Genomic DNA, 288358 nt, shown 5'->3' with positions numbered 1-288358 from the left:
AAGGATCCCAGAGGCATCCCTTTAACCAGAAGTATTCTGAGAGGGGGCTCTATGTGCATTGCTAAACACCAGTATTCCAAGGCTGCAACATCCATTCTTAGAATAGATACACCATTAAAACAGCTATTAGAATTTTTGTAAAAGAAGTAGCAAAAATTGACTATCATTATGGTAGAAAATCAAAGAAAAATATGCTATATTTTATCCAGTTTAACTGGCTGAAAATATAATTAGCTTGAAGCAAAATCATTTACCAAGGTAGTCTAGGAAACTTAAACAACTTGTGCACCCAAACCTATTATGATGTTACCATCCTGTTCCTCATTGGACCATGGTATCTCTACTGGCAAGTAAATTTACCTGGCTCCTACTGCTTGTTGGGATTCATAGATTTTATGCTTGACTGAGGTTTCTGCTGTCTCTGGCTTTGGATTTAGCTGAAATTTTCTCTAAGTTTCTAATATCTATTCTTTGTAATATTAAAAAATCTATACCTAACCAGTAAGAATCTTAGCTCTCAGGCATGGCCTACTATTATATATAAGAACCCAGCTCTGTATATCAACTTCTTGATTTCTCTTGTCAATTAGATAGCGGTACCCCTCCCTACTGGACTCATCATGAGTTTCAACTAAAAGTTATCATGTTGTATACAAAAAATTTCTTAACGTGATTGGGAAAAAAGAAAACACTATTAAAGCAAATACAATACACACACACACATCATGTTGGAATTGAATTCCAATTTTTTTCTCCCTCTTTCCCCTCTCCCTTCATAAAATGCCAGGCAATTACATACAGGTTATACATGATATCATGTAAAATATATTTCTATATTAGTCACAGTTGTGAAAGAAGATCATAAGGAAAAACCCCACAATGAATAAAGTAAATGAAAAAAAGAGTACTTTGATCTGCATTCAAAATTCATCAGTTAAAAGATACTATTTCTGATGTGGGTGGGGAAAAGGATAGCGATCCTTCTCTTGCTGCATTCTCCAAGAGAATACATAAGGAAAGATGAAACTCTTTCCCCAAAGCTGACTGATTTGGCTTTCTGTACAAGTGTTCCAATTCCTTTGTTTGAATTGGGGAAGAACTTGCCCACTCCCATGGGCAAGCCCATAGTCTCTGTTGGACTTTTTTATATTCAGTAAAAAACAATGGTTAGCAATTCCATATGGGGTCATGTAACTGAAAGTGGGAGTCAAAAATTATGATTTATTATCAGTAAATATTTGCTTTGTATACCTACTTATATATATACCTATATACCTGAGTTATATAAAATTTCTTAGGTGAAAAGGGCTTGTAAGTGGAAACAGTTTAAGAAGTCCTGCAATAAAATATTCAAGAGTAGAAATGGGCTAGTAAGAGGCTTAAATTCTTATTTGCTTCTTTTCAGCAAGAGGACTTGGAGTGGAAGGGACTCAACTGATCACCATCTCATATAACTACATAGTTTTATATCCCTGTTCCTGATATCTAATTGATTTAAATGTGTTGAATGAACTAAAATTGAAGACTATTTAATGGCAAATACAAAGATAAATGAAATAAAATAGCTAAAGAAATATTGTGAATCCACATAGGCTAAAAATAGTATTGCCAGAGAACATCACCTGCATCCCAAAAAGGAGACACATAAGGGATCTTTAAGGCTACTAAAATCTCAAAAGCAGTCACAAACACAAAGACTTTAGTTTCCACAACCAGAGTCAAACATATGGCCTTTCTCTATGGAACAAGATTATGATGAACAGGTCCAGCTGTTTGGTTTGCTTTGATTGCTGACATTTGAGGACCAGTAGGGTGCTAGCTATGAGCTCTAATAGGGAAGGAGACTGAATCTGTTTGTTTTGATTTATTAGAGTAACTAGAATCATCAAAGGAAGGCATAAGTATAAAAGGAGTAGAGGGTCAGTCATGTGGAGAGAATGAGAAATTATAAATGGACAACATTGCATTCCACAAGTATCCACAAAAATATCAAGAAATGTAAAGCAAGACACCCTACTCTTTTTTTAAATAGCTTTTTTATTTTCCAAATACATGCAAAAATATTTTTTCTTTTTTTTATTTTAGCTTTTTATTTACAAAACATATACATGGATAATTTTTCAACACTGACCCTTGCAAAAACTTCCATTTCAACTTTTCTCCTCCTTCCCTCCCCTTGTTAAATATGTTAAAGTATATGTTAAATACAATATATGGCAAAGATATTTTCAACATTCACCTTTGCAAAACTTTGTGTTCCAAATTTTTCTTCCTACTTTCCCTTATCCCCTTCCATAGACAGCAAGCAATCCAATAAAGATTAAACATGTGCTATTCTTCCAAATATCTTTATATATTTGTCATTCTATGCAAGAAAAATCAGATCAAAAGGGAAAAAACACAAGAAAGAGAAAAAAAACAAGCAAACAACAACCACAAAATATTATGCTTTGATCCACATTCAGTCCCCATAGTTTTCTTTATGGATGTAGATGGCACTTTTCATCACAAATCTATTGGAATTGCCTTGAATCACCATATTGTTGAAAAGAGCCAAGTTGATCATAGTTGTTCATTACATAATCTTGTTTTTACTATGTACAATGTTTCTTGGTTCACTTCATTCAGCATCAGTTCATATAAAACTTTACAGGTTTTTCTAAAATCAGCCTGCTTATCATTTCTTACAGAACAGTAATAATATTCCATAACATTCATCTTCCATAATTTATTCAGTCATTTCCCAACTGATGGGCATCCACTCAGTTTCTAGTTCCTTGTCATTACAAAAAGGACTGCTACAAACATTTTTGCCCATGTGGGTCTTTTTCCCTTTTTTATGATCTCCTTGGAATTCAGACTCAGTAGAGACCTTCTGGATCAAATTGTATGTATAGTTTGATAGCCTTTGGGGCATAGTTCCAAATTGCTCTCCAGAATGGTTGGACCAATTCATACTCCACCAAAAACACAATAGTAAGACCTCTCCACACTTTTGAGAATCTATGGAAGTACATGAACAAGGCTGAGGATTAAGATTGGTTAGCCTTCGCATCACTGAAAGATCTTACCTTGATGATGTCTCAGGTTCATCAAAGTATTAAAGATTAATATCCAATTCAGCATCAGGCCTTTGTTAATGCTTAATTAGGGTACTAATTAATAAACTAAATAAAGAATGATTTTGTCATTCTTCTATAAAATAGATATTTAAATTTTTCTTGGTAAAATATCTCAGGTCAATAAAATACTATTTGATGTAATACACCAGTTTATTATAGTTTATTACTGTCAAGTAGAGACAACTATATAAATCAATGGTTAGAGTTCTGGATTTAGAGTTAGGAGAACCTGAGTTCAAATCTGACATCAGACACTCACTCTCTGTGAGATCGTAAGTCAGTCATTTAGTGTCTGTTTATATAATCCACTGAGGAAGGAAATGGCAAATTGGATTCTTTGCCAAGAAAGCCTCATGTGAGGTTATAAAGAGTCAAACACAAATGAATAACAACTGTCACAATGTAGTATATCACAAACCAAATCTTATGTTACTCCACATCAATAAAAATAATAGTGTGCCATAAAAGTATGATCAAATAAAATTAATAGGTGGCAGAGTGTTTAAAGTATTGGATTTAAAATCCTATGGGGGGTAGAAGGGAGTGACTCAAAATTGTAGTAGCATAAGGAAGTGAGTTTTCCCTCCTTCCAATTCTTCCAAACAGATCTAGAAAGCATATCAGAATTTTGATCAAGAAATCTAAGTAAAAAAAAATCACAGTGAGGCATTTTTCTAACCCAGATCAGCATGGAGAAATAGAGAAGTCCATGGATATTGGAGCTGGGATTTGGCCAAGAGTGTACAATGCAGAGCACTCCAGCAAAGGAAGAGGTTGTGTATCAGGGCAAGAAATCCCAGGTCCACCTATAACAAACTTATGTAGGATTCAGGGACATGTGCCAATCTGTTACACTCAGTTCTGAGTCACAGATCTAAAACAGTGAGGTAGGGACTTGCACCTAAGAGAGACATTCCAAGGTAAGAGTTTGTCATGGGTAGCTGTGTACCTAACAAGGAGCAAGTTCAGAAGCAAGCAGTAATTATGTGATTCAAATCCTAGAAGCAAAACAGAGTCTCAGTTCCAGCTTCCAGCCCAGTCTGAAGCTTGCAGAGGAATAACTAGGACAGGGATCTCAGATCAGAAGGAAGTCTTTATATAATTCTGTTATTCTGAACTAGCATGATAATGCTGAGTCCACCAGCAATCTATTAGTACTCCAAGTAGGGCAAGCCCACAGATATTGCTCAAATCCAATCCTAAGTCAAATACTTGCAAAACTCAGACCAGACTTTGGATAGGATCAAACTACTTTGTCTTCACTGAAAACTTTCAGTTCCCCAGTCTTAGCTGTTCCTAACATCCTAGAATAAAATAGATCAAAAGAATAATGGCAGGATCAATTTAGATATTCTCTTAAGAAGTACACAGACACTGGTGTTCACATAAAGTTCAAAGTTAGGAAGTAAGCTGGAACAAACAGAAAAAAGTGAGCAAACAGAAAAAGAAACCTACCATAAAACATTATTATGGTGACAAGGACACTCAAGTCACCCAGAAGAAGATGATTCCAAAACATTTACAAGCAAAGCCTCAAATTAAAACACAATTTAAGCACAATTTAAACTAGAATTCTTGGAAAAGATGAAGCAAGCAATTTAAAAAGAGTTTAAAATGTTTTCATAAATCAAATACATTGTTAAAAGAAACAGAATTTTAAAAGAAATGAGAACTAAAAAACAAAAAAATAAAAATGGCTCAATTCAGAGGACTGAAGATGAAATAAATATGATACCATCTTCTTCCAGAGCTGTGATGGACTTAAAATGTAGAATGAGACATGCATTTTTTGGAATGACTAATGTATGGACTTGTTTTGCTGGACTTTATATATTAACTATGAAGATTTAATTTTTTTTAAATAATCCAGTGGATGGAGAGAATATTGATGGGAAGAAGAGATAACAAATGCTTGTAAAATAAATAATAGATTTTTTTCAAAAATAAAATGAGAGCTGTGGAAGAAAGAACTGAAAAGAGAATTATTATCTTGACACAAGAGGAACAAAATCTTTGCCAAATAACTGATTCCCTAAAAATTAGAATATATCAAATAGAAGCCCATTGTTTTCCAGTTTTCTGCTTCCCTTCTAATTTTGGCTGCATTTTGTTTGTGCAAAATCTTTTTAACTTAATGTAATCAAAATTATCCGTTTTTCATTTTGTAATGTTCTCTAGTTCTTTGTTGGCCATAACGTCCTCCTTTCTCCACAGATCTGATAGGTAGACTATTCCTTACTCTACTAATTTGCTTATAGTATCACTCCTTGTATCTATGTTATGAACTCATTTCGACTTTACTTTGGTATAGGATGTGAGATGTTGGTCTCTGATATACTATTTTCCAATTTTCCAAGACATTTTTGTCAGATTGTGAATTCTTATCAGTCTTTGGGTTTATCAAACAGTAGATTACTATAGTCATTGCCTGTTGTGTCTTATTAGATGCACATTTCTCTAGAGTTGCTTCAGTGATGGGGAACATTATGAAGCTGGCAGAGGTTTTACAATCAAAAGTAATCTAGTCAACAAGCTTGTATCTTCCTAAAAGAAGTGAAATCAGATTCATGGCAATGCAGTTGTTAGTTGCAAAAAAATATCATGACACCATCATCAGTGATTATGCTGTCATCATAACAAACCTTGATGATGGCAAAAAAATTTATGAAGATCTAGAGACCCTAATCATCAATGTGACAAAAGAAAATAAGCTTATAATTCTGAGTGACTTTAATGCCAAAGTAGGCACAGACTATCAGACATGGCAAGGAGTTCTTGGGAGGAATGGAGTTGGAAATGGCCATAGCAAAATCATTTGCTACTGAAGACCTTGTGCAAATCACGATCCTCTCATTACCAACATTATCTTCTCTTTACTCCATCAAAAGTAAGGATTAAGTGAAACTTAAAAAGATACAGGACTCTTGATTCAGGAAGAAGGCAGATAAAATTCAGTTTTACACCAATAATAACATTTCTATGATGTCCTGAAGGTTATTTATGGGTCAAAGTTCCAGCATTGATGAAGCCACATTAATTAGTGATAAGGACATGATCCTGGAGCGATGGATTTCTTTCCATAATTGTCTCCACTGACCAGCATCAATCAATGCTGAAGCCTTTGATTGTATATCTTGTATTAAAATCAATCCCTTTCTAGCTTACTTTCAATTAAAGAAGTTTTGAATATCAGTAGGCCCCTCTTCTCTGGCAAAGCACATGGTTCTGATTCTAACACAGTTTATATTTACAAGGCAGGAGGTCCACTGCTCATATGGAAGCTGACTGAAATTTTCTAGCAAGAAGAGGATACCATTTTCAAGGTCTTTGATACTGTCAATTGTGAGGGCTTGTGGAAGATCATAGAAGTTTTGTTGCCCAGAGAAGTCCATCAATATTTTATGCCATGTTTTCATAGGTTTTAGATAATGGACAATGCTCTTGCATTTGTCAGTTTCTGTTTTCTCAGTTACCAATGGAGATGAAATAGGGCTGTGTGTTGCTCCCATGCTTTTTAGCATGATTTTTTCAATGATGTTGTTGGGATATCTTCAATATGGATGAAAATGGTATCTAGATCAGCTATTGTACTGATGACAAATTATTAACTTGAAAAGCCTACAAGCCAAGACTAAATCAGAGGGAGAGTTGACATGTGACTTTTTGTTTGCAGATGATTGCTTTATGATATCTCAGCCTCAGAGGCTCAGTACAATCTCTAAAGCTGAAATGCAATAGATTATGGATCCATTCTCTGCCACTTGTGCTAATTTCGGCCTACCAATTAACAATAGGAAAACAGAGGTTCTCCACCAACTAACATTATACCAAGTACACATGGAACATCATTTATAGCAAATGGAAAAATTTGGAATGCTGTGGATACGTTTACTTACCTTTACAGTATACTTATACAGTATACAATATACAAAGATGTTCACATATGATGATGAACTTAAAGGTTTGTAAAATGCTTTACATGTTATTTTATTTTGATCCTGACAGAAATCCTTTAAAGAATGTATTTTCCCATTGCAAATAATGTTAGCTTTTAATTACATACACTCCACACATAAATGTGTATGCATATAAAATTACTGTAATATATTCATGCATATATACACATTTGTGTATAGTTGCATAAGTGTATTACTTGCATATATATACATATATATTATTGTGGTATATATAATACATATTATCATATTAAGAAAATGTCTCTCTGTGTTTATGTTTTGTAGTAGGGTTTTAGCATAAATGACCATGAGTAGACCATGTCTACTCAAAGGCATTTTCTACATCTATTGATATAATCATGTCATTGAATTATTTGTTTTTAATATAAGTAATTTTACCAATTGATTTCTTAATATTAAAGCATCTTTGCATTCTTGGCATTAATTCAAATTAATCAGGGTGAACAACTTTTTGGATAGATGCTTCTGTTTTTTTGGCTATGAATGTTTTTAAATTTTAAAAATCAATATTCATTAGTGAATTGGTCTATAATTCTCTGTCTTTGTTTAGCCTTTCTTTCTTTAGGCGTTAAGACTACATTTGTCTCATAAAAAAGAGTTTGAATGTTTTCTTTCTAAATTTTGAGGCTATCTTGTTTAATATAGGAATTAATTGTTCCTTAAACTTCTGAAAGAAATTTGCTTTGGAAATCTACCTGGATGGAAAGATGAAAATCATTTTCAAAGATCTTCTAAAGAGACATAGGTATGAGTGGAGATTGATTTTTGATTTAAGTCATTTCTCAGTTATCTGAAAATGGATGGTTTGGCTATCTGACTGAGGTTGCCCACAACAGAAGTGAACCAGGAATGTTTTGAAGCTGAATCAGAGAAAAGAGTTATATCTTGCTATATCCCAAACAGGAATTATTTGGGGATTTTCGATTTGTAGCAATAATTAAGAATTAATTATATATATGAGATGACTGTCCTATTCCCATCATTATCTCTCAGAGTCAGAGTCAGTCTTGTAAATAAGCTGAATAGGATATATAATAAGTAATAGGATATGTAATAATGATATGAGAGGTATTTACAAACTTCCTGTCTACAGTAACCTCTTCCAGTGTCCCTATCTCACTGAAATTCCCAAATCAATTACTCATTTGTGTTAAGGTATTAAAGGATTTTGTTAAAGTGAAAGTGCCATCTTGGAGAAAAGAAGTACATTAAATGTGTAAAAGAAAACATAAATTGTAATAAACAAAAAAGGAATCTCTGTAGGTAAAAATGCCATGCTTAGAATGCTAGAGCTGGAAGGGAGTTTAGAGATTCTAATTGCACCATATTATAAGTCTATGAAAAGGTGGGAGAAGCTAATTCGGCACTGATAAGACCAGTCACTCAGTTAATTTAGGGCCATTAGCCAGTCTGGAATCCAGGTCTCCTAACATCAGTCCTTTTGTACTGCACTAACATACAAAATTCAATAACTGAACAAGACACTGACAGTAATTTGCTTCTTGCTAGAAGTCCTGAAGTAGAAGCTAAGCAATAAGTCTGACTTCTCAACTGAAAATATTATAGAAAAGATTTCTGAGTCAACATTCATACTTTGAGATATGCTTGTGAAATTGGAGGTGCAAAATTAGATCAAAATTTAAGAATCAGGGACTCTAATCTCCTAAACAGAGATTTGTTCTGATGAGGTCTTTCATCAGGGGTAAAGGTGAGATTTTTAAATAGAACAAAGAAATATTCCTAGAGCAGGAAGTTCAAGAGTTCATGGAGAAGGGAAATATACTGGCTTGGTTCTTATTAAAGGATAGAAACTCATCTAGGAGAGATAATGAGTGAATCACTAATAGTCATCACAACAAACAGCATTAAATTCACTATTCTAGTGGGAGAGCAATAGGAAATGGGTGAGTTGTTCATTAGTGCCAAGCTTCCTCAGCATTGAACCTGGCATAAATCCCAATAGCTGAGAATAGAACAAGGAGCAAGATAGAACTCCAGCCTCAGGGGGCCTTGCTTGCTGCTCTATGTTAGAGCAGAAACCCCAAAAGCACTATTTTTTGCACTATTTTTCAGTTTTAAGAAAAGAGCATTATTATAAGATGTGAGCATTAATTAGAAAAATATTGATAGCCAGAATTTTGAAAGTCAATAATTTATAAGAATCTTGGCACTATTGAAAACTACCTGATTTAAAGTCCATGAAAAAAATGAATGTCAAGCATTTAAATAAACAAATAAACAATAAAGCCTAACTTGGTGGTTGAGAACCCCTCCTACACAATATCCTCTTACTTCACCTTTGCACCCTTGTTTAGCTAGCTGAAAAATTATGGTATTATTATTATTAAAGCTAACTAGATTTTTGGGGGTCTAAACATGATTTCCTTGGTAGTCTGAACCCCCAGTATGTAAAGTCTCTCCATTAATGCACATGGGAAACTCCTCTGTGAATTAGTCTTAGAGATTTGCCTGAGCATGCTGGGAGGCAGCCAGATTGCTCCATTACACACTACAATATGTTGTAGGCAATACTTGAGCTTGGGTTAGCCTGACTTCATAACCAGCCCTCAATTCATGATACCATGCTGTCTCTCCTTTGAAATAGGACAGATTTTTAAAAATACTACTTGTTCTGCTTCATCCCAAAAGGCTGAACTAGGAGCGATGGACGGAAGTGAATGGGAGGCAAATTTTGACTTATTACAAGTTTAAAAAAAAGACCTTCCAAGTAATTAGAACTATCTAAAAGTGAAATAATGGCAATGAGTTCCCTCTCACTAGAGGCTCAGGGTCTGTGTAACTTTCTAACCTTCCAGCTCAGGATACTGTAGAAAGAGTTTCATTTCCCCACCTTTCCACCCAAGGCAATCAGGGTTAAGTCATTTGTCCAGGATCACAGAGTAAGTATCTGAGACTGGATTTGAACTCAGGTACTCCTGATCTCAGGGCTCTATCTACTGGGGGTAAATGGATTTCAGCAAAGTCATGTCCCTGGCAGCAACCCAGTATCTGAATGGGCACAACTGAGGAACAGACTGATCTTGTGGTATTATCTTGTATTGACAGAATTAGCTATCCACAATTATCTCATACATCTATAACTAAACATCATTTCCCAAGATTATCTTGTATAAACAGGATAACCACAGCCATCAGTTGATTTACTAATGCACATAATTAATATAGCACATCTTGCTCTGGGTCCTTTCCTATAAAAGGTCCCACCTCTCCCCTTGTAAATTGTGAATTCTACTAGGGGACTTAGCCCCTTTTATGGTATCATAATAAAGCTTTGCCTCTTGACTTGAAGACAGTTTTGAGCCTGTGAATTTTTTCCAGATAACTCCCCATTTCATTTGTTGTATCACCTCATCTCCACTGTGCTGCTTTGCTATCTGTATAGAAAGAATTTCTGAAGCAAACTCTACTTTAACTCTATAAGCTTCCTGGCTCTAGAATCTTCAATTTTACTTTACTATACTTTCTATGGAAATAGAGCATTTAGATTTGGAAAGTCTACTGGTTATTTAGTTTATCCTCTTCCTCGTGCACATGTGGGATAAAGCCTACCCAGGATCACCCAGATAGTGAGTGGTAGCAGAGCTGAGACTAGTACCCATGTTGTCTGACTCCTGCTGCATATTATCCTCACTATATTATAATTGCATCAATTTCAAAGCCTACAATTCAAAAACCTTCAAAATCTGTTCTTAATATACTTCTCCTCTAAGTTCCATTTTTTTCCATACATCAACCATCTACTCCAGACAGTATAGCAGCACCCACTATCATCTCAATTCCCTAATTCAAATTTCCATCACAATATTTGCTATTCATACCACCCTTTCTCTCCCTTCAATGCCCCCCAATACACACACACACACACACACACACACACACACACACACACACTGCATGGATTTTTCACCTCCTTTCTATGTTTCCAAATTCTACTCATTTTTCAATGCCTAACTTGAAGTTTTCCTCCACAAGTTTTTTAGTCCGTTTTTTCAGTCATGTCCAATTCTTCATACTCCATTTGGGGTTCTCTTGGCCAAAGATATCAAGTGGTTTGCATTTCCTTCTTCAACTCATTTTACAGCTGAGGAAACGAAAGCAAATAAGATTAAGTGATTTACCTAAGGTCACATTAGTATCTGAGATCAGATTTGAATCCATGAAGATGAGTTTTCCTGACTCCACACCTGGCACTCTGTGCACTATGGAGCAACTTAGAGTTTATTCCTCAAACAGTATGATCCTTTAAAGATCACTCATTCCTGATATAGCATTTTCTTAGTTTCCTTTTACTGGTTTGTTGTTACTGATGTTTTTAATCTTTGGATATTTATAGACTGTCTCCATAAAGTAGCCTATTGGCGCTTTGCAGGGAGGGTCTTCATTTCCATCTCCCATCATTATAGCAATTAGCAGTGAATAATAATGAAAGCAGAATATATATAGTACTTTGAACATTGCAAAGTATTTTCTATCTAGTCTTGTTTGAGTCTCACAACTATGTCATGAATTCGGTGGACATTACAATGTATAGCAAAGAACAAGGGAGTATTGTGCATTGCATACTGTAATGTCTATTATGAAGAAAGCAAAGGTCTACCATATGAAAGTAAACTAAAAAGGTTAAGAGTTTTTAGATGGGAGGAGACAGAGACTGGGAAAGGGATAGGTAAGGATTTCCTTGGGCTTCTCCCTCTTCAGTCACCTAGCTTCATTGTTGAAATCACTCAATCCCTAGTTATGGGTTCAACTCTGCTCCAGACTCAAGGATTAAGTCTGGTCCTAGGCAAGGGAAATTTAAGGAGAAATAGGTTCAACATTAGTTTTATTTCCGGTCCTAGTTAAAGGGTTCTTGTCATTTCCAATGACTAGACCCTGGCATGGTCTTCCAAATCTATTAGATATGTCCCTATCTTACTATCATCCTCCCTCTCAGCCCAAAGCTGAGCTTTCTCAGCATCCTTCCATCACTCTAATTCTTCTCAGAGTAGATTCCTGTCTTCCTTTGACCTTCAGTCCCTTCAAGGACAGGAGTCTAGTCTCAGACTCCTTGTATCACCCTCTCACACGAGGAGATCCATTCTGTAGGCCTGGGTTGGATCTCCAGTAGCCACTGTCAGGTGGATTACTAGTCTCTGTGACTGAGTTTCTGCCAGACTTCTCCTGTCTCAACTTGGTTTTCATCATAAAATGGAGAGAATAATGCTCATAGTACTTAGCTCACAGGGTTATTATGAACATTTCAAACCCAAAGTTACTAAAAATAATATTATTTTTATTTATGATTCCTACCTGGATCCCTGCTTGTTGCCTGCTACTAATCTTCTACTCCTCCTTGTTGAGACTCCTGCTCTGTGCTATATTCTACCTAACCACTTACCAAGTAAAGTTGTCTACTTCTGACATCTTCTGGTATAAATGAAGGGATGCCTGTGAGTCCGCCTATCCAAAGGTCCCAAAATGACCTTGCTTCTTGCAATGCAAGAAAAGTAAACTAAATCCTACTATCACTTGCTGCCAACATCTTCTCTATCTCTGGTACCCATGGGTCTCCTAAGATCATTCCCATCACAATCATATAGAACAACTTGTTCAGCTATTCCCCAATTGATGGCTATCAAAGGGGGACCCTTTGAGGGAGATACCGAACAAACAAAAGGAAGTATTATTCATACAGAAGACATTTATGCAACTAGGACAGGTTAGAAACTTACATTCAAAAATTGTCTAAAGAAGTTGCCTGACAGGCCTTTTTGTAGTGGCAAAAAACTGGAAAGTGAGTGGCTGCCCATCAGTTGGAGAATGGCTGAATAAGTTATGCTATATGAATGTTATGAAATATTATTGTTCTATAAGAAACAATCAGCAGGATGATTTCAGAGAGGCCTGGAGAGACTTACATGAACTGATGCTAAGTGAAATGAGCAGAACCCAAAGATCATTGTACAGGCAACAGCAAGATTATACGATGATCAATTCTGATGGATGTGGCCCTTCTCGAAAATGAGATAATTCAGACCAGTTCCAATGACCTTGTGATGAAGAGAGTCATCTACACCCAGAGAAAGGGCTATGTTAACTGAGTGTGGATTACAACATAGCATTAGCACTCTTTTTATTGTTGTTTGTTTGCATTTTATTTTCTTTCTCATTTTTTTTCCTTTTTGATTTGATTTTTCTTGTGTAGCAAGATAATTGTATCTATATGTATGTATATATTGGACTTAACATATTTTGCCAAGCTTAACATATATTGGATTACTTGATATCCAGAGGAGAGAGTGAGGAGAAAGGGGAAATTGAAACACAGAGTTTTGCAAGGATTAATGTTGAAAAATTATCAATACATAATGTTTGAAAATTTAAAAAGAAGTTGCCAGAACAAGAAAGGTTTATATGTGGTTATGACATACCTTTATTTTAAGGCTAATATCAAAAAGGACAATGAACTGAACACAGGTCTTTTGACAGCAATTTCAAAGTTCCAAAGCTATAGGCTGGAATTAGTTTATCAGACTTGCCAATTACCTGAAGGTGTTGCAGACCAGGAATAAGATAAATTGAAGGCAGAGGGAAGAGGAGACAGGTCAGAGAATGCAATGGCCTCTCAGTCAGAGAGGTCAGAGAACAGTAACTGCCTCTCAGTCTCCTTGTATCACCCTCTCACATGAGGAGATCCATTCTGTAGGTCTGGGTTGGATCTCCAGCAGCCACTGGCATTACTAGAGATCACCCCAAAGGGAGGATAGAGAGAAACAATTATGTAGTGCGGTATAGGGACAAATAACAATTATTACACAGGTCTACCCTTGACCAAACCCACTCCTTTTTTTCTGTTCCTCTGATTCTTCCTTTGGGGTTTATTATAAATCACCAGAATGCTTTGTTTCTTCTCAAATTATTTCAAGTTTTTCTTTAGCCAGAATTCCATTGTCAGCCAACATTTGCTTTCATTGCTATGATTCCTATCTCCAGAATCACTATTATTGCTGAAACCACAGAGCTACTTTTGCTTAAGGCATTCTCAGGGACTATGGAGAAAGCATCAATAGAAATGCCTCCTGAAGTGTGGCTGGCTAGCAACAAGACCAGGAACTCTGATTCACTCTCATCTCTCCTGCCGACCTTCCTTGCTGGCTCATAGTTACCTCCTCTCACAATTTCCTTCTGAATTTGCTCTCAAGAGAATAGCAAATATTCATAACTTGAGGCAATCTGGAGCAGTTTCCTTTCTTCCCTATAGAATTGCTGTACTAAACTTCCTCCTAGACCCATAACCACAGCACTCTCTACTTTCTCATTTTCCCTACCTCCCACATCCAATCAGTTATTATATCAGACTGTTTTTGCTTTAGCAATATCTTTGGCATTCAGAGATCTTCACTGCCTCTCCCCTAAATTCTTGCCTCCTAGTGGTTTTCTCTACCTCAAGACACTCTACTCTGGGTTCTGATAAGTAAGATTTTTCCTTATCTTGGCTGGAACCAGCCATCTTTATCACTTTATGCTACCATTCGCAACGTACCCTCCAGCCACCATCCTTATTCCCCTACAAATACTCACATACAAACACACTGATGCTCCATCAGAATCACCCTGGGCACTGATAAGTAATCTTCCTTGTCCTGACTAGAACCAGACTTTCACATCACTTACCAGCATCTTTTTTTTAATTGACTTTGAGATCAATGATTACTAGCACTACTTTTTTTTAATGGTCACAGCTTTCAGGCAGTCCCATTATTCTAATATTTTCTCTTCTTGATCTGTTCTCTAGATCTGTTATTTTTCTTATAGATGTTTCTCATTCTGTTCTATTTTTTATTCTTTATATTTTATTTTATTATTTCTTGGTTCATTGGCTCTTCTTTGCCCAATTCTAACTTTCAGAATTATTTTCTTCTTTAAGACTCTGCCTGTCCTTTTCTAGGTGGTTATTTTTTTCCCATAACCTTCTTGTTTTTCTTGGGTGGTTTTTTTTCCTTTCTTTTTAAAAAGTTTTTTCCTCAATCTCATTTGATTTTTGAAGCCCTTTTTTGACTTCTATAAATTCTTTCTGGCCAGGTATCTATTTAACGTTACTCTTTGGAGTAGAAGAGAATTTTTTTTTACTTCACCATCCTCTTCTGAAGATGAATCCCAGTCTTCCCTATTCCTGTAAGTTTCTATGATTGAGTTCATTTTCTTTGCCTGTCCATTTTTTTTTAAAACAATGAGACCTATTACTGTAAGAACCTTTAATCATGGGATGGGGAGATGATGCTTCTACCTTCACTTCAGCTCTCCTCTTTGACCAGGAACCCCAAAACAAGATCTCTACCCTCTTGCAAGTGTCCACAGCCAGCAGCATCCTTGCCTCCTGACTCTGCACTCACCAGATATGTTAGTTCTTTCTTGACCAGGGCAGTGTCTCAGCTGCATAGACGGGCCTGCCATTCTTATTCAGCTGAGGTTCCCTCAGTCTTTCTGAACTCATACCCTGAATCCCCTGACTTTCCAGGATGTGTAAGTCCCTGTGGTTGTGGCTGAGACTCCAGCCCAATTAAGGTTGGTTCCCTGCTGGTTGCTTCTGTGGAGCTAGCCTAGAGCTGTTTATACTTCACACAGGTTAAATCCCAGTCCTAGTATCTGGGGTCTTTCTTGAGAATTTTCTTGAATTGTCCTAGGAGGACCCCTGTTCTGGCCCTAGTCTTATCTGTTTTGCACAAATCTATGTTCGCACTGAGGGCAATTTTGTTCTGTTTGTTGAGGAAACTGGAGAATTTAGAATTTTCTAATCTACTCCACCATATTCCCAGAATCCTTCTCCAGCCATCTTTTCTAAATCATGCAGCTTTGTAAGACTATCTTACTTTTATTTATATCCCTAGTGCGAAGCACAGTGCCTGGCACCTAAAATGCTTTATTGATCCATGTAGCTATCCAGTCCATTCAGTGTATTATATTGCCAAAGTAATTTTTCTTTAACAGAGATCTGACCATATCATTTCCCTACTCAATGAACTCCAAGATCAAATATTAACTACTCCATTTATTTTGTAAAGCCCTTCCCAACCAGGTTCTAACTTATTTTTCAAACCCTATTGAATATTAGTTATTAGATAAGAGGAAGCAGATATTTTTCATAGCCCCAAAACTTTCCCAAAGAAATTAGAGAAACTTTTGTATTAAGCAACTGTCATCTAACAATTGCTTGATACAATATAAACATTAAATATTTTTTTCTAATAGCTCTGCTCACTAAACACATTGCCAGGTGAGTCAGAATATTTCATTGAGCTCATGGAGCTTTTTCTCCTACCTGCTTCAAATCCTAGGGATTCACAGCTATCCTGTCAGGAAATAGTTAAATGACATGTAGTCTCATAATGCCATCTTCTGATGTCCTTTACCAGCTATGGAGACAGAATGCTAAGACTAGAATGCAGACTAGAGATAATTTCAGTTTTAATTTAGGGAATGCTTTCTTTTCCTCATCCCCTATTCCCAAGAGGGACAGTATCTCACAAATTGGGCAAAGATTCCTGAGGCTTATAGAGACCTGGGAAATCATCCAGAGTAGATTCATAGGCACACAATTGCAATTCTAAAGCAACCACATGGGTTTCAATATTGAATGCAAATTGCCTTATCTTGATGACAGACAATTTCCAACCTGTCATCTCTTAATGAGTCTTTCTGATCACAAAAGCAAGTTGGTAGGCACTTAGGACCTGATTGTTTTTCTTTTTAGAAACAATACAGGGTTTTCTGAAGGGTCTATATCTTTATTCTATAACAGTGACTGTTGTATCTGCTTCACAAGTCTATTGAGAGCTTCAAATAACATAATGTATATAAAGTGCAAATCTTAAGTGCTCTGTGAATGACAGTCATTCTCGTGATCCACTGGAAAATATGGAGTGTTGGGTAGTGATCAGTTTGTCTTTGGAAAAATAGCTTTCCTGATTTTTCCTTCTCTGTTATATTGTAATGTTGAAAATGGCTGGGATGCTTTCAGCACCACCTCCCACCCCAACCACATCCATTCTTTGCCTGTTTGAATCTTCACTTTTAAAGCCTAGCTCTAATGTTATTTCCACTAAGCAGCCTTCCTTGAGTATCTGTTTATGTGAAATTCCTTCTTTTTTTGTTCATAGTTCTGGAAGTCAACTAGTCCAGCCACTTCATTTTTACAGATGAGGAAAATAAACAGACATACCTGATCATATCAGTAAAGTAATAAATGGCACAGCTGAAATTTGAACCCAAGTTCACTGATTCTAAAAGCAGTGTTCCTATATAACCCACAGCTGAGTACCATGTATAAAGGTCTTTGGTGTGTATGTCAACTCCCATCTTAGTTTCTAAGCTTCTGGAAGACATCTTTTACTTATCTTTTTATCCCAAGGAACTACAGAGAATTAAGTGCTTAATAAGTATTTGTTGTCACTATTGAAAAACTCTTTCATATAGAATCAAATTCACCTTTTGAAAAAAATTAAAATAGAAAAGCAAAATGTGACTGTTGGATTTTGTGTCAATAATGTACCAAATATGTAAAGCTTAATATCATTTCTTTTTTTTTAAAATGTATTTTTTATTATAGCTTTTTATATACAAAACATATGCATGGGTAATTTTTCAACACTGACCCTTGCAAAAACTTTTGTTCTAACTTTTCCCCTTCTTCCCCCCACCCTCTCCCCTAAATGGCAGGTAGTCCCATACATGTTAAATAAGTTAAAATAGATGTTAAATATAATATATGTATACATATTTGTACAGTTATCTTGCTGCACAGGAAAGATCGGATTTAGAAAGAAGGTAAAAATAACTTGAGAAGAAAACTACAAACAAACAGTAATAGAAAGAGTGGAAATGTTATGTTGTGGTCCATACTCATTTCCCAGTGTTCTTTCTCTGGGTGTAGCTGGTTCTGTTCATTACAGATCAATTGGAACTGATTTGGATCCTCTCATTGTTGAAGAGAGCCATCTCCTTCAAAATTGATCCTCATACAGTATTGTTATTGAAGTGTATAATGATCTCCTGGTTCTACTCATTTTACTTAGCATCAGTTCATGTAAGTCTCTCCAAGTCTATCTATATTCATCCTGCTGGTCATTTCTTATAGAATAATAATATTCCATAATATTCATATACCACAAGTTATTCACGCATTCTTCAATTGGTGGGCATCCATTCAATTTCCAGTTTCTAGCCACTACAAAAAGGGCTGCCACAAACATTTTTGCACAAATGGGTCCCTTTCCCTTCTTTAATATCTCTTTGGGACATAAGCCCAGTAGTAACACTGCTGGATCAAAGGGTATGTACAGTTTGATAACTTTTTGATTATTTAATATCATTTCTAACCAATAAGCTGATCCAAGAAATTGTGAGATTTACTATTGTAAAATAACAATGAAGTAAAATACTTTTTGCAGCACCTGAGGCACAATTCTTATGCTGGGTTACTGATTCTGATAAGAATAATTGAGTGTATATGTGGCTTTCCTCTTTTATATCAGTGGTTCTTAACCTTTTTTTATTGTGGATTCCTTTGGCATAGACTCCTCAAAATTATGTTATTAAATAACTGAAAGAAATGCTAAATTTCAGTTAGAGTTAGTGCAAATTAAATGTAATCCCCCCAATTTGTCCATAAACCCCCTGAGAATGTTTTTATATCCTGGTTTAAGAATTCCTGCTCTATAATTTGGAACTATGCCCAAAATGCTATAAAACTATGCATATTCTTTGACCCAGCAGTGCCATTATTGGGTGCATATCTCAAGAAAATCATAAAGGAGGGGAAAGGATCCACATGTGCAAAAACTGTTTGTAGAAGTTCTTTTTGTGGTGGCAAAGAATTGGAAAATAAGTAGATGCCCATCAATTGGGGAATGGCTGAACAAGTTGTAGTATATTAAGACAATGGAATATTACTATTCTATAAAAAATGATGCACGAGCTGATTTTAGAAAAGCCTGGAAAGATTTACATGAACTGATATTGAGCAAAGCAAGTAGAACCAGAAATACATTGTACACAGTAACAACAAGAATGTGTAATGATCAACTATGATCCTTCTCAGAAGTTTAATGATCCAAGGCAATCCAAATAGACTTTGAATAGAAAACATTATCTCCATCCAGAAAAAGAACTAAGGAGACTGAATGTAAATCAGCACACATTATATTCACTTCTTTTTTCTGGTTTTTTAAAATCTCTCCCATGGCTTTTCCCTTTTGCTTTGATTTTTCTCTTCCAACATGATTCATAAAGCAATGTGTATTAAAAATAAATAAATTTATTAGGAAAAGGGGGAAGCTAGGTGGCGCAGTGGATAGAGCACCAGCCCTGAAGTCAGGAGGACCTGTGTTTAAATCTGGCCTCAGACTCCTAACACTTCCTAGCTATGTGACCCTGGGCAAGTCACTTAACTCTAATTGCCTCAGCAAAAAAAAAAAAAAAATTACTAGGGAAAAAAAAAAGAAAAATTACTTCTGTGACAAACAGGTAGTCCTAGAGATTCATATTTAGATCACAGATATTTCATTGCTAATGAAATATGTGTGTGTGTGTGTGATGGAACTTTTTGGAGTTTTCAATAGGGCATGTTTCATGTATGTTTTTCTCTCCAGTTAATAAATTCTCATTTTTCTTCCATAAAAAACATCCCTGCTTTACAATTTGGAATTATGTCCAACTATGTTCAACTATGACAGTCTTGACTCTTCTCAGCAATGCAGTGATGACAGATAATACCAATAGATCTGGGATGGAAAATGTCATTCACATACAGAGAGAGAAAACTAAGGAGACTGGATAAGGATAAAAACATATTATTTGCATGTTTTGCTTTTTCTTTCTTGTGATTTTCTTTTTTGTTTTGATTTTTTTCTTTCATGAAACGACCAATATGGAATTTGATTCTATGTGAAATATTTCTTCAATAATGACAACAAATATTTATTGAGCACTTAACTATACGTTGGCCCTCAGGCTAAAAATATATAAAGGATGCCTTCCAGAAGCTTATAAACTAATATGGAAGATGAATACACACCAATCACCTTAGTTTAAAATGATTATACACATATAACTTGCTTGCTATCTTGGGGAAAAAGAAGGTAAGTGAAGGAGGAGAAAAAAATTTGAAACACAAAAGCTTACAAAAATGAATGTTGAAAATTATCTCTCTATGTAATTGGGAAAATATTATTGAATTTAAAATAATTCCTCCTATACACCTTCTCCTTTGGCTACACCATCCATTCCCACTGTTTCCATTGTCATGAAAACAGTTACATGACCAATCTCAATATCTCTCTTGAGTTTTGGTCCCACATATCTGATTGCCTATCATACTTCCACATATTCCACTTACAAATGTCCCCCAAACTTAATACATTCAAGGCAGAACTTAACAGATTTTGTTCAAACCTTCCAAAATCTTTGTTTTTGTTAATGATATAACTATCTTCCCAGTGACCCAGGCTAGGAACCTTAAAGCCATTTTTGATTCTTCCTTCAATTAACAAGTCATGTCAATTTACTGTAGCTTTCTCCCCATTCCTTTTTTTCCCCATTGTTAACATTCTAATTCAGGCCCTCATCCTCTCTTGCCTGAACCATATTAATAGCTTCTTAAGTGGTTTTCCTAACTCTAGCCTCTTCTCTGACTGTGAGAGTAATTTTCCTAATGCATTGCTCTGATCATGTTGTTCCTTTGCTTCAAAATCTTCTGTAGCTCCATAGGGCATAGAGCCAAAGAGCAAAATACAAACTTTTAACCCTGGGATTTAAAAATCTCAACTTATCTTTCCAGCCTTATTTCATACTAGCCCAATCCATTTATTTGCATTTCAGGTAAACTGCATTATAAAGTGGTCCCAGATCTTGCCTTCCTCGCTCTTGACTTTAGTGCTGGCTGGCATTCTTCCCTGCAGCATTCTTCCTTTAATACTCATTTCATATGCCACTTCTCCAAGAAAGCCTTCTCTTATCCTCCTATCTGAAATTGATCACTTTCTTAGGTTCCTCTAGAGCGTTTTTCCCCTGAAATTTTCTTCTTACATCATGAATGTGTGATTTTATACATTCAACATATCTTTTATTAATAATTATAGTCAAAACTTATATAGCACGTTAAGTTGGAAAAGTCTTTTAGATATATTGTCTCACTTGACCATTAAATATTATATTACTTAACCCTAGGAGTTAGGGATTGCTATTAACCCATTTTATAAATCAGAAAATTAAAGCAGACAGAGTTATCTTGCCCAAGGTTACACAGCTAGTAAGTGTTTGAGGTGAAATTTGAACTTAGATTGACTCTAAGTCCAGCAGTTTATCCACTGCTTTATCTAGCTGACAAAATTATAACAGTATGGCAAAATGAACTCCAGTGCAGGGCTCTTTGTGCCAATATCATTGTTGTATCCCAGCACCAAATATGGTGCCTTGCACATAGTAGATACTTACTAAGTAACTTTCGTTGAATTGACTAGAAGATGTTAATTTGGACAATCTGCTCCAAAATGGTTTGATCAGAGAAACCTCAAATGTTATCTTTAATGCTGCAATAAGCTGCTAGTATTCATTTATATCTTTGTGTCTCTTTTTCCAAAAGTCAATTTTGATGGGAGTAGTTGGGAAAGTGGGGGAAGGCAGATCATTCAACCTTTGATATTAGAAAAAGGAAAAAAGGTACAGAATGAAAAGACTATGGATATAGAAGACAAAGTTATGGATTTTGTTTCTTGATGACTGGTGGACATGTTCAGAATTTTGGTTTAAAGTCTAAAGTTTAAACTACCTCCCTTTGGGAAGGTACATCCCTGAAAGGCTCTCAGCAACCAAGCATGTGAGGTCAATCTGACTTTCAATTTTGTTGAAAAGAAGGTGATCATATAAATCATTCATTCTATGGTAATTGGAAATTATTGTGTACAAATTACCACCCAGAAGAAAAAATGCCTTGGATCATAGATTTATAGCTGGACTGCTGAGACATTTTAGCCTAACCCCAATACTGTACAGATGAGGAAACTGAGGCCCAAAGACTTTCTAATGTAATCAAGGTCATATTGGGTAGAAATTAGCAGATTTAAAGCGAAGTCTTTTGACTCCAAATCTAGCACAATTTCCACCATGACATCACCGTGAAAAAGTTATTTCTGAGATTAAACAAGGTTACTGAAATTTTCTTTCCTTGGTGACTGACACTCTGTTGACATAAAACCCAGAAATATTTACAACATTTTCCAACTAATACAATGAAATCCAGAGTTCAGCCTAGTGATCAGTAATTTCTTCTCCAGCTCTTTGATGTGATTTGATTTGATGAATATCAGAGACTGGAAGGCAGAAGAAGGGCAAATTTTAGGGGCAAGAGATCAAATGCCTTCAATGTTGTTAGGCTCCAGCTTACCAAAGACTTGCTCCAGTTTCAGGGTGTTCTTGAGAGGGTGCCAATTCAAAGAACAGCACGTTATACACAGAACTTTTCAAGGTTAGAATTTTTTTTTTTTTTTTTTTTTTTACTGCATCCTTATAAATTAGAAAAGCTCTTTGGCCCTAGATGACAGAGTCCTGTTCTTGCAGTCAGTGGGCGGAGAAAGCACTTACTCAGCTAATGGTAGTGGTACAGAGTTGCCAAGGCTCCCTGGGGTCTAATCCAAAGCCACCTGTCTAATGGAAATCCTGCTGGTTGAATAGACAGCCTCTCCCCGCAATCTCACAAGGACTGGGCGGAGCTGAGCAAGGGAGCTGTCCAAAGTAGAGAGGATCAGCATTCAAAAGCACTTAGCCATTACTATAATGTATTGGAGGCTGCTAGTTTGTAGTTCTGGACTTTTAGTTAGGAAGGAGGAAGCGAACACATTTCTCAATGGGATAAAGAGAGAGGGAATGAAGAGAGAGAATATTCATGTTTCTGGGAGAGAGAGAATCTTTTAAATAAGATAAATGAGTTAATACACCTTCAAAAACCATTTTCTCTCTTTGTATTGTAGAGCCTGATCCCACATTAAAATTTAATATAATCATAAGCAATATTATTGGCTATTAATTAACTTTGCCCTAGAACATGTATCAAAAAGTGACCGGTTTATATATATTTTCCCTCTCAGTCTGACTTGCTCCATAAGGTGCAAGTGGAATAAGAGAAAATGAAAATCACCTTCTGAATTATTCACTGTTGTGACATAAAATGCCTTTGAGGGGTACAAATAAAGTAATATTTTAGTTGGGTTTTGAAGATTGTTTATGTATGTATGTATGTATAGTGCTTTATAAACTTTAAAGCACTATAAATATTGGCATAAAGATAGCTTCTACTCTATTCTCTTTCAGTGATAGGGAAGAAAAGGAGGCCAGGTGTCAATGGGTTCTAGTTTTTGGTGCAACAGTTTCTTGTATAAGTTTAATTCATCCTTGGATATAATTGCCTATTTGTACCCCCTCCTCACAGGCATTTTATGGCAGGACAATGAATAATTCAGAAAGTGATTTTTTTCTCTTATTGTTATGTTATACAATATATATGTTTTCTCTTATGTTATACATATGTATATATTCATTTTGGCTTTGCAATAACAGTATTATTATTCCTATCTTAAAGATGAAGAAACCAAGGCCGATAAACATTAAGTGATATGCCCAGGATCACACAGTTACTAAGTATCTAAGACAGAATTGAACTCAGATCTTCCTGACTCTAAGGCCAATACCCTATACATTATAACATCTATGTAGAAGCATGATTTAGTATTTTTAAAATCTAATAAGCATCAAATGATGCAGCATTTATAAGCTGAGACCTTTTTCTGGCTAATAATTCCTTAAGGCTTTGCTTCAAAGCTTTAGTAATTACTTGAGGAATGCTACACTATGTTCAATTGATTCTTACATACAAAAACTTCAGCATCTGAAACTTTCCATTTCTGAAAATATAAAGTCTTCTATTTTCAAATAGAACTTGAACTTGAGATGGAAAACACTAAGGTTAATTTCAATTAATCTTCACCCTCATGAAAATCTGGTTTTCTTCCTGGCACTTGATACCAATGACAAAAAGAAAATGGATCCTTTGGTTTCCAGAGCCAACTTGCAATACTGCTGTTTCACCCCTTCAGCTGTAAATGGAGTGAAGTAGTTGGGATGGGGGAGAAGTTTACAAAGGACAAAGAAAATACATTTTTAAGAAACTTCTCAACTTGTTAAAATCTCTCTCATAGATTCTTGAAGGGAATAGTTTGTACTAGGACTGAGGTTTCCTTCTTTCTACCTAATTTTGAATTCAGGCTTGTGTTAAATGTCATATTTTCCTTTGGTTGCAGATTGTTGATCTGCAATTTCCTTGAAACTTAGTATTTCCAGTGATGAAATTTCCTTTCCCAAAGTATTTGTAGTATTTCAGAGTTTCCTGGGACCTTAAGGTCTCTAATTTTCAAAAATTAGCCACCAATAAAAATTTCTAAATAACTGCCTGTTATGTGCTATGGACACTGGTGTAAGTTTTGGGGATAAAAGAATGACATAAAATAATTAAATGGGGAAGATAACATGAAAATCAACTATGTATAAACATGATATACACAAAAATTAGGATAATTGATGGAGAAAAGGCATTAGAATTAAGGGGGAATTGGAAGGAAGTCAGGAAACCTAGGAAGTGAACAAGGAGGGAGAGATTCTGAAGCAGAATGTTTCATATATAGCACAGCAAAGAAGCTGGGATAACTATAACACAAAATATGTGTCAAGGAATAAGAGGACATAAATAAGAACCAGAAATATGAGAGAGGGCAAGTTGTTTAGGGACTTTGAATGAATGAGAATTTTAGATTTGATCTTGGAGATGACAGGGAGCTACTGGAATTTATTGGATAGAAAAATAACAGACTTATACTTAAGTAAAATCAGTTTGATAGCTGAGTAAGGGCAGATTCCAGTTATCTCTTCCACATCACAACTTTCCTCAACAATTATGTTACCAGTTGATACAAGAAATTAAATAGTAGTTTGGGGTGGAGCCAAGACAGAAGAGAGTAGACACAGCTTTTTGTGACTTCCTTTGACCTTCTCTCAAACCAAAAGTAGATTAAGCCTCTGAACTGGTTTTTGGAGTGACAGAACCCACAAATATTTGGAGTACAACAATTTCCAGAAGAAGATACTTTGGAAGAACTTCAGAATAGGTCTGTTTCAACTGTGCAGAAGACAATCTGCCAAGCCCAGATCGCAACATAGGGAGCCCGGGCAAGGAACTGGGGGAGTAAGGAGGGGGGTGGAAGAAGGTAGCCAGAGATTTCAGCAAGCTCTGGGGAATCTTTTGTGAGGCTTTTAGGTTACTCTGTCCTGATTGCAAGTAGGTGGTTTAGCAGACTTGATATAAAATACCCAAAAGCAAATACAAAAGGCAAAGGTTAATTGTAAGCCAGAGAGCCAGAAAACTTGGGACCTAGCCACAATTACCCAGCATCAGAAGTCAATCAGAGACACTGGCCCCAGGGCAAACTAAAGCAATTATCATCCTTTTGCCTTAAGAGCAGACCTCAACCCTTAAAATGACCAAAAATGTAAAAAGAACTCTAACCATAGCCAAGTTTTATGAAGAGAGAGAACACACCTTAAACCCTGAAGTTCTTAAAGGCAAATCAACTCCAGATCAAGCCCCAAAGGGAGATATAAGCTGGTCCCTATTTCACAAAGCATTCTTAGAAAATTTCAAACAGGATCTTAAAAGACAGAATTAAAAATGGAGAAAGGAAATGAGATCTTTGGAAGAGGGTATGGAAAGGGAAAAACAGAAATTATCTGAAGAAAACTCCTTAAAAATGGATTTGATGAAATGGGGAAAGCATATAACTCCTTAAAAAATAGATATGAAAAAGATACCAATTTGGTGAAAAACAAAATTTGTGAAATGGAAAAAAAATGCAACCAAAAAAATTCAATTGGCCAAATACAAAAGGAGTAAAAAAAAAAAGTAACTAAAGAAAATAATACATTAAAAATTAGAATTGAATAAATGGAAGTGAATGATTCAATAAGACTTCAAGAATCAGTCAAACAAAACCAAAAAAATGAAAAAATAGAAGAAAATATAAAATAATTCCTAAAAAACAATTGACCTGGAAAATAGATCTAGAGAGATAATCTAAGGATTATTTCATAATGAAAAAAAAAGAGCTTAAACATCATCTTTCAAGAAATTATTAAGAAAAACAGCTTTGATATCCTAGAACCAGAAGGTAAAGTAGCCATTGAAAGAATTCACCAATCACCTCCTGAAAGAGACCCCAAAATAAAAACTCCAAGGAATATTGTAGCTAAATTTCAGAATTATCAGATCAAGGAAAAAATATTGCAGGCAGCCAGAAAGAAACAATTCAAATACTGCGGAGCCACAACCAAGATTACTCAGGATCTAGCAGCTTCCACCTTAAAGGATCAAAGGGTCTGGAATCTGATATTCTAAATGGCAAAGGAACTTGGATTACAGCCAAGAATAAACTATCCAGTTAAATTGAGCATTATCTTTCAGGGAAGAAGATTCACATTTAACAATAAAGGTGAGTTTCATTTATTTCTGATGAAAAACCCAGAGCTGAACAAAAAAATTGATCTCCTAATACAGAACTCAAGAGAAATATAAAAAAGTAAAAAGGAAAGAACTCTTGAGAATGATATCTCTGTTATGGGTATACTTACAGAGTGTAGGTATAATTTGATTTGATTTGATTGTGACTATGAAAAGGAAACTAGAGGTAGAAAGGGGATTGTACTGGGGAAAAAAAAGGAAAATGGAGATAAAATGAGGGAAATTTATTTCTCATGAATAAAGAAGATCTATTATAATTGAGGGAAAGAAGGGAGGGAGATGAACATTGTGTGAATTTTACTCTCCTCAGATTTGGCTCAGAAAGAATATCAGACATATTTGCTTTCACAGAGAAACTGTCTTACCTTATAGGGAAGTGAAAGGAGAAAGGGAAAAAGAAAGGGGAAGTCTGATAAAGGGAAAACAAAAGTAGTAGGGGAAAGCATAAGAAAGGGGGAAAGACTCTAAAAGGGGAGGCTGTTTGAGGGAGGTAGTGGTGAAAAGCAAAATGCTGAGAAGGAAGAAAAGGAGGAAGGAAAAATAAAAACATATAGCAGACTGGATTAAAAGTCAGAATTGTACAATATATTGTTTACAAGAAACATATTTAAAGTAGAGTGATACATACAGAGAAAAGGTAAAAGGCTGGAGCAGATTTATTATGCTTCAGGTAAAGTTAAAAAAACCAAATAAACAAGCAATCCTGATCAAGCTTTGATCAAGCAAAAGCAAAAATAGGTCTAATTTTAAAAAAATAAGGAAGAAAATTATACCTTGCTAAAGGGTACCATAGATAATGAAGCAATATCAATACTAAACATATATGCACCAAATGGTATAACATCCAAATTCCTAGAGAAGCTAAGAGAAATGCAAGAAGAAATAGACAGCAAAACTATACTTGTGAAGGATCTCAACCTTGCTCTCTCAGAACTAGATAAATTGAACTACAAAATAAATAAGAAAGAAGTTAAGGAAGTAAACAGAATTTTAGAAAAGTTAAGTATAATAGATATTTTGAGAAAATTGAACGGAGACAGAAAGAAGTATACTTTTTTTTCAGCAGTTCATGGAACCTATGCAAAAATTGATCATGTATTAGAGCATAAGCCCCTCAAAATCGAATGCAGAAAGGCAGAAATAGTAAATGCATTCCATCATGATGCAATAAAAATCATGTACAATATAAGGCTAGGAGAAAATAGACCAAAATTAATTGGAAACTAAATAACCTAATCCTAAAGAATAAATGGGTGAAACAACAAATCATAGACACAATCAATAACTTCATCCAAGAAAATGACAATAATGAGACAATATACCAAAATTTGTGGGATGCAGCCAAAGGGGAAATTTTATATCTCTAGATGCTTATTTGTATAAAATAGTAAAAGAAAAGATCAATGAATTGGACTTATAACTAAATAGCTAGAAAAAGAACAAATTAAAAACCCTCAATTAAATACCAAATTTGAAATTCTGAAAATAAAAGGGGAGATTAATAAAATTTAAAATAAGGAAACTATTGAATTAATAAATAAAACTGAGTTGGTTTTATGAAAAAAATCAACAAAATGAATAAACCTTTAGTAAATTTGATTAGAAAAAGGAAAGAAGAAAATCAAATTGTTAGTCTCAAAAATGAAAAGGGAGAACTTTCCACCAATGAAGAGGAAATTAGAGCAATAATTCGGAGTTATTTTGCCTACTAGATGTCAACAAATTTGATAATCTAAGTGAGATGGAAGAATATTTACAAAAATATAGATTGCCCAGATTAATAAAAGAGGAAATAAATTGTTTAAATAGTCCCATTTTAGAAAAAAATAGAACAAGCTATTAACCAACTCCCTAAGAAAAACATCTCCAGGTCCAGATGGATTTACATGGGAATTCTACCAAATATTTAAAGAAAAATTAATTCCAATACTATAGAAACTATTTGAAAAAATAGGGAAAGAAGGACTTCTACCAAATTCATTTTATGACACAGATATGGTGCTGATATTTGAACCAGCAAGGATGAAAACAGAGAAAGAAAATTATAGACTATTTCCCTAATGAATATTGATGCAAAAATCTTAAATAACATGTTAGCAAAGAGATTACAAAAAGTTGTCCTTACACTATGACCAAGTAAGATTTATAGCAGGAATGCAAGGCTGGTTCAATATTAGGAAAACTATTAGCATATTTGACTATATCAATAACCAAATTAATAAAAATCTTATGATCATCTCAATAGATGCAGAAAAAGCATTTGATAAAATCCAACACCCATTCCTACTAAAATAACTAGAGAGTATAGGAATAATTTGGACTTTTCCTCAAAATGATTAGTAGCATCTATTTAAAACTATCAGCAAGCATCATATATAATGGGGACAAACTAGAACTATTCCCAGTTAGATTAGGGATGAAACAAGGTTGCCCACTATCACCATTACTATTCAATATTGTATTAGAAATGTTAGCTTTAGCAATAAGAGAAGAAAAAGAGATTAAAGGAATTAGAGTAGGTAATGAGGAAACCAAATTATCACTCTTTGCAGATGATATGATAGTATACTGAAAGAGCCTCAGAGAATTAACTAAAAAAACTATTAGAAATAATCCACAACTTTAGCAAAGTTGCAGGATACAAAATAAATCCCCATAAATCATCAGCATTTTTATACATCACTAACAAAATCCAACAGCTAGAGATACAAAGAGAAATTCCATTTAAAATAACTGCCAATAGTATAAAATATTTGGGAATCTATCTGCCAAGGAAGAGTTAGAAATTATATGAACAAAATTACAAAACACTTTCCACACAAATAAAATCAGATCTAACCAATCAGAAAAATATCAAATGCTCTTGGATAGGGAGAGCAAATATAATAAAGATGACAATACTGCCTAAATCAATCTAATTATTTAATGCCATACCAATCTAACTTCCAAGAAATTATATTATAGATTTAGAAAAAATAATAACAAAGTTTGTCTGGACGAACAAAAGGTCAAAAATTTCAAGGGAATTAATGAAAAAAAAAATCAAATGAAGGTGGCCTAGCTGTGCCAGACCTAAAACTATATTATAAAGCAGCAGTCATCAAAACCATTTGGTACTGGCTAAGAAGTAGACTAGTTGATCAGTGGAATAGCTTAGATTCACAGAACAAAATAATCAATGACTATAGCAATCTAGTGTTTCACAAATCCAAAGACTCCAGCTTTTGGGATAAGAACTCACTATTTGACAAAAACTGCTGGAAAAATCGGAAACTAGTATGGCAGAAACTAGGGATTGACCCACACCTAACACCGTATACCAAGATAAGGTTGAAATGGGTTCATGATTTAGACATAAAGAGTGATATTATAAACAAATTAGAAAAACATAGGATAGTTTACTGTAAAGGGCCACAGATAGTGGGGGACTCTGGGTGGGATATAAGACCCTTCAGCCCAGAAGGAAACTGCTGACAATGGCTGGTTTAACTCCCCATCTCCCCTAAGGGCTCTGGACCTTCTTGAGAAGTCAGGGGGCAGTGACAGCCTGTGTGGTGATTGAAGCAAAGTGATATCAGGTGGCAAACTACATACAATAGCAAGTTGTTTATGTGGTCCCACATGCGCAGTATATACTTAGCTTATGTGCAGTGTTGCTTTGGTTATATAAGGTATGAAGGTATATAAGGGTGAGAGAATTTGGAATAACCGGCCTCCAAATTTACACCATCCTCGTGGGTCTCCTGCCTTCTTCACTTCTCCACTAAGACAGTATATTTTGATATAGTTTGGCATTTCCAACTTGGGGGCTCTAGAAAGCACATTACATTTGGCACCTAAACAGGGGGCCAGGAAACATGGGGCCTTGCAAAGCAGGGCACAAAGCACTTTGACTGATGTGATCAATGAGTTCAGTGGATGAGTCTCCATTGTTGTGATACGGGAGCCAACTGTCAGTGGCTGCTGGAGATTGAACTCAGACCTGTAGAATGGATCTCTTCATGTGAGCGGATGATGATGATACAAGGACATTGGGAGGCAGTTGCTGTTTTCTGACCTCTCTGACTGAGAAGCCATTGATGCATTTATTTCATTCTCAATCTACAAGGAACATCTGCAAAACCTGCTTTGCAACTCTTTCAAGTTTATGATTCACAACTGTGGAGGCTCTTGGAGAACTGACCTGTCCCTTCATCCAGGCATGATCCTTAAAAAGTATAGCTAGTAATCACTGATCTCAAAGTCAATCAAGACACATCTACAATATATGGCAGCTGTATTAATATTGTTTTAGATGCATGTTTACATATGTGTATGTAGGCCTATGTATATATGTATAGATATATGTGTGTTTGTGAATACATATATTGCTTAACAATATCCTGCTTTGAAGAGTTCAGGGTGGTGGTGGTGGGGAATGAAAGAGGAAAAAAAGAATAAAATAAAAAGTACATAGCAGAGAATAAAAGAATAACCTACAAGGAAGAAAGATAAGATGGACAGTTATGAATATAATCTTTTCTATCATTATATATGCTTGCTTCAAGTGGCAATTTATTGTTATGTATTTTGAATCCTCCCTGATGTTCTGTTGGACACATGGCAATGTTTTGTTTTATTTTTCTTTTCTATTTTGTCTTTTTTTCTTTAACCTATATTGGATTACTTGTTTTCTAGGGGAGGAGAGAGGAGGGAAAAGAGGGAGAAAAAGTTTGGAACACAAGGTTTTGCAAGGAAAAATGTTGAAACCTATCTTTGCATGTATTTTGAAAAAAAAAAACTATTGATGAGCCATCAGCTGCCTCTAAAAAATTATTGTTGTTGTAGTATTATTTTAGTCATGTTCAGTTCTTTATGACTATATTTGGAGTTTCTTTGGCAAAGATGTGGGAGAGGTTTGCAATTTCCTTCTCCAGTTTATTTTATAGATGAGGCAAACAGAGTTAAGTGATTTGTCCAGGATCACCCAGCAAGAAAATGTCTGATTTGAACTCAGGAAGAGGAGTCTTCCTAACTCCAGGTGCAGTAATCTATCCACTGCACAACCTAGCTACCCATTTTGGTACTTAAGAAATGTTTATTGATTAATTGAATGAATTGACTGGGAGGCATTGAGAAATTAAATTATCTGCCCCAGATAACACAGTAGTGTCAGAGATAGAATTTGAACCCATGTTTTATTGCTCTAGGTTGGATTTCATAGATATATGACTGAGGAAAAAAGAAGGGCAGGTCACATAGGGAAAGAAAGTGATAGACAGCCTATCTGTTCCATAAGTTTCCATGAAATATGAAGAAATTTAGAAGAAGGTTTCTATAATTGTTATAATCTTCTGTGGAGGACTTATAGGAGATGAGTGGAATAGGTTGTGATCTGTATCAACAGAAAGCGTTCACATAGAGGAGACAAAATCACAGACCCATCAAAGTATCAAGGTATTTGCCTAAAGTATGTGCTATTCTTGTAAAAGTGAACTTTCTTCTTTTTTTAATGTAGGAATTTTGTTTCCAGAGTTTGTTTATTATGGCCTCTGATTTTTCTTCCAAACATATAGTGTACTTTAAGGCTTTAGGGCTTTTCTTTTGCTGTTCATCTACCTGAAATGACTTTCTCTTTCCCTTCCAAATCTCATATATCTTTTAAGATAAAAATAAAACCTCCATGACACCTCTATGACATCATGAGACCTCTGTTTTCATTGCTCTAAAAGAAGCACCATGGTTTAGTGGAAAGAAAACTAATTAAGGGAAAATTTTTGTGGCAAATACTTGGAAAAGGCTTGATGTTGTTCATTTGTTTTAGTTCAATTCTTTGTGACTCCATTTGGGATATTCCAGGCAAAGATACTGGAGTGATTTTGCCATTTCCTTCTCCAGGTCATTTTACAGATGAGTAAACTGAGGGAAACAGGGTCAAGTGACAGGCCAAGGGACACATAGCTAATGTGTCTGAAATTAGATATTAAGTCAGGAAGATAAGTTTTTCTGACTCATGTCTAGCACTCTATCCACTGAGCTGCCTAGCCTGCCCTGAAAGATTTGATATCTAAGGCATAAAGAAAACTAATATACTATGTAAAGTTAAGATCCATTCCCTAATAAATGCTCAATGGATAATGAATAAAAGGTTTTCAAAAGAAGAAAGGCATGCTACCAACAATATTATTATGTAAGTATTATTAATTATTAAACTAATGATCCAAATCACTAATAAGAGAAAGGAAAGACATTACTTCACATCCATCTTCAGATGGACGAAGATGAAGATGATAAATAGTAAAAGGTCTGTGGGAAGACTCTTGCTGTTGGAAATATGAATTTGTTTGGCTATTCTTAAAAACAGTTTATAATTATATCATCAAACTGTTTATATCTTTTAATCCAGCGATCACTACTAAGCATGTACCTTAAGATCAAAGACAAGAGATTCCATTGTTACAAAAATATTTATAGTATCATGTTTTATAGCAGCAAAGAACTAGAAACAAAGTAGATGCCTGTAAATGGAGAATGACTAAACAAATTGTGGCATATTCATTTAATTATTATACCTTGGGAATAGTGAAAAGGACTAAACTTGTGATTTCATTGTGATAGGGAACTTCAAGAAGAAGAAATTCTTCTTGCCAGTACAAGTTGATATCTATAAATTATAGCTATCAGAGACAAGACTTATACTCAGATTTTTCTGGCTTCAAGGCAAGTTCTTTTATTCATTATTCCACATTGCTTCTGCTATGAGAAATTAATATGAGTTATTCAGAAAGACTTAGGAAGATGTGCTTGAACATAATACAGAGAAAACAAAAAACAAGTAGGAGAGTATTTTGCACAATAATTACAGAAATAAAAAGTAAAACAAGAAAACAAAACACTGAAACAACTCTAAACAATACAATAGCCAAACTATTTCAGATTAAAAATGAAGCATGCTTCCTAAATAATGTAGACTAGAGTATGGAATGAATATATATTTTTTCAGACATTACTAATGTAGGAATTTGTTTTTCATGTGTGTGTATGTATGCAAGACAAAACTATATTGTGCATATGCATACATATATGCATATGTTTTTATATACACACACACACATACATTCCTATTCACTCAACACTCCATTGAGCTGTTCTTTCACCTCAATGGGGGTTTAAGTTGATGGGGATAGTTTAAGAGCATCAGGAATTTCTGCATAAAGTGACACCATTAAAATTATAGAGAAACTCGACTCTCTCACATATATACCAAGGAACATCTAAAAGGGCATTAGAAAAATCAATGATCTACAAGACCAAAGAGATATAGCATTTAAGTTCTTCCATCCAGTACAGGACTATATATGGAAAATGTTTGTGTTTGTTGATATTTGTCAAATGCATAATCAAAAAGAAAAAGCATTAGTGATGCATTTTTTTAAAAAGGAAAATCATTAATTCATAGTCAAAAGATCAAGAATAAAAAAATCCTTTTGTCAATATTACATGATCTTGGCTTGGTCCCATTACCTCACCTGTCTCTCAATTGATTTCTATAGTCAGTCCTTTCTTGCTCTAGATTCTAAGTCCTATGGCTATTTTCTGCACCTCCCATTTGGTATTAGGGACACTTCTTAGATTATATTATTACTTAACTATTAGGCTTCTCTTCACCCATACATTAGAATGTAAGCATTATTTTTTTTTGTATTTCCCCAAAGTACTTAGTAATTGCACATGGTGTTCAATGAACACTTACAATTGATTGATATTTAATAAACACATGCATATCAATATGAGAATACCATAATTTTGCTATAATGCTTCTTTGGGCATATCCTGGGATGTACACTCCAGTCCTTCATTAGGCATAAAACTCCCTCATAATAAAATCTTTTTTATTTTCAATACTTCAACTATTTTCAGTGAGGCACAAGGCAATCCTATCATAATTTTCTTTTCTACCAAAAAAAAATAGACTGTCTTGGAATTCCATTTATATTATATATATGTTTTATAAAGTTACAAACTTGTGCCATGATCTATATGAAGAGGACACTCTAGACTCTAAAGTCATAAACAGATGTCCTCACTATCCAATAAGCATTTATAAAGTGCCTTATGAAGTAGGAACTATATGCTAGGCACTATGTGAAAACCTAGGAATACAAAGATCAACTTTGTATTGATTTCAAACAACTGAACATAAGTGGAATTACACTATATTTGGTTTATATGAATTGCCTTACTTGTATTGTTCTGTTCTGACTATCCTTCCCCCCCCAATTCCTGATTATGTTTCACACCAATTTTCTTATTACTCAATAATTTTAATGCTAAAAGTCAAGATAGACTGTAGACATAATGATTAAATGAACAAAAAGCATAAAAAACCTCAATACTTTCTAAAAATTATACATTTGTACAGGAATTTTGGTTCTTGAAGTTAGAGTGGTTCCCTCTGACCCAGGTGCACTGCACATCATTCATTATAATGGAGTTTGGGAAGGACCAACCAAACTTTTCATAGACAATTTCTTTAAATCTAATCTTTTTTTAAGTTATAAAGCTATAGTGTATGATTCCTAAGGGGGAAAGGGGCAAGAAACTTTGTATTTAATGTCCTAGGACAAGGATAGGTCATGAAAGTGGGATAGTGGTAGAAGTTAGGAAAACCTTTTGCTCAATCACTCTCTGACATGAGAGCCTTTAGGGTATATTAGTAATTTTACATATAAAGTCATGACAGTATTTTTGTATATCTATAGTAGTAGTTGCACTGAGTTTGGGACTTCTAATTTTTTGGACTTAAGTAAATATCCTACAGTATAAAGTGAAGGATTTCTTTATGAAAGGTCTATAACTATTGGGAGATTGTACACATTTGGTACAGCGTTGTGGATCCCTCCATGTATGCCTTATTTGTGTTTACCTATAGTCACTAAAACATAGTATATGCTCAATAAGTGTTTATTATATGAATTTTAGAGGCCGAGCTCACTTATATTGCCCATTAGTACTTAAGATCTTGTTAAGATGTTCTGAATTCGATAAATTACCTTAAATGGAATCAAAGATTCATAGATTAGGAAGAAGCCTCAGAATGTGCTTATTAAATGCACTTGAGGCATATATTTATTAGTCCAAACACTTTTACCATTAAAGATTCTTAATTTCTTAAAAATCTGACTTCTCATTCTTCTCCCTGCATCCTATGTCAATATATAAAACTATTAGGTACACAGCGTTACTCCCATATTTGGAAATATTTTTTTTTCCTCTCTGCCCAGCTCAAGGGTACCATTCTCTGAACTGTGTAGTTACTAAGGGCAGAATGGTCCACTATTTGATCTAATTGTTATGAGTCCATATGTAAAATCATCAATGTATGCAATATATCTTCTTCTGGGAAATGCTCAAAAAGAAAATCCCCAAATGACCCTAGAAGTCTTTACTCACATCATAGAGTATCTGGGCAAAAAGCTTTTCCAACCTATTTGACAGCAGTCAAAATTTCTGTTTAAACATATCCAGCGATGACCTCACCATTTTGTGAGTCATTAAATAATTGAATTGCATACTTTTTCTTTGCTAAAAAAAATTGCTGGTTTGGCATCTGCAAAATCTGATTTGTACAAATATAAACCAGTTATCTGTAATCCAATGCCTTGCCTAACTGCTATCTCTTGTTGAGAGTTCCTGTGGTTAAGCTCAATTACTGTCTACATTTATAATAGCAATTTGAGCAAATGGAATATAATTTTTTAAAATTAATCAATTATATACCATCTTAATAGCAGATATAATTTAAAACCACAAATCATATTGCATTAAAATATACATTTAGGAAACACAACAAATCTGTTATTTAGGTGATTTAGATGTGTAGCACACTATTTAAATGTTAATTAGCAATATTCCCAAGCTTTTTAAAGAATTGCCTTTAAATACATACTGCCATTGAGCTTTTAACTATTTTTATATAGCAATTATTTTTGTTCATTCTATTCATATCCCCATAAGTTAGGACTGTTTCAGGCACCTAGTAAATACTTAATAAAAACTTGATTGGCAAATATCACTGACAGCATTAATTATTTAAGACAATATATAAATGAAGCCTATAGGCACATAGGCAATAGTACCTCCTCCAGCCAGTAGGTGGCACTGAAGTCTATCACTGGCAATAATAATGATAGCTGACATTCACATAGCAAGGAATATAGGTTTGCAAAACGCTGCACATTATCTCATTTAATCCACTTGTATTATGAAGTAGGTATGTAGATAATAGTATTCCCATTTTATAGTGGAAAAAACCAAAAATCATATGACCTATTTGTGACCAGAAAGGAGTTTTGTGTATTTAGTTGCTTGCTTTGATTTTCCAACTTTAGTTTTAAAATTATTTCCTTTTATTTTTTTCTTCTGTTCTTCCTTCCATTCATCCACCTTACTGCTTCAGGTTATGTTGTATTCTTGGATAGTTCTGTTACATCAGCAAGAGTAAAATTTTAAGCTCTATGCAATTGTTCAACTCTAGTAATATTAACTCTTCATATTCAGGAATAATTCTATCACTTTTCATAGAGTTTTGAGGTGCAGCATTCCTGATGAATTTTAACAAGTACAATATATACCTTTAACAAATGGCATACAACAGATAAAGTAAAATAATTAAATTTTGTTGATATATAAGCCTTGCAACATTTTATATCTTAAAACTTTTAATGTTTTATATATATATATACACATACATATATATGTGTATATATATATATATATATATATTTTGCTGCAATCACTTATCCATGACATACAGTATTTTCATAAGATTTTGACATTCTTTAATGCACCATGAAACCACACTCTTATCACATAGGATATTAAGTGTACCTTTAAAGAACAGTTAATTCTTCCAAGTCTAATCTTTATTATAGTACATATTTTTAAGTTTAAAACACTGAACTTAAAGAACATTTTCATACAAAATACAAAGATTCCATAGTAAATTGTGAACTATTTCATGTTTTTTAATGTAATAAATTCTACATGACTTTCCAAACTTCTATTTTCTTCTGTGCATTAAAAAAAAAAAAAAAGTTTCAATGGCCTGCCTTTTTTTTTGGGGGGGGGGGGAGGGCTGGTCCAATATTTTCAATGGACTTAAATCAATTGAGTTCCCTGACCACTGAAAATCATACTATCTTTCTCAAGCTTTTTATGTATAATGCAAAAGTTGTACTTCAATGATCCATTTCAATTTGGGAATTATTGTAACCAGAACAATTCTGTTCCTCAGGATATCAATATTTATCAGAGTTCATCATTATCTCAATGATGGCCAACTAGAAAAAAAAAATTCCCAAAATATTTTGGAGGGAAACATTTCTCAATTTAATGAAGATGCTCAGATCTTATTGGCTCACCTGAACTTCTGAAAATACTTTTATACATATAACTTTGAATTAAAAAGTGAGTATCTTCTTTAAAAATTTTTTCCCCAATCTTCAGCATGTTATGACAATCTTTGTATTATCAGTTCATGTTCTATCTTCATAGCTAGAAGGGTTAGTAAGATTTTGTAGTTTTAACTGGTCTTCTTGCTCATGCATTTTCTAGAAACCTACATTACCTAGGACTCAATAGCATCCCCTCCAGTTGCTAACATCCTTTCTTTGAAGGTCTTGTTTTCTGAGAACTAATCAGGCTGGATGAAACAATTGTTATTGACATTTTAAAAAAATTTCTGCCATATTTTCTTTTGTGCTTAGGTGTGACTCTTGTTTCATTGTGGGCTTGAATGATTCTTGAAATGCTATATTTTCCCTTATCAACAGCTACTACAATACCTTTAACAATTGTTGAAGTTTGTTTTTCAAGTAGTATATAATTATTTCCTTGGAGTTAATATTATTCTTAAAAACACATAACTTAACAATATAATAGAACAATAAAATACACGGGCATGACATAAATTCTGCCCTCAACTGCCAGAAAACCAACTAAAAGGGAAATCAGATCAATCCTATTATATCTGGTCAAGGTTAGACAGTCCAGTCTAGCTAATGTCAGTAAAATCAAATTTATAATGATAAAATTAAGTCATATAAAAATGATTTCTTGCCCCAAATAATTTGCAAAACACTATTTGAATATGCAAGAGTTCTTTTTACTTCCTCTTCTCAATTTAGGCAGAACTAGCATTTATCTGAAAACAAATTAAACCAAAAATTATTGGAATACAGGTGAACAAAGCAGATGAAGAAAATGTAAAAAAAAAAATTATTAAAATGTTTCTAAAAAGCCAAAATTCAAATCTAGAAATCATTACTCATTTGTGAGAATTTGAGGTTTTACATGTAATGGAGTTAAAGTATTCTTTAGTTAGAATCAGATTAAGACAAAAAAAAAAAAAAAAAGAGTGGGAATCTTGATACTTTTGAGTAGACAATTCTACTGGATATTTTCCTAGGTTCCCAGCAACTATGGAAAAATTGCTTCCAATCAAGTGGCAATCCAAAAATAAAACGCAGTTAGGAAACAATGATCTGTCATAGACATTATATTTTTTAAAAATATATTTTATTGATAACTTTATTTTTACAATGTCTAGATTTCCCTCTGTGTCCCATCACTTACTCCTCCCAGAGAGCCATCCCTTAAACAAAGAATTGTTTTTAGAAAAGAGAAAAAAAAAAAAAACACCCAGTAAAACTGATCAATACATTTAAAAAATCTGACATCATAGCAATGTTCCATGCCTGGAGACACCTTTTCCCTACCTCTGCAAAAGTGAGGTAGGTGTCTTCTCATATTTCTTCCTTAAAGTCAAATTTGTTTTTTATAATTTTGCAATTTAAAAAAAAATGTTTTGTGTTTGTTCTTTCCATTTACATTGTGAAATTACTGAGTAAACTGTTTTCCTGGCTCTTCTAACTTTGCTTTCCATCAGTTCACTTAAGTCTTTCCACACTTTTCTATATTTGCCTCATTCATTGTTTCATCATGTTAGAATACAGCAATATTTTATTACATTCATATACCACAAATTGTCTTAGCCATTCTACAAGTGATGGTAGCTAACTGACACAGTAGATAAGAGTGCTGAGACAGGACTCAGCAAGATTCTTCTTCTTGAATTCAAATCTGGCCTCAGACACTTACTAGCTGTGTGACCCTAGGCAAGTCCCTAACGTTGCTTGCCTCAGTTTCCTCATCTGTAAAATGAGCTGGAGAAGGAAATGGTAAACTACTCCAGTATCTCTGCCAAGAAAAATGGGGTTACAAAGAATTGAACACAACTGAAAATAATTGAACAAAATATCGTTAGCTCTTTCCTGTCGCAGAATGTGTTGCTGTAAATATTTTGATGCATGTGGAGTTTTTCTTGTCATTAATAACTTCCTTGAGGTATATGTGAAATCTCTAGGACAAAAGGTTATAGGAGTAGCAAGAATTTTAAAAACAATCACTGATAATGTTATATCCATCAAATAAGACTTTATTCCAAAGTTTTCTTACTTTTCAATAGAAAGCTAATAGTTCCTTATATATGTGAACAGAAAACTGTAGCTGAAAGTTTATTCTGTCATTATTTACCCATTATCATTTGTGCAATAAAATGTTATAAGAATGAATTATAAGCAATTTAATGACAAAGAAGTCAAACATTATTTTAAAAGGTTCTTATAAATAATCTTAAGAGGACCAATTTAATAACTTTATATTTCAAATCAAGTTTCACCTTTTAATGAAGTCAACTTGCTTAAATAAAATGTTGATTTTTAGATCCATCTTCCTAAAAGAAGATACTGAAAGTGATAAAAATGAAATGCTCCTATAATTAAGTGTCATCTATTATTATCTATATTTCAAATTTATTTAATAAATTAGCAAATGAGAAGCAGTAGGGGAAGAGGACATGAGCAGTTTGTGTGCCTTTTTTTCTTTCACAGAAAGTGACTGTAATTGGGCCTAGAGAAATAATTTGTTGTACTGGATTATTTTGTTGCTAAAAACCATGCCAATGAGGCATTACTTCCATGGGCCACTAAGGTGACATGGGCTTAGTTTAATTTCAGCTTTTATCACAACCAAGATTTTATGTGGAAAATGTGCAGTTCACATAATATATTGGAACAGGTGCTTAATAATTTTGGTTGAATTGAAATTTGCATGGTTTAAAAGATAATTTCCTATCTGAAAAACTCTTAATAGTTTAATAAGCCATGAAAAGGAGAAATGTTGAACATAAGGGCAGAGCACAGATGGGTTTTGATGGGTGTTAAACCCAAATAATGGATGTAAGGTACTTTGCAAACCTTCATATGTAAATGCCAATTATTATTATTGTTGTTGTTCATTCACTAAACCTTCTACTGAGCTCAAGCAATGGTCCAAAGCAATAGAGAGTTAATGTTTAATAACCAGGCTAGAGAGAAGGGGAAGGGAACAATGTACACACACACACACACACACACACACACACTCACACACACACACACACACACACACACACAAAGACACCTTTTAAAGTTTCATCTACATTATTAACATTTTAAGTCTGATTAATCAAAAAAACAATTAAAGCCAGATTGTGGCCAATGCTGATTTATGAGGTGTTAATGCTCAGTCAGAAAATTTAACAGTCTGCTTGAGAGTTAAAACTGGCTCTACCATATCTGTGGATCTAGTGTTAATCTGACCTCAGAAACTTCCTAAGTCACAAAATCATAGGCAAGTTTATAGCCTCAATTTTCATGTTGTGAGGAAAGTTCTATGAGTGTAAATTAATATTATGTACCTACTTAAATTATGGCACCTATATCATATTTCTGTGTAACAGTCCCTCAGTGAAAAGATAATGGTTCCCTTTTTTTCTGGCCCATTGCTAATTGAGAAGACTTCTTTTTTTTAATAAGCAAATGATGGTGATTAATCATTTTTTGAAAGAGAAACCATGGATTTTCAAAATGAAACATTACTTTAGAATACACATGGCTAGTGAAATCGACAGACAACAATGAATCTAGAGAAGACTATTCATTTATGAGCCTAGTCTATCTCCAGAAGAATTGTCTTAATTCTTTGGAATTTATCAAATTTGATAATGCTTTTTAACTTCTACTTTAAAAAGTATTAGAAAACCATATCTTCCCAGGTTTAAGTACAAGGACAAACTGAATTTCAAAGGAGTGTGGGGCATAATTAAGAAGACTCTTGAGTTTGGAGTTGGAAGACCTGGGGCCTAAATTCTATTTTTCTGCCTGGATGACCTTGGAAAAGTCACTATTTTAGCTTAAGTGTTTCTTCATTTGTAAAATGAAGATCTGGATTAAATGGCTTCCAAAGTCCCTTTCAGTTCTAAAACTAGACATTGAAAGCTGAAGAGAGGCTTCCCTCAGATAAAATTATAAATCAACTTGAAGGCTTTTGCTACTTATAGGACACAAATTAATGCATAAAGAAACATTTTTTCAACTTGCTTCTATCTTTTGTATCTGTAGTAAAATGATGTTTCTAAACCATAGGTTTGCCAGGAGGATGGCAAAGTTATTCATATTGTAAAATAATTGTGAAGTTTAAGCTGTGAAAAGAAGTTTAGTATCTTATATTATTTTTTAACTTCATGTTATGTCACTGATTCAACTGATGATATAAAACTCAATATATGAAATATTATGAAAGATATTAGCATTTACCAACATGGAAGTTTACAAGTTGCTTCTGCCTCAATTTCTGTTAAAAACTAAACATTAAAGAAAACAGAGAAAATTATGCACTGGCATCACTTATAGAAGTTGCATTTGGTGATGAAAACTATTCTAAAAATAAGCCTACCAAATTCTTGAAATAGTCAGGGGACGCCTTCATACTACATCAAAAAACTAGCGAGACAAAGAGAATGGGTAAAAAATGACAAAGAAGTACTTGTAATCTACTGTGATAAGAGATGGAGAAAAGTCACTTCTAATGTTGCTCATGGGTTAAAAGACACTGATCACAACAATGAAGAGTAGAGTGATTTTCTAGAGAAATAAAATGTCAATTTGGAGAAAGCTGTAATTGCAGTGAAAAGCAGGTAGGTTATATTATCCTAATTAGTCATGCAAAGCTGTACATGCTTAATTCCACCTATATGAAAAGAGGAAAATAACCAGGAAGGAAACTAATATCAAAAACTTTTTTGAAAAAAGTTTTAAAGTCACTGAGAGGATCAATTCCCATTTAGTCCTTTGTTCTGTACCATCTACATTTTCATCTTCAGTTACATCTATAGGATAACTACTATTCAAAGTGATTTGAGTTAAGAAGAGGTTAGATTATGAGCTGTATTTTTTCAAATAAGAAAGGAAGAATTGACATTTGCCAAGTTTCCCCAAATGGCAAAATTATAAAGTTCCATGACTTAAGTTAGCTTTTTGCTGTTAGAAAACTTAACTGCTGAAAATGACTCGTTCTGATGGCTCAAAATATCAGAGTATTTACTGTGGGAAATTCTAATTAGAAAGTCAACAAATAATAATATAGTATGCCTTCCACATCACTGTGGTTTCAATATATTGTGGATTAGCATAGGAAATTAAATTGGAAGTTTTAGAAAGTTTCAGTAGAAGCTGCAGATAACATGCAAAGGCCAGCAGCTGACACCAAAAAAGTTTAGAACTCAGAACTGCCTAATTCCAACTTTACAATAAGTTATTATAAATACTCCACTAAAATATGGAAGAGAAAATTCAGATTTCTGTTATGAAGGGGACTTGTGGGGGGAAGGCTATGTAGATTTTCCAACAACAGTACCACGCCCCTAACTTTCTAAAATGTGGAAGTGATAATTGTGTACTATTTTAAAATGCAGTTACTGTGCTGCACCATTTACCACATTTTATTACCTCAAAATGGAAAAAGAATTGATCATCTGATTATTTTTGAAAGATACTTTATACACACCAAACAGAAATACTGCCCATCAATCTTCTCTGTTTAGAAAAGCTTACCTTTCTGCTTTGTTTCAAAAGAATGAAAATGTTACTGGTGTTTAATTCTCTACCAAAGTCTCATAACAGTATAGTGATAATCCTGGTTCCTCAAAGGATTTTGCCAGGAGACCTACACTATGCCAAATCTTATCTAAATGAAAAACTTCCACCAAGGACATGGTGCTAAACCCAAATAACTATCACATGAGAATCAGCCTGGTTAGAAAGTTTGGATATTAGGTAGATTTCTTTTTACCACAGTAACTCATGAAGATTATCTATTAAAAAACAGAGAGGTTATAATCTGTATCAATGGAGGAAATCAATGGAGGCCACACAGCTGAAAACATGGATCTTTTGAAGTACAAAAATAATAGTAATTGATACACTATTGATCTGATAACATCCCCCCAAAGTTATTTTAATCTTTTAAATACTGCTGGTCTCTTCATTTTAGTATAATTACTAATTATGTATGTTGTCCCAGGCAAATTGATTTCTTTTTATTAGAACAGAAAAAACAAAACCAAAAATTTTTTTCATGAATCTGTACTCTATAGTTGTCATATTCCCGTAGCACCAATGAAGACACTTCCATGGAAAGCAGGAGTTATTCAGAGGACATACCAAACCAAAGTTGTTTCCTTTTTGAAATCAGCAACTAGAACTCAAAAAAATTATGTGTAAAATGGAAGAAAAGAGTATGGATCTTATCAGGTCACATTGATGGACGAAATTCAATTTATTTTTTTCTCTATTTTTGTCCATAAATGGTTATACAAATTTAGGACCCAATTAAAATTATTCTCAACAGAAATTTCACCTGCTGTTCTAAAATCTTGGCCCATAAGTTCAACTGACACAACCATTCACAACTTCCAGGACTGCCAATAAAACTGTAAAGTATAAAATCATTGATGTAAGTTTAAAATGTAGTTTCCATCATTTTTCATTAAAAGTAGTTATATTCCCCACTCATGTGACAAAACCCTTATAAAGTAACTCTACACTAAACTTTTATTCATAAAGAGGCTCATTTGTGACTTCCAATTTCTATTATACTGCAAATTAATTACATTCTGTAAAATATTTAAGATCTTTCCATCTCAAAAGTAGCTTATATTGATATTGTATCAGGAAAACCATAATGCCTGGTGATAGGCTTATTATAATTTTCTTTGTTAATGCTTGAAAAGCACTGCGAAAATGAAAAGTGCTGCTAAGTGCTATTATCTTCCTTAAATTTCCATTTATACTGTTTAATTTTGAAATAAACATATGCAACATGTTCATGTTTTGATATGTATTTTTATTTCCCTGCAGTTTTCACTTATCAAGAACAAGTAACAGGGAAAGTTGTCTGAACTAGTGCATAAACAAACATTCTGAAACACCACTACACATATCTAATTTACAAGAACCGTATAAAAAAAGTCACTAAAACACTACACTACGAAGGTGTCCAACGCTTACAGTCAGACTTTTTCCAACCCGTTACTTGCCTTGTAGCCACAGGAAAATTCTCTGAAATTGAAAAGACAATCTTGCCACAACCCTCCCCCCTCCCACCACCTGGGATGGCTCGATATCTAGACATCCAATAATTATTGCAATGATATAATGCAATACATACCTGGTAAAATATTCTTTATGTGGTGTGTTACAGTTTTAAAGCCGTTAAAATATGTAGTCTTCAGATAAAATGTAATCAGTTGAAAAATTTTCTTATCTGCACAGTTTATATGTGCCAGATGCATAATTTTTCCTAGTCAGTTTTTTTCTGTGTAATTATTTTTTATAAACTGGTATTATAAATAGAAATATACATTCAAAATATATGGAAAAGTGAGTTACTACATTAAATTTGCATGTATCGATCCATCCCTTTCCCCTGCACAGTAATAGAAAATACTATTTTGCCTTGAACTTCATATTTGACAGTGAAATGCCACTAAAGTATTTACCAAAAAGTCCATCTAGTCAAATTGTGAAACAAAATGAACCAAGTGAAAACTTTACAGTTCCTTTAGAAAAAAATTACAAGAATTTCATTTCCTAGCTATGAATCTTTAACTTTTTAGACACAAAGTTTGATTTATTTGTACAAGATACAAAATGTAAACATGGCAAAATAAATAGTTAAAACAAGTGATGCAGGATCTCATTTCATGCTCATGATCCCATTAAAGAATTATTTTTAAATCCATTCAGTTGCAAATTCAAGTGCAAAAGCATGATGATGAATATCTACTATTCAAGTAACAGAAATAATATTGATGATACAAATAAACTATTTTACAAGGTAGTGATTTTCCCAATTTTACAAAATGTACATTATATATCGATTTAATATTCGATATATTGATAGTTCAATAGGTCCATTTTAGCTCTCTGTGATCCACAGAGCATTGTATTTTGCATTCAGTTGGAAAAGAAATGACTACACACCATCAGCACAGGTCAGCGCTACCAGTTGGAGGTTATGTCACTTCCATGGCTACTGTTGTTTCTGCTATTCCATTTAAACCCAATCTTTCTGGTTCATGGTTCTCTCTGAAACAATAATAATAATATAAATATTAGTATTTTAAATATAATGTCAACTTTGCTTATGTCCCAAAAAACCTTTATGTAAGCCCATCAAAATCAAGAACTGACAACTGGATGGTAACAAAGAAAAGTACAGCTCTTTTTTATTGAAGAAATCCCTTTAATCTGCTCAAAAGCTGATTGTATTCTTTACTTCATTAAAATAGTATTTTTGGCCAGCCTTACCATATTTGTAAAGAAATATTGATAGAACTGATGAAATGAACAATTTCAACATGTAACAAAAAAATCAAAAGATCTTCTGAAAGAACTTCTATGGTTAAGATATATCCCAGAAATATTATACATAGTGACACATAGTTTTATTTAATGTCTTTTTAAAATTAGTAGGTATGACTATATGCATATCAATCTATTAAATATAATATCCTTGTCTAACTACTTGGCTGTCATCAAAAGTTTCTCATTCATCAATTTAACAAATATTTAATGAGTGGATGCTATATGCAAGTTGCTAAGAGAAAAGGAATTAAGAGCTCATCACTGCTTTGAAAGTACATTGTGTATTTTTAAGAGACATATAAAGAAAACTGAAAGCTTATTCTATAGTAAAAATCAATTAATTAATCAAAAACATGTTTTAAATACCTATTATACAATGCTAATATTAAGACAGTGCCAGGTACTGTGTCAAATGCTGAGAAAACAACATGTGTTCATAAACAAATATAAAAAATATATTCAAAATAAATACGAGGAAATTGCAGGGGGTGGGGGAAGTTGGCAAAAGCAGCTGTGTAGATCAGGTAAAGCCTCATATAGGAATCAGAATTTAAGCGGAGTTTTTAAGAAGATGAGGGAATGATGGAAATGAGGAGTGTATTACTAGTATGGAGATCAGCCTGTACAAAGGAAAAGAGATGAAAAATGGAGAAAGGAATGACAATAAAGGAAATTTATTAGGCCAAAGGAAAAAAATGTAAGAAGATATGTCTAATAAGCTGGAAAAGGAGGCTGGAACTAGAGTATGATGGGTTTTAAATGCAAAATACAGGAGCATGCATTTGATCCTAGGATGGTAAGACTAATGCTTTAAGAATATTACTTTGTTGACTACACAGAAGATGGGAAGGGTAAGGAAGAGGGGGGAAAAAGGAAGAGAGAGGAAGAAGTAGTAAGGCAGCAAGGAAGAGAGAGAAAGTTAAGATTAACTGGAAATGTGGTGTGAGGAAGGTGAAGGATGGTATAAATTACAAAATTATTCTCAAGTTGTAAACTTGGTTGACTGTAAGACAGTGGTGCTGTCTATATAAGTATAGAAGTTCAAAAGTAGAAAGGGTTTAGGAGAAAAGATAACGAACTCAATTTTGGATATATTAAGTTTGAAATGCCCACAGGGCAGTTAAATAGAAATGTTCAACATGCAATTTGTGATTCAGGACTAGTGATTTAAAAGACTAGTTATATACATAGAGTTGTCTGCATAATGACGATATATGAACCCACAGAAGCTGATAAGGGAAAGGGAAAAGAGAAGGAGAGGGACAGAGATTTGAGAACAGAGTCTTGGGGAATATATGAACAGTTAAAGGTTAGAATATGGATGATGATAAGCTAAGCTGAAGAAAATAAGTGGTAAATCAGGAAAGAGAACAAAAAGTAAGGTACTCTAAAACCCAGAAATAAGAGATTAATAAAAAGATAGTGGTCAAATGTCTAATGCTACAAGAGATACAGAAGGAAAAAGTATAAGACAATGCCACAGATCTGACAATTAAGAGATCTTTAGTAACTTTAGAGAGTAGTTTCCATTCACTGATGAGATTGGAAGCCTGACTCAAGAAGATTTAGAGGGATATGAGAAAAGAGGAAGTGAAAAGACAATGTGGATGGCTTTCTCATGTTTGGACAATAAAAGTGGAGAAATATAGAATGATAGCCATTGGAATACTGGGGTTTGTTTGTTTATTTGTTTTGTTTTTGTTTTTTTTGTTTGTTTGTTTTTAAGGATTGTGGAGATGTGGGTGCATTTGTAGGCCCAGGAATGGAGCCAGTAGAAGACAAAGAGACAAAGAGTGAAATCTGCTAGATAAGAGAGGACGGGATCATCAGTCATGCACAGTATTAGATGTGGATACTTCTTCATGTTAAGGATAAAAGAGATAATGGAGGAAGACATCTGATGATGTGAGAAGAATAAGAAAGCATTACATAATTTCTGTAATTTTAGATATCTTGAATACAGGTATGAATTTGCTATTCTCATCATATCTCTGGAGTTTAAAAACTGTAGCACCCATTTGTTTTAAATAAGTTAAAAGCAGTCAGCAAGCATCTTCATTTGTCTTGTCTATTTAAGTCAACGCAATATATAGTGGATAGAAAAATGAACCAAGAATCAGGAAACCTGCTTTCTGGTTTTTACTATGACTCTGCAACTTACAGGCTAAATGTTTATATATATATATATATATATACACACATACACACATATATATATACACACACACATATATATATATACATACACACATGTATATATACATACACACATATATATGTCATATGATATATGATTATATATATAGATATATATAGATATAGATATATCACTTTTCTGCACTCAGTTTCTTGATCTGTACAATGAGGAGGTTGGAATATAAATTTTTATAAAGCCCCTTATAACTCTGGGATTTTATTCTGTTCTAGGAATTGACACACACCTTGCTATGCTGCTGATGGCACTGCTAGGAGTCACCTTTGGCACTCTGTCCATACTGGCAGCAACTGTGGCAAGTTTTAAGGCTGTTGGCGATGGTGCTGAAGTCCTTGTATTGATATGCACATTGACTGGAGAAACAACACTGACATTGTTGAGGTGCACTGCATTTGTCAGGCAGGAATTGTTCATGGGAAGTGTCTGAGGGCTGCTTGTGCACAATGCTGGGATTAAGTGGTTTGTGGTGGTGTGACCAACTGTCCTTACAAGTTGTACAGTTGAAATCCCTGGGCTGGATGATAAAGCCATATTGGTGGAGTATAGAGTTTTAGAGGTTCCTAGGAAAGAAAAAAAAAAAAAGGTCATCTGGTGAAAATGTGAATAGAATTATTTAAAACTAAACTACAATAAAACAAATATCTATGCTAGTAAATATTTTACTAGGATTGAAAAAATGTTTTTATTAATGAAAATGTGAACTTTTCCCAAAAATTTTATCATTTCTAAAGTGAGGGTCCAAAAACTAAGCACACTAGAATTTTACCATATTTTCATTTTCACTAAAAGGAGCATACAAAAAGGGAAATGGATTATTGTGGGATGTTCATATTTTATTGAAAATAGGCAACTATAATTGGATGAAGCAATGCACCTCCTATTTTACAGATATTTTGGCAAAAACAGGAAGGAGAAATTAAGCTATATTCAAGGAAGAAATATCTAAGATTGAATAAAAAACAAAAATAAGACATTAGCCTGCCCCACAAATGCTGTGTTTTAAGTCATATTCCTTTCATACATTGATACTAGGTTACCTAAATCCTTGCCAAGTCATCTTACCCATTATTTTTAACTATTGTAAGCTTACCCAAAATTACTCCCACTAAAAAATTATTGCCACCCACCATTTTCCAAATCATCTTTGCAACCAACTGTTCTAACTTAGGCAGGTTGACAAAATGTTTTTAATCATCAAACTGTTTATGTCCACATCTGATCTCAATGGGAATTCATTATTACTCTTCATTTCTTTACTTCTAAAGTAAATAAACATCCAAAACACTGACCTCCCACAAACCTAAAACTTATTGAAGGGGATCATGAAAGACACAGTTTCCAGTTATCTTCAGTGTTTTAGCAAATTAAAGCAGGAAGGCACAATGTGATATGTAAGTTCTAGAAATCAAGAGTATATTTTGGAGGCTGAAGTAGGTAAAAATGTCAGTTTACATTTTACTACAATTTGTGGAAACTCTGACATAGGTACCAATATGATATAATCTGGAATAAGGAATTCCATCAAAGAAACATGAAAAAATTTTGGTGTCCTAGCAGGTGGACAGAATATTAAAGGGTAATGGATGCAAAAATGGTTGTCTCTGAAGAGCCATGGCAGATGGGAAAAACAGTCAGGCATTCATATCAATACTGATCAGGGTGAAGAGTGAGTCACTGTATACACAGCTATTTATGTTTTCAAAGACTGGAAGTTTAGCACTGATTTCATCTCTCTAAATCTCTTTCTTCAACTGTGGCTGATGACAATAGTCATTTATTATCTGATGTATAATGTGTTGATGATGGTATAGAAGCACAACAGATTAGATAAATGGTGGTGAGACTGTCCTAAGAAATTAGGAGGAGGAATGAAGAACAGCAAAAATAAGTGTAGAAAATATTAGGCTCAATCTAAGATTTTCTTTTTTTTCATATAGAATACTGAACCACTGACATTTTTCTCTATACCATTATCTCCCTCCCCCAGATATAAATCTAAGCCCCAAAAATACCCAATTGCAGTATTTCAATTTTGGGAGTAAGATTTCCCTTGACTGGTAAATTAAACTCCTCACATTACTAAGAGGTAAAAAAATAAAACATTTTAATTTGTATTAAATCTTTCAGCTAATTTTTGGACAATAATCAATTACTAATCATTAATTATCACAGAGATAAAAGTGGAAAAATTATAAATTATACCAGCTATAGCATTTTAAAAAATTTCTACATGAATAAAGTATTAATGTTATAATCTTTTCCATTCTGTTGCCATAAATGTCACAGGATGCTAACAAAAAGGAAACCAAAACCTAACTTTTTTGGATAACATAACTGGCAGTGTGATACAGTAGTCAATGTATAGAGTCATAAAATCTAAGTTGGAATTCCAGGTGTGCAACTTTACTTTGGCAAGTCATTTATCCTCTCTGTGTCTGAGCTCTGGACAGTTCCTCCAGTCAAAACCACTTGAAATGTCAGCCTTACCTGAAGGCTGGACAACACCATTTATATTACTGTGGCTAGTGCTCTGTTCCTTGGTCACCTCACTGCGAGTTGGAACTGGTGCACTGACCACTGCAGATGCAGCAAAGTGGGCGCTGGCTGAGTCAAGTGTTTTAGACATACAGTCAGAGGTGCTTGAGCCCTACAAAATGAACAAAGTTAAATTCTTAATTCTCTGTTTGTGACTTCCAAAGCACACTGAAGAATGGGATGGCCCTAAAAGGTTGCTGCCTTCCTCTTTGGAACCATTTCAGAAACACAAATGAAAACATCTAGAAGAAGCAGCCCATAAAATGAAAAGAGCTTTTGTTCTGGAACCAAGACCTAGGTTCAAATTCCAATTTCCCATGACACCTACTATCTGTGTGACCTTGGTTACATCATTTACTCTCCCTGAAACCAAGTTTTCCCATCAGTAAAAGGTGAAGGAAGCAGCTTGTTAGGTCCCTTTCAGTTTTAGATCTAGAATTCCTCTGGATAAGGTAGAAATTGTCCCTGTCCAAAAACCACAGTCAGCATCAATATTGGTAGATCCTAGCAGATTTGTTTACCAAAAGATTTGGATCCAAGATCATGATAGTATACAGCTGAAAAAGGTCTAGACTCAGATGTTTAGGAATACATTATAGTCATTTTAATTTCACTGTTGGGCAAAGTTCATAATCAAATTAATTTGCACAATTATCTTGAAATTTGAGCAATTTTATTTCAATATACAGATAATAAGTAAAAGCTTAATAAACCCATATGTATTATTTATTTTGAAACATCACACTGGTTTCAAATGTGGGGCATATGAAAAAAAAAAAAAAAACCACTTCCACTATTTTTATTTTTTTCCCCCATTAGATATTTATAGTTATGTTGAGGACTTACTAAAAAACCCTAATTTCTGGCAACAATAGATTATTTTTGCAAAGCTCTCCTCAGTCCTCTATGGAAGTTATAATGACAGACAGGAAGGCAGCAATCACAGAGTGAAGTGATTGACTGGAATTATTCCTTTGGAATTACTGAATTAAGACATAATAATCTTTCATTTAAAATGAACATGACAATATAGTGGCTGTGTAAATAATTAGATAATAATAAAATATATCAGAAAAGTTCTATTTTGGGATAAATATTTCCAATTATACTCTATCCTAACATCTTTGTAATCTATTCTTAATTTGAATTTGTTGTTGTTTTTTTCCTCATCAAGAAAGCATTAAAAAATCATCTGGCTCATTGAAACATTCTAAATTTCAAGAATAAGTTAAGGAAATTTACTTCTTAAAAATAGACATATTAGTTGAAAGGAAATTTATTCATCCCTCTAAACCTAGAGCAGAAGTATCATGGTAATCTTTGTGCTAAACAGAAGTAAAAAATTAGGCAAGAAAGAAAAGTCTTAGAATGACTTACCTGTGCTTTTGGATGTGTCTGTTGTGAGGAATGCTGAGAATGCTGTTTCTGCTGAAGCTGAGCAAGTTGCTGCCTTTGCATTTGAACTAATTGCTGTTGATGTGTCTGAAACTGCTCCTCTGTGATACCCCCCGTTACTGTATAAAAGACATTAATTTCAGAAATAAGTATACCACAAAAGGTAATTTAAAAAACATTATCATAAAATAATCATAAATCAGAGTAAAAAAGGTGAAATGATATTATTAAACCTTTATAATGAGATTTATAATAAACATACAGAGAAAACATAATTAAAAACGAATCTTTTGGAGAAGGCCACAGCTTACTTGAGGGCCATAATAAAGTTTAATAACAAGCTTCCTAGATGTGATTATACTTACTGTTTCATCACTACTAGACTGCAAACTCCATGAGGGCATTCCAGGAATAGGGTTGTATTCTTCTTTGTATCACCCCCAGTGACTATCACTTCATCAAGCAGGTGCTTGATAAATGGTTACTGAATTATACCTCTATTATGTAATTTTTACCTTTTGAGGTTAGTGGTTAATTCTATATTCTGTAAATAACTTGATATATTTTTAGTATCCAATAAAACCAACATGTTCTTCTTCCCTTCCCTCCCCTCTTTAGGTCAAGAGCTATGATTTCATTAATGTGGTGATCTTCCTATGCAGAAACTCTAAAAATCCAGGCAGATCAATAACCTTAAAAGAGTCTTTTTGAGATGTGTCAAACATACTTGAGACAAATAACCTGTGCTCCAAATTCAGCATGTATCAGAAGTAGGATTTTAACTTAAGTATTTTCTAATATGGATTAGAAAGACAACTCCATACTGCCATTCTAAACTATCAATTTAACCAAGGCAAATGAAATAATGAATAAATTATATCTTTGATGATAAAAAACAAAGCAATATAATAAGAATGGTGAAAATTCAGTTACACAAATACTAACAGAAAATAGATAGCATTTATTGACAAAACATTTGGGTGTCAAGGCTATCACATTCACAAGTTCAATGACTAAAAGAAATCAGACCTAAATCAATAATTCATACAAAAAACAAGTTGGAATGTTTGTTTGTATTTTAAGTGAAAATCCACCGTTTGATCAAATGTCTCATAGCTACAAAACAGATAAGAAAGACTGGTAGATTTAAATAAAAAAATGAACAACACTCAGTTCAAATAAAATTCTAAAGATTTTGTTTAAGGGACTACCTTCTGAACACTTAAACCAAGCAAAACTTTACTGTAAGAAAATTTCAAATTGTATATATAAAATGCCTATTCAATGATAATTAAAACAAAGGAATATAAATATATATTCTCTCAGAAATGCAAACTAGAGCCCATCTATTTCAATCCTTTTACTTTATGAATGAGATTTGAAAAACTAAGAGTTTATAGAAAGAAGTTAAATTACTTGCCCAAGGTCACAGAGCTGATTAGGAAATAGAACTGGGACAAAAATCCTGCCTTCCCTCCCAACCAAGACTCTCCACTGTTCTTTATATACCCATTTAACACTCATTTTTAAAATTACTAGAGTCCACAAACCTATGACAAAATGTGCCCCAAAATACATTATTGAAGATTTTATCAAAATGTTTCATAGGTATCACAATGAAATTTTTGTTTCATTTTTTCTTTTTGCGTTCCTTCCTTCTTTCTTATTCTGCCTTTAATTTGCAATCACAAAATAAGTATTTGCTAATACGTGTACTTAGTACACGGCACTACATGAAGTACCAGGAAAGACACAAAGAAAAACAATACTTCATTATAGTTAATAAAATGACATGTGGGGGGGACAGAGGGTATCAATAGAAAAACAAGTGACAAAACATCATAATGTATGAAAAGTGATAATCATCACAATCAACAATATAGATTACTTACTACTCAACTTAGGCTAGTAGACCTTAAATCTTTTGCCAATTATTCCCATATTTACCAGTGTCATAATCCATCTATTATGAAAATGAACAATGGCAGCACAAAGCAAAAGTTATGCATTCTTGACTCCAAGTTCTTTAAAACATAATCTTTTCCAAAGATTTCAAAAAAAAAAATTTTGAGTTTTATAGTCTCCATATATGGGTCAATGCTATTCTAAAGGGCAGACTTAAGAAATCTAGTCTCAGATTTAATAGAATCCTTCTATGTTATTACCACATCTCTAGAAATCTACAGTGCTATTCTAGAACATGCTCAACAGAATTTTTATTGAAAGATGATGGGGAAAACAACTTTCAAGTAACATTTTTCTATTTTTAAAAAACTCAACAATCTGAGATTACAATACTCACTATAAAGATTTAATGCCCACTATTTATGTAACACATAAGTCATCTTTATGAACTACCAACAAAATGAATTCTTCATATCATCCTTTTCTGGAATAAATGCAAGTAGTAACAAAAACTTTGAAACTATAACAAAAATAAGGCTTTAATTTAAAATCCAGAACCTTCAAAATGAAATGGAAATTTCAAGTATACACGAACTTAGGAAAAGGTTTGAGAAACATATAAGTACATATGATACAAAAAAGTAAAATCTCAAAGTGAAAAAGAATATGAATTATAAAGAATATATATATGTACACACACACACACACACACACACACACACATATACACACACACAAAACCAAGACCTACATAAAATAGAATTTTCAAGAAATACATTTATAAGTGTGTCAATATGTGTTCCCCTAAATACAATGCTTATTAGGTCTTTCCACAAATGTAATTTAATTAAAGCTGCCCCTAAAAAAAAAAAAAAAATGAGAAAGACAAATCTCTCCTCTATCTCATTCACTCTTTCTTTGACCTCTTCCCTTTTGCTTCTTCTCTACTGCTCCCTTTTAATAAGTCATAGGTTAAATGCTAAGCTGGCCCTCAGTCAAGCATGGATTTTTTTTAAAAAATGAGAAAGAATAGTTTGCCTACATTATAGCAAATTTTCTTTGAACCTTGAATAACATAGATAGGAAATGGGAATGTAAAAGTACATTTCTGTATTTAAAATTTACATTTTAATAGATTGTTTTTAAGAAAGGGGGGGGGGAGGAGATAATTTAGGCTACCAATAGAATTTTTTTTCTGTTTCCATCTTCTAAAAATGGGAATATAGTAGTAAACTTAGCTAATTTAGAAACAGGATAGAAAACTAAACTCTAATCTCTACCCAAATGATCACTGATTCTCCATATTTAAAAACTGAAATTGACTGTAGGCTATATTTGAAATCTGACTCTTTTTTGAAGTATCTATTACCTTGGATTACTGTATTATAATTTTTCCCAAATTTTATTGCTAAAAGAATGTTTTACTAAAAAATACTAATAAGTTAGAAAAAATTACTTTAAAAAATGTAGATTAAGAGGTGGTTCAAAGATTTTATTTGTATAGGGAACTCCTGGTGAGAAAATTCTCTACTAATGTACTAAAGCATCATCCTTCAATTTGATGGTCTAGGATATTGCCTTTGGCTGCCAAGAAGCTAAGTGATTTGCTTAGTTATAAAAATCAGTTTGTATTAAAAGTGGGACTTATACTGAGGTCTTTTAAACTTTGAGGCTAGCTCCCTATTCTCTTATACCATGCTGTCTTTCACTTTTAAATTATTTATGGCAAAATCTGTGTTACGCTTAAGGCAAGTCATCTTAATCCCTGGACTTCAGTTTCTTCATCTATAAAACAAGGAAAAGAATAGCATTGTATGCCGCAGGATTATGATGAAGATCAAATAAAATCTTTAAAAGTTCTTTGTGAATCTAAAATACTATATAAAAGATGACCTAATTGTATTTTAATTGATAAAAACAGTAATTAGCAACAGTCACAAAATCATATATACACATTCATTATCCCATGATAGAAAAAATGAGAGAAAAGTCTCTAATGGTAGTAATCACTAGTTCTTAGGGTCACAGGACTTGGAATTGTGTTTTTCTGCAAAAATTTACTTTTTTAAAAGAATATTCTTTGATATTTTTTCTACCATGGGAGCAGTACTTGGGAATGCTCTCCACTCCTGTTATTAGAAATTGATTCTTTTTAAAGTTTCTTGGTCTTTAGGGAACAGAACAATTATATTACAGGACAAGAGAAGTTTCAGAAGGAGATGGAACCTTAGACACTGTTTAGTTCAAATCCTTCATTTCACCAGTAAGGAAATCAAGATGCAATGAGGATATGACTTGTCTAAGGAAGTTTAAGTAATAAACAGAAAATTCAAAGTTCCAATCCAATGCTCTTTCCACTGCACCATGATTGCCTCCCTTGCTAAGATAATTCTTTAATCAGTCAACATCCCAATGGTGACTGTCTTAAGATCATGGCTACTCTTTTCAAAGAATATTCTTTTGTTACCTTTTTTCCCCCAGGGAAATTTATTCTATTCTCTTTTAGTCAGATTTATTTTTCTGGGCATAACTTACTATAAAAGTCAGAAACATTCATTAGATATTTAGGAATGAAAACCCTAATTCACTAGCATTTGTATGAAAGTCACAGCAATTGAATTACTAACTACTGGCCTAAAGAGAAAATTGTAAAGGCACTAAATGATTATGAAGAAACACAAATACAAAAAAAGATATTCAAATTGGGGTGTTGGCTGCCTGATCATGTTATCATGTTTTATACTATTCCTCTGCAATTTTACTAACAAAAGCAATTTCTCTTTTATTACCCATAGGAAAACCACTTGTATGTTTCAAGTTAGAATCAAAATTGAAATTTATATGAATTTCATTCTATGAAATAAACAGAAAAAAAGTTCCCTAAGGGAGAAACTAAAAAAAGTGATACAGATTACATTTAAGGCCTTTATTAAGTGTGCTATCACAGTAACAAGGAAGTAATTCTATTTTGTTTCTAACTACTTTAAACTACCTTCATGATTACCAATTTTGTAAGAAAAATTATATATTGAGATACTAAATAGAAGCTTTTACTCAAAAAACTGCCAAGTCAAATGGAAAATATTTTTTCCACTATATATCCAAGAATTTTCTTGGGACATTATTGCACTGAGGACATAAAAATCTTATTAAATATATCAGACCCTATACTAAATAAAATGAAGAGGAAAAAAAAAAAAACACATTCCCATACACGTTCATGGCATGATTCAATTGACCTAATTTAATACTGGAAGGCTACTGCTGACTTTTGAAACAGTATTAAAAATCTACATTTACATACTTCATGGAAAAAATCTCTTCCAAAAAATCTGTGATCTTATTATTTCTTTCAAGACTCAAATTATAATTCAAAGCTGACAAATGGTTATTATCACCCTACCTCTTTACCACTTATAGATTATGTAATATTTTATTCTAATTATTTTTTTAAGTCCAGTTCTTTTTTTCACAAAACTTTAAGGAAATACTTTTTATATTTTAAGTGAAGAAATTCAAATAATTTTCCCTAAACTCAAGGTAGACCTTCTATTCCTAATTTTCATGCTAACTTTTTAAGTCCTCAATTTTCAACGGATGACATTTCCCATAGATTGTCCTAAAATTTTGAAATTAAAATACTGGAAAAACATTGAGAGGAGCTTTTCTTTATCTTTTTAAGGGCTACAGTAAGCTATTATATGTGAGAATTTATCCTTAAAAGATCATACTCTCCTAGAGATGGGAGACTTTAAACTTCCCTTGAGGCTTGTTCTAGAACTTAACTGTCAGGAAATATTCCTTTTCACTGACTATAAAAATTTCTTTTTATATGCCAATATCATTGGAAGGTTTTCCACCTTAAATGTATACTACCTTATATTGTATTTTATTCTTATTTACCAAAGTCATTTGGTATTCTAAGCCCATTCCCCAAAGCCTTGATACCTCTCATCATCTAGCTGAATGATATATTTAAAACAAAACAAAAAAAGCATTTCCAAAATTAAGCTTGGTTTAAATACAAACACTGGCTCTGGGACTGAACATGTTCCACTTAAAAAGGACTTTGGATTCCTTCAGTCAGTTTTAAACTAACTCAGTCTAGAACAGTTGTTCTTAAATTTTTTTGTGTCATGGACCCTTTTGGCAGTCTGTTGAAACATATGGAATCCTTCTTAGAACAATGTTTTTAAATGCATAAAATAAAATACATAAGGAAAAGGAAATATAAAAGAAACTAATTACATTGAAATATTGTTACTGAAAAGGGCAGTTAGTTGGCTCAGTGGGTAGAGTACAGGGTCTGTAGTCAAGAAGACCCAAGTTCAAATCTGTCTTCAAAAACTTAACAGCTTTGTGACTGATCCCAGGCAAGCCACTTAACTTCTGTTTGCTTTAATTCACTGGAGAAGATAGCAAACCATCCAGCATCTTTACTAAGAAAATCCCACAGACATTATGGTTTACAGAATTGTGACGAATCAGACATGAACAATTATTCTCCTCCCCACCCCACCCAAAAAAGTTTGTGGACCTCATATTAAGAACTCTTGGGTTAGTTCAAATTTTAGCTTTTTAATAACAGCTATCATCATACAATATCGACTTTGCTAATGTCAAAACAGATATAGAGAAAGAATAATGTTAAGTGTAGTAGAAAGTATGCTGAAGTCAGAAAATCTGAGTTCAAATCCCAACTATGCTAAAGGCTGCCTAGATGAATGCAGACAGAATACAAATTGTCTGGGATTCAGTTTCTTCATCTGTAGAATAAGGGAATGAGATGATTAGACAATTGCTAAGGTCCCTCTCAGTTTTAAAACTATGATCCTATTATGCTAATCATTGACCTTTTTTCTCCTGGATTTACCAGGCTTGTTCCTATCATAGAATGATTCGTATTAGTTGGGAGTTATTCCTAAAAAACAACAGCAATGCTAACTGATACCAGTTTTCTGTTCTCTATGGAATGTTTACAAATTTATTTTTTCATTAGAATATGATCACAAGGACTAGCCTCTTTCCTGTCATAAATAAGACTGCATTGTCTGAATCAGTTTCAAACTTTGTGGTTCAAAGTCAAGAGCAAGGTCAAAAGAATTACTGAGCTAAGGTGAAGGCCAATCCACAATAAAGGTTGCTAATTCCTTAAAAAAAAAAAAAATTATGTGTCTGTTACAGATAAAAACCAAAATTCAACTAATAAAAATTAACTGGAACAAGAGAACTTGAAAACAAACTGATTCTATATTTTTTCATGCCAAAAATAAATGTAATGTTTGCTTCATTGAGGGACTCTACATTGTTGTTTTTAGTAATAAAAATTCTGCCTTGCTCTTCATCCCCCCACTTTGTTTAAACAGCAAGTCTTTTTTGCAACACAGTTTGGTATGAGAAGACAAAGATATCTATGAACACTGGAGATCGGGAGCACTCTGAATGGAACACTCCAGCAAAAAAGGAAAAAGGCTGTGTATCAAGTCAAAATGAGATCCCAGACCCATACCGGAACCTGCAACAGGAATAAGTATCATCTGGCAGCTTTGTCATCTACTACTGCAGTCTCGGGTCACAGATTCTGAGAAGAATGAAAATAGGATTTATGCCCAGAGTGTCACTATAAAGTAAGGAGCCTTGAACTGTGTATCAGAAAGTCAAATGCAAGCAGCAACTATGTAGCTCAGACTTTAGGAACAGAATGTAGTCCAGTTTTCTAGATAACCTGAATTCTACAGAGGACATATCAGGGTAGGAATCCCAGACCAAAGGAAGCTTGCGATCAATCAATCTCTCAGAACAATCAGAGTTTCCTAACTAGCTGATAGGGGCTGAGTCCAATAGCAGTTCATTATTGCTTATATCCAAACACAGATGAAAAATTTGCAATGGGGCTTTTTCTTTTTTTTGGGGGGAAGGGAATGAAGTAGGGATGGCCACAGCAGAAATTATCAGATTTTATCATGAGTCAGATCACTTTAGGGACACTGGGGACTTGCAGGTCCCCAGCCTGAGCTGAGTTGTCCCTGCGGTCCTGGTATAACACAACTCAATATCTCAAAAAAGCAATGATGATAAGACTGGCACAGATCTTCCTTCCAGAAGTGTTCAAAGTTTATCCTCACATAAAGTCTGAAGTCAGGAAGTAAGCTGGTAAACAATGAGCAAACAAATAAAGAACCCTACATTTAAAAAAAAAACAAAAACAAAAACAAAAATGCCAAAACATTCTTTTAGTGACAAGGAGATTCAAAAACAGAAACTTAGAAAAGCATGACTACAAAACATCTAAAATAAAGTCTCAAATTAAAACACACCCTTGGCCACAATGTCGACTAGAATTTCTAAAATTTTAAAAACCTTTTATAAATGAAGTGAAAACATTAGAAGAAAGAAATTGGAAAAGAAATGAGAACTATGGAAGAGAGAATTGGAAAGAGAATTAAAGCTTAGCAGATATCAAAATCTCATCCAAACATCAAACTCTTTGAAAACTGGAAGAGACCACGTGGAAGTCAATGATTCTATGCAACAAGAAATATTAAAACAAAAGTCAAGACTTGAAAAAACTAGAAGAATGTATAAGGTATCGTGAAACAACTAAGCCAGAAATAGGACAAAAAAATTAAGAATTATTGAACTCTCTGAATACCATAACATAAAGTAACATACATAATGTGACATAACATAACCAAACAAGCCAAAATAATTAAAAAAAAAAAAAAAGCCTATCTATCCTCTTACTAAAGACTGTATAATATGAAAAGAACATGGGAATGAGAGCCAGGAAGCCTGAAATCTATTTGTCTTTGTCATTGAATCAATGTATTAAAAGTCATTTCCCCTCAATTTTTTGATCTATAAAATGAAAGAGTTGAACTAGTTGATCTTGAAGTTTCACTCCAGCTCTAATATTCTATGACCATGTACAAAGTTGATTGCAAGAACATTTACAGTACCTTACTGATATATACTACATATACAATGCTTTATATATGTGAATAATAATTAGTAGTATCTTATTTTAAGGCTTATAAAATGTTTTCTTCACAATAATTCTATGAGGAATATAATGAAAGTATACTCAACATTTTCTAGATCAGGACACTGAAGCTCACTGAAATTAAACTATTTGCTGTTCACAATTAATGGCACTCATCTAGATCTTCTAAATGATTGCAGTGCTCCACTGCCTACAGAAGACTGTCTCTTCTGCCTAATATTGCTAAAACTTTAGAGCTATGGGAATTAATTCTCAGAAAAGATTAAGTGCTTGAGGCAAAACTAACATCTAGTCCAATACTTTCCATAGTACAAAGTTTTACTTGGCCAATTTGTGTTAAGGGGAAAAGTAACTTATACATATCATGCAATCATAATTTGCTTTAGCTTTATAGTTCTTGAGGGAAACACAAAATCACAATATGTTTAATATACAGTATTTATCATCTATAAGAAAAAGAATGTTTGATCTATCAAGTAGGAAAGATAAAATTTCTATTATTCTATGACACATTTTTTTTATTTGAATAAATGTTAACTGCTGAGAAAGTTGTCTGAATTTAAGTTTCCTGAGAAGCACACACATACACATGTAACATTTATAATTCTCAATTTGTGGTGATATGCAATTAAATAATAATATCCTAGAACTTTAAAGCAAAATATTTTTTCTCTAGCCCAAGTAATCATTTTTTCCTTTGAAATAAAATAAAAGCACTTCATACTGATCTTACAACACATTCAATCCACTTTACAGCACTGTTATTTATAAAAATTAAGAGAGGAAAGTAGCCTGTGCCACTCCTCTCAGAGAGGAACCCTTGATTGTCTTCCATTCACCAGATTTCTTCTCAAATAGGCTGTAAATTTTACAATGCCAAGAAGCCTGTCTTATTCTTCTATGTATTCTAACATTGATTGGCAAAAGAAATTGCTAATACATGGTAAATTTATTAAAAGTATGTTCCCATACTAAATTGTATCATATTAAAAAATAATAAGCAGTATTTCCCTGGCACAGTATAATTTCTTTACAAATTAACAAGTTATAATACTGGTCAAATCCCATTACATTAAATATCTTTGTATAACCAAAGCTTTTCAAGCCCTGTTAATGGTGAAATTGTAACACCATTTGAGGTAATGTGAAAATTTTAAAGTTCCTTGAAATTCAATGAAAGTAGATTTGACCTGTATGTAAAATAATACACCACACCTTCTTACTTACTATGCTTAGGTATTTTAAAACAATATTGTACAAACCAAAGACAATCTTAAATTAAAAGTGAAGGATATCTATTTCAGCTTCAAAAATTTATCATTCACTAAATATTTATTCAAACCTTAGATGAGTCAAGAAAAATTGATGAGGATTTTAAAAAATGCTGGACTGGCCATAAACTTTATTAATTAATGGATTTTATGTACCATAATGTCATTTTCCCCTATATTCACTTAGAAGGGAAACAATGTGAAGAATCACATGTCTATTTTAAATTACTGAAATCCAATTTTTCATGAACATTTTAAAAGAAATACTTCTACACCAAGTTTTAAATGTAAGTAGTTCAATGATAAATGATTGAACCCTACTGAGATCAAATTTCAAGCTAAAATGATTAAAGTCAATTTCAAGCAGTTTAATATAATTTTGCATACTAAAATGCACCACCACGTTAATAATTTAGAAATACAGGTACATATATGTTTCACAGAAACAGAGTATTCCCACAGTATAAGCCAAGCCACAACTACTATAATCTCTGGATATCATACATTATTTACAATGTACATATCATAAGAATGTTAATAAATTACACATACACATGTTATATGAAAAGATTATCTACAGATGAAACAAAATTCATGTTACATTTTTATAGTCTTTGGATACCATGTTATTTACAATGTACATAGCAGGAATATTGAAATAAAACTGAAGAGCACACAGCTGAGCAACTTCTCAAAATCAAAATACTACTCAAAACTAGGTCAAAGGAGAGTTCAAATAGTTCAAATAAAATTACAACCTTTTACAGATTTGGCAAAAAAGCATGCACTTTGGGGGAATTAAAATATGATTTCTATGTTACTCACAAGGAGCTACATTCTGCTTACAAATTTAAGCAATATAGTATGATAAAAAAATTAACTGAACCCCAACAAACAGGTCAAAAATGTCTAGCTGTGTAGGGCTCCACAGCCAGTTTTCCAATAGTGGATCCCTTCCTGGACACTACAGTCTGCTACCATACCAGGTAAGCATACTCAAAACAAAATTCACTTTAAAATCAAGCTTATGTACAATTAAAATGATTGGTCTCGATATGCTTACTTTTTATCTAGTTTGAACAATGAGAGACAAAGAAAAGACTTGGATCAAAATAGCATAGATAAGAAGGATTCAACAACTGTAACTTACTACGAAATAGTTTTCTTGGTACAAAGGAAAACAGAAAAATAAGCAAAGAAATACTTTAAATATTGGTTTGGAGCTTGTATTCCTTCAACAAGAATCATTAGGCTAATACTGTAGGCACACGCTTCAAGCTCCACAACTTACATTCTTAACAAATTGATAGCCTACCTGATATGCCATTCTTGCTGGTGTTCAATAAAGCTACAGATGCTGCAGAAACTCTTTTATTGTTCACAGTCTGCCCTGGTTTCCTTGAGGTACATTCTTCACTATCACTGTCCTGTAAATTTAGTAGCCTTGGCTGGAAACACTGTAGTCGACATGATCTGATATTGCTTAGTATTTCAGAAAGGGACAGTCTGTTTTCACAATGTTTATTGGAAGCATTGGTCCATGAGAAATTAGAAGAAAAGTCTATAGTTTGGGAAGAGCTTGAAAAACCATTCAGCATTTCAGGGTCTAGCTGTTTCAGGACAGGGTCATGTTCTGTGGAAATCCGGTCCATTATGACCCTGAAAAACAATATGATTAGTTATTAACTACAAAAGTCTTATAAAATTTTCCTTATTTTTCATTGTCCGAATAGATGGAAAACAAATAGTTTACCTTCCACCTCTGCCAATTCTCCTCCTTGCGAATCCTATACATCTTCTTGGGACAGTAAGAGTTGTAAGGCAGTGCCTATATCTCAACTTATCCAAATCTGCCAGCTCTGAATTGTCATTTGAATGGTTAGTTTGGTCCGAACGAGGCTATAAAGAAAAGAAAAAATAAATGAAATATATAGATTAAAATGAAAAGCACAGTTCAACAGTTGGGGGAAAAAAAAACCCACCTAATTTTAAAAAGCCCTAAATTTAGTAGCATTATAACAACTAACTAAAATGTAAACAAAAGACTATTTATTCTAAATGTTTTTGGACAGCTCTGTTAGAAAGCGTTTTCTTATCTCTAGCCAGATTTGCAATTTCTGCTTACCATTTCTACTTTGCACTTCTTGGGCCCAGAAAACAAATGTAATTCCTCTTCCACAAAATAGATCTTCAAATATCTCTTCCCTTCTCACCCATTTTAAATCATCTCTTCAGTAAAAACATAGTCAGCTTCTTCTATGGATCTTTAAATTGAATGATCTTAAATTCACTCACCATTCAGATTCCTCACATTGGAATAATTCCCACTTGTCAGTGTACTTCCTTATACATGCCACTCATCCTTATTTTATACACTAAATTTCAATTAATGAAAATGGTAATCACACTGGCTTTCTTGGTTATTATATAATGCTTCTAATTTACATTAAGAAATTCACAGAATTAAATAAGTAATTCATTTTTTAATAGCTTCTAGTTTGGACTAACTATTTTTCAAGGTACATATTTTTCAAAGACTCCATGGGATTCCTGATATTGAAGTCAAAGTTTGGGAGGAGTGCTATTACCAAATTATAGATGGGTTAGTTTAGGGAAATTAGATAGAAAAGAACTTAATTTCTAATAATGAGAAATGGTTCTTGAAGCAGTCACTGGTCAAATTTAAGCATTTTATACATTTACGTTCAAAACAATGATTCAACCAATTGCATTTCAATTCTTATTTCCCACCATGAAAAAAGACTAGCCACCTATTATACTCTTCCTTTTGTTCTTCTAAAAAATAATTTTTGTGTGTTAGTGTCCTGACTACCTCAATAAGCAACCTTTAACTGTTATCTTTACAAAATTTTTAAAAGAAGAGACATGTCTGTGTGTGTGCGTGTGTGTGTGTGTGTAATCTGACTGAAGATCACTGAAAGACTGATTCTTCAAAAAGCACCTGAGAACCAGTTTAATTACTTAAGAGTCAATCACACCTTACACATTAATTATATTACTTAAAATTCAAGCAATCAGAATTTTGGGCTGACTGACAGGGTGTGTGTGTGTGTGTGTGTGTGTGTGTGTGTGTGTGTGTGTGTGTGTGTAAGTAATTAATTCTTTGGGGTTATACTAAATGTACTTCAACCATTTTACCTGTTAGTACAAATTCAGTAGAGTAGTTCAATAAGATCTGAATTTTATCTAAATAAACACAATTTAAGTGGAAAAAATCCTGTCTAGTTAAACCAAGTAACTAACTAAATGATGGATAAAATACTGCCAGATAAGAGCTTTAAAATTATCATGGCCATATTTTGTATCTGAATAAGTATGCAGGTTAACATCTTGCATAAGTCAAATGGTTTTCCAAAACCAAAACCAATGTCAAAGTACATTGATGTTTTTTATTTTTATATTAGTCGTTTTCCAAAAACTCAACATAAACAAGAATATCCAAAATAATGGAGCCCGATACATTTAGAAATGATTCACTATCTTTTAGCATCTGTTCTTCACCCATTTATTGCTAAATAAATATTGCTTATTAACTTCCCATTCCCAAATCAAGAGTATAGTATCTTCTGATCCAGTTCACAATATCACAAAAAAGTAAAGTACTTACAGCAAAATACTGGCATCCTGCCCTCCTCCTGAAAGCACAGGGACCATCAGGATCATTTTCTTCTTCAGGTTCTGAAACTGGTGATGGTACCTAAATAGAGAAGACATTTCATTTTTAGGTAAAAATTCATTTTGTAGTTCTAGCTTTAAATATTCCTAAAAATCTAAATTCTGGTCATAAAGATCACTTAAATTATAAAAAGGACTTCATTTCTGCCTAAAACATTATTTAAAGGCTGTTTGTGTTAAAATGTCATCCATACATGTCCAGATCCTGCCATGTAAGTACATCAAAAATTACGTAAAACACTTTTAAGATATGCCATTATTTAGTACTGGTCTAGTTCATCTCAAGTGCTTGATAACTCTGTATTGACCAAAGAAAGAAGTATTAAACATAGGCAAAGTAGATGCTATTTATATAGAATGATGTGAAGGGTGTCAAAAACCTCCAACTTCCAACATGTTGTTATCAGTAAGTTTTCCATAGTTAATGACCTGTAGAACCCTTCTTTCAGGATAATATCTTCAAAGATTTCTGTTAAAATATAAAGAAGTGATATACTGTTTTTACCACCTATTAATACACTGCTTTTATGAGGTACAGAAAATGGAAGGCTGACCTTAGAATCGGGAAGATTTGAGTTTAAATTTTATAACTGAAATATTTTAGCTATAGCATCATAAGTAAGTCACTAAGTATTATAGTCCCAGGCAACTGACTAAAACTATAAGTTATAGACAGGTTACCAATTTCTATAACTGAACATATTTCTACAATGTTGAAATCAGAGACAGTTTAATAAAGAGCTGGGTCCTAGAGACATAGGATTGAAACGAGAAATGGAAAGAGCTGAGAATGAAATATAGTTTACTGATTTAGTAAAGCAAAGGACAAAGACCCAAGTATGGTACAACAGTTCCTGGGGAGCCCAGGAACAACAACAACAACAACAACAACAACAACAACAACAACAACAACAACAACAACAACAACAAAACATGGGGAATACATTAAGGGGAGAAATAGCAAAACCAAAAAAAAAGCCCTGAGAGAGGCAGCATGTCTAATAAGCCAATGAACAAAGAATCTGAAGGCCCAGGGTTCTAGGCTCAGCTTTGTCAGCCAATATGTATGATCTAGACAAGTTACAAACTCTATAGCATTCACATCTTTAAAATAATTAGATAGATTAAGACCCCTTCTAGCGCTGACATTGTGATTCTAAAATATACCCAAAAATATACTTTAAAATGTAATTATTTGATTTAATGATACCTTACCTATCCATCAATTTACTTATTGAAAAACACATCAGGGAGTTAGCAAAAAGAGGTCTTTGAGTAGTTAAAACAGATGTAATGGAGTATATGCACTGAAGTTCAAGTACTTTATTCACAAGGGAGCTGCTCTTGCCTTCTCATTCAGAACTATTTAGTCTTACTTCACACAAAATTCATGGAAACTTGGCTATTTAGTTTTCAAGCCTACAGGTGAGAAGCAGCAATTGAGGAGTCTATTAAGGATTGTAAAGCTGATAGAAGAAAGAAGTGACAATTGAGAGGCTCTAGACAGAAAACCTATAAAAAACAATAACCTGACTAAAACTGGCACTAAGTAGATTTAGTTCTAGAAGAGAGGTGCCTATTTGAGGTGACAATGTACTTCCACAAACCCCACTTGAAGACACTGAAGGACTGTGCTGGGACCTATTAACTGTTGCTTGATTCTTCTTCCCTCAAGTCAAGTGTACTAAAGCCCCAAACCTAAAACTTGAAAGGAAAGGCAATCCCAAATGCGAATATTACCTTTTAGTCACTTTGCAAATTATTTCATTCTTTTCCCTCTTCTCTTCATAACCACCATTGCTTCCAGGATAATTCTTCCCCTCTCCCCAAGTTTTAGCCTTTGTCTCCCTTACCAATACACAAGTACTTATACAAAGGAACTTTTACTAAGACTCTCCTCTAAATTTCTACATAAAAGATTAATTTTTTTGTAAAAATTTTCAGGAAAAAAAAGGAGGATATTATGAAGATCTACAGGGCAAGAACATAATACTTGGTGCTACTTCTAGTTATTACAATAACAAGTTATATGAAATTGGGGCCCACCATAAATTAGATCTCTGATATCACATATCACAAAGTCAAACAGTTTTATTATTGCTATTTAACTTTAAGTAATTCATTGTCCTTGGAAAAGGGAACCTCAAAAGATTTATTAAAGGTCACTACTACCAAGAGCCAGTTAGTATTGCTATAATATGTTTAGAATGAATTTGTGATGACAAAGGGGAAAAGAAAATGTATGTAAATGTGGTTAATCAGAAGTTTTGAGATATATTAAGCATAAAAACATTATCATACGAAGTAATATCCAAGTACTATCTAGTCCTATATTCTAACAATGAGATCAAAAAATGTTTGGGAAGGACTTGGCATCAGTGGTAAACAATAATGGATATATTTCAAACTTTAAGACATTTCTCATGAATCTACCCTGCATAAATTTGTCTAACATTTCTTGAATCCATATAGCCAGGCTGAAATGTACAAACAAGTCACCGCTTTAAAAAATCATTTCTTATGTTGGTTGTTTGTATAAAGAAAGGCACTTTCTTACAAAAACAAATTATATATAATTGTTAAGTTTCTAGGCCAACCCAACTAAAACTATTTAATCCACTATGTACTTCATGATGTATTTATATGGATAAATATTTAGCACTTCAATTTGATGTCAAAGGTGACATTTGATCCTTACAGCCCTTGCAACTATTTAGTCCATTTGTTAAATATTTCAAGTTACCTTCTAGGAAGTAATATTGGTAAAATAACAAAGTCAATACACCTAGTCCTAAAAAGGTGAGGAAATTAATTATTAGTTAGGTGCTATCCAATAAATAGCACTTGATAATCTCTGACCTACAGAGTTGGTAACTAAGTATTTTTCATTTCAGAATGTCTGTGGAAGGAATTCAACAGTATTACCTAGTCAATTCAATTCAAAATAAGGAAAGGTTTCTAATTTCACTAGCATAAGGAAATCCTAGATGTTGATTTCTCTACCAAACCATTGTGATTTATAGTCCTAGAAGTTTACTTAGAGTTATTTGCCTAGAATCTTACAGCCACTAAGGTATTTGAAGCCAGATCTACTACTCCATGCTATCTATTACACATAAAGCATTGAAGATAATTGTGCCGGAACAATGTAAAATTTACTTTATATCAAGAATTAGTGTGAAAAAGTATCAGCTGGACTTGGAAGACTGGAAATTCAATATGAAAAGTCTACTTTTGTTGTATTATGAGGCAACATGTTCCACCGTACTTCACACTAGATCAAATGAGATAATATTCGTAAAAAAAAAATTTTTTTTGAGGACAAAGCAGGTGTTCAATAAACACTTATTTCCTCATTCCCTTTCTTTAATCTGACCCAGTGATAGTTTAGAAGTATTGCCTTCAGTTCTGAGCATAACATATTACTACAGAGCATTAAAAAACTATAGTGTCCAGAAAAAAGGTAACTAAAAGTGAGAGAATCAAGAAGTATGGTATAATAAAACTGTTTCAAAGACCTACAGAAAATACTTAGGCAAATGTCTTTATATGAAATGTTTTGTGAAAGAGAGATTATTAATCTTGTTTCATGTAAACCCAGAAAACAAAAGAATGCTTGCTTTGTAGAGACACAGATAATGGCATGATGTAAAGAAGAAACTTTTGATTACAGTGGTTAAAAAACAGAGTAACAACAACACAGAACAGGTAGCTTCTGGAGTTAATGGTTTCTGCTTCCCTGCAAATTTTTTCAAATCAAAAGAAAACATTTTAAGCAATGGTCATAGGCTAGGAGAAGAAAAGTTTTTCAAACTTGAGATCATTTGTTTCTTTTATAAAAAACTTTTTAAAAAAAATTTCTGAACTTAAAAACCACCTTGCCCTCCATACTCTGCCTCCCACCACAAGGATATTTTCATATGCTTAGAAGAACAATAAGAGAGTCTGGTATACAAAGCTGTCAATCTATTTTTTACTGATTACTTTTATTACTAACTATGTTTAATAAATTCAATGTTTTACTTTCAAAACCATGCTGGCCCATTTATGCTTCCTTCAGAACAGCCTTTAGTTCTTTTCTATATATTTAAAATGTCTCAAGTAGTGTTTTCTTTCTCTCCTCCCCCCATTAGTATTACTCTTTTCTTAAGGGGAAGGGAGGAACTATCCTTTTAATAAATTAGCATAATAAACTAAAACAAATCCCCACACAGGCCAAGTCCAAAACTGTATTTTGTTTCCTATTTGCATATGACTTCCATCAAGAGATATATAACACACTTCATCATAAGTCCTATGGAGATATGTTTGGTCATTGCTTTGATCCGAGTTCTTAAGTCTCAAAGTCTCTCAATGTTTTTCTGTATAATGTTGTATCAATTGTTCTCTTGGTTCCGCTTACATCACTCTGAATCAGTTCATTCTTTTCAAGGTTCTCTGAAATTGTATCTTTTATCATTTCTTAATACATAATAATACTCCATTACACTCACATACCATAATGTGTTCAACCAAACTCCAAACAATGGGTAATCCCAGCATTAGCTTCCAAGAATATTTTTCCCTTCCTTCAAAATTGGGGAATTTGTTTTGCTTGTTACTACTATTTCCATGTTTTTGTGTTACTATTACTTCCTTCTTATTGACCTCTCTTTTCCCTATTTCCACCTATTTCCCTGTTGAATTTGAAGTATCAAACTGGGATGGATTCAACCATCTGTTCAATTCAGAGGGATTCTTCCAACTATTTAAATAATTTTACCTTTTGGGGATTTTCTGGTCTCTTGAATATCAAAGTTCCTACTTTGTTCAGTCAGATTTTTTTCACTGGAAGTGCTTCAAAGCTTTCTATTTCATATTAAACATTCTTATTTCCCCTTTTAGGATTACGCTCAGCTTTTCAGGATAAATTATTCTTGGTTATAAAACTATTTATTTTACTTTTTTTTTTCAAATATACTATTCAAGATCTCCTCTTGCTTTTAACAGAAATTACTAGGTCATGTATAATTCTGACTATAATACTTTTGATACTTGAGTTGCTTCTTCCTATTATTCCTTTGATGTAGAAACTCTGAATTTTGGTTATGATACTCCTGAGATTTTTCATTTGGGGTTCCATTCAAAAAATGATTGGTGAATTCTGGTTCTCAAAGATCTAAGCAAATTTAATTTATAGATTCTTTAAAGTGTCCACCTTTTCTTTTTTAATCACTGTTTTCAGGGAATTCGATGATTTTCATTATTTCTTCTTAACCCATTTTCAAGGTCAATATATCATAGCTTATGTTTTCCAATTTTTTTCAATCTTTTCATTTTGTTCTATTTGCTTTTTTTGATTTAGATATTTTATGTTTTTCTTTTACACCATCCAGACTTCCTCCCACATACACCATCTAAGAGAGGTAGACACTAAGATAGCATAGATATCAAAGAATTTTTTCTATACAATGAAAAAAATGAGGAAAAGAAATTTTTCAGCAAGAGGTCAATATACTGAAAAAATAAATCTGAAATTACATGCAATGTTCCACACACTTGTCAGTTTTGCTGACTGCTTTTTCTCTTCCACCTTTCTTTTAAAAAATTCTTTTGTAAGAGATAGCATTCTATAAGGAGAAATAAAAAGGGGGGAAAAACCTAAAATAAATAAAAATGTATACTTTTAAAAATGTTGCATACACAGATATCTCCTCCCCCATAAACAAAGAAGTAGAAGTATCTTCTCATAGATCTTCTTTGAAAGTGAAGCTGGTTCTTTTATTCTTCTGCAACACTCATTTTCAATAGTTTTGCAGTTATTCTTTTCATTTTCATTGTTGTAATCCTTGAATATACCATTTTCCTGCCTCTGATTACTTTACATCAGTTCATATGACTTTTTCTATGCATCTCCATTTTAATCCTGTTAGTAATTTCTTGCAGCACAGTAACATTTCATTACATTCATGTACCATAATTTGTTTATTCCCCACTTGATGCATATATAACATATACACACACCCACACACACCCACACACACAGTGTGTATATAGCTACTACAAAGAATGATACTATAAATATTTTAATAGCCACTTTATTTGCAAAATTCCAAACTCCTTTTCAGAACAGCTATGTCCACTGACAGTTCTAATAATATACCAGTTTCTCCATCTACTTATAAGCTCTCCCACCCTCCACAATCATTGACAATTCCCATATTTTGTCATCACCAATTTGCTGGATGTGAGGTGAAACCTGAAAAATCTGCGTTTTCTTATTACTAATGTCTTAAGAGAACTGCTTTATATTGCTAATAATTTGCAATTCTTGTTTTGCTTGGTTTGATCATATCTTTGACCTTCTGCAAAGACATATCATCTCATTTATGTTTCAGATATCAAACTTTTATTACAAATATTGATAATATTGATAACAAGAATTCCCCCCCAACCCCATGAAAAGTTCCCACCTTCTTATTCTGGCTATATGAGTTGACTCTCTTTGTGCAAAAGTTTTACAATTTTACAGAATCAAAATAATTTATTGTATCTTTTTTTGTAACTGTCTCGTTTGTCTGGTTAAAAATTTACCTCCCATCCACTGGTGTAAAAAGTGTATATAATCTGTGATTTTAATGGTATGGTTTTTAATATTCAGGTTGTATATTCATTTTGATTTTATAATGGAATATAGTGTAGGTTATTTGTCTAAGTCTAATTTCATTCAAATTACTTTCTAGTTTTCCTAGTAGTTCTTCTCAAATAATAATTGCTTTCCTAATTAATTGAAGATTTGAGGGTTTATTGAATTAAGTTTCATTATTTATGATTCTCACTTGTTTAATCTTTTTCATTAATCTACATTATTTTTTAAACTAGTACTAGTACTACTTTGTACTAAAGCTTGAGATCTAAAAGAGATATTCACTCTTCACTCCTATTTTTTTCACTGATTTCTTGATGGTCCTACAGCTTTTATTATTTCAAGTGAAAAATTATTATATCATAATAAAGTATCTTTTCAGAACTTTGGTATAGTATTAATTATGTAAATTAACTTTGGCAATAGTAATTTTTATCATATTGGATATTCTCTTAGCTATTTAAGCTATTTTTTTTAACAGATCCTTTTGAATATACAAGTATTGAGTATTGTTTTGAATGGGAATTTTTCTATAATTACTTCTTAAGACTTTGTTATTATATAAAAATGCAACCTTTTATGGGTTGCAAGCCACCAAAAAAAAAAAATTGTCTACCATTAACCAACCTTTCTGCTTTTATTTTTTTTATCTTCTCTTATTGTCAGTGCTAGCATTTTCACAACTATAATCAAACAAAAGTGGAATGAAGGAGGGCATCATTGCTTTGCTCCTCCCTAAATTAATTGGAAAAAGTTCTAGTATCTAACTTGCATAAGATGTTTTCTTTTGGTATGAACTAGATACTTTTCATGTTATACATATATATACTTTATATACCTATATTAGCTTTTTTCTTTTGTGAATAATAATATTAAACCATGCTTAATATTTCCTTCTTTATAAGTCCAACTTGGCCATAAGAAATTATTTCTTGAATAAATCACTGTAGTTTGTTTCAAAAGTCTTTATTTAAAATTTTAGACAATAAGACTACATTTGTCTCATCAAAAGAGAATGGTAATGTGCTTTTTTTCCCTCAATTTTGAGTCGGCACCAATTGTTATTTTATAATTCTCCTGTAAATCCATCCTTTCGCTTTTCCTCTCTCCAATTTGCTAGCTCCTCTATAGCTGGTTTTATTTCCTTTTCTGAAATTGTTATTTAAAATCTCTCATGGTGAGAGATTTTGGGTGTGTCTCACTTGTATATATTATCTTCTCTTTCCTTTGTATTCACAGTTTTGTTGTCATAAAACTATGCACAGTAGCTTCTTCTAATTCTTTTTATTTCTCATGTGTCTGTTGTGATTTTACTGCGTTCAGTTTTTATTTTGTTGACTGGATTATTCTTCTGTTCTTTTCAATCAAATTAGCTAAAAATTTATCCATTTGGTTAGTTTTTTTAAAGAATTACTTTTTAGTTTTATTGTCTTTTTGGCTTCAATTTATTTCTCTAATCTTCAAGATTTCTGATTTTATGTTTATTTGGGACTTATTTCTTGGATATCTTTTTTCTTTCTTTCTTTTTCTTCTTCTTCTTTTTTTTTTTCTGAGGCAATTGGGGTAAAGTGATTTGCCCAGAGTCATACAGCTGGGAAGTGTTAAATGTCTGAGGCAAGATTTGAACTCAGGTCCTTCTGATTTCAGGGCCAGTGCTCTATCCACTGAACCACCTACCTGCCCCAGGTTTCTATTTTTTTTTTTTAATGCACAACTGATTAATAATCAACATCACATTTTCTACTTTGCTTATGTATACATTTAGGCATATAATACTCTTATTAGAACCTCTTTGGTTTTTGGAATACCTTAGATCTACTAGGTCTAATTTTTTATAATAGTCTATAACTTCTTGTGTCATTCATTTCTTTAGACTTAGTTCTCAAATTGGTACTTTGGCTTAGGGCCTGGGACTGCCCTGCTACTGTGTTTGAAGTGGAAGGCTTTGACTTGTTTAATCTGAGTTACTATACTAACTTCCACTTCTTTGAGGTTCTGAGTGCTTTTCCATACGGCCTAGGGAACTTAGGATTCCTTAATACCATTCCTAGCATTATGTTATGGGGGATAGAAGCCTCTTCTAAATGCCTCTAGACAAAAAAGCAGAGTACAAGATTCTCTGACCATTCTCTGTTGCTAAGGGAGGCTATCATCTTATTTGTCTGCTCTGTTGGCTTGTCTAGAAGCCCCTTTCTCTATCTCCTTTTTGTGGTGGCATTTTGTGAAGTTCTAGGGAGGAAGAAGTCAGCTACTTTGGTTTGCTTTGGTTGCTCATAGTACTTCTCGATCTTTATTTAGTTGGGTGGAATTTTTTTAGTTTTTCAATGAGGTAGATATGTGGGATTGTTAGGCTGGCTGCCTTCTTAGCCATAAGCTCTTAAATTCCACTTGTTGGTTACTTTGCAAAAGGAATTCTTGGTCAGGTACAGATTAGACTAGAGAACTTCTACTAAAGTACCTTCCAATTCTAAGATTCTTTGATTTGAAGAGCTAGAAAGGAAAGGGTTTCTCATGTAATAAGGAGTCACTGGGTTATTAGCAAGGATACATTTCCTTTTAAGTTTTTGTGTGTTTCTTACTATATGTAGGCAGTTCTTGACGTGGAATGATACTAAGAAGGTTAGTCTTCACACTTCCCTGGGGCATAACTGTAGAATCATTTGCCCTTTTTCTTCTGTGCAAATAATCTAAGAACTCCTTAAGAGTTTAGGGGAACTAGCCTATGATGAGAGATAAATGCTAGAAAACATATTTGCATGAAACTTCTTATTAAAGGTGAACCAAGGCTATGATCACTTAAGAAGCTTAAGCCTCAGACAAGTGGCATATGGAGAAAGCACAAGAACATTTCTGAGTCCAACTAACTCTACAAATGCTTCCTTAGTCCCCTCCCCCCACAACAGAACCAGAGATTTAAATTTTATGCTCCTCATTCCATGAATCTCAGTTGGTATTTTTGGTTAGTATCTCTCAAAACTCTGGCCACTTTGGAAAAAAGTAAAGTTTCATAGTTTTCTCCTGCTTGTCTTTTCTTGAGGCATGCACATTGACTTTCTGAGGTTTTTCTTAACTATTATAAGCCTCACCTTAACTAACAATGAAGAAAAAGAAGATGGGAAAACAGAAGATGGGAAAAAGTGAAAAAGAAAAGATCATATGGATGAAATGAAGGGCAAAAAGAGGCTAAAGTAGTGAAATAAGGTAGTGGAAAATTTTCCTTAAGCAAAACAACAACAACAACAACAACAACAACAACATTCTTTTATCCTTTTAAAAGCTATGCCCACAACCACTTCTGAAGTCTTCCCAAAATTATGAAGGTTAATTTTTGTTTCTCCTCATTATTAATCCTTCTAGCATCTTAACAAAATTTCTATTGTATTTCTCTGACATAAAATTAAAACAATTAGAATAAATGGTTAGAGAACAGATTTTCTTTTAGTTAACTACTCAAGAATATCGGTGAGCCTCCATTTCTTCTTTTATAAAGTGAAGGAGTTGGACTAGATGGCCTTTAGTTTTAAATTTATCACTAAACGAAATAAGGTTGACAGAAAAGGTCAAAATCAAATAAATTTATATTTTGGTTCTTGAAAAGTTACATTTAAATTAATATTTCATAAATTAAATTATTTTAAGTATACTAGAACAATTACTATATTGAAAACCTCTATGAATCATATTGTTATAAAACAAAAATTTATTTTATAATGTGAAGAATCGTTTTAAAATGTTTATGTTCTGAAGAATTTTTTTTAACTTCAAAGAATCTTTAAGTTAAAATACCAAAATTATTATCTGTGTCAAAATCTAGTAGGCAAATTAATTTTGGCCAAAAATTCATTCTGTATTTTATTTGGAAAATGTCCTGGTCATTATTAGCCTTGGTTTTTCAAACACATTATAGTATGACTTCAATATACACAATTTTTCATCATTTTCTACACAGGTATTCCTTCAGATTTCTTAGCAAAATTCTAAAAATTTTTATCAAGTAATAAAATAGTCATGGCCTTAGCACATTGATGTATCTTCATCACATGGGATCCCACTAATAAAAACCTTTAATAAAATGATCTTCCTTGCCACTGCTGATTTAGCAGGGAAGGAGGAAATGGAGTAGTAGTGATCTATGTGCTATATTTAGTAACCTCTAGTTCTGGATTGTTGGGTGAGGATTTTTCTTTCATTCTGTTAAGAATCTTTCTTTTACATTTCTAACTCTAACAGATGACTTAACAAGCTTTCCTAATAATTCCTGCCTCTTCTAATTGACTGACACAAATGAGAAGTTAAATATTACAAGATTCTCAAGCATTAAAATCTTTTTAAATATTATTTCATCTGTTGATATGAATAAAAAAATAAGTACTTAAAAATGTAAATAACTTGTGTTTCATTATTGCTAATGTACATATATATATATATTTTTTAAGTCAGGCTATTTGAAGGTGGAAAAAGGTGAAATTAAGCATGAGTGAAGCCCAAACATGTGAGCAGTGAAATTAATGCAAGGAAGAGGAACTTTTAACTAATTTAGTAAATACATTTTCTATAATATATTAATTTTTAAAGTATACTTTTTGAAGTAGCACTTTTTACAATGAATAAAACCATCAAAACTTTTAGTGAATGAATTTTACAATCATACATTAAGATTGAAAGTTATACAGTAAACAAAGGAAATACTTTAAATTCTAGAAATGTTTCCTTTATCCAAGAATTTGAATAACAATTTTTGATTGAGAGAGGTTTTTTTTACTTGTGCCAACTAGAAATTACAATAATGTTGACATCAGTGACTAAATCTTTTAAAATAAAGTGTAAATTAAGTACCTGTGGGAATTCATCCTCATCTGAGCTGTGGAAGTCATACTGTTTAATATCACTCTTATTGATCACAGGTAATGTCTCAGTAGTGGGCTGCTGAGGAGTTATCAAAGTCTCTGCTTTTGGCTTCTTTGGGTACTTCTTCTTTTGACGAACAACATCAGGTGCCTCTTCTTTTAAAGATGAATGATGAGGGTGCTGTTTGTTATAATTTTGCCCAAGATGAAAGGGAAAATGAAAATATTTTATAATTCAAAGAACCTAAGCTGCTCTATGAAAACCAAAAGTTTTATTTAGAAGTTATTTTTTATTTATTGTTTTGAATATGGAAATGCCAAGGCATCTATTTCAAAGTATTTTATTTCCCATTAGCTACAATAAAATCAATCGAGGGACTTGAATTTATATTTTAGTGATAATAAACTAAAATTAATAGTGTGACTTTGGGGATTATTCAAATGTTTACAATCCAAACACTATGAAATATTTGTATTATCTTTCTTTTTTCTTTCATTATAGGCAATGAATAATGATAACTTTTTAGTTAATATTATAAATAAGGAATTAGTTGAATTCAGTTTATGAATCATTTGTATGCCTGTTTAGTAACTTGATTTATTTGGGAGCAGTGTTTTAAAATTTGAGGTTGATTAATTTCAATGAAAATGAAGTTTCATTATTTTAAAATATATTAATATTCTTAGTCAACTTCACAAACAAACAATATACAAATCTTAAGCTGATGGCGAAGTTATACACACAGAATGGAAACACATTATAATTGTTTTAGAACCAAAGATATTTTACATTATGAAAATAAACTTAGTAAAATGGGAATGAGAAATAAAAACAGAATAAGACAAAAACAATTTCTAAGAAACTACCTAAATAGAAAGGTCTGAAACATGACAAAGAAGTTAATATTCTTTCAAGTTATTATATCTAATATGATAGTCATTCCCACATATGTGTTGTATAAGAAAGAGCTGGAAATCATTACCACCAGCTATATCAACCTAAACAATAAAAATGCTGAATACAAATGAAAGGATACATACATACTTGAAAGACTCAGCATACACTAAGTCTATACTGATTCAGATTTATATTTTTACAGAAAGTACATGAAGAGTTTAACAGTTAACATACACACAAAAAAAAATTAGCACTGATGGTAGTTTTTGAGTTAAGCAATTAAACTTTTAAGTGCCCCTTTCAGATTTACAAAAAGATGTGGACAACTACTGTAAATAATGGGTAAGCATTATATGAGATGCTATCAATCAATAACCAACAAACACTTATGAAGTATCTGGTATGTTCCAGGCCCTGTTAGAAGTGCTGCCTCAATAGAGGGAGTACCCATATGTTAATGAGATCATACTTCCAGCAAAGTGACCACTCCTGTTTACCGTAGGATAATTATTAAGCCATGCTAGCTCAATTATGAAGAATACCAACTTATTGCATTACCTGCACTAACTAAACAAGTCTGCTGCACTGGCAAATGTTTTCTAGTGGTAGATAATTTAGAAGTCATTCTTAGAGACAAGAAAATGCACTACATGAACTCTATCTGAAATTTATGATGCCATGATAACCAGTAAAATATTTTACTTTTAGAAGTGAAATAAATGACAACTGTTAAGTCTTCCTTCACTGACAGAAAAAGCAAAGAAATTTAAAGATTAACAGACTTTTAAATGACAATTTTCAAGATTCCAAAATGAACTATTAGTAAAAAACTTAATTTTCCTATAATTTCCTTTCTGTAAAAGAACTCTTTAGTAACATTCCCTGTTTTACAAAAGGTTAAAGTTATCCTCTTGAATTTTATACATGTCTTGGGCACATGTGAAGAAGAAAGTATCTGTAAAAAGACAGGTAGGAAACTAACGATGAAAAGAGGTATAGGGCTCCGTGTGTGTGTGTGTGTGTGTGTGTGTGTGTGTGTGTGTGTGTGTGTGTTTTCTTACCTTTACATAGTATGTGTGTGTGTTCTTACCTTTACATTCTTCCTTGATAAAAATAAAAGTTAAAGAACTATTAGCATAAAATATTTTTTTTCTAAACTTCAATCTGAAAAGAAATATATTTTATATATTTATTTCCTATAATGGAAATATAGCATGAAGAGTAGTGCCAACATGGCTCACATGGACGCAGAATGCAAAGAGAAATAAAGTGGAACAGTGGACAGCAATTAAATAATAGGGGTTTTACTTCTACTTCTGAACAAGTCACTTAACTTTTCAAAGCTTCAGTTTAGTTCACCTGTTAAAGGAGAGTACCTGAGTAGAATAAGTTATAAGAACCCTTTTAATATGAAGATGTTATATAATCTAAATTTAAAGCTGCTTTTTTTCCCCCAGTAGGCAGTAAAATTCAGGTCCAAATAAAGTCAAAACTTATGGTGAAGGATGGGAAGGGATTTAAGATTCAGGCATCCCTTCCAACACTAGGGTTCTACGATCATATACATTTTAAATGTTTAAGTAAAACAAGGGGCAACTTTCTTGTAAGTACCCAAACACCTCGGATCCTTTTCCTCTTGGTTGCAAAAATTTTTTTTTTGTTTTTGTCTAAGAGAAAAGTGTTCGTGCTTGAGGCTGTAGTTGCCCTCTCCATAATCTGGCTTTCTCTTATATTTCAAGTCTTCTTATAATTTATCCTTTCTACATGCTCAGCCATCCACTGATACTGAGATTCTTGTTTTTCTACATCTAAGACATTCCCTATCCGACTGGGTGTTTTCAATCACTGGATGTCCCCACCATGACTTTCCTTATTTAAATCAGCACTTCCTAATCTCCTTGGCTTCCTTTCAAGTCCCAGCTAAAATCTCTTCTTACAGAAACCTTTTCTTTTCATACTTAATCAAAGTGGTTTCCTTCCACTAGTTACCTACAATTTATCCTGTATATAGTCTGTTTCTAGACAGACTTTTGCATATTATTTCCCTTCTAATTAAAATGTGATGGCAAGGACTATCTTTTGCCTTTTTATCTTGTTTATTTAGCGCAGTGCCTAGCATGTAGTAGGTGCTTGATAAATGCTTTTTATCTTGAATTGACTTTATGGTTTAATCATATACTTCAGAAATGAACCTGCAAAAAAATGAGGGCTCAATATAGAGCTTTTGTAAAATAGGTAACTAATATTTGAAACACGTAAACATTAACAAGTTTAGAAATGGTCAATTCCTAGGGTTTTGATAGAACCAAAAAATGGAGCTAACCTTAACATCAAATATTCTTCACATCACATAATAGGTCAGTAATTCAATTTCTGAAACCCTAATATCATTTGTATGGTCAAGTTTTTCCTACCTAGCTAACTGAAGTATTTTATGTATTTGAGTAATTTTTTTTTTAATTAAGAGCTCCCTAAAATAAGTCATTCCGTTACTCAACAAGTATTTATCAGATTTTTAATATATACCAGACACTATTAAGTGAATATAAATAACAATGAATGAAATAAATTCATAATTCAATCTGAATGCATTCTGAAATGGTGCCACACATCTAAGTAAGCAATGAATAAACATAACCACAGCAGTTTAGTGTGGGGAAAAAACTTTAAAGTTCAATTAATCCAATCCCTTTGTTTTGCTAGTGAGAAAACTGAGGAACAGAGAAGTTAAGTGACTTGCCTAAAGTTGTACCTCTTTAAATTTGAAGATATATGAAGATGATAACAACAAGAAAAAGTCTATAGGGGAAAAAATTAAAATTTTGATGTTCAACCTTTAAAATCTGCCACCATTAACAAAGGACACTGCAAAAGATAGTGATTATAAATATATTACAATTATTTAAAAGGATAAATAAACAATTCAATTTATTTTTCAATTTATACTTACAGATTTAAGTACTGCAATCAACACTTACTTGAATCTGGTCAAATTAATCAGATGTAATTTTCCTCAAAAGTTATTTACCTTAGCTTTACATTCTTGGACTTTGTGATGATTTCCATTATGAAGAGTTGCTGGAGTGGCATATATTTCTTTCTCTGGTCTATTAATTTTCACTTCATTAAGGATTTCACCACCATAGTCTCCCAAATGATATCTTTAAAATATGACAAAAAACAATGCTATATATTGTATACAAATATGTTGACCAGAATACAGTTGGCCAGAACCAACCAAATACATGAAGAGTATTTTCTTTGTATCTCATTTTTAGACAAAAAGAAAATAACTTCATATTGGAAGCTTAGTAAAAAAATAAAACTTTTTCAAGACATGCACTCAATTTCTAAATTTTCTACACTTTTCATAGGAACATGATAGACAGAATATCCCCCCTGAGGTACTGAGAATATTTTTACTCATTAAACATAAATTAAGAATACTAAAGCAGAAGTGAATACTAATATATGTTAGAAACTATTTCATCTACTAAAACTGAAATACCAAGTTTTTTCTACTTAATTAATTATAAAACAAAGCTAATTTAAGATTTAATCCCCTTAAATTCTGATTAAACTTTTATTTTACGAATACTGAGTATACTATCACAAAAAATACAATTCAAGTTTAGTATATTTTAATGTGTATGAAAACAAAAGACCAACAAATTTAAATCTTTTTTAAAAACTCATGCAATTATTTTATATTTTTAATAATATTTACTAAAGCGTTATTCTAATGCTATACCATAGCACACAAGTGACCTTAGTTCATAAAAATCTATACAAGTAGAACACAAACTTTGAAAGGTTTTACTATGAACAAGGATGTAGTAATATTGCAAATCAGGGGACTGAGGGAATGAATATCAATTTTCTATGGACCAGATGGCTTAATAATTTGAGAAAAGCTCATTTATCACAATGATCAATTTCACAATTACTGTAATTCTTAAAGATAACATGCTAAGTTATAAATATAGAGGAGTTTCAATAGTACTCATACTGGCCTAACAATGTTGAAATGCTAGAAAATACTGAAGCAATAAAGTCCTATTCCAATGTCTTATTGTTATGGCATGAGGTGAACCATGCATTCTTGAAGACTTTCACAAGGTCTGATATGACCTACCCAAGTTAAGTTTAAAAAGGCTTACAACTAAAATAGTAGCCACGACTTATAAACATATCCCATGGCTTATGATCTACATCTATTGAGATATATATACTCCAATGAAGTTACACAAATTTTTGAGGTACTGGAGAAAGGATTTTTAAAAACTTATCACACAAATGCACTTTTAGCCATCAGTGGTATGAAATATCAGTGTTACCTTTTTTCAACAACTTCTAATGTTAAGTGCAATAATTCCCGTTTTGTTTTCTCTCGTCTCTTAATCATTTCCAAAATTGTTATGGCTCGGCTAAATTCTCGTCTTAATTTCAACATCTTTTCATATGAGGCTTCATCATTTTTGCGATTCTATTGAAAAATGACAATTTTAAGATTATAATGGACAACAAAATGCTACTTTTCATCTTAGCACAGAGACAGTAATAAGCATGTTATTATTATTATTATTATTATTGAAGACTCTGACTGAAAGACTTCTGTGAATAAAGTCAATAAATTAAAAATGCTATTTTATTTTAATGAAGTATGTAAAGATATCTAAAAATAACCAGAAATGTAATATTTTCTCTCACTCTAATTTGGGACCAAAAAAAAAAAAAAAGTAAATAAAAATGAAAACAGCGAATAAGCTTTATCCTAGTGATACTAAGAAAATAAAGTTAAAAATTAAATGTTTAATTATTAATATCTTAATTAGTACTATGAATTTGAGCTAATGAGAGTAAGTGAATGACTGACAGTGGTATAATAATGATAGTAAAATTTTTGAATTTCAGATTTTTTTCATGAGAAATAATTCATTTGCAAGTCAATAGGAGGAACTCAAAGTTATTGTTAAAAATATTTACAGGTAGAAGATAAGTAGGTATTGGAATCCACAATGGCCCAATATAGGCCATTCACTACCCCTAAATTTGACTTCAACAAAAAATTTAAATTTAATATATAATCACTCTTTTAATCCCTTTGAAAAAAACCTGTTACTTTAGGCAAAACGCCAAGAGCTAGGAGTAAAACTGTGGCACACTTGGGTAATTTTTCTAATATTCTCAATGTTTTTGAATCTCTCCTGGCCTGACACATTTTTAAAAGAACAGATAAGTCCAAAGATGACATACTACTATATGGATAATGGAAAGAAAATAATAATGCCTAAAATGATTTTTAAAAAGAAAGTGATGATAAAAAGGAATAAAATATCTTTATTTGAATTGAAAATTTTAAAATAAAAATATTCCCAATAATTATTTTAAATACATTTTTCTATATTTAAATGATGTTATATACTTATATATTATTTTGCTTTCAAAGAAATCTTATTTTAGGACTATGTTCTTATTAAAGGCAACCTATATTCAGACTAATGCAAGTCATTAAGACTATTTGCAGATGGAAAAAAATCAATTGTGTATCTAAAGTTTTGCTTAGCCATTCATTTATACTCTACAACTACGTTCAATCTACATTGTACAGAATTCTATGTTAATACTGAGATTTATCAGTTTATCTGATCATTTTTCAGATCATTTATCTGATCATTTATCAGATCAGCAAAGATGAGAAAAAAGGAAAATTTATCCAAGAGAATGTGAAAAGACAAACACACTAATGCATTATACTTGTGGTCTTGTGGACTGGCTCAGTCAATTTTGGAAAGCAATTTGAAACCATGCTTCAAAAGTTACTAAACTATGTAGAGATTACTTGATATCAATACTGGGTCTATATCCCAAACATAAATTCTTATGGACAAAAATCCATATGAAAACATAGTAACTCTTTTTATTTTATATATATATATGTGTATATATATATATTTTATTTTATATATATATATATATAGTGTGTGTGTGTGTGTGTGTGTGCGCGCGCATGCATATCAAAAATCAAGAAAAAAGGAAGTACCTATCAATTAGGTAATGGCTGGAGAAAGTATAATATATGAATGTAAAGAATAGTATTATGTATAAAAAATAAAGAAAAGGTTTAAGTTAAATCTGGGAAGACTGCTATGAACTGAGACAAAAGGAAGTAAGCAGTCCAGGAAAACAATTCATACAGTAACAATACTGTAATGGAAAATAACTTTGAAAGATTTAAGAGCTAATTGGTACAATGGATAGAATAAAGGCCCTGGAATCAGGAGGACCCGAGTTCAAATTTGACCACAGACATATGACACTTATTAGCTGTGTGACCCTGGGCAAGTCACTTAATCCTAACTGCCTTTGCCAGGAAAAAAAATAAAGATATAAGAGCTCTGATCAATGCAATGATTAGTTATGTTTCCAGAAAACTGATCACGAAGCACATAACCTATTTCCAGTTGATATCAGTCTGTCAAGAAGCAATAATCAAACCCCATACTATGTCTTTGAGCTAAATAACTAAGTTTACAAAGAATCTAAAAGACATTCTCAGCTTTCAACGAGTTCATAGGCTAATGGAGGAAATAATATTAAAACTACTAAAAACAAACAAGATATATAATAGAATAGACTGGGGTAGTCTGAGAAGGAAGGCACTAATAAGACTGAGGAACAGAAAAGATTCTTACAGAAAATGGGATATTATCTGAGACTTGAAGGAAACCAGGAAAGCAAAGAGGCAGAGATGGAAGAGAGTATTCCAGGTTTGGAAAACCTGAAAATGCCTGAAGTCTGGAGATAGGAGTAAACTAAAAGGAAGAGCAAGAAGATGAATGTTCCTGGATTGCAAAGGATATTGAGGGAAGAAAAACTCAATAAGATTGGAAAGGTAGGGAGGCCCAAGTAGTAGGTTTCAAATGCCAAACAGGAGGATTTTTTATTTTATCCTGAAGGTAGTAAGAGGCCCCTGAAATTTTAAGAGGAAAATTTAAGAGGAATTGGGGAAAAGTGAAGAAGAGCTGAAATAATAAAATCTGTGTTTTAGGAAGATTAATTTGACAACTGAGTGGAGAACAAACAGGAGAGAGGAGAGGCTTGTTGAAGGGAAACCAACAGCAGACTTTTATAATAGCCCAGGTATTGGGGCCTATACCGCAGAAAAAAATAGCATACATGAGAGACGTTACAAGTGTAAAAAATGATAGGCACTAGAAACAGACTGGAAACAGAGGAGAATAAAGAGTCAAGGATAACTGGGAACCTGGATGAGTGGGAGGGTGGTAGTGCCTGCAATAGTAATAGTAATAGGGAAATTTGGAAAGGGAAGGGTTTGACAGGAAAAATGAATTCAGTTTTGGACAAGTTAAATTTAAGATGTCTACAGGACAGCCAATTATGAGATGTCTAATAGTTGGAGATCAGAGTCTGAAGATTAGGAAAATAGTTTTGTTAATCATCAGCATGGAGATAACTAAGTAAAATAGCACAGAGTAGGAAGAGAAAAGAGGTCAGGACAAAGTCCTGAAGGATACTGCTTTTAATTCGTATGACCTGGACAAAGATACAGCAAAAAAAAATTGAGAGTGTTCAGATTAGTAGGGAAAAAACTAATTTGGAAGATTAATGAACCCAAGATAAAGAATGAGATATATCTTTATGCATGAAAAATGGGGATGTCCCTTTGTTTGATATGACTGGGTTTTCCTAAACGAAAAAATAGTTTCAGGAAAAATCAATCAATCTATATGTGAAAGCTTAGCATCCTACTTATTAATAAGTAAAATATAATACTTGCTGTATCTTCTGAAAAAAATAACTTAATAAAGTTTATCAAGCAAATTCTTAAATCACAGTTTTGAACACAAAATTTCAAAAATCCTAAACAAATATATCAGCTTTTTCATTTAACACCAAGAGACTCTTCCTTTCTCTTTTGAGATCTCTTGTATACGTATCTATGTGCCTAGACTCTAACTTACAGGAATTACTCAAAACAGGCATTAATCATCATTCCCAGAAAAGAAAATAAACATTAGCATCAGCATTAAAACAAATATTCAATATCGACAATATATTCATCAGAGCACTGCACTTTACTAGATAACATGAATTAAAATAGAAATATAAAGGGGATCTTGCCCTAGAAGAGCTGACAATCCAATTGATAAGACAGGATACAGAAAATCATAACACAAGGCAGCTTATACTCAATAACAAATGCATGATATAATTAACATGAAGAGGTAATTACTGTGAGTTGGCTTTAACTGGGAATGGCTCATAGAGGAAGATATGAAGTGGGTTAGGTTTTGAATAACACATTTGTAAAGCATTTATTTACACAGCATTTAAAAATATCTCACTTAATCCTCATAACAAACCTGGAAGGAAGATGCTATTATTATCCCCATTTTAAAGTTGAGGAAACTGAATCAGACAGAAGTTAAATGGCTAGACCAGGCTTACACAGATAATAAGTAATTGATACCAGATCTGAACTCAGATCTTTCTGACCCCAGACTCAGCACTCTTATTAGCTAAAAGTTGTCTCTAACACTTCCTTTATGATTTTCCCAACTATGGAAAAGAACAGAGGATGGATTTATACATTTATTGTTAATAAAAATATAATTGTGGCTACATTTTTACTAAATCTTTGAAATTAATCATTTGCCATAAACCTCTAAACCAAAAGAAAGATGAAAGAATCAATTCACAATTCCAAACCTATTTGTTTTGATTGGAACTCAGAATGTTAACTTCATTTTATCAAGTAAAATGGAGAGTTAATTTACATTTGTATACCCAATACAGGGAATAAAGTTCATACATGAACTCTATGTTTGGTAAACATAAAGTATAAGTTGAAAATGAAACACCCTTATTCAAGAACTACTGAAAACAGAAGTTCAAATAAAGTTGTTAAATTATTTTTCTTCAAGAGCATTAAATTCTGTCAATCTCTATCAATCTCTAAATTATGTTCAAATTACTGAAAACTATTTACGTCATTAGCAGTAAAAAAAAAAAAAATTTTTCCTAAACATCATTAGGCTAAATGCATTTACATCCAAATTACCAATTACCTTTCGAGTCTGCATTTTCTCTGTTCTTCTTCGAAAAGCAACATAAGGGTCATTGTTGGTAGAACCATCTCTTTTTTCTTGTTTTATTTGAGGAATGAGGGATGGTCCCCTGCAGTTTTTACGTTTCCTCACCCAGTAGTCATATACAGCCTTAATAAGGTAATCATCCTCATTTAGCAGCAGTTTTGCTTCTTGGAGTGTTACAAGCTAAATGAAAAATATAAAATGCCATAAGTGATAATATTTGAAAAAGAAAAAGAAAAATGCTAATAAGATTAAACATATATACTTTCACTTTTACTGAAGTTAAAATTACCACCACTACCAACAATTAAGATGACACATTAAAACCCAAGAATGTATTAGTTTTAAAATTAAAACGGCTCTTTTCTTGAGAGACTTTGTCAAAAGTTAAGAAAAGAAAAATGTTTTGAACCTAATCTGAAAGCTAAATATGCTTTAAAAAAAAAAAAAAACAACTCATGAAACAGGAAAATCTATAGAAGACATGAACACTTGTAATATTAGGTTTTTAACTTATATAATTTTTCAATTGCTTTAAAGTACAGTGGATTTTATGTTCACAAACATTAACTTGCAAGTGAATCTAATACTTCTTATGCATAGAAATTGCCTATCAATAATTAGTACACAAGTGGGGCTTTCTAATTTTTCCGCTTTCTTGAAAAAAATTAGACATCTCAGGGGATCAGATGCCAATTAAGTCTGAAAAATAAAGTATTCTTATACTACAATGTATTGCCTGTATAGGTATTAATATCACAAGTAAAAACAACAGGATCCATAAACAGATGTTAAATATTCCATCTCTCATGCTTGCTTGCCAAATATATTAACTATAATTATTATATACATTAATAGATGATTACAATGGCACAAATTAAATGTAATATATCATTCATACTTGATTTGGCAATATTTATTTTATTTAAGTAAATATTTATTAAGTATTAAATTTATTGAGTCAATATTAGTCTAAGAAATCACAGTACATATAAGCAAAATATAAAATCATACCGCCATGATATGACTTAGCAAAATCTAGCAAATTTATGTAGATTTCCATCCTTTCTTAACCTCCTTTAAATTCATCCCCTCTATTCTGGCCTTTTCTCTCACTTACATATTTCCCAGGGGAAAACAAGAACTATGTGCATTAGATGAAAATATTTTACTTCAACTCAAAGTGGAAGAAGCAGAAAAGGGAATATAAAAGATAACCCAAAGGTTACTAATATCAAAACTCTCAGAGTTTTGACAATTTCAAAAACTTAAAAACTTAAAAAATAAGATCTCTCATCTAGAAAGAATAAAATATGTGCAGAGATTCATAAAATTCTTTTCTCTGGTCATCAGTTTTTAAGCATTTTTAACGAAGTTTTTAACATCAACTATAAAAATATTTTTCCCCCTACAATTTTGATGAGCAAAATGTTTTATGTCTGATCAAATGGGCTCCCCCACACACATTCAAAAATGTGCTTTCTAGTAACTATATGAATGAATGCCAGTTTTTTTCTGGAAACTTCATTGAGACTCAGAGCAATGATACAATCCAAATGGTAGTTCAATATTTCTTTGGAGAGTATTCAAAGACCAAGTTGAGATATAGTTTTATATACCTGTTATGTTCTATACTCCTATATAGGAGTATCTGTTAGAACTGGAGGGATTTTTCCTTTAGAAATAAATCATATTATTTTGTAAAATATAAATCTAGTTGTCTCTCTCTCATCTCTTGTCCACCCTCCCAAAAAAAAAAAAAAAATGGCTTTAAGGTCAACTAGATGGCACAGTGGACAGAATGCCAACTTTAGTCAGAAGGACCTGAATTCAAATCCAGGATACTTGACACTTACTAGCTGTGTGAACAAGGACAAATCAATAAATCTCAATTGCCTTACATCTTCCCCTCTTCCACCCCCATGACTTTAGAAGAAATAAAGAGTTTGTATTTACACCCAATTTAAACCCAGAAGCTATATACTGTAGAGGGTTGAAAATACTGAGTTGGTGCACTGAGGTCAGGACTGCCGAGCACTTGAGACTAACTATGGATTGCACAATACTCTATGGGCATTTGTTATGAGCACAATCTGTGCTCGCTCAATAATTGGTGTATAGAGGATTGTAGGAGGGACTAGGCGGTGGAGTAAGAATGGCCAGGGACACACTCCTGGTGGTAGATGAGGGAGAAGGCAGTCGAGGAGATTCTGCTTCCATCCTGTTCAATCCTGTATCTGGGGCCAAGAATAAAGACTGAGGACTTTTGCTTCTTCTGACTCTGATTGATTCTGGGATGTCCTGGGTGCTAGCGTGGTCGTTACAATATACCAACTATCTAGTTTCAAATCTATTATTAATTTTAGTGATACTGGTTTATACAGAAGCTATATTCTTTTCTGATGAATTTGAACTAATCTGAGAAAATATTATTCAATCATGGAGTCGTTAAAAAGTAAGTTTTTATTCACCTATTTTTTTCTTTAGATTATTTGTCTAATTTTCTAATAAAATGTTTATTGTTGTTCAGTCATATCTAACTCTTTGTGATCCCATTTGTGGTTTTCTTGGCAAAGATACTGGAGTGGTTTGCCATTTCTTTGTCCAGCTCATTTTAAAGATGAAGAAACTCAAGTAAACTGGGTCAAGTGAATTGCCCACAGTAAAACAGATAAGTGTCTATGGCCATTTTTGAAGTCAGGGAGATGGACCTTTCCTGACTCTAAACCTGCACTACTTAGCTCCTTCTAGAAAACTGTAAGCAACAGATAGTTGTTCAGTTGTTTTTTGGGTGTGCAACTCTTTTTGACTTCATTTGGGGTTTTTCTTGGCAAAGACACTAAAGTGGTTTGCCATTTCCTTTTCCAGTCCAGTTAGGTGAGAGAATTAACACAAACTGGGTTAAGTGAGTTGTCCAGGTCCACAACAATTAGTGTCTAAGGCTGGTTTTGAACTCACCTCTCTTCCTGACTCCAAACCTGGAGCTTTCTCCAATCATGCCACTTTGCTATCCAAGAAAATTACAAATAACCAAAAGAATATCTAAAAATCCTATTAGAATAAGTCAAGTAAAAGGAGTAGACCTCATTGGTTCTATATTCTTTGCTTTCACCTGTTTTCAATCTCTTTGCTTTCACATGTCTTCAATCTCTTTCAATCACCTGCTTTCAATCTTACTGGTGACTCCCCTATTGCCTATAAATATGTCCTAATGTTGTCTTCCCCCATTCTAAAAAAAATGGGGGGAAAAAATTTCTATCCATGCTATCATCCTTTAATCTCTTCTGCCCTTTGTACCTAAATAAATTTTAAGGCCATCTCTTTTGATACTGTTGATCATTTTCTCTTCCTGGACGCTCTCTTCTCTCTAGGTTTTCTTTCCTGGTTCTCCTTCTATCTATAAAATCTGCTTTTTCTTAACCTTCTTTGCAGGATTCGGGTCATATCCTACTGACCACAGGTACCCAAAAGGGTTCTATCTTGAGCCTTCATTTCTTTTCACTTAATACTATTTTATCTGGTGATCTTATCAGCTCCCATGAATGATTATCATCTCCATGCTAATGATTTCCAAATCTACTTAGTCATACTTAACCTCTCTCTAATGCTAACTGCTGGAGGTACAAAGACAGTCCCTACTCTTAAGGATAAGAAATAGCAAATAGCCCAATGCTATATCTATGACCAACATGTTTAAAGAATAAAAGGAAAACTTTTAGTGTTTCTGATATATGAAAGATTTCTGGATAAGGAATTCCTCAGGATAAGATAGTAATGGATGCCTCTGATCTATCTATATTTGATGGAAAGGGAAACCAGAGATTGATCAAGATTATATATATCTTATGGTTAAGTAGGAAGCTGAATAGGTAATTCAAGTTTGGGAAAAACAAATCTGTTAAGCAAAGGTTTTTGAAATTTTGGGGTATCATGAAAATCGTTGAGCAATCTGGTAAAGCCTATGGACCTCTTCTCAAAATAATGCTTCCAAAAGCACTAAAAATACACCAAATTACAAAGGAATTCAATTAAATTGAAACACAGCAAACTAAAGGAAAAAAAAAAAAAAAACTTCATGGACCCCGAGGGCAAGAATCCCCACTATAAAGTCTGATTACCTGAACTCATCTAGATACTCTTTGATTCCCTGTTCCTCAATTTCTTTATCTGTAAAATGGAAGGAAGTGATTAGGTGGGATCCTTTCTAGCTCTAGACTTATAAGCATATGATCTTATTAGTTAAAAGATGCTGTATAAAGTCACTCCTCCCTTGCATTATTCCAATAGTTTCCCAACAGGTCTGTCTGCCTCAAGTTTCTCATCACTCCAATCCATTCTATTACTGCAGAAATAATTTTCCTAGTAAAGATGTGATTATGTTAGATTCAACTCCAGTAGTTTTTTAATTAAATCTATAATAAACTATCAAACTTCTCTATCTTCTAAACCTTTCCTATTCTGGAATCCACCTATCTTTCTAGCCTCATTAGATGTCATTCCTTTTTTTTTTTTTTTTAAATAGTAATAGTCTTTTTTTTTTTCAAAATACATGCAAAGATAGTTTTCAACATTCACACTTGCAAAACTTTGAGTTCCAAATTTTTCTCCCCCCATTTCTTTTCCCTAAAAAGGAAGTCATCCAATATAGGTTAAACATGTGCAATTCTTCTAAATATATTTCCATATTGCTGTACAAGAAAAATCAGATCAAAAAGAGGGAAAGTTAGAAAGAAAGAAAAACAAGTAAGCAAAAAAAAAAAAAGGGGGGGAGGGGTAATTAAGTTGTGATTCACTTTCAGTCCCCATACTCCTCTCTCTGGATGCAGATGGCTCTCTCCATTACAAGATCATTGGAATTGGCCTGAATCGCCTCATATTGTTGAAAAGAGCCAAGTCCATCACAGGTGATTATCACATAAGCTTCTTATTGCTCTGTATGATGTTCCCTTGGTTCAGCTCACTTCATTTAGCATCGGTTAAATCTTTCTAAACATCTCTGAAATCAGCTTACTGATCATTTCTTACAGAACAATAATATTCCATAATATTAATTCCAATAATATTCCATAACATCCATAAACCATAACTTATTCAGTCATTCTCCAGCCGATGAGCATCCAGTCAGTTTCCGATTCTTTGCCGCTACAAAAAGGGCTGTTACAAACATTTCTGCACTTTTCCCTCTTTTATAGAGACACTGCTGGATCCTGGATGATGTCTTAACTGGCTCGTGAATTGAATTTAATTGAATCAGAGTTCCACAAAATCATCAGCATCACTCTCTTCCAGAGTTACTGATGTCCAAAGGGCAAGACAAAATTCTACAAGACTGGTAATGGCCCAGATGCAATAGATGACCTTGGTATCTTTGATATCTGACCAAGCTCTGAGTGCTCCATAGTGTTTATGTCAGCCACTTAAATGACTACTGTAACAAATTGATCTCATCCATCCATCTTATTGTAAGAAGCTTAGGACAGACATCTCCCTAATTCATCAATAGGTCTAAGACCTCGTGGTCACCTTCAACCTGGTTTAGCCCATCTGCTAATATGGTTTTATTGGGTGTGATTAGTGCACATTATATAGATTCTTGGAGACATAGATTAGAGTTGGGTGAGAGATAGACAGAAAAGGTGGATGAACAGCCCTAAAAATGGCTCAGCAGGCCCTCATGCCAGAAGTACTTGTCCTAATGGTTAATGGAGTAAATAAAATTCAATGTTGTGCCAATGATACACAATACTCCATAATATTTTAGTTTAATGTGCTCATGTTAAAACCTATGTGGTAAGGGAAAGTGAGGTACCAAAGCATTTGCTCCTCAAAGATAAAATTTTCTTTTAGGAAACTCACCAGGAATTTTTACACTTCTTTTTCAAGGTTTATGCTTCATCTCATGGAAATGAGCCACAAAAGATCAGATATGCATAAAAAGGCTTGGTACAAACTCTCTATCTTATAACAGCTTCCCCTGGGAGCCAGAAAATCATTATCTTCTATGTATTCTGCATTTATCTTTTATCTACATGTTACCTATCTCATTAAAATATTAGCTCTCTGAGAAGAGAAGACTATCTTTTCTTTTTTTCTTCATTTTGTCTCCCTCTCTTAAATCAAATTTGTGCACAAATAAAGTTATCACCCCAGGATGTCAGTAGTTCTCTTCAAAAAAAATGAAGGGCAAACTACAAACAACAAAGCTCTTAACATAAATCTTTAGCCTAGTTCATGGCACAAAGTAAGAGTTCAACAAAGCTATTTAAAAATGCTCCAAAGCACAAATACTAAAAGAAATACACATTAAAGAAACTAAGATTCCACCCAATACTATCAACCAGCAAAGGTGAAAAAAGAAACAAATAGCAATTGAAAGAGAGGCTGTAGAACAATATAAACATTAATGTGGAATTTTTAGCTGATTCAACCATTCTAGAAAACAATTTGGAATTTTATTAAAAAAGGAAAAGATACAATTTTATATGTAAAGGGATACCACTGGAAGACAACTCTATGGTTGTATATATGTGTGAATGTGGGGAAGGATGTTACATGTACATCTCAAGGAGATAAAAAAATCCATATATAAAAAAAATCTATAGCAATCTTTTTTTGTTGTAGAAAAGAACTAGGAAAAATGGGCTAATTTAAATGTGTCAACAAAATGAAGTATATTAAAAAGTTATGTTATCCAAAATTACATTTAAACTATACAGAAGAAAATAAATTTACAAGGATGAATAAACAGGAAAATTTTGTTACTACTTTGTGAAAATTAATATATATTTATAAAACCATGCAACTAATTCTCAGTTTAACATAACATCTTTATTGTTATTTGTGAAAATGTTGGGGGTTGTAGTTTATTATTAACTTCATTACTTTTAAGAAAAAGAAATGAACCAAAAAATTTATTAGTTCTTCTATTTTGGTCATTTTTTTTCTTTAAACTCAAATATACAACATATCTGATATGACTTGTTTTTACAAGACAGCAAATTTTACTGAAACATCAACTTTTGGGGGGTAAATTACAAGAATAAAGTACCAAAGTTCATTACAGAGTTTTTCAAAAAGGGACCACCCAATAAGAATGGTATATGAAGACCAGCTTATTGAAGTGAAAGCTGGATCGTGCTTTTCTGTAGTGGCTGCAGTGAAGGGGAATGCTATGAAGCAGAAGGTTTTATAATCAAAACTAATCAACAAACTTTTATGCCTATCAAAAAGAACTGAACAACTGCAGCGTTGTCATGAACCTGTTTGAATGTGGAAAAGTTTACTTCCCTTGGTAGTATATTATCCAGGGATTACACACTGATAATGAGATTGATACCATGCACTGCCAGAGCTAGCTCTGTGTTTAGGAGGCTGCAAAGGAAAGTGTGACAGAGGAGAGATATTAGACTGTCTACCAAACTGAAGATATACATAGCCATTCTGCTGATCCCATTGTATTCCTATGAAACCTGGACAATATAACTGTGCCATGCCAGAAAACTGAACTGTTTCCATTTGAATTGTCTTAAGAAAGATTCTGAAGATCACTTGACAGGATAAGACACCAGACCTTTCTCAAGCTGAACCACCAAGCATTTCAACTCCTCCACCAATCAGCATGCAAGTCTTGTCCATCTACTTCCATCTAACATTCATGCTGTCTTTCCTCTTGTCACTACTCATTGCCTCATGACCAAGAACCAGTTTTTAGTTTTATTTCTGAACTTTTTGCTTTCTAATTTATTTCTTTGCCCTTTATACTTCAAGATTTCTTCTTTTGTATTTATTTTAGATTTATTTGTTCAAATTCTTATCACCACATTCTGCATATTTGGAATGCAAAATCAACAGTAACAAAGGAGACTGGAAAATGAAATAAGGAGATGTATAAAATTAGGAGTGGGAACATGAGGATGGGAAGTTGAAATATATAATTTTTTACAGAGTAAAAGGTAAAATAAGCAGTGGCTATGTGTTTAATTAATATTAATCAATGATATTTGTCTATATGTTTTATCCTTTCCTGACTCAGATATGAGTAATATTATTCAGTTATTAGTAATATTTTGGATTTATCAAAGCATCTTGGAAGTGATTGCTCTAGTTGTAAGAATATGTGTTTATATAGATAAGTTTAACTGGTTTTTAAAATAAATTAGATAGGATTTCCTTATAAATCTATTCAGAAAGTTTTTTTTTTTTTTAATTTGGTGATTCCTTTACAGCTGAATTTTCTTTTTGAGAATTAAGTATTTAAATTCTTTATTTAGTGGTCTGTTCATTTGAACATTTTATAATTTTGTAGGTTACATTCTATTTCTTTTAAATTCTCGGTTTTGGTGTCCTAACTGTGTACAATAGGCTTTAAACATTGTATTTCTTCTGATTTTGTTTTAAAGATTTCACAATGTTTCTCTTTAATCTTGTTCACTTAATTCTCTACTTTCATCTTTCTTCCTAAATTGGCTAATAAATACCTAAGGTTTCTTAATTTTATTAGTCTTTTCAAAGAACCAGTTTTTAGTTTTCTCTCCTAACTCTTTCTGCTTTCTAATCTATTTATTTATCCTATACATTTCAAGATTTCTTTTTTATTTACTTGAGGTTTGCTTTCTAATCTTTTAAAAGCTTTTTTCAGTTTGTTAACCTGCTTAAAAACAAAACCAAAAAATTTAAAGTTAACAGAATATTCAATGCTCAAGGCTAAGCATACTAAAAAATGACAATTCTCCTAAAGTTAGATTTAATGCTACCGAAGTAAACCAAAGGGCTCCTTTACACAGTCAAATAAAATAGTAACAAAATTCATTTGGAAAAATAAAAAATCTCAAATAACAAAGAAACTAATGAAGAGATAAAAGGAATATCAAAGCTTCTCAATTTCAAACTTTATTTTAAGGTAGCAATCATCAAAACTATTTGGCAATAGTTTTAAGGCAGCTAGCTGACACAGGAAAGGTGCTAAATTTGCAGTCACTTTCAAATCTGACCTCAAACATTATTAGTTTATGACTCCAGAAAATCATTAATTTTTCTGCCTTAGTTTCCTCATTTGTATCTCAGGGATATAAACAGCATCTTTCTCTCAGGACTGCTATGAGGATAAAGTGAAATAATACTTATGAAGTATTTCACATACTTAAAGCACTATGAATATTAGCTATTATTACTGGTTAAAAAAATAGATTAATTCTGAAACTTGTGAATCTAATAATTCAGCTTTCAATATATCACCCCCCCCCAAAAAAAATGCTGAGAGCAGAACCCTTATGTCGAGAACCACTAGAAGAATTAGAAAAGACAGATAAAAATCAGGTTCAGAACAGCATTTGAATATTATAGATCATACCACAAAATAGGAGATGAAAAACAGATCATATTCGATTCCAGGCCACAGGTACTTATGTGCCAGAATAAATAGAGTATTGTATATGAAGTCAGGAATATTTGACTTCACATCATCACCAAGACATTTACTAAATGTGTGACCTTTTATATTTTACTCATACTCTCAGTCTTGGTTTCTTCATCTATAAGATTGGATTAATAATATCACACCTTTCTCCCAGGGTTGTTGTGAGGCTCAAGATAATGATGGTGATAATGATGATGATAACATTTATTTGATGCCTAGTATATACCAGGGTACTGTGCTAAGCACCTTATAATTACTAAATCATTTGAGCCTCACAACAACTTTGGAAGTGGGCGCTATTATTTTCCCCATTTTATAGGTGAGGACTGCTGGTCCAATATTCTAACCACTGCACTATCTAGGTTCCAACGAATCTCTTTATATATCATAAAGTACTATGTGACTGCTAATTGTTGCTGTTACTGTTGTTATTACTATTATGTGAATTCTTATCCAGACAAGGGATAAAGGTAATCAGAAGAGACAAGAGACAATTTTTATTATATTAAGTTGAAAGGCTTTTGTAAAAACACATCTAAAGGAATTAGGCTAATATCAGAAGCCTCAAACAAGGAAGAAAAAAAAAAAGGCGTTAAATTTATTATCTCTGAGGAGCATATGATATCTAAGATACAAAGGATTAAAGAAATATATAAGACCAAAGGCTATTCTCAATTGGTATGTAGACAAAGAATATGAACAAACAGTTCTCAAAAGAAGAACTGAAAATTAAATAATTACATCAAAGAATGCTCCAAATCACTAATAAATAAGAGAAATAAAAACAAAAGCAAAAAAACAAAGCCAAAATTTCACCTCAAATCCAGCAAATTAACAATGACAATAAACAAACAAACAAACAAACAAACAAATAAATAAATGAATAAGCAAGCAAGCAATTAAGTAATTAAATAAATAAATAAAGATATTGGAAGAAGGGTTAGACTAAGGTAGGTATATTAAGGCATCATGGATGGAACTGTGGATTAGTACAATCATTATAGAAAACAATTTGGAATTATACTAAGCAATTAACAAAATGCCCATACATATCCTTTGATCAAGAGAATATACTTTTTATATAAGCTTATATATATAAAAGCTTATACTGCAAAGAGATCAATAGCAAAAAGAAAAGTCTCAAATATAACAAAATACAGCAGAAATTTTTATTGATAACTGGAAATAAGGTATTTTACTATCAACTGGATAATGATTAAACTAGTTCATAGATGTAATGGTTTAGTGTTGTTCATCCAGTCCTTTATTTTGTGAGAGGGAAAAGAGGAAATAATGCAATGGTTTGCCATTTCCTTCTCCACTGTGTTCCCATTTTACAAATGTGAAAGTGAGACAAATAGAGCAAGTGACTTGCCCAGTCACAGCTAGTAATTTTCTGAGGTTGAATATGAACATAGGAGATTTTCCTGTCTCCAGGCCCAGTACTCTATCCACTACATCACCTAGCTGCCCCAATGAGCTATTGTGCTATTAAAATTGTGCTATTAAAAATGATGAATAGAAGAATAATGAAAAGCAAGGAAAAGACTTACGAACTGATGCAAATTAAAGTAGAACAAGAAAAACAAGTTGCTTTACTTCAACACTGTAAATAGAAAAAACAAAACAAATGCTGCAAAATTATAAGGATTATCTTAGACCCAAATAAAAGATATAAAAAAGCATTTCCTCTTATTTCTTTGCAGCAGTGAGGTACCATGGGTCATTTTTCTGAATTGACTTCCAGATTTTTCAAGTCTATCAAATTTTGAACTCCCCAAACTGAACCCAATACTAGCACTGAATATGAATAGAAAACATCTATAGAACTGACTGAATATTATGTCTTTCTACTCATAATCATTATGGTTACAAACAGAACTCATCTCTTCTATCATTCCTATAGTATTTCCCACTATAAATAAATGTAGATTATAATCCCCAGATTTATATTTGTGCAGATATATTTCTTGCCCTGACCGTATTTGTCCTGTATTTGTATATATAAAAATCTAAAAATTACTATGTGCTTAGTACTGTAACGAGAATAACAATGTTTTCGGTCCTTAAGGAACTTATATTCTAATAGGGAAAGGGACAAGTACAAATACAGTACAAGTGCAGATAAGTACAAATATATATTAAACACACAAAAAAATAGTAAAAAAAGGTCACATATGGAGGACACTAGCAGATAGAGGACCAGGAGCTTCAAGAAGAATGTGGCACATGTAATGATTAATATACAATATAAAGAAATAAGATAATGGCAGTTAATATCAACAGCAAGTTCACTAGGTAAGTCAGGAAGATTCATTCTAGTCTAGATTCATCTAAGAAAAAGGAGAAAGTCTGGTTCTTATCCTTGATGTAGTTATAAATCTTTTGAGAGGAACAGGTCTAATTTTAATCAATTTAGACTCTTCCTAGAAGACTATAAAGACAGAATATTATAAAATAGAAACAATATTATTCTCAGAGGAGCAATGAATGTGTCACAGAGGTAAAGTTAGGCTTTGTATACACAAAAACTTGCTAACAGAGCTTTTCAAAAGTGGAGTAAGTTACCTTGGAGGTGGTAAATTAAATTGAAGGCTGAATGATTATTTGACTAGTATGTTGTAAAAAGAAGAATTCTTTTCTAGATATAAATAGAAATAGATAGCCACTGAGAGATTCTATCTAACTCTTAAATTCTGTGATCAATCTGCAAAGAGTTTTTCCATGTTTCTAGAGTTTGCCCAAAATATCTATGTTCACAATTAACTATGAGGCACAGTGACTATTTAGGTTCCTCTTCCTGTCAACATGGGCAATCTCTTCCAATGACTATCATTAAGAATGAAAAAACTGGGGGTAGATTTAAAATGGCAGAGTGCAGACAGGTTTTTGCTTGAGCTCTTCCTGGCTTCCCTCAGAATCAATACCAGATCGAGCCTCTGAATAATCTTGGAGAGAGCCCACAAATGTCTGCAGTGTAATAAATTTTCAGTAAAATTTATTTTGAAAGAATTTCAGTAAAGATCTGTTTCAATCGGACAGGAGGGGACACAGCCCTATGTGTTAAGCCTCTGCAACACAGGGAGGCTCAGGATGGAGAGGTCTCAGGACCAGGGAACCTACTGAGAGGCTCTCAGCCAAAATACAGCAACACTGGAGACTCTGTCCTGGCTCAGTAGCCAGTGGATCAGCAGACAGGCTGCAAGACCCACAATGCAACTACAGAGGACAAATAGAGGGAGAGAGGAGGAGGGGGAGAAGAAAACGGGGAGGAAGGGGAAGGAGGGAGAGGGAGGAGTAGGGAGGGGAGAGACTTACCAATTAACTGCTTCATCAATCAAGAATATACAATTGAGATAAACGGGCATAATCAAAAAAGCTATCCTGGAAACCAAGCTTGGGTTCAAATTCTAACTCTGACACATTCTGGATGTGTAAACATGTATGAACTTCAGTGCTTCAGAAAATACTCTTAAGAATGTAAATTGCAAAAAAAAAAACAACTACAAGAGGCAGAATAAGTTCTTTACCTGAGTTTCAAACAGGAATATATAGTAAAGAAATCATAAGTCTGATTCCTTGACAGTACAGGCTTAAAGTCCAACTACATTACTTCTAAAGTTTCTGACACATTACTCTGATACACAGAATGCTATTTCCAAAGCTATTTTAGTTTAATATAAAAAGCAGAGAGTAGAGTTCTTTTCCATGCAGCATACTTAACACTGAAAATTCAATGCTTGAGATCTCACATCTTGATAGGTGTTCCCTTAAATAGTGTAGATTATAACCTCTAACCTTATGCTATATGAATATTTTTCAATAACCTTCCAGAATCCCTTCATAGTGACTTAAAGCAATGTGGAATGTACTATTCTTCTAAATCTCTCAATAGGATACCAATTCCTTATGCATAACTCTGTTAGGCGTTTTTCCAATTGAATTTTAAAAATACTACAGGTGCTATACAATTACATATTGGGATAAAGCTGAATCCTACAAACAACTTGAAGGAGTTGTTACATTTTTCCATTATTCTTTAATTTATTGGCAATTTTATTTCTTCAGACAGTGGAATTTCATGATTTTTAGTCAAAATATTACTAAAATTGATTTTTTATTTTAAAGGACATTTGTTTTAGGGAAAGGTTTAAGATCACTGAATGAACTGCACAATTCCCAAATACAATGAAGCTGACTGCCTTTATGATATTTAATACATTTTAGGCTCAGTTCTTTCTTATCTATCTAAGAGAAGTATACTAATGAATTGGTTCTACAGGTAATCATCCATTCAGTGGCATATCAAACGCTGAACCCTAAGGTATTCTTCAACCATTTGGCTCTTCGTTATGGATAGTTAGGTCAAATTCTTGACGGACTGGATCTTAATAAGAAGGATCTTAATAAAAGGGTTGATAAAATCAACATTTCATCTACAAAGAGTTATCTGAAAGACCTAGACATCCATAGGGAATCTCTCTTCCAAGTGTACTCTAAATTCATTATCCCAGATAGTAATTTGAATGAATGAAAAAATATTTATTAAGTGCTTGCTAAGTATGTGGAAAGAAAATAGCAGAAACATTAATATTAAAGCTATATAGTCTCTGCTTTCAAGGAGCTTATATTTTAAAGAAGAAAGGTAGAAACAATCCAAATTGAGCAGTGGTAGGAAGGAAAAGAAATTGAAATTTTCATAGGGAGCTGAATGATATGCCTTTTCCAAAAACAAGGGTGGTGCTGATTTGATTACTGTATCCAAAGCAGAAAATAAAAATGGAGTGGGTGAAAGTCTATGTGATGGGAAAGGGTAGAGAAGTCAGAAAAACAGATAAGATGACCTGGGAAGACAACTTTATGATATATAAAGTATGGTCTGGTGTGGAGCATACTAGATGTACTAGACTTGGTGAATTGCATTTATTTACTCAACAATTAAAACACCTTAACACCCAGGGCTGGTAATCAGCTTCCCCAAATATCCGTATCTGTGATTTTGTGACTTATTTGACAGTGATAATCAGAAGGCTAAACAATCCTAAAACAATGACCTGTAGTAGGAAAAATCTGAATAGAGTATGACTATCCCCTCTGTAGCTTCCTTTCTGTCAGCCTTGGAGAATACATAAAATCTCTTTGGAATTAGTTTTTCTAGGACCTTGAGAGGGCACTGGATGCCTGTTATGATGGCTCTTAGCTCTAAATCTCTTAATGTGTTATTTCTCAACAATCTTATATAAAACACTGGTCTATGGATAGAAAACAACTTATTCTCATATCCTTTTCTGCTTTCTCTTATTATCCCTCTTACTTCATGTTGACAGTGTCAACAGGTGTAACTACCATCTCTATTTAGATGGCATATATTTTTATATACGTATGTATGTTATACTTAGGCAAGGTGTTTGTACATATCGAATCCCATTTTCCTCTGAGATTCAATCTCTAAGCAACAACTGCCTATTAGACATTTCAAACTGGATGTTCTAAAGACATCTTAAAATCAACATTTCTAAAACTGAACATTTAACTTTCTACCAAAACTCTCCCTTTTTCTAAACTTCCCTTTCTATTGAAGGCACCACCACTATCCTAGTTTATCAGGTTTGTAATTTCAACATTATCACTTTCACGCATGACTTTCAGCATGATGTTTAGAAAGAAAGTCAAATCAATAAGCATTTATTTAAGTGACAACAGTGTGTCAGACACTGTGCTAAGCATTGGGCATACAAAGAAAGGCAAAACAAAACAAAACAAAACAAAACAAAACAAACAAGCACGTCCTACTTGTGTGGTCGAGGGCAAGTCACTTAACCCCAACTGAGAAAGGAAAGGAAGGAAAAGAAGGAAGGGAAGGAAAGGAAGGAAGGAGGGAAGAGAAGGAAGAGAGGGAAGGGAGGGAAGGGAGGGAAGGGAGGGAAGGGAGGGAAGGAGAGAAGGAGGGAAGGGAAAGAAACAAGCAAAAGTAGTCTCTGTTCCAGAAGGGCATTGGAAAGGTGGTGGTAAAACCAGGATTAGCAAACTATGGAAAGAATCTGACTGATTTTGAGCTGAGATAAAATGGTTAAAAGGGAAATGCTTCAAGTGAATCTTTTTGTTTATTTGCTTTGTTTTTCTTAGTTTTCATATTTCTTAATAGCCTTTTATTTTTTTTTACTGTAAATATCATCATTTATTAAAGTAATTAAACCAATTCAGAAAAATCATTTTGCTGAAGGAGCAGAAAGAGCCCAGAAATTACCTTAGTTAGAAAACATTTTATCTCTTTATTAAACAGGGAGACCTGGCAGATAAGAGAAACACTGAATAGCCTTTTATTTTCAAAACACATGCAAAGATAGTTTTCAATGTTCACCTTCACAAAATACTGTATTCCAAATATCTCCCTTCTTTCCTCCATTCTCTCTCATAGATAGCAAGTACTCCAATATATCTTAAACATGTACAATTCTTCTATACATATTTCCACAATTATCATGTGGCACAAAAAATCAGATCAAAAAGGAAAAAAAATGAGAAAGAAAACAAAATACAAGCAAACAATTACAAAAACAGTAAAAATACTATCTTGCAATCTACATTCAGTTCTCATAGTCCTCTCTCTGAGTGGCTCTTTTCATCACAAGACCATTGGAACTAGCCTGAATCTTCTCATTGTTGAAAAGAGTCACATCCATCAGAATTGATCATCATATAATCTTGCTGTTGCTGTGTACAATGTTCTCTTGGTTCTGCTCACTTCACTTAGCATCAATTCATGTAAGTTTCTCCAGGCCTCTCTGAAATCATCCTGCCGATCATTTCTTATAAACAGTAATATTCCATAACATTCATATACTTATTCTCCATTTTCTGAAGGGAATTCACTCAGTGTAATGGAAGGAATTTTAGAGGTTCACTAGGGGAAGAGATGTGAAGTGACTGAACCAACATTACAAAGATAATATCTCTGAAAAAGAATGAAGCAGATGAACTGCAATTATTTTCACAATTGTCTTTTAGAAAATGCTAATTATAAAATTTAGTTAATCATAAGATTTTCAGTATTGGATAAACAGGTGTACTGTAAATATGTTTCTTTTTGGCCTTTAGATAAAAAGTTAAGCTGCCAATTCCTTTATTTGTAAGTCTACCAAAAATCAGAGCCTCTTTTAACTTTAGGTACAACTTCCCTTTGTGTTGTAGTTTCATTTGTAATGACAATATCAGCATTGATGTTATTTCTTCCCCTTACCTTACTTAAGAATCTTGCCTCATATTTCACTGAAAAAATTGAAGCCATGTTTCCAGAGTTCCCTCTTCTTCCAAATTCCTCATCTCTTTATCACTTGAGTACTTTTTTGTCATTGTATCTTCCCCCAATACATCTCACATAAAGAGGTGGTCCTTCTCCTTGCCAAAAAAACTATTCTACATACACAAATGATTTCATTTGATCTCACCTTCTCAAATAAATGCTCCTACTGCTTATGAACATATTCCTATCTCCCTCATTCTCCATCCCCACCCACCCCCAAAAAATGCTCATTTGAAACATCCAACACTACTAGCAATCATTAATCTTTCTGTCCTCTGGTAGCTGAATTCCTTAAGAAGGCTGTCCACAATTGATGCCTTCATTGTTTTCTTTTTACTTTCTTAATAACTGCAATGTAGCTTTTAACTTCAACATTGAACAGAAACTGTCAGTCAATGAATATTAATTAAGCACCTATTATGTTCCAGGGACTATGTTAAGCACTGAGAACACAAAGAAAGGAAAAAGACAGCCCCTACTCTCAAGGAGCTTACAGTACACTACAGGAAACAACATGGAAATAACTATGTATAAACAAGCTTTATACAAGATAAACTGGAAATAATCAGAAGAAGTGCATTGGAAAGAAAAAGATTTCCTGTAAGTGGGATTTTGCTGAGGCTTGAAGAAAGCCAGTAAGGTCTGGAAGGAGACAAAGAACAGCAAGTGAAAATGCCTAGAGGCAAGGAGATAGATTTTGCCTGTTCCATGTACAAGATATTCTATGTCACTGTATTGAGGAGAGGGGGGAACAAGGGAAGTAGAGAAGATAAGAAAGACTATGTATGGGAGAGAGAGGAAGAGGAAAGATTATCCTACATAAATTATAAAGAGCTTTAGAGTGGTAAAGGATAATATACTTAGTTCTGGAGACAGTAAGAAACCAGTAAAGTTTCTTTAAAGGAGTGGGAGTGGGGGAGCACCAGAGTATTAAATTCTTGTTGACTTGTTTAGAGATTCTAGTAGGTGGCTAGACATTTCCAGCATAAAGTTAAATGAATGTTTATAAACATGCCAAAAGCTGTGATATTTAGCAATTTCTACTACTATTTTGTTACCACCCCTTCAGTACAGAACATTAAATTATACTATCTATTTAGTATAAGAGTAGGGAAATTTTTATTGATATCTTTTGTAAGTCATCTTAATTTCTAAAATAATCTATCCTCACTCCACACTCAACAAGCTATCTGTTGTAACAAGATGGGGAAAGAAAAGCAGTTCTGGAAAACTAACCAAAATACCAATCTCATATGCAACACCAAAACTTTTTTCTACATTGACCAACAAAATAATAAAAGATGACAAAAAAAAAGCGCAACTTAATATATTTTAAAGAAATATTCAACTTCCTTTTAAATTTAAGTAGTTAGATTTTGCTCATTAAGTACACTGAAAATTCATAAAAGGGTAGCATAAACTTATAATATTTATAATATTTTAGAAAACCTAAAACATAATAAAGTTCATGAAAATGTTGATGATTACAAAAAATTTATTTATCTGTATTTAAAATAAGAACAAAGAAGAATATTTCTACTCTATGAAAGAAGATAATTTTAAAATTATGAGATGATGGAAAGATGCAATAACTTTTTAAAAAATTTTCTCATTTTCCATTGAAGAATAATATTAAAAATGGGTTTTAAAAGAATGTAAAGAGGGAATTGTAATCCAAAGTGAGATTACCTTAAATGAATTCAAGTTCTAAGCTCACAGACCCAGAAAGTTCAGAGAATATAAAGAACTAACCTCAGAGCCATTGTCAATAATTTATGAAAAACCATAAACAACAAGAAAAATGGAAAGGCATTATTAAGTCAATCAGTCAAACAAATGCTTACAATGTGCCATGTCTTTTTGCTAGGTGCTAGGTATGCATATATATATAGAATAAAACAATCCATGTTCACCAGGATATGAAGGACTAAAACAAAAAAAGACAAAGATCGATATATTAGAGCCATAAATTATCTGAATGGATAATAAGTCATAGGAGCTAATGAAGTCACAAAGAGAATACAGAGGGTGGAAAGCATTGGGGAACACTCATAGGTGACATATGAATGATAACAAGGTAGGGGCAAAAAGCAGAAGGTCCTATTGCTTTGGGCTGATTGAATGAAGAAGTAGGCAGTGCTGCAGCTCAGTCCACTCAAGAGTATGCTGACAAATATTTGACAAGCAGCTCTTTGAGGAAAAATGTATCCAGCATACATTTTAATTTTAATCCACATTATTAATACTTTCTTCTTTATATGAAACATTAGTTTCTTATATCTGGTTAATCAACACAGTAAGTGCCTTCATTTGTAGTACTTACCAATTTCTAAGATATAATTGCTCACAATGAAAATTTAAAGCTTGTGGAGTAGTCTAAGAACTGGCTCAACATATCTCTGAATCCATTTCAACTGGCAGGGAAGACTGGGTAAGACCTAAGTCTGGATCATACAATGTATAAATAACCATTTAAACATTTACTAAGTACCTACTATGTATTAGGCACTTTGTTAAGCACTAGGAAAACAAACTAGGAAAACAGGCAAAAGGCAGTCTGCTTTCAAGGAGCTTAAAATCTAATGCAGAAAACAATATATATAAACAAACTATATACAGGATAAATAAACAATAATTAACAGAGGAAAGACACGAATTAAGAGAGAGGGAAGATTGCCTGTGGAAAATGGGATTTTACTTGGGATTTGAAGGAAGCCAGAGAGGTCAGTAGTAAAGAGCAGAAAAGGGATTGCGTTCCAGGTAAGTATAAGCAGGAGGCCAGTGTTGTCATCAAGTAAGATATAAAAAGACTAGAAAAACTGAGTTATGAAGGATTTGAATGCCAAACAGCGAATTTTGTATTTGATCCTCAAGGCAACAGTGAGCCACTATTATTTACTAACTAGAGGAGTGATATGGTCTGATTTGGATTTTGGTAACTGAATGGACACTAGACTAAGTGGGAAGAAACTCAAAGCAGGCATGTTCACCAGCAAGTTATTACAACTGTTTTGATGTGAAATGATAAGGACATGGTCCAGAGTGGTGGCAGTGTCAAAGAGGCAAAGAGGGTATATTTGAGAGATATTGCAAAGGCGAAATCAACCAACTTTGGCAACAGATTTCATATGGGGGAGACATGTGGCAAGAGATAGTGTAGAGTACGAGAGCCGGAAGAACTGATAGTGTTGCCTTCTAGAGTATTAGGGAAGTAGGAGGGGAGGAAAATTTAAGGGGAAAGATTATGAGTTCTGTTTTGAACATGTTCAGTTTAAATGTCTACTAGACATCCAATTTAAAATGTTGAAAAGGTAGTTGGAAATGTGAGCAACTGGGACAAAACAGCTAGATTTAAGAATTGTGAGGAGATAATAATCAAATTCAAGACCAAGACAGAACATCTACAGTTAAAAGGGTATGATCTGAAAAAGAAAAGCAGCAAAGGAGACAGAGTCAGCAATCAGATAGGTAGGAAGAGAAAAAGGACAAAGTGGCATCCTAAAAACCTAGAGAAGGAAATAACAGAGGAGAGAATTAATAACAGTGTCAAAGACTGCAGACTAAGGAGAGATTGACAATGAAGATGAAGAAAAGGTCTCCTCTGCCTAGCAATATAAGATCTCAAACTATACTTCAAAGAGGTAATCATCAAAACAATTTGGTAGTAAATAAGAGAGTGGTTGATCAGTGGAACAGATTAGGTACATAATATGCAGAAGCAAATACAAACTAGTTCTTGATGAACCCAAAGATCCTAGCTATTGGGGCAAAAATTCTTAATTGACAAAAATTGCACAACAGTCTCGCAGTAACTAAACAAAAAACATTCACACCATCTACCATGAAAAGTTCAAAATGGGAACATGCTGTAAACATAAAAGGTGATAAAAGCAAATCAAGAGAAAACAGAAAAAGATTACCTGTTAGTTCTATAGAAAGGGTAAAAGTTAATGATTAATTTTTTTTTTTAATAGAAAGGATCACAGGAAGTAAAATGGGAGATTTTTACTACATTAAATTAAAAAAAAGGTTTTGCACAAGCAAAACCAAAGCAGCCAAGATCAGAAGAAAAACAGAAAATGGGGGGGGGGGGGGGGGGGGGGAGGGAGAGGTAGAGGAGGAAGAAAGAAGAGAAATATTTACAGATCTCTGATAAAAGTCTCATTTCTCAAATACATAAAGAACTGAGCCAAATGTATTTTGTTTTTTAAGGAGACATTATTTAACTGATAGTTAAAGGATATGAACAGGCAGTTTTCAGAAAAAGAAATCAAATCTATCAATATTCCTATGAAAAAACAGCCTAAATTACTACTAATCAGGGAAATGCAAATTAAAACAATTCTGAGGTACCACCTTACCTCTATCCAAGATGAGAGAAAAGGAAAATGACAAATGCTGGAAGGGATATGGGAAAATGGCAATTACTACTCTAAGTAGAGTTACGAACTAATCCAATCATTTTGAACTATGTCCAAAAGCCTAAAAAATCGTGCACACTCTTTGATCCACCAATACTGCTATTAGATCTAAATCCCAAAGACATAAAAGGATGGGGGAAAGAATCAGAAAATGAAGGGATAGCCATCAATTGGGGAACAGATGAAAAAATCATGTTATTTGATTATGATGGAAGATTATAGTGTGTGATAAGAAATGATGAAGAAAAATAGTTTCCAAAAAACCTAGAGAGACTTATGTGAACTGATACAAAGTGAAGTGAACATAACCAGGAAAACAATGTGCACAATAAAAGCAATATTGTAAAGATAATGAACTCTGATCAATACAATGATCCACAACAACTCCAAAGGACTCATGATGAAAAATGTTGTTCAGAATGAGAACTTTTGGGTGCAAACAGAAACATTTATTTCTTTTTTGGACTTCTCTTCCCACTCCCCACCACAATATGACTAAAGTGGAAATACGTGTTACATTTCTCACTTTCTCAGTGGATGGCAAACTTAGTGTCCTGGAGAAGCTTGTTGCGGTTTCTCAACACCACAAGATATCAATGGTGATTCATGAGTCATCTTTCTCTCACTACTTGAGCTGTCACCTGTCTTTTTGGTCAATCATATCTTTCTCTTTGAGAGTATATTTTAGGCCAATTTCCTACATAATTCCTCATTTGTTGAATGTTATCACCTACTTGTGCCCACTCTGCAATTATTCTAATACCTATATTAAGAACTCCCTCAGTATACAAGCAGATTTACCTCATAAAAGGTTTGAGAGACAGGAAAATAGGCATACAAATTGGTAGCTTATGGTATTATATCAATGATATTTGGGGGGGAGGGAATATCCTTGTGGATTCAATTATTATTGCTATAGATAATTCTCAGATTTATTCATTCAGCGCTAACATCTCTCTTCTTATTCAGTCTCACATCTCAAACTTCATACTGGAAGAACTGAATGTCTCACAGACATAAACATAAACTCAACGTACCTAAAACTGAACTCATTATCTTCCCCCCACCCCACCCCACCCCACCCCCAAAAAAACGCTACTCCATTTCCTAACTATCCCATTAGGCACCCAAACTCATAATTTGGGTATCATAAACAAAATTTTTCACCCTGTATATTCAACTAGCTGCCAAGTTCAGTTGATTATTCCTTCATAATATCTCTCCTACATGCCACCTTCTCTCCTCTTCAACAGACATGATTGTGCAGGCTCTTATTAACTCATGTTATACTACTGTAATAGTTTACTAGCTACTCTCAAGTTTCTCCAATATATCTTCTAAACCACTATCAAACTGAACTGATCTTCCCAAAATTCAAGTCTGACTTTATTATCCCTTTTTATAAATAAACTCTTAGTAGTTCCCTATCACCTTCAGGACCAAATATCACTTTTTTTTTTTTTTTTGGCTTACCTTTCAAAGCCCTTCATAACCTGGCCTCTCCCTATCCTTTCTAGTCACTTACACCTTAATCATCCCCATGTATTTTTAATAGTGAAACTGTTCTCCTTGCTAAATTCCTCATACATGATAAACTCCATATTTTCCCTACTCTGGGCACTTTCACTGAAAATACCCATTCCTAGAATTCTCTTTCTCTTCATCAATGCTTCTTAGGCTTCAAAAGTTCCAGGTAAAATTCCATTTCCACTAGAAACCTTTCTTGATCCTCCTTACTACCACTGTCTTCTATCAGTAATTATTTCTAACTTATCCTGTTTATATCTTGTTTGTGCAAAGTTGTTCATATGTTGTCTCCACCAATATGACTGTGAGATAGTTGAGAACAATGAATTTTGGGAAGAGTCAGGAGATTTAAGAAGAAGGGTGGTTTATTCATATCACAAATATTTAGCTTAATGTTTAGCACAAAGGTTAAAAAGTTTCTAGCTATTATGGGATCATCATAAGAATGCTAGGGTTAAAAAGATAGACAAAGAAAGAACACTTATTTCCCTAAATAACCGAACCTGCTCTATTCTGGGCCCAACTCGTTATGCATCATTTCTTTTTTATATTTTTGCTGAGGCAAGAATGGCTTGCCTAGGTCCCACAGGTAGGAAGTGTTATGTGTTTGAAGACAGATTTTAATTCAGGTTCTCCTAATTCCAGGGCCGGTGCTCTACCCACTGCACCATCTAGTTGGTCTATTGTCCATGTAAGATATACACACAAACATGGATAGAGGGATATGGATACATATATGATATATGCACATAAGATAAAAAATTATGTATGCATGTATGGGCTTATGTGACAAATGAGTCAAGTGGTCTTTTGAATTGTATTTCATGGACTAAACAATAAAACATCTTTATTTGCTTAATTTTTTCTAAATGGATAGTTAGGGCTAACTTTAGTAACTATAGAGCTTATCTAGGAGATTGCATTGATCATATAATCCTATGACTGTGCATTTTCTTGATTTAACACAAGCAGTATAATGTCATTCATAAACAGAAGCATCTGGAAAACCTCACCATTTTGTAAAGAATCCATTTTCTGAACTATGCACTTGTGTTGGAATCTTTACAAACTGTTAAGTCATTTGAGTTGATAGAGACAATAATTATCTAATTTAGCATGGTTCAATATCCTTGATCTAATCTTACAAGGAGATGTTTTGGGCCAGAACCTGAAACAAGGTACTAAGTAGAACTAATTGATACAATGCTTGTGTTCACACCAGTACTCATTGGAGTTCACAAGTATGGGAGATTCACAAAGTAAACTTTGTAATTTTGTGAATTCACACTTTCTTTAGGTGTGCCTCCAAAAGGAGGCGTCAACCTTTGGGAGATGATTTATAAGAAGATGACTCAGTCGGGAGTTCAGCTGAATTAGATTGGAGAGGAGCACGCTGGAACAGATGCAGAGCACTCTGGGAGATTGAGAGCCAGAAGCCCTCTCTCTGAGGCAAGAGGGATCCATTCCATTTTCCACTTGGCTGGCTGGACTGAAGGACAAACCTTTGGATTTGGAGACATTCAGAGGGAGCTCTTGGAACCACACAGAGAGATAGGCCTCTAAGCTAACTGGGCTATATTGGAGGCAATAAAAGATCTGAACTTTTAACATCTGGCTGCATTTTGGGTGATTATTACTTTCAACTGAAACTAAGGCTGCCTCCTGAAAACCTCCCCGAGAAACCTGCTCTCACCCAGAGAAAACCATTATTATTATTTTAAAGAAAAACACCCACTAAGTAGAACTAATTGATACAATGCTTGTGTTCACACCAGTACTCATTAGAGTTCCCAAGTATGGGAATTGTGAACTCCAATGAGTACTGGTGTGAACACAAGCATTGTATCAATTAGTTCTACTTAGTACCTTTTTTCAGGTTCTGGCCCAAAACATCTCCTTGTAAGATTAGATCAAGGATACTGATGCTAAATTAGATAATTATTGTCTATCAACTCAAACGACTTAACAGTTTGTAAAGATTCCAATACACTTGAGCTTTTCTATGGAAGCATTAAAAATCTTTAGCAAGCACATATTTTGTTATATTTTACATGATATTAACAAGAGATTCATGAAACAAAATTGCTGATGTATTTTTCAAGGACTTATATAATTTTGACAAGATCTTGTGGAAGGAGTGTCTTTAAGGTACTACCAAATAAAATATATTTTTTTAATACTTAACAATAACACCATTAGGATCTTATATCTTCTACATTTTTGGTTAATAATGTGATATAAATTAAATTACACAGATGTAAATTATTATTTACAAACTCTATAACTTCATCAAGGATAACATTAATGAATGTGTACATTATACCCATAAAGATTTCTACTATTTTTTTAAAAAACCTAATAATATAGTCCAAAGTTACTTTAATATGTTCTCCTTCAGGTAATTAAATAATTAACCCACTGGTGCTCACAAAATTATATGACCACTAGCTTTGTTCTGCTTTTGATAAACTCAGTAGAATCAAACTGATTTGCCACTTTTTAGTTTTCTTAAACACCACTTCCATGTCTTTATAAGCACACGTATAACTTTGATGTTAAGAATTCAAATGTGGATGCTATCTGCTTTTATCTGTTTATGGTCTTCCCCTTTCAGTTTTATCCTTAAATGTCATCATCATGACTTTGCTTGTGAAAGTCTCTCATTAAGCTTTCAGTTATCTATTATACCTACACCTCACTATTTTCTTATAAAGCAATATTGTCCCAAATCTTCTACAATTCTCTTCAATAAAATTTTATATTCTAAACTAGTCTTGTCTTTGATTAACATGTCTCTCCATCTAGCAAGTGGATCAAGTATTTATAGTATTGGCAAATGACATATCAGTCATACTTTAGGGATAAATTTTAAGAAGTTTTAATGTCCTTTCCTCTGTCTGATTGCCAATTGTTGATCTCTAGCAAAATTCTAGAACAGATTATTAAGTATATGCTTTGTATTTAAAAGTCACTATAAATCAAAAGGGGTTAAGTGAAAATAATAATAAACTAAACTCTTCTTTTTGTGATAGAAATACATGCTAACAAAAGCAGGAAAAAGCTTCAGGCATAATGTATTTTGATCTTATCAAAGCATGTTTCAAAAAAAAATCCCATTATTAGTCATATGACATAATGATAAATTAGACTGAAAAGCACTTACTGGAATATTAATATTCCAATATTAATCGGACTGACTGCTAAGTTACCCTCAAGATGATTGCTAAGTTATCTTCGAGAATGGAGTGTCACCATCACTGGCCCAATTTCTTTCAAAAATTTTACTAATGACTTAGATGGTAACAAAAGGCATGACTTATCAACTTTGGAGACAAGAGGTGCAAAGTTAAGAAGTTAAGAAAGATAGTTAAGTGTCACAGAAGACACATCCAAAATTTAAAAGTATCTAGACAAACAGATACAGGCTGAAATACACATATGCTCCTGGTATAGTACACTGTGGGGTTTTAGTTAACCAGATAAATAACATAAGCCAATGATGTGATTTAGTTAATTGAGCTATACATTAAAATACTACCACAAATTCAGGTTTCATTAACAGATGTAGATTTTGAAATTCTGAAAACCCCAGTGGAGGATCCTATTTTGATCAGAACGTAGTTACAACTCTTGCTTATTTTTTAAAGGGACAATGGTAAAATTGCAATAAACAAGGGAGGGCAAAAAAGGGAAACACATTTAAAAAGTGCTAGAAAGGAACGAAGAAATAGAGGGGTAAAGGTAAATGACAATAAAAGTAGAAGACAAGATCAGTGAGTTTAAAATGAGCTTAAGAGAACATCTTTATTACTTCTGCTGTGGATGTCTAAGTATTATTAATCTAAGAACAGGACTGTTTCATTCCTTGGACTTCTAATTCCAGTTATGTGTGTTGGTGCCTCACACAATGTAGGTGCTCAATAAACATTTGCTTGTAATTTCAAAAGAACCTAAGACTTCAAACTGAAAATAAATTAGTATTTAATGTCCTCATTTTCGTGATGAGCAAAACAAATAGAGAAAAATTGTTATTTGTATAAAGTTACACATGAAATTAACAGACTCAAAATGAATCCAAATTCTTTAACTCCAAAACTCAGTGCTTCTCAACTAACACTAACCTACCTCTAAAATGTCCATTAACTGATTAACTCTTCTGATTATCTTTAGCTCTCCCAACTATTCTAATCCTTAAGCCTATAAAAACTCCCCTTCTTAAAGAGATAATAGTAATTGTCTAAGCTCCAGAACAAGTGAGGAGGGGAAAATCATCTTAAAATCTGGATCTGATCTCTTGAGCTGAAGCTCCTGGATACCTAATTTGTGGGGGAAAACAGCAAGCAAAATTTCAACAAAAGGATGGACAGTAACATTATGCTCATTTTCTATCATTTTGCAATCCAATGTAGTTACTTCAATTCAAAATAGTTGCATAAAAACATAGCTAAGTCTTAAACAATAATTATTACTTTAATACCAATAATTAAATTGATGAGTGGGGAGAGATCAGAAATTTTTTAAAAGGCAATAGGAATGAAATAAAACTTAATTTGATGTTTTAACTGGCTGTACAATCCTAGAACCATAATGGAATCAGAAAAAATAACATTATCAGAAGATTAGGATTAATCATCGAAGAGATGGGACCACATGATGAAATGAATCTCAAAATGGCACCAATTCTTGTTCCAAACACATAAAATTAAGCAACTTGTGCCATTATGTGGGCAAAAGAGAAAATTAAAGTTAGAAGTGATAAGATATAAGTGAATGAGATAAGTTAAAAAAAAAAAAAAACAGCAACAGAAAAAAACAGTAATTTTAGTCAAGAGAAAAAGAGCTTTTTAAAGAAACTTGAGAAGAAATTTTACTTCTGTTAAAGACAATCTTTTAATATCTGCTATGGTGACTCATACATATGGTGACACATAGTAGATATTGAAGTATCTTACAACTGTTATATAAGATGTCAGAAAAAGCAGAGTACTAATTATATTAATACTAGTTTATAAAATATTGAAAATTCTGCTATTCATAAGCTACTAGGCCTTTAGGCACTACAAACTGCAAAGATTAAAAAAAAAGAGTTCCTCTCCAAACTTAAAAAGTTTCAAGTCCACTAGGGAAGATGAGATATGTGTACAAATAATATAAAGTAATAAGGAAAGACAACAAATTAAGTTATTTACTATGTGCCAGGCACTGGGCTAAACACCCAGGATATAAATATAGAAAGATATAAACATCCTCAAACAGTATCATTGTTGAAGTATATAATGATCTCCTGGTTCTGCTCATTTCACTTAGCATCAGTTCATGTAAGTCTCGCCAGTCCTCTCTGTATTCATCCTGCTAGTCATTTCTTACAGAACAATAATATTCCATAACATTCATATACCACAATTTACTCAACCATTCTCCAATTGATGAGTATCCATTCATTTTCCAGCTTCTAGCCACTACAAACAGTAGCCTAGAAAAATCTCCACAGAACTTTACAATCTGAGATGTCATAAATCCTAATTAGAATGGCATAAACTTCTCCCCAAACAAAATTATATGTGTAAAAAAATTAGGTAGTTTTTTTCTCAAAGAAAATTTGTTTTTAAAGGAGGGGAGAGGGAAGGAAGGATATGGGACTTAACAAAAGTTAGATTTCACTAGAGAGATGAGTAGCTAAGAAAATTTATATTAAAGAGAAAATTGTCAAGACATTAAAGAATTTTGAAACTCAATACTGAATAAAAGGATTTAAACAATTCCAGGATCTTGTAATGCATGAATGAATTAATTAAAATCTACTCTCTGATGAAGTAATATGACAAGTTGATGGTAAAATATCTAAGTGCCTGAAAGTTCTATGTAGCAAAAAGAATATTTAGACTCAGAAATCCTGAGTACAAGTCTTATTTATATAATTTTGAGTAAGTGACGATCTTTTTTTGGATGGGGGTGAGGCAATTGGTGGATTAAGTGACTAGCCTAGGGTCACATAGCTAGTAAGTGTTAAGTGACTGAGACTGGATATGAACTCAAGTCCTCCTGACTGCCCCAAGTGACTTAATCTTTCTAAAAACTGAAGATAATATTTTATTACATACATTAAAAGACTAATGTAAGGGGAAAAAAAAAAGAACAGAACAACTTTTGTAAACTATAAAATATTATGTAATTGTGAATTATTATTACCATCAGTGAAGGTGACATAGATATAACGTCCCAAAGTGATAATTCTTTAGTCTCTATAGTTTATGAACAAATGTTAAGAGCCCTACCCTCTCTGCAGACCTTCAGTCTCTTATATCCTCCAATTGCTTTATGTATTAAGACATCATGAACTGGATGTCCTATAGACATCTCAAACTCAACATGAGGTCAAAATATTGAATTCATTACCTTTTCCTCAAAAACCTCAAACCTATTACCAATGACAGTACATTCATTATTCTAGTTCCCAAAACTAACAACCTAGATGTCCTTCTTGATTTCTCATTCTCATTCACCCTCCATACATAATTAGACCTTATAGCCTGTTGATTTTCTCTTCATAACACCACTTAAGTATCTCTCCCTTTTCTCATATGATACTGTCACCACAAATGTATAGACCTTAATCACTTAATGCCTGGAATACTGCTAGTTCATCTTCTGGCTTCAAGCACTTTCCACTCCATTCAGTTGTCAAAATGATTTTTCTAAAGCAAAGAGGCAACCATGTCATCCTCTTTTTCAATAAACTTAAAGTGGTTCTCTACTATCTTTATAACTTCTATCTTCCAATTAATTCCAAGTACTTTCACAGGCTGCCTCCCATACCTAGAATATCTTATCTCTGTCTTTTAATTTCTCCGATGTCTCAGTTAATATGTCTTTTACCGGAAGCCTTTTCTAATAACATTTGATTCCAGTGCCTTTCTTCCACTGAATATTTCAAAGAGGGAGAAAAGGAAATCGGGAAAGGGGGAGAGAGGGTTCAGGGATGAAAGAAGAAAGAAAAGGGGAAGGGGGAGGGAGGGAGAGAGATATTGTTTGTACCTGGGTTATTTCCATGTTGTCTCCTATGTGAGCACTTCTGTATTCCCAGAAGTCTGGAACATACAAGGTACTTAATAAATGTTTACTGACTGACTCAAGTGATTAAAATGTTTTTCTTTAGCTAAAATTTTAATGATATAAGCTCTTTGCAAATATGAAAACACTTAAAAACTAAAATTATAACAATAGCTCTAATTAACAGATTCTTCAGCTTTAAGTTCATCAGGATCAAATGAGATAATATTTGTAAAACATTTAGAATAGTGCCTGATACCTTAGAGATTTAATAAATACTTGTTCCCTAATCTCTCCCTTCAAAAATCTATGCCTCCCTTAAATCAATGGGATGGGAGAGATAAAACAAATGAATATATCTCTACCTCAATACAAAATAACTTATCTCAGCATTAAGTGATCTTCACACCACTCATTTAAATTATCTGTTTTTACTTCTTATTTTCTTTTTGCTATCTTGCTGTTTTTTTCTAAGTTTCACATTACAGGCAGCTCTATTCAGATTCTTTGGCAACATCTGAATCCTTCCAACCTCACACCTAGCTGCTAGATCTCCAAAAAGGGAGAATTAGTACATTTAATTACCCTTAACACTTAAGTACAAATTTCAACCATGTCTGACAATATCTACAAGGCTGACATGCTGATTTGGATTTTGATGAATTGTTTTTTTCCTCCACTATCTTTTTAAAGATTTATTACAACAGAAAGTTCACTGGTGAAGAGATATACAAAGAAATGAATGTGAAACAGAAATGAAAAGTATCAAGAGAAATAAGATTACAATTAAAATAGTAGTCAGTTAAATAGTACAGTATAGAGTATTGGACTTAGGAATCAGGAAGACCTGAATTCAAATCTTTTCTCATACAATTATAAATTGTGTGATGCTAGCAAATTGTTTAGCCTGTTAACCTCAGTTTCCTAATGTGTTAAATGGGGAAATAAACAGTACTTACCTCATCATGTTGAAGTAAGGCTTGAATATATTTAAAGCACTTTGCAAAATTCAAAGCTTTATAAAAATGCTGCTATAAATTAATAAAAAGGAACATCTTAATGTGTTCCTCTGCAAAGTTTAAAATAAAAGGAATAACTTATTTCATCCATTCTTTTATTGACAAAAGGGTCTTCTTTAAAAGTAAGGTAAATGTTTCTGGCAAATACTACAAAGACTATTTCAAAACTATGAAGGAAACTTGAAAAGGACCATCTGTATGGCCTCAGTATTTGTGAAAGCTTTCTTCCCAACCATTAACACCCCACCAAGGATTCAGTAACTTATAAGAGCACTTATTTTGATACAGTGGCTCATCTATGATTCTTTAAGAAGCAAACACTGCCAACACTGGTTGGGAAAATGAGAAGGCTAGAAACTATTAGCTTCTTTGTAAGAGACTGTGGATTAGTTGTGGTCACAAAAGACAATCAGTCAAGCTTCTTATCTATTATTATTCTACATAGGATATATTTACAAATGTCTGTCTGAAATATTTCAAAGGGCAGAATAGTGTCTGATTTTATAACTGCAGAATATCAAACAAAAGTAATTCAAGGAAAAGCAAATGCATTCTTTAAACATTCCACAAAAAAAAAAAAAGAAAAAGAAAAACAAAGTTAACTGTTCATTAGGTTAACAATAAAACAAGATAAAATTGTAATTTTATGGAATACTATACCTGATTAGAACTGGCTTTTTCAAGCCTGTCAATCATAATTTCAAACTGCAGAGGCTTAATTTCCATCTTCCTGTTGAGTCTATTTAATAACGTCTCATCCTCAGAATCCATATCATAATCTGGTTGTTCATTGTCCAGATTAAAGGCTAGAAAGAATTTAAAAAAGAGAGTCCTTCAATTCAAGGGCAAATTATACAATTATCCAATACTAAATATAATATCAAGAATTAAAAATTAAGCTGAAACCATGTAAAAGCACAAATTATGTTAGCAATGTGTTTTACAATCTACAGTTTTATTACAAAAATTAATCTCCTTGGTGTCACTGGGAAATAACAGCAATGTTTTTTTAAATTTTTCTTTTTTATTGTAAATTCAACAATTAACATAGATATTATAAAGGAATATGAATTCCTATCATATAACATGTTATGTGTCTAGACATGTGTGTGTGTGGGGTGTGTGTGGGGTGTGTGTGTGTGTGTGTGTGTGTGTGTGTGTGTAGAGAGAGACAGACAAAGCATTTTGCAAACCTTACAGCACAATATAAATATAAATATACAATCTTTAAAAGATAGTAATAAATTGATATTACTCTTTATGTATCTCCCTTCTCTTGCTTTGTGCACCTTGTACAATGAGATATTAATGCTCTTTTTTTCCATGTCCATCATTCCCTATCAACTCACATTTCTATCCAGGAATCGTCACTAGAAAGTGACAGTCATGGTTTTTTATGTTGTTGTTTTAAGAAAAGCTAAATAAAAACAATTTTTTTAAAGTTTAAAGAATAACACCAAATGTAAAGGAATTATGCATCTAAATGTATAAATATGACTTCAGATATATTAACTCTTTAAATAACCATTTCCCAAAGTTCAACGAATACTTGCTCTAAATCAGATTTGAACAAATTTCCTGAGGCATATCTAAAACCATGAAAATGTCTCAATGAAAATTTTTTGCACTCAAATTATTTTGAGAGATTTGATATGTATAAAGGTAGTTCTAAACAAAAAAGTTTACAGCAAATGGAACTAAGGACATGTCACTTTAGAAGTAATAGAAAAACTAATTATAATATTTAAAAGATAAATAGAAATTAGTGTCTTAAGTCAGCTATCAAAAATATTTCAAATGTACACTTACATAAAGTCAGCTTAGTCTTTGTTTTTGTTTTGTTTGTTGAGGAAATGAGGTTAAAAGACTCGCTTGGGTCACACAGCTAGTTAAGTGTTTAGAGTCTGAAGTCACATATGAACTCAAGTCCTACTGACTTTGGCACCAGTGCTCCATACACTGCCATCTAGCTGACCCTCAACTTAGTCTTCACATCAAACAGTAAGAAGTTTTTCAGGAATACTTTAGGCTCCAGAGAGGAATATAATATTTACTTCATAATAAATATTAATCATAATATATATACAAGGATAATATACAAGGACAGGAGAACAGTCATTCTGGAAGGCACTTGAAATATACCCTCCAAAGCTCTGGCCCTAACTACCACCAAGGAGAATAAAAAAAGGAGAAGAAGACTCCCATGTACAAAAATATTTATAGCAGCTCTTTTGTGGTCACAAAGAATTGGGAATTAAGTTAAGGGATGTGCACTGACTATGGAATGGTTAAGAAAAAGTTAGCTAATTTGAAATACTTATAACAGAACATTATTATACTATAAGGAATGATGAAGAAGAGAGTTTGAGAAGAACCTGGAAATAATTGGTATAAACTATTTATTATTAGAATCAAGAGAACAATTTATGCAACAACAATATTGTAAAGAAAAACAACTTTGAAAAATTTAACAACTCTGATCATTGCAAAGATCCCAGCCATGTTTTCAGAGGACCAACGGTAAGTATGATACCTCTTCCTGTTAGAGAGGCGATAGATTAAACATACAAATTCAGACACACATTTTTTGAATGTAGTCAATGGGGAAACATTCTTCTGTTCAATTATATACATTTCTAATAAAGGTTTCAGTCTTTCTTTTTCCAATGCCCCACTCCAAAGAAATTATAAATGTCTGTTTATTAAGAAATAAATATTTCTAACTTAAAAACATATAGCCAGAGAAAAACATACAAATAATAGAAGATGTCTATGATTATATAGATGAAGAACTAGCCTTAGAATAAAGAGACCTGGGTTTAAGTTCTGCTTCTGATACATACTGTGTTTGTGATCATGGGCAGATCACTTAAAACTACTACCAGATGATTTTCTGAAACTCCCAAGTTACAGATAAGTTGTGATTCAAAGAGTAGAGAGAATTTCCACAAGGGGAATTCCACACACAAAAAAATCAAAGAAACAAAGTTGGAAAGGAGCTAAAATACTAATTCAAGCCACAAAAGAAAGGAATTTCCATTATAAAATACCCAACAAATGGATGTATAATAACAGGTTCAAACATTCAGGACTATGCTAATAAAAATTTGCATCAGCTAGGTGCCACAGAAGATAGTATGCAGGGCTTAGAATAAGGAAGATTTCACTACATGAGTTCAAAATGACCTCAGATATTTAATAGTTGGGTTACTCTGGGCAAATCACTTAACTCTGCCTCAATCTCCTCAACTGTTAAAATGAGCAGAAGAAAATGGCAAGCCACTCCAATATTTTCTTCCAAGAAAACTCCAAATATAGTCATCAGGGATCAGAGACAACTGAACAATAACAACAAAAAAGTTTTAATCAATAGATATTTAATTTGTCCTACTTTCAGTTCAAATGCTTTTGGTTAAACACTAAGTTTGCCTTCAGCTTGCTTTGTTTTATTGCTAAGTGCAATATAAAGAAAAGTCAGATAATACAGAGAATAAATTAGAGTCTCTGTGATTTGTCAGAAATCCCAACTTATGCAAAGAAAAACTTTCCCTGGTACACAAGAGACAGGGAATGTGAATATAAATATCTGGAGGCAAACAACATTATACTCTGTTGAGGAAAGAAAAACCAGGTGTAACTACTTCTTTCTTTTTAGATTCAAATTATGAATTCAAAGAATTCAGAAAAATTCACTCACTAAGCACTGTGCCCACTAAGACACAGAACACCAATTTAGGAAGGGTGTCTTTTGTCACTGAAGAGTCTCGAATATATGCTGTTTACATTGATAGCATATGTTAGCATTTCACAAAAATTCTATACAACCCTGTTGTTTCGGGTGATGAGAACTGAGGTCCTATAAAAAAACTGTTATTCTAATGAAGGTGTCCAGGAAATTGAACACAATAGTGTCACTGTCCAAATGCTAGGGGTAAACCCTAGTCCTGCATCCTTCATCCTATTATCCATTCCAATTTTGAGAGAGAGATTTCTATAAGGCTCCTTCTGACATCCTTCTGATTATAAACTCAATACCTGGGCATCCTTTTCCTCAGCACAGACAGATATGAAACTTTCTACATAGCTATTTCACCAGTATATCTCCTCATGCTTTTTGCTTCGTGTATTTATCTCACACTATTCCCATTCATAACAGACCTACCACAAAGCCGTTCCCTCTCCACCTTACCCCAACGCTACCAGGGAAAGAAAGGGTAGTAAGCATTTACATTGTACAGTGCCAGGAACTTTAGAAATATCTCCTTTGATCTTCATAGCAACCCTGTTATGGAGTTGAGAAAACAAACAAACAAATGTTAAACGACCTGTCCAACAAGGTCACCTAGTTAAAAAGGTCTGAGGCTGGATTTGAACTTCCAACACACTTTCTATTGTGCTACCAGATGCTTCTATTATAGCACCTCTTCTTTACTACCCAATGTCTCTAATTCACATATCTACTATCTTTATTCAAAGGAGCATGACTGACTTATTATCTGTAACCATGGGGAAGTTATTAAATCTTTTAGTTTTCTCAATTATAAAAAGATTTATCACTGTTGTGAGGATTAAATGATATATATATATATATATATACACACACACACATATATACATATATATATATTTGTAAAATATCAAAACCGTATAGAAATAATGACTATTATCATCAAAATTATTTGTACCCTATAGCTACATAAAATACATACCTACCACTAGAGAATCTTCAGTAATAAAAGGCATCCTTCCTAAACTGGTGTTCTGTGCTTAGTGGGTGAATTTTTCTGAATTCCTTGAATTTATAATTTGAACCTAAAATGAAAGCAGTAAATATATCCAGTTTTTCCTCCCTCTAGACAGAGTATAATGTTATTTACCTCCAAATATTTAGACTCAAATGTCTAAATTACTCACACCTTTCATTATCAATTTTTTACTTTAACTGTATCCAGATCACCTCTTCTTTTTTGCCTGTTTTTATTTTTATTTTAATTACAGTGCCTGGCATGTATTCTCTCTTCCCCTTTGTATCTTCTCTTCTCCAACAGAAAAAAAAAACAATAAATGGTGAAGATCAATTTCAACTAATTTTGATACATTAACAGTAATGTTCACCTGAACCACAGATTACTACATTCTATGGAATTCAATGCAAAGAGTAATCTCAAAACTGGAAGAAATATGAGGCCATACTGTCTAACTCTTACATGCACACAAATCCTCTCAACTAGCCATTTAGCCTTTGCATAAATACTTGTATTTACTAAGGGTTAATCTACTATGTATCCTCTGAGGTAGCCCATTCTATTTTTGGATAGTCCTAACTCCAGAAATAATAGGAAAATTTGCTTTATTATTATTTCTACTTCTGTTCTAAGACAAGCAGAATGAGTCTAGTCCTCTTTCACATGACAGCCTTTCAAATATATAAGTTCAACACTGGGGTTTCTCCCCTCTGATTGGACTGAGTAGAAATTGTGTAAACAGAGTTCTTCTCTAATCTACCATGAAGAATGAGGAGGGTTAGGAACACAGCAAAAATCAAACTCATCTCATAATTTCTCAATTAACTGACCTCCTGGGTTTTACTATCTCCAGAAACTTATTCTGCAAGATGAAATCAACTCTGACTCATACCTCCATCAGTCATTTCTCACCCAGATAGGACTTTATCATGCTCCTGAGCAGGATATTACTTTCCCCCAACTCCCATAACCCTCAGCTTCAGTATATGTTACTTTCCTCCATTAGGCCAAAGATTCTTGAAAACAAAGGCTGTCTTATGCCTCTTTGTGACCCCAGCATTTATAGCACAGTACCTAACAACAGGAGATACTTAATACATGTTTATTAATCTATATCTCCTCTACTGCCTATGGGCTTGCCCAAGTCTTTCCTGTCTGAGAATATGCCCTGGACTATTATTCTGAAATTTTCCTCTTTCATTTCCCTAGGCTATTTTGGATCCCTCTTTGTCATTTTATCAGTTTCTAGGAATTATGTGACAGTAAGGCCTTGGGGAAATCACCTTTCTAAGCCTCAGGTTACAGTTAATAATTTGTAAAATGGACACTTGTATTACTACCACATAAGGTTAATGTGAGGAATATACTTTGTAAGCTTAAAACATTACATGACTTACATCATTAATATTATGTATAGTAAAGAATCCCACAAAGATTTTTGTTCTCCCCTAGTCAATAATAGCTACTTGTTTGCATTCAAACATTTGTTAAGAGCTCACTATGGGCCAGGAATGATGATAAGCAGTAAGGATACAAAAAAAGGTAAAAAATGATTTATGATCAAATGTCATACATTGCTTAGAGACAGAGAGAGACAGAGACATAAATGAAGGGAATGGCCCACTAACTGGTATGATATGTAACTGTGCTAGGATATTATTATGCTATAAGAAATGAAGAAAGGCATAGTTTCAGAAAAAGCTGGGAAGTCTTATATGAAATTATATGTGGAACTTACACATGGAAAGTTAGAAGAAACAAATTACACAGTTAACATTATTCAATATAATGATCCACCATAATTCTGAAGGATTCAGGATGAAAGACTCATGATTATAAAAAGTGCTATCAACTTCCAGATAGAGAACTGAAGGGTTTAGAGTGCTGACTAAAGCATATTTTTGACTCTTTTACTTTCCCTTTTCCCCCTGAACATGGCTAAAGCAGAAATATGTTTTTCACATGTATAGAGTTTTATATTTCTTACCTTTTCAAGGGATATTGGAAAAGGTGGAAGAAGGGAAAGATTCAGGAACTGAAAATAAAATTAAACTGGGAAAAAAAAAAAAAAAACAGACCCATAACATAGTAGCTTAATGGAAAGAATGCTAGAGTTGTAGTCAAAAAACTTGGATTAATATTAGTTTGTAAACTTATTGGTTATGTGACATAGACAAAAAGATGTGTATAATACATTATGCCTACCATATATATCTCTCTCCATTACTCTCTGTGTCACATGCAATCTGATTCATTAGCAATTCTTTTATTCCATGATTTTTAGCCCTATAACACTGCCAAAAATACAGATCTTTTAAAAAGATAGCATTGTTTGTCAAGGAATAGCTTGGGATTGCTGAATAAAACTAAGCAACTTCCTCAATGCAAATAATATTACTCTCTTCCTTGTATCTAATTCTGCATCCGCTTTTAGCACTGTTCAGTTACTGTGGCAATCCATACATACATATGGATTAAACTCAATGAACTTTCCTTCAAACTGAATACTGAAAGAGGCAACAGGCCTACTTCATCTACTTGGTTTTTATTGTAAGGATTTTTAAATGGAATATCTCAGAACAAATGTGGATCTCATTTTAGAAAACCCGAACTACTGCGAGTACTATATCCTTTGTAAATAGGAACATCTGGAGGAAATCACCAACCATATGGAATCCTGTTTCCATCTGGAAATTCTCTATGATAGTAGCAAAAAGTTTTACCAAGGATACAACTCCATTAGACCTCTTAATTGATTATATTATATATAACAGGTATCATATTTCTTGCCTTCTCAATAGATGGAGAGAGAAGTAGAGGGAGGTAAAAAATTTGGAGCTGAAAAATCAAAAACAAATTAATGATGGTTGATGTTGATAATTAACAAGTATCTGTCATTATAGCAGTAAAAGAATATCATCAGGATAAATTTTAAACTCAAGGAACCTTAGAGGCAGTCTACTACAATTCCCTCATTTTATAGATAATATTAATGAGACCAGAAAGTGATTTGCCCATATTTACATAAACAGTAACCATAAGAAACAGGATTTGAACCCCAATTTCGTAACAAGTCACCCAACACTAGATGACTTCTGAAGTCTCTTTCAGTTCTAAATCTGAGGGTATGTTATTTCTAATTAATTATTCCTAAAGACATAACTAGAAACAAAAGGCAGTTGCTATAGAAAAGGCTGACTTAGGTAAGATATGAAGTCCATAGTTTTGTAGAAGGATCCAGATTTTCACTATGAAAAGACATCTAGGTGGCTTAGTGGATAGAGCAATGGTCCTGGAGTCAGAAAGACATGAGTTCAAATCCAGCTTCAGATACTTACTAACTAATAACAGCATCTACCTTCCAAGATTACTGCGCAGATCAAATGAGATGATTATAAGGCACTAAGCAAAGGCTAAATTGGCCACTTTTTTTTTTTTTTTTTTAAGCACATTCTACAAAGAACTGGAGGTAGCTAGGTGGATCAGCCAAGAAGACTTGAATTCAAATCCATCCTTAGCCACTTAATCTGTTTGCCTTTATCTCTTGCAGAAGGAAATGGCAACCAATCTAGTATCTTTGCCAAGAAAATCCCATGCAGGGACACAAAGAGTTATCCATGACTAAACAATTAAATAATAAAGAGTTCTCAGCCATGTATATGACAGACTAAATGACCTTTGGAATTTCTTCTAACTCTGAAGTTCTGTAAATCCTCCACAAATAATAGAACGAACATTACACAAAGGAAGCTGTCATTTTTTTTTTCCTTAAAAAGTTCCCAAGAGGAAACTTCATATTGATTTCTGTGATGAGGGGGTTCAATGGACTACTATGTAACTTAAGTTTTTCCAATTAGCCATTATAACAGTTAAATGTAAAAAAGGCTTTATAGGTTTTATAAGAAGTTTGGAAATTCTTTAGAATAGGCCTGATTCAGTAAAATATAACCTCTTTGAGGGCGAGGATTATTTTCTTTATTTTAATATCCCTCTGGGCCAAGCCAAGTTCCTTAAACATAAAGAGTGCTTTTAAAAAATGCTCATTCAATTACTTAATTGAATCTGTACAATAAAATAGTATGAAGAAAGAGGGCTAAATTTGGAATCAGAGGACCTTGGTTCCAATCACAATATAACAACTGGTTACCTTGGACAAATCATCTAAGCACTTAAGAGTCTGTCAGTTTCCTCAATATTAAAATATTAAGGTTGGACTCCAAAATTACTTCTGGCATTTCTATGATACTATTATTTTAGGAATAACTGATTCAATGCATAAGCATTTATTGAAAGTTTTACCATGTAAACAGTCCTTTGCTAGACACTAGAGATAAAAAAAACCTAAATCTCAAAACTTCCATGCCCATGAGGACTTTATATTCTCACAAATAAGTAAGCATAACTTGTATTCAGGATAAATTTGAATAAATTCCTGAAGAGTAGAGAATAAGAACAATTCAGGTAAACCAAGCAAAGCCTCTGTAAGTAGGAGCACTTGAACTGAGCCTGGAATCATGGATTCCAAGCAGCATGAGGAAGGAAGAAGGGCATTCCACACATGATGAAGAGATTGTGAAAAAGCATGGAGGAAGGAGATAAAATATCACATGTAAGGAATAGAATGCAAATCATTGTGATTGAAAACAAGAATACAACAGGGAGGTATGTAAAATCATTTTGGAAAAAGGTTAGAGAATCAGATTGTGAAAAGTTTTGCCAAAGAAAAAGATTCAGACAACAGGGAGAACTGTACTTTAAGAATATTAATTAGGCATCAATATAGACAAAAAGTAGCTGCAAGCAGGGATCTAATTGCTAAGCTCTTAGGAGAAGTGGTGTGGACCTGAACTATGGTAGTGTGCCTGTGAGAAAAGAAAAAACATGATATTTTGTGGAGATTTGGCAACTGATCAGATAGGAGACTGATGGGGAAGGCAAGATAGGTCCCTAACTTAAAAATGATCAAAGAATATAAACAGCAAGTTTTCAGAAGAAAAAAAAAATTAAAGCTATCAATAGTTATATGAAAAAATGTCCTAAATTCACCAATGACTAGGAAAAGGCAAATTAAAACAATTCTCAAGGGACCACTTCACAATAATCAAAATGACAAATACTGAAGGAGATGAGGGGGAAATAGGTATACTAATGAATAGTTATTGGAACAGTGAACTGATCCAACCATTCTGAAGAATTTACAAAACTACACCCCAAGGGCTATAATTCTGCTGAAAAATCTGACCAAGAGCCTCTGTCTGTTTCTTTTATACAAGAGGGAGGAATTGTGGGATTTGAGAGAGAGGGATTATGGGTTTTCTCCCATAGTGCTCTCTGGCCTTAAGAGCTTCAAGGGAGGTGTGAATTCACAAAGTTACAAAGTTTACTTTGTGAATCTGGCATACTTGTGAACTCTGATGAGTAAAGGAGTAAACACAAGCATTGTACTAATTAGTTCTACTTAGCACCTTGTTTCAGGTTCTGGCCCAAAACATCTTCTTGTAAGATCAGATCAACTCTAATTAGTTAGCAGTTTGTAAAGATTCCAACATCTCCCCCTTTCTTTTGTTTTAGAACATAGGGTGGTCATGACCTCCCTGACTTCAAATCAGATTAGCGGGTTTCTGAAGGGGCTCACTAGAAACAAGTACACATAAATCCATCAATATGGGTCAGAACTTTGAAACACATGTACATGGTATACGTAAATCCATCAATATTATACATAATTTACAATAGCACATAGCAATATAACACAGGCTAGTAGTAATGTAACAAATAACAAGAATCAACATGAAAATTTAAGTACTGCAATAGTCTCATCAACAATATTTCATCTCAAGAAATCTAATGATTCTTGCAATTACATAAAATACATAAGCACATAGCAATATAACACAGACTAGTATTAATGTAACAAATTACATGAATCAACCTGAGAATTTACACATGTCCATAAGTCCTAGAAATAATCCATAAGGAATCCGTTGTCCATTAGTTCATGTGCCAGGAATCTAATAATTCCTGTAAGCTCTGAAGTACTGCAAAAAGTCTCATCAACAATTTTTCATCTTAAGGAATCAAGACCCAGAAATACTACTAAAAAGTCTGTATCTCAAGGAGGTCAAAGGAAAGAGACCACTCTTTTTGTGAGAGGGAGGAGGGGCAAAGAAATGGAAATGTAAAGAATGCTTATCAACTGAGGAAGGGTTGAACAAGTTTTGGCATATGACTGTGATGGAGTTTAATTGTGCTGTGGAAAATGATGAGGGTGTAGTTTCAGAAAAGTATGGCAAAAGCTATGAACTGATGCAAAGTGAAGAAAGAACTGGGAAAATCACTGTACACAATAATAGCAATATTGTATTGATGATCAACTGTGAAAGACTTGGTTACTCTGATCACTACAAGGATCCTGGACAATTCCAAAAGACTGAATGGGATGAAAAAATGTTATCTACCTCTGGGAAAAGAATTGATGAACTTTGAGTACTAACAGAAGTATAATTTTCTCTCTTTATTTTCCTTGCCTTTTTTTTTTTTTTTTTTTTTTTTTTGGAAATATGGATAATATGGAAAGTGTTTTGCAAGATCCTACATTTACAAAGAAAGACCACTGGGAAATGAATATAAACTGCTTGCATTTTTGTTTTTCTTCCCGGGTTATTTATACCTTCTGAATCCAATTCTCCCTGTACAACAAGAAAACTGTTCGGTTCTGCACACATATATTGTATCTAGGATATACTGTAACCTATTCAACATGTAAATGACTGCTTGCCATCTGGGGGAGGGGGTAAAGAGAGGAAGGGGAAAAATCGGAACAGAAGTGAGTGCAAGGGATAATGCTGTAAAAAATTACCCTGGCATAGGTTCTATCAATTAAAAATTTATTTTAAAAATAAATAAATAAATAAAGATTTAAAAAAAAAAAAAGATCCTACATTTATAAATATTATAATGCTTGCCTTCTCAGTGAGTCGGTGAAGGGAGTGGAAAGAAAAGAGAGAATTTAGAACTCAATTTATTTTTTTGCATGGTTAATTTTTCAACATTGACCCTTTCAAAACTTTCTGTTCGAAATTTTTCCCTCCTTTCCCCCCTCCCTTAGATGGCAGGTAGTCCAATACATGTTAAATATGTTAAAATATATATTAAGTCCAATATATGTATACATATTTATACAGTTATCTTGCTGCACAACAAAAATCGGATCTAGAAAGAAAAAAACCTGAGAAGGAAAACAAAATGCAAGTAAACATCAACAGAAAGTGTGAAAATGCTATATTGTGGCCCACACTCAATTCCCACAAGCCTCCCTCTGGGTGTAGATGGCTCTCTTCATCACTGAACAACTGGGAACTAATTTTCATCATCTCATTGTTGAAAGAACCATGTCCATCAAAATTGACCATCATATAGTCTTGTAGAACTCAAATTTGAAAAAAAAAAATATTACTTAGAACCAAACATGGAACAAATGATTGATTTAAGACTGGGAAAGGAGTACAATTAGGTTGTGTAGCGTCATCTTATTTAACTCATATGCAGAGTATATCATATGAAATGTCAGGCTAGATGGACCAAAAGCCAGAACAAAGATTGCTAGGAGAAATATCTTAGGCAGATAATCTCTCTCAGAAAGCAGAAAAGTGAAGAGGAATTAAGAAGTCTCCTGATGAGGGTGAAAGAGAAGATAAAAGCTGGCTTAAAATTTAATATCAAAAAAACTAAGATCTTGGCAACTGGTCCCATGGACTACCTAATAAATAGAAAGGGAAACAATGGAAGGAGTGTTGAGCTTAAAAACTACTGAAAATAGATAGCACTTGCAGCCATTCCCTAATTGGTAAATTGTCAAAGAATACAAACAAATAGTTTTCAGAAGAAAAAATAAAGGAAGCCCTGAGTTCAAACTATCTCAGATATTTATTTAGATTAGTTGTATGACACTGAGAAAGTCACTCTCTCAGCCTGACAAATGTAAAATTTGGAAATAATAGCACCAGCCTCACATGGTCGTTATGTAGAACAAATAAAATACATTAAAATAAGGCATTTTGCAAACCTAAAAATACTATATAAAAGCTGTCATTGTTATTATTTTTATTATGAGGTTCAGTTGATAACAACTGGTGACTAATTAAAATTAGAGAAAAACAAAAGGCTATGATAAGGACAATACCAAAGTTTTCAAAAAAGCCAACTCATGAATGGTGTTAACAATAACATATCTTCAGTCACAAAGAAATATACACTGAAGTAAAGAATAAGATATGCTGAGTTGGAGGCACCAGCCAATCATCCAAAGATACATATCTCCATAACAGTAAGATGGAAATGTGTGTCTAAAGCTCAGGAAAGAGGCCTATGCTAAAGATATAGACTGGAATAACAACTCACATTGCTTTATGATTTATAAAGTACTTTTGTTACAAAAGCCCAGTGAAGACACTGGGGTTTAGAGAGCAACTTGCACATATTCAAACAGATAATAACTGTCAGATAGGACTTGAACCAATGTCTGATTCTCATTTAAGTATACCATGCCATGTCTTAAAGCTATAATGAGATGTATAAATGAGAATACAAAAAAAGATGGCTCAGAGAAAAAAACTTGGGCTAAGATCCTGGGAAAGATCAGGACAGAGAAAGTAAGTTTCATGTACTATTCTTCCTCAGAAACAAGAGGAAAAGAATATCTAGAAGCATGGGATGGTCAACTATTCCAAGGATTATAAGTAAGTCCAGAAGCAATACAATAAAATAAAAGAAAGAGCCTAAGTTCAAATCTTATGTTAGACACTCAAATAAATACCTGTGTGACTATGAACAAGTAATTTAACCTTCCTGAGAGGATTGGACTTAATTAATTCAAAGGTTCCAAAGGGATGAAGAAAAAGAAAAGATCGTTAGTAATACACAAGTACACATGTGCGGGCACGCGCGCACACACACACATATGTAGGTATGTTTATATGTGTATGTGTGTGTGTATATATATGAATATAAAAAAATCATACTGATATTTAAAGAAAATGGCTTCAATAGAGCAAGGATGACAATATTATTTGTCAGAGGATGGGAGTGTATGAATATAGAAGGAATATGAATTTTAATTGCTTTTACAAGAAATTTAGAAATTAAAAAAAATGGGAGAGTAGCTCAGTGCTCACAGAATTATCAAAAAAAAAAAAAAGTGGTTTTAGGATTAGGGATACCTGAGTATGTTTTCAGCCAATTGCCAAGGGGAGACAGTGAAAATGCAGATTCATGAGAGAAAAAGGATGATGAGTAGAATTCAATTCTGGAAACTGATGAAGGAAAACGATTTTAAAAATAGGGCAGAGAGAGATTAGTCTTTAAAAGAATAAGAATTTGGGTAAAAATATCCACATTTTAAGATGTAAAAGAGGGAAGGGGAAGGAGTTCCCAATGAATGACTTTTTTTCAGTGAAGTAGAATGCTAGATTATCAGCTTTAAGTGTCAAAGGGTACACAGGTAGGGGATTTGGAATAGTATTATGAATGTAAGAACTCTTCTTTAACTTCCTATTGATGGAATCTATTCTCTACTAGTAGATTGAGAATATTAAATAATTGGAGGGTACCTTAGAGTTAGTAATATAGAGAACTGGAAAAAACAATGGACATGAGATCAGGACCAGGATACAAATTCTATGTCAATATCCTGTTCAAAAATATTAACTATCTCCTCACTGAGATAAAATCCAATTTCTGGAGGTTGGCAATCAAGTTCTTGAAAAATCAGGTCTACTCTTCTACTCTTATTCACAATACCCAAATTTAAGACACACTATTTTCCAACTAAACTAGCTAAACTTTATATTTTCTTTTTGCCTCCGTGTCTAGAATACCATCCCTCTTCTCCACCTCTCAAAATCCTAAATTTCCTTCAAAGATTACTCAGGTATTATCTACCTCTTATTGTCTTCCTTCTCTGCCTTCTTGTTCTACTAGAAAACCTAATATATACACTAAGTAAATTTAAGCTCCTTGAAGGTTAGGAACTGTTTTGTTTTTTGTTATCCACAATAGCAGTGTCATTGTTATTAATATCATTATTGGTGTAGTAATACTAGAAGTAACTTGGCCAATATATTTTAGAGTGTTCAAAGGAATTTCCATTCATATTGTTTTTGAGCCTAAAAATAACTCAATAAAATTGGTATTTCATTTTATCTATTATCTAATCCATTGAGGTATATTCACTTCCAAGTAATCTCATAAATTTAACACAATAAGTTGACTCTAATGTGATGGGAGAAAACTTTCTTAAATTCTCTTCTCTTGGATGACTCACATTACCCTCCACAATGAATTTCATATATAGTAAAAATGAATTAAATTCTAGTTCTCTAATACTAACTGTAACCAGGGATAACAACAACCTTATACAGTGTTATTATCTCTATTATACACATGAAGAAACAAAGGCTCAGAGAGATTAAATGATTTATTTAGTATCTCATTGCTGGTAAGTAGTGTGAGTTAGGATTTAAACCCATGGAGCATATAACTAACATTACTCCCCGGAATTTCTTTTTGTTACATATTTCTAAAGACATGGCATAAAGAAGAGAAATAAGCAGGCATTATCCATATATTCCAGATGAGGGTACTAGAGACTTGGAAAGGCTAAATTATATATATCAATGGTCATTAAACTAGTATGGATTTGAAACAGATGTTCCTGACTCTCACATCATAGGTGCCTAAATATTTGTTGAATTCAAGTGAATGAAATTCTCTTTAACTAAGCTCCAAAAGAGCTTAATAATTCTGTGACCAGAGGCAAGTGATTCAGCCTCTCCTTTCCTGTTTTCTGTAAAGTGGACATGATGATAATTGCAACTACTCATCTCAATAGGCTGTTCTAGGGAAAGCCCTTTTAAACTTGAAAATATTTAAATTTAAATTATTATAAACATCATCTTTCTACTCCTTTATTTTAAAGATGAACAAAGAGAAATCCACAAAAGTCTAGACATGTAAATATTCACTCAGCAAATTGATGACATACTGGGATTGGAATACAGATCCTCCTCTGTTGTTGTTCAGGGGTTTCAACTGTATTCAACTCTTAAGAGTACATCTGGTATTTTCTTGGCAAAGGTACTGGAATGGTTCACCATTTCCTTCTCTGGCTCATTTTACAGATGAGGAAAGTAAGGCAAACAGTGACCACGATCATAGAGGCAGTAAAATGTATGAAGCCAGATTTGAACTCAGGAAGATGAATACAGGTATGAAGTAATGAGAGCTAGCACCAGGGAGATAGCAATATCAAAAAAAAGAAGTAGCAAATGCAAAAGATGTTTAAAAAAAAAAAAAAAAGTAACAATCAACAGACTTCAAAGCAACATAACTTATTATTGTAACTGAGAAAGAAAAAAGAAGTCAAGGATGACAGCAGGCGTCAATCTTCAAGGAATGTAATAATGGATCTAACCTCAAGAGCAAAATGGAAATTTGAAGGGAAGGAATGCTTTAAAGGAAAAGATGAGTTCAGTTTTAGACATGAGTTTAAAATGTCTACTGGATATACAGTTCAAGATGTAAAATGAGCAGTTAGAAATAAAAAACTGAAAATAATATAACCCACAAGTATAATTAAATGATTATTTTTAAAAATTAAACATGAAGGAAGTAAATTATGTAATAAAATAAACCATCCAAATGAAAAAAAATTCTAATTCAACAAAATAATTTGAAATATCCCTTAGTTGTAATAATTCAGTACTGCTGGGAGTCAGGTGCAAGCCAAGATTAAGGTAATTAATAAATTGACAAATAATTAAATATCTACTATATACATTGTCCTCTAAGTGGAATTTCATTCAAGTAGTGCCATTTCCTGGTTTCTCACCTTGTCTCTTTTCATCCTCCTTTCCTCTCTAATAAGCCCAGTCCTTCATAATCTACCTACAGAACATCTCCATCTGAATGGCTCCGTATCTCAAACTTAATATGTCCCCAAAAGGATGTGTTACATTTTCTGCTAAATGCATCATTCCTTCTTACTTTATCATTTCTGTCCAGAGCACAAACTTCTTGACTCTTCCTTATCCCCTATGATCAATGAATTGCCAAGTTTCATTCATAATACCTGCACATCTCTCCCATTCTCTCGGCTCACAGTCACTGACCTAATTCTGGCTTTCATCAACTCTCAAGAGTTTCTGGTTTCCAGAGTCTTTACTCTACAATCAATCCTCCACAGAACTGCTAAAACATTCATTTTTAAAGCACAGATCTTAAACTATCACTCCCCAATATAAGAATCTAAAGTGTCCCCACTGCTTCTATGACAGAATATAAAGTTCGTTTGGCAATTTAAGCCCGTCATCACCTAGCTCTAACCTTGTTCTTCTAGAGAAGACCTGACCTCAATACCTTTCCATAAATTGCTCCCCATACCCCTACTGTTCTTCTTTCTTACCTCCACCTCTCAGAATCACTAGCTTCCCTGCCAACTCTTAGAAGTATTTTCCTAATCTCCCTGGTTGTAAAGTGCCCTGTGATTCACGGGTTATCTACTCATTTGTTCTTTCTTTAATCTCTGTATCTCATGGGGGAAAAGCTGATGAAGTATTATGTTTTAACTCTTAATCTATTCTTATATTTTTTATTTTGTGAATATTATTCCATATCACACCTGTTCTGCATTGAAGTATCAATCCCTGAGAAAAATAATAATGTTCAGAAACTTTGCAGAGTAAAAGTAAGGAACAGAATATAATATGCTTCAGCTCCAGAGGAAAAGAAAATTTTTGATCTCAAAATAAAATTAAAAATAGACCTAATTAAAAGAGATAAGGATGGAAACTGTATCTTGCTAAAAGGTAACACAGACAATGAAGCAATATCAATACTAATACACGTGCATATACATATACACATCCTAAGTAACATAGCATTCAAATTCTTAAAGAATAATTAAGTGAGTTATAGGTATTATGAAGTATAAAATAGATGATTTTGATATTAAAATAAAAGGGCCTTTGTACAAACAAAATCAATAAACCAAAGATTAGGAGCAACAGCCTTTATAGCAAACGTCTCTGATAAAGATCTTATTTCTCAAATATACAGAGAACAGAGTCAAATTTATAAGAATACAAGCCATTTTCATTTTAGAAAAGTGTGATGGGTTTGGGTAGTTTCAATAACGCAGTGATTCAAGGCAATTCAAATAGACCTGGGACAGAAAATGCCAATCACAACCAGAGAAAGCAGTATGAAGACCGAATGTGGATTCAAAGCACAGTACTTTCACCATTTTTTTTTTCCCTTTCTCAGATTTTTTTTCCTTTTGGCCTGATTTTTCTTGTACAACTTGACAAATATGGAAATATGTTTAAAAGGTCCACACATATTTAAACTATATCAGATTGCTTCTTGTCTTGGGGAAGGGGAAAGGAGAGAAAAAAAATTGAAAATTACCTTTACATATTATTTGAAAAAAATAAAATGCTATTTTAAAAAAAGGAATACAAATCAATGCCCAATTGATAAATAGTCAAAGGACACAAACAGTCAGTTTTCAGAGGAAGAAACCAAAGCTATCTGCATGCATAATCACTTTTGATTAGAGAAATGCAAATTAAAACAACTCTAAAGATACCATCTCCTACCTATCAGATTGGCTAAGATAAATGTTGTAGAAGATATGGAAAAATGAGGACACTAATATGCATTGTTTTTAGAATTGTGAACTGCTCCAACTATTCTGAAGAGCAATTTGGAATCATGACCCAAAGGGCTACCAACCTGTGCATATCCTCTGACCCAACAATACCAACACTAAATCTATATCCCAAAGAGATCATAAAAAGAAGAAAAGACTTGTGTGTGCAAAAATATTTATAACAGTCTTTTTCACAATAGCAAAATATTGGAAACTGAGGGGATGCCCATCAATTAGGGAATGGTTGAAAAAACAGTGTTATATGAGTGTAATGGTACACTATTGTGTAATAAGAAATGATGAACAGGCAGATTTCAGAAAAACCTAGAAAGATTTGCATGAACTGAATATTGTGAAAACAGCAGAGCCAGAGAAAAAAATCATATTGGCAACAATATGATGACTTGGCTCTTCTCAGTAACACAATAATCCAAGATAAATATAAAGGACTCACAAGGAAGAGTCACTATCCATAATCAGACAAAGAATTGATGGACTCTAAATACAGCTGAAAGCATTTTTTTAATTTGCTTCTTATTCTTTCTTGTATTTTTCCCCTTTAGATCCATTGCTTCTTTCATAACTGTGATTAATATAGAAATTGTGCTTCACATGATAACACATGTGAAAAAATATATCCAAATGGCTACCATCTTCAGAAAAGGGCAGGAGAGGAAAGCAGGAAAAAAGTGAGGAATGCAAAATTTTATAAAAATGTAAAATTTTTCTTAACATATAATGTGGAAAATACAGAAAAAATAAAGTATTACTTAAAAAAGAAAAAGAAAATAGCTCCACAAGTCTACTCCCTAAAACATTCCCTTGGGATAGTGAAATTGTGTTTTAAAAAATTAGGTATACAATCTCTTTTAGAATAAGTATACAATGAAGCAAACCCAAAGTATAAAATAAAGCAAACCAAAATTCCCAGAAACCAACTCTCTAACATAGCTGTTCCAGTTAAAGATTCAACAAGACCCAAACAACAATCACAAACTGAATTCCTATTCAAATTTCTAGTTCTATGATAATTAGAGCAGATTTCTGCCTTGATTGGAACTGTGATCACTTTCAATTTCCTAGGAGTTTTCAGACAGTTCTTAATTAAATAAATAATTTGCTTGAATAAAGGTAAAGAAACTAAATATGGAGCTTTCCAAGTATAGTAAAGGATTAAAAAAAAAATTACTAAACAACTAGACTCCCATAACTAGGGGCAAAACATCTCAAAACAAAAAATTCAGATGCCTTCTGCATTAAGGCATGCACAAAATGGAAAGGAAGAATGGACCTTGGGCATTCTATCAGTCATCTCACTTATCAATCATACTAACACTTATTAACACAAAAGCCCTTCATATTCTAGATACTCAAGTAAGAATAATTATCAATTTAGTGACTAAATAACTTTAGTCATGATTCCATAAACAAAGATAAGGATCTGATTCCCAGTCTCCCTACCCTCATCCCCCACACCTGCCACCACAATAACAGCTCTATCGTCTTAGTCCTTTAATAACTTACTAAAAATAATAATATCCCTGGAATTAAGGTAAAAAAATACCTTAATCACTCATGAACATGAATTATGGGAAAGTGAGGTGAGGAAGGAAGCAAGGAGGGAGACATATCCTGTTTATTACAGCAATTTTACCATTATTAATGTCTAGTTTTACATATTCATTTTAGAATATATCCCTCCCCTATTCTCCATCCATACCTTTTAAGATATCAAGACATCCATAACTTTTAAGATAGAAAAAAAAAAAGGAAAAAAACAGATCTAAATCAATACATAATTGTCCTTGACATAAGTCAATTATCTCCTACCTCTTCAAGAAAAGTGGCACATTTTCATCTTTTCTCCAAGGCCAACCTTAGACTTTATAATTTAATGTGTTTTCATTATTGTTCATTCTATTTCCACCATTGTACATGCTATTTTCCTGGAACTGCTTAATTCAGAAAAGCCTTCTAATATTTCTCCAATCATTCTCTAATTATTTCTTACAGCAGTAATACTTCCTTAAGGAAGTATTAGCCATTTTTGAATTAATGGAGCTATATTTATCTACCTCCCCAAAACTGCTCATCTTCATTACTTCCTTAACTCTACTGATGGCACAGACATCTTGGCATAAAACCTCAACACTGATTCTGCTTTGAATCTCATCCAATCAGATGCCAAATAATATCAATTCAATTTTCTGAAGCTTTCTGCTTCCCAAAGCCATATCTTTCATTCTAATTCAAGTGTTCATTTTCTTTCACCTATACTACTATAGCAACCTCTAAATGTACCTCCCATGAGACTCCATCTTCTAAATTCATCCTTTACACTGCCAAAGTAATCTTTCTAATCCAAAGCTCTTATGATGTCACTTCTTTGCTCAAAGACCCTGAATTCCCATTGATTTCAATTTAAAATATTAACTCATTGTCCTCACATCCAAAACTTCCATAATTTGGCTTTCATTTCATACCAACACTATCTGTTCTTTCTACTCAATGATATTACTATTGATTTTATTGCCATGTTCTACTTCCTTCTGCCTGTTTTTGTTTAAGTCACCCACTAAGGCCAGAGAGCATTCAAGTCTGTTAAAATCTCTTCCTCAATAATAACCTGAATCATTTACTTTTATGCTTTAGAAAGCACATTCTTCACAGCAACTCACTTGGTAAATGGTTAAGGTCTTATTTTCTTATTTAACAGATAAGAAAACTAAGATAAAATTACTTATAGATGACCATGCAACTAATAAGGATTATAGTTGGAATTCAAAAACAGATAATTCATAAGTCCAATGCCCTTTTCATGGTCCCTACCAATTGCTAAAACCTCTCCCTTTCAGATTACCTTCAGTCTATTTTATCTAGTACATGGCTGGGTTATAGGGCCTGCTCACCTCCATTAAGAGGGTTTGCTGAGCCCTTTTCAGGGCTGCTCATCCACCTTTTGTCTTCATGACATTCAACTCTCTTACCTATAGCTTCATTCCAGTAAATTATCTCAGCAGACAGGCTAAACCAGGTTAAGAGTAACCAACAGACCACAAACTCATTGGCAAGTTAGGGAGATATCTGTCCTATACATGTAAAAAAATCCCCCCAGTAGAATGAGCTAATGAGAGCAATTTGCTATGAAGGCAGCTGAAGCAGGCTCTGTGAGTTTAGTCAATTATTGAAAATGCTAAACTTATTCGATTGTCCTGATTTTCATCTTGCTTCTGGACTTGGATGACTGGAAAACAGTGAGGCTGACAACTTTGTGCAACTCTGCCTCACTTAAATCCAATTCACACACAATACCTTTATGTGATTGAACCTCTTTGAAAATGAAGAATGGGGGGCAGCTAGATGGCCTGAAATCAGAAGGACCAGACACTTAACACTTCTTAGCTATGTGACCCTGGGCAAGTCACTTAATCCCAAGGGAGGGAGGGAAGGAAGGAGGGAAGGAAGGCGGGAAGGAAGGAAGGAGGGAAGGAGGGAAGGAAGGAGGGAAGGAAAGAAGGAGGGAAGGAAGGAGGGAAGGAAGGAAGGAAAGAGGGACGGACAACAAAATGTATATCCATTTACATATTGCTTCCCCTATTTTACTTCTTGAAGGCAGGGATTATTTTTTATCTTTACTTGAATCTCCAACACTTAGCACAGTGTCTGCTATATACTGCAGAAGCATTTAGTAAATGCTAGTTGATTGATCTTTCCACAGTACAAAGCCTATCTCAAATGTCATTTCCACCAAGCAGCATCCTACATTTAGTGATCAGCAATTTCTCATCCCTCTCTATGTGATTTCTGTTAAATTTAACACATTTTAACTAGTCTGATTGTTATCTGTGTTTCTGTTTTATCTCCATATGAATGAAAGAGTCTTCATGGCTCTCTTCAACAGGTGATTTAGGCCAATTCCAGTGGTCTTGTGATGAAGAGAGCCATCTGTACTCAGAGAGAGGACAGTGGGAATTGAGTGTGGATGTATCACAGTAGAGGGCCGGAACTCTAGAAAGGTATACTTGAAACAAAGCTACTTACAGCAGGTTGTTTACTAACAGTGTGATTGATGGGATAATGGCTCTCTAGTTAAACATATAATCAGTGTGATGTAATGACATAATCACTCTAGTTGCCATATACTTAAAATGAAATGGTGATATAATGGTTCTACAGCTGGCACATGCTCAGTGTAATGTACTGATGTAATCATACTGAAGTATTTAAGGGCCAAGAGGACTGGGAACTCAGAGTCTCAGCCACAGACCCAAAGAAGACTCCGGACTCCATCTTTGACCATCCTCCTCATGAGTCTCCTGCCTTTGTCACTCTTAAAGAGCAAGACACATCCAGAAAACCTCCAGAAAGCTAGTCTGGACATTATAGATCACAAGATAGTATTTTCCCTTTTTTGTTGTTTTTTGCTTGCATTTCATTTTCTTTCTTATTTTTTTCCTTTTTGATCTGTTTTTCTTGTGTACTATAATTGTAGAAATACGTATAGAAAGACTACACATGTTTAACATACATTAGATTATTTACTATCTATGGGAGGAAGTGGGGAAAAGGGAGAGAGAAAAAAATTTGGAACACAAGGTTTTGCAAGAGTGAATGCTGAAAACTATGCATATGTTTTGAAAATAAAAAGCTTTAAAATAAAAAAAAAAAAAAAAGGAAAGAAAGATCCTTGAGAGCAAAGGCTATATTATTTTTCTTCTACTGAGAAAAGCATGCTATATATTATAATTGCACTTAACAAGTATGTATAAAAACTAAATTTGTTTTTGTCAGGAATATGATTTCATAGGGAAGGATCACCTGGTGAAGAATTTCTACCAATTCAGATCACCAATTGGTCTGCAACTTATAATCAAAGAAAGACAGTATCAAAGAAAAGATGTGAACCTAGGTCTTCCTGACTTGAGAACTGATTTTTATCTAACATGTCACAAAATCTCAATTAAATTGGTTTGTTTTGTGGTGGATTTTGTTTTGTTTTGGTTTTTTGTGAAAGGACAGTCAATATACTTCATAGTTTTTGTTAAGTCCATGCCAAAAGTATAAAGCCAGGGTGACCTGGTACTTGAAATTTCTCAACTTCTGGCATAATATAACTTTAACTTTCTAAATGATTTAAACAAAAACATCCTTTTTTCTCTAATGCAAACAAAAAGTCAATGAAAGAATGAACTGGCTATTTGCTATATTTTTTCCTAAATATCAGCAGCATTCATTTCTCAACATCTGTCCAGATAGCTTCTTTTTCTATCTTTTTCACAATTGCCTACTATCTTCCAACCTAGTATTTTAAGTAGCACTATTCAGGAATTCTAACATGTCTTAAAAAAAAAAAATTTATGTAACATACATTTCAATTATCTTTGTTCACTGATTCTGTTATTACTTTTGTTATGTAGTAGTGAAAAATCAAAGAATAACTAAAGTTATTTAGGATTTGGGGGACTAAAAAAACAGTGTGACATAATCTTTTCCTCTATTACTTTTCTGAGTGAAATCTTAACAGCTAATGTAAGAATATATTATGTGAAGTAATTGAAAATTTTTGCTTTTTTTCCCCAGCAATGTTCTAGGTTAGTTCTTAATTATGTAGCCCTAACTTTCATTGAGCTAGCATCTCTCTCCTACAAAGTGCTAGAACACACAGAAATTCTTCAACCAGAAACTAAGAATACCTTGAAGGAACCATGCTGTGCCAATGTATAGTTTAGAAAATAATAGAATGAAAATTTTTATTGAGTAAAATTATAATATCTTGTTATAATTATTTGTATTCAAAGTATATGTACGCAGAAAAGAGAAATTACATTAAATAACAGTAAAAACAAATAATTTTTTTTTAAATTCTCATATCAATTGATATGGCTAGTCCTTCTAGTGTCAAAATCTTAAAAGCCCCAAAACCTAATGAGGCATGTGGTGGAATCTCCTTATAGATGAAATTCCTATTTGGGTATAGGTTAGACTAGAATAGCCCCTAAGTTACCATTCAAACCTAGAATTCTGAAAGAGAAAATGCTGCCTCTATCCTAGGATCTTTATGGACAAAAAAACAATGGGCAGAAATAAAAACTAGCAGACCAGCACTAATATATCTAGATTTCTGATAGATAAGAAATAAACTATATGAAGACTTCTACCACCCACTGCCTTGTGTCAGTCAAGTGAAGTGCTGAAACACTGCTTCTCTATTTCTGGGTTATATTTTTGTGTTTACGTGGTTGTGATGAAGATTTCTCCATTGAGAATAAATGGCACATATGAATATGCCCTCAGAAATCCTAAAAGTTTAACTGAGTAGAAAATTTAATACATAATATTGATGTGTGTGATATATATATATATATATATATATATATATGTATGTGTGTGTGTATGTGTGTATGTATATATATATATATATACACACATACACACACACATACATATATATATATATATATAGTACGTGAAAGAGACAGAAAGACACACATACATATATATATATATATATACATATATACATACATATATATATATATATAGTACGTGAAAGAGACAGAAAGACGCATAGAGAGAAAGAAATCATCTACAATATGTTACCATGTTGAAACAATATGACTTAGTGACTATGATGGCTGTCCCACCAGAGGTGAACTGCTCAACTCTGTCATACCTACTCCAACAAAAAATCTGAAATACTCAACACACCAAAATTTGATCAAGAACTCCAATGACCAACTACAGAGTTTTTTCCACACCAGAGTTGCCCAAAAAATTCAATCAGAAGCCCAAGAATAACAGAAAAGAGATCTTTAACAAAATCAGAACCAGAATAGACAAATAAAGTCAGCAGCTTCTCAAGGCAATCAGAAACAAGTTAGTCCTGGTAGTCTATAAGGTTCTGTTTCCAAAAACAGATAGAGTGAAGGGCTTCTCATTGGTTGAAAATCAAAGAAGAGGACCTTGGAAGCCACCAGAAATGTCAGGGATCAGTGTGTTGCAGATAAGCCTAGGAAAGTAAGAATTCTCTAAGATGATTTTAAAAGGCCTTGAATATCCAGTCTTCTGAAATTCAATAATTCAGGAATCTTATCCTGGCAAGTAGAGTCAGCAGAGGAACCCAGATAATGCAGGACAAGACTTACTATTTCCACCAAAAGCAGCACTAGCATGGAGTCTCAACTCAAGAAAAAAACTTGAGATGAGTAAATCAAAGACATCAACATAAGAAAGTATTGCGGGGGCAGCTAGGTGGCACAGTAGATAGAGCACCAGCCCTGAAGTCAGAAGGACCTAAGTTCAAATCCAATCTCAAACATTCAACACTTCCCAACACTTCCTAGACAAGTCACTTAACCCCAACTGCCTCAGCAAGAAAAGAAAATAATTTTTTTTAAATGCTTTAATTAAAAAAGCCTAAAATTTTAAAAATTAAATTGTACTAAAGAACTGGAAAAGAAGATAAGGTAAAAGTTAAGGCACTAATGTAGAAAAGAGAAAGAGGGTAGAAATCGCTATTTCTTGAGATGTCTGAGAAAAGGAAGGGGGGAGGTACATGAGTATTAAATGAGCCTCATTGTTATCTGAAACTGACAGAGTTTGGTGTAAAAATATATCAAGCTCAAAAGGAAAATAAGAGAAAACGGGGAGAGGAGGAATTAAGAGAAAGAACAATACTAAAGAAGAAATAGTCATAAGCAAAATAAATTTTTCTTAATCTTGGTGAGTCAGCAATGACGTGGTGAGACAGGAATGAGTGGAATCTGACTGGAAACAAGCTAAACAAATGTGTGATACATTAATATAATGGGACTATTTTTACAGTATGAGAAATTATGTAAAGAAAGTTTCAGAGAATCCTAGATATTATGAACTGATGCATAGTGAAGTGAGCAGGGTGAAAAGAAAAATAATAACAATATAAAGGAAAAAGAATTTTGAAAGGCTTAAAAATTCTAATATAACAGCTAATCATGTTACCAAAGAAGCTATAAAAAAAGAATTTCACTCATTTCCTGATGAGAAGTGATAGACTCAAGGGACAGAGATACTCATTTTGGGTTATGACTACTGTAATGGATTTATTTTATGTGACTGTGCTCATTTGTTACAAGAAGTGTTTTCCCCTCTTTTTTTAACTGAAGGAAGGATTCTTAAGAGTAATTTTCTAAAATGGAGAGCCATTTAATTTTTTTTATATACACAAAAGAGAAGGACATTCAGAAGGAAATATCTAAGATTAGGATGGTTTTAAAAATTGTGAAATTAATTATATACTTATTTAAAAAAAAACAAACTATGAATTGAAGAATCATGATTTCATATAAAATTCTTTTGTGTTCTGTTTTTTATATGGAAATATTTTTTGTGTCTAAGTTCATAATTTTTAAAATTAATAAACTATAGGTAAAGTGAGGAATTTGCTTTTGTCTTGAATTCAAAATGATATTTCAATAGGTAGAAGTAAGGCAAAGTAGTTAGTTATTCCAGTAACAAGATAACATTTCTTTAAGGCAAAGTGCTTTACAAATATTATCTAATCTAAACCTATAGAGTAGAAACTACCAGTATTACCCTTACTTTGAAGATGAGGACACTTAAGATTAAGGAAAGTCACATGAATAAATAATGTAGGTAATATCTGAACCCAGGTCTTCCTTACCCCAAATTCCAAAGCTTTATGCATAATACATGCTCTCTCACCTTGTAGGGACAAAATCAAGAGATGGTTAAAAGTTCAGGTAACAGCAAATCCAGTGAGAAGGGGGAAATACAGTAACATTAACAATCATTTTAATGGCTGTTTATAAAGAAAGTTAGCAGTGCCATTGTCAAAACGATTCTGTGAGGAAGGTTTGAGAGTCTTCCATTATAACAAAAGTGGAATTTGGGGCTGGGCTTTGATGAAAGCAGCAAATTCTAAGAGGCAGAGATGAAATTAAAGAGAATATTTCTAAGCATGGAGGAACAAACATTCTATTTAATGGCGGACATATAAATAGAATGTCATATACAGAGAATACCAAGCAAGTCAGCTTGGTTGGAAGACAGGTTGCATGAGGATAAACAATGAAAAATTGTGCTGGAAAAACAGACTAAATTTATATTATTGAAGGATTTAAAAACCAATTAGAAATGAAAAAATGTAGTAGCTATTTTCTGTAAAAAATTTTCAACCTCCTGCATCCCACTCCAATGAATCAGTCACCAGATATAGTATTATGGCTGAATTCAAAAGATAGGAAGATAAGACACTGCATACAAATTAAAATATCACAATTAACAATGGAAAACTTAATATTCAGAGCTCCCATTCAATACTTTCATACCCTAACCCACTCCACAATCCACACAGTAGGGAGTGTAAGCAAGCTCAAAACTACATGAATCAGAGTCCAATTATAGGGATTACATGTTAGATATATGACCCTGAATTCCTTCTGACCCTACAAGGAGCAATAGATAGATTCTGCCCAGAATGCTATATCATCAAAAGGAAAAAAAATCCTAAATGGAATATAACTTTAAGAATTAAAAGAGAAAGTAGAAGATCTGAATTAAACCTTCATTAACTAAATCCCCTGAACCACATTAAATGAATCAAAACCTGTTGTGGACCAGAATAACAAAGTCATAGAGTATAGGTAAAGCTCAGGGAAATGGAAATGAGTGATAGTCATTCCTTATGAGATCAGTCTTTTACCACTTCACCCTGTCCAGGCAGCACCCAGAATGAAAGTGAACACACAATGAGAGATAGGATAAAATAACCTTAAAAACAGAGGCTGGAAAAGGGTAGGAAAAGGCTTCCTATTTGTGAAACCTCCTACATCACAACATTTTCTCTTTGACAATGCTTTCCTCATAAATTAACAGTACTCAGAAGTAAAACAAGTTTGTTTTTTTTTTTTTTTTTTGGTTTGGTTTTGTTTTTTAATTTAGAATGGGTTATGATTACTACAAAAGTAATAAGAGATATTGGATAGAAGAGCTTCAAATGAGTACATCAGAAGTTTTGACCCAATAAAGACCCAGACAGAATAAGGAAGGAACAAATAATATTATATAGTCCATGAATGAGAAAATAAAATTCAGATAAAAGACAGGAAGGGAAAACAAATGGACAACAAAGGAAAGGAAAACTTGGGGAAAGGTGCAGTAAAATTGAGAGACTGAAGAAAAAGAAGAGGGAAGATTGTGAACAGGTCACTTAACTGAATAGGGAAAACAGAAGGAAAAAGCATCAAAGTAGCATAAGTAAAACTAATCCTAAGGATAAAAGAATAAGGAAAACAAAATGAGCCTAATAAATAAAACAAAATGGAAATTAAACAACCCAATAAAAGAAAACAACAGCTAGAATTTATACACTACTTTAAGGTTATCACTTGATCTTCACAACATTTTGACTGAGATGCTATTATTATCCCCATTTTACAGATATGGAAACTGAGGGTAGGAGCTGGTTAAGTGAGTTATCTAGGATCACATACTTAAAAAAGTATCTGAGTCAGGATTTGAACTAAGTAAGATGTTCTTGACTCCAAAGGTTGCTAGACCTTAGCTCTACCTATTGAACCACTTAGCTACCTCAAAAAATTGAACAACAAAAACCAATACTCTGCCAAACAAGAAAGAGACCTCTAAATTACAGATATACAACTAAAATGAAAAGCAAGAATACAATTTACTATTTATCAGGTTTATTTAAAAAGATAACTGAGCTGAAAAACACAAAGCAAAACTAAAAATCCACAATATTAAATGAGATAAACATGGAAAATATAAAGGAGGCAAGATCAACAACAAACAAGTATACACAAAATGTATCTAAATTCTATCTAAATTCATAAAAGTTCATTTAATTGCTTAAAACCATAGACAATAATGCAATTGTTAAAACCTTTAATAGTATTCTTCAAAGTTAGAAAATTTAATAGAAAGGAAGAAGGAAGAAGAAAGAAGGAGGATCAAGGAGGGAGGAGGAAGAGGAATAGCAGCAGCAGCAACAGCAGCTGCCACTGCCTAGGACAGAACCTTGGGAAATACATGCATAGTAGAAAGACTCATGGAAAACTGCAAGTATTTGATGGGGATTGGGGAGAGGAAGAAGAGAAGGAGTGCAGGAGTTAACATCAGTTTAAAGAAAACAAGTTATCAAGAGATTCAACTAAGTCACATCATCCCCAGGCCATTTCATTACAAAATGGAAAATATCATCAAGGACAGTAAAGCCAGTAACCCTACTTACAGGCTAATCACAATCCCAGATGTATTCAGGAAAGAGATGAAAGGGGGGGAACTAGATGGCACTGTGGAAAGAACATCAGCCCTGGAGTCAGTAGGCCCCAAGTTCAAATCTGTCATATATTTAACCCCTTGGGCAAGTCACTTAACCCCAATTACTGATAGAAAAGGAAAGGGAGAGAGAGGTAGATGAATTAAACTATACATATAAAAGATGAAGATCCCCTGCTAGAAGCATCACAAAAAAATCTCAGACCTTATTTTTATTGAAAAAAGTGATTGATTAAACATCACTTACCAAGAAATGTCTTTTTTTCCCCATCTACATGCTTTCCACCATTACTTCTATGCAGATGATTTTCACATCTATATATCTAGCATTAACATTTTTTCTAAGTTCTACACCTTGATTTCCAATTTTCTGCCATAACCTAAATGTCTCATTGATATTTTAAACTCAACATTTCTAAAACTGAATATCATTTTCCTCCAAAACCTGCTGCTATTTTTGGTCTCTCCATTTCTGTTAATGAAGCTACCTTTTCTAGTCACCCAAGCTCATAACCTTATATTCACTTAAAGTTTTTCCTCTTTCACTTTCTTCTCACACCTGCTGGCCGTGTGTGTGTGTGTGTGTGTGTGTGTGTGTGTGTGTGTGTGTGTAATACTCTTCCCTGCTGGATATAATTATAATGATAAAGAACTTTACATATATTATCTCATTTTATCCTCAAAACATCCCTACAAAGTAGGGGTTGTTATTATCAAGATTTTACAAATGGGAAAGTGAGGCAGAAAGAGACTGAATGGATGAGATCACAAATGGAAAGAATGAAGAGTAGCACTTTTCAATCTTTTTTAGGCCATAGACACATGGATATGTGCCTTTGTCTGGTAAAGTATATCAACCCTTTCTCAGAACATCGTTGTTAAAGGCAAAAAATAAAATAGTATTAAAATGAATTATAATTTATATTTCAATCATACTGAAATGCACTTATCAAAGAGTGTATATGTTTCTGCATACACGTGTAGACTCCCAGTTTAAGAATCTTTGAAGTAAAGAGAAGACCAAAAACAATATTGGAGAATATCAACATTAATGGGGCTTCAATCTAGCAATGCGTAACTTATAAACAGATTTCCTAACACTTATCAACAAATGGTTTTAACACAAAATATGGGAAGGAAAGAGGCTATTACTACATTTCTTTCCAACAATAAAGAAACTAATGGAAAGATAGTTTACCTCTTTGAAAACAGATCAAAAATTATGCAATGCCCATAGTCAAGACATCCTTATTCCCAATTTTTCAAGTTGGAATAACAGATCATCACTCTCCTTTGTTAGGCTTCAAAAGGCTAAATGATGTTTCCTGTAGCTTCAACTCACATCCCTCACAGTTTTATTTTACAGGTGTATAAGGCTAATTAGATTTTGTAAATGCAAAGCCTCAACAGGAGATCCAATTTTCCTCTTTGTATTCACAGTGACTTGGAAGAAAAAGAAGACAAAACTAATGAGATAGGTTTTCCTAAAGTTCTAAAAGGATGCTCAAAGAATCTTAAGGGTCAGAAGGATGAAAAATACTTCCTAGGTGAGTTGTATATTGTCCAAGAGAGCTGTTTGTCTGATCTGAACTTTTAAAATCTTACTATTACCTGGTAGTGATCCATATCAAGGCATTTCCCATGTTTAGTTGTTAATCCTAAATTTCTCCTCCCTTTCTCAAATCTTTCACAATCTATATATTCATTACCTCTATTTTCTTTCCCCTCCTTCTTTTCTAAATCTGCAGTTTGAATTCTAATTTCATTAATCAACAGAAACTGCTCTTTCCAAATTAACAATGATCCCTTAAATGGCTACACTTAATGGTCTTTTCTCAATCTCCATACATACTTTTTTTAAAACTTCTTTGCATCATCTGACAGTGTTGATCACAATCTTCTCTGGAATACTCTCTCCTTCTTAAGTTTTCAGCCACTGCTCTGTCCTGGCTCTCCTACTGATGATCTAATTAATTAGATTACCATCTACATCAAATTCACTAACTATACATAAAACCAAGTCTTTTAAAGTGCTAACCTAAGTACTCTTTCTTTTTTCTTCTATATTCTCTCATCAGCTCCTAAAAGTTCATTTACTACCTCTATGTAAATAACTCCCAGATCTTCATTTCTGCTCCTAGACTTTCTTCTAATCTCCACTGCCTATTGGACATTTCTAATTGTAGATATTACAAGCACTTCAAAAACATTTTCCAAACAGTTTCTAAACGTACCACCCTTAGTAAATCCCATGTTTCTGAGAATATTACCATCCTTCCAGAGTCACTCAGGTTTACTCTCACTTCACCCCAATATCATATCAGTTGACATTTCTATTTCCACATCTCTCATATATATCCCCTTGTCTCTTGTGACTTCTCTCCATTCTCTACATTTCAATATCTCTGGATAATTACAAAAGATTCCCAGTTGGTTTACCTGCATCAACTCTCTTCTGCATCATCCATACAACCATCAAAGTGATTTTTCTAAATCACCAATCTGACCAAGTCAACTGACTCAGACCTATAACCAAATATAAATCTTTCTGCTTACCACTGAAAGCTCTTCACAATCTAGTCCTGGCTTTCCAAATTTATCACACAAGATTCCCTTCCATACAGATATAATGGCATTTCTTGCCATTGGTAGTTCTACACATATACCACTTTTTCTCTTATCTCAATGCCTTCACATCAGGTGTCCCCCATTTCTGTAAGGTTGTCCATGCTCATCTCTAACTCTTATAATACATACTTCATTTAAGGCTCAACTCAAGCCCAACCTTCTAAACTCAGTGTGATATGCTACCCCACCCTCAGCTATTAGTTCCTTCTCCTAATCATCTGACTTGAATATACTTATATAAAAATATATTGTCTCTCCTATTAAAATGCAAGATCTTTTAGAAAAGATATTACTTCACTAGGAAATATAGGAATAAATGGACTTTTCCTTAAAATAGTCAATAGCATCTATTTAACACCATCAGCAAGCATCATATGTAATGGGGATATAATGGAACCATTCCCAATAAAATCAGGAGTGAAACAAGGTTGCCTACTATCACCATTACTGTTCAATGTTGTATTAGAAATGCTAGCTTTGGCAGTAAGAATTGAGAAAGAGATTAGAGGAATTAGAATACGTAATGAGGAAACCAAACTCACTCTTTGAAGATGATATGATGGTAGAGAATCAACTAAAAAACTATTAGAAAAAATCCAGGGTCAGCTAGGTGTCCCAGTGGATAGAGCACCAGCCCTGAAGTTAAGGGGAACTGGGTTCAAATCTGATCTCAGACAGTTAACACTTCCTAGCTGTATGATCCTCGGAGCAAGTCACTTAACCCCAATAGCCTCATCCAAAAAAAAAAAGAAAGAAAAGAAAGAAAAAATCCACAAATTTAGCAAAGTTGCAGGATACAAAATAAATCCACATAAATCATCAGCATTTTTATACATCACCAACAAAACCCAACAGCAAGAGATACAAAGAGAAATTCCATTTAAAATAACTATCGATAGTATAAAATATTTGGAAATCTATCTGCCAAGGTAAAGTCAGGAACTCTATGAGCAAAACTACAAAACATTTTCCACACAAATAAAGTCAGATCTAAACGATTAGGAAAATATCAAGTGCTCTTGGATAGGTTGAGCAAATGTAATAAAGATGACAATACTACCTAATCTACTTATTTAGTGCTATACCAATCAAACTCCCAAGAAACTATTTTACTGACCTAGAAATAATAACAACAAAATTCATCTGGAAGAACAAAAGGTCAAAAATTTCAAGGGAATTAATAAAAAAAAAAAAGCAAATGAAGGTATTATAAAGCAGCAATCATCAAAACCTTTGATATTGGCTAAGAAATAGACTAGTTGATCAGTGGAATAGGTTAGGTTCACAGAACAAAATAGTCAATGACTATAGCAATCTAGTGTTTGACAAACCCAAAGACCCCAACTTTTGGAATAAGAATTTACTATCAGACAAAAACTGCTGGGAAAATTGGCAGAAGCTAGGCATTGACCCATACCTAACATGTATATCAAGATAAGGTCAATGATATTATAAACAAATTAGAAGAAGTTTACCTCTCAGATCTATGGAGGAGAAAGGAATTTATGACCAAAGAAGAACTAGAGATCATTATTGATCACAAAAGAGATAATTTTGATTATATTAAGTTAAAAAGTTTTTGTACAAACAAAACTAATGCAGACAGAGCAATAAACTGGGAAAACATTTTTACATTCAAAGGTTCTGATAAAGGCCTCATTTCCAAAATATATAGAGAATTGACTCAACCTTATAAGAATTCAAGCCATTCTCCAATTGATAAATGGTCAAAAAATATGAACAGACAATTTTCAGATGAAGAATTTCTAGGTGCTCCAAATCACTACTGATCAGAAAAATGCAAATTAAGACAATTCTGAGATACCACTACACACCTGCCAGATTGGCCAAGATAACAGAAAAAGAGAATGATAAATGTTGGAGGGGATGTAGGAAAACTGGGACACTGATACATTGTTGGTAGAACTGTGAACAGATTCAAGCTATTCTGGAAAGCAATCTGGAACTAAACTCAAATAGCTATCAAACTGTGCATAGCCTTTGAGCCAGCAGTGTTTCTACTGGGCTTATATCCCAAAGAGATGTTAAAGAAAAGAAAGGGATCCACATGTGCAAAGTCTGTGGTAGCCCTTTTTTAGTGGCTAGAAACTGAAACTGAGTGAATGCCCATCAAGTGGAGAATGGCTGAATAAATCATGATATATAAATGCTATGGAATATTACTGTTGTGTAAGAAACGACCAGCAGGATGATTTCAAAGAGACTAGGAGAGACTTACATGAACTAATACTAAGTGAAATGAGCAGAATCAGGGTATCATTATACATAGCAACAACAAGACTTATATGATGATCAAATCTAATGGACATGGCTCTCTTCAACAATGAGATGATTCAAACCAATTCCAACTGTTCAATGATGAAGAGACCCATCTATACCCAAAGACAGGAACGTTGGGAGCTGAGTGTGGATCGCAACATAGCATTCTCACTCTTTCTGTTGTTTGCTTGCATTTTGTTTTCTTCCCCAGTTTTTTTTTTCCCTTCTTGGTCTGATTTTTCTTGTGCAGCAAGATAACTGTATAAATATATATACATATATAGGATTTAACATATATTTTAACATATTTAATATATATTGGACTACCTGCCATCTAGGGGAGGGGATGAGGGGAAAGAAGGGATAATTTGGAACAGAAAACTTTGCAAGGGTCAATGCTGAAAAACTCCCCATTCATATGTTTTAGAAATAAAAAGTTTTAACTTTAAAAAATAAAAATAAATAGGACATTAGAAAAAAGATACTATTTCATTTTTATTTTCATATCTTAGCCCTAGCATAATTTCTTAATAAAAATAATTGTTGGCTGAATGATTTAGTGGTTTGATTTTACTTATTAAAAACATTGCATCATTTTTTTCTCATCTCATTAAGTGACTCAAATATGGAAATTTTGGTTGGAGATTAGTGCTTGTTTTAAATGCTGATTGAGTTATGTTTGCTACAAATATTGTCTAATACCAAGAAATTTTCGTTAATAATTTTAGATTACAGATGTTGAATTTTACTAAACAATATAGTCTTTGTCGACATGGCAACATCACCATATCATCTTTAAAAGGTCACTTCTTTGTAGCTCAGTAATTTCTTAACTCTCAAGACTGCTATATACAAAATGAGCTTTCAAAACACATTTGTTATAGAAAGACCTATATAATAAAAATATTACTTATAAAATATTATAATTGTTTCATCTTCACCATTTGCCCCCAAGAATAGGATAATGAAAAGCACCATGACAACTTTATATCAATTTTCCAACTTAATGTTACCCACATTTAATTTAGGAGGGAAATACTTTTCTTCTGAGGTCTTCACAGTTAAAATTTGTTCAACAGTCAGATGACAAAGTAAAATGCTATGTTTAAAAACACTTCAATGAAAATGGGCAGAATTTAAAATTCTGATAAACTCTACTGAGTTTCAGTTTTAGTTTTGGGTTTCTAAATATCTCTAACTCAAGAAAAGAAAAAAAAATTAAGTTAAACCAATCTTGACAGAAAAACAAAATGATGAAATTCTTAAAAATAACAAAATAAAATAAATGGAAATACTTTCCAGCTGCAATATGCCAAATGACAATAGATTTCAATAAAACAGGAGCCTTCAATCAAAACTAAAGAGCTTACATATTTTTGAATAATGTTAGTGAAATTAAACAAATAGGCATAACAATAACATCAGAGAATACAACAAATCATAAGAAATTCTTTTTTTATTTTTTAATAAGTCTCTGAGAAACAAACTCTAATATCCAAGGATTTTTAAGCAGTTTTTAAAAAAAGGTTTTCCTGAATACACATTAAAAATGTTTTCAAAATTCACCCCTGACATCAGATTTAACAGAAACCACACCTTTTAAAAAATGTTTACAAGAGTCTCTTTCTCTCCCCAAAGCTATGGAAGAAAATCTAAATGAAATCTCAAATTAAGCCAACCTACAAGTTCTAACTGCTACATAAATATTACCCTTTTCCAAACCCTATCAGAATTCAAAATGTACTTCAATTTTAAAAGCATGCACAACAGACTTCATTTCTTAATTTATGTTTGTTTTAACTAATGTGCACATATAAAAATTATTTGAGAAAAGGAAGAAAATTATTTATAAACACAAAACAATAACTTAACAAACTTACGCTGAATATGAATGAACTGTTTTGGCTGTTTAAACTCTCCTTTGTACAGACGATTATAATAGATGACGTTGCTTTCTGCCTCAGGAACTGGAATGACCATGCTCTCTTTCTTTTCTCTAAACACTTGCTGGGCTGAAATTGCTCGCTGTAAATGGTGTTCCTGTAAAATGTAAAGTGAGTTAATTGAAATTGTGTTAATAATCAAAATTCAATATATATACCTATATTTAACATTTGTTTTTGTACTATTGTGTGCCAATAGTTTTAAAGAACTTAAATTACCAAAGCTTGAATTTTTTCTGTCACTAATCATCAAAGACCATGAAGCAAATCATTAAAAAATTTAATATCATTAAGGAAATTAAAAAATAACTTTCAGACTATAGCCAAGGATCAGGATACATTCAATCATCTCCTACATCTTTTATTTTAAACTAAGAACTAAATCATGAAAACTAATAGCTACTAAAGAAGAGTTAGTGGGGTGAAACTCAATCACAAAAGGAATTCCTGCAAACCAACTGCAAATTTAGAAAATCAAGAATCAACATTATCTCTTTTGTATTATATTTTCCTTTCTTTTACTGAACATTCCCCTATTACATTTTAATCTAGTTCAGATCTCAGCAGTTCTGCAGGTCTCTCAAAACCCACTTAAGTGACACTTCTGAAATAAAAGGTGCTAATTTTCCAGAGATTCAATTATGTTCAATATTCCTAAAGTAATTTAGACCCTTGAAAACAAAAGAAAAGCAAAACAAAAAAAGACTCATCAGATTAATCCTGAGTTAACCACCACCCCCCCCAAAAAAATCATGACTACAAACAATAGTTGCAATTTCTTTTTTGGAGGAGAGAAAGGGGGATCATAATTAAATGACCTGCCCATGGTCACACAACTAGTAAACGTCAAGTGTCTGAGAACACATTTGAATTCAGATCCTGCTTACTACAAGGGTCTATCTACTACACCACCAAGCTAACCCAAGTAGATGCATTTCCACAGATTGTGGTTGATATTTAATTTAGATCTTCTTAATGGGTTGTTCATCTATATATATACACATCATATATATGTATTCATATATGTATATATAAGTGTGAGTGTGTGTCTTTAACAACCACTTCAATTGAACAATGAACTAGGCCAAGATTTAAATACAAGGAGAGTAAGTTGAACTGTCTTTTGAGAAATTGACAACTTTTTTTTAATGACCCCCAAATTAATTCTGAAATAAAGTGCCATTGTTTAAATATTAGTGTTATTTCGGTGTTATTATATTGCTACAAGTCATGAAGCCCTATAGTCTTTTGAAGTTTCAGTAATTTTTTTCCAGGGAAGGAAGAATACAACATTCACACATAACAGTCCCTAACCTTTTGTCTCTGTTTTCACACTATCTGTCTCCCATGCCTGGCTGGTACACCTCAACCCCATCTCTTAAATTTCTTTCTTTTTATGCAATGCACAGATCAATCACCACCTTCTAAAGCTTTCTACAATCATCACTTCAATTGTTAGTGTCCTAACTCTCAAATTATCCTGCATTTAACCTCTTGATAATTATTTGTATTTTTCTCTTTATATTTATCATGTATGTACTTATATATTCTTGCAGTCTCCTAAATTAGATAGAATACAAGCTCCTAGAGAGTAGGAATTGTTTCATTTATTATATTTGCACTCGCATTGCCTAGCATAGTGCCTAGCAGAGAGTAGGTACTTAAGGAATACTTGTTGACTGGCTGATTTATTGTACAAGAATCTAAATAAAGGATTCCATAAAAGAAATATATGAGCAAAAAAACAGGGGGAGAGGGGAACAAGGGGCAGATAGTTAAATGGTGAAAACAAGGGAGAAATGGTGGACTTGTAAGTTCTTTTCCAACAGTTTCCTTGATTACAAAGAAGAAAAGAGATCCAGAACACTGGTCAAACCTTCTAGGACATCTATTTAGAGGGACATGAACAAGAGTCACAAAGGATGAGCAAGAATGGATTGCAATATATATTTTGGAGAGAACATCTATACTGATGACATTACTGGTCAGAATGTTCAGAACAAAACTGAGAAGTTTTATTTGAATAAAGCAGATTATGCAAAAAACATCTAAGGCCAAAACTTAGGACAAATCAATACAAGCAACTGGGTTTAGCCATAATCAATAAGCTTTCATAAAGTACCTATTGTGTGCTAGGGCACTGTGATAGGAGCTGGAGATACAATGCCCTCAAGGAAATGGTACATTCTAATAGAGAAAACAAATGTACATATATCAGTATGTATAAAATAAATACAACATATCTTTAAAAATAGGTACTAGCAGCTGGGAATCAGAAGAGACCACATGTAGAAAGTAGTGTTTAGAATGGGTTTTGAAGGAAGCTGAGAGATGAGATGGAAGATGAAAAATGAAATATTATGCGTGAGCAATAGCAAAAAGTCAAGACAGGCCAAATCAGAGAGTCTAAGAAGTTTGAAAAATTAGGTTGGAGTCGGGTTACAAAGAACTATGAGAACCCTCAACTAAACTGACAACTAAATTGACTAACTATAGACAATATAAGCCAGCAGTATTCAAAAAATAATAATAATAATCCAACCTATCAGCAAAAGCGGGGAGGGAGGGAAAGGAGAAAGGAGTTCCAAAATTACTAATTTGAGAAATGTAAATCTCTGTAAATGCAATTTTGGGAAAAACATGTCATACACATCAAATTGATGAAAATAAAAATATTGAAGGGCCTGTGGGAAACAGGCCCATTTAATACACAGTTTCCTTGAAATATAAATCCATGTAAACATATACCTAGGTGAAACAGTATATAATCTTCAACCTGGAGTCAGGAAAACCTGAATTCAGATCCTGCCTCAACCACAACAAACTGTAACCCTGGAACATATCATTCAACCATCCCATCTCTTTACCTTCCTTGCTTTTCTCAACTGTAAAATTAGGCTAATTTCTAGACCTATCTACCAAGACTATTGTGAGCATCAAATGTTACAGACATCTAAGGTACTTTACAAACCTTAAAGTGTTAAATAAAACTGGGATTTGAATCCAAGCATTATGACTTCAAATAGAAATACATGTGTTAGTGAATTGTACTTCCTATCATTCCTGAATGAAGAGAAAAAATAAAAACTAAAATACCTTTGGAATTATAATTAACAAGGGAAAGATAGTAAAAAGATTTGAAATTAAGTCCACATGTTGCTAAAATATTCTAAATTTAACATTGCCAATTAAACCAAGTTAATTTTTACATAATACTAATTTCTCATTGATGTGATGGGTAAAACAATATTAGAAACAAGAAAATAAAATCACTTTATAAAAGGAGTGTTTCAAATTCTGGAATATTTTAAGATTCTGGATAGCTTACACAATTTATAGGAAAAAGCTGTTATAAACAAAAACAGTATCTTATCAGATACTCTCAAGCAACTAGGTAGTACAGAAGAGTGCTGGGCTTGGGGACAAGAAAACTTATTTTTCTGAGTTCAAATCTGGTCTCAGACACTTACTAGTTGTATTACACTAGGCAAATCACTTAACCCTGTTTGCCACAATTTCCTCAACTATAAAATCAATTGGAGAAGGAAATGGCAAATCACTCCAGTATCTTTGCCAAGAAAACCTCAAATCATGTCACAGCAAGTCAGACACAACTGGATAACAAATATTCTCAAGTTTAACACCTATTATCAAGTAATTAATGAAATTTATTAATCTTCAGAGCCCAAAACATTATATCTAAGTGCCAAGTTAGCTAAAAACCTTATTTTGTCACTTCTTCATTAGGTTTACTACCACTGTAGACAACACAGTAATCTATATAACTCAGAACTAGACACTTCAAAAACTAGACACCTACAACTATTTTGACAAGCAATGGCAGTTATGATAAATTAAAGCACAAGAAAAGAGCAAGACTAGGGGGAAAAAAATAAGGCATGAATAAATTGCAACAGCAACCAAACAGTTTTGCAGGGGACTTCATGTACCTTATCTTATTGCTTCCTTAACAAGCATAAGCAGCAAGAATCACAAATGTTATAGCTATTAATTCTCCACTATTAAAAACCAGGGAAACAAAACATAATATAAGCTGAAATAGATTAAATCTTATCCAAGACCATATATCCAAAATGCTAGAATCTGAACCCTTTTTTTGTCTTTTTTTGTACTAATTTCACTGTTTTCCATCACACCATGTATATTAGTTCAAAACTATTCTTAACATGATACAGAATGCTTTATCTAAAAATAAAGAATACCTCTCCTCATCTATGTTGAAGTTTAAGGGAAAATAATGTACTTTAAATATCAGTTCATAAAGATATGTGATCTTTTCTTAAGTTTCAAACAAAACTATAAGAAAACAACTTCAGAAAAATTCTGCTTACTTACAATCTAGGTATTTGGATTAGAAATACTTTGAGGTGGCCACAAAACATTACAGTCAAAAGTCAATACAAGAACCAGGAACTTCGAATAAAAATATCAGAGTTGTATCACATGCTTGGCTAAAAATTATTCAGTCCACAAATACTGTAACACAGTTTTTCTGTAACAAATTAGTAAGAGTCAAGGAAGATTCTTTTTTAAAAAATTACCCAGTCCTTTTTGAAGTGGCAAAGATCTGGAAACTGAGTGGATGAATGACTTGGAAAATGGCTCAATAAATTATGGTATATGAATGGATGAAATATTATTGTTTTATAAGAAATGATCAGCAGGACAATTTCAGAAAGTCCTAAAAAGACTTGCATGAACTGATGCTAAATGAAGTGAGCAGAATCAGGAGATCACTGTACACAGCAACAAGATTAAGCAATGAGCGATTCTGATGGACTTAGCTCTTTTCAATAATAAAGTGATTTGGGTCAATTCCAACAGACTTTTGATGGAGAGAACCATTTGCATCCAAAGAGAAGAGGACCAAAAGTATTTTCATCTTTTTTGTTGTTTGCTTTTTGTTTTCTTTCTCATTCTTTTCCTTTTTGATCTGATTTTTCTTGTGTACCATGGTAATTATGGAAATATATATAGAAGAATTGCACATATTTAACATATATTTGATTATTTGTTGTCTAGGTGAGAGTGGTGGGAAGGGAGGGAGAAAAAATTTGAAACCACAAGGTTTTAGCAAGGGTGAATGATGAAAACTAACTTTGCATATATTTTTAAAATAAAAAGCTATTATTTTAAAAGTAAAATAAGTAAAATTTAAAAGCTACTACTGGGGGCAGATCCAAGGCAACAGAGTAAAGGCAGAAGCAACCCAGCCCAACTCTTCCAACATTTCCCTTTAAATAAATTTTTTAAAAATCTGTCAAAACAAATTCTGGAGCAAAAACACAGTCAAACAGTCACATGAAACATTTTTAAAACACAAAATAACTTAGAAGACTAAGAGGAAAGATACATGACACCAAAATAGAATAGTGCCAGTACTGGTGATGGATCCTGGAGGTAGAGAGATCAATAAAAGCACCTTCACAACCTTTCAGTCTGGAGGTATGTCAGGGCCAAGGGAAAACACTAATGCTTACATATGCAGGAGAGCAGGACCTCAGTATCTGGAGAAATAACAAAGCAGACTAGAAGAGTAACAACCACACCTCTCTTGGGGTCACATCATCTTGGAAAACCCAAAAACTTTTATATATAACTCCAGATCTGAAAACAAGTTGTATGAAAAAAAAAAACCTGAATCTTGGGACAATGCCTCTCCATCCCCTGGTGATCAGATCCCATCTCTAAAAAAATTCAGTCAAAAAACAGACTGGAACAATAAACAATAAAAAAAAAAAAAAAAAAAAAAAAAGGAACAGAACTACAAAAAGGTACTATGGTGATAAGAAAAATCAAGACACAAACTCAGAAGACAACTATGTAAAAATAGTATATAAACAAAGACTAGGAGGAAAAAACTGCAAATTGGACACAACCTCAACAAGAATTCCTGAAAGGGCTTTAAAAAAGGGCTTTTAAAAAACAACATATTGTTGTTTACAAGAAACACACTTGAAATAGAAAGATACACAGAGCAAAATTTGTTATATTGAAGTGGAGGTTAGTTAGTAATCATGATCTCAAAGAAAGCAAAAGCAAAAAGCAGACCTGATTAAAAGAGATAATCATGAAAACTACATCTTGTTAAAATAGACAATGATGAAATACCAAAACTAAACACAAAATGGTAATACGAAATACTAATACACCAAATGGTACAGCACCCAAATTCTTAAAGACAAACAAAACGAAGGCAACCAAAATTAGAAGGAAAGCAAGAAAATTGAGGAAAAAGAAGAGGGGGAGAGGAAAGAATAATTTCATCAAGTTTCTTTGATAAAGGTCTCATTTCTCATATACATAGTGAACTAATTCAAATATATAAAAATAAGACCTACTCCCCAAATGATAAATGGCCAAATGATATAAACAGGCAATTTTCTGAAAATGAAATCAAAGCTATCTACAATCATTTGAAAAATGCTATAAATCATTGTCAATTAGAGAAACAACTCTGAGCCTCCTCTGCCTATCAAATTGGCTAACATGGCAGTCAAAGAAAATGACAAATGTTGAAAGGAATATGAAAAAATTGGGATGCCAATGAATTGTTAATGGAGTTATGAATTGGTTAAACCATTCTGAAGAACAATTTGGATCTATGTCCAAAGGGCTATAAAATTTTGACCCAGCAATATTACTACTAGGTCAAAATCTCAAAGAGATTGAAAAAAAAAAAGAAAAGGATTGTAAAAGTATAAAAATATTTAGAGCAGCTCTTTTGTGATGACAAAGAACTGGACACTGAAAGGATGCTTAGCAATTGGTGAATAGCCAAATCAAACATAATCATATGATGGAATATTATCATGCTATAAGAAGTGACAAGGGAGGTGGTTTCAGAAAAACCTGGAAAGACTTTTATGAACTGATGCAGAATGGAAAAAATTATTTTACGACAATTATTTTGATCAATATAATGATCAGACAATTCTAAAAAACTTATGAAATTTTTTTAAAAAGGCAATTGGGGTTAAGTGATTTGCTTAGAATCAGGCAGCTAAGAAGAATTAAGTGTTTGAGGCCATATTTGAACTTGGGTCCTTCTGAGTTCAGGGCCAGTGTTCTATTCACTGTACCATCTAGCTGATTTTCATGATAAAAAAAATATTAACCACCTCTAGAGGAAGAACTGAACTGAGTGCAAATTGAAGCACTTTTTTTTTTAACTTTTTTTTCTTGCTTTTTTTTGTAACATGAAAAATATGGACAGAGTTTTACATATTTTCACTTTGTTAATTCAGATCATACTACTAGCCTCTTCAATGGGTAGAGAAAAAGTTGGAAGAAGAAAATTTAGAAGTCAAAAAATGTTTTAACTGAATGTTAAAAAAATTTAATTTTTTGGAAGGTGCAGAAAAAAGATCAAGAAACCAAATAATTACATTTAATAAGCTACCATAAAATGTTATTTATTGAATGCCATAATTTTATAATCAGAACTATCACAACAGTAATGGCCATCTTTGGTTGGTCTTTTTGCTTCAAGTCTATTCCCAGTATCTAATCTCCACTCAACTTTCAAATTTATCCTCTTAAAGTCAGATTTGACTATCACCTTCAATAAGGTCACCTCTCTGCTCTTCAATAAACTTCAGTGACTCCCTATCACCTCCAGAATCAAATATAAAATCATCTTTTTGACCTTCAAGGACCTGGTCCTCCTCCTCCTTTTTCAGACTTCTAATACCTTTCTCTATAATTTCTCTTTTTCAGTGACACTGGTCTTCTTATTGTTCTTCACACAAGATACTCCATCTCCAGATTGAGTATTTTCAATTATTAGTTATCCCCATGTCCAGAATACTTGCTTCCTCAACACCATCTCCTGATTTCCTTCAAGAATCAGCTAAAATTATACCTACAATTTTGAACTCCCAGAGAAAAGGAACTCTCTTTTGCCTTTCTTTGTAACCCTAATGCTTAAAAGAGTGCCCAACATGAGTAAAAAAAGGAACAAGTCAAAATAGTAACAAAACCCAACACCATGGAAACATCTATAGTATGCAGAAATAAAACCATAGATTCAGTGAGAAATAGTCAAAAAGGTGATGGGCAGAAGCAGCTACACCCAAAGAAAGAACACTGGGAGATGAATATAAACTGCTTGCATTTTTGTTTTTCTTCCCGGATTATTTATACCTTTTGAATTCAATTCTCCCTGTGCAACAAGAAAACTGTTCGGTTCTGCACACATATATTGTATCCAGGATATACTGTAACCTATTCAATCTGTAAAGGATTGCTTGTCATCTGGGGGAGGGGGTGGAGGGAGGGAGGGGAAAAATCGGAAGAGAAGTGAATGCAAGGGATAATGCTGTAAAAAATTACCCTGGCATGAGTTCTATCAATAAAAAGTTATTATTAAAAAAAAGAGAGAGAGAGAAATAGTCAAAAAGGTAAAAACATAATAAACAGCAAGACAAGGTCAAAAAGCAGCTTATCTAGAAGAATGCTGAATAATTTTACAGTCTGATGAAGAAGTGGCCTTTCTTGCAAAGGATCACCCAGACACCTGTGTGCTTGAATCTCATCATCATAGGGTTATTAGAACTGGAAGGGACCTTATTAGTCATTTAATTCAACCCCTTTTGTTTTATAAATGAGGAAACTGATGTCTAAAGGGTGACTTGCCCCAAATCATACAGTAAGTAATTTGTTAAGTCTTCTAATTTCAAAATCAGCATTCTTTGCACTGACTCACACTCCTGCAATGTTAAAGACACTTTGACTTACCTCTCACCTCTCTCCCTTTTCGCAGCCAAATGTCTAAAAAAGCTGTTTATACGGTTTGGCTCCTCTTTATCATTCATTCACTTCCCAACTCCTTACAGCAATTAAAAAAATAAAATAAAATAAAATAAAAAAAAGGACAACCATGATGCAAGATGAAAAGGCAGTGGATGGGTTTTAACCTGCACTAGGAGTAATAATAAGGATGAGACAGAGGTCTTATCAAATAAAGCACAGACTAAGTGCTTTATACAGGAACTCACAGAATTATCCATCTGAAATTATAAACATATATAGAGATATAGATATGTATATCTATACATATACATAAATATATACATATATATATATATATCTCACTCTGTAACACCCTTCTAACACCATCCCACCCTACCCTCAAAAGCAAACATGCTTTCCTAGACCACTGATGGCACCTGATGATCATTACTGAATCTACCTTCTACCTTTGTAAGGACCCCTCCTCCCTTTTGCTCATTAATTACCAGTTCATGGTTCAGTTAAATATAATTCAGTCAATCTCTCAGGTGTAACTATATCCTCTTGACACATCTACTTCTTTCCTTGTCTTTTCCAACTCCTGCAGTTAATACACAGGGAAACTTCTTTTTTTTTTTTCCATTTGTTTTATTTCATATATATATGTATAATTCATTTGTGAATTAAAACAGCAACAACAACAACACACAATCATAATTAGGGCCAATAAGCTTAATGGCAATGCTACTAATATAGCCATTTCAAGGTAAATAAAAGTAATTTTAAAAAGAATTGGATGAAAAAAGCATTAACATATAAATCTCCTGAAAATATCCCAAAGATATATGAGAATATAGCTCTTCCTCTTCTTCCTTTGTAGAAATGGAGAGCTATAAGTATCAGACTTTTTTTTGTTAACTTGTTTTGCTCAAATTTTGTTCTCTTATTCCTTTTTTTAAAAAATTCTATTATAAGAGAGAGTTCTCTAGAACAGGGCTTCTTAAACTTTTTCCACTCGTGACCCCTTTTTGCCCAAGAAATTTTTGCACAATACTGGGTATATGCATATATAAAACTAATAATAAATCATAAATGAATTTATTTTAAAACAGTTCTTTGGTGGGTGGGTGTGTACACACATATATAATTTTACCATTTATTAAAGACAAAAGCAAATCTCCATGCTAATGAGATGAATTCTTTACATAAAGAATTTTGGTGGACTATGTAGTAACTTTGTATTGTTGCTAAATTTTTTACAACTCCCACATTCAGTTACTTGACCTCACATGGGGTGACCCACAGTTTAAGGAGAGATTTAGAAAGAAATATATGAAAAAAAAAAAAAAAAAAAAAAAGCCCTTTTTTTAATCCAGAATTCCTTTCCAAAACTTTTCCTTTTCTCTGCTTTATTAGTACATTAAAGCTAAATATTATAATACCACTTATTCAATTATAATGTTTTTGTTTATTACTCCTACTATAAAAGCATATTTTAGCTCTTTTCTTTCACTCTACTCTGACTTAACTAATCTAAGGACCACTAGCCCTGCCATCTCCTTTCCCTCTAAACCCATCTCATTTTCTAGGTCTTTCTGTGTTCTGTAATTATACCTATTTTTTCATGTGCTGTCTCCCATTAGAATATAAGCTCCTTGAGATCAGGAACTCGTGGAACAATCTATGTTACTGACTTTTTCAATCTTTCTCAGTTTTTCTATTTATATGTCCATCATTTAGCATAGTACTTAGCACAAAGTACACAATAAATGTTTACATGTTAATAAATGTTAACATGTTTTAAATGGGTTAATCTGGAATATTATAAATTAAAGGGTTTTTTTTTAATACATCTCAAATTCCAAACACTGTTTTAAATTCTTACATGTTTATCTCCTAATACAATGCCCTTACAGATAAAATTATCTTCTCCTATATATGAACCTGCATTATATTGAATCTAGTACATCACCAGCTATGTAAAAAAGATATGTGAACTTCTCATATGCATTCTAACTCCATCTTCATAAATAACTTGATGTTTTTCTTACTTTCTCCCCAGCAAAGAAATACAGGAGATGAAAAATAAGATCAGACTCTGACTGCTATATTTTCTAACCTAGAAAACCTTTCATAAATTTTTGTCATATTAGGTTATGAACAAATGATGAGAAGAAAAGGGAATCTGCTATTTAACTGTAGAATCAAATGAAGTTTCTTTTTGCAACAATTACAAGATTCTGTTCCTTAAAGAATTATATTTTGGTGGGGGAAATTACTAATCCTTCAATTCCCCTCAAACTAAGGATGCGTAGTTCTATGAAATTTGTTTTTAAAATAGCACTAAAGCTGTGAAGATATTCCAGCTGAGAGACAATTCTTATTTAATCACTTATTCCTTATGCCTCTGATTGTCACATCCTGTTAACACATGGAAGAAAACTGGCATATCTCAGTCCTTGCTAGTCTCCTAAGGAGAGGTATGTCAGGTACTATCACTATGCAAACAGCTAGAAGATAATGATTATGTGTTTTCTAAAGTTAATTAAAATATTTGTAACACATTCTTAAACAAGTGTTAGAAGTGTTTACTAGGCTGCAACTGAAAATCAAATCATAAAAATCAAATCAAATCATTTTAGTCTACTATCTTAGAGACTAAAAATGAAATGGGCACCTCCAGAAGACAATATGAGGACCAGTTCATATAAGTTACAGGAAGAGAGATTTCAGCATAGTACAAGGAAAAACCTAATAATTGGAACTTTCCAAAAAAGGAATATGCTGCCAATCTCTAAGAAATATTTTTTAAAGTATTCATCACAATTCAGTGTTTTTATTATTTGTACTATGACTAAGTGCAAGACTCTATGTTACCTAAGTTCTCAATCTGAAGGAGCTCATGTCCTACTGGGACATGGCACATGAAAAAATAACCTTTGGCAAGACGACCAAATATCAAATGGGTCTGATCTTGAAGACTACATGTTTCTTCCAACAATGCAGAGAACAAACCAATTACACCTACCCTTATTTTAATCCAGTGATTGTCTGTATCATAAAATAAATTGACCACGAGACCCAATGTACCAAAGCTTTCCTTTGTTTTCCTACTAAAAGATTGAAAATACTAGTAAGCATTTGGTCACTTTATCATCCCTCACACATACCAAGTAACCAGCCCATCATTTTTTTATCTAGTAAACATTTTCCAGATAATACCTATAACAATCAGTTCACCTGTGAAAAGAACTGGAGAAGGAAATGGCAAGCCATCTCAAAATATCTTTACCAAAAAAACATGTAATAGAGTCAAAAAGAGTCAGATCTCACACACACACACACGCACACACACAGATATACATGTACATATTTACACATAATATACATGTAGAGAGAGTGTATGTGTGTGTGTATTACAGCCTGCTCACCATATTGGGATAGTCATTTTTCATTTCTTTGGAGGCTGTGTTTATCATATCAAAGTAACATAATAGCATTCATGGAATATTAGTATTAAAAAGATAAGCTTTTATTGCTCAAAAAAAGAACTATGAGAAGACTCTCTCACCCCACTTCTTTGTAGAACTTGGAGATTCATGAGTGGGATGCGATGTATAGATTTTTGTAGTTTTTTTAATATATTGATTGATTAGGCTTATTTTTTTCTCTTTTGTTTCTGTCTTTGAAAATATTACTGGATGGATGGAATGGTTCTTTGGGAGAAGGGAAAGAATGTTGGGGGAAATTACACTAATATAAAAATAATATTATCAACAAAAACTTTTTTTTTTAAACATAAGATTTTCTTTCCAGAATAAGTTTGAGGTCATTAAAAAGTCTATCAATTTCCTGAAGACAATTAAGCCTGCTCTCATCTTCCCATTTAATTTTAGACCTAATTAGATATACTAGTAAGATATAAAAACAAAAATTGTTTCTGATTTCAACTTCTATACTGAATTATAAAATTATAAATAATATTTACAAAACACTTTTAAGTCTTGAAAAGTGCTTTACAAATCTCATCTTTTTAAAGCTATAACAACTCTGGAAAACAGGTGCTGTTATCTTACAGTTGAGAAACTTGTGGGAGATAAGTTAAGTGACTTGGTCACACAGCTCATACATGACAGGACATAAGTTAAATTCTGATCTTCCTGACTCCAGGTTCAGCATTGTATCCACTGGACTGTTCAACTGAATTTAATGAAAAATGATAAATAATACATAAATCATTTCCATTTGACTTTGTTGCAAATTTACTATTTTTTAAACTCATCTTTTGATAAGTTTATTAAAATTATTCAAAACTTCCTGAGAACTGACAACAGGGGAAAAGCAAGCACTTCACAAAATAATCAAGAGCTGACTATGAAAACCACCTGGAATCATATATACCAGCAATCTAGGCCTGCAGCCAAAAATATATCCAGCAAAATTACCCATAACATCAATGGAAAAAAAAAAAAAGACATTCAACAAAATTGAAAATTTTCAGGACTTTCTATCAACAAACCTGAACTCAGTACAAAATTTAACATATAAGAGCCAATATCCCAGATTAATTTTGAGGAACTTGATGTGGACAAATTGTTTATGTTTTCTACATGAACATGTACTCCATATGTTAACAACTGACATCAGTAATTGGGTAGCTCAAAAGAAAGATTTATACAAATGAGATGCAGAGGAAGAGTAGATACAGAGACATTAGAGGGGGGAGGACGGCTCATAGTTGTGAAAATCTACTTACATGGGGACTGGGTTAAATAGGCAACATTACATATATACCATGAAGGGTATAGCACCCTCCAAAATCTATAAAGAAGTAAGGGGAGAGAGAAAGGTGAAGGGGAATGCAAAAGAAAGAGAAGAAGATAAGGGAGGAATCCATGGGTAGAGGGAAGTTAAGTAATATCAAGGCAAACTAAAGAGCAGAGGTTAAAGTGAAAGGCAGCAGAGATAAGGAAGAAGAGACTTGTATAAACACTGCAATAGACTGGGAGTTGAATTATCAGGGAAAAAAGTACATCTAATAGTCATTGATCTTGGACACAATCAAGCTTGAAAATTCAATTGAGAGAGAAATTTATATATCAATCATTAATATCGCTTTGGATGCATGTTTACATATAGATAAATGCATGTGTGTATACATGTGTGTACTGAGTATATGCAGATATGTAGCCATGTTGCTCTATGTATGTGTGTGTGTAGACATGTATATGCATATGGGTCTGTGAATGGATGTGAATGTGTGTGTGTGTGTGTATCTATTAAATATAGCTGTGCTTTAGTACAGCCTACTTGGGGAAAGTGGGAGAGGGAATAAAAGAGGAAAAAAAAAAAAGTAAAAAAAAGAAAACAAAAGAACAACCTACAAGAAAATAAAGAAAAGATGGTCACTCATGAATATAATTTTTTATTATATATTCTTTCTTGAACTGGAAATTCATTGTTATATTCTGCATCTTCCCTGACATTCTGTTGGGCACATGACAATTTTCTGCTTTGTTTTGTTTTATTTTTATTTCCTGTCTATTTTGTATTAAATTTTAAAATAACAAATAATAAAATAAAATAATAAAGTTGGAAAAAAGTTTAAAAAGCAGGGGAAAAAAGAGTTGACTATACATAAAAATATAAATGGAATTAGTTCTTTAAAAGGATAGACTAGGGGCAGCTAGAAGGCACAGTGGAGAGAATACCATCCCTGAAGTCAGGAGGACCTGAGTTCAAATCCTAATCTCAGACACTTGATACTTCCTAGCTATGTGATCTTGGGCAAGTCACTTAACCCCAACTGCCTCAGCACAAAAAACAAACAAAACAAAACAAAACAAAAAAAGACTAAAAGTATGCGGCATTTAGAAATAACAGTGAACTATCATTTCAGGCCACCTAAACTTTTTCATGTGAAAATGAATGAGAAGCAATGCTACAAAGACCTGAAATATCTTCTGTTCATTACTATAGAGGGAAATGATTGCACTCCTTTATAAAAGGCCATCACTCAAAAACTATGTAGAAATCTTTCAAATGCAATAAACTCTGAATTGTTCAGAGTGATTAGGAATACTAATTAATCAAGTAATATATTTAACAGAATTGCTATAGAGCAATTAGTTGACCAATTTTCAAAGAATTAGGAATACTACACAGCTTTAAAACTACTCTATAACTTACTCTTTTTAATGATCCAGAAAGCATACCAACATAAAAATTAATCACCATAGTACTGCAGACATGAAAACAGTTAACTGCATTTCAAATGAGAAAATATTGAACATCAGTTATTAATATGTGACCCAATATTAAGCAATTCAATGATTTCTGCTAGTTCAATCAAGTATCAAATATAATGAATGTATTTTACACTTACCACTAAGTAACTACACCTTAGGAAAGACATTGATAACCTGAAAAATATCCAGAAGAAGTAAAACAAAAGTGGTAAAAGTGTTGAAATTATTCCAGATGAGGATTAATTGAATCAATTTTGGGGGAAAAAAAGATCTGGGATTTTAGAGGACTGCACAGTCAATATTAACGAAACAGTGTGATCTCTCAGCAAAGAAAGATAAAATGCATTTAGAGTGCCACAACATTCAGGAATAAAAGAAGCCTATTCTACTCTGAGTACACTTTAGGAAGGAAAAGATAACCTTGAGATCATCCAAAGAAGAGCAAGAAAGATGAAGAAACTGGGGTGTTGCCTAGAGAAGAGATACGATAGCAATCAATAAGTATATGAAGATTTACCATGTCAAAGGGGAAAAAAAAAATTATACTTGGTCGTCTTGGCCCCAGATGGTAGAATTAGAAAGTAATGGGTAAAGTTGCAAAAAAAAAAAAAAGATTTGGGCTTGAGAACTCTCCTAAAACACAATGAATGATTTACCAGAGAGGCAGTGTGATTCCACTTCACTGGGAGTGTCCAAGTAAAGATTTATAACCAATCTATATTGTAGACTTTTTTTCCGCGGATGGAGTCAATTGGCTTTAATATCTTAATCAACTCTGATATTCCGTATTAACAAGCTATTATGCAATCTACTAAACAGTAGGCTTTGTAAAGACAGTAATTGTTTCATCATGTTCTGTAAATGTACAGTGTCTTATGCTAAGGAAGTCCTCAACAAATTTTAAATGATCAGAAAACTACAGAATGGAAAAGAAATCCCAACTCTACAAAAGCTTTAATTCTATATTTCCATATAATATAGAGGATGACTCTCGAGTTCTCTCTGTATCAGCATACAAAGTCATAATCTAACAAGCAGGAAAGAGTTTCATTATCTTCTGAAGGTTATCCAATTTAACCAAAGTTACATAGAGGTTCATTATCAAAACATTAGTCACTAGATGAGTTTTTTACCACAACAATCCACAAAACACATGACTGGAAAGGATTTGATAGCTATCTTTCATCTTCTAGAATACAATTTTTAACAACTACAAATTCTTAAGACTGGAGCAGCACTAAATTTGGAGATGAGCACACCATTCTGTTTAAGGGATACAAAAGACAAAGTGTTGGAATCCTTACACAGTGCTAATTTAGCATGGTACTTAGCAAATCCTCTAGCTCACTAATGTATTTAAGTACTCATTGGAGTTCACAAGTATGGGCAATTCACAAAAATTAACTTTGTAACTTTGTGAATTCACACTTCCCTTAATCCCTCCCTCAGAGGGGAGGAGTAAACCTTTGGGCAATGAAATATAAGAAGCGGACAGAGGCTCAGTCAAGGGAGTTCAACTGAAAAGATTGAGAGGGGTGCATCAAGTCAGTTCAGAAAGAAGTCCTCTCTCGGAGGCAAGAGAGATTTCCATTCCATCTTCCACCTTTGTGCTGGGTGGAGGCTGAAGGAAGCAGAGGCAGAAGCAAAGGACAAAGCTGCAAGAGCTATTAGAACCAAAGAGAGAGAGAAAGGCCTCTAAGAAAGGTAACCGGGCTTGGAAAGAGATAAGAAATAAACGTTTGAACTTTTAGCACCTGGCTGCATTTGGGGTGATTATTATTTTTAACTGAAACTAAGGCTGCCTCCAGAAAACCTCCCCAAGAAACCTGCTCCCAGAGAGAATCTTCATATTATATATTTTAAAGAAGAAAAACACCACAACAAAGTGAATGATATATGCATTTAGACATGATATTGCTAAAAGTATTATATTACATATCACAATCTGCAAATTAAGTATTTAGTACAATCTTATCTAATATGATGACTGATCCTACAGTAGAGGATATCATTAAAAGAAACCCCAAATAAAATCAAAGTTAAGTGAAAATGACTTATCTAATTTCTTAATCTTGGAAGACTGATTTTCCCCTAAACACATTGTATTAATTTCATACTCTCAAGTTTTTCTAATTTTTTAAGAGTAAACTGCAATTCAATATACATTTATTTTCCTTTTAAAACTCAACATGCTGAGGGAGTACTCTGGGAATGATCTGAATGATCAATAAATCTCTCCAGATTGCCCCAAAAAAAACAGAACAAATTTGCACCTTAGAGTGAACATAGACTGGAGAAAAATCACTTAGACTTGGAGCAGAACAGGGTTCGTTTTGACACAATCCAAAAAGATCTGAAGAAAAACCCTAGGCCAGGGAATGTAATGTAAAATCCAAACACTTCCAGGCTAGCCCTTCAGAAACATCAAGAGGGGACTCCTGAGGCTAGCTGGGTTTAGCTTGAAGCCTCAGCAGGAACCATAGTAACTTTCACGTGGAACATCTAAAAGAAGAGGGGCAAGGGAGAAAGGGAGATCCTGAGTCCAAGAAGACTGAGTGAACTAGGCTGAGTAGGAGCAGCAGACCCAGCTGTGCTGCAGGGACACTGCTGGCTGCTGGTATTTGGGGTTTGGGGTTCCTGGTCAGAGGGGAAAGCTGAAGTGAAGTTAGAAGCACCATTCCTCCTCCAACTCCACAATAAGAGATACTCACACTAATATTTATTTAAAAAAAAATTTTTTTTTGAACCAGCAAAGAACCCCACCATAGAAATTTGCTATGGGAATAGGGAAAAATCAAGGTTCATCTTCAGAAAAGGACACTGAGTAAAAACAGCAGTTTCTACTCCAAAAAATAACATTAAGTAGGTCCCTGCCCACAGAGGATTTATACAACTCAAAAAAAAAAAAAATTTTTTTTAATCAAACATGAGAGTGAGAAGAAACTAAAAAATAAAATAAAAAACTATTCAAGAAAAAGAAGAACATTATGAAAAAAAAGTTATCCAACTGAAAAAGGAGATACAGCATCTCAAAGATGAAAATAACTTTTTGAAAATTAGAATTGGACAAGGGGAAGCCAGTAAATCTACAAGAGACCAAGAAAAAACAAAAAAGATGAACATGTATACTTATTTTGTATTTAATTTATACTTTAACATATTTAGCATTTATTGGTCAACTGCCATCTGGGGGAGGGAGTGAGGGAATGAGGGGAAAAATTGGCACAAAAGGTTTGGCAATTGTCAATGCTATAAAATTACCCATACATATATCTTGTAAATAAAAAGCTATAATAAAAAGAAGAAAGAAAAAGAAAAAACAAAACAGAATATAAAGAATGAAAAAATAGAATAGAATGTGAAATATCTTGTCAAAAAAAAAAACATACCTCTAAAATTGGCTAAGATGACAGGAAAAGATAATAATGAATAGTGAAGGGGATGTGGGAAAACTAGGACACTAATATATTATTGGTGGAGTTGTGAACTGATCCAACCATTCTGGAGAGCAATATGAAACTATGCATACCCTTTGATCCAGCAGTGTTTCTACTGGGCTTGTATCCTAAAGAAATCATAAGGAAAGGAAAGGGACCCAGATTTGCAAAAATGTTTGTAGCATACCTTTTTGTAGTGGGGAAAAAACTGGAAACTGAGTGGATGTCCATCACTTGGAGAATAGCTGAATAACTTATGATATATGAATGTAATGGAATATTATTGTTCTATAAGAAACGAGCAGCAGGATGATTTCAGAGAGGCCTGGAGAGACTTATATAAAGTGATGCTAAGTACAGTGAGTACAATTAAGATAACATTGTTCACACCAACAAGATTTTATGATTATCAGTTCTGATGGACACATGGCTCTTTTCAACAGCAAGGTGATTCAGGCCAGTTCCAATGGTCCTGTGATGGAGAGAGCCACCTGCATCTAGAAAGACGACTGTGGGAACTGAGTATGGATCACAACATAATATTTTCACTTTTTTTGTTGTTGTTTGCTTGATTTTTGTTTTTTTCTCTTTTATTTTTTCTTTTTGATTTGATTTTTCTTATGCAGGATGAAAATTGTGGAAATATGTATACAAAAACTGCACATGTTTAACATATATTGGATACTTGCCATCTGGGGGAAGGATGGAGGGAAAAGAGGGAGAAAAAAATTTGGAACACAGGGTTTTGCAATAATGAATGTAGAAAACTATCTATGTATAATATTTTGAAAATAAAAAGCTTTATTTAAAAAAAAAAAGATCTAGAGAAAAGATCAAGAAGAGAAAATAAAAGAATTAAACTACTTGAAAGCGGTGACTATTTTTGTGTTATTTTTATTCCCACTTTACAAATAAGGAAACTAAAGTGTTTAAATGACACACCCATAGTCAAATAGCTAGTGAGTGTCCAAAGTTCTATGTCAAATACTGTTAATAAAGCAATAAATGAGAACCAAATTAACAAGAAGGTTTCACAGAAAAGAATGAATTCATTTGGGTTCTGAATGATCTGTTCTGCAATCTTTACTATTTATCTATTGGCTTATGCATACAATTTAAGCATGTACTTTAACTCATAGTTTCTTACAATGACTGTATATGACAATGTTGCCTCTAAGTTTTTATATCCCTTTTGATGGTTGAATTAATATTCCTATTAAATAATTATGCATGCAACCAACCTATTTCTGTGACCAGAACTAAAAAATTTTAATTTCTGCAGAATAGAGTTCACATAATACAAAACTATACCAAAGATTGTAAATATTATTAGCATTGCTTGTTCTTTATAGTTTGTTTTTCCATTTGTCTTTTTTCCCCTACCATCAGCATCTCCCCCCACAACCCAAGTTTACATAAACTACAAAATACTAAAGTAATCTAAGTGAAAATCTGATCACTTAAAAAATGAAACAAAAGTAACATCGATACCATGACTCTTCTTAATTTGAAATCAAGTCAAGAGCATTCATTAAACACCTACTGGATTGTAGGGTATATGGAATTACATAAATGGTCAAAAGAATTTAAAATTCCAAAGGAGCTAATTTAATATCTGAACCTGAAATAACAGGAAGCCATTGAAATTTATCCAATTTATTTACTTAGCCAGTCTTAGGCTTAAAAAAGATTTAACAGCTGAGAGGTAATTAGAAGGCACATATAAGAAGAAAGAAGGGAACATATACAAGAGATGTTCTAACATAAAATCAACAGGATTTAGAGAAGATATTGAGTGGAGGGGACAGGATGAGAGAACCAAGGTCAGTACTAACACATTTTCTAGGAAAAATATTTTATGCACCCCAAACGCCATCTCAACACTCCAAGAAAAGTTTCTGTCTGAGACATCTACTAGGTAAAAATGTAGTCTTGATATGCTGCTTGTAGATATTTAGTCTACAAGTGACTAGTAAAATGATAGTTCTCTCATAAGAAGAGTTGAGTTTTGGGGGGCTGTAGTGTGCTGATAAATGTTTAATTGGCTCTCTAAGGAGAAAAAATGTGTGCATACATATACATATAAGCTTATTATAAATTTTAATATAAGGGACATGTAGTACACAATTTACAAATAATAATGAAATATATGAATATTCTTTATTGTACATTCCATATAGCCAGAACTTTTTAACTAACTTATTCTATTTCAGATATTGAATCATCAAGTGAAAATTACAATGATTTTAAATGTGTCAAATGATAAATTTAGGAAATTTTTCTAGCAATGTCACATCTTCTCCAGACTTTCTTCCAAGCATTCGTACCATCAGAACAAAATACAATTAAGTTTACTTTCAAATATTCAACATTAAAGCCACAATCATTGAAAATAGACAAATTGTGTTACAAATTTACTCCACTATGACTGACATCAATTCTTTAAAAGCAATGAATAACACTGCCATTACAAATCACTGAACTGTGCACTAGCTATATTTAATAACCAGCTCCTAAATTCCCTTAAATTTTAACAATTGGGACTTAGAATCTGCAGCTCCAGCAAACCACTAGTTTGGGAGGAAAGATAATGAATTGTTTCAGACATGTTAAGTTTAAGATATCCAAGAAAGATAAACAAAGTTAAGATAGCCAAGTTCAAGATCCCAATAGGCAGTCAGAGATGTAAGATTGGAAATTAAGATAAATTCACACTGGAGAAGTTTTCTACTGAAAAGTTTTCTTTCTGAATCGCCTGAATAGAGATGATGATTAATGAGATATCAACAAGTAAAATAGTAGAGAAGAAGATGAGAAGAGTAAGCCAAGACAAAACTTGGGAGAATACCTTAGTTGGCAGGCACAACTTTGATGAAGATACAGCAAAGAAGAATTGAATAGGAACTATCAGACAGGTGGGAGAACCGGAAAAAATTAGTGTCACAGAAAACATAGCAAGAAGAAAATGATCAGCAATGCCAAAATTCACAAAGAGATCAGTCAAGATGAGGACTAAAAAAAAAGACTATGTATTTTGGACAATTAAGAGATCACTAGTAACTTTGGAGAGAGCAGTTTCACAAATGAATGATGCAGAGAGATATAGGATAATAATAATCAGGGACGGAAGAGTCAAGTAAAGGTTTTTTTTAAAGGATGATAGAAACATGGGTATGTCTGTAGACAGCAGGGAAGCAGCCAAGAGTCTAGGAGAGAATGAACATTAGTGAAGAGTATGGAGATGATAAGAAGCAATCGCTTTTTAGAAGATCATATGGAATAAGAGCACTTTGTAAGATCTTATAATACTTTCTGCCTTCTTTTGGAAGGGAAGAGTATTGATAGATTACAGATGAAAAAGTTTGAAAACTGTTGTTTATTGTCTATCAATTCCTTCATACATCATTTTTAAAATAATTGAAAAAAAATTTGAACCAAGATGTCATTCTAAAAAGTGAGTTAGTACCTTAAAGTATAATACAAATAACTGACTGAGTTTTCTTTTTTTTAATTCTTATTTATGTCTAGACTAATTTCATAATATTTATCTAATTTCTTTCAAACTCTACATTTTTTTCCTTCCCTTCACATCTACCTTTTCAAACAATTCCTCAAAGGTTTTATGTTCATCCTGTATAAATTCTCTACATCCATCTTAATTTGTATGATTCAGAATGCTAATTAGGAGTTTAAATAAAGTCCAATACAACAATTAACTCAAATAACATCACCATGGATGATTTCAATATCATTTTAATACATGAATCAATCAATCAAGAGCATGTTAGGAATTCTGCTAATCACTGAGCATACAAAGAGAGAAGTAAAACAGTCACTAGTCTTTAAAAAGTTTATAATCTAATAAGTTTGGAAAGATCAGGGAAAGCTTCATGCTGAAGGTGATACATGACTTGAATCTTTTGAAAACAAATTGATCTACAAGGCAGATGTAAGGAAAGAGGTACACTAGACATGGAAGACATACAGCCAGTGTAATGGAAATAAAGTACCCCGTGTTCAGAACAGCAAGTAGACCAGTATGGCTTAACCATAGGATCTACAGAACTGGGTACTTTATGAGAAAATGAGAAAGGTAAGTGTCTAAAAGCCTGAGAGTTTAAGAAGCATCAGGGTTGAGCAGAAACTATTAGATTTGGCAAATAAAGTTACTGATATTGGTTGGATGCCAAGTTGTAGAGTGTTTAGAAAAAGTAAAAGAAGAATGGAGATAGAAGCACAGAATACAATAGCTATTTGAAAGATTTTGGCTGACGAGATTTAGGAAAACTAGCAGGAATAATGGGATCAAATGAAGTTTTGAGAATGGAATAATCTTGGGAATGGTTCATAGGTAGCAGAATAACTAAAACTAGACAAAAATAAACACTAATAGATCTCAGGTTTGCTGGAGCTCCAAGGAACCCTATTAAACCATTTTCCTTTAAAGCTTTTTACTACATTGATCCCAATAGCTGTTCCCAGCATTCTTATTTTCAAGGAATGGTAATCAAATGCCATTTAGGTTCATAATCTCAGAGTCATCCTCCACTTCTAACTCACTCCACATTTTCCATTAGCTGTCAAATCTTGTTAATTCTACCTCTACATTCAACCCCTTCTCTCTACTCAGTTACAACATTAATTCACACTCTCACCACTTTTTGACTGGATTACTTAAAATAATGTCCAAACTGGCCTCCCTATCTCAAGGCTCTCTACACTTTAAAAACCGTACTCCACTTAGCTGCCAAAGGAATTTTCCTATAGTGCAAATCTGACCATGTTTCTCCCCTAATTCAAAAAAACTCCAGTATCTATCACCCACGGAATTAAAAAACAAACACAACCTAAAACTTCCCCTGAATAGCATTTAAAACTCTTCACAACCAGCCCTCAATTTTCCTTTTTAGCTTTATTATAATATTAATAACAATAATATTAGCTTCATTGATTCTCAAATCAGGTCCATCTCCAAAACTCTTTCAAGGGTTCATGAGATGAAAATTATTTTTATAATAGCATTAAGACATTATTTGTCTATTAAAGTACTCCTCCCTTTCCCAACTAATATCTGTGAGACCAGATTTTCTTCAGACTTCAACAGATTTAATGCAAAGGTATATATAAGTGGGCTGTCTTAAGCCAGACATAAGAGATTTGCAAAAATATGCAAAACAATGCTACTCTTTTCACTAATTTTTTTGAAGTTATTTTAATAAGATATATTGTTTCTGTCACCATGTAATTGTTTTATTTTCACAAAAAATATTTTCAAAATGTATCCATTTTAATTTCAAATAAGGTAAACAAAAGTTTTGGGGGGGTTCTCAATTTTTAAGTATAAAGGGATTCTCAAAATGTGAAGTATCAAAGAGCCCTGATATAAATATTTGAGAACTGCTGCTTCACTGTATAAAATGACTGTACACATGTGCACTATAACAGATAGCTTGTTCTCTTCGGGAGAAGGGAGGTAAACAACGGCAGGAGGAAAAAATGTGGAACTCAAAAATCTCACAAAAATGAATGCTGAAAACTATCTTTATATGTAATTGGGAAAATAAAATACTATTGAGAATAGACATAGCTGCAGCTCTACTCTATCTGCAAATCAGCCAAACTGGTCACCTTACTTTTCCTCAAACAAGATACTTCACATCTCTTATCTAAGTCTTTGCATGATAACTGCGGTCCTCCCTTCTCACTTACACTTCTAAGAATCCCTAGTTTTCTTCAAGATTCAGGTACACTCTTTTACATTAAGTCTTTCTTGATGATGCTATTCTCAAATGCCTTCACCCAAAAAAATTAATGATTATCTATTTTGTATGTATCTATAAAGGCACAAATTGCTTCTCCGGTAGAAAGAAAACTGCTTGAGGACATGGGATGTTTGTTTGCCTTTGGATTTTCATCCCTCCTACCTATCCGCGAGTCTGACACACAGTAAACATATAATAAATGTTGTTGATTAACTGATGAACCTTTTCTAATACAGCAATAATTAAACTCAGAATATTTTAGATTTTGCCACATTAATGTCTCTAACATTCCAAATGACTGAATACTATATGAACAAGGTGCTCCACACTGAATTACCTCAAACACTTTCCAAGTTACCTCTTATGAAGCAAAATCTATGTACTGATAGAACAATTTCATGCTGAATTCTATTTCTATTGCTATTCTATATATTTAAGACAAATCTTAGAACTATTACTATTGTAATATTGAAAAACAGGATGCTGTAGTGGTAATAATGCTATATACTTGGCAGGAGTTACATGTTTGTGACCTCGTATTTAACCTCCATTTAGTTCCCCCAACTGTAAAATGAAGACAATATCTGCAAGGCCTTAACTTCAAAGGACTATTAGGAAGATCAAATGAGATGTTTGCAACAAAAATATTTTATAATCTCACAATCTGTATGTAGTATTAAATTTCTTTTTTATCCAGTGCTTTCTGTAGAATCCCATGAAAGTACTATCTCCCAAAATTCATTTTTTACAATAAAAGTTATTAATCTGAGGTAATGCCAACTAGAAATTAATGTTGCACTTGAAACTATATTTCCTCTGCAAAATGGCTAATACTAATGAAATAGATTAATACCAAATATAAAATATGAAGACTAGATTACATACAGGCATATATTTCTTCTCCATAGGCAAGAAAATGGCACATCAGGCTCTCTTCAACAATGAGATGATTCACACCAGTTCCAATTGTTCAATAAAGAAGAGAATCAACTACATCCAGAAAGAGAACTAGAGGAAATTGAGTGTGGACCACAATATAGCATTTCCACTCTTTCTGTTATCATTTGCTTGCATTTTTGTTTTCCTTCTCAGGTTTTTTCCCTTCTTTCTAGATCCAATTTTTGTTGGGCAGCAAGATAACTGTATAAATATGCATATATATGTTGGCTTTAACATATACTTTAACATATTTAACATGTATTGGACTACCTGCCATCTAGAAAAGGGAGTGGGGGGAAGGAGAGGAAAAGGTGGAACAGAAGGCTTTGCAAGAGTCAATGTTGAAAAATTACCCAAGCATGTTTTGTAAATAAAAAGCTATAATAATAAAATAAAAAAGAAAAAGAAATGACACATCAAATTAAACAAAATATTGTTGACAACTACTATGCCAATGTGTAATGAGCACTCTACACCAGCATAGCTATCATAAATCATAACTTATAAGAAAATCATGTAATTTGATAAAAAGTATTGGCTACTTCTACATGAGAAATATTTATATTCTAAAGGAAGAGTTTGTGTATTACATGGCTGAGCACATAGTCAATAATAACTGAATCAGTATTAGTACAACTATATGTAGTATACTTTCAACTATACTACACTAATATTGTCAGCAATAAAGAATTTTTAAAAGAAAGTTGAGCAATCTTTAATTATTCCCCTTCTTCTAGGCATAATTCTTTCACATAATTTCACATCATTCATTTACAATACCCAATTTATTCCTGTTTTGCACATGCATGTGTTTCTATAATATGAATTAGCATGTATGTGAAAAATCCAAACATTAAGCAAAATTTACCTCAAAATGTAAATACATCCAATTTTAATTAGCTTTGCTAAGGTAGTACAAAATCATAACAATGTAATACTATATTTTGTGTATAGACTGTCAATAATAATAATCAATAAAATGATGAATAAAGTTGAAGAGATAAGCATAATTTTATATATTAATTTTATCTAATAAGATCCTCAACGGTTTATTAGGATTTAAATCAAACCATTACAAAATAGAGGAAATAGTTTTTATTCATTTATACTTTTGCCAAAATTTGGTGTAAAGAAAAAAGACCTCATAACGAATTCTATAAAAACATCTAAATAATGTATGGGCATTTTATTTTGCTTTTTTAAAAATAAATTCACTGCCAAAATGAAGTTAGTCAAAATGTCTCCTCCATTATACTGTAAGCTCCTTGAGAAGATTGACTAGTCTTTTGTCTCTTTATATGAATTCCCCAATGCTTACCACTATCATTGGCACCTTGAAAACACTTAATGTTTATTAACTTACTGGTTAAGTCTGAAAGATATGAAACTTAAAGAAAACAAAGCCTCTTTGATCTCATTTAACTCATAATTGGGAGACATACATACAGGAGAATTCAGCTACAGGGAGCAAGATCTGTAATATTTTGGGGTACTTGTCAGAGAATTGGGAGCCTACAGGGGGATCCAAGCTACCACCAGTGAAAAGGAAGGAGTGAGCAGGATCTAGGGGTTCCCTCTGAGAGAGATGACAATTTGAGGGGGATGAAAGAAAAGAGATAGAGGAAAGGTCACATGGCCAGAAACAGAAGAAATGCAAGAGAATACTGGCAAGAAGGTTGGAAATGGATCTGGGCATCCAGGATGAGATCCATTTGTCACTACTACTGTAGTATGCAGAATTATTGATTCAGCTATACATTTGCTTTGTGGCTGATGAGAACAAATGGTATCATTTGGGCTATTGGTTAAAGTAAAACTAATGAGTACATAGGAATGAAATACATGAAAATAATTGGGTCCATCAGCACTAGGCTGTTTCCTAAATGAAGCATCACAACACAATGCTATACAGTCAAATAGACTTAGGTTTTCTTTTCTCTTGATGTACTTTTCTCTCTATTCCAGTTTTTCCTCTTCTTAACACTGAAGAGAATGTTTAAAAATATGAAAGGAGGGCACCATGGTACAGTGGAAAATATGCCAGCACTACAGTCAAAGGATATGGATTTGACATGTAGCTCTCTTTATTACCTACATGACTTTGGACACTTAATCTTTGTCAGCTTCAATTCTTCATCTGTAAAATGAAGAAGATCCTCAGATCTCAGAAGTCATAAGGTTACTGATGAGAAGTCTCTATATATACCAAATACTTATAGTAGCACTTTTTGTGATAGCAAAAAAGTGGAAAAAGTAGAAAGTAATGGGATATCATTGTTTTATAAGAAATGATGAACAGGCTGATTTCAAAAAACCTGGAAAGAATTGCATGAACGAATGCTGAGTAGAGTAAGCAAAACCAGGAAAAGATTGTACACAGCAATAATAAGATTGTGTGATGACCAACTATAACAGGCCAAACTCTTCTCAGCAATTCAGTGATCCAAGGCAATTCCAGTAAACTTGGATGGGAAATTCCATCTTCACAGAGAGAGAACTACAGATTGAATACAGATTGAAGCAAACTAGTTTCACCTTTTTTTTCTTGTTTTTTTTTTTTCTCATGGTTTTTCCCTTTTGTTCTGATTTTTATCTCCCAACATGACTCATGTGGAAATATGTAAAAAATGAAATGTATATATATAAAACCTTAAAAAAATGCAAAAAAGTTAATGCTGATCTCCAGTGCCAATATATACTAATCATACTACCAAAAATTAAGTTTATAGAGCTAGAAAAAAAATTGTGACAAAATTCATTTTGAAGAATAAGAGGTCAAAAATATCAAAGGCCTTAATGAAAGAAAAAAAGTGAAGAAAGGTGTTCCAACTATACCAGATTTATCAGAGTGTTCAATCCTGTACTGGCTAAGAAACAGAGTGGTGTTACACCTCTCAGATTGGCTAAGATGACAGGAAAAGATAATGATAAATGTTGGAGGGGATGTGGGAAAACTGGGATACTGATACATTGTTAGTGGAGTTTTGAACCGATCCAACTATTCTGGAGAGCAATATGGAACTATCCCCAAAGGGCTATCAAACTATGTATATATACCTTTTGAGCTCACAGTGTTTCTATTGGGCTTATATATCAAATAGATCATAAGAAGGGAAAGGGACCCATATGTGCAAAAAATGTTTGTAGCAGCCCTTTTTGTAGTGGCAAAGAATTAGAAATTAAGCAGATGCTTATCAGTTAAAGAATGACTGGGTAATTGTTCAGTAATGAAGAGAATTAGCTACATCCAGAGAGAGAACAATGGGAAATGAGTGTGGACCACAACATAGCATTTCTACTCTTTCTGTTATTGTTTGCTTGTGTTTTTTTTTTCTTTCTCAGGTTTTTTATCTTCTTTCTAGATCCAATAAAATAACTATAAATATGTATACATGTATTTATATACACATATGTATATTTATGTATACATATATATGTATATACATATATAAATATGTATATTGTATTTAACATATACTTTAACATATTTAACATGTATTGGACTACTTGCCATCTAGAGGAGGGAGTGGGGGGAAGGAGGGGAAAGTTGGAACAGAAGGTTTTGCAAGGGTCAATGTTGAAAAATTACCCATGCATATGTTTTGTAAACAAAAAGCTGTAATAAATAATAATAATAATAATAATAATAAAATAAAGAAGAATGACTAAGTAAATGACTACATGAATATAATGGAATATTACTGTTCTATAAGAAATGATGAGCAGACTGATTTCAGAAAAGCCTGAAAAGACTTACATGAACTGATGTTGAGTGGAGCAGACCCAAGAGAACATTGAACATAAGATTGTGTAATTATCAACTGTGATGGGGTTTTCAACACTAAGGTGATTCAGGCCAATTCCAGTAGACTTGTGATGTAGAGAGCCATTTGCCTTCAGAAAGAAGATCGTGGGGAATGAATGTGGATCACAACATAATATTTTCATCTTTTTTGTTGTTGTTTAACTTGATTTTTTTCTCATTTTTTTCCCCTTTTTGATCTGATTTTTCTTGTGTAGCATAATTGTGGAAATATGTAAAGAACTGTACATGTTTAATATATATTGGATTACTTGCTATCTAAAGGTGGAAGTGAGGGAGGGAGGGAGAAAAAAAATTGAACATAAGGTTTTACAAAGGTAAATGTAGAAAACTATGCCTATATTTTGAAAATAAAAAGTAAAAAAAAAGGAACAGAGTGGTGCATCAATAGATTAGGATGCATATATAATACACAGTAGTAAACAATCATTTTCTAGGGGCAGCCAAATGGTGAAGGATATGAAGCATTGAACTTTGAATAAGGAAAGCTCATCTATCCTTTCTGAATTCAAATATGGCCTTAGACCCTTACTAGTTTTGTGACCTTACGTCAATCACTTAACTCTGTCTTAATTCTTTATGTATAAAATGAGCTGGAGAAGGAAATGGCAAATCACTCCTGCATCTTTGCCAAGAAATTTCCAAGTGGAGTCACAAAGGGTCAAATATAACTGAACAGAAAAGGGAAATAACTAGAATAATCTAGTGCTTGATAAACCCAAAGATCCAACCCTTCGGGACAAAAACTCACTACTTGACAAAAACTGCTCAGAAAATGGGAAAGTAGTTTTACAAAACTAAAGTACAGATACTTTATACTAATATTGTATACCAAAATAAGATCAAAATGGATACATGAGTTAGACACAAAGGATTTAACTATAATTAGTAAGTAAATTAAGAAAGCATGGAATAGTTTACTTATTAGCTCTGTGCAGAAAGGAAAAATTTATGACCAAACAGGAGACAGAGAACATTATGACATAAAATGGGTGATTTTTATTATATTAAAATGAAAAGATTTAGCACAAAGCAAACCAATGCAATAAATATTAGAAGAAAAGCAAAAAACTGAGAGAGAAAAGGTTTTTGATAAAGGCCTCCTTTCTCAAACATATAGAGAAATGAGTCAAATTTGTAAAAACACAAGCCATTCTCCAATTGATAAAAATGGTCAAAGAATATGAACAGTTTTCAGATGAAGGAATTGAAGTTATCTATTGTCATATGAAAAAATACCCTAAATAATTACTGATTAGAGAAATCAAAACTAAAACAACTCTGAGGTACTATCTCATAATATCAGACTGTCTTACATGATGGAAAAGAAAAATGATAAACATTGAAAGGATATGGGAAAATTGGGACACTAATGCATTTGCATTTTTGTGAACTGATCCAACCATTCTGAGAAGCAATTTCAAACTGTATTCAAAGCACTATAAATTTGTAGATACCATCTCTGAGGCTATATACTACTACTAGGTCTGGATCCCAAAGGAAAAAGATCTATTATTTATAACAGCTTTTATGTGGCAACAAAGAATTGGAAATTGAAAGAATGCCTATCAATTGCAGAATGATTAAGCAACTTGTGGTATATAATTATAATAAAATTCTATTGTGCAATAAGAAATGATGAGCAGGATGATATCAGAAAAACCTGGATAGACTTAAACAAATCAACGCAGAGTGACAGGAGCAGAACCAGGAAAATGTTGTACACAATAACAAAAATATTGTTAAGGATGATCAACTATGAATGACTTGGTTATTTCAGCAATACAATGATTGAAGACAATTCCAAAATATTTGTGATGAAAAATGCTATTCAGCTCAGAAAACAGATGGAGTCTGAATGTAGAACAAAGCATACTATTTTTCACTTTATATCTATATATCTGTATACACATATATACATATATCATATACATACGTATGTATTTGATCTGTTTTCTTTCACAACATGACTAATATGGAAATATATTTTACATGACTGCACATGTATAACCTATATTAAACTGCTTACCATCTCAGAGAGGGGGTAGTGAAGAGAGATAGGGAAAGAATTTGGAATTCAAAATTTAAAAAAGAAGTTTGAAATTGTTTTTACATGTAATTGGGGAGAAAAATAAAATGCTATTTTAAAAAAGTGAATGTTGCAAAATTACAAACAACAAGCATGGACTCAAAAAAGAGAAGAAAAGACATGTCCACTTTTGCAGAATTAAGGTATCCTGCATGTATTTTTAGACTCTTAATATATTGTTAAGTTCTGTTGATTTTTTTCCTTAAAAAATATTATTTGTTATGTGAAATAGCTCTCGGGAAAGGGAAGTTGGAAGGAAATTGTCAATAAAATCTATTTTTAAAAAATTTGAATCAATATAGATCAAGATTGATTTCAGTCTTTCAAGGCAATTCACAATGCAATCCATTGGGAGAAACTGCTATGACTTCTATCCCTCACAGCATCTTCCCCATTACTAAATTAATAACCACTAAAATCCAATACAACATTCCTCTCTCATAGAGGAAAGAGTAATTGCACAAAATGGTCATCTTTAAGAACTAAGTTCTTGTAGAGAAGGTGGTAAAGCACTGCTAGAGAGAACCTAATTAGTCCAAAACTTAAGTTATGAATAATCAACAAATCCAATACAAGCTACTAAATTTTTCAAGAACCAATTTTCCTATTTGTAGATTACCTAAGATTCGATAGTTTCCTTTCTTACGGTCTGAGATTTATGTGTTGTTTTCAATTTATTGTCATTCCTGACTGCCACACGTGCAAAGATAACTGAAAACGCTAGTAAAACAACAACCATAACGAAAGCAAAAACTGCTGGACACTCTTTACAAAGAAATAAAACAAAAGATACACAGGCACCACAGAAGTACAGTTTTGTTTGTGATGTTCTTTGTAATCATTGTTAGCTCTTCTGTCCCACAAAGGCACAAAAGAAAAAGCTAAAACTTTACTCCATTCTTTCCAAAAGTGGAATATGGACATGAAACTTTGATTATACTGTCAATTTTGATTGAAATAGTACTTAAGTTTTAATGAAGTAATTTTTTAAAATTATTTGTTCCAAGGGCTCACTCTCCAGATAGGGAAAAGAAAAAATTATTTAGAAATAAGGGTTATTTAAAAATAAGAGATTGCCATAAAATGTTTAAATTGCTTAAAATAAAAAAGGTTAAGAGTAGAAGATGAATAGACTGAAAGGTAGCCAAGGTTCTACTTAAAATACTTTTTGTATTATCCAGTCATGAGGTCTCACTGTCTCTGGTCTCTCTCCTCTCCAATCAATCTTCCACACAGTTGCCAATTGATAATCTAAAACACAAATATGACTATGTCACCAACTTACAAAAAAATAAAACTCCCTAACTTCTTCATTTGGTATTTCAAGTGCTCCACAAAGTGGTTTTCAACTACCTTTCCAGTTTTAGTCCATTCCTTCCCTTTCATAACACTATAATTTAAGTGTGTATGGGATAAATAGCAATGATCAAGAACTAGGAACTCTGTCATGAGGGTTTGCTGAGCTCTTTTCAGAGCTGCTCATTCTTACTTTTGGCTTCAAATTGACCCTCAACTCTCTCACCTCTGGCTTTACCCTAGTAAACCCTCTCAGCATATAGGTTAAACCAGGATGAGGATAACCAATGGACTTCAAACCCTCAGAGAGTTAAGAGTTTTTTATTCAAGTATGTCAAAACTTCCCCCAGCTGAATAAATGGATGAGACCATTGTTCCAATAGCCATGAAGGCAATTAAAGAATGCACTATGGAGCTCTTAGAACTTGGTCAGAGACTCTGAAGATGCTTCACTTATCCTGACTATTAAGCTTGCCACTGGATTTCAATGATTTAGGGAAAGAGAGTGAAGCTGAAAAGTGTGTGCAACTCTGCCTCACTTCAATCCAATTATTGCACAAATCAAGACCCTGAGAGGTCATCAGTCCTCTAAAAAATAAGGATAAACAGCTAATTCCAGTCAACATGGCCTTGTACCTGACTGCTTTTCACACTTGTCAATGTACTCCTAAATATTTCTGCACAAGTCTAGAATACATTTCTTCACTTCCAAGAAGTAAAATCTTTACCCTCTTCAAAACACAGATTACATACCATAACCTAAACAAGATTCTTTCCTGATTCCTCCTTACCAGCCCAATATAACATAGTCTCTCTTTCCTGAAACTACTTTGTATACATTTTGTATTTACTTGTATTTATTTGCATTATACTGTATTCTCCTAATAGGCCATAAGTTCCTTCAAAAAGAAGGAATTTGAGTTTTCTTTGTATCCCCAGCATCTATTACACTACCCAAGACATAGGAAAAGAGACAAGAAATGGATCTCTTAATAGTGAAAATCTATTTTACTCTACCACAGATCAGCACCTTCTCTGAAACTTACGCGGTCTCTTAGTAGCTTAGGGCAAAGCTTCTTAAACTGTGGGTCATAATCCTATATGGGATAACATAACTGAATGTGGAATTTGCAAAAAATCTGGCAACATTATAAAAGATATCAAATATTCTACCAAGATTTAATTCTTTATGTAAAAATAAACAAGCACATCCATCTCATTAGCATACAAATTTACTTTCATCTTTGATAGTTTATATTCCTATATGCTTAGGGTTGCATAAAAATTTGGGAGGCAAAAAAGAGTCACAAGAGGAAAAATTCAAAGAAGCTCTAGCCTACAATTTTAAGAAGTTAATCTGCCTATCTCCCTTTTTTTGTGAAAAAAAGGAAGAGGAACTCAGGTCTTCTGACTCAAGAGACCAGTATTCTCTCTACATCATTTTTCAAAATTTTGACTATAGATAAATATAGTCCTTCTAGAGCAAGGGCTCTCAACCTTGGATCTGCAAAGTTACTTTTTTAATATTTTGATATCTATTTCAAGATAACTGGTTTCTTTTGTAATCCTGTGTATTTTATTTTATGCATTTAAAAACTATGTGAAAAAAGCAGCTTCATTCCAAGAAAGAAAGCTTCACCAGACATCCAAAGAGATCCACCTCACTCACACATTCACACAAACATACATGCACATGCACATCACACACATACACACACATTAAGAATCTATTCTAGAATTACAAGGTTAACCTATATTGGATTACCTGCTATCTAGAGGAAGGTGGTGGAGTAAAGAGAAAGAGAAAAATTTTGAACATAAGGTTTTTACAAGGGTTAATGTTGAAAACTATCTTTGCATGTATTTGGAAAATAAAAAGCTATTATCAACATTTTTAAAAATATAATTTTTTTTAAAAGAATCTGTTCTATACTATGTCCAAAGGGCTATCAAATGTGCATACTCTGATTCCACAGTATCTCTATCACAAAGAGATCATAAAAATGGGAAAAGGATCCCCATATGTAAAAATATTTGTAGCAGTCCTTTTTGAGGTGACAAGGAACCAGAAAGTGAATGGAAGCCCATCAAGTGGGAAAATGGATGAACAAGTTACAGCATATGAAGGTAATGGAATGTTATTGTTCTATAAGAAACAATAAACAGGATGATTTCAGAAAAGCCTGAAAAGACTTACATGAACTGATACTAGGTGAAGTAAGTAGAACCAAAAGAACAAGATTATTAGGGACTTGGCTCTTTTCAAAAATGAGACAATTCAGGCCAATTCCAACAGACTTGTGATACTCTCTATATCACATTTGCAGAGAGAGGACTTTGGGAACTGAATGTGGATCACAACATAGTATTTTCACCTTTTTTGTTTTTATTTGCTTGTTTTTTCTCTCTCATTTTTTTCCTTTTTGACCTGATTTTTCTTGTGCAGGATGATAAATGTGGAAATATGTTTAGAAGAACTGCACATGTTTAACCTATATTGGATTACTTGCTATCTGGGGAGGGGAAAGGAGATAAGAAGGGAGAAAAATATGGAACACAAGGGGAATGTTGAAAACTATCTTTACATGTATTTTCAAAAATAAAAAGCAATTATAAAAAAAAAAAAATCTGTTCTAGAGCCCAAATTTTTCTCCAGCCTTCTACACAGCATTAAAAAAATGTGAAGTTTTCAAATTTCTAAAACCAAATCTAAATGAAATTTATTATTTAGCTAAAGCAAAATAAATTTTAAATGACAATGATAATTTGGAACTATGCTCAAAAAGTTATCAAACTGTGCATACCCTTTGATCCAGCAGTGTTACTACTGGGCTTATATCCCAAAGAGATCATAACGAAGGGAAAGGGATCTGTATGTGCACAAAATGTTTGTGGCAGCCCTCTTTGTAGTAGCCAGAGACTGGAAACTGAGTAGATGCTCATCAACTGGAGAATGGCTGAATAAATTGTGGTATATGAATATCATAGAATATTATTGTTCGGTAAGAAATGACCAACAGGATGATTTCAGAAAGGCCTGGAGAGACTTACACGAATTGATGCTGAGTGAAACGAGCAGGGCCAGGAGATCATTATATACTTCAACAACAATACTATGTGATGATCAATTCTGATGGACCTGGCCATCCTCAACAATGAGATGAACTAAATCAGTTCCAATGGAGCAGTAATGAACTGAACCAGCTACGCCCAATGAAAGAACTCTGGGAGATGACTAAGAACCATTACATCGAATTCCCAATACCTATATTTTTGCCTGCCTGCATTTAGGATTTCCTTCACAGGCTAACTGTACAATATTTCAGAGTTCAATTCTTTTTGTACAGCAAAATAATGGTTTAGTCATGTATACTTATTGTGTATCTAATTTATACTTTAATATAATTAACATCTACTGGTCATCCTGCCATCTAGGGGAGGGGGTGGGGAGAAGGAGGGAAAAAATTGGAACAAAAGGTTTGGCAATTGTCAATGCTATAAAATTACCCATACATATAACTTGTAAATAAAAACCTAAAAAAAAAAAAAAGACAATGATACACGAGGGCCTTTAGGTCTCAGAAAGGTTAAACTGAATGAATTTAACTGCACCTTGTTCATTCTGGATATAAACAATAAACGAACCATAAAAACTGGAGACAAAAATAACAGCTTTTTAAAGTTAGAGATCCACTTAAATATGTATGTTTTGAGCCTGCAGTATTCACAAACCATTGTGCTAAGTACAAGTACAAAATGCAGAATGAGGCATAAACCCTGCCTTCAAAAAAATTAATTGAAAAAACAAGACATATCAACATATGTCAACATATCAACATATCAAAAGACAAGAAACACAAAATGGTACATGATTAAATACTATATTAAGTAGTGTAAATTTATAGTGCAGAGTAGTGAAATAGAAAGAGCAACAGCCTAATAGAAGACCTGAGTTCGTGTCGTAGATACTTACAAGTCGATTAATAAGTATTTCCTTTAGTTATATTTCCCTAGTTTTAGCTACATTGATTTTATGTAAAAACTTTTAAATTCCATATAATCAAAAATTATCCATTTTATCCTTTTGTGATCCTTTCTATCCCTTGTTAAGCTTAGTAAGTGTTCCTCATCGATAGACCTACAGGGTAATTCCTTTCTTACACTTCTATTTTGTTTAAAATGCCATACTTTATGTTTAAATCATGTAACCATTTTAAGCTTATCTTGGTATAGTGTGAAATGTCAGTCTACATCTAATTCCTGCCAGATTACATAGCAGTAGCAAAAGTCTTTGAGTTTATAGAAAATGACATATTTATTTTCTTCTGTTTATTTTCCATTGGTAGACTTGGCTATTTTTTCAGCACTTCAGCTCTTCACTTGCAAAATAAATGTGCTGGTCTAGATAAATGTTTTCCAATATTTCCTAGTGTAAGGACCCCTTCAAAAATTAAGTGGATCTTGTTTAGTTATAGTGTTATATATACTGTTATGGCCTTTGAGAAAATATAATAAAATATTTCTGTTAATTCAATAATTGTAGATGAATGTATTTTACTAATCACAACAATACATTTTAAAAAGTCATATATATATACATACATATATCTAAGGCTAGGTTATGTTTACTTAGTTTTGTACTATACGTTACTATGTAAATAAAATATTTAATAATGTTAAATTTGATAATACTATTATTTAACATTTAATAATGAAGCTTAATAACATTAAACTAAAACATTATACTAAATGTATGATAATAAATGCATAATAAAATGTAAAAAGATACATTCTACTTTTAGAAAAACTTAAAAACAAACATCTAGATTTGTATCCTTTATCAAATTTTTATCTAAATAATAATTAAATGGTGGTGGAATAATTATGTTCCAGAAAGGGAATATTTTACAAAATGCAACAATTTTTTTCATTAAGTCTCTTCTCTCATCAATAAAATTATTCTTCTATATTTGAAAGGTTAAAGGTTCCTTGAGATTCAATACCTTTCCATAAACTACTTAGCACTCAATTATTCAATAAATATATGCATGCCTTTTACATACAAGACATTTTTCTAACAGTATGTCTCACTATTTTCAAAACAAAATACCCTTTCCATCCATGCAAATCTACAAATTTCTCCTTCCATAATATAGCACTACTAACCCCAGTTCAAGATCCACTTCCCTGACTATCCCAATTCATAGTAATTTCGATTTCCTCAGAACAATTTCAGTATTTATTTGTATTATTCAGATTCACAGAATGTTAAGAGTTAAAAGAGACCTCAGTAAACTGATAGTCCAACCTATACAAGGATGTGTGAATACCTGACTAGAATCATCAATTCAGCCTATGTTTAAATATCTTCAAGAAAGAGAAACCTACTACCTCTCAAAAACTGCCTATTCCTTTTGGCTTGCTCTAAATTGTAAGCAAAGTTTTTTTCTGACATCAAGTCTCTGCAAGTCTGCAAGTTCCATCCATCTCTCCTAGTTTTGTTCTCTAGAGGAGGGGTGGGGGAGGGTTATAACTCTTCTTCTGCATGACAGCATTTCAAATATATTCTTAATGACAGGTTATCACATATTCTCCCTTGTCCCCTGCCAGACTACAGAACCACAATTTTTTCAACCATCTGAGTTGCTTTCCTGTACACTATTACTTTATATTTTATCTGACACATTTCTTATCTCACTAATTAGACGGTAAGCTCCCTGAGAACAGTTAAGTCACAGAAGCCACATTTTAAATTTAATATTATTTATAAAAGCCACTAAAATCAATCTGGAATACAGAATAATGAATAAATTATGATTATGTAGTCAAATGAACTTACAACATTAATCAGTTTTTAAATAACCATTAACAATTTTTCAGGAATATCTCTATTATGTAAAGTTATGGTATATTAAACCCCACAATAACTATAAAAGATATTCAAAACACTCTATAATCTCAAAGTCCTAAATTTGAATATGTGCTTAAAAATATAATTGTATAAATTTTTAAATTTAAATTTTATATGTGAGACCTTTAACTCAAAACACAGGGACCATGTTTTGGAACTAATGTTCCATGAAGATACTGCCTCTCTATGTTAGTAAATAAAAACAAATATTATTCTAAGCGTGTAGGTAACTAGGTAACACAGCAGATAGAGCACAGGAAAACCTAATTTCACATCTAACCTCAGATACTTACTAGTTGTATGATGCTGAACAAGTCCTCATCTGTAAAATGAGTGGAGAAAGAAATAGCAAACTACTCCAGTATCTTTTCTAAGAAAACCCCAAATGGAGTTGGTTACAAAGAGTCAGACATAACTGAAACAAATGAACAACAACAAATTATTCCAAGTAATAAAAGAGTCTTTTCCTCACACTTCTTGAATATTTCCATATGAACTCTGAGACATACTAGCTAACAGTTATTCATATAATCACGATGTTGCCAGTGCTGGAGAGAAACTATATTAATAAGGATCAATTACTTTTCACTACTGGTGTTGTGTTGCTAAGAAAATAGCATTAAACAAAATGTCACAGATTCAGAGTCAGTTCAAGGTAACTGACTATTAAGATTAATGCAAAGTTGGCCCACACAGATTAAAATTTTTCTAAAGAATTAAAAAAATCAAACCTCTATCAGATTGCTTGCCATCTTGGGAAGGGAAAAGAGAAGGGAGAAAAAAAAAAAACCCTCAAAATTTTACAAATGAATGTTGATAATTATCTTTACATGTAATTGGGAAAAACAAAATACTATTAAGTGGGGAAAATAAATTGGAAGGGGAAAAATTAAAATGCAATAAAATACTAAAAAATAAAAAACTAAAAATTGGAAAACAATTTAATATCTACCTTTTTCAAAAGACAATTTGGGAACCTTGTAGTGCTCAGGAAGCACTATGAATATCAGACTACTGCACATCAAAGTAAGAAAAAAACATGCAATAAAATGGTATAATGCATTTTTTGAATCTTAAAGAAAAAGAACCACAATATTCAGGAGACTCAAATCTTCATACTAAAACTTATCGACAAATCAAATTGTCTTAGCTTATTTAAAGTACTCTAGTGAAATTTATTTGTATAGGTTAAAAAGAAAAAAAACTTTTTTTTTTGAAAATATCTACAATGGCTATGTAGAATCTATATTCTCTTCAATTTTATATAAAATAACCTTTACTGTGCAAGATCCATTTAGCTTTAGCAATAAGAGAAGAAAAAGAAACTGAAGGAATTAGAGTAGGTAATGAGAAAACAAAATTATCACTCTTTGCAGATGACATAAAGGTATACTTAAAAGAAACCCAGATAATCCACTAAAAAATTACTAGAAACAATTAACTTTAGCAAAGTTGCAGGATATAAAATAAACCCACATAATTAACATTCTATGTTACTAATAAAGTCCAGTAACAAGAGATAGAAAGAGAAATTCCATTTAAAATAACTGTAGGTAACATAAAATTTTTGAGTCTGTCTGCCAAGACAAAGCTAAAAACTATATCAGCACAATTACAAAACACTTTACACACAAATAAAACTAGACCTAACCAAATAGAAGTATATCAAGTGCTCATGGGCAGGCGAAGTTAATATAATAAAAATGACAATTCTACATAAATTACTCTATGTATTCACAGCCATATCAATCAAACTACCAAGAAATTACTTTATAGAACTAGAAAAAAATAATAACAAAATTCATCTGGGAGAAAAAAAGATCAAGATTTCAAGGGAATTAATAAAAAAAAAAAAATGCAAAGGAGGGTAGCCTAGCTGTATTAAACCTAAAACTATTATTATAAAGAAGTGGTTCACAAGACACAATAGTCAATGACTATAGTGATCTGGTATTTGATAAACCCAAGGACTCTATGTTCTGGGATAAGAGTTCACTGATTGACAAAAATTGCTGGGAAAACTGGAAAATAATATGGCAAAAACTAGGCACTAACCAAAACCTAACACCCTATCCCAAGATAAGATTGAAATGGGTTCATGATTTAGACATAAAGGGTGATGCTATAAGCAAATTAAGAGAACAAGGGATAGTCTGTTTTTCATATCTGTGGAGAAGGAAGGAATTTACAGACAGAGAAGAACTAGAGAATACTGTGAAATGCAAAATGAATAATTTTGATTACATTAAATTTAAAAAGGTTTTGAACAAACAAAATGCAGGCAAGATTAGAAGGGAATCAGAAAACTGGGGGAAGGGGGGGGAGACGGGGAGGGGAGAGTTAAACCCAATGTTTTTGATTAAAGGCCTTATTTCTAAAATATATATCACATTTATAACACTACAAGCTATTCCCCAATTAATAAATCAAAGGAAATGAATAATTTTCAGATGAAGAAATCAAGGCTATTTCTAGTCATATAAAAAATGCTCTAAATCACTATTGATTAGAGAAATAAAATTAAGACATCTGAGGCACCACTTCATATTTCTCAGATTGGCTAAGATAACAAGAAAAGATAATGATAAATGTTGGAGGAAATTGGGGAAATTGGGACATTGGGACATTGTTGGTGGAGTTGTGAACTAATCCAACCATTCTGGAGAGCACTTTGGAATTATACCCAAGGACTATCAAACTGATCAGACTCTTTGATCCAGCAGTATCTTCATCCGAAAGGGATCATAAAAAAGAGAAAAGAACCCACATGGACAAAAATGTTTGTAGTGACTCTTTTTGTTGTGAGAAGGAACTAGAACCTGAATGGATGCCTATTAGTTGGGGAATGGCTGAATAAGTTATGGTACATGAATGTAATGGAATACTATTGTTCTGTACAATGATGAACAAGCTGATTGCAGAAAAGCCTTGAAAGATTTACATAAATTGATGCTAAGTAAAGTGAGAAGAATTAAGAAAACATTGTATATACCAACAAGAAGATTATTGTGTGATGATCATCTGTGATAAACTTGACTCTTTTCAACAATGAGGTGATTTGAGTCAATTCCAATAGATGGATGTGATGGAAAGAGCCATCTGCACCCAGAGAAAGGATTATGGAAACTGAATGTGGATCACAATTTAGTATTTTCACTTTTCTTATTGTTATTTGCTTGTTTTTTTTTCTTTCTCATTTTTTCCTTTTCATCTAATTTTTCTTGTACAGCATGATATATGTGGAGATATGTTTAGAAAAATTGTGCATGTATAACCTATATTGGATTACTTGATCTTTAAGGGAGGGAGAAAGGGGAAGAGGGAAGGAGAAAAATTTGGAACACAAGGTTTTGCAAAGGTGGATGTTAAAAACTTTGCAGAAACTTCCATCTCATTAAAAAATTAAAAAAAAAAACTATCTTTGCATGTATTTTGAAAATAAAAGCCATTATTTTTTAAAAGACAAATATTACTAAATTCTTATTCATTTGAAACAGTTATGAAAGTGGGCATAAACAACATTTATTCTTATTCATGAGGTATATATATGAAATTAAGAATATAACACACCAATATGTATAAAGCAAAAAAAAGCACATTTATAAAGATTATGCTTATAATTCTACTCCAGGAGGTATATTTATAAGCTTAGGATCCCACAGTTCATTTATTAATATATGAATCTGCAAAATGATCATGTGGAAAAAGTGAGGGACAAGAGAGAAAGTCACAGAACTCTATTAGTACTGGTATATGATTATTATCTATAAAATGTAAGAAGACTTAAACAAACATCCAGTGTAAACCCTCTGTGGAAGATATGAAAAGACATGAGTAAGGATGGTACGCCATCAGATCAGAAGGATCAGAAGGCATAGATGGGATGGTTCTGAAATGACAGGACAAAGTATGCAAGGTGAATAACAGCATGGATCCCTTAAAGTTTTGAAGTAAGTTTTATGCAATACAACAAATGTGTAATTCTAACACAGGAAAAATGTACATCATTTTCACAGAAAGGAGAGTAACAATGACTTATAAAAGCAGGGCATGATATTTAAAATAATTTTTCTTGCTAAAATAAAGTATTAAATTTTCTAGTTAGTATTCCTGTATGGGTTTTCTTCTTTATACACATGAATAATTCTAAGAAAACCACTTAATACCTTGTTCTGCTACAGATTTCAAATATGTAAAACAGAAAGTATCAAATCTAATACCAATAATCATCTTACCTTTTTACAGAACTTTGGAAAGTGTTTGACATAAATGATCTCATTTTATCCCCACAACAACCTGAGAGATTAAAAAAACATCAGACTAGAAAGATATCAAACCTATTCTAAACTCCACTCTCTCATGTGATAGTGATAGGACTTTGGGAAAGTCACTCAGCTTCTCTGGGACCTCAGTTTCCTAATCTGCAAAATGAGGCAAGTCAAAAATAGATGCATTCTAAAGCTTCTCACAGCACTAAAATTCTAAGACTAGCAAATTCTTTAGGAACAGAATAAATAGTCCATTATAGGATGCAAAATTCTTTAAAGTATAGACTGGTGTGCTGGTCTTTCAGAATACAGAGTAAGAAACTTATAACCAATTTCAATTACTGACTCATACAAACTGTCAAGCAGCCAAAAATCAGATTTTTAGGGACAGTGGAGGCAATGACAACACATTCAGGGATAGTAAGAATATGCACATATGGCCATAGCTTACATGCCAAAGACAACCACAAACTAGCTGTTAGGCAATCACAGCACCTCTGCTATTCTGAAAAGGCTAAAAAGAAAAATTCCAATATTGTCATTAAGAGACACAGTAAGTCCTTGAAGATAGAAATCAATATTTATATATGAACTTAATTGCTTTTAAAAAAAAAATCCTATCCTATTTTTTTCTATCTCTTCTTCTCCAGCAGATTGCTCTCTCTATCATCCCTACTTTCTCACAAATTTTCAATTTCTATCACTAGGTGCTTTCCTTGTCCATATCTCTCCCATCCTAAAAAAACAAACAAACAAAATCCTCCCTTAATTTATCTACTAGCTACTAGCTACTAGCTTCTATCTACAATCGTGTATCTCTCTTCCTCTTTGTAACTAAACTCCAGGAGAAAATCATTTACATTAGGTGGTTCCACTTCCTCTCCTCTCATTCTCAACTCTCTTTGACTTCTGACTTCTGACCTCTTCATTCAACCAAAACTGTTTTCTACAAAGTTACTAATGATCTCTTAAATGCCAAATCCAATGATATTTTCTCAATTCTTATCATTCTTGACCTCTCTGCCTTTAAGACTGTCAATCAACTTATTTTTGACATTCTTTTCTCTGTCTCCTTTGTTGTTTCTTTATCCAGGAAACATCCAGAAAATTAAAGATGGGTGTCCCCCAGAGCTCTGAGTCCTCTAGTCTCCTTCTACATCATTTCACTTGGTGATATTATCAACTCCCACAGATTTAATTACCATCTTCTATGCTAATGCTATGCTAATCTCCAATCTTCTAAACCAGCCCTAACCTCTCTGATGAACTCCAGTCTTAAATCTCAAACTGCCTACTAGACAATTTGAACTGGATGTCTCCCAGATATCTCAAACTCAACATGTCCAAAACAGAACTACCTTCCACCTCTCCAAAAATGGTCCTCTCTTCAATTATTGAGTATACCTCCATCTACGAGTCACCCAAGCTCACAACCTAGGTGTCATCCTTGACTCTTACCTTTTTCTCCCTCTTACCCCTTATATAATCTGCTGTCAAGACTTAGATATTAATTTTACCTCTGAAACATTTCTCCCCTTCTTTCCTCTACTGTCACCATCACCATCACCTTAGTTCACACCCATCTATTGCAATAATCTACTGTTGGCCTCCCTATTACAAGTCTCTCCCAACTATAGTATATCTACTCAGCTGTCAAATCCTCGGTTTAACATAAAAAATCCTTCATAATCTGCCCCCATGCCCACCACCACCACTACCATTACACTATTCTTATATCTTACACCCTACCATGTATTTTGTGACCTAGTAACAATGGACTCTTTGAAATTTCTCCAATAACACACTATATGTGGGCATTTTCAGTATCTGTACCCTATACTTGGAAACCAGAGGAGGAAAACCTTCCTCAGCTGTTTTGTGATTTCCCTCCTCACTCTCTCCAAGTCCCGGCTAAAATCCCACCTTCTTCAAGAAGCCTTTCTAGAACTCCCTTAATTTTTGTGCCTTCTTTCTGTTAAATGTCTCCAATTATAGGACATGTATATATAACATAGATATCACTTGGTTCCTACATGGTTTTTTGTATATTATCTTCCCCCATTAGACTGAATTTTCTAAGAATAGGGAACTGTTTTTTCTTTCTTTATATCTCCAGTATAGCACAGTGCCTGGCACAAAAAGGTTATTAATAAATACTGACTGACTTGAGTGACTGACTGATTGACTGACTGAAGTAGTAAGTCAAGAATCAGTAACTTATTTGTCACTGTATATAATTAACGGTGAGAGATTGCATGCATAACCTAGTAGACTGAAAGCTAGCCTTGGAACTGACACATACTTTGTAACAATGGGCAAGTCACTTATAAACTCTAAGTGTTCCAAGTAACTAAGATTACAAATACAGAAATAGTGTCTATTGCATTAGTAGAAGATGTTTCTTCATCCAGTATCCATGAAATGATAGGTCCAGTCCCTATCCTAGTGTTAACTAGTCCTAAAAGTGATTGCTTTTGGGGGTGTCACATTTTAGGAAGAAAGTTAGAAGACTTTGATGTATGAGAAATAAAAAAATATTTAACCAAAAATATTCACTGTTACAGACTTTTAAAGCTGAAAATGATTTTTTAAATATGATATCCCAAAAAGCTATGCTATGAGGCTTCATTAAAACAGACATAATATTGGTTGTAATCCTGGATGGGTCACTTAACCGCTGACTCCTTCAGACTACTCTCTAAGAACATACAACCAAAGGAGGTGACCATGTGCACTGGCAGAAATTTACTTGAATGGGAGGAGAGAAAAAGGGTAAAGGACAGGAAAGGAGAGAGGAAGACAGAGAGGAGGAAGAGGAAAAGAGAAAATAAATAATTGTTAATGCAAGATTTTAGGAAGGATGCTAATCTAGAGAGTATCAAGAGAAGGGCAACAAAGTTGGGAAAGGGTCTCAACAACATGCCACATAAAAATCAATTGAAGGAACTATAAAATTTAGCCTGCAGAAGAAAATACTTTAAAGGACACAGGACAGATGTTTTCAAATACAAGATTGTTCTGTAGACAAGAAGAAATATTATTCCTCTCAGAGAACAGAAATGAATATAAGTTGTAAAGGGACAAATTTTGGCTTGATTTAATGAAAATCTTTTAAACAATTAGAACTATTCCAAAGTGAAATGGTATCATGAGATCTTTAGCAAGCCTAACCATTTCTCACATAAGTTGTAGAAAATCCTTTTTTTCATGTTGTCTTAAATAATCTTTGAAATACCATAAACTAATCTGTGAATGACAGAAACAGGATCCAAATGAATAACTGATTTTAATATCTAGAAGTCTCTCTTTTATTAATGAGGAAAAGGGAAACTCTGAAAAAACTAAGCAATTAATCCAGAATCAGAGAGCTATAATCAGTGTCACTCCGAGTGTCTTGAATTTTAGTCCAAAAGTTTTTTTAACTACACTAATTATATTTGCGAGTAGATGGATTCATTTCATGACTGTCCTTTTGAATGCCTAAAAATGTGTGATATTTACTGAAATTTAGTCTTCTTAGATCAAACTTACTAAGCATTCTTAAAATCAAAAGTTAAATAAAATATAAGAAATCAGGATGTAATACATAGAAAGTGAAGCAAGACGTCAGCAAAACATGGAATCTTGTTCTGCTTCTGGTGCATATTGGTAGTGATTTAACTTCTCAGTGTTCTAAGAAACTCTGACAGTGCAGAGAAAAATGTCAACTTTAATTAAGAAATCGTTTTCTCACCTGCAAATTCCCTCCACCTGTATTATGACAGATCAAAAAACTATCCCTAATAAAAAATTTTAAAAAAAAGTAATTTATCCAGAATAGAACTTTGTTATTTTAAATGCTATTCCCTGTGCAATGGGTGAAAACATTTAAATAATTCCTTCTATTCGATCTTAGACTTGATTTCATAAATGTTACTTTTTATTCTAGTCTTTTTTTTTTTTTTAAATCTGGACAATTTGTTCTTCAGAAGTCTTGGAGACCATATTCTCCAAGATCACACAAAGAAAGAAGGCTGTATTCAGAAGTAAAATTACCACCATGTTCTCAAGTGAAAGGGTAAATCAGTAACTCAAATTCTAAAGGGAGATGTGATTAAATCACAGCTGGAAAGTTGTAATAACAGGGCAATACAATGAGGTCAGAAGCATGAGCAGCCAATCAAAGACATAAAAGTGCTTCCTGCAATATTAATAGTCAAAGGAGAAAACCAATCACAGAGATGCAAGCCTTCTTTTGACAGCCACAGAAGCAGGAGAACCAATCCACACACACCGGGGGTTGACAATGAGGCGGGGAAGTAGGTTCATTGAAGAAATTCTTGAGGGTGCAGTTACTATGAACTCCGCATGCAAGTAAAACCATTCGAGGGGTCATAAAGACCCAGCACCAATCCAGCCGAAATTCAACAAGGTTGCAAAAGTCATCCCCATAACAAGAAAAGCATTCCATCTCAATAAGCAGTGCAACAATTCACAACTTAACATTCCAGACGAAATGGATCCTGCCACTAAAATGTCAAACCTCAAAATGAAAAGAGCAGCGACCCTCCATGACAAGTACCATAATGGGTCACAATGAAAAAGACTGTCTCGGCTACAAGACAATCACCTTGTAGACCTTAAGCTACTATGAAAGCAACACTATAAAAAAGTGGGTTTACGTTTGCATGTCGGCCAGCTTTCTGCAATACTGCAGCCTGCAATATAGTGGTCTCTGTGCCATCATCGTCGTCGTTGTCGTCGTCGATCCGTCTCCCCCCACCCCCTGCAATGCTGCACTACAGAATGTTTATTTCAACTGCATGGGGGATGGGAGGATGAAGGGAGGGGAATGTAGGAGGAAGGGGAAGAGCAGGAGAAAGACTTATTTTGCAAAAATAAAATAGATGTTTGTTTTAAGATCGTTCTACTTCTCCGAATTTAAAAAAAAAAAAAAAAAAAACTCCGCTGCAAAAACCACCAAAAAGAAAATGGAAAAGAAAAATGGAAAAAAAAAAAAAAAACCCACTCCGAAAAACAAACCTTTCTGGCCCCAAAGGCCCCCAGTGCATAAACGAGTAAGAGGCACTACGCCAAAGGCGGCCAGCGCATCCCCCTGCGCCATTCCTAGACGCCGCTTACGGCAAGGCCCCCATACGGCAGCGTAAGCGCCGCGGCGAGCTAATCACAACACTGGGACGCAACAACATGGCGGCCGCGGAGGGCTCTGCGCTGCCGGAGAGAGTTTACGCTACTCCGCCGGCGTACGGTCCCATGCGGCGGAGCAGCGGCTGCGCCCTCCAGCGTGCGTAGAGCGCTCCGTGAATGGCGATGCCCGACTGACAATGGGGAGGGGGGGGAGGGAGGAGGGAAAGGTGGGGGGGATAATAAACACTCGAGTCCCTACCGATTCCTCCTCCTTCTCCATCCCGGTGGGCATCTGGGGCACGGCCCTGTTGATGGAGACGCAGTCGTTGAGGTCGGGCATGTCCTTGCCGCGGTAGATAGGCAGCGGTTTGGCGGCGTCCAGCGCCCGCGCTCGGAAGGAGAGTTTACTCATTGTCTCCCCGCCTCACAGGAACAGCCCGGGCGGCGGCGGCGGCGGCGGCGGGGCGGGCGAGGGGGGGGGAGGGCTCCCGCCGCCTCCTCTCCTTCCTCAGTGCAGCACGGCCGGCCCGCTCCTCCTCCTCCTCCTCACTGCCCCCGTCCACAGCATGGGCGCCCACCCCGCCCGAGAACAACCCACCGCCGCCCGCGGCCGCTTCCACACACTAGATCCGCCGCTCGCCCGCCCGATCCGCTCCCTGCGCCATGGCCAACATGGCGGACATTACCACAGCGGCGGCGAGCGATCCCGGCAGCCCGCGCGAGGGCGCGCCCCCGCCGCGGGGACGCGCCTCGTCCTCTCCCTCCCTCTTCGTCGTCCCCTCCCTCTTTCCTCCCTCCTTCCTCTCCAGTCCGCTCCCCTCCCCATCCACCCTTTCCTCGGCGCGCCCCCGGCCCGCGGGAGTGTGCACGGGCCCTGGGGCCTCCTGGAGTGAGAGGACTGGCGAAAACCCTGCCACTCGTCACCAACCTGACTGCTGCCAGGTGTGCGTGGGTTCCCATGCACCATAATATGTGTTCCCTGCCTCCTCAACCCATCCCATCCATGAATAGCAAGGGGAAAGGAGGGCTCCTGGAAAATGCATGCTCACCCTTAGCTCTGTCCATGGGTGCTTAGGCAAAGTAAGAGAGTAAAACGCTCATCGTCATACCCTGTTATTTATATGGTGCTTATCTCCAAGCAGCCCCGAGCACGCTCTTAATTCAACCTCACAACATACCCAGGAGGTGTGAAAATACTGTAGGAGTGGTCGACACGGCTTGGAAACATCTCCAGCTCAGTCGTCATTGTCTGGAGGCCAGTTTTGCTACCCCAGACCTCTTTCCTGCATCCTTTTTTTCTAAAATATTATTCCTGGAAGACATCTGTCCTAGGGGAGTGATCTGTCATTGACACTTACCTTCCTTGGGGCAATGCTTAAGGCAATAGTGCTATCCAAGTAAGGGGAGTGCAAAGCTACAAATCAGGTCAGATGGAGCAAGTACACTGCTCACTTCTTTCATCAGGTCCTAGAATCTTAGAAAATGTGAAGGAATTTTAGATGTCACCCGGGCTATCCTAAGGGCTTCAAAAGTCTGGAGGATTTTTTTCAACATAAACAAAAATATCAAATCAACAAATGTGTATTCACTAGAATGCCGGTAGAATAGTGTTGTCTAAAGACATGACAGTTACAAATATCAGTTGGGAAGCAAAAACTTCCACTTTATCTAATATTGTAGAAACTTAAGAAAAAATTCAAAAGGTGTTTGGGATTCAGCTCTGGAAGGGACCTTAAAGATCAAGTGGTCCTATCCTTTCATTTTTTCAGCTAATGAAACAGGTTTAGGATCCAAGATTTCACAAGTATACAATAGCAAAGAGAAATGATATCAAAATGCAGCAAATTATTACCATATAAACTATACAGAAAATAATTGTTTAGTTGATAAGAGAGATCACTTTAGGCTGGGGTATTCAAAGAAAACTTAGAGAAGTATGATTTGAGCTCTCTATCTTAATGACTATATATCTGGCACTTTAGCCACCTTTAAATCTTTAAAGAATTACATAATCCTAACAAAATTCTTTAGAATTTTGTGAAAATCCTGATAGTTAATTAAGGAAGTAGAGAGGCATAAGAAAGTACTAGGATTGCTCAAGATCAGATAATGAAAAGTGAAACTCTAAAGTCATTTCTAGAGGACTTTTTTAAATAAATGTCTATAAATATTTCCAATTCATAAACATTTATTAAGCACCCACCATATGCCAGTTCTTATGCTAAATGCTACATAAAGAGAAAATCAGTCCTTGTTCTCAAGAAGTTCACAGAATAGTAGGGAAGAAGACCTGCAAACAATTGTAGACACTGTATACAAGATGAGACACTAGCAATAAGAGAATCAGGAAAGGCTTCCTGTAAAAAGTGGATATTCACATAGAGTCAACAATCAAGTCACTTTAGAGCATTATTTAAAGTAGTATGCTGAAGGTAATTAATAGCCAGAAAAGAAATGGATTCAAATCCTGCCTCTGACACTGACATGAGCAAGTGACAAATTCTGTGAGCCTCTGGTTGCCTCATCTATGAAATGTCATAATAATATGCATTATATCAACTTCTTAGTATTTGTGAAACTCAAAGAAAACAAGATATTTTAAAGGAATGTGAGAGTCTTAAAAAACATTATAGCTAGTGTCCCAAAAGTCTTGGTGCCAGATAAAGGAATTTAAAGCCTATAACTGTGCTAAGACTTCTGTGATGCCCTGAATGAATTATAATTAAGTCATGATGTAATGAGAACACTGAATTTGGTGACTGGAGAGAGAAGAGTCAGATTCCAGTCTTAATTTCACTATTACCTCTGACCTTGGCATAGTCACAAACTCCCTAAACTTCCATTTCCTTATACATAAAATGAAAGAATTGGACTAGCTGATCTCTAAGGTACTAAGTCTTTTCCAAATCTAAAATCCTAAACATTTTGAGAATGTTTCAAAATAGAATTTTTCTTAAGCTGTAGAGAATGTTTGACTGTGAACATTACTCTTCAGGAATCCCAGAAGTACAAAAAGGAAGGCATAGAGAAAGGGGGGGGGGGGAAGAAGTTGAGGTTTCAAGCCAGAAATGAATATTAAAAGAGTTAGGGTAACTCTGGGAAAGAAAATTTAGTAAGTGGGTTACTAGGATTTTTCCCTGGGTCCTCAAAAATGTTCAAGTACAAGTAGTCTTACACTTTACTGGCAGCTCTAGACACCTTTCCCCAGCTCTCATCCCCTCCCCCATACTTCCTCTTCCCTTCTTTTATTATTCATCTTCTAGTTTAGGAAAATGCTTTGTTGAGCATTTCAGGTTGTAAAGTTTCTAACCTAAAAGCCCCCAAATATCCCAATAAAGACTCATAAACTATAGCCTAGAGGCTAGATTTAAATCTATTATTGATTCCATTGTGGATTCAGTGATTGGAGAGGGAGGTGTATAAAAAGATAACCAGGATACTTCCAACTCCAGCTTGAGCTAGCATGCCTCAGTAGTCTCCAACCTGAAGTGAATTTGGTTGTCATGTATGTTCCTATAATGACCCACAGCATTTCTGGTTCCTCACCACAACATTGATGGCCAAGAGGAAATTAGGAAACCAGACTATTACAATAAGTCATGTTAAAAACTGGCATATAGAAATAAGAATAGATTTTTTTTTCTTTAAAATCTGAGAAGTTTTGTGATGTGAATAAGAGATGTTGGATTTGAAGATGAGAAGCCTAACTCTGAATCCTGCTCCCAAAACTTCCTAGCTCTGTGACTATAATCAAGTAAGATATTTAAGCCTTTTAAATGTGTTACCTCATATATAGAGTAATAAGACTTTTAGTATGTATTTAATATAGTTATTATAAAGCCCAAAGGAGCCAATGCATTCAAAGTGCTTTGTAAATGATCCTTAAAACTTCGTCTATTTAAGTTTCTTGCTCGTCTCTCTTTTATTTTTGCTATATGGATAGTTATTACAGAATTAGGAATAAAGAGTTTGAAGGAAACAATACAATACATATTTATCATAAGGCTTTTTTTTGGGGGGGAAAGGGGACTTTAACTTCCAGTTCATTGTTCAAATTCGATTTTGACTTGCTTTCTGAGAAGTCTTTCATTTGTACATAAATACTATTTCTTATGAAGTTAATCCTTCTTACCAATATATTTGTTAAATTTCATAACTATTCTTGTAATAAATAGTATAAGATTATGGCCTCAACTTCAGACAGGTCCTCTTACTAAGAAAAAACACTATCAAAAAGAAAGATTTGGAATAATTGCAACATGTTCTTATTGATCTGTTCAAATATGCTTTTCCCTTAACCCACAATGAACTGCATACATTCAATCTAAGAAATGTAATATGAAGAAAGATCAAGGAATCAGAACTGGGTTTTAAAAGCAATATTTAAAAATAAGACAACTGTATATATGTAATTCCTTAGGGTGAAAAATAAGAAATGTCACAGAGATTGAATATTCATGATTAAACAGCAATTTATAAATAAAACTTCACTGTCCATTTCCTATTCCTATAATCACAACAGGCTTTTTCTAAATAATTGACAAATAACTTTCAAAAAGCAAACATTCTGGTTGAGAAAAACAAATAGTCATAGTTATTATTCAGCTATTTAAGAGTTTTGTAAATGTCACATTCTTTCAAATTGGCTCTGTATTACAACAACCCAATTTAAAGTTAATTAAGTTGGTATGTGGATTTCCTTCCTGCCTCCTGACCTCCCTACATCCCCACCCCCACTCCCCAGTTTTACTGGAATGATCACAATATCAATGGAGCTCAGTTCTTATCTATGAATAATTTGGACATAATGTTTGCTTTCTTTATTATAATCAATCAGAATAATTTCCTACCCTTCAATCTTATACTGTGTCTTCTCAATTCTTGGCCCCACTGAAGAGAAGGCCATTCCTAAGTGTTAATGGGCATTTTCTGATTCATTTTCTATGTTTTCCAGTTAGAATGCCAGATGGTAAATTCAAGGATGTGGTTCAGTCTTTTCTCTCCATTTCTCTTCTCAAACCTGGCTGGTATCACAGGGTGCCACCTTGTGTATAAGCTGACAATTTGCTGTTCCAGCTCCATAAAAGATGCAGAAAGCCTCCAATATTAAACATTCAGGAATGCTCTACATTTTCTTTATCAATTAAACAACCAAAAAGAAAAAAAAAAAAAAAACCCAGGTAATACAGACTACTAAAATTCCTCTCCAAGAGTTCAAGTCATAATTTACTGGATCATCTCCTTACTCTGAAATTTTTTTTTCTCCCTTACCACCCCTCAGCCCATTCCCTTTATTCATGAAACAAATTATAATAGCTCACTCAGGCAGTCTTTATATGTGCACACCAAGAATAGTTTGCTTAAGTGAATGAACTGTTGAATATGAGACAACTGTGAGTGGAAGGCTTTCTGTATCCAAACAGCAAGAAAGTTATACAGATCTACACTTTACATTCAGATTTTTGATTCAAAAATCAAAATTTACCACAAGTGATTTAACAATGATAATAACTGTCATTTATTAGCATTTAAAAATTAGCAAAGCAATTTAAATACATGATCCATTTGAACCTCAATAAATCTAGGAAGAAGATATTTCAGGTATTATTATCCCCATTTTACAGATGAGGAAACTAAGGTTCTGAAAGACTTTGATTTACAGCAGAAGTAGATTTCAGATCTCCTTAACTCTAAATATGATACTCCATCTCTTTTCTGTAGACTCAAGATACTCGAGTCCAAGTTGTTCTTCAACTAAATCATTTCACTCTCTAGCCCTGTTTCCTCATGTGTAAAGGAAGAAGGTCTGATTAAATGATATGTAAGGAGCCTTCTGACTCTGATCTGCTATTCCTGACATATGAATAAAGAGGTAATGAAGCAGGTCAGCTAGTTGCACAATGGATAGAACTATGGACTTCATAGTGGGAAGATCTGCATTCAGTTCTGACCTCAGACACTCACTAGCTATGTGACCCTGGGCAAACTCTGCCTCAGTTTCTTCATCTATAAAATGAGCTGGAGAAGGAAATGGCAAACCACTCCAGTATCTCTCCCAAGAAAATCCCAAATGGGGTCATAAGGACATAATTGAACAACAACAACAACAACAATAACAACAACAAAAAACGATTCTCATCCTTTCAGCGGATATGGAAAAAAAATGATGTGGCTTTTAGAAACAAACAGAGATTGAGTTTAAAAGCGGGAAATAATCAATCGACAAGTGTTTATGAAGTGCCCCCTAGGTAGCAGGCATTGTGCTAGGTTTTGGAGATGTAAGTACAAAGAAAGAAATAAACACAATTTAAATTAGCAAGTCTATTTGAAACAAAAGAGTCCATCTCAAACAGCTCCCTCCTCTGCTAGAACTTTGAGAAATGTGAATCTTAAGAAAACCAGCTCTGAAATCATCCATCATTCTACAATTGGGATTGACCCAGACAAGACACTGTGCTATCCATCACACCACAAAGCCATTCTTGTGTTTATTATACATGTATATCTGTGCCTATCAAACTATTTTGTAAAAAGGCTTTGGAGAAAGATTACCCCGGCTTATAGTCTGACAGTCTAAAGTCTACCACTGGTTCAGATCTCCTCCAACTTTTATTTTCCTTATCCTGATCCCACCCAACCTCCCTCTCTCATACTCCCACTGCATATCCTGTTTTCTTCAAGTATCTTTGGGAGGGGCTGGTAGCTTGCCAACCTCAATGGTGGTCTCTCTGTTCCTTCAGGAGGCAACTTAGTCCATGTTGATTTCTTGCCAATACTTCTGGTTACTTTCTCTCCTATTGTGGAGCTGAAACAGGTGCAGAGCCAAAACCTATTTAAGCTGCTGTTCTATATATTGTTTATGTGTGAGTGTGTGTGTGTGTGTGTGTATACATACATACATACTTAAGTTGCTGCTTCATATACTGTTATAAATATAAATATATAATACATATTTTTATTAAAGCATTTTATTTTCAGAATATATGTCAAGACTCTTTTTGTTTGGGGTTTTTTTGGGGAGGCAATTCTGTGGTTAAGTGACTTGCCCAGGGTCATATAGCTAGTAAGTGTCTGGGGCCAGATTTGAACTCTGATCCTCCTGACTTCCTCTTGCACATATTGCATATATATATATACACATGTAAGTATATATATCATATATATACCTATATATACACAAATATTCTATTTTTCATTTTCTCCCCAGAAAAAAAAAGAAACACTTGATTACAAACTTAGATTTGGAATCAACTAAACTGAGATGCTGTCAGCATCCCATCCTTGAGGAACTTAACCCTTTAATAACAGTTTGCATCCCCCTCCACAAGTAATAAATTATCTGTTTTCCAAAATAAAGCCCTAGAATTATGTGTTTCCTCAACCCTCGCGTCACCTTCCTTGAACTTCTACACACACAAGGAAAGGGACAATTTGGAATATATATTAGAATAGTTTGCCAAGTTAGTCAGATTTCAAAGATACCTTTTGGCTAAAAGAATTGGAAAATGTTGGGCTTCTGACTGAACACACTGATTAAAATCTATTCATAAAAACATTATACACATTTGTGCTAACTATTCAGTGATGTTGCTGATATCATATGCTCACCAGAAACTGGAAAGAAAAGAAGTTGGGGGTATCCTATAAATTATCCTTTCCACATGCCCCATGCCTTCCCACTTAAAAGACTTTGCTCCTGTTATTTTCTCCATGCTCTTCCTTTCATTTTTGCCCATCTAAATGAACTATATTTCAAGGCCCAGCTCAAACAACACTTCAGCCACAATCTTCCCTAATTGTTCAAGTCAGAACTAATCCCTCTCTTCCCTGAATAAGTGAAGCACTTTTCTTAGGACACATATATTCTACCTTGAATTATCATTATTTGCATCCATCCTATTTACCCATTTAGATTGTAAGCTTCTGGAAGTTTGCCTATGCCTTGTTCATCTTTATATCCCTCATTTTTCTTAGTCCAATGTTTTCATATGTTTTGTTTGATAACTAGAAGGAAATTATTAATGGGGTGAGTGAATATATGTGTATGTATAGTGAAAAGGAGAGAGAGAGAGAGAGAGAGAGAGAAGGAGGAAGAGGAGGAGGAAAAGGAGGAAGAGGAGGAGGAAGGGAGGGAGGGAGAAGGAGAGAGAGAAAGGGGAAGGGAATTGTAATTGTCTTTTGGATATTGTTCTCTAAATATGATTTCAGTGAGGGGTGAAGTTGTTCATTTGTTTCAGTCATGTCCAACATTCAAGACCCTATTTGGGGTTTTCTTGGCAGAGATATTAGAGTAGTTTGCTATATCCTTTTCTAGCTCATTTTACAGATGAGGAAACTGAGGCAAACAAAGTTAAGTGATTTCTCCAGGCCCAGATTGGAATTCAGTTCTTCCTGACTCCAGGTTTAATGCTCTTATCAACTCTTATCAACTGCCCTTCATATATTAATAAATTTATCTAAAAATGTTTATATCATATGGCTGTATATATGGTATATATGTATAGAAAGAATATATGTGTAATGGTATTGGATATATTATATATGATATATAGAAATAGGTAAATAGATAAAAAGATATTTGCCCTTAGCTGCTATCTGATAAAACTATTTTCTGGCATTTCAGGTTTTTGACTACTTAATTTTAAATATCTTCCCTTTCCAGACTTATTTCACTCTGTTCCCCATCATACACTCCATATACCAAACAGAACTATTAATTATTTTTTGTTCTCTTCTTGATTTCTGGAGACATGGTACAGTGGAAAGAAGGCAGCATTTGTACCAAATAGACTGGGTCTAAATCCAGGATCTGTTCATATATTTGTGGTCTTAGTCAAGTCACTTTAATGTCTGTAAACCTTAGTTTCCTCATCTGTAAAATGAAAGGAATAGCTAAAATAATCTCTAAGGTCCCTTTTGAATACAAATCGATGAACCTCTGACCCTTCCCCTTCCTCTGTGCATTCATCCTCCTCTTGAAATCTTTCTTGATCCCTAAAACTGCTAGTATCTTCCCTCCCAAATTTATATATTTTGCAGGTTTGTATAGATTTGTAGGTATTCATTTTTTATATATACCAAATATATTTATATCTATAATTATAATATCATATTACTATTTATATTTATTATATTGATATATGTACTTACTGCCTCACACATTAGAAACATAAGCTTATAGGAGCAGGAATTGTTTCATTCTTTGAACATATATTCCCAGTGCCTAGTACAGTGCCTAACATATAATAAATACTTAATAGATGCTTCATTTATTGATTCATTTAAGTTGTCCTCCATATCTGAAATGTCCCTGCAAAGAGGAAGCTTAAATACTGCTTCTTCCATGAAGCCTTCCCATATCCCAAATCATAGATGACCTCTCCCTCCTCATATTTCTTACAAACCTTTGTTCAAGTCCCTTTCTAATACTGGTCAGTTATATGCCCAGGGACCATTAGCTTGTTCAACTTGTGCGACCTCTTTATGTGGAAGACAAGGAGGAGATAGCTTCTAGGAAAATCATGGTGACATGTGGAAAGAATCTGGGAAACATGTAGATGTTCTATAACTGGCTACAGTTGGCTGTGTTTAGGAGGAGCCTTTTCAAATGACAGCAAAGGTGTGTTAATTTTGGTTATCTCTTTGCTTTATGGGCTTGGTATCTCTTGCTCATAGCATCTGGTATAGTAAAGTGCACACTTTAGTGCCTTCATCCCTTCTGAAGCCATATGGTCCAGAAGAAACCAGTCTTGGTCTTTTATTTGTCCTTTTTCTTTTCTAAGTGAAGAGAAATGAGGCTCACAATCTAGTGAGTCTGAATGGTCATCAATATCCAGTATCCATGTACCAGAGAGCCTAGGTTCTAGGCTGATATTGTACTCAGCCAAGCACTAATGATAACCCTGAACAAGTACCAGCAAAATCTGAAACAAGGACTTATCCAGCAGCATTGTTGCCTTTGGGTAAAAACGTGGTGTGACCAATGCTACAGAGAAATTGAACTAAAATTTAAATTTACTCTACCAGATGTTCCTCTACAGAGGTGATCTACCATGTCCCAGAAGTATTTAGGGGAAAATGCTTATATATATGCACACACACACACACACACACACACACACATATATATATATATATAATATATATACATGTGTGTATATAATAATTAAATGGAATAGTGTGTAAAGTCCCTTTCAACTATAAATCTATGACCCTCTGATCCTCTGATAGGGTGCTAATGGTGGTTTTCCTATTCCTTGTTGTTATATATGGGGAGAAAGCCTCCTTTGATTGGCTGCCTGCATCATTAAAACTTGTGAGCGTGAGCCAATTATGACCCTACTCTCTTTTTGGCTGTATTCTTCTCAGCAACTCTTATCTGTTGCACCAAGCAAGGGTGCCATGGCAGGTGAGAGGGGAAGAGCTCCTTCCCTTGCTCTCCCTCTTTTACTATAGCTCCAGAAAATGGGTTTGGCAAATGTTGTTTCTGTTTGATGTTGTTTGTTATCCGAAATTTCAGATACCAGAAACTATTCCTCTGGGACCCAGGAGTTCAAGCCACAGCGATCCTGAAAGGCAGGATGGTATAGCTAGTCAGACTGACATGGAAGTCCTAAGACACTATCACATCTAGAACTTGAGCCTGTGTGGGGTTTTGGACTTGGAACTTGAACTGTGCAGAACTAGGCTCCACAGAGAACTGATACAGGGAAAAGATTATGTCTTTCATATGTTGGGGAAATACATTTGTCTGTGTGTTTGTATCTTCTGAAGTAAATGTTTCATTGAAAAAGCTAATCTGACTGTTCATGGTCAATGGTACCAGGGACCTCCCCCTTCCTGAATATTTATATTTATTTATAAAAGCTAACTTAACAGTTAATAGATAATAGCCCCATGTGCAGGGGACACTTCATCCTTTATAACTGAGGGAACACCACTGGTGGGGGCTGGAGTCATCTGCAAGAGATACTTAAGATCCTCTTAAGGGTACCAGATAAGGGTGGAATGAAATGTAATATACTTGGCCTTTAGGCTGTAGAGGCCAGAGTAATCAGTACTACATTTGCTAGGGCTGACTTTCTGCTCTCATCTCCCTCCCATCTCCTCCAAGATCTTCATCCCCTTGATTATTGAGTCAAACTGAATCTTTCATTTTTTTTTTCTTAACTTTGATCTCTGCTTCTCCATGGCTCCATCCCTGCTTCCTACAAATAGTAAAGGAGACTGAGAAGAAATAGCCGGACAGAAAAAAAAAGGAGAAGCAAGAGAGAATGGTGTTATATAAGCCTGGAGGGGAGAATCCAAAACAACAAAGTGATTGACAGTGACAAAAGTTACAGAGATGTTTTCAGAATGAAGACCAGAGAAGGTCTTTACCATCACTAGCAAGTCCAAGGCTCACAACTCCACAGAAACTTTATACAATGGCTTTGGAGAACTTTAGCTCAGACTTGATAGAGCTTAATGTTCCGCCTGTGTCCCAATCTATCAATTTGCCTCTTAAAGGTCAGGCTGGCCTTCTTTGTCCTATTTTCTACTTCCTCTTCAGCAAGATTGCAAACACAAGTCTATTCCACTGGGGTGGACTAGCCTTTAAATACCTTGCCTCAATCCATGTGTAAAATACTTCCTCTGGTTTTAAACTTCATCTATATTGTGCATGGGAATCTAACCAAAGAAAGCAACATTAAAAACCCATTTTGAAGAAATATCATTGTTCTTGTTTTCATAACATGAGATCATATACCTGGAACTATATAGAAAGCACATTAAGGACAAAACCTGGGGTTTCTATTGTGTCCTGAGGTCCATTTAAAACATTTAAGTATAAGCCAGGCTGAAACAGACCAGGGCATTTTTCCTCCCTCATTATCACCTCATTAAGCTATCCTGCATTGGTCTTTCCAGTTACTAAAGCTTGGAGTTAAACTATTATTCAAATTGTCGTGACCATAGAATCCCACTAAAGAGCTAACATTAGATACTTCAATAGGTAAACATTATAAGTCTATTAAACAAGAAAACATATAAGTATTGAAACTTATTTGGAATTCAGCTTTTTATAAAAGCCAGATAATTTATACTTTGATTAAAAATATTTGCAATTATTTATATGTATTTTCCTAATGATATAACTCAAGTTATTGTTATTCTAAATGAAGAAGTAATTTTTCTTTCTTTTTCCTTTTTCTGTCCTCCTTCCCTCCTTTCCTTTTTTCCTTGTTTCTTTACTGTCCTCTTTCCTCCTTTCTTTCCTTTCCTTTCTATCCTATTCATTCTTTTTCCCTCTTTTCCTTTCCTCCCTCCTTCCCTTTCTCATTCTTTCTTCCTTTTTTCCTTTTCTTCTTTCTTTCCTCCCTTCCTTCTTTCTTTCCTCCCTTTTTTTCCAACTTCCTTTCCTCTCTTTTTTTCATTTTTCATCTTTTCCTCCCTATTTTAGAAAGAAGTGAGGTTGCAATCAGAATGGCACCATGAGTAACTCTGGTTCATAACTGCAACATGATAAATAAAGTATTTTTATAAAGATCTATATCACATCTATGAATTTTTGTAAGAAATGTACATATATATGCTTGTATGTATGTATATATATGCATAGGTATGTGCACATGTATGGGCCAGCTAGGCAGACAATAGATAGAATGCAGGTTCAGGAGGATCTGAGTTCAAATTTGACCTCAGAAACTAGCTGTGTGACACTGGGCAAGTCACTTAATCCTGTTTGCCTCAGTTTCCTCATCTGTAAAATGAGCTGGAGAAGGAAATGGCAAACCACTCCAGTATCTTTGCCAAGAAAATCCCAAATAGGGTCACTAAGAGTTAGACATGTCTAAACAACAATGTATATGTGTTCTTGTGTACACATATGTGATTTGTTTCTCTAGTAGAAAGAGCATTGTATTTGGAGTCAGAGAACTTGGATTCAAATCCTACCTCTGCCATTTGTTATGTGATTGATCTTGATCAAGTAACTTAACCTATCTGGGTCTAATTTTTCTTTTTTGTATAATGAGAAAGTTGAATTAAATGAACAGTAAGTTTCCTTTCAGTTTTAAATTTATGATTCTGTGCTGATCTGGGCATGATTTTTGATTCTGCTACTCAATATTTAAGTGACATTAGGCAAATCAACCTCCCAGAGCAGAATCAGGAGATCATTGTACATGGCAACAAGATTATACAATGATCAATTCTGATGGACTTGACTCTTTTCAACAAAGAGGTGAATCAAGCCAAATAAGTTGAGTAATGGCAGAATTTTTTTTAAATAATAGCTCTTTATTTTCAAAATATATGGAAAGATAATTTTAAATATTCACCCTTGCAAAACCTTGTGTTCCAAATTTTTTCTTCCTCCTTTCCCCCAATCCCCTTCTCTAGTCAGCAAGTAATCTAATATTTGTTAAACATGTACAATTCTTCTATACATATTTTCATATTTATCTTGCTACACAAGAAAAATCAGATCAATAAGGGAAAAAATCACAAAGAAAACAAGCAAACAACAATAGAAAAGGTGAAAATACTATATTATGATTTATTCTCAGTTCCCACAGTCCTCTCTCTGAATACAGATGACTCTTTTTATCATAAGACCATTGGAACTGGCCTGAACCACCTCATTGTTAAAATGAGTCACGTCCATCAGAAATGATCATCACATAATCTTGTTGTTGCTATGCACAATGTTCTCTTGGTTCTACTCACTTCACTTAGCATCAGTTCATATAAGTTTTTCCAGGCCTTTCTGAAATCTTCCTGGCAAAATTTTTAGAATAAGAATATACCCATCTGAGGTTAGACTAGATGTCCATCAAGATCCCTTCCAATTCTATGATTCTCTGATACATTGAAAAACAATACTTATTGGAGTATTTAGGGGTTTTGTAGTAACTGGGTTGCCTAGAGTCACACAAATAAGTGTCTGGGTTCCAATTTGAATCCAAGTTCTTTTGACTCCACAACCAGTTCTCTATCTACTATGCTGCCTAGTTTTAGCATACAAATTAAAAAGTTCTCATTACTTTGTCATCACAATCTATAATGTTTTTTATTCTTTTTCCCTTATGTTCATTATTATCTCTCAGATGAAAAGTATTGACACACAAAACTTGAATGCATGGTTTCAGCAATTCCCTTTAGTTGCTGGAAAATGAGGAAATGCCAATTCAAATAGTTTTGTGAAAGCTAATTGTTACATCTCAGAAATTGTTAAATGCTATCAATCAAGGTTTGAATAAGAAATTTCTTAGGAAAGTGATAGATAAAATGTTAATAAAGCAGATTAAATTTAAAAAGTTATCTTGCATATACTTCCCCCAATACCTGCCCCCAGTTGTTAAACATTTATCCATATGCCTGACAAGAGTACAACCAGCAAAACATCATCCATACTCTCAGACAAAATATTTATTCCTTGAAGTTAATCTTTTTTTTCTTGAATTAAACCTTGAAATGTGTTTTTCTTGTTAAGAAATAAAATCATTTTCTTTGGATAGAATATATAACTTTCTTGTTTCTCTTTGGCAACTTTAGGTGGGTCTTTAGTCTAGTGCCACACCTTTCACCTTGTCAATATTCACCCTATTCTTGCTACACATTGTTTATCACTATATATGATGATAACAGGAGAAAAATTGGTCTAAATGTGTTCAGGATTAAGAATGTCAAGTCCATTTCCATTTTAAAACTAAAAACTTGTTTTCCATTACAGGAGTTGATGATCTCACTCAGTAGTACAGTTAACAACCTGAAACATGCACAATTATTGGCTGCCCTCCTGCCCTGTTTCCCGATCTATAGCAGTAAAATCCCAGGGTGGCCCTGCAATTACGCACAATGTGATCACTAACGCAGCAGGCCCAGCTAGATATGGTTACATAACATGATCACTTACCCTGTTGGCGCAGTTCGATTTGGTTAGACAAGGGGATCACTAACACAGCAGGCGCGATTCAATATGGATTCCCAACATGACTATGACTAATACTCTACGAATTCGACACACAACCAACATCACAGCAGGCAAAGTTCCACAGGGACAACTAATATAATAACTAACCCCCATGTGTCAGCGGATGTGTCCCCCCCCCCCCAAATCAGCTCAGCAGGTTCAACCATAGCTTCAGTACAATGCAGTAAGGATAGTTAAATGGATAGCTAGGACCACATAGTATAATCCTTCATATAGAAAAAAAAAGGGGGGGGAGGAAGAACAGGGAGAACATAGTCTCATAATACAGTCATAAATATATCTGGTAATAATATTTTAGCAATAGCTAAATGTTAATAAATTTGGAAAGTCTTACGAAAAACAAAAGAATTGCCAGTCAGGAAACCATCATAAGGAATACAGTCAGAAGCAATTAAGATGCATATTTTGCTCTATACACTACATACATATGCTTTTCTATGCCCATGACAATACCTAATACATATATCAGAGCAGAAAATACTTGGTGCAATCCTTCTCTGCATATTATATCAGATCCTTTTGATAAAAGATAATGCGACTGTGAAATTGCTTTACCGTACTGGGTACCGTATGGGGCAGCTAAGTGCCCATAGTGCACCAGACCCAGAGTCAGGAAGATTTATCTTCCGGAGTTCAAATCTGGCCTCAGATATTTACTAGCTGTGTGACGCTGGACGAGTCCCTTAACTCTGTTTGCTTCAGTCTCCTCATCTGTAAAAGGAAATGGAGAAGGGAATGGTACAGTATCTTTGCTAAGAAAGTCCCAATTAGGATCACAAAGAGTCAGACACTATTAACTCGACTTCACAACAACAAAATAGGGCATAGTGGCAAGTGATGCTCGAGAGGCTGAAGCTGGTGCTTTCTTTAGCTTGGGAATTCTTAACTGTAGCAAAGATAAAGTGCAGGGTATATGAATTAGGCACATGGTAAACCCCCAGGAGTGTTTTGGCCATAAAGGTTGTATCAGGCTACCTAAAGGTCAAACTGGTCAGGTCAGAAAAGTGGAGCAGAGCCAGGTTTCCATGCTGATCAGTAGTGGGATTAGACCCATGAACAACAATTATTTGCATTTCCAAACTGGACAAGATAAGGAGATCCAGGTCAAAAAAAAAAAAAAGAAGGAAGAAAGAAAAGGAAAAAGAAACTGCTTTGATATAAATAGAATCATAATTTATTTCCTCTTCTAATTATAGATACTAAGTAACATTACCAACTGTTATGGAAAAGAAAAACAAAAAGACCTCTTCAGGTACACAAATGGAAGAATTGCTTCCCTGAACATTAAAGATGCAAATGGATTGGCAATTTGGTACTTTTTAGGTATTTCTAATTTAACAAAAACAAAATACATTTGATTATTTTATCACAAAGCTTTTAATTTACTTTTTAATGTGAAAATGCATGTTTAAATTATGCAAATGTGTAGCATAAACACATTAAGATGAAAGAGGAACAAATAAATCTATTTTTCAAAGTTGTTAAATCAGATTTTTAAAAAAATGTTTGATTCTAGGTCAATTTAAATGCAACTCCCCCATCAAAGTTCTAATTTTTAGAACATTTTTTAAGAATTACTATATTAAATTTACCTATTGAGAATGAAGATTTATTTAATTATTTTTTTTACTCACTTATTTTATATCTCATTGAATCCTATTATCTATTAGTTACTGAACTCCCAAATGGGGGGAATCAGAATATATTTATTAAAAATATCTACTGTATACAGGGAATATAAACATGTACTGTATACATGATGTGCTCTGCCTCCTGGCTTCCTTCAAATCTCAGCTAACATCCTATCTTCTTCAACAATCCTTTTCTAAGTTCTCCTCAATGCTCGTATAGTCCCACTTAGATTACCTCTAGTTTACTCTGTATATAATATTTTTTGTACATAGTTGTTTGCATGTTGTGTTCCCCATTAGAATGTGAGATCTTTGAGAGCAGGAACTGTTTTTGTGGATTTTTTTAATCCCTAGCAGTTAACATAGTAACTATACATATTTAGTAAATGCTTGTTGATTGATCCACTGAGGAAAAATATAAAATTTGGGTAAGACCCAATACCTTCCCTCAAGAAGATTACTGTACAGTTGAAGATCAGAAAAAATGACTAATTTATATAATGCTTTAAGCACTATATTACTTGTTGGGCAAGTAATTCTAATGACATTAATGCATTTTACACCTGGAGAATCTTAGGGTCATTCAGCAAGTAAATAACAGGACCAAGCCTGAACAAATAGCTTCTTTCTGTAAGAATCAGGTTTTTTTTTTTTCGACTATACTACAATGACATGTATGTGATAAATATGATAATAGAAAGAGGTAAATGAGAATCTGAACTAGACTTGTGATAGTAGGAATGGAAATGAGGATACAGATGAGAGGGTGATTGCCAGGAGAGAATTAATAGGTCTTGGAGAAATGATTAAATGTGGAAGGTGAGAGAGTGGGAGGAGTCCAGTGACAGGTTTTGAGAATAGATGACTGAAAATAATAGCTTTATTCACAGCAATAGGAATGTTGGGAGGTGGAAGTTTAGGGAACAAGATGATACATTCAGTATGAGGCATGTTGGACTTGAGGTGCTGCTGGGATATCACTGTGGAGATATTCATCAGACACTTCTTAAATATAATATGATATTTAGTAATGAGTGAGTGTTAAAGACGTGATTATGCTCTAAACGTTTGGCATTGAAAGAGAAGGAAGGGATCAAGGATCCAGTAGTAGGATTTAAAGGAAGGAAAAGTGTTTTTGTTGTTGTTGTTGTTTGCTTATTTAGTTGTTTTTGAGGATAGAGGGAATCTGAAGCTTTTTGTGTAAGTGAGATGAGAGGAGCCAATGGAGAAGGTCATAATTGAAGGGATAAGAAAGGGAGAGGATGATAGAAGAATGGGGATCCAGAATGAAGAAGGGAGAGGATGGAATCCAAGATTTAGGAGAAAAAATTAGTGTTGTGTCCTGCTTTCTAGAGCCCCAAGTTGAAGTGACAAAAATGTACTATTGTTTTCTAGAGCCCCCACACCAGGGTGATTAAAATATCCCCTTCCTAGTGGAGAAGTGATGAGGCTGGACTTCTGAGGACGGTAGAAAAATGGAGTTCATTTATTTCAAGGACTATCCCCTTTATATAATATAACAAAAACAACACTGTGCATGTGGGAACCACATAAACAACTTGCTATTGTACATAGTTTGCCACATGGGATCACTCTTCCACCTGGTATCACACTGAGTGCTTCAATCTCAATACAATCTCAACTGCTTCAATCTTGTCAACACCCCTGGACTATTCAGGAAGGTGGAAAGCCCTTACAGGAGATAGGGAGCGGGACCAAACATTGTTAGCAGGTTCCCTCTGGGCTGAAGGGTCTTTACCTAGAGTTTCCCCATTGACTGTGACCCTCTACAGATTAGCCTTTAAAAAGAGGAAAGACAGGAGTGAATGAACACAAATGCTGTTATATAGAACTATAGAGGTATAAAGATGAATTGAGAGATATTCCTTCAGATGGTCTTCATCTTTTAAAATGGTAAATTATCTATTCCCAGTGAAATAAAGAAAAGCTTGAGAAGATTATAAAAGATTGGGGGCAGTCAACATGATAGGGAGATAATAAGGATTACCAAGTAGCAAAGAAGGTTTAGGTAATTTTTTAAGCCCAAATTGAAAAGACTTCATTAGAACACAACAATACTTATATTTATCATATCATATCATTTAGCCCTCCTCCCCATCCTCAGAATTTTGACTCTTCTGCTCCTTCCTAAAGCCTGTGTGACCTTTGGGAACTCAATTTCTTCATCTGTAAAATGAGAAGATTGAAATAAAGAACTTTAAAGGTCCCTTCCAGTTCTAACATTCCATGTTTGATATATTTTCCTTTTTCTGTCTCATTTTCATTTTCTCATCCATCTTTCTTTTTTTCCTGTATTTCCTCCCTTGCTTCCTTCTCTTCTCCTGGCTCTTCTTTTCTCTTCTCCCTCTTTTCTATTTGTCTTTTTCTTTTTTTCCTATTTTTTCTTCCCTTTCCCTTTAGAGAAGGAGTGGAGGTGATTGGAAGGGGTAGTGGCTGTGTGATTATAGAAATTTTGAAATACTTCAAGTGGAAGGAGAAAAAAGAGAACTATTTCATAGCAAAAATCTCAAGATCACCTCCTTAATGATGTGACATCTCTCAACAATCATGGTTCAGGTAGTTCATGGCTCTTAATCACCCATGATTCAGTTTGTAGCATTTTTCATTAATCCAGTAGGAGATCGGGGTAAGGTTATCAGAATCAGGAGAGGATTATCAAGGAGTGGGAAGATACCCTACAATTTTCCCTGTCTTCCTTAAGGTCTGACTGTCTGCTTTCATCTCCTTCTGTTTCCCTGGCTTCCCCAGAAGGATGTTTCACTAACAGTAACAATGCCTAAAATATTCAAAGCAAACCTATACATGACCAAAAGAGTCAGGCATTCCATTTTCCCACCACTAGCCCTTTAAATGATGACATTTATATATATTTGCAGCCTACCCTTCTCAACCTCCCATGCTGCAACCATCTACTCCAGTCCCACCCTATCATCCATGCAGCAATAACTGAACCAGAAAAACACAAATATTTTGGTTGTCTTCAATTCTCCCACAGTTGTTGTGTTCATGGAGGCTTTGAACAAAGAAATTCTTGAAATCAACTGGCAAGGAAGTTAGCTTCTAGTCAGGTAGAGTAGAATGAAGGAATCCCTTTCTATTAATTAAGGAATTTTTTAGTCCTAGCTTTTGACTCACTAGTCATGAGACCTTGAACAGACAACTAAACCTCCCCAGGCCTCAGGTTAGTCACTTATAAAATGAAGGGATTGGGAATTGACCCCTTGAAAAGAAGTGTTGGAATCAAGATGAAAAGTCACATTTTCAAACATAGCCAATGTGAACATTTGTTTTGCTTGATTTTACATATAGGTAAAAGGGTTTGGTTTTTCTTTTTCTTTTTTTTTCCCTTTAGGGTAGGGAATGAGAAGGCAAGCGAAAATAGAGATAAGGTAGCAGAAAGGAAAAAGAAAAGAAGGTCCTTGAGGATTTTTTTTTTAATTGGGAGAAGAAAATTGTAGAAAGACCAGCAACAGAACAGTTCTCTTGCTTTTGCAAGACAGATTTGAAAGCCACAGGTAGAATTTAATATACTTACAAAAAAAAAGGCAAGCTATACAAAATATTGATATGTGGTTTTATGCACAATCTTCCTTTCTGTTCTATTCTGTTTCTGGAGGAACTGGGGTGTTTGTTGAGTTCAGGATAGAAATAATTTTTTAAATGAATTGTTTAACTAGTTGATTGCTAAGACTTCTTTCCATTCAAAAATTCTATTTTAAAAATTTAATCCCCTGGAGTCCTTACAGAAATTTGAGATATAAAGGGAAATTTCTTTCAATACTTTTAGTGTACAGAAAAAAATTATCATAGTCTTATAAAGAAAATATCTGTAATCAGCTTAGAGGCTTGGACAAAGAGGTATTAGGCTGTTGGCATTCACTGAGGCAAAAAAGATGAGGGGTGGGTAGTCTGGAAATCCTTTTAAATCTAAGAACCCTTTTTTATATGAAGATGATTGTCTGGCCATGTCTATACCAAAACCATTTGGTCTCCTCCATGACAGACAGATTCCCATTGATTTCAAAGTTAACTCTCAACTCAGAAGAAATCTGCAGACAAGAGGATAAAAATCCCCTTTTTTGGTGGAGAACATCATGAGTAAAACTCTCATTTTATAAATAGTAATACCTAACAGTCTATGCTCTGACAAAAGGAACTCTGTATGTAGTAATAACTCATATGATGTAACAAGAACATGAAAGAGCAATCCTTAGGCTGCTCTATGATTAATTTATGTCCCCTTCCCCCATAAAAGTTAGAATACTTGCTTTTTAAGTGTCAATCAGCAGCTTGCATTAATACCAGCAGGAAAGAGCGCCTTGTCTACCTTTAGAAATAAAGGCCTGCCAATTTTCCTATTGTTAAAAATAAGTTGTCCTTTTGCAAAAGCATTATCAAAAGGTGTTTGAACTATAAAAATATAGTCATATTTTAAAATAGACTGTTGAGCTGGATTAAGCCACTAGTTTCTTAAAACCTCATTATCACTTAAAAACAAAACAAAACAAAACAAAACTAGTTTCTATTATTCAATCCTGATAGCCCTTTAAACAAACTAAAAGGAGATTTTAAAAATCAAGTTTCTTGGAGTGTTTTAAAATATTGGATTTGTAATTCTTAGTTGTTCAGCCATGTCCATTCTTCATGACCCCATTTGAAGCTTTCTTGGTAAAGATACTGGCATGGTTTGCTATTTCCTTTTCTAGTTCATTTTGCAGATGAGAAAATTGCTAGCCCAGATTTGAACTTGGGGAGATGTTTTTCTGATTCTAGACCCTGCATACTATCTACTGTGCCATCTAGCTGACCTTTATGATTTTTACAATCCACTTTTAGATATTCATTAAGTCAAGCAAAAAAGATAATTTAAGGTTCTTTTCACCATATTTAGGAGAACCAAAAGGGACAAGAAACATAAAATGAAGGACTTCAGAAGGAAACTTTTAAGAGATGAATTTCTTTGAATATAGGGCTAAATATCAGGTCTCTATTTATGATATTACTTCTACCACTTTGCTGAACTTGAAGTATATGTATGAAATTGCTCCACACAAGTACATATAACAGTACCCTACATCATAGGGCAGTAAAATCCTCTGTAATGTTATAGTTGGGCTAAAAGGGATACTGTAGGTCACTAGTCCCCAGCATTCACTGTTACTAATTAATCCAAATACAAAAATCTAGCAGAATATCAGCCCAATTGTTCTAAATCTTAATTTTACAAAATCAAATCAATCTTTTTTCTTCCTGAATAGCCTCACATGTAACCAAGTTAATTTAAAGGAAACACAGTAACTTCTATTTAAAAAGGTAACTAGTATGTGGTTGAATTAGATGATTTGAGGTCCTTTTAAGTTCTAAATTTATGAACCATTTCATTCATTAAAAATGCTTACTTTTGTTTCAATTCCCTTTCTGTACATATGATATAATATGATTGTGCTATAAGACTTAAGGTATGGTTGGTAGAACCAGTGTTATCACTTGATAATCCATCTTCTATTCACAATGCATATTCTCCATTTCCAGAACAATGGGAAAAGTAACTTACAAATTGAGATGCTCTTATAACTAACTAGTTAGTAACTAATAAATTAGTCTAATCTTTACTGCTCTTGGTTTTAAACACATGTGAACAATATGAGCTCAGAAGAAGTCAGTAATATTCTTCAGCATGACTGATCAGCAGCTGAATCAAGAGGAATTAGCATGAGAGACATTAAGATTTTAAATATCAAACAAAAGCATGAAGCAATCTAAAGTGAGAATGTGAGTATTACGATCAATGTTTTACAAATTTACAATCTTCAGTTCTTCAGCTCTTTGAGTCAGCAGGGTCTGATGGTTAGCTGCTATGTGATGGCATAGGTTTTGAGATCACTTGGAACAGGTGTAGGACTTTATGACAGCTGTTCCTGGAGCCAATATAAGAAAGAGCAAATTGTGCCTTTTTCTCTCCAGTTTTCAGCTTCTAGGTAGTTGAGAACCATCCATGGAAACTGAAACATGAAAAAAGAGAAATTATTATTAATGAGGTTAATTGATAACAAAAAAAATATGTTTAGGGCTGAGAAATATATAAGAGGAGAGGAGCAAAGCTGAGATTTGCACATTGGGAATGAACTTTGATAATTTCTGCTTATACTTGAGTTAAAGAACCTATTTAGATGGGGATTGTATACAAACATGAGAACAGCAGGATTTGGGCCCCATTCATCACACACTGTGCAGGGGACAGGAGGGGAGCAAATATTTTGCCAGGTAAGACTTGGAAGAGTTGTTTAACATTGTGCTTCCTGTCTCCCTCTGTGTCTGGTATGTAAAACCTGGCTGCCCTTGAAGGAGGTCATCAGGAGTCCATGCCGCATGTTTATGTTACCCATGTGTTTTATGTGTCTCCTTTATTGCTTTAGAGACTAGACAAAGAAGACATTGAAAAGAGGGTCTGAGTGATAAGGGCATGTGTCACACATTCAGCTTAAAGTCACATATCTGATCTCTAGCCGTTGATCTCAATTCTCCATCCCCAGAGAAAGTGTGCCTGGTTCCAGATGGGAGCATTGGGCCATAACATTAGAATCTAGGAGAATCATATTATATTTGATAACAATGAATAAAGTAAAAGGAATTCTTTGCTTTTATTTGGTTATTTTACTTGCCCAAATGTGATAATAGTTACAAATTTTGCCTTATCTTAGTTACAGTTTTAAACACAAGTGAACAATATGAGATCAGAATACGAGAAGTCAGAGCAAAATACTCAATTGTATATTCCTAAACTTAAAGATGTTTAACTACTTCTACCACTCAGTAGTCCTTGACCCTAGCTGGGAGATTTATAGCTCATTGACAACATTTTCCATCTGTCAGTTTCTTAAAAGATATGTAAAATATCTTTTTATGTCACTATATTAGTGAGCAGGGGAGGGACTGAGCATTTATATAGTTTCCTACTGTGTGCTAGTAACTGTGCTTAACTGTTTTATAAATATCTCATTTGATCCTCTCTATAAAGGTGAGATGCTATTATTATATTCATTTCACAGTTAAGAAAACTTAGACAGAACAGCTACTTAGCATAGTGGATAGAATACCAGCCCTGAAGTCAGGAGAACCCAAGCTCAAATACAGCCGATACTTAACACTTCCTAACTGTATGATCCTGGGCAAGTTACTTAACCCCAGGTGCCTCACAAAAGAAACGAAAAAAGGAAGGAAAGAAGGAAGAAAGGAAGGAAGGAAGCAAAGAGGGAAGGAGGAAAGGAAGGAGGGAAGGAAAGAGAGAAGAAGGAAGGAAAAGAGGAAAGGAGGGAAGGAGGGGAAGAGGGAAGGAAGGAGGGAAGGAGAGAGGGAAGGAGGGAAAGAGGGAAAGGAAAAAAACTGAGAGAATCAGACTTGCCCAGGATCAGTTAGTGAGTGTCTGAGGCCAGATTTGAATTTACATCTTCCTGATTCTAGGCCAAATGCTCTTTTATCCGTTGAGTTTCCTAGGCTAGAATACCACCTAAAGTAGTTTAATTTGATGATATATGGGAAGTTGGGGTGGGTTCCAATTTACATCTCTGCAGATAGAGTAACCACATCAGTGAGATCACAGATCCATCAGAGTGTCACCAATGAAAATCTTTGAATTCTATGTAAGTTATGGGAAAATGAATATTCCCAGGTTAGTCCTAAAACAGAAAGTTTCTTAGATCAGTTTCCTTTACCCTTTTTCTTAAGTAATTTTCTGCAGCTAAACTCCCAAGGTGGATTTTTTTTCTCCAAAGCCCAAAACCCAGAGAATATGTAATTGTTCACTCTTCCTGCAGTATTCTTCCCTTGCCCTCTCCCCTCATTCCATTCTATCCCTCATTCTTCTGCAGCAAAGCCTGCAAAATCAACTATTCGATAGGTGTATAAGAACTGGAACTATAAGGGGACTCAGATCATCTAGTTTCACCTTTACAGAAAAAAAAGTTAAGACATAGAGGACAAGTAATTTCACCAAAACCACAGAGGTAGTAAAAAGCAACACCAGAATCTGAATTTGGGTCTTTTTGATTTCAAAACCAGTGCTCTTTCCACTACACAAGACTGTTCTTGAACAATTATAGGAGTACACAATGAATAGAAATTAGAAAAGTTAAGAGATGCAGAATCATGTTACCCGATTATTTTGCTATAATTTTGAAGTCTAATCAGTCCTGGTTTCCCTGTCTTTTTAGTTAGCTGGCTCCTTCTCTAGCCCTCACCTTTAGGATAACTAACTGCTAATTCTTGCTAGCTTCTCCAGACCCTGGTAAACCATTTCTCTTAGCTCCTTTGAGGCCTGGAAAACCAACCCCACCCCCTCCATTTCAGGTTGAAACTATTCACTTATTATGGATAAAAGCAATTTAAATGTCTTATTGTATGGTACTATCAACACATATCTTCTCCCACCTACACACTTTTCTTTCCTTGGCACATCACTCATGCTGTGCCTGTATTGTTTCCATAGTTCTTTCAGTCCTCAAGGCTAGAAAACCAGATCAGGGAGTTTGATATCTAACCCGATGGGGGGCTAAACTTAACAGAAATGAACAAATTTTCAGAGAAGAAATTATTATAATGATGGAAGATTTCAACAATCCAAGCATCTATTTATAGGACATCCAACTTTGTTAAAAGCAGAATATGAGACGTTATTGCCTAGAATTGTGGGCAAAATTATTTTCATTCAGGAAGTAGAAGCAATGTGGGGAACTGCAATTTTGGACGTTTATTCTACAAGAAAGAAGTAATTGGTGAGAGGGAAAGGACAAAATCCTTCCTTCAGAAAAGGACATTATGACATCTTGATTTTGTAAAAAAAAAAAAAAAAAAAAAAAACAAACAAAAAACCCACAAAAAAAAGAGACTGGTGGACTTAGGACTTAGTTTGGCACTTCCCCTCTTCTCCAGTGTGTTAAAATTTGAGCAAAAAATAAGATAAAATCTTTTAGGCCAAAACTTTAAAGAAATCATCGTGGAAGTCATGAAAGAGTCTGGAAATTGAAAATCTGACTTGTATCATGACTAATTCTAGGAAGAAAGCTGGAAATGATCTATGGAGTTCAGTTGTAACTACATAGAAAATTTTCAAATGAACTTAAATTTAAAGTTTGGTACTATGTAAGCAAAAAAAAAGGTAAAAGTAATGGTGCATAGCTAATGATAAAAACAAAAAGTAGCATAGATCTTAAGAACAGGATCAACTAGTCTAAAGCGCCCATAAACTCAGACTTCTAAAGAGGGATGACAAAAATTCAAAGGGTTCTTAAAACTGTGTTTGGAGTAAGAAGGACAAGATAGGCCTGTTATTGAAAAAAAAAAGTAACACAAATTTAATAGAGAGAAACTAGGATTACTTGATTCCTGTATTTCCCATAAGGAAAAATCATCAAGATAGAAAGGAGAGAGAAAACATTATAATGATGGGAATATAGCCCAAATTAGGGAAAGAGAACAAAAAGAATAAATCCAGGCTAATTTTCTCCAAAGACACTGAGAAAAGGCATATGTGATTGTCAAACTATTGTCAAGAATTTTTAGAAGTCATGGAGAACATAAGAGGTGCCTGAAAACCAGAAAGAAAGAAGGATCATGACAATTATCACCAAGTAAGAAAACAAGGATTTCAGAAACAATGACTTGAGTTTGATGGTAAATCCCAGTATATTTTAAGGAGAGATTATGAAGCCAATAGTTAGTATGCCTGCAAGAAGGATGCTGATACTTTTTACAAGTAAGAAGGGATTTACTAAAAACAAATCAGTCTAAACAATTTATTTATCTTTTGTATTAATTAGGAAATGGATAGATTGCAGTAACATCATGTATATACTTTTAAATATATCAATATAAATAAATACAACTATAATAACTATAAAAATTAAATGCAAATGTTTTTATTTTAGTGGGGAATTTGAAATCTTTCATGTAAGGTTTCTAGACAAAATAGAAATAATGTGGACTAAATGTTAGTCTGGCATGATGACTTCTTATCTGGTTGAAAAACTGAAATTTGATTACTAGCTCAAAGTCAATCTGGAAAGAGATTACAATAGCATCTGCAAAAAGAAAGATATGTTTCAAGGTGTGTCTGTCCTTGACCCTGCCCTTTGTGTCAACAACTTGAATGAAGACATAGATGTGCTTATCACATTTGTGGATAACATAAAGTTGAGGAGGTTAATGTACATGAAGGAGTGATTTATCTAGGATGACTATGACTAATACTCAAACAAAGCAGATACAGCCGTAAAGGAAGGCTGTATGGAACAGAGAATTTACATGAAATAAACTGCTCCCCCACATATTGCTTCCTTCCTCATACGCTCCCTTCACCCTACTCTCTGCTGCTTTCTGTAGATTGGATGAGTGCTATGAAAACTTCCAGATTCCTGCCTCATCTTTGGATTTGAGTATTCCATAAATTTTGGCTTGACTCTAAACAATTGTTTACCCTCACAGATCATGAATTTGATCATAACACTTTACCTAGGAGGTTCTCTTCCTGGGAGTCCTATTAATTGCTTGATAATCAATGGCAAACAGCAGCCCCCAACTTCTTAGAAGATAGTGATCCAGGAAGGATAACAGAATCAGGATATGACATGATCTGACCTAAACATTTAGATGAAACCAGAAAGAGGCAATGTTGCAAGGATAACTATATAATCTTGAATTTCAATCAAAAGAAATTAATTCATAAGAGAGAGTTGTGTGATATGGTTATTAAGAAAGCTGATGCTAAATATATAAATTCTAATTTATAAGAAATTAAGCCATTTTCCAACTGATAAATGGTCAAAGGGTATAAACAGACAATTCTCAGACAAAGAAATTTAAACTATTTCTAGCCATATGAAAAGATGCTCCAAATCATTATTAATCAGAGAAATGCAAATTAAGACACCTCTGAGATACCACTACACACCTAGAATGACAGGGAAAAATAATGTGGAATGTTGGAGGGGATGTGGGAAAACAGGGACACTGATACATTGTTGGTGGAATTGTGAACACATCCAGTCATTCTGGAGAGCAACTTGGAACTATGCTCAAAAAGTTATCAAACTGTGCATACCCTTTGATCCAGCAGTGTTACTTCTGGGCTTATACTCCAAAGAGATACTAAAGAAGGGAAAGGGACCTGTATGTGCCAAAATGTTTGTGGCAGGTCTCTTTATAGTGGCCAGAAACTGGAAACTGAGTGGATGCCCATCAATTGAAGAATGGCTGAATAAATTGTGGTATATGAATATTATGGAATATTATTGCTCGGTAAGAAATGACCAACAGGATGATTTCAGAAAGGCCTGGAGAGACTTACACGAACTGATGATGAGTGAAATGAGCAGAAACAGGAGATCAGTATATACTTCAACAACAATACTATATGATGATCAAATCTGATGGACCTGGCCCTCTTCAACAATGAGATGAACCAAATCAATTCCAATGGAGCAGTAATGAATTGAACCAGCTACACCCAGCAAAAGAACTCTGGGAGATGACTAGGAACCACTACATAGAATTCCCAATCCCTATATTTTTGTCTGCCTGCATTTTTTATTTCCTTCACAGGCTAATTGTATAATATTTCAGAGTCCGATTCTTTTTGTGCAGCAAAATAACTGTTTGGACATGTATACTTATATTGTATTTAATTTATACTTTAACATATTTAACATGTATTGGTCAACCTGCCATCTGGGGGAGGGGATGGGGGAAAGGAAGGGAAAAATTGGAACAAAAGGTTTGACAATTGTCAATACTGTAAAATTACCCATACATATAAATTGTAAATAAAAAGCTATAATAAAAAAAAAGAAGAAAGCTGATGCTGTCTTATCCTGAACCATTAGAATTCTGTACAATGTCTAAATCAAGAGAAACAATAATTTTAGGATAATTGGATCCTAGCTTTAGAGCTGAAAGGGACCTTAGAGGCCTTCTAGTTCAATCTCCTCCCTTTATAGACAGTGTCCTGATCAGGCCATAATTTGTAACACTGCTCTTTGTTGGGACAACTACATCTTAGGAGAGATGCTTAAAAATCTCACTACTTCATCATGGTATGGATGGCACCTTAGTTTCACAAAATATTATGCCAACAAGTTCCAGTAAATTCTAAAAAGCTGGAAAAGTTTAGGTTTGTGTCTACACTGGACTGTGCTTGCACTAAGACCAATCTAGTTATATCTGGAAAGGATTATGGTCAGTATTTTTTCAGTTGGAAGAAGTAATGAAAAACTTATATTAATACAAAGAAAGATTACAATTTTCACCTGTGTAGGGATTATACATAAAAATCAAGCTATAGATCATTGAAATATGGATATACAAGTTAATAAATTAGAGCACCCTGGGCAAGTCACTTAACTCTTTTTGCCTCAGTTTCCTCATCTATAAAATGAGCTAGAGAAGGAAAAAGCAAACCTTTCCAGTATCTCCAAAGAAAACTCCAAGTGAGGTCACAACTGAACAAAAATATGGAAAAAAAATGCTAATTCCACATATGTTGTTTGTTTGTTTTTTTAAACAATCTCTGAAGAATAGAAACAGCATCTGCAGAAACAAAGGACAAGGATACAATTATCGATAGAGCACTGGGCATGGCGTCAAGAAGACCAATATTTGAATTTGATTTTAGACTAGCTATGTGATCTTCAACTAGTTAGTTAAACTTTGTCTCAATTCCTTCATCTGTAAAATAGGGACTAAAAACAATATTTACCTCAAAGGATTATTGTGGGGATCAAAGGAAATAATATTCATAAAGCATTTTGCTAACCTTAAAGTCCCACATAAATGCTAGCTATCATTATTGAAGATTGAATAGGATCCAATATCCATAAAAAAGATGATTATTAATTTTGTTCATAGCGTTCTATTTGTGTCTTTATTCTGACTAATAATTATTTGTTATCTTAAGCAACACAAACTGATTAACAATTGTTAACATATGACTATATTAACTGGGACAGATTTCTTTTGCCTCATTCGAAATGTATAAAAAGGCAGGAATAAAAATTTGATAAGTTCAAATCTGGCCTCAGATACTAGCTGTGTGATCCTGAGTAAATCATTTAACCCTGATTGCTTCCCAAAACGATGTAAAAAATGTTTAGAAATCTATAAAAAGTCAAACACACAAGTGTTTACTTACTAGAACTAATCTGTAAAGAAAATGATTTTAGTTTAAATAAATTATTAAAAATCAACAATAGAAGTACAAAGAGATCCTACTAAATAATTCACTAATTATTGTTTCTTATATTAGTTCATATTCCATATTCAATTGTGGCATGTTAAGAGAGTGGAGGAGAGGAAACAGTGGGAAGGAAGCAGGCAAGTGTGGCCATTGGTACCAGGAGAGTGCTCTAATCCTTGCATTCCACACAGGTTGCCCACAGGCAGCATATTCAGAGGGAGAAGCAATGCCTTTTTGCTGATGTGTTTGATACTGAGTGATAAAAAACCAAAACAAAACTATAGCATCTTGTTGGAATCCTTACTAACTGAGTTGATCTAATCTTACAAGAAGATGTTTTGGGCAGAACCTGAAACAAGGTACTAAGTAGAACTAATTAAGACAAGGCTTGTGTTCACACCTTTACTCATTGGAGTCCACAAGTATGCTAGCTTCACAAAGTACACTTTCTACACCACACCTTAAAGCTCTTTGGGCCAGAGAGCACTATAGGAGAAAACCCATAATCCCATTCTCTCAGAAGAGGCATATAAAAGGCCAGCGATGAGGGATCTATGGCAGAATACATTTTTTCCTCTTGGCTGGCTGGTGGCAGATGAAGAGTTTACAGAGGAAGAAGCTACGAGAGGAGGTTTCAGCGGACAACCAGATTCATCTTCATCTCACACCACTGTAGCTGGTGGCTGGGCTCCCCAGAAGGAGTCAAGAGAGACCTTCCATCTCTGTGTTGGTTGGAGGCAGAAGAAAGCAGAGGCAGAGGCTGAAGGACAGAACCTTTGGATTTGGAGACATCCGGAGGGCTCTAAGCCTCTAAATCGGCTGTGCCTTGAGAAGAACAAACTCCAACATTTGAACTCTAACAGCATCTGAACTAAGGAAAGAAGCTTGCCTTCTTGCTGTGATTTAACATGACTTTGATAATTTTGAGTCTTCTGGTGTGGGTGTGTATGTCTCTGTGTGTGTCTGTGTGTGTATGAAAGAGAGACAGACAGACAGACACAGAGAGAGACAGACAGACACACACACACACACACACACACACAAACACACACACCCAGAAACAGAGACAGACAGACAGACAGACAGACAGAAACAAAGACAGAGAAACAGACAGAGAGACAGAGAAAAGAGAGACTGAGAGACAGAGAGAATACAAGAGCGAGAGAGAAGGGGGAGGGAGGGAAGGAAAGAAGGAGGAAGAGAGAGACAGGGAAACAGAGAGACACAGAGAGAGATAGAGACAGACAGAGACAGAGACAGAGAAACACATAGAGAGAAAGAAACAGACAGAGACAGAGATACACACATAAAGAGACACACAAAGAGAGAGACAGAGACAAAAAAGAAAAACAGAGTGCTTTGGTTCTTCACTGATTTTTGCCAGAGGGCAAAGGGAGCTCAATAAAAGCTTTTTGTGTTCTCCTTCTCTCTGTATCTACTGGGTTCTCCAGAATCTAAGCATAATTGACATCCTTTGGAAATAGTCTGTGATGACTTTATATCTTCATGTTCATCATAGATCACATGCTCACTAGAACTATCCAAAACAACTATTTCTACAACTGTACCTGATAAAAGCTAAAATTGTAACATTATGGGTATATGTTAGAACCACAAGTATGACTAATATTTTAACCAATACACCAGAACTATATAACAATACATCTAAATCAGGTTTTCTTAATAAAGGTTCTACAGACTCTTAAATGTTCATGAACAGATTCCTGGGAATCTATAAACTTGGGGAAATTTTGGTTTCCTTTGTAAATTTCTATTCTATGCGTTTCTATTTCTAATCTACACATTCTATTTTATGCATTTTAAAACATTATTTAGAGAAGGGCTTCAATTGAAAGACTGCTGTAGGGTTCTATGAAACCCTATTCTAAATCAGTGTTGTCATTTAAAAGGCATACCTTTGGGAGAGTATATTCTTATTTCAATGTTGCTGCTATAGCCTGAAAACATTAAAGGAATTATCTTTGGAGCCCCTTTCATATTGTTTGAAATATCTTCAAGGGTGAGAAATCATGTTTTAAGAACAGGATTTATCTTTAGGGGCCAACTCTTACTAATAAGAAGAGAAATTAAGCTGGGAGACACTGTTTTAAGTTAAAAAAAAAAAACAACAGCTGAGCAGATGAGAATGGTTTTCATATATAGTATCTATTCTTGATGTTGTGCTGCTTAAAATTTTAATAAATAACTTGGATAAAGACACTGATGACATCTTTATCAAATTTGCAGATGACACAAAGTTGGAAAAGACAAGTAACACGTGGTATGGTATAATTAAGATACAAAAAAAATCATGATAGGTTGATTCTAACAATATAAAATTCAGTAGGGCTCAGTATAAAATCTTAAGCTTGGGTTTCAAAAAAACAACTTCCAAAACTACATAATTGAGGAGACACAATTAGACTACAATTGATCTGAAAAAGATATGAGGATCTTAGTGAACCACAAATTTAATATGATAACACAAGAGTGTGATGTGGCAACCAAGACTATTGATATGATTCTAATATGCCTTAAGAGAGGCATAAAGCCTTAGAATAAAGAGACGATAACTACACTCCTCCCTCTCCTCCACTCTACCTTGCTCAAACCATATCTGGAATATTACATTCTGTGGGGGGGGGTCCCAATTTAGGAAAGACATTGTGAAACTAGAGAGCATCTAGAGAAAGGTAACCAAATTGGTGAAGGATATTGAATCCATGCCATAAGAGTATCAGCTGAAGGAAATGGATGGGATGTTTAGCTTGGAGACAACTCAGGTGGGACATGATAGCTGTATTCAAGCTATTAAAAAATTATCATGTTGAACAAGGACCAGATATTTTCTTTCTGGTTCCTGAGGATAAAACTAAGAGCAATGAATGTAAGTTGCAAAGATCCAAAGTGGAAAATTTAGGTCTGATCTCAGTTAAGAATTTCCCAACAATTTTTGTTGAGTCATTTCAATTATAAGTGACTCTTCGTGAACCCATTTTTGGTGGTTTTTTGGGCAGATATTGGAGAGGTTTGCCATTTCCTTCTTCAGCTCATTTTATAGATGAAAATTTGAGGCAAACAAGATAAAATGACTTGACCAGGATCACACAGATGCTAAGTGTCTGAAACTGAATTTGAACTCAAGATGAGTCTTCCAGTGCTCCATCTGGACTGGTTTGAAAGTTAATGAGTTCCCTTTCAATGGAAGTCTTTAAGGAAAGCCTGGATGACCACTTCTCAGAGGTATGGTATTCTTTCCGAGGTCTGTATAAGGATTTCAGTTTTCTTCTGAGGCAGACAATAAACATTCAATCAACACTACTTAAGTTTGTTCTAAGTACTATACTATCCAATCAGGATACAAAGGACTTACTTTAAAACCAGGGAAAACACTTTTTATGGAGATACAGTCACTATAACCAGAACTAAACTTTGATTAGACTCCATTATCTCTACCTTTTTCTTTTCCACTTTCATTCATGCTTTTGTTTTTTGGACAATTTCACATATGTAATCTACCATATTTCTCCCTGCACTCTAGGATAGTATGTTCAGGCTGCAGTATAAATTTAGAAAGAGCTCAAGGCAACCCTGTGGGTCATACACAGGGAACAGTTTTTGCAGTAGTTTGTGTTCTTTGGGCATTTTAGTCTCTAAAAAAAATCCTTCCTTCATTCAGCATTCAGATCGTTTTGTTTTAAGATATTACATATTTTTTCTGTAGTTTAAAAATAGATTTTAGTTCATAGTTTTATATTGCCTACATTTCCCTCTCTTTCTGTCTCCCTCCTCCACTTTTGAGAGTCATTCCTTACAGGAAGCAATAAACTGGGAAAACATTTTTATATTTCAAAGGTTCTGATAAAGGCCTCATTTCTAAAATATTTAGAGAATTAACTAAAATTTATAAGAATTCAAGACATTCTCCAACTGATAAATGGTCAAAGGATAGGAAAAGACAATTTTCAGATGAAGAAACTGAAACTAGTTCTAGACATATGAAAAGGTGCTCCAAATCACTATTGATCAGAGAAATGCAAATTAAGGCAACTCTGAGATACCTCTACACATATGTCAGATTGGCTAAAATGACAGGAAAAGACAATGACGAATATTGAAGGAGATGTGGGAAAACAGGGACACTGATACATTGTTGGTGGAATTGTAAATACATCCAGCCATTCTGGAGAGCAATTTGGAACTATGCTCAAAAAGTTATCAAACTGGGCATACCCTTTGACCCAACACTTTACTTCTGGGCTTATATCCCAAAGAGATCATAAAGAAGGGAAAGGGACCTGTATGTACAAGAATATTTGTGGCAGGTCTCTTTATAGTGGCCAGAAACTGGAAAGTGAATGGATGCCTATCAATTGGAGAATGGCTAAATAAATTGAATAAATAAATATATGAATGTGATGGAATATTATTGTTCTGTAAGAAACAAAAAGCAGAATGATTTCATAAAGACCTGGAGAGATTTACATGAACTAATGCTAAGTGAAGTGAGAAGAACCAAGAGAACATTATACACAGCAACAACAAGAATGAGATGATTCAGGCCAATTCCAATAGATTTGTAATGAAAAGAGACATCTGCATCCAGAAAGATCACTGTGGGGACTGAATGTGGATCACAATATAATAGTTTCATCTGTTTGTTGTTGCTTGCTTGCTTTTTTTCTTTCTCACTTTTCCCCTTTTTGATCTGATTTTTCTCATGCAGCACAATTAATGTGGAGATATGTAAAGAATTGCATTTGTTTAACCTATATTGGATTACTTGCTATTTAGCGGCAGCACAAGGTTTTGCAAGGATGAATGTTGAAATCTATCTTTGCATATATTTTGAAAATAAAAAAGCTATCATTAAAATGATTAGAAAAAAAGATTAAGGGTTCTTGTCTTCTACAACTCCTCTAACCTTAAACATAGTCTTACAACTTTGCCAATTTATTGGATGTAACCTCAGGTTCTTTTGATTTGCCTTTCTCTTATTAATAGTTATCTGGAACATTCTTAAATATGTTTTTTTTAATGGTTTGTACTTCTTTAGGAGTATATAGGTGGTAAAGTGGATAGAGTGCTAATCCTGGAATCAGAAAGATTCTTCTTCCCAGTTCAAATCTGACTTCAGATACTTAATAGCTATATGACCCTGAGCAAGTCACTTTAACACTGTTTGCTTCAATTTCCTCATCTGTCAAATTAGCTGGAGAAAGAAATGGCAAACCATTCCAATATCTTTTCCAGGAAAACCCAAATGGAATCATGAAGAATTAGACATGATTGAATAACAACAATTATTTCACTATTTTTATCATATCCTTTGACTATTATTTTGGGGAAAGACTTTTGGGTAAAGATACTATCTTAATGTTATGCTGCAGTTCATATGAACTCACCACACTAGTCCTCTTACTGCATCTCATATATGACACTCCATTCCCCATCTTATGCTTTATTTTGACCATCTCCCTTGACTACAAAGCACCTTTTTCATACCTCTACTTCTTAAAATTCTTAGTTTTCTTCCAAGTTTAACTCAAGCCACCTTTTAAATAAAGCTTTTCTTAATCTGCCTATCTGCCAGTGCTTTCCTTTACTTTCCTTCCCTTCACTTTATTTTGTATATACTGTTATATGCCTATATGCATACATATTGTCCCCTCTAATGAACCTCCCTGGTGTTATTTTTGTCTTAATATCCCTAATATAGAATTTAGTACCTGGCTTAATGTTTTTATTGATTGATTGAAGGATTATTTAACAAGAGAAAGGATACTTGATACCCTTCAGTTTACCATGTTTTATGATTATTAATTTTATTCAATTCAGCTAGCCTTCATTAAGTGCCTATCACATGATAGACTAGGGACCAGCTTAGAATTGAATTGCTGAGTTATAACAATATCTTCAGTGCAGCAGTTTTACCTTAAAGCATTTAAAATGCTAGGTGCTATGGATAAAAATCTTTTCTGGCCAAATCTTGGTCAAAATTATAAGTTTCTGGGCTCTCTAACTCCCAGCCTTTTTTCTCATACCCATGGCAGAATACTCGCTTCCTATAATGGGGCTACCACCATATAAGAGACTGGGAAAATCCCTATGATTCTAGCATTCTCTTCCTGTCTCTTACCACAGCTAGGTTCTTATTTGGATATTAATATCACTTTTGCTTTTTCCATTCTTCCTTTAATACTAATAAGCACATTCAAACCAAAGTGCAAATGACTATTCAAGTTATAAGGTACTTGCTTTTAGCCATGTATTAAAACAAACAAATAAAAACCCTTATTTGGCTCTAGTCATTAGAATGAATTTATATTAGGAATCTGAACCTTGAATAAATTTAATTGAAAAGATATTTGCATTTTTATGGAGTAGAGGAGGTTTGGGAAGGAGCAGAAACCATCCATAGAGTCTCTGAAATCATATTTTTTTAATGTCTATTTTCTCACAATTTTGACCTCATCTCTAATCTCCAGGAGCCTCAGACTTAGGAGAAAAGGATGGTAGCTTAGTAAGAATCAAGAAAAGAAAAAAAAAAAAGGAATAACGGTATTGGATGTGGAAACCTCTCCTTCCCTCTTGTTTTCCATGGAAATTCACCCTTGTTTTGTATTTTCAAGTTCAGACCAGTTCATTAGAATTTAGGTGGAAAAGCAGAGCAGACATAGCCTGAAGGCCATCAAAAGGCATTTTAAATCAGCCCCTCTGGCTCTCTATGTTTGGTCTATTTCTTTAGTTTTCATGAGAGTTTAAATCAGACAGGATCTCATGTAGTATTTGGATAGGTTACCTAAAAAAATAAGTTAGTCCTTGGCTGTCATGAAGGCAAAGAAAACCTTAACACACACACACACACACACACACACACACACACACACACAAACACACACACATTAAAAGAGAAAAGAACTCATCAGAGTTTTTCTATTGCTTTATCAGAAGACCTGATGCTCCAATGTTCATAAATTACATACATAATACAGAAAGGGGAAAACACACCATGAGTCTGTTTTTCATGTTGGAATACTACTGTGTAATAAGAAATGATGAGCTTAATAATCTTGAAAAACATGGAAAGGCTTGCACAAAATGAAGAAGAGTGAAATGAGCGGAACCAAGAACACATTGTATAGAGTGACAGCAATATTGTTTTAGATAACTTTGAACAAATAAATCATTTTGACTATTACAAATGCCCAAGTTAACTATATTATAATAAAGGACATATGAAGGAAAACTTAATCTGCTTTCAGAGAAAGAAATGATAAATAGAAGTATGAATAGAATAATTTTTACACATATGTGTATAAGTGTAATATGAGGATGTGTCTAATAGTAGCTATCTCCTTGTCAAGGATGGGAGAGGGAAGACATAAGTTTAAAATGAGAGACATTCACATGATAACTTTTTATATATTTAAAAGGAACAGCAAATTGCACATAGATTTGCAGTTTCGTGTGCTATTATCTTTTTACTATACTCTGTTATAGAAATTATTGTTTCATTCCACAAATTAAAAATGAAGAAATATTATAACAAGTCATTCACTGGGCAAAAAGCAGAGTTTCGGCTAGAGGGTGTCCTGGCCAGGTGTCAGGATCTAATCCTACTAACAGCAGAAAGGGATTAGGGTTAAAGTTTTAAAATGACTGACAAATATTGTAGGAAAATGGAATATTCAGTTAGGGAATAAGGAAAAAGTGGCATTGGAAAGGGCCTGAGAGAATAATCAGAGAATCATTTTGCATTTTGAAAGCAGAGAAATACTTTTATATTTGAGTTTTCCCTAGTTGGATTAGAGCAGTAGCACGACTAACTTGCAGCAAGAATAGTATGCATGAGGACTCAAGAAAGTATAATTAAATAGGGAGAGAAGACAGTCCTGTGTTCTTAACTGAGTTATTCTATGTTTCTAGGCCCATCTGCTTTTCCGTTTAGGTCCGTCACTGGGGTTGGTGCCCAGTTTTCCCTTTCAGGAAAGATTTAAATGGATTCACAGCTATACCTCAAAAGCTATGTATGTGGCTTAGGAAACTCAGCTGTAAGGGTAGTCCCTAAGAGGGACAATAAAGATAGTGAAGAGACAGGCTTAGTATCCTGACCACAGAAAAAGTGCAGAGAATGCTAGGAAATCTATGAATGGCTTCTGAGGCTTTTTAAAGGTTATGAAATCCTCCTTTCTCCTTTTGCCTGAAAACTCTCATTGAAGTGAATAGAACTTCTGTCCAGTTGATTCAATGGGGGTTTTGTAAAGAAAAAAAAAAAAAAAAGGAAAAAAGAAAGAAAAAGAAAAGAAAAATGGAGAAGAAAAAGAAAGGAAAAAGGAAGAAGGAAGGGAGAAAAGTCAGATGATATTATCTAAGTAGCCTCTAAGTCTTTTCACTGGCTAATTCTCAGAATTAAGCATGTTATCATATCTCAACCATTTCTTTTTCACATTCCCCAAAGAAACTAGTTAAATGCATTGATGGTTGAAACATTTTCCATTTATAACCTCTTTTTTTCTTTCTCTAAGGATGCAGTCATAACTTGAACCTGTTGAACATAATATTTTTAAGGGCATAGTTCTTCACTATTAAGCTATTTATCATATTAAAATCAATTTCTTGGAAAGAAGAGAATAGCTACAATGCTGAGAAAATGTTTACTTCTCTTTGGGGAATCAATTATAATATGCTAATAAAAGTATTTGGATTGACTGAACTGTCCAAAGTAGCTAGTCATATTCAGTTTCCATAATAAGGTGCACAGAAAACTCATGAAACATGGACTGATGAACTTGGAATTGTCCTTGGAATACATGGATTTAAATCTTGCTTCAAACATTTACTGTGTGATGCTGAGTAAGATATATTTAACCTCTCTGTGCCTGTTTCCTAATTTGTAAAATGAGAATTAGAAATGATAATCTCTAAGTTTCCTTCTTTGTTCTAAATGCTCTATGCTATACACTCTCAATCTGTGATCCCATGGGTTTTATTTTGTACTCATAGACAAATTCATCACATAGTGGTTTTAGACTAATAGATCTATATTAACAGACTCTCTCTATGGAGACTGAAGAAAAAGTAACTTCATCCTTGGCTGCCATTATACCACATTACATTATGCCATTCTAATTTTACCACAAACTGTACAACTGTGGTCCACATATACTTTAAATGTTCTTTATTTACTTTTCATTTGGTTTGACCTGCAGCACAATAATAAATGAATCAAGCAAAGAAGGATTTATTAAGTGCCTACTGTGAGCCAAGATGATGAATGACTTTGAAATAAAAGAGCATGATACTTAGAAGAGAAACACAAGCAAGGAAACATGTATTTATACTTACTTAGTCTTTCTCTGCCTTCCATGAAAAATCTTCTATTTGAAATCCTTTTTCCCACTCATTAACAAACATGAGATTCCTGTGGAGCTAGCTCTCTGGGCAGAACAGCTCAGTTCATTTATACATCACCAAGAAGTAAAAACCAATATGGCCTATCAGTTGATACTCTGTAATAGTTTAAAGAGAATTGAAAGGCAAAATTCATTCATTCAGGCTTTACCAAGTGTCTAGTTTGTATAGAGCCGCAATATAAAGTGAAATAATATAAGACGCCCCATCTTACCTCCAGGAGTTTACAGCCAAGTAAGAACTTAAAAGGTGCTTTATTGTCCTCAAATCAAATGAGCTGGATTTTCCAATAGTTACTGTATATGTAGATTATCAATACTATCTCATTTGATCTTCACAACAAGGCCTCAAAAGGAAGTGCTATTATTATCTATATTTTACAAATGAGGAAATTAATGAAGACAGTGGTTAAATGACTTATTCAAGCCACAAAAGTAGTAACTTTCTAAGATTGTATGTGAACTCAGGTCTTTCTAACTCTAAACTTACCACCCTTATCCACTATACCACTTAATTTTAGACACCTCCCTCTTATATATCACTAAGATTATTGAACCTGCATTACTCAGAGAAAGACATAAAATTCAGTATAGTTAAATTCTATTCCTAAGATGATTTATTAAAAATAAATTTTTATGGTGGAACAATGAACTACTTTCCTAAGCCTTGTTATTCCTTCTTGGCTTCTTTTTGGTAGTGTTATCACAAACAGATGGTTTTTTTGTTTGTTTGTTTTTGTATTTAAATTAAGTGAAGGAAAAACCCTATAATTATTTTTCTTTGCCTATTTAGCTTGATTTTTTTCACTTCATTGCCTATTTTGAAGTTAAATGAAGACAAGTTGAATGAGTAAAGTTGGAAAAAGTCTAGGGCTTAGAGCTAGAAGGTATTAAATAGATCAATTAATTTGACTTCATTTGACAAACGAAAATATTGAGCCCCAAAGAAACATCTACTTGTCCAAGGTCATATGGGAGAAGCCAAGATTGCAGGAAAAAGGCAGGGACTCACCTGAAAGCTCTTCAAATTCTCTTCTAAATACCTTTAAATGATGCCGCAAAACAAATTCTGCGCAGCAAAACACACAAAAGGATGGGGCGAAAAATATTTCCAGTCTAAGACAACTTAGAAGCTCATCAGAAAAGGTGAAAGTGGAATGCAGAACAAGGCAAGCATCACCAATGCAGTAGGTCCCAGGAAACCAAGGATCTTGGGATAAACTGAATCAGTAGCAGCAGTGACTTCTTCCAGAGCCCTCAGCTTAGAGACTGAACAAGGGCATTGGACTATTGGTCAAAAAGAGATCATGGGAGTTCCTTTGTTGACATTGGGGCAGAACTCTGTTGCATTGCTCATGCTAATATCAGGATCACAGTGCTGGATGGCAGTTTGAGGGTGAGGAGGAACACTAACACATCAGAGCATACAGCTACAGTGGAGGAGGGACCATGGTCATAGTCCCAGAGCAGAAAAGAATGCCTATGGTCACTCGCAGATTAGAGCCCAGACCAAGAAAGTAATAGTAAACACACCTCTCCTTAGATTATACCACGTTAGAAGAACTGAAAGCTTACAGATTCCTAGAATTAGCTCTGAGAATAGGTACACAAAAAAACCCTGAGTCTTTGGAAAGTGATTCCTCCAAACCTGGAAGCAGAACCTGAAGCTAGCAAAGAGTTAAAAGTTAAGAAATGGACTGGAGAAATGAACAAACAATAGCAAAAATTCTGACTATAGAAAGTAACTATGATAACAAGGAAAATCCAAAAATATACTCGGAAGAAGTCAACAAAATCAAAACTGCTACATCTACCTCAAAGAAAAATATAAATTTATCATGGCCATGGAAGAGCTCAACAAGGATTTTAAAAATCAAATAAGAAAGGTAAAGGAAAATTAGGAAGAGAAATGAGAATGATGAAAGAAAATTATGAAAAATGAATCAAAAGCTTGGTAAAAACAAAAAGATCACTGAAGAAAATGACACCTTAAATAAAGAATAGGTCAAATGGTAAAAGATATACAAAAATTTCAGTGAGGAGAATTCCTTGAAAAGTAGAACTGGCTAAATGGAAAAGGAAAAACAAAACTCACTGAAAAAAAAATAGTCCTTAAAAATTAGAATAGGCAGATGGAACTTAACAATTTCTTGAGACATCAAGAAACAATGAAACAAAAACCAAAATCACATAGATAGTGAGGAGCAGAAGCACAATTTGAATACAGTTCCCTTCATTCCAAATCTAACATTCAACCCATTTTTACCAAGCTGCCAATGACAAGGATAAACAAATCATTCTGCAACTGGACTAAACTGCTTTTGAATCAACACTCTTAAGCTGATTAGTAGATTTATGGCTTGGGAGTGACTGTGTCTTCCTTCTACTAGAGCAAGAATTCTCAATCTAAGGCCATAGCTCTTAAGGATGCAGTGGATAAGTTTCAGGGGGTCTATAGGCTTGAAAAGGATTTTTTTCTTTTTTTTTTTAATCATAACAGTAGCTTTTTATTTTTCAAAATGCATGTGAAGGTAGTTTTCAACATTCATTCTTGCAAAACTTTGTGTTTCAATTTTTCTCCCTCCTTTCCCCTCACCCTTAGACGGCATGTAATCTAATCAATATAAATTAAACATGAGCAATTCTTCTAAACATATTTCCACATTTGTCATGCTGCAGAAGAAAAATCAGATCAAAAGAAAAAAACCACAAGAAAGAAAAAAATAACCAAGCAAACAAACAATAACAACAGCAAAAAAGGTGGAAAGTACAATCCTTTTATCCACATTTGGTCTTGGAAAGGATTTTTAAAAATAAATATATATTTAAAAAACATAACAACAACAATCAGCCATTGCTTCCTGTCTCATTTCATTATGAGGTTCATGCTTTAGTCCTGGTAGGGTTATCAATCAAAGCAAGACAGGTTGGGAATCCATGAACTAGCTATATATGTCTCTGTATACATCTGTTTCTATCTAGGGAAGTTCACATTTCTATTGTGCTTTCAGGTCTACAAGATACTTCCCTCACAACAATATATGGGGTCAATCTATATGAAGAAAAGGAACTTTAGAAACATAGAAACAGTGTGGTGTGGAAGCTAGAGCACTAGACTGAGGGTCAGGAAATCTAGATTATAGTCCTTGCTCCATCGCTAACTGGCTGTGTGATCTTGGGCACGATCTTTTTCCTGCTGCCTTGACCTCTCTGGACCTCAGCTTCCTCATTTGTGAAATGAAGAGGTCTGACATGACTTCAGAGATTTCCTCCAGAAAGAATGTATATAACAAATTATTGTACACAGATGGAATACTATTGTGCTCTAAGAAATAATGAAGGGAATGGTTTCAGAGAAACCTAGGTATATTTATGTGAACACTGATGCAAAGTAGAAAGAGCAGAAAGAATCAGGAACTAATCCATACAAAAATCGTATTATAAAGACAATTTTGAAAGATCAGAAGAATTCTGATGAAATGAGGATCAATTATAATGTCAAAATCCTATCTCTTTCTTTCTTTTTCCTTTCTTTCTTTCTTCTTTCTTTCTCTTTGTCTTTCTTCCTTTCTCTTTCTTTCTTTCTTCCTTTCTTTCTTGAACAGCTAATTTATAATGTGTTTTATCTTTCCTGCCTTTTTAATAAGTAGGAGAGGAGTAGAGGAAAGGTAAAAGAAAAGAAAGGCGAAAATAGAATAAAATTGAATTTTTATGAGCAGATACCTTCTAGCTTTAGACATTTTCTCATCTATGAATCTAAGAATAAAAATATGAAAGTAAAGAAGTTTGTCTCTGATGCGCTCCCTCCCCAATTTCTTGGTTCATGGCCTTCTTTCTCCTTTGGATAGCTCTTTCCTACCTCACCCTTAGAGATCTAGTGCCTTTATCCTTATTGCTGGCTATGTAGGGTGCTCCTCAAAGCCTCCAATACAAGCCCATCCTATAAAGCAAACCAAAACTGCCATTTCCTGTGTCCTATTCTCTGATATTCTGAATTCTCCTCATATAATATTTTGTTTTATCCATTTTATATAACATATTTAAGTTTTCACAGATAATTTATGAAAACTTAATCTGGAGAAAGGAGTATAATGGTAGAAATTTGTGGAAAAGGGAAGGCCAATGAGATCTATTTTGGGGCAAGGGGCCTATCAGCATCTCTAAAATAGCACTATGTAGGAAATGCTTACTATCGTATATAACCTGGGTTAATAGTTACTAAAGGATATGAAAACTATAGCTTAAAAATGACCTTCCATGGGAATGAAGAAGTTTCTCATTCATCCTCATTTTCTTAAGGTAACAATTGACATTTATATAGGTTCTAGATCATGAGATATCTCATTTGATTCTACAAACAGTCCGAGGAACCAGATTCTAAGGGTAACATTCCAGTTTTATAGAAGAGAAAATTAGTAAGGCTCCAAGAAGTTAATTGACTTGCCACATCTGGTCACACCGCAAGTTCCAGGGGTGGTATTTGAACCCAGGTCTACATGGGCTTTAGTTCTAAAAACACTTTTCCTGCACTACATGCTCAGTTAGGAGAATAATTCACAAGGGAAGTCACTTGTTTGGCTTTGTGGCTTTTCCCAAAGGAAGTCATTCATTAGTAAATGAGAAACTCACTGAAGGATTGAATGTGTCTTAGTGCTGAAGTGAATTGCTCATTTTCATTTGTGAAGAATGCTAAAATGTCCTCACCAAAGGTATTTCCAAGCAAATGAATTGTGTATTAAGGAAGTGGGGCTAGGGTGGGAGGAGTAAAAAGGATTTGTGGAAGAAATTTAAAAGGGAATCCATTCATTTCTAACCTTTTTCCTTTAAAGTAATATGAATACTCTTGAGGAAGATAAGAGTTTGTACAAAAAAAAAAAAAAAAAAAAAGGCTGGAAACCCCAAAATCAGAAAAACCATTTTGGCTTATCAGCAGACAGGGACAAGGATGCCTTTTTTTTTTTTTTTTAAGAGCAGCTTGTGAAATCAAGTGGAAGAACCACAAATGGTCACAGACTCTGTGCAGTGGCTATAACCTCAAATTAAAAGTCAGTGTTTGCACACATAGAATGTAGAAATACATCCCAGGCATCTAGATAGACATAGATTGGGAGCTTAACCAAAGCCCCCTGAGCGGGAAATGTGTTTGTGTGGCTGTAGGGATATACTCTGGTAACACTAGTTACCTGCATCCCCACAGGCCTCCTATCTAGATCTTGAAAGATGGAATGGCTCCCAACAGTGGTATCAGAATAACAAGAGGTGGGGTCTCTACAGGAGCCTCTCTATGGCTGTTGACAGGATTTTGCTCTGGCGCTGATAAGAAGGACAATAGGCTGGCAGTTCAATGCCTCTGTCCATTCAATTATATTCATTCAGTTGGATAGCAACACTATGAATGTCTTCAATAAGTGAGGAATTATGATAGGTAGATAGCCAGAGAAAGCATTTATTAAGCACTTACTATATGTCTTTCCAAATTCCCCTTATTGCTAATGTTTTCCCTTTATTGATTTCAGTATTTCCAATTTATGCTCCATGTGTCTTGTTTGTATGGAATTGTTTGCATGTTATCTTCCCCCATTAAACAATGTGACCTCCTTGAGAACTGGGAATGACTTTTAGTTTCCTTTCTATTATTCCCAGTGCCTGGCACATAATTGACTAATTGCCAAGTATTGGTTTAAGTATTGGGGATAAAAACTCAAGCAAGCAAGACAATTCTTTCTTCAAAGAGCTTACAGTCTAATGAATGATAGTACATAAAAGGGGAAACTAGAAAGGGTATTTGGGGGTGGGGGAGGATTCTATAAAATTGGACCTAAATCTCCTGACTCCAGATCTATCACTGCATCTGTTGTCCTATTTTCCCTTTGAAAAACAAACAAAATCTGACCTTTTACTGAAAATATTGAACATAGAAGGGAATACTTTTTTGAGATTTATTGGATTTCATTGGGATAGGGAGATAAAAGTTCTGCAAAGTAGGATAGAATCAAGTTAGTAAAATAAAATAGAGGAGCCACATTTCCTCCACTCTTTCTCCCATAATATATAATTAACATAATTAGTGACAATAACCAGATGAGCACATGATTCTTGTCAGGGTTTATTAATGAGGCATGGAGTAAAACACCTTATTCTAATAAAGTACTAGCTTGTTTTTTTCTCAGCATAAAACCATTTTCAATGTAATGGGTACTATCTAGAACAGTCCTTCAGCATCCAAGGGTTCCACTCAGCCACATGAGATGCCACATAGATTCAAGCCATTTTTTCTCTTTCCAGATTCAGAAAAACACAAACTAGGAAAATCTTCTTCCTTTCTTCCTTCATTCACTTAAACATTTTTTGAGCACCTACTATGGGTAGAGAGTTGTATTAGATTCTGAAAGAGGTATAAAGGTGAAAAAACCAATCTCTTAAGGTACTGGTAAAGGAGATAAGAAACATAAAATGAATAACTTAAGAATACATCATTATGTTTTTTGTCCACCCATTGTAAGATCTATAACATCATAGGGTTATTTCTTGACTTTGCTCATGAATTGGATTTACATGAGGCAGAGTTTCACAAAGTCACCTACTTCTCTCTTCCAAAGTCAATGAAATCCAACAGTCAAGAAGACTGGTAATGAATACAGCATCTTAAGAGCACAAACGAGATTTAAAGAATTATAAGAATTCTGAAGAAGGAAAGATTATTTTTATCTGGGGAGATCAGAGAAGGCTTTATGAAAAAATCAGCAGTTCCGTTTTTAAAATGATCACTTTTGATGTCTTTTCTTTTTATGTGCCACAGGCATTTCCAGCTATGCTACTATCACCCCCACCTACCCAATGAGCCAAAGAAAACCAGTTAAACAAAAAACAAGTGACTAAATCTGACTATATGTCATGCTCTGCTCCCTTAGGTTCCTATCTCTCTGAGGAAGGGGGAGGGATGAAATAGCATTTAAGAGATAGTACTGGAACTATTTTGAAGAATGAGTAGGATTCTTTTTTTCATTCCAGGTATGGAACAACCTTTATTTCTATCACATGAAATGCAGAGATGCAAGGACCCACAAGAGCTCATGAACAGATGTAAAATAGCCCATATACTCATTAAACTCATCCCGGAAAGTAAAGACAACTAAGACTTGCATTATTTGAGTAACTCACAATATATAATAAAAGAAGGTTGTCAAGATCCACCTCTCCTGCTATATCTTGGCTTTAATCTTTAAGTTACAGAGTAATTCTTGCCCAAAAAAGCCATGAATTTTAAAGAAACCTTTTCCTTCTGGAGACTAAGAGCAGGGCCTGATTCTAGAATTTTAAAATTTTGGAATTTAGGATTAGTCATGAGGTAACCCACAAAACTAGAAATATCCATCATCTGAATTCTATTCAATCACCTATGCTCAGAAAAGAACCAGAAAAAAACAAAGAAGAAGGCAGTCAGGGACTGAATTCTCAAATTTACCTGGGCAAACACAGGCTGCTCATCAAAAGCTTCTTCTACAAGACACCATTTCCCTATTCCTGAGGATTGACAGAATGGAGAAATGCCTCTCTTTAACATTTCTCTCTCCTCACCCCAAAATCACAACACTTTGATCTGAAAATCCAAGGAGGAGAAAGCTTGAAGAAAAAAAAAAAAAACAAAACCAAACCAGGGAAATGAGGCAGTACCAACAGGATTTCAACAAGTAGAAATGAGGGAGAGAATTTTAGGAGGGAGCAATATTCTAGGACTAGGGGAAAAAAAAGAGAGAGAGAGAGAGAAAAATATTTGGAGAACAATGCGCAGTCCAGTTTACCTGAAACATAGAATACTGGACGGGTATAGGAAGGAAAAAAGCTACATAATTACACTGGGTACAGAGCATCTTGAATGAGAAATTAAAGTTTAACCTTAGTAAATAATGGGTAGTTACTGAAGATTTTTGAAAAGGCGAATAAAGTGATCAGATTTGTACATTAGAAAGATTAATCTGACATGGCTGTGAAAAATAGATTGGAGGGGGTGAGAAGGACTAGAGATGAGTAAACCCATTAGAGGACTACTGCAACTGTTAGGGAAAATTGCAGTGAAGGACTGAACTGAAGAATTTATTCACAGAGAAGGAACACTTGAAGCTTTTAGGGTGGGTGAAGTGACCAAAGGAGAAAGTGTTTAGAAAGAGCAGAATCAAAGATAAAGCCTTGGGCAATGCTTCTATTAAGAGGATTAGAAGGGGAAAGAAAAAAGAACAATTAGAGTGAGTGAGAACTTGGTGAAGAAGACAAAGAAGGAACATATAATAATGGAGAATTGGTTTCTAGTTGTGGGAAAGGAACCTTGGGAGAAAGTGATCACTCCATCCTAGATTTTGTGATAGAATAGAAAAAATCTGGGAACAGTCGGACATGAACTCTGATGCTTGAAAGAATAGATTAAAAAGTGCAGGAAAAAATACGTAGGGCTTCTTGTACCAAAATGCTCCAGGAAAAGTCAGACCATTACCAGTGAGGATAATGCTCAAGAAAGAAATTCTGAAGACACAAAGAGAAGTCATTCCAGTAACAAGGGGGAAAATGGAATTTGTGCTCAGAGATCAATATAGATTCAAAGGGAGCTCAGTAAGCAACTTAGGCTTTTATAAACATAGAAAAGATAGAAATAAGACCAGATAGCAAAGAATGAACATGAGCATGTCATAGTCCTGAAAAAATAGTATAAGAAACTCTAAACCACAGAATGAACTGAGGTTGGCAAGAGATGCTAAAGACAATAAAAAGATGTTTTCTTCTTTTTAAGCTAAATTGAGAAAAAGAAAAAAAAAGGAGGATCAAAGAAGGAATAGGGCTTTTACTTGAGGTGGATAGGATGATAACTGACGAGAGAGAAGGTAAGGTGCTGAATGCCTATTTTGCTCTTGTTTTCCCTTTGAAAGAAAATGACTTTTATATTGAGAATGACAGGACAAAAATGACTAACGGGGAGTTGATAGCCAAGATAAGAAAGGAGATAATAGGAGAACCTTACTTGCCCTTGATGAATTTAAGTCACCTGGCCCACAGGAATTGCCTTTGTATGGTCCAGAAAGGACTGGAAGATGGAATTTTTGGCTGAGGGGAAGTAATCAATTGAAGAGGGAAAAACCAAAGTTGTGTGAGGCAGAATGGATTCCTGACAGAGTAGGATACTAAAATAAGAATGAGAGGATGGCATAAAGGGAAAAGAAGAAAGGGTTAAGGAGGTAAGGGGTAAGGAGAGAGACATTTTTTTTTTCCCTGACCTAGGGGAGAAGGGAAAAGACACACAAAAGTTTTGAGATGGGGAAGACAGAACCTACTCATTCTGAAAGTAGGAAGAGAGGTCATTTATTAAGAATATAGAGACAAGAGAAATTGGGATTTTAAGGAGACTGGAAAAGTGCAAGGATAGCAATTACTGGGCAATATAAAAAAATTAGTAAATAAATGTTAAATGAAAGAATTACCAGGCAGTCTTGACAACTCAACTGAGGTTAATTTATGATGGATAAGATCAGGTCAATGTTATGACATTTCCCAGAAATACCTGGGACCTCAGGGAAATTAAAAGATAGGAATTAATTACTTCTATCACTAAGGTGATCAGAACAGGAAGAGCAGAAAGCCAAGGGAAGCAAAGAATTTTAGAGGAGTAGCAACATTTATTGAAGTAGCTGATCATAAGGTTAAAGATGGCTAGGGATGCTAGCAAATGGAGAAGGGAGATGATGGTTTGGAGAATAATTATGGTAGTTAACATTTATATTAGCACTTATTATGTGCCAGACACTATAGTAAATGCTCTGTGATTATCTCATTTGATTCTCATAACAATTCTGGGAGGTAGGGGCTATTATTATCCCTATTTTACACATTAGGATACCAATAAAAACAGAGGTTAAATGATTTGTCTGGGGTCACATAGCTCAAAGCTTCTTAAACCGTGTGTCATGATCCTATATGGGATCATGTAATTGAATGTGGGAATAGTGAAAATTTTGACAACTATAAAAATTATCAGATATTTCTCCAAGATTTAATTCTTTATGTAAAAATAAATAAGTACATCTATTTCATTAGTATGTAAGTTTTGCTTTCATCTTTAATAATTAGCAAAATTATACATTTATTCCAAATAATTGTTTTAAAATAAATTTCTTTATGACTTATTATCAGTAAGTATTTGAATTTTATGCCTATTTTATACACCTATATAGCTGGTGTCACATAAAAATTTCTCAAGCAAAAAGAGGTTCCAGTGGAAAAAGTTTAAGAACTCCTGACAGGGGTAGAACTCAGGTCTTCTGCATCCAGGACTGGAGCTTTATCCATGTAAAATGTGGAAACAAACATGTTTAATAGAGTAGAAGAGGTGGAAAGAAAAGAAATTGTGGTCAGAGAACAGAATTTCTGAGGTTAAGCTATTAAAAGTATTATAATTCCAGTTCTAAGATGAGTTCTAAGGTTAAGTCAAATCTTTTCATAAACATTTATTTACCAAGTGCTAGGAAAGGTACAACATACTGGGGATACAAATGCAAAGAAGGGGGAGAAAAAAAAAAAAAAACAACAGTTCTTGCATTCCAATGGGGAAAGACTGTTATCTTTGACAACTGTCGTCAGTGGGAGCTGAAGAGTAGAAGGGAAGATAGCTAGACAGAGGCATGGTGGTCAAGTCTGGAGAATGCATGATGACTGATTTGGGCCCTTCATTAAAATGAAGGCTCTGGAAAAAATTCACCGAAGGGCAAAGGGCCTGCAGTGGTCAAGAGAGAAGGCAGCTGAATCACTTGGTGAGTGGTGGAAATTATATGACGACCCAATAGAGCCATCTTCAAAATGGCTTTTTAAAATTTCCAGTCAAAATATGACAATTTTTTTTGTGTGATTGAACATGTATAATTTCTATAAAATTGCTTACTTATCTTGGATGGGTGGATGAGGTTGTGATGAGGGAAGAAGAAACACAATTTGAAACTCAAAATTTTAAAAAAGAATGTTAAAAATTGTCTTTGCATGTAACTAAGGTAAAAATAAAATATTGTTTAAAAAATAAAGCTTCCTGTCAGTAAATTAATATTCTGATTCATTATCGCAGTCTAGTTAGTGTTATAGGAAATAGAAGGGTGATGTAAACCCTTGCCCCAAGGGACCTTGCATTCTCCTGGGGAGACAAGACCTACACACACATAAAACAGTTAAATAACAAGAGAAGCAAATATATATTTAAGGGTCAAAATGAATGGCACAGATGATGAGCACTATAGGGGGTGAGAGAAAAATTATATTCCTACAGGCTACAGTAATTTTTTGCATTTACATCATGTTTATTTCCCAAAATATCTTTCTCATCTTCTCTACCCAGTGAGCCTTGTAATAAGATTAAAAAACAGTTTAGAAAAACTGACACATCTACTGTATGTGACAGTATATACAACATTCAACATTCAGAGTTACTTGTCTCTTCAAAAAAAGAATGTTCATCTAGCCCCCACCCCGTCTTAACCTTCCCCAACTCAGTGGATAGAGCACTGGGCCCAGAATCAGGAAGACCTTAGTTCAAATATAGCCTCAGACACTAGCTGTGTGATCCTCAGAAATTCATTTAACTTTCTTTGCCTCAGTTTCCTCATCTGTAAAATGAGATGGAAAAGGAAAGGACAAACTATTGCAGTGTCCTGCTGAGAAAATCCCAAGTAGGGTCATGAAGAGTTGAACTTTATTGAACAACAATACATCTTTTTTTGGTAGGATAGTCTTTGCAGAAATGTTTTAAAAGATTGGACTTGAGCATTCTGCAAAACAAAGTTAGTAGATTAAAATATCATCAACTAATATCCAAAGTATTTGAGTCCATTTACTCCATGGACAAGTTAAGCATTTACATTATGATGTTATGATGATAACTTTCACTTACATAGAATTTTAAGATTTGCAAAGCACTTTAATCACAACAACCCAGTGAAGAAGGTGATATAAGTATTATTAGACTTATTTTACAGATGAGAAATCAGGAATAATAATAATGATAGCTAGTGTTTATATAATCCTTTTAGATTTGCTAAGCATTTTACAAATATTATTTCATTTTATCCTCATTACAATCTTGAGAGGAAAGTACTATTATTATCTCCATTTTACATATTGGGAAACTAAGACACAAAGAAGTTTCCCAGGATTGTGCAACTAATTTTTAAAATTCTATTTATTTTATTTTTAATTTATTAAATAGAACAAGCATTTCCATAAAACAGTTTAATTTTTAGAAAGAAGATTGTAAATCAAACTGCAAATCTATTGTGTACAATTTGCTATTTTTTAAAGTATATAATAAAGTTATTATGTAAATTTCTTGTTTTTCCTTTAGTGTCTGAGGCCACATTTGAATGCATTACTTCTTGATTCCAAGTCCATCAGTTTATCCACTATATTACCCAGCTGTCTGTAGAAAAAACTAACTGAGCAGTAATTACAGAAATGGACTCAGGCCTTCTGACCCAATATTTTACTCTAAACATGTTTTTAAAGTGTTAGTTGAATTGGATTCACATCATAATGACTACTACCATTTTAAATATTATGGAGAATAAGGAAGAAGAGACTTTCCCTTAGAGACTGCATGATCTAGTTTGGGAAGTATCAGACATTAAATAATTGAAGAAAAGGAAGAATTATCTAACTATGTATCTACATATCTATGTGTCTATGTATGTATGTTTGTGTCAGTCTATCTATCTATCATGTATAATAGATGAAATACAAGACACGGAATTAAGGAAACCTAAGTTTGAAATCTGCCTCTGACACTAACTTGCTTTGTGTCCATGGGCAAATTATATTTTCTCTAATATTCAGTAAGTGTTAAGTGTTTGAGGCCAGATTTGAACAAAGTTCCTTCCTGACTTCAGGAGCTGGCACTCTATCTACTGTGCTATCTAGCTGCCCCAATGTCCCTCTTGGAAGACAATACTGTTTTTCATGTCACACTCTAGAGTCTACTTCCTTCCCCTATTTTGGGTACAATACTGTAAAATGGAGGGCTGAGTTTCCTACTAATTTAAAAGGTTGTTTAGAACTGATTTCTGAGATATATGTTTAACATTTGTATTCCTTCTATACTATGTGGTCCCAGTCATTGCATTTCTAAAGCTATCTTTTTATTACCCTTTTAATCTTTTTAATGATCAAATGCAAGAGTTCTTTCTCTACTACTTTTTCTCAATTTTTTGAAATTCAAGCTTCTTCCTTTTGTAAGGTTTTGAAAAATGCATGCCTTTTGTTTTCATCCAGGTGACAAGTCTCATCACATGACAAAATCACTGTCAGACTGAGGGTCACTGCCATAATCTGCTCTATGGTCTCTGCCCTCCATTCAGGGCTTTTCACATTATATCTTGTCTCAGATTCTGACCCCACGAACCTACAGAAAGGGATACACTCTTATTTAGAAGCCTTGTTGGACAGGTATTGAAATACAATAGACTTATTCAGACATGATGATTTTTCAATGAGCTTGGCTCACCTGGGGAAATATCTGTTAAATATCCAAGAATGTAATTTTAAAACTAATTAAATAACACAACCTATTATGTTCACTTATCTTCCCCTCCTCTGCCTCTTCCCTTTTTAAAGCCTTACTGACAATCTTCAACTCACTTTCCTTGGCCTAGCCTAGGCTATTTGAAAGGATGCTCTTCCATTACGGCAATAGACTGCTCAATGGTCCAGAAAATTGTATTTGTCTATAGTGATAAAGGTTCAGATTTTCCTCCCTGTAATGGAAGGGACCTTTATCTCTGTTTGACAGACTATATTCAAACACAATATGTTGGCATAGCAAATTCCCATTTATCCAGAACCTAAAAAACTCAAATAACCAGAATTGGTTATATAAGGATAATGTTCAGTAATGATAACCCTGAGGTACTGCAAGAGCTGAACTACTTTCTGAATTAAAGAATTTAGATAATGACCACGCTGAGTATATTTTAATGTCATAGGATCACAGATTTAAAGTTGGAAAGGAAATTTAAGGTCACTGAATATTCATGTGCACACACACACACACACACACACACACACACACACTTTGGCAGAAGAGAAAATGGAAATATAGAGAGTTAAGTGGTTTATTCAGGTTCACACAACTAATATAAGTTTACTAAGGAAGGACTTAAACCCAGGTCTTTCTGACTTCAAAGACAATACCTTTTCCACTGTACCATAATTATGAATGCAGGGTTTAATAGAAAGTAATGAGTTTATACTCACATGTGACAAAATCACTAATGAATTTTATAACATTTATCTCATTATCTTCATTTCTAAATATATCCTTCTCTACTCCTCCACCAGCAAGACATCTTTTATAATAAAGAATTTAAAAAATCATTCCAGCAAGGCAAACCAACACCTTAATCTAGGATGACAGCATATTCAGTGTTCCAGATCATAAGCCCCTTCCCCTGAGAGGAAAAGAGATAGGTGAATTTGTGCCTTTTTCCTTTGGAGTCAAGCTTGATCACTGGAAATTACAAAGCATTCTTTCCACTCTAATTATTGTAGTCATTGAGAATATTGGTTTTGCAGTTCAGCTTCCTTTAGTTTGCATAAACATATGTTTCTTTTTTTTTAAATTCAACTTTATTTTAAGTTCTAAGTCCCCTCTCTCATCCTATCCCTTTCCCCCACTTAAAAGGCAAGAAAAACAAATCCCATTACAAATATGTATAGTTATGCAAAATAAATTTCTGCATTAGACATATACAAAAAAAGGGAAGAGAGGAAGGAAAGAAGGAAGAAAAGTAAACAGGAAAGAGAAGAAAATATGTTTTAATTTAAGCTCTGAGTCCTACAAAATCATTATTATTTTATAAATTGTTCTCTTTGTTCTCTTCCTTTCTCTGCATTAGTTTATAGAAATCGTCTCAGGATTTTTGAAACCATCTTCTTCATTTTTCTTATAGCATAATAGCATGCTATCCCATTCATACAGCATAAATTGCTTAGCCATTCCCTAAATGATGGGAATTTTCAGTTTCCAGTTCTCTGCCACCACAAAGAGAGTTGCTATAAATATTTTTTACATATGAGTTCTTTTCATCTTAATCTTTTGGACAATAGACTTAATAAAAGAATGTCTAGGTCAAAAGAGATGCACAGTTTTAAAGTAGCTTTGGGGACAGACTTCTAAATTGCTTTCCAGAACAGTTGGACGAGTTGACAGCCCCATCAAGAGTAAATTAGTGTACCTATTTTCCCACAGCTTTTCCATCATTTGTAATTTTCCTTTTTTATTATCTTCGTCAATCTGATGGATGTAGGTAGTATTTCAGAGTTGTTTTAATTTGTATTTCTCTGTTTATTAGAGATTTAGGGAATTTTTATGTGGCTATTGATAATTTTGCTTTCTTCTTCATAAAACTATTTCTATCCTCTTACTATCAATTGAAGGGTGGCTCCTTTACTTATCAATTTGACTCAGTTCCCAACAGTTTTTGTTGAGGAATAACTTTTTAACCCAATAGCTAGAATCTTAAAGTTTAACCAACACTAGGTTACTTTGTTTCCATATTTAGTCTATTACACTGATCAGCCTCTATCTATTTCTTACCCTGTCCCAAATTGTTCTGAAGATTAAAACTTTTGTAATTTTAGATCTGCTACTGCTAATAGCCCTTTCTTCCAATTTGTTTTCATTGATTTCCCTGATATTCTTGGCCTCTTGTTTCTCCAGATGAATTTTACATATTTTTCTTGCCCTTTAAAGTTATTTTTTAGTAATTTGATTAGTATAGCCCTTAAAGCACTGAATAAGTAAATGAATTTAGGTATTATTATCATTTTATTATATTGGATAAGCCTATTAATAACTAGTTAACATTTTCCAATTATTTAAATCTGTATTTTTGTGAAGTATTTAGTAATTGTGTTCACAGGTTCCTATGTATGTATTTTCAGGGAAACTCCAAAATATTTCATTCTGTCTATAGCTATTTTAAGTGGAATTTTCCTATCTTTTCCTGCTGGATTTTGTGGACAAAATTTAGAGGTACAAATAATTTGTTTAGCTTTATTTTATATATTGCAATTTAGGTGAAATTGTTCATTATTTCAATTAGTTTTCAATTGACTCTCTAGGGTTCATCTTATCATCTATAAAAAAAAAATGATGATTTTATTTCCTCTTTGCCTATGTTTATTCCTTTCATTTTCTTTTCTAGTCTTACTGCCCCCATGTCCTCTTGACTACTCTGACCCCAGTGTTAGCAGATATCTTTGTCTGTCAACCCAAGTTGCTCTGGGAAGGAAAAATGATACACTATGATGGCTTTCCAAATAAGGATTTGGTCTGGTATATTTTCTAGGTTATTTGAAGGAGTTGTGCTGATATACATATACAAAGATAGTCCAGTGGTTCTCTGTATTTTTCATAGTTCTGATTTTTTTTACAGTACTATAATATTTCATTTCCATTTGTAGACCACATTTTGTTTAACCAATTAAGGGATACCTATTTTGCTTCCAATTCTGTGTTTCTGAGGGTCACTATAAATTTCTTTTTCTCTTTAAAAACTTTGCGTTATCTATCTATCCATGGGATTACTGTATCAAAGAGTATAGACATGCTGACTTATTTTAAAACCATAAATTTCAATTGTTTTCCATAATGGTTGGATTAATTCAGACATGGATTAGTGTGTCTATCTTTCCATGACTACTTCAACATTGGCTTAGCCTTGTCTTTGTTATTTTAGCCAATTTGCTATATTGAGATGAAGCTTCAGAGTTTTTTCCGTTTGCTTTTCTGATTATTAATGCTTTGGAGCAATCTTTCATAAAGTTGCTACAATTCTTACACTCATAGGATTATAGATTTAGAATTGGTTGGGATCCTAGAGGTCATTAAGTCCAACTTCTTCATTTTACAAATGAAGATCTGAGGCTCAAAAAAAAATACTTTTCTAGGGTCAAATAGCTAGTATTTGAAAGAATATTTATTCTCAAATCTTCCTTACTCCCTTTGCACTCAGACAACAATCAATACAGTTTAGCCCTATGGGGGAATGACCAAAATGAGTTGATTAATTCCCTTCATATTAAATAAGGCCATATATGTATATGCATTTTCATTTTAGTTATATTTTTGTGCTCTTATCAACAAAACTCCTTTTTTAGTGCTTTTCTTTGTGTGTATTTCCAAGCCAATCTGAAAATCTAAGTTCCTCCGGTCTCCAAATAGAGGCATTTATAACTTCAATAAGATAATGAGAAGAAATGCCCAGCTGTAGAGCTCTCAGGACCATTATAAAGACTGAAATGACTGAACAATTTTTTTATATTTGATTGTGATGGAATACTACTATTATACTAAATGATAAGCAGAATGGTTTCAGAATAACCTGGAAGACGTATATGAATCAAAGTGCAGAGAGTAGAACCAGGAGAACGTTGTACATGAAAACAGCAATATAGTAAGGATGATCAGCTGTGCAAGACTTAACTACTTCAATCAGTTTCATGACCCAAGACAATTCCAAAGGACTCATGAAGAAAAATGTTCTCTATATCGAGAGTGGAATGATGAACTCTGAGTGTAGATTAAATATGCTTTTTGTTTTACTTAATTTATTTTTCTTGCTTTTGTTTTTTGCAACATGGCTAATGTGGAAATGTTTTGCTGACTTCACATGTATAATTGATGTCATATTGCTTTTCCTCTTAATGGAGAGAGGAAGAGATAAGGAGAGGGAGAGAAGTGGCCACTCAAAAAAATTTTTTTTAATAACTTTTTATTGACAGAACCCATGCCAGGGTAATTTTTTACAACAATATCCCTTGCACTCACTTCTGTTCTGATTTTTCCCCTCTCTCCATCCACCCCCTCCCCCAGATGGCAAGCAGTCCTTTACATGTTAAGTAAGTTACAGTATATCCTAGATACAATATATGTGTGCAGAACGAACAGTTCTCTTGTTGCACAGGAAGAATTGGATTCAGAAGGTAGAAATAACCCGGGAAGAAAAACAAAAATGCAGATAGTTCACATTCGTTTCCCAGTGTTCTTTCTTTGGGTGTAGCTGCTTCTGTCCATCATTGAGCAATTGAAACTGAGTGAGATCTTCTCTTTGTCGAAGAAATCCATTTCCATCAGAATACACCCTCATACAGTATCATTGTTGAAGTATATAATGAAAAAAAAATAGTTTTGCTCATTTCACTTAGCATCAGTTCATGTAAGTCTCGCCAGTCCTCTCTGTATTCATCCTGCTGGTCATTTCTTACAGAACAATAATATTCCATAACATTCACATACCACAATTTACCCAACCATTCTCCAATTGATGGGCATCCATTCATTTTCCAGTTTCTAGCCACTACAAATAGGGCTGCCACAAACATTTTTGCACATGTGGGTCCCTTTCCCTTCTTTAGTATCTCTTTGAGATATAAGCCCAGTAGAAACACTGCTGGGTCAGCAAGATGAATACAGAGAGGCTTGGTGAGACTTACATGAATTGATGCTAAGTGAAATGAGCAGAACCAGGAGATCATTATACACTTTGACAACGATATTGTATGAGGATGTATTCTGATGGAAGTGGATTTCTTTGACAAAGAGACCTAACTGAGTTTCAATGGATAAATGATGGACAGAAACAGCTACACCCAAAGAAAGAACACTGGGAAACGAATGTGAACTATCTGCATTTTTTATTTTCTTCCCGAGTTATTTTTACCTTCTGATCCAATTCTCCCTGTGCAACAAGAGAACTGTTCAGTTCTGCAAACATATATTGTATCTAGGATATACTGCAACATATCTAACATATATAGGACTGCTTGCCATCTTGGGGAGGGGAAAAATCGGAACAGAAACGAGTGCAAGGGATAATGTTGTAAAAAATTACCCTGGCATGGATTCTGTCAATATAAAGTTATTATTAAATAAAATAAAATTAAAAAGAAAGAAAGAAACACTGCTGGATCAAAGAGTATGCACAGTTTGATAACTTTTGGGACATAATTCCAGATTGCTCTCCAGAATGGTTGGATCCGTTCACAACTCCACCAACAATGCATCAGTGTCTCAGTTTTCCCGCATCCCCTCCAACATTCATCATTATTTTTTCCTGTCATCTTAGCCAATCTGACAGGTGTGTAGTGGTATCTCAGAGTTGTCTTAATTTGTATTTCTCTGATCAATAGTGATTTGGAACACTTTCATATAAGTGGAGATAGTTCAATTTCAACATGTGAAAATTGTCTGTTCATGTCCTTTGACCATTTATCAATTGGAGAATAGCTTGATTTCTTATAAATTAGAGTCAATTCTCTATATATTTTGGAAATGAGGCCTTTATCAGAACCTTTAACTGTGAAGATGTTTTCCCAGTTTGTTGCTTCCCTTCTAATCTTATTTGCATTAATATTAATGCAAATACAGTGAGCTGGACCCACTTTGTTTGTACAAAGGCTTTTTAATTTGATGTAATCAAAATTTTCTATTTTGTGATCAGTAATGGTCTCTAGTTCATCTTTGGTCATAAATTTCTTTCTCCTCCACAAGTCTGAGAGATAAACTATCCTATGTTCCTCTAATTTATTTATAATCTCGTTCTTTATGCCTAAATCATGGACCTATTTTGATCTTATCTTGGTATACTGTGTTAAGTGTCAGGGTCCATGCCTAATTTCTGCCATACTAATTTCCAGTTATCCCAGCAGTTTTTGTCAAATAATGAATTCTTATCCCAAAAGTTAGGATCTTTGGGTTTGTCAAACACTAGATTGCTATAGTTGACTATTTTGTCTTGTGAACCTAACCTATTCCACTGATCAACTAATCTATTTCTTAGACAATACCAAATGGTTTTGGTGACTGCTGCTTTATAATATAGTTTTAGATCAGGTACAGCTAGGCCACCTTCATTTGATTTTTTTTTTCATTAAGTCCCTTGAGATTCTCTATCTTTTGTTCTTCCATATGAATTCAAAAAAATTTTTAAATGAATGTTAAAGTATAATTGTTTTTTAAAAAGAAACAAGCATTGAATGAATGACTCAGTCCAAGAGTTGAATCATAGATATGGATTATGACTTAAACATCATATGGTCCAACCATTTTATTTTACAGATGGAGAAATTAGCGCCTAGAGAGGGTAAAGTGATTGGTTTAAGGCCCTTCAGCTATTTAGTGGCAAAAATGAAATAAGAACCAAAACTCCCAATTTGCTGTCTTGGATTTTCTGTTATACCACTTTGTAGTTTCTCCTTAAAAACAAAAATCAATTTAGCCTTTTCTATTAAAATATGTATCCAAAATCACTTCTTGATATTTAGCAAAAGATAATTGATAACTATAGTGGTCATTCTATTATGATCATATTACCCTCTTATTCTACAAACTCTAAAGATGTCCTTTAACCACCAGGTTAAAAAATATAAAATCCTCAGTTTGGCTTTAAAACCTTTCATAACCTGGCCTCTTCCTACTTTTCCAGTCTTCTTACACCTTTCTCTCTCTGTCTCTCTCTCTCTGTCTCTCTCTCTCTCTATCTATCTATCTAGATAGATATAAATATAGATAGATATGTAAATGTGTATGTATATATGTCTTATTTATATATAGTTATTTGCATATTGTTTCATCTATTAACTTGTGAGTTCTTTGAGAACAGGGACTGTGAGTTTTTTTGTTTTATGGTGTCTTTGTTTTTGGAAAGGGGGAGTTGCCTTTGTATCTTGTTAGCACAGTATCTGATATCTCGTAGGCTTTTAATAAATGCCTATTGATTGATTGACTATGGAATCCTTGACTTTTTGGAGTATCATGGATTTGTATAGTTCTATAAGGGTTCAGTTGCTAATTCCCAACAATCATCAAATCAGATGTGTATGTGTTGATGTAGATGGGGTGATAAATCTCCAGATAAGTAAATCCCTTAGATAAGTTATAATCTTTAAGTGTTGTTTCCCTGGACTGAAGGTGGTGACACTGGGGAACTAATTATTCCATATTCCCTTGGCACCTAGATCTCTTGATATATAGCAATAAATAATTCAAAGACTATAAAGAGATACTATCAAGAATCTGTCAGGGAGTAGCCTATAGATTATCCTGCTTTATGCTATCCAGTGCAAAAGCTTAGAAGTCATTTCAGGAGGTTCTCCCACCCAGGATTTTGATACATGAAGTAGAAACAGTTTTTAATTTATTTTATTTTATTTTTTTCAATTACATGTAAAACTAGCTTTCAACATTTATTTTCGTAAGATTTTGAGTTCCAATTTTTCTTTTTTTCCCCTCTCTCTCTTACCTCCTCTCTCTTTAAGACAGCAAGCAATCAAATGCAGATTATATATGTGTACAATCATTTTAAACATATTTCCATATTAGTAATGTTGTGAAAGAAAAATCAGAAGAAAAAGGAAAACATACATGAAAGAAAAGGCAACAATTTTTTAAAAATGAAAATAGTATGCTTCAAGCTGTACTCAGTCTCCATAGCTTGCTCTCTGAATGCAGATGTCATTTTCCATTCCAAATCTATTAGAATTGTCTTGGATCAATGTATTGCTGAGAAGAGCTAAGGCTTTCATAGTTGATCATCATATAATCTTGATGTTATTGTGTATAATAATTCTCCTCATTCTGCTCACTTCACTTAGCATCATTTAATTTAGAAATAGTATTTAACCTGAGCTGGACCCACAGGAAGAGAATATACTAAAGGGAATTCAAGATCTGAATAAGGGATCCCACTCTCCAGATATTCAAATCAGCTTTACTTTAAGGAAAAGGGGATCCTTCTAATAATCTGAATCTCACTTAAATATGTGAGCTGGTATCTAGAATATTTGGAAAGTGAGACAATTCCAAATACTATTTACCAGCTTTCAACCTTGGTAAGTACTTATGATTACAAATACCATCAGGGTTGTGCTCATTAAAGGTTTCTATTTCATTAGAGGGTAATGACACAAATGACTTGTAATTATTTTTTTATTGACTTGATCTTTGTCAGCACTCTTTGCTCTGTAAGGAAGACAAGATTGGCCTTAGGCAGAAAACTGAATAGGTGAAGTTTGCCTTTTTTCTCTCCTTCTGTCTTTATTTCTCCCATTTTATTTTTTAAATTCTTTTTAAAAAGTTTTTTATTTTAAAAAAATATATATAGATGGCTTTCAACATTCACCCCTGCAAAAACCTATGTTCCAATTTTTTTCTCCCTCCTTTCCCCCATCTCCCCTAGACTATCACACCCCCATTTTAAAAAGTGGGAGAGAAGCTAATTTAAAAAAAATGTAAATCACAACATTTTATTTTCACCTTTTTTTATTTGCTTGCTTTTTTCTTTTCATTTTTTCCTTTTTGATTTGAATTTTCTTCTGAAGTATGTTAAGTATCGAAATATATTTAGAAGAATTGCACATGTTTAACCTCTACTGAATTACTTGCTATCTAGGGAAAAGAAGTGAGGGGAAGGGAAGGAGAAAAACTTGGAACACAAGGTTTTTCAAGGTTAAATGTTGAAAACTACTTTTGCATGTATTTTGGAAATAAAAAGCTATTATTAAAAATTTAAAAATAAATAAAAACAACAAAAAAATGTCATTTTTTAGTTTATTTTCAAGATTTCCGTTCACTAAAGGCATATGGTACAGGGCAAACTATGGTTTAAATAATTTAAAACCCTCTTCACCTACGGTATTTCTACCTTTCTTCTTTCTCTCCTCTTCTAATTCCTCCCTTTTTCCTTTTCCTGTGCCCCTTTTTCTTACCCTTGGGCTTTTTTTTCCTACTGTAACCTCTACTCTGCCTCTTTCCTCTCCTTTTTATTTCTTTCTTAAAATGGACATGTGGGGGATGAGAGGAGAAAAAGGTAAAACAAGGAGCAGGATATGTGATCAAACTGCCAAGTTATTTCAGTGCAGCCCAGTTACCTATACTGTTTAGTACACTGGCAGATAGCAGGTATGTCAGGACAAAGAAAGGGACAGTCCCTATCCTACAGACTCTTAAATTCTGCCTCAGACACATTTACTAGCTTTGTGACCATTTCATTTCTGCCAGCCTCAGTTTCCTCAACTGTACAATGGGGATAATAATAGCCCCTACCTGCCAAGATTGGTATGAGAAGCGAATGAGATAATATTTCTGCGTGCTTTGTACACTAGCTGGCACATAGCTGGTGCTATAGAGACTAGGAAAGAAAGAGATTAAAACAATTCCACAAATAATTATATGTTCAAATATAACAGAACAGGCTAAATAGGATGAAATGGCAGATTTAGGGAGAGAATATTAAACCACAACTCTGCCCCCCAATCAAAGAGACTAGAGGAAACTTCATTGAATTGGTAGACCCCGAGTTAGATCTTAAAGGAAGAGGATTTCAACAAACAGATGGAAAATTCTTAAAAGACCTATGGAATGGCCTAGCAAAATGCAGAGAGATGGGAGACTACAGAACAGAATTAGAAAGTAGATATGGGTCCACTTTGAATGGAGCATGAAAAGAGTGGGTGCAAAAAAGCTGGAAAGATAAATTGGAACCACTGTGGAGGGTATTTAATATATTGTGATGTTTATGCCCAAAGTGTTTAAAAAATTATCTCCTTTGAATGCACATCTACAAAACTGGGCATAGTGAGCCAAGGCCTTTCTATAAGCTACTTTTAAATATTTTTCATTTACTATTTAAATAATCTGGAGACATTATCCAAGGATTGCTGCAAATTCCTTGGGAGTGATGGTAATGAAGAAAGATAGAGAGAAAAAGGAGAGATGATAATATCAAAAAAACTATAGGAAAACCATATATTGGATTGCTTGCTCTCTAAGGAAAGGAAGAAGTGGGGAGGAAGGGAGAAAGGTTTTGCAAGGGTTTTGCAATGTTGAAAAGTATCTTTGTATGTATTTTGAAAAATAAAAAGCTATTATTATTTTAAAAAACAAATGTAAAAAAAGTTGTTTTAAATGTAACTGGAGAAAATATTAAATAAACCAAATTAAAAAAAAAACACAGGAAGATAAAGATAGAGAATGGTTAGAAAACTTCTATCCTAGTTATTGTTTGTCAAGGTTCTGCCATGTTTCTCAGGGCTGAATCTCTTTTCCCAAATAGGGCTGGCATTCCTTGATTATGATCCCTCATGTAGACCCCAAATTTCCTAGGAACCAGAGATTATCCTTAGAGCACCAGAAAGAATATTCTGTGATAATCTCAGTCACTGCCATGACACAGTTTCATAAATGCCTTCACATAGATCACAGAGTTCGCAATAACAAATTTTATGGTGTAACCAGTCCTACTAATTCAACAAGTTTCCTACCAAAAGTCATAAGAGATCCCTAAGGCTTCATAAAACACCACAGTTATATTTATATTTACTGCACTTTAGTTAAAATCTCTAAACATCTTGGAAGTTTGATATTTGATGGTCTATTTACAGGGGTCCTCAAACTATGGCCCACGGGCCAGATATGGCAGCTGAGGACATTTATCCCCCTCATCCAGGGCTATGAAATTTCTTTATTTAAAGACCCACAAAACAAAGTTTTTTGTTTTTACTATAGTCCAGCCCTCCAATAGTCTGAGGGACAGTGAACTGGCCCCCTATTTAAAAAGTTTAAGGACCCCTAAGGAAACAAACATTTATTAAGCATCTGCTATATGCCAGACATTGTATACTAAGCACTTTAAAAAATATTATCTCAATTGCTTCTCATACCAACCCTGGGAGATGATATCATTCTAATTGTGCAGTTGATGAAACTGAGGCTTTCAGACATGAAATGGTCACCCATCTAACAAACATGTCTGAGGCAAGTTTTAAATTTAAGTCTTCCTGATTCTAGGCCCAACGCTCTATCTATGGCATCTTTATCTGATTGGAGATTACAGAAACACAAAATGCTAGAAGGGACTTTAGAATCATATGGTCCAATCTTCTCATTTTATAATTGAGTAAACTGAGGCATTAACCTTGCCTAAGATTGTAAGACAAACTAGTGGCGGAACAGGAGCTAGCAGCCAATTCTAAGTATTAATCTTTCTATTACACTAGCATGGCTAATTGTAATTCACATTTGGGATTGTAATTTGCATGGGACATCTGAGACAGAGAAGTAAAGAGGTAGCAAGGCTCAGAATATTTATTAACCCATCGGCTAACTTTTTTCTCTCCACTGGAATAAATGTCATCCCATCCCAAGATAGAATAAAGAAGTCTATTCATTAATTCTTGCTTTGAGGTACCAGAATTATACTTTATGCTAGTAGCAATCATAATTGAATTTAAGATAAATTTTATCTAAGAACAAACTAGTATTTTTTGCGAGCATAGGCAAAGAGCATATATATTTTGTACAAATACATTTTAATCTCATTAAGAGTAGAAACAAATCTCATGTATCTTATTTATTTGTTTGTTTTTCTGCTAAGAAAGATCCATTTCCTTTCCCACCCACTAAAAAAGAAAGAAAAACAATCCCTTGTAATAAATATACATAATTAAGCAAAATAAATCCCCCAAATTGATGATGTCCAAAACCCTCACATATTTCATGCATCTTTGTACTCTGTTAATCAGTAGTGGGATTAGGATTAAGAGTATCCCTTATATTTCCAGTTGAGGAATTATAGGGAAATCCAGTCTATCAAAAGAAAAAAAGAATTAGGTGCTTTACACACACACACACACACACACACACACACACACACACACACACACATTATATGTATGTATTTATAAACAAAAATAAATTGAAAATACAAAATATAAATTTGTGGTATGAATGAATAATTCCTATTCCTACTTTTGAATAGATTGATTTTTGGAAAACTCATTATAGAAACCACTGATATAGGAATTAATGAGGAAATACACTTCTTTCAAGGAGGAATTGTGACCAAAATAATAAAATAAAATGGAATACTGTCATACAGATTCTCCCTCTGAGAGAGAAAATACTTTTTGTTGATAGCAGTCAGGATATGGCTTCTAGTTATAAAGGAAGGAAAAACCCTTAAAGCCTGAGGTAGGATATCACTAGAGTAAACAGAGGAAAGGGTTGCCTCTATTAGTCTTTTAGTGTGGCAAGTGAGCAAAAGGCAGTTGCTGATTTATGGAGTAAGTTATTACTCATCTAGACAAGAACTAAAGTTTTGATTTCAGATTGCTGACTGGAGTTACATCATCTTTTAGGAATATATCCCCCACACACACACACACACAAACACCAGTGTAAATTATAAAAATCTCTATCTTTTCTGTATTTTTTCTCCATCTCCGTCCTTTCTTGCTTATTTCTTCTAGCTGTCTGTATCTCAATAATATTACCACCAACCTTTGGGAAATGGAATTCATTAGAATCACAGGTCCCTGGAGAGCTTCTCTGCCCACCAAGAACCATTTTTTCTCCTTGCCATTGATCAGAAAATTCTATCGAGCAGTAGGGAAATCCTGGTGAACTCTGTGGGGAAATTAGTCTCTGTCAACTGAAAAAAAGGGTAGTGTGAAATCACAGGGGAAGGATTAAAGGATGAGCATGGGTATTATTGCCCTTTGCTGAAATACAGTATTGATTATGGTCCCTAGAGACAGCATTCTCTTGGAAAGATAAAATAACAGCTATTTCTAACTGAGTTAACCATAGATATTCATTAATTCAGGATTACAAATCTCAAGTTTGGGTCAGTCCAATTGGGCAAACATTTATTAAACACCTAGTATGTATAAGGGACCACACCTATAGTTCTTATCCTAGAAAGTTAATATTCTACTGGATCTTAAATTCTTCATCATTATCATAATAAAATGGTTAATTATGTGAGTCATTGTGCTATGGAAACCCAGCCTCTTATAGAGTGGCTATGTGACCCTGGAAGAATTATTTAATCACTCTGTTCCAGGAACTTAATACTGAAAGTTGCTGATCTGAAGTAATAGAGAAATTTTCCTGTAGCAATTCTATCACAGGTTCAAGCCAGAAAAAAAAAAAAAAAGTTCCATGGAACCTTGTAAATTAAGTCAAATGGTGGACAAATGACAATTTCTCCAATCTCAATCTCCTCTTCTGCAAAATGGGATTGGGGTGGACTAGAAGACCTCTAAGATCTTTCTCAGATCCTAATCTATTATTTTAAACAGGGGCCATACTGTCTGTCTGCTAGCATTTATTAAGCATGTACTAAGTGCCAAACACTATATTAAGCTCTGGGGATTCAAAAGAAGGTGAAAAGCAGACCTCAAAGAGCTCATATTCTAATGGGGGACACAATATGCAAACAACTATGTACAAATAAAATAAACACAGGATAAATTGGAGGTAATCTGGGGATGGGGAAGGAATGCATTTTGCATCTAAAGCAGAAGCTCATAAATCATGTTTTCTGAGTCTAAAATAAGAAAGCTAGTCTGATCAAGTGAACCTTTTTTAGCAAAATCTACTTGGATTTTAAGTCATTAAACTGTACATATCCTTTGATTTATTGATACCATTGACTGGTAGATACTTCAAAGAACTCAGGGATAGAAGGAAAGGGCTTGTATATGTATAAAAACATTTTTAAGGCTTTTTATTGTAGCAAAGAACTGGAAATAGAGTAAGAAGCCTTTAGTTGGGAAATGACTGAACAAATAGTGTTATATAAATTTAATGGAATATTATTGTGCTATAATAAATGGAGAATAAGGGGAAAACCTACTTAAAGTGACCAGTTCTTTTCTTTAGGTAAAAACTGCAGCCAGGGTAGAACAAAGTTTCTTAAACTTTTTCCTCTCATGACCCCTTTTCATCTGAGAAATTTATACATGACATACATATAGGTATACACAATCAGTATACAAAACACATTTAATAATAATAAATCATAATTTTTACAACCTTTACATTCAGTTTAACCCATAGTTTAAGAAGCTGGAGTGTACAGAACATTGATAGAGAGACAGAGAGGGATGGAACATAGATACAAACTGGAAAATCAATATCAACAAGACCATTCTTTCATATCTTATGACAAAGCTCCTGAATAAGTTTGAATATTTACATGTTTCCAAGTAGGATGAGTATGTTCAGGGAGTTATGTATTGGAAAAGGGATTTATTGGAGCTAAAAGTCTGATCAGGGTGACAAAGTTGTTAATTCTCTAAGAGCTTTTGACCTTTGGAAACTCTGCAAGGAATTGATACCAATGTATAAAAAGAAAAGCCATTCCTTAATAGATGAAAAGAGAGGCAATTTTTAAATGAGGAAACAGAAGCAATCAACAACCATATGAAAGATTGTTTCAGATCACTAATAATAACAGAAATAGAAATTAAAACAGCTCTAAGGCTCTACCTTATATTCATCAAATTGGCAAAGATAAAAATGGCCATTGTTGGAGGAGTCACAGGAGACTGGCACACTAATATGGGCTGGTAGAATTGTAAACTAGTCCAAGTGTCCTGGAAAACAACTTGTAACTATGCTACAAAGTCACTAAACTGTACATATCCTTTGATTTATTGATACCACTACTAGGTAGATACTTCAAAAAGATCAGGAACAGAAGGAAAGGACCTGTTAATATACAAAAACATTTTAACAGAATGTTTTATTATAACAAGGAACTGGAAATAAAACAAGCACTCTCCAGTTGGCGAATGACTGAAGAAATTGCTCTATATAAATTCAATGGAATTTTATTATGTTATGATAAATGAAGACTAAAGGGAGGGGCGGAAACCATTTATTTAGTGCTTCTGTGAGCCAGGCAATGTGCTTTACTAATATCTAATTACTAATAATATCTAATAACTAATACTTTATTAATATCTCATTTGATTCTCACAATAACTCTGAGAGGTAGATAATATTATTGCACCCATTTTACAGTTAAGGAAAGCAAGAGAGACAGAGATTTGTCCAGAGTCATATAGATAATAAGGGTTGAGGTTAGATGAGAACTTAGGTATTTCTGATTCCAGGTCCAGTTTTCTACTCACTGAGCCACTTTGAAAGATGTACAATAAAATGAACCAGAACCAGAAGAGTTTAGAAGATGCCTATAATAATGGAAAGGAATGCAACTTTGAAAACCTTCAGAATTTCTATCAATCATTCAATATTTTTAAGGTTTTCCTATATGCCAAGTGCTGTGCTTGGTTCTGGGTACACAAAAAGAACAAAAGACAGTTCTTTCCCTCAAGAAGATCAACTGTGAATTTGAAAGTCTGATAATAAAGTATGTTTCTCTTTGCTGAGCAGAAAGATGACAGATAATAAATAATGAAAATATTCAGATATAAGTAATGTGTTGATATGTTCTACTTGACTATACTTTTTTGTAACAAAGGAAGACTTTTTTTTTGAAGGGGGATGAATAAAACAATAAAATGTACAAAGAAAGTCTAGAACAAAAAAAATAAGTTCAGAAAGAGACACAAAACAGGCCAATTTTATTACTACATTGAAAGTTTAATAAACATTTAATATATATTTTTAAAAACTATATAATAGGTTTCTGATTTATGTATAATTCTCTTTTCTTTTGTTTTTTGCATCTTGGGGATATTGTTGATGATTGTTAAGTTTATGATAAAAAAAAAGGAACTTTGGTCATCATTTTTTTTATTTTTTAAAGAGGTTAAATCCTCAAGAAGCTTTCCAGATTGGTGGAGCAATATACTAAGATCTCTTGTTATTAGGCCTGGAAATCATCCTAAAAGAAGTAGGATTTAAAGAGTTAGAATACTCATTTATTATAATAGACACACATGGCTTCTTTCATGCTTTAGAGCATTTGATTCTGAAAAATTTTGGCACAATTTCACCCCACCCCATCCCTGCCTCCGCCAGACACTTGAGTGTGGAGTCTCCCTCCATTAAAGAAACAGGAATTCTGTAATGTACAATTTTAGAGAACTGCCTGGGTACCCTGAGAAGGTGATTTGCCCAAGGGCAGCCTTGAATTTAGGCATTCCTGACTCTGAAGTATAGCTTCTATCACACATACCAGACTGCCTCTTTTGAAACTGTTTACTGGCTATAGATTACCTTTTCTGGCTGATTCCTGATCAGGTTTTCAGGTCCTTGGGAATTAAAACCAAGCCCCCTTTTTCCTGTACATTCTTTAAGGGACTCAGTTCAGTTAGGAAAAATTTATTGTGTCTAGGAAAAAATATAAGAACACCTTAAAAACCCCCAAACTACCAACCATAACTCATCCTTCTTTAGTTGATTGAGGTTAGAAATACCTTGGAAATAGCAAATGGTTTCTTTTTCACATCCCTTAATCAGCACCAGAAGAGGGACAGGGACAGCTTTTGAAATGCCTTAGTCTTAGATCATCTACAGATCCCCAAACTTAAGGTGGTGGTATTAACTGAAAAGAGAACAGATAGCTAAATAAGTAAATTGCATGTGAAGGAAGTCTTTGAACTCTGATGTTTTCATTTTTAAACATAAAGAAGGTATCAAAGTATATCTGCAAGGAAATATTTCCTTTTCTGTGAAGACAGTAACTAATAATCTTTTTAATTCCCTTCTCTCCCCCCCCCCTCCCAACAAACACCTTTTGCAGAGTGTGGGGATCAAGACTGGATTTCATGGATATCGGGAATTTAGGGATGAGAAAGTCGCTTTACCAATGAAAATCAGAACCTTTTCTGCAGTTAATGTTCTTAGAAAGTGAAAAGGGGCAGTGAGAAGTTGTGACTTGCCTGAAATTGTACAGTCGGTATGTATGACTGGTCTTGAACCTAAGTATGTAAGCAATATTTTTGCAACTTGTAGTTGCGGTTGACTGGATCATTAAGAGTTCAAGTGACTTATCTAAATTCATACTATCAGTGTATGTCGGTAGTGAGACTTGAATGTGGTTCTTCCTGACCTAATTACTATCTGGTTCAATCACTCCATCAGATTGCTTCTGTCTAGCACTTCAGTGATTCCAATTTTACAGATGAAGAGATTAAGGCTTAAGTTAATTGTGATTAATTCAGAACTATTGGCCATTTTGACAATAAGTTAAAGCCTATTTATGGTCAAGTCCAACTATTGGACTATTAATTTAAACTATTAGATGACTACAAGAAAAAAAAGAACATTTCCTCTTCTTCCCCCCCCCACCCCCAAAAAGAAAAAATAGAAGGTGATTTAGTGTCTGTAAAGAGCCCTCCTCTAGCTTAAGCTAGCAATGTTTTGTTGTTTAGATCACAGAATCATTCACTGTCAGAGGTAGGAAAGACCTCAGAGATCATCCAGTCCAACGTGTACCTGAATTCAATTCAATTCAGTAAAATATACATTTATTAAACATAGAAATCCCATAACACAGGAAAGGCCTGAGTTTGAATCATGGGGGCACCAGCACAGTGAGCACCGCAGAGGTAGCAAAAGGACTTTTATTGAATGGGGTTAAGTTCATATTTCCTGCCTCTGGGAAAGCCTAGGTAGAGATCCCGGGAAAAGCCTTTTGGGTATGGGAAAGGCTTTACTGGCTCCCTCGGAACAAAGACTTCAAAGAGTCTAGTGAGGGTGGTGCCTTTAATCTAGATCACCCTTGGGGTAAACTACCTAGAGACAATTATTAGAGATAAGGGTGTTCTGCTAGCTAGAGTTCAAGTAAGGTCACTATCTGGCTAAGCAGATAATAATTCTTCTGTCTAGGTTCAGACAAGGTTAGGACTGTAGATAAAACTGAGAGCTACTCTTTCATTCACATGTAAAATCTTCAATGAACTCCCGTGTGTCTATGTGTGTGTGTGTGTTTGTGTGTATATAATGCCAGACACTGTAGTAAGCACTTTTACAAATACTTCATTTGTAAATACCTCAAAACAGCCCTGTGAGATAGGTGCTGTTATTTCACCCATTTTACCAGTGGTGAAACTGAGGCAGATCAAGGTTAATTTGAACTCAAGCCCCAAGATTCTATTTACTCCTAAAGAGCAGTTATGTAATCTCTACTTCCCCAAAGACCCTATTCTCCTTTTATCTAGCTCTAATTATGCTCAGACTCTTCCTAAGCCTTATTTGCTTGTCTGTAACTTTCTTCCTAAACTCCTAGTTCTGAACTCTGGAGTCAAGCAGAATTATTTGCTTAGCTGATAAACAAAAATTGCCCCTGAAAACTCTAGGTGTTAATCCATCCCTCTAGAATGTGACCTTATTGGGAACCAATATTGTCTTCTTTTCTCTTTTTATCCTTAGTATTTAACACATTCCTTTTCGCATAGTAAGCTCTTAATGCTTTGTTCATTCATTCATTTTACTTGAAAGTTTTTCAGATACTTGAAGAGAGCTATCATGTTCCCTCTAAGTCTTCTCTTCCCTATCCCTGTTTCCTTCCCCCACTCCTTGTACGGCATGGTTTGGAACAGTCTTTTAATCTTGGTCCCCTTTCTCTGGCTGCTTTCTGTTTGGTTTCTCAATGTCTCTCCTAAAACATCATGCCCAGATTTTAATTTGATACTCCAGATGGGATCTGACTAAAGTGAAATGTCGTGGGACCCGCCAGCTCCCTTGTTTGAAACTTGGATTAGCCTTTATGGCCATTGCCTTATGTTGAATTGTAGTTTCCTAAACCCCCCAGGCCATTTTCATGTAAAAAAAAATGCACAAAAAGAAAGCAAAAAAGTTAAAAATGTGACAATATTTTTATTAATATTGTTTTCCATTTAACAAGAACTTAAAAAAAAAAAACTTATCCAGTCATGTCTTCCATATCCTATACCTGTTCCATTGTTTTTCTGAAAATAAGTACAGGATTAAAGTCCTACATGAATCTATATTAAATCCAACTTATTACATTCAGCCCATCATTCTAGCCTCTTGAGATATTTTTAGATCTCAATTCTTTCATCCAACACATTAGTTATTCATTCTCATTTTGAGTCATCCCCCAATCTGATAAGCCTGACACGAATGCCTTCGTTCAACTCAGTGGATCTAAAGATGCAAAACAGAATGGCGGCAGGGACAAGAGCCCTGGGAAACTGTGACATCTCACTTCATTGATGATGAATACTGAGCAATTAATCATTACATTGGGAGGAGGGGGATGTCCATCCTTTCCATTATGCTGAATCTATCTAACTATATTATTATTTAGCGGTTTCCTCAGGAGAAGACAGAAGAATTGGTGTCTTTTTAGCTTATTTGATATGGCCATAGTATCATTTAGTTGGAAGTGATCTTAGAGACCATCTGGTCCACGGCCAACCCATTCGTTTTACAGATGAACAGCAACCTGAGGCCCAAAAGAGTTATAAGTTGCCCAAAGTCCCACAGTCAATAAGTGACAGAGGCAGTATTTCTTAGTACAAATCCAATGCTTTTTCCAGGATTCAAATTCATCTTTTCCAAATCACCATTTCAAAAAAAAAAAAAAAAAGCTAGATTCCTTTATAATATAATAAGGGGACTAGAAAGATAATTCCAAACCATGTTATACACAGAGTGGGGGAAAGGAAATAAGGATAGGGAAGGGAATACTTAGAGGGAACATGATAGCTCTCTTCAAGTATCTGAAACACTCTCAGGTAAAATGAATAAATAAATAAAGCATTTAATAAGTGCTTACTAGGTACAAGCAATGTGCTAAGTACTTAGGATAAAAAAAGAAAAGTTATATTCCAATAATTAAAAAAAGGTTCCAATTTTCTCAACCAGACTTTCCACATGCACAGCTGAGCATAGCTAAATATTACCTTAAGATTGTTTCATGTAATTACTTACAAGTAATAAAGATTATTAAATGAGTACACTCATTTGTATGAATTTAAAATTCAATTACATGTAAAGCTTTTTAAAGAAAGCAATTTTAAACTATTTATATCATCACAAAAGAAATAAGGCATCACAGATAGAGTACTTAGGGTCAAATTCTGCTTCAGGCACTTAGTCACTATAAGTGACTTAACCCTTTGTGTCTTAGGTAACTTCCTAGGACTTATCTATTAATTCTATAATGTCAATGGATAAAATGTGATTAATATCATAATAATAAAATTTAACTCTGGGAGTTTCCACAATAAGAAATCTTATGTTCTTCCATAATTATAAAAGAATAATTCCATATTATAGAATTACAAGATGTTTTATATCCTGAAGAGAGAATATGACAAGAGCTCGACTCAATGAACATTTATTAAGCATTTACTATATTCCAGTCTAGGTTTGGGAGCTAGAAACTCAACAAAGCAGAGAGATATTGAAGAAATCAAATAAAGGAGACTTGGTAACTAAATGTTTATTCATGCAATTAAAAAATGATTTATTAAGCACCTCCTACATGACGTACACTGTGTTAAGTATTGAGGATTCAAAGAGTGGCAAAAGATGCCCTGCTCTCAATCTAATGAATATAGGAAATGAGGGAGGACATAGAGTGACTTTCAGGGAGCTTACATTCTATGACTAGGATGCATCATGTTCATAGTCACTCAATAAACATTTATTAAGCACTTATGTGCCCGGCTTTGTGCTAAGAAAGGCAAGAGACATGTCATCTTTGAGGAACCCACAGTCTTAGCTATATGCAAATAGTTGTGCAATAAAATACTTAATAAATAAATTGGAGATCCTAAGAGGAAAGGCACTAGAATTTAGGAGACTCTGGAAAGCCTTCCTATACAAGGTAGAATTTTAGCTGAGACTTGAAGGAAGCCAGAGATACCAAGAGATTGAGATGAAGAGGAAGAGTATTCTAGGCATGAGTGTACAACCAATGAAAATGCCCAAAGTCCTAATCCTACCATTTGGGAAAGCAATTTGGAACTATGCCCAAAGGGCTATCAAATTGTTCAGTGTCTTTGATCAAGCAGTGTCTGCATCCCAAAGAGATCATAAAAGACGGAAAAGAACCCACATGTGCAAAAATGTTTGTAGCAGCCTTTTTTGTAATGGCAAGGAACTGGAAACGAAGTGGATGCCTATCAGTTGGGGAATTGTCTGAATAAGTTATGGTATATGAATATAATGGAATATTATTATTCTATAACAAATGATCATCAGGCAGGCTAATTTCAGAAAAGCCTGGAAAGAGTTACATGAACTGATGCTAAGTGAGTAGAATCAAGAGAATATTGAATACATTAACAACAAGACAATGTGATAATCAACTGCGGTTGACTTGGCTCTTTTCAACAATGAGGTATTCAAGACAATTCTGATAAACTTGTGATGGAAAGAGCCATTCACATTCAGAGAGAGGATTATGGAGACTGTGAATCACAGCATGTTTTTCACCTTTTTGTTGCTGTTGCTGTTTTTGTTTGCTTGGTTTTTTTCTTTCTCATTTTTTTCCCCTTTTCATCTGATTTTTTCATGGAGCATGATAAATGTGGAAATATGTTTGTAAGGATTGTATATGTGTAACCTATATTAAATTACTTACTGTCTAGGAGAGAAAAAAGAGGAGGAGGATAGGAGAAAAATTGGAACAAAATGTTTTGCAAAGGTGAATGTTAAAAAACAATCTTTACATGTATTTTGAAAAATAAAAGGCGATTTAAAGAAAGAAAGAAAGAAAGAAAATGCTCAGTTGGGGGCAGAGTATCTTTTTTTTTCCCCCAAGGAATCCAGTATCAATATACTTGAGGAAATAGGGAGGGACATATAAGATAGAAAAAGATAGAAAAAGTGGCAAGGCAGGTTATGAAGGGCTTTACAACCAAATATAAGATTTCATTATATTCACTGAGAAGTACATACAAGATATATATGAAATAAATATACAGTGATTTAAAGATTAGGAATGAGAGCACTAACTGCTTAGGCAGTCGGGAGTCTTCAGGTGAAATGATACTTGGGTTGAGCCCTGAGGTTCCAAGCTGAATCAGGCAGGGATTCCCAAAGCAGAGAAAAGAAGGGAAACATTCCAGACATGGGGTATTGATCTTGCAAAAACATAGAGGCAAGAGATGGAATGAGGGGGAGGTACAAGTAGACCAGTTTGCTGGAACACAGAGGGGTGAGGGAGAGTAATGTGTAATCGTGCCGGAATAATCATCCTGAGCCAAATTATGAGGGATTGTAAATGACAACTAGAGGAATTTCTCTGTTAGAATCCTAGTTAACTCAATGGAATTGATACAATGCTTATTGGTTCACATATTAGAGCAAATCCTTACAAGGTGTTAAGTCACTAATATTGATAGAAACAATGCTTAAGTTAACACCTTTGAGAGTTCACACATTAGCTCCCACATTAGTTCACAAGTTTGGGAGATTTCAGGGTTCAATATGAGATATCCAAATTCACACCTCTCATAATCCCATTCTCAGAGGAGGAGTCAACCTTTGAGTGTACACCTCTAAAAGAGCATAAAACAAGCTTCAGTCAGTCAGTCAGTTCAGAAGATTGCCAGGAGTCAAAGTTGAGCTAGAGGGAGAAGCTGGAAGAGCACAAAGACAAACTGCAAGAGCTCTTGGAACCAAGGAGGGAGAGAGGCCTCTAGGAAAACTAACCGGGCTATTTTGGAAGAGACAATAAAAGACTGTACTTAAATCCCTGGCTGCATTTGAGGTGATTATTGATTAGAATTGATAAGGCTGCCTCCAGAAACTTCCCCAAGAAACCTGCTCCCAGAGAGAACTATCATATATTATAAAAAAGAACACCACACTTCTCTTCTGTTGCAATAATTGCAATAATAATGTTGCTTAATAAATGATTGTTCTTAAGCAAGTAAGGGATATGGCCAAATTTTTATCTTAGGAATATCAAATTGATATTTGATATCAGAAATGTGGAGAATGGATCAGAGTGGGGTAGAGCCATTAGAAAGTTTTTTTGGTAGTCTAAGAGGTGAGGGGGGTCACACCTAGGATGGTTATATTGTGAATATAGAGAAAAGTGAGAGAGATGCTGAGAAGGTGAAATAAAAAAGACTTGGCATGTAACTGGCTATGGTGGGTGGAATGTAGGGTCTGGTGGTTAAGGGATAATGAAAAGTTGGCTCCTAGGCTACTAATCTGGGTAACTGGAAAAGCAGTAGGGTGCTTCAAGATAGGGATTTGGGAGGAAGGGTTAAGATTAAGCAAGGCTTTGAAGGAACTTATTGCTCATTCTCCAGCCCTTCAGTCAGAGTAGGAAAACATTTGAGCATCAAAAATGGAGCCAATCAGCATAGTGATGAAATTTCAGGTGATGTGCTTATTCTGAGTGGGACATGACGAACCAAGCAGACAGGTGATAAAATGGAGCTGCAGATGGAGATAGAGATGGGGTGAGAGATTCAAAAATCAGTTAGTGTAGCTGGAAGATAGAATATGTAGAGTAAAGGAAAGTATAAGATTGTCCAAGTAGGAAGAGGTCAGGTAATGAAGCATTTAAAATGGCAGAGAAGCTTTATGTTGAGTCCTGGAGGTTGAGAGTAGTTTATGTGTTAGTCCTACTACAACTTCTAAATCCCAATTTTTCACTGGCAGAAGTATCTTCCTCACCTTTGCACCCTGACATCATTGGCTTTTTTTAAGTCTCAGATCACATCTCACCATTTACAAATGGGCTTTACTGATCCTCCCCCCACTGCTAGTACCTTCCCTCAAAGACAGACTCCCATTAACATTGTATTTATCTTGTATGTGCATAGTTTTTATAGTTATTTTCATGTAATCTCTTCTAAAAGGATGCTTTGGGTTTTCTTTGTAACTCTAATACTTATAATGACTTGTTGCTGTTTTTCAGTGGTTTCAGTTATATGTGACTCTTTGTCACTTCATTTCAGGTTTTCACTGAAGTGAACTTCAGGCAGGACACTGGAGTGGTTTGTCATTTCCTTCTCCAGCTCATTTTACAGATGAGGAAACTAGACAAACAGGGCTCAGTGACATGTCCAGGGTTATACAGCTAGTAGGTGTCTGATGCTGACACTCAGGTGTTTCTAACTCCAGGCACAGTGTCCTATCCACTGTGCTAACTAGCTGCCAGCACAATGACTGGCGTGTAGTAAATATTCAATAAATTCTTGTTGACTGAGGACTGACTGACAGAGTATCACTAGAACTTAAAGTGTGTGTGTGAGAGAGAGAGAGAGAAAGAGAGACACACACAGAGAGAGAGAGAGAGAGAGAGAGAGAGAGAGAGAGAGAGAGAGAGAGAGAGAGAGAGAGACTGAGAGAGAGAGAGACTGAGAGACTGAGATAGACAGACAGAGAGACAGACAGAGAGACTATCAGAATACGGTATAGAAAAAAAATCACTTTGGTATCTGAATGAAGGATTAGAGTGGGGAGAGATTTGAGACAGAAAGACCAAGTAGAAGGCTATTTCAGTAGGCCAGGCAAAACGGTAGTAATAGCCTGAACTGAGGTTATAGCTGTATGTGTGGAGAGGAGGGAGGAGATATACATATACACATGCATATATAAGTACCTGTGTATGAATGTATGTGTGTATATATATACATACATATAAATATGGAAAATGTCATAAAGATAGAAATGAGAAGATTTGCCAATAGATTGGATATGTAGGGTAAGAATGAGGAGTCTAAGATGACAGTCCTGGATGATTGGGAAAATAATTGTAAATTCATTGGTAATAGTTGGGAAGTTGGGAAAAAGGGAAGTTGGAGAGAGGGAGGGAATAAGAAATTGAGCAATTTCAGTTTATGATATGTTGAATTTGAGATATCTATGGGATATCCATTTCAAGATGTTTAAAAATCCATTGGAGATTCATGACCATAGCTCTGAAGAGAATCAAAGCTGGGTATATTGATTTAAGAACCTTCTTCATTGAACCCATGGGATTTGATGAAATTACTAAGTAAAATCATATAGAGCAAAAAGAGAAAGAGGCTTAGGAAGGTGCTTAGGGTCACCCATGGTAGAGGGTGTAATGTGAAGGAAAAGACAATGAAATAACAAATGAGGTAATATATGTACATAAAGTTTACCAACTTTGAAATCCTGCTGATTCTTGTTATTATTAATCACAGTAACACAATCGGGAGCTCTCTAGTTTCACCCAGAGTACACACTAGTTTTTCCTAAAAGGAAACAAAGCTATTCCTGAGACTTCAGTGGCCACTGTCTCCCTTGATACAACTTCCTGGTCTCCACATGGTGCTCATGTGGAGTCATGGCTCTACAACTTGGTAAATGTTGAGAAGCTACATCCAGAGAAGCAAGTTTTTTTGCACACAAGTTTGGGGTTGTTGCATCCAGGCCTCTAACTTTGGTATCATCCTAGACTCCTCATTCTTACCCTACATATCCAATCTATTGCCAAATCTTCTCGTTTGTATTTTTATGACATTTTTCATATGTATATGAATGTATGTGTGGAAGTGTATGATAATTATATATGTTTATATACACTCATACAGAAAGAGAGAGAGACCAATAGAAGGTAGAACCAGGAGAGAGCAGTGTCATAAAAACCTACAGAAATGAGAGTATCTGGAAAAAGGCAAAGACTGACAGTGTCAAATGTTGCTGCAGAACAATCAAGGAGGATCAAGATTGAGAAAAGGCCATTAGATCTGGCAGTTAGGAGATCATTTATAACTTTGGAGAAGGCGGTTTCAAATGAGTGAATAATGAGGTCAGAAACCAGATTGTGGAGGGTTTAGAAGCAAGTAACTCACTGGTTATAGATGGCTTTCACAAGGAGTTTAGACTTGAAAGGGAGACGAGATATAGGACAAGTCAGTGAAAATGGTCAGATAAATTGAGAAGTTTTAAAGGTAGGAGAAACATGGATACATTTTTAGGGAGTAGAAAAAGAGCCAGTAGCTTGGGAGAAATGAGAAACAGAGAGAGAGAGAGAGACAGAGAGAGAGACAGAGATAGAGAGAGAGAGAGAAAGAAACAGAGAGAGAGAGAGAGACCCAGAGAGAGATAGAGCCAGACAGACACCTCCACAGACACACACACACACACACACACACACACACACACACACACACACCCAGAGGGAGAGAGAGAAATAGACTGGGAGGAAGAGAGGGAAGGAGGAAAAGGGGGAAGAAAAAGGGGGGAGGAAGAGAGAGGAAGAGAGAGATAGAGACAGAGAGGGGAAAAGAGAAAAAGAGACAAAGATAGAGACAGAGTCAGAGAGAGACAGACAGAAAGAGAGAGACAGACAGACAAACAAAGAGAGAAAGCCTAGTAAGGGGCAATTTGCTGAAGAAAAACCACCTCTTCCTCTCAGACTGAGAGAAAGAAATAGTAGAATATAATATTTGAGTGATGTGAGAGGAGGAAGGAGTGAAACTCTTTTAGATTGGTCTTAGTTTTTTTTTTTTTTAATTGATATAATTTTCAGTGAAGTATAACATAACCTTCAGGTAGGGGCTGAGTAGGGGTTTGGAATTGTGTTGAGAAATTTTAAAAGGGATGATAAAATGTATTTATTTCTACTGTGGACAGTAGGATAATGAACCCAGGGAAGAAAAGATGTTCTTGTAGCTGAAATGAGCACCCTGTTGATCTTAGATAAAAATTTTTGATGGTCAGTTATGTGATTCTTCCCCCCCCCCCCAATTCAATACCACATGAATGAGAGTGAAGAAAATGGATGGTGGGAGTAATCTAGTGTTGTTTTCTGGCAAAGCTGGGACCTATATGATCTACATTAAGACAAAGGGGCTAGGTAATCAAGGAAGAAGGATAGTATAGAACTGAGTTGGTTCAACAAAAGGTTGAGCAGAAAAGGAAAAAGAGTATAATCAATGCCTAGGTGATATCTAGGAAAAGAAATGAGGGGGGTGGGGGGAAATGGAGATCATGGTGAGGAAGGATAGATTTAGGGATCCAGACCTCAGGAGATAAGATGGGTGAAAACTCAGCTTAAAAGGTTATGGGCTTAGCAATTAAAAAAAGAAAGAAAGATGAAAAGAAAGAAAGAAGAATAAAGGAAAGAAAGGAAGGAGGAAAGGAAAGTAGGAAAGAAGGAAGAAAAGAAAGAAAGAAGGAAGAAAAGAAAGAAGGAAGAAAAGAAAGAAAGAAAGAAGAATAAAGGAAAGAAAGAAAGAAAGAAAGAAAGAAAGAAAGAAAGAAAGAAGAAAGAAAGAAAGAAAGAAGGGAGAGAGGGAGGGAAGAAGGGAAAAGACAGGAAGGAAGAAAAGAAAAAGAAAAAAATTTACAGATTTTGTGCTGAATTGGTCTAGGCCATTTGATTACTCTTCCCATGTCCCTTATCTTGATTCATCTTATCTTTTATCTCTTTGATTTGTCATCATTTTTTTAAAAATCTAATTCTGCTCATACAGTGAGTATTTAAAATAAACACTCTCTTCATTAGGCCTCAGATAAGTCTCTTGTTCCTGCCTCCCAGGACCTATGGAGACTAAGACAAGGAGGCCTGGATCTATACCTTACCTCTGCTCAGAACCCTGTGTCACTAAATGATTTTCCCACCAGCTGAGTAACCATGGACCAATCCCTGAGATCTCTGGCAGCATCCCTACCCTTCCAGAAATCAGTGCTGAAGAGACCCCCACTACCACCATGGCGGGCAGGCAGGGACATCAGTAATGGTCCCAAGCACAGAGATTGTGTGGAGCCTGTCAAAATCACAGGAGCACAGACTGAGAACAGAAGGATCTTCTAGTTCAAGCTTCTTGTTTTACAGATGAGAAAAATGAGACTCATAAAGAGGAAGAGACTTACTACTTAGGTCAGACAGATAGAAAGTAGTAAACTTTGATTAGAAATCATGTCGTGTGACTTCAACTTCACTAGTCTTTCTTCTGCCCCTCTAGGACTGAGACATTTGCCACATACCAAAAAATACATACATATATGTATTCCCAAACACAGCATACACAAATGTACAAACATGCAAACACTTGAATATTAACAAACACACATGCATGCTATAAATACTCATATAAATGCATAAGGCTGCAAACAGATGCATGCTTTATATCACCTAGTGTGTATATAAATGTCTGTGTGTGTGTTGTGCAAAATACAACAGCCATATCATTACACGGATACATATGTGCCACATGTATGTATACACATATGGTCACAGGGTACAAACAATGTACATTTGCGTGCATGTGTAAATATATGTTTATACATGGCATAATCAATTATCTATGTTTATCTTACTGCATCAGCCTAACGACATTCTAAAATTAAACAAATCACTTCAGATTTTACATAATCTGCTCCTTTTCTCCCCTCCATAAATAGAGATAACCAAGTACTACATGCATGGCAATATAGTATATTTATATGAATCCATATTTCTTTCCATCTCTCCAAAGAGCAATAGACAAGAGTGAGTTGCTTTTGTGGAACCCATTACTTGATGAGCATTTGTTGTGCAAAAGCCTCTAATATGCTGAATGATTCCTACAGGAGAACCTTATCATTGCATGGTAATGTGGATTTGGATATGTTGAAGAGCCGAGCACGTTTTTAAAAACATTTTCTAAAACATACTAAAAGCCCCCTGTGAATGGCAGAATTTCTGAGATGGGTAAGAATAAATCCTGCCCCTTCACATTAACTCTCTAAAAGGATTTTACTCTATTTAGTCTTGTGTCCATAGAGTTCAAGGTACTGCCATACAGGATATTTCTGACAAGAAGCATCACTAAAGATACATTTGAATGGATCTCTAATATGCACCTGCCTTTCCCTTGAAGTTATCCTAGCTCTCAGGGGAAACCTTGCCTACTTTCCTGCAATGACACGAGAACAGTAACTATTGAGGACAGACACTATCACAACATCCCTGGGATTCTGAGGGTCCCTGACTGCACAATGGTTCCTATCATGGAACTATTTGGGAAGGAGCACATTGCCAGGAAAAATGCTTTGCTTCCTTCTATCAAGATGAAAAGTTTGGGAGAGAATAATTATAGAAGTAGATCAAACAATCTTCTCTTTGTTAAGACTGACTACTTCTCACCTGACCCCCCTGTGTCTTTAAAAAAAAAAAATCTTTCCAACAAGCTCACTTTTCACTCACTTATGCCTTCACTGAATTCCCTTCTTTATGTTCTTAAATCCCAACTTCCTGTCCTTTATTTTACTCTGACCTCTACACTCACAACCATCAACTCATTCCATTCTTCATTAAATTTCCTCTTCAACAAATGATCTTCTATCTTATTTCTTTATTCCTTCTCTTCTTCTTGTCCTTCTTCTGTCCTTATAATTTCTAAACTTCCTACCCCCTTCTTATCCAACTAATCCTTTTTCCTTTTCCTGAAACTTAACTGATGAGGAGGGATTATGATAGAGAACTAGAACCATGTGTCTCTTATTTTCATGTCTGGGATATCATCTTACATGGGGCAAGAATGTGTCTACCTATGTATGTACCTGGTAATCCTAAAATTATCTGCTCAATGTTATCTGCTAACAGCTTCCTCAATCTTTAACCTTCTTTACAACCTGACTTCTTTTTACCTTTCCAGGATTCTTATAGGTTACTTCCCTCCCCATACTCTATAGCCCAATCAGGTCCTGCTGATGTACTTGTTGTTCCACACTTATACAATGCTTTCTACAGCTTGTGTCTGGTTTTGTTTTTGTTTTTGTTTTTTGACTGATGGCTTTCCATGAATAGAATGCACCTTTCTCATTTCCTTCCAGTCTTAGTTCAAACTTAATTTTCTACATGGAAACTTTTCTGATATTTCAGTCAGGAATATCCTTTATTCTCAAATTACTTTGCATTCATTTAACATTTATTCCATAAATAGATATAGGTAGGTAGACATACGCTCACACATGTGTACATGTATGTATTATATGTATATAACCACACATGGATCAAACATATATATATATATATATATATACATACAATAAACCGCTCTCTGTGTGTGTATATATATAAATGAAGCAACTAGATGGCTCAGTAGATAGAACACTAGACCTGCTTTCAGGAAGACCTGAGTTCAAATCCAGTCTCAGATACTAGATGTGACCCTGGAGAAGTCACTTAATCCCTATTCAACTTACTATATTGGAGAAGGAAATGGCAAATCACTCTAATATTCTTTTTTTTTTAGTTTTTTTTCTATTAAAGTTTTTAAATTTCAAAACATATGCATGGATAATTTTTCAACATTAATCCTTGCAAAACCTTGTGTTCCAATTTCCCCCCATCTCCTCCTGTAGATGGCAAGTGATCCAATATATGTTAAACATGGTAAAAAATATATATGTTAAATTCAATATATGCATACATTTTTATATAATTATCTTGTTGCACAAGAAAAATTAAATCAAAAAGGAAAAAAATGAGAAACAACAAAAAGAGTGAATATGTTATGTTGTGATTCAAACGCAGTTCTCACAGTCCTCTCTCTTCATCACAAAACCATTGGAACTGGTCTGAATCATCTCATTGTTGAAGAATACTCCAATATTCTTATCAACAAAACCCCACGTACAATATTTGTGTGCTATACAATCCATGAGGTCACAAAGAATGAAACATGACTGAACAGCAACATGTACATGACATCTTCCCCTTCCTAAGAATGATAATTCCATGAGGTCAGGTGCTGTTTCATTGTGATCTTGGTTTTCCAGCATTTAGCACAGTGCCTGTCATGTAGTAAGTACTTGATATATGGCTAATTGATTGATTCCCATCACATTTTTTCAAATATTTGCTTTATGAATACAGAAATGGCAAAAAGCATTTTGAAAGTTCAATGGCAATTAATCAACAAGGATTTAGTTGGTTCCAACTATGTACCAATGCTGACAAAAATGAAATTGTCCCTGTTTTAAGGAACTTTTGCTCTCTTGGCAGTTGGTAGTGAGTATAGTCCTGGGTTTGGAATCAAGAAAACCTGAATCCAAATTCACACTTAATTAATAAGCATTAATAATTAAGTGCCTACTATGTGCTGATTACTAGGGATACAGGGAAAAATGATAGATCCTACTGTTTGCAATCTAACAAGGATACAGCATGCAAACTAACATATAAAGCAAACTACATACAGAATAAATGGGAAATAACTGAAAGAGAAAGAGCAGTAGAAGACTTCTTGTAGAATGTGGGATTTCATTGAGATTTAAAATCAAGTAGGTTAGAGAGTAGAAGGGACAATGTTCCAGGTGTGGAGGACAGCCAGGGAGAATGTTTAAAGTTGAGATGGAATGTTTTGTTTGTGGAAGATTTGGAAGGCCAGTGTCACTGGATTGAGGAATATGAAATGAGGTGTGAAGTATAAAAAAATCTGGAACAATAGGAGGGGTAGAGTTACAAAGGACTTTGAATGCCAGTAATTTTGTATTCATTCCTGGAGTAAATAGGAAACCAGTAGAGTTTATTGAGTAGCAGGATCATGTGATCAATACTGGATTTTAGAAAAATCACTTTAGTGGCTGGATGAAGAATAGATTGGGATGGGGAAATACTTGAAGCATTCAGACTCACCAGTGGGCTATTGCAATGGTCTCAGCATGAAATGATGAGGATCTACATCAGAATGGCAGAAGTGTTAGAGGGAAGATGGGAACATATTAGAGAGATGTTGCAAAGGTGAAATAGACAGACCTTAATTAAACTTGATTCAGGGAGTGAGAAAGTATGGAATCCAGGATAACTTCTAGATTGTGAGTTTGAGGAACTGGGAATATGGTGTTGCCCCTTACAATAATAGAAATTTTGCTACAAAGACAAAAAAAAAAAAAAAAAAAAGGAATGACAGTTGCTAGGGGTGGAAGGATTAAATGAGGGGTTTTTTGGTTTGTTTATTTGTTTTTCAGAATAGGGGTAAGACATCCTGTTCATTGTCATCTTCTTACAGGCAGGGAGAGTTTAAGGAAAGAATGTTCTATTTTGAGCATGTTGAGTTTAAGATGTCTATTGAAAATCCAGTTTGAGATGTCTGAAAAGTAGTTGGAGATGAGACATGGTCAATAGAGATTGGGGCAGGAAATGTAGGTTTGAGAATAATCAACATAGAGATGGTAATTAAATCCATGGGAGCTTATGAGCTCACCTAATGAAATATTATAGAAGATTAAGATAGCTCAGAAAGAGAACTGCAAGGGTTGCCTACAGCTAGAGGGTGTGAGCTAGAGGGGAATCCAACAAGGAGACTGAGGAGTGATCAGAGAGCTGGAAGGGGAACCAGGATAGAAGGGTGTCCCAAA

General features: G+C 33.9%; 1 protein-coding gene across 2 annotated transcripts; it reads right to left on the bottom strand.

Annotated features, from left to right (window-relative positions):
- Positions 1-44957: 44957 nt before the first annotated feature.
- Positions 44958-203719, bottom strand: EPC2 (enhancer of polycomb homolog 2). Of its 2 annotated transcripts, XM_051985839.1 has the most exons (14): positions 203258-203719; positions 155282-155441; positions 119403-119548; positions 87984-88190; positions 83229-83377; positions 81920-82052; positions 77983-78174; positions 66454-66543; positions 64579-64724; positions 64141-64484; positions 52629-52765; positions 51204-51363; positions 48943-49276; positions 44958-46222 (listed from the first exon to the last, which is right to left on the bottom strand). In XM_051985839.1, exons 1-14 carry the CDS (start codon positions 203408-203410, stop codon positions 46150-46152), a joined length of 2424 nt encoding a protein of 807 aa, XP_051841799.1. In that variant the 5' UTR covers positions 203411-203719; the 3' UTR covers positions 44958-46149. The 2 variants fall into 2 exon arrangements, with proteins under 2 accessions (XP_051841799.1, XP_051841800.1); XM_051985840.1 differs by lacking the exon at positions 77983-78174 and having other exon boundaries at positions 203258-203718.
- Positions 203720-288358: the final 84639 nt, after the last annotated feature.

The sequence above is a fragment of the Antechinus flavipes genome, chromosome 3, assembly GCF_016432865.1.
Source record: "Antechinus flavipes isolate AdamAnt ecotype Samford, QLD, Australia chromosome 3, AdamAnt_v2, whole genome shotgun sequence".
Lineage (NCBI taxonomy): Eukaryota > Metazoa > Chordata > Mammalia > Dasyuromorphia > Dasyuridae > Antechinus > Antechinus flavipes.
Note: the sequence above shows the minus strand (reverse complement) of the source record. Positions and strands in the feature narration are given on the sequence as shown.

Bases quoted from the DNA above. Each gene is read 5' to 3' on its own strand.
- EPC2 (XM_051985839.1), bottom strand. From the start codon at position 203,410: ATGAGTAAACTCTCCTTCCGAGCGCGGGCGCTGGACGCCGCCAAACCG. The intron at 119,549-155,281 runs GTAAGTTTGTTA...AATTCTTTCTAG, and splicing joins ACAGTTCATTCATATTCAGC to CCTTTAATCTGGACAATGAA. The intron at 46,223-48,942 runs GTGTGTGTCAAT...TTATTGTTTCAG, and splicing joins GCCATCAGCAGCATAGCAAG to AGAGAACCATGAACCAGAAA.